This window comes from Hippichthys cyanospilos, chromosome 4 (genome assembly GCF_059441005.1).
Source record: "Hippichthys cyanospilos isolate Australia breed blue-spotted pipefish chromosome 4, RoL_Hcya_1.0, whole genome shotgun sequence".
Classification (NCBI taxonomy): domain Eukaryota; kingdom Metazoa; phylum Chordata; class Actinopteri; order Syngnathiformes; family Syngnathidae; genus Hippichthys; species Hippichthys cyanospilos.
The window spans coordinates 18504161-18790081 of NC_142372.1; the positions used below are offsets into that span (position 1 = coordinate 18504161).

General features: G+C 39.3%; 25 protein-coding genes and 7 pseudogenes across 43 annotated transcripts in view; 23 read left to right on the forward strand and 9 right to left on the reverse strand.

Moving 5' to 3' along the window:
• Nucleotides 1-7197, forward strand: part of baz2ba (bromodomain adjacent to zinc finger domain, 2Ba) — a 94883-nt gene extending 87686 nt beyond the window's left edge. For 4 of the 7 annotated variants that reach the window (XM_088413000.1, XM_088412998.1, XM_088412999.1 and 1 more), the window contains 7 exons: nt 535-695; nt 1305-1630; nt 2979-3114; nt 3249-3395; nt 4305-4603; nt 4876-5019; nt 5796-7197. In XM_088413000.1, coding sequence (XP_088269126.1) covers nt 535-695; nt 1305-1630; nt 2979-3114; nt 3249-3395; nt 4305-4603; nt 4876-5019; nt 5796-5952 — 1370 coding nt within the window. In that variant the 3' untranslated portion in view covers nt 5953-7197. The remainder of the gene's footprint in view (nt 1-534; nt 696-1304; nt 1631-2978; nt 3115-3248; nt 3396-4304; nt 4604-4875; nt 5020-5795) is intronic. The other 3 variants (XM_088413003.1, XM_088413004.1, XM_088413005.1) reach the window with 1 other exon arrangement.
• A 2100-nt stretch (nt 7198-9297) lies between these two features.
• On the forward strand, nt 9298-20596 carry wdsub1 (WD repeat, sterile alpha motif and U-box domain containing 1). 2 transcript variants are annotated; one of them, XM_088413028.1, is made up of 13 exons: nt 9298-9400; nt 10355-10766; nt 11613-11800; nt 11929-12015; nt 12097-12190; nt 12446-12479; nt 13036-13076; nt 13524-13630; nt 13724-13741; nt 13907-13933; nt 15119-15298; nt 18494-18628; nt 19426-20596. In XM_088413028.1, exons 2-13 carry the CDS (start codon nt 10369-10371, stop codon nt 19575-19577), a joined length of 1461 nt encoding a protein of 486 aa, XP_088269154.1. In that variant the 5' UTR covers nt 9298-9400; nt 10355-10368; the 3' UTR covers nt 19578-20596. The 2 variants fall into 2 exon arrangements, with proteins under 2 accessions (XP_088269154.1, XP_088269153.1); XM_088413027.1 differs by having other exon boundaries at nt 9307-9400; nt 10350-10766.
• LOC148424883 (protein TANC1-like) lies at nt 20182-79483 on the reverse strand. Its single transcript, XM_088413006.1, has 27 exons — nt 79476-79483; nt 67200-67292; nt 64914-65044; nt 61368-61659; nt 59347-59628; nt 52135-52251; nt 50577-50867; nt 48657-48784; nt 47972-48203; nt 45312-45478; nt 42317-42625; nt 39812-40012; nt 38670-38773; nt 38254-38362; nt 37546-37668; nt 36367-36603; nt 34951-35151; nt 33858-33939; nt 31688-31821; nt 29766-29889; nt 28177-28352; nt 27214-27346; nt 27077-27112; nt 26914-27005; nt 26111-26257; nt 25695-25795; nt 20182-25121 (listed from the first exon to the last, which is right to left on the reverse strand). The coding sequence occupies exons 3-27, from the start codon at nt 64992-64994 to the stop codon at nt 23774-23776; spliced, it is 5247 nt and encodes a 1748-aa protein (XP_088269132.1). The 5' UTR covers nt 64995-65044; nt 67200-67292; nt 79476-79483; the 3' UTR covers nt 20182-23773.
• Nucleotides 79484-83733: 4250 nt separating this feature from the next.
• LOC148424884 (uncharacterized) lies at nt 83734-86826 on the forward strand. Its single transcript, XM_088413030.1, has 2 exons — nt 83734-84076; nt 84749-86826. The coding sequence occupies exons 1-2, from the start codon at nt 83884-83886 to the stop codon at nt 85987-85989; spliced, it is 1434 nt and encodes a 477-aa protein (XP_088269156.1). The 5' UTR covers nt 83734-83883; the 3' UTR covers nt 85990-86826.
• Nucleotides 86827-90327: 3501 nt separating this feature from the next.
• On the forward strand, nt 90328-91801 carry LOC148424885 (uncharacterized). Its single transcript, XM_088413055.1, has 2 exons — nt 90328-90643; nt 90953-91801. Exons 1-2 carry the CDS (start codon nt 90451-90453, stop codon nt 91708-91710), a joined length of 951 nt encoding a protein of 316 aa, XP_088269181.1. The 5' UTR covers nt 90328-90450; the 3' UTR covers nt 91711-91801.
• A 440-nt stretch (nt 91802-92241) lies between these two features.
• On the forward strand, nt 92242-98156 carry LOC148424886 (uncharacterized). Of its 3 annotated transcripts, XM_088413047.1 has the most exons (4): nt 92242-92589; nt 92813-92917; nt 93566-93753; nt 97252-97525. In XM_088413047.1, exons 1-4 carry the CDS (start codon nt 92406-92408, stop codon nt 97375-97377), a joined length of 603 nt encoding a protein of 200 aa, XP_088269173.1. In that variant the 5' UTR covers nt 92242-92405; the 3' UTR covers nt 97378-97525. The 3 variants fall into 3 exon arrangements, with proteins under 3 accessions (XP_088269173.1, XP_088269171.1, XP_088269172.1); XM_088413045.1 differs by lacking the exon at nt 97252-97525 and having other exon boundaries at nt 93566-95401; XM_088413046.1 differs by lacking the exons at nt 92242-92589; nt 92813-92917; nt 93566-93753 and adding an exon at nt 95937-96194 and having other exon boundaries at nt 97252-98156.
• Nucleotides 98157-100140: 1984 nt separating this feature from the next.
• Nucleotides 100141-110965, forward strand: LOC148424887 (adhesion G protein-coupled receptor G3-like). Its single transcript, XM_088413061.1, has 14 exons — nt 100141-100328; nt 103820-103909; nt 105231-105317; nt 105395-105443; nt 106017-106104; nt 106345-106476; nt 106901-107056; nt 107138-107192; nt 107269-107360; nt 107889-108007; nt 108478-108758; nt 109380-109482; nt 109954-110270; nt 110598-110965. The coding sequence occupies exons 1-14, from the start codon at nt 100277-100279 to the stop codon at nt 110711-110713; spliced, it is 1737 nt and encodes a 578-aa protein (XP_088269187.1). The 5' UTR covers nt 100141-100276; the 3' UTR covers nt 110714-110965.
• Nucleotides 110966-112014: 1049 nt separating this feature from the next.
• LOC148424888 (uncharacterized) lies at nt 112015-115213 on the reverse strand (annotated as a pseudogene). The gene is made up of 2 exons (XR_015865355.1): nt 114863-115213; nt 112015-114021 (listed from the first exon to the last, which is right to left on the reverse strand). The product of XR_015865355.1 is annotated as an uncharacterized LOC148424888 (transcript).
• Nucleotides 115214-115726: 513 nt separating this feature from the next.
• dnd1 (DND microRNA-mediated repression inhibitor 1) lies at nt 115727-122768 on the forward strand. Of its 2 annotated transcripts, XM_088413036.1 has the most exons (7): nt 115727-115825; nt 116942-117041; nt 118768-118873; nt 119307-119632; nt 120708-120840; nt 122024-122157; nt 122222-122442. In XM_088413036.1, the coding sequence occupies exons 2-7, from the start codon at nt 117024-117026 to the stop codon at nt 122294-122296; spliced, it is 792 nt and encodes a 263-aa protein (XP_088269162.1). In that variant the 5' UTR covers nt 115727-115825; nt 116942-117023; the 3' UTR covers nt 122297-122442. The 2 variants fall into 2 exon arrangements, with proteins under 2 accessions (XP_088269162.1, XP_088269161.1); XM_088413035.1 differs by having other exon boundaries at nt 122024-122768.
• A 647-nt stretch (nt 122769-123415) lies between these two features.
• Nucleotides 123416-125182, forward strand: LOC148424890 (uncharacterized; annotated as a pseudogene). The gene is made up of 2 exons (XR_015865360.1): nt 123416-123840; nt 124394-125182. The product of XR_015865360.1 is annotated as an uncharacterized LOC148424890 (transcript).
• Nucleotides 125183-127192: 2010 nt separating this feature from the next.
• LOC148424891 (uncharacterized) lies at nt 127193-132497 on the reverse strand. Its single transcript, XM_088413058.1, has 3 exons — nt 132304-132497; nt 131708-131977; nt 127193-128113 (listed from the first exon to the last, which is right to left on the reverse strand). Exons 1-3 carry the CDS (start codon nt 132416-132418, stop codon nt 127833-127835), a joined length of 666 nt encoding a protein of 221 aa, XP_088269184.1. The 5' UTR covers nt 132419-132497; the 3' UTR covers nt 127193-127832.
• A 3720-nt stretch (nt 132498-136217) lies between these two features.
• Nucleotides 136218-138329, reverse strand: LOC148424892 (uncharacterized). Its single transcript, XM_088413042.1, has 2 exons — nt 137858-138329; nt 136218-137282 (listed from the first exon to the last, which is right to left on the reverse strand). Exons 1-2 carry the CDS (start codon nt 137979-137981, stop codon nt 136321-136323), a joined length of 1086 nt encoding a protein of 361 aa, XP_088269168.1. The 5' UTR covers nt 137982-138329; the 3' UTR covers nt 136218-136320.
• Nucleotides 138330-139633: 1304 nt separating this feature from the next.
• LOC148424893 (uncharacterized) lies at nt 139634-142343 on the forward strand (annotated as a pseudogene). Its single transcript, XR_015865359.1, has 2 exons — nt 139634-140122; nt 140278-142343. The product of XR_015865359.1 is annotated as an uncharacterized LOC148424893 (transcript).
• A 789-nt stretch (nt 142344-143132) lies between these two features.
• LOC148424894 (uncharacterized) lies at nt 143133-146223 on the reverse strand. Its single transcript, XM_088413044.1, has 2 exons — nt 145788-146223; nt 143133-144167 (listed from the first exon to the last, which is right to left on the reverse strand). Exons 1-2 carry the CDS (start codon nt 145972-145974, stop codon nt 143290-143292), a joined length of 1065 nt encoding a protein of 354 aa, XP_088269170.1. The 5' UTR covers nt 145975-146223; the 3' UTR covers nt 143133-143289.
• Nucleotides 146224-148339: 2116 nt separating this feature from the next.
• LOC148424895 (uncharacterized) lies at nt 148340-149188 on the forward strand (annotated as a pseudogene).
• A 1503-nt stretch (nt 149189-150691) lies between these two features.
• LOC148424896 (uncharacterized) lies at nt 150692-153426 on the forward strand. The gene is made up of 2 exons (XM_088413029.1): nt 150692-151043; nt 151701-153426. Exons 1-2 carry the CDS (start codon nt 150905-150907, stop codon nt 153017-153019), a joined length of 1458 nt encoding a protein of 485 aa, XP_088269155.1. The 5' UTR covers nt 150692-150904; the 3' UTR covers nt 153020-153426.
• Nucleotides 153427-153883: 457 nt separating this feature from the next.
• LOC148424897 (uncharacterized) lies at nt 153884-156274 on the forward strand. The gene is made up of 2 exons (XM_088413041.1): nt 153884-154220; nt 155353-156274. The coding sequence occupies exons 1-2, from the start codon at nt 154028-154030 to the stop codon at nt 156255-156257; spliced, it is 1098 nt and encodes a 365-aa protein (XP_088269167.1). The 5' UTR covers nt 153884-154027; the 3' UTR covers nt 156258-156274.
• Nucleotides 156275-157783: 1509 nt separating this feature from the next.
• LOC148424898 (uncharacterized) lies at nt 157784-165306 on the forward strand. The gene is made up of 5 exons (XM_088413200.1): nt 157784-158143; nt 158904-159802; nt 159891-159916; nt 162968-163227; nt 163783-165306. Exons 1-5 carry the CDS (start codon nt 158020-158022, stop codon nt 164586-164588), a joined length of 2115 nt encoding a protein of 704 aa, XP_088269326.1. The 5' UTR covers nt 157784-158019; the 3' UTR covers nt 164589-165306.
• A 259-nt stretch (nt 165307-165565) lies between these two features.
• Nucleotides 165566-168874, forward strand: LOC148424899 (uncharacterized). The gene is made up of 2 exons (XM_088413057.1): nt 165566-166284; nt 167240-168874. Exons 1-2 carry the CDS (start codon nt 166089-166091, stop codon nt 167956-167958), a joined length of 915 nt encoding a protein of 304 aa, XP_088269183.1. The 5' UTR covers nt 165566-166088; the 3' UTR covers nt 167959-168874.
• Nucleotides 168875-169046: 172 nt separating this feature from the next.
• On the forward strand, nt 169047-171087 carry LOC148424900 (uncharacterized). Of its 2 annotated transcripts, none has more exons than XM_088413052.1 (3): nt 169047-169180; nt 169318-169511; nt 170050-171087. In XM_088413052.1, the coding sequence occupies exons 2-3, from the start codon at nt 169325-169327 to the stop codon at nt 170862-170864; spliced, it is 1002 nt and encodes a 333-aa protein (XP_088269178.1). In that variant the 5' UTR covers nt 169047-169180; nt 169318-169324; the 3' UTR covers nt 170865-171087. The 2 variants fall into 2 exon arrangements, with proteins under 2 accessions (XP_088269178.1, XP_088269179.1); XM_088413053.1 differs by having other exon boundaries at nt 169058-169511; nt 170050-170262; nt 170539-171087.
• A 2541-nt stretch (nt 171088-173628) lies between these two features.
• Nucleotides 173629-178144, forward strand: LOC148424901 (uncharacterized). Its single transcript, XM_088413051.1, has 2 exons — nt 173629-174176; nt 174784-178144. The coding sequence occupies exons 1-2, from the start codon at nt 174062-174064 to the stop codon at nt 175713-175715; spliced, it is 1047 nt and encodes a 348-aa protein (XP_088269177.1). The 5' UTR covers nt 173629-174061; the 3' UTR covers nt 175716-178144.
• An 83-nt stretch (nt 178145-178227) lies between these two features.
• LOC148424902 (uncharacterized) lies at nt 178228-181641 on the forward strand. 3 transcript variants are annotated; one of them, XM_088413049.1, is made up of 2 exons: nt 178228-178285; nt 180677-181641. In XM_088413049.1, the coding sequence occupies exons 1-2, from the start codon at nt 178231-178233 to the stop codon at nt 181606-181608; spliced, it is 987 nt and encodes a 328-aa protein (XP_088269175.1). In that variant the 5' UTR covers nt 178228-178230; the 3' UTR covers nt 181609-181641. The 3 variants fall into 3 exon arrangements, with proteins under 3 accessions (XP_088269175.1, XP_088269174.1, XP_088269176.1); XM_088413048.1 differs by lacking the exon at nt 178228-178285 and adding an exon at nt 178817-179212; XM_088413050.1 differs by lacking the exon at nt 178228-178285 and adding an exon at nt 178820-178958.
• On the reverse strand, nt 179580-186739 carry LOC148424903 (uncharacterized). Its single transcript, XM_088413033.1, has 2 exons — nt 186345-186739; nt 179580-185575 (listed from the first exon to the last, which is right to left on the reverse strand). Exons 1-2 carry the CDS (start codon nt 186481-186483, stop codon nt 184446-184448), a joined length of 1269 nt encoding a protein of 422 aa, XP_088269159.1. The 5' UTR covers nt 186484-186739; the 3' UTR covers nt 179580-184445.
• Nucleotides 186740-187892: 1153 nt separating this feature from the next.
• LOC148424904 (zinc finger MYM-type protein 1-like) lies at nt 187893-196940 on the reverse strand. Its single transcript, XM_088413015.1, has 4 exons — nt 196536-196940; nt 195096-195341; nt 192539-194709; nt 187893-190324 (listed from the first exon to the last, which is right to left on the reverse strand). Exons 1-4 carry the CDS (start codon nt 196615-196617, stop codon nt 190235-190237), a joined length of 2589 nt encoding a protein of 862 aa, XP_088269141.1. The 5' UTR covers nt 196618-196940; the 3' UTR covers nt 187893-190234.
• Nucleotides 196941-197041: 101 nt separating this feature from the next.
• On the forward strand, nt 197042-199792 carry LOC148424905 (uncharacterized; annotated as a pseudogene). The gene is made up of 2 exons (XR_015865381.1): nt 197042-197087; nt 198403-199792. The product of XR_015865381.1 is annotated as an uncharacterized LOC148424905 (transcript).
• A 304-nt stretch (nt 199793-200096) lies between these two features.
• Nucleotides 200097-204675, forward strand: LOC148424906 (uncharacterized). Its single transcript, XM_088413056.1, has 2 exons — nt 200097-200431; nt 202974-204675. The coding sequence occupies exon 2, from the start codon at nt 202979-202981 to the stop codon at nt 203891-203893; it is 915 nt and encodes a 304-aa protein (XP_088269182.1). The 5' UTR covers nt 200097-200431; nt 202974-202978; the 3' UTR covers nt 203894-204675.
• Nucleotides 204676-204778: 103 nt separating this feature from the next.
• Nucleotides 204779-206107, reverse strand: LOC148424907 (uncharacterized; annotated as a pseudogene).
• On the forward strand, nt 204886-212394 carry LOC148424908 (uncharacterized). Its single transcript, XM_088413054.1, has 4 exons — nt 204886-206816; nt 206908-207171; nt 209921-210319; nt 212147-212394. The coding sequence occupies exons 1-4, from the start codon at nt 206738-206740 to the stop codon at nt 212380-212382; spliced, it is 978 nt and encodes a 325-aa protein (XP_088269180.1). The 5' UTR covers nt 204886-206737; the 3' UTR covers nt 212383-212394.
• Nucleotides 212395-213635: 1241 nt separating this feature from the next.
• Nucleotides 213636-221304, forward strand: LOC148424909 (uncharacterized; annotated as a pseudogene). Its single transcript, XR_015865356.1, has 4 exons — nt 213636-213838; nt 214981-215313; nt 216552-216794; nt 220527-221304. The product of XR_015865356.1 is annotated as an uncharacterized LOC148424909 (transcript).
• Nucleotides 221305-223468: 2164 nt separating this feature from the next.
• LOC148424910 (uncharacterized) lies at nt 223469-226021 on the forward strand. Its single transcript, XM_088413034.1, has 2 exons — nt 223469-223989; nt 224646-226021. The coding sequence occupies exons 1-2, from the start codon at nt 223794-223796 to the stop codon at nt 225707-225709; spliced, it is 1260 nt and encodes a 419-aa protein (XP_088269160.1). The 5' UTR covers nt 223469-223793; the 3' UTR covers nt 225710-226021.
• A 466-nt stretch (nt 226022-226487) lies between these two features.
• Nucleotides 226488-229037, forward strand: LOC148424911 (uncharacterized). Its single transcript, XM_088413032.1, has 2 exons — nt 226488-226892; nt 227386-229037. The coding sequence occupies exons 1-2, from the start codon at nt 226727-226729 to the stop codon at nt 228639-228641; spliced, it is 1422 nt and encodes a 473-aa protein (XP_088269158.1). The 5' UTR covers nt 226488-226726; the 3' UTR covers nt 228642-229037.
• Nucleotides 229038-259231: 30194 nt separating this feature from the next.
• chst1 (carbohydrate (keratan sulfate Gal-6) sulfotransferase 1) lies at nt 259232-262848 on the reverse strand. The gene is made up of 2 exons (XM_088414148.1): nt 262538-262848; nt 259232-260917 (listed from the first exon to the last, which is right to left on the reverse strand). Exon 2 carries the CDS (start codon nt 260869-260871, stop codon nt 259594-259596), a length of 1278 nt encoding a protein of 425 aa, XP_088270274.1. The 5' UTR covers nt 260872-260917; nt 262538-262848; the 3' UTR covers nt 259232-259593.
• Nucleotides 262849-285921: the final 23073 nt, after the last annotated feature.

Genomic DNA, 285921 nt, shown 5'->3' on the forward strand with positions numbered 1-285921 from the left:
GCCAAGAGCGACTACTATTATGATTATAAAGAAAAGCACAGAGGCGCAAGCCCCCTATCTGTTAGAGTGCCTCCATGTGGATAAAAATGCACATGCTAGAACAAACAGCATAATTGAAAAATCGTGATAATAAACTGTTTAATTCTTTGTAATAATTATGACATCACCGTTTTAAAAATTACATTTCATCAGTATTATGATTGAAAAGTTTATTTACATGTTTTGCCTATTCATTTGTTTAAGTAAGGTCGTTTGAAATAGAATTGTTTTGAGTAACACGCATGCTCAATAAATAGCAAAAAATTCCACCAATCACATAATCCAAATCTTAATAAAAATCAATAAATAAAATAATTTCCACCAACCACATAATGAAAACCCCTCAACTTTATTCCAACATCCAATAAAAAAAGTGTCATTCTTACAGTACTTAAATAATATTGGCAACTAAATAGATTCATACAGCTGTAATTTTGTCGTTTTTTTTTTTCTTTTGTAAATCAACGATCGACTTTATATGATATATTCGCCTAGTGGCCATGATCGAGCTGCGGGAGCTGGAGGAGAGCCAAGTCAGTGTGGAGTCGGTACGAGGTTGGTGTGTAGAGGAGCAGGCCATGGAGATGGACATTGCCGTACTCCAGCAGGTGGAAGAACTCGAAAGGAAGGTTACTGCTGCCAGCCTGCAGGTCAAGGTGTGTAGACATGGAAGTTTATTGTTGCTACAGCAGAACAAAACCAGTTCAATTTCATGTTTTAACATAAGATTCACGTTTTAAAGTAAGTATGTCCTCTACATTCACCATCACTGGGCCATTTAGGTATATGACTTTTTTTTTTTCAATTTTAAGACTTTGAAACGGGATGGGAGTGTGCTCTGCCTCTCTAAACTTACACTTTTAGAATGTCACAGTGAATTGACGAACATGAATGGAGATCATAGGTGCCAGTGCAAGCTCTAATTTTACTATATCGCTGGCGCCGGGCACAGTGCCTATATTTCCAAAATTATCACTTTTTAGAAGATTCCAAACATGGCAAGTTCGTTCACCCATTAGCATTGCATTGTGAAAGAGCAAGCCATTTTCAACACTTAAGTTGCATGATAGTATCGCTATAGTATTTTATTATGTTAAAACATGAAAATGCGTTCGTTGTTAAATCATTACAATGGTAACATAGTCATTTGTCAATATGTTTTAATTGCATACCATTCACAGCTAACTGCTTTTATTTTCCCGTTGTTTCAATCTAAATATGAAATTTTCGCTGAATAGACCCAACTTTTTGTATGGTGCCCCTAGGGCTGGACCCATCCAGATCCTCAGTCGGAGAGGGAAGATCTGGTGTATTACGAGCACAAGCCCCCCACCAGATCGGGCGCGGCGTCCTCATCGTCAAACGGGGGAGACAAGGATCATCCCGAGGAGCGGGGGGAGAAGGGCGGGGTGATTCGTCACCCAGACAACCCTCTGGACATAGCAGTGACCCGTCTGGCCAATCTGGAGCGCAACATCGAGAGAAGGTACCTGAGGAGCCCCTTAGGTACCACCATTCAGATCAGGCTGGATAATGTGGGTACGGTCACTGTCCCTGCCCCCGCACCATCCGCTAGTGCTGACAGGGAAGGGTAGGTCATCTCTCCAACCGAAAGCTCCCCCGCTCTCATGTTAAGACCCTCTCTTTTTCTGTGTGTGCTTTCCCGTATGAGTCCAAAGTTGAGGGTGCTGGATGTGGTGCTGTCGGGGACGTCTTTCACTATTGCCTCTTACTGCCGCAGCTGAAATGCCCACATCCACACTACAGATACCTGTTCTTACACTCTACTAAAAATGCTCATAAAAAATACTGAAACGTCATTTGTTTATTTTTTCTGCTGTCACACGCTACACAAACAATGTCGTAACTTCTGATTCCCACTCAAAGCAAACCTTTGACTTGTGTTTACGCTAGCATTCACTTCTGAAACCAAATTCACACGATCGAAAACCTCACATATATATGCAGAACTGAAACACACACGCAATAGTATTTTTTTTCTTTTACTCACGTTAGTCTGCAAAACAGCTCATAAATTCTGAAATAGCCCTCACACACAATGCTCAAATGTCACATGCACAATTTTTCTTACTCGAAATTTTACATATTGAACATAAGTTACGCAGACAGTCTTGGGCACACTAATGAAATCATGTCATATACTCTCAAAAACCTGCGTGCAATACAGCTATATTGATGCAACACTCACATCTACTGAAATGGTCTCCGATGCACACGATATTTTTTTTTCCACTAGTATACATTGAGGCACACTCAGAAAAATGGTTTTGCCCTCATGCAAACTATCCGCCACTTATACACACTACTGAACCATTCTCGCTCTCAACATTTTCACACACACATACTTAAATATGCTCATATAATGTACTGTAACATGCATTTTAGGTATGGGATTGTTTGAATCACGTGAGTGGGTCATTTGTTTGTGAGAGGCAATTCTGAATGATGTCCGTGACTGCTCCTCCACAGTGTTGGATGCTTTCACAGCACACTTGTTTATGGTGGCTTGTCAACTTTTTTTTCTTCATTAATTTTGTGCATTTTTTTCCCGAGGGGGAGTGGTATTTCCTGTGAAGGCATTGTGTGTTTTCTACAGTCATCTGCATGGTGTTGTGCATCAGTAACTTTGGCTTTGGTCTACTACTCTCCCGCATACACTTTACGCAGGTTTTACCCGTTCACTCGTTTCTGCATGAACGTCCCTTTACGTGACACAGTCAGTGTAACCTCTTCCCAGCGCCTCACACTCCCACAATATTAATGCTTGTCCAGCTGGAGCTCTGCTGTCTTGTTGGTGCCTGGTTAAACTGACTGATAGTTTGTCATGTTCTTGTATACAGCCATATTTATTATGCAAAATATGTGAGTATTGCTGTGTGTTGCGTTTCTCATTGTCACCATCGCTTATCTTGCAACAGTGGCGAGGAGGAGGTGGCCCACGGTATGAAGGTGTGGAGGAAGGCCCTGACTGAAGTGCGCAGTGCCGCCCAGCTGGCCATGTGTATCCAGCAGCTGCAGAAGTCCATCGCTTGGGAGCGCTCCATCATGAAAGTGGTGAGCAAATGTACTCCTGAAACTAAACCTAGTATTTCTAAGTACTTTATTTATTACCACTGGTGAGTAGCAGATAAAAAGAAAACTGTACAATGAATTTGTATTCAGTTTTAACCAGTGCTCTTGTTGTTCAGTACTGTCAGATGTGCAAAAAGGGAGACAACGAAGACCTCCTGCTACTATGTGACGGCTGCGACAAAGGCTGCCACACTTACTGTCACAAACCCAAAATCACCAGCATCCCCGAGGGAGACTGGTACTGCCCGGCCTGCATAACTAAGGTATCTCTCCTCTGGATTGCAGCCCTTGCCTTTCTCCTCACTTATAACACAATGCGATGAACTAGTAGAAGGACTCTATTTTCAGTCTCTTCCACTAGTAGTGTCACTTTCGGCCTACTAGGCCAACCTTAAGCTGGATGTTATCAAATTTGACTAGTAGTTAACATGCACGTTTTCTATCCTCGTACTTGTAGCTTGCAGATTTCAACCGTTGCATAATGTTTGCTTTATGCATGGGCCGATAAACGGATTGGCAATTTATTGCGATTTTATACAAATCTGTCAAACTGGAAAGAGTTTTTCTTTATTTAACGGGCAACTGCAGCGTGCAGCTCCCATTGTGTAGCGTATGGGAGTCCTCTGCCGCGGCCGCCAATCATAGGGTACCGTGGATAACGTTATCATATGCTACTTTCACGGAGCGTTTTATGTGATATCGCTCAAGGTAGGACACGAGCAGTCAATTGGGCAGTTTTCGGCTTTCGAAAACGAGCAGGCGACAGAAAGCCGCAAGCTTAGAGAGAATCATAAAATTTAGCATGGTAAATGTTTGTGTTTGCACAAATGCTGTAATGTATATTTTGTAATGTAGTAAAATGTCTATTTAGGAAAAGCTTAGTGCACAAATGTTGTAATATATGTTTTTATAATGTAGAAAAATGTCTATTCAGCAAAAACTTTCTAATAATTTCAATATTGTGATGCCGCAATACCGTGTTATTTAATCATGCGTCAGAATCTCATATCATCCCATGCCTAATTGATTTACTGGTTTCATGACTTTTTCCAACTACTATGCTACAGTTGCCCTAGTCTGCAGAAATGTCATACAATAGTGGAAGTATGTGATGTACTGTACTGCCAGCTTGATGGCTGAATCTCAAAGGTGCTGTGTCTTACTCTCTCCAGGCAAGTGGTCCAACTCCCAAAAGCAAAAAACCTCCATGCAAACCAGTAGCATCCAACGTGGGAGCAGGCAAGAAAGGCAGCGAGACCAAGAAGAACGGGAAGAACGCGGGTAACGGGGATGTGTCTGAGGACGACCCGGCCAGTGCCAGCAGCACACCCAAGAAAGGCTCGAAAGACAGTCGGAATAAGAAAAGTGAGGACGGCTTAACTGCCCTGCCGGGACCAAATCAGGAGAGTCCCGCGTGTGTCAAAAGAGCAAAGACTGCTCGAGACAACAACAGGGATTTGGGATTATGCAGGTACTGACTTTTATTATTGCTATAGCCCTCATTCCTCACTTGTTTAATTAACCTTCAGGCCTTGTTTGTTTTTCTCTAAAATTGATCCAAGACTGAAACTTTTGTTTATTCTGCAACACCGAGATTTTTAACTAACAGCATTTCTTGTCAATACTTCGTTTTGAGCAAGTGAGGTTTACACAAATGGTTAGCACAGAGCCCAGAGGAAAAACCAGAACTACAATGGCATTGAAAGGTAACGTCTTTGCGATAATTGAATGTGTGTTGACCAGGGTTCTCCTTGCTGAGCTGGAGCGACATCAGGACGCTTGGCCTTTCCTCACGCCTGTCAACCTCAAGTCAGTCCCTGGCTATAAGAAGGTCATCAAAAAGCCCATGGATTTCTCCACCATACGTGAAAAGCTCGTGAGCAGCCAGTAAGTTCACCCCATCTTGTTTCTTTGTTTTTCCTCCATGTGGACCCATATACAACAATGAACAATTCCATGATTGTAGTCCATTTTTTTCTGTTCTTTTCTCTTTCAGATTTTACAATCAAATTTTCAAACTGTATATTTATTAAATTCAGGCCATTTGGGCTTTCACGGTTCTTCTAAAAATTGCTTGCTTTCCCATAATTCACTTTCCCAAAATGTAAACAATGACGTGAACTAAATTATAACTGTTCGGCTTTTTAAAGACAGTCTTGGGGACATCTTGAACTGGATGCCTGCCAATCGCAGGGAACACAAAGAAAAACATTTATTTACAACACACACCTAAGGACAATTTATAGTGTCCAAAATTCCTTCTGCACATGTGGTGGATAACCGGACAACTCGAAAAAATAAACCATCGGATGACAGTGTTTCCACACATACAACTTAACTATTACCTACATGCATTTCAAAGTAAGGAATGGAAGTCAATCTTTCACATACCACCACCCGTATTTACATAGACATAGCACATAATATTCTGTTGGCCTTGAAAAGTAAGTGAAAATGCTAAATATACTCAACTGATTCAGGACACGTTTGGGATTATTGCCAAATGTTTACAAAAATTAGTTTTATACCTTCCACATTTCTTGAGCCAAATTTCACAGTATGTATTTTAAAAGTAATTCCGCAGCATTTTATTTTACAATTTCTCTATTTTTTTCCTGTGTTTTGCCCCTGCCTCATACTGTCCAATTCTTGTCTGATTGTAGGTATCAAAACCTGGAGACATTCATTATTGACGTCAATTTGGTGTTTGACAACTGCGAAAAGTTCAACGAGGACAATTCGGACATTGGTCGAGCCGGTCATAACATGAGGAAGTTCTTTGAGAAGCGCTGGACTGAGCTTCTAAAACAAACTAACTAAATTCATAGTTTATATATATTAAAAAACAACAACAACAACATTCTCCTCATCCTCATTAAATCCATTCTACTTTTCATATTGGGGCACCAGGTTTTAATTTCATTTTTTGGGGGTAGAATGTGACTTTGTCAGCAGGGGAGATCGATGCCACCTTGAAATCCGAGTTGTTACACGAACTGCGCTGGATTTACTACAACAGGGATCCTAAACCCCAAAGACTCCCAGAGAAATGGGGTACCGTAGTGCAATACCACTCCCTGTGTCAGAACACTGCACTGAATGAATCCTCACTGATGTGTCTGCGCTATAATACTTTCCACTACTTGTAAATATTTTTTTTTTGTTATTTAATCGTATTATAGTGAATGTATTTAATTTTGTATTAATTATTTATGAATCAAGGTCCACTTCATTTTCTATGAAAAGGAAGACTCGGCGTAACTGCTTTGAATCGAAAAAGGAATGTGTCTGTGTTCTATTTTTTTTTTCTCTCACCCAAATATCAAACAAAGCCAAGAAAAAAAAAAAAAGCTGTTTACACTGTTCAGTGCTTCGGGCATCATTGCTCAAACTGCATTTATTCACAGGAAAAGCAGAGGGACAGTTAGACTATGGTGATTCATGTGTATATACTGTTTATTAATGTCAATACTTTGTCTTGTTTGAAACGATGTGTACAAATGGTTTAAGAATATTAAGATATTGTTTATGCCTTAGAATGATTGTAGCATTCTATTTTAGTGAACGTGATGAAAACATGATAAATATTGTTTGTACAGTATATACATATCCTCTGCAAACACTGTGGTATCCTTAATCTTGGTAGTGCCTACCCTTCCAACAGGGGCATGTAGGGGATGTTAATGTTTTTTGTTTGTTTTATGACCTTTTTTTTTTTTCTTACATATGATTTCAATCCAACAAGGCCTCCAAAGTTGGACAGTGACACAGACATCATTCCTCACCGTTGATAAGAAAAAAGGAACAAGCATTGAGCGATGCTTCCGTGACGCATTTCCTCACCATCTGCCAGAGGACCTAAAGGCCATTTGTAACCACTGTGTTGAACCTTGCTGTGTGTTGTGGCCTGCTGGAGGCAGCTAGATTTTTTTGTACCAAGTCAAAAGTACTTGAAGTTACTTTATTTAAGATAATGTGGAATAAAAGTATCATTCTTTTGTAGGAGCTTTATTTTTCACTAGTGTGTGGCACGGACCTATTAAAAGGATGTTTTTCAACGTAAAACCCTCGAACTGGTTTTCTTTCAGGTTTTCCTGAGATGAGAATGAAGACTAAAATACATGGATATATAAATCTATATCTATATATATATATCCACTTTGCAAAAATTATTGGAGAATATTCATTGCAGAGCATTCCAACTTCAAAAAATGTGAACTATTTTGGGGAAAAAGCCCATACAAACCACACAGAATGGCGGTAAGGTAAATGTGCTATTTGTGAAATTAGTTAAATCCCTTCCATAGATTTGGTTACAGGCACTGGTTTTTTTTTGGTTTTTTTGTCCCATTGTTGGTGCCAGAGATTTGAAAATGCTCAATAGTAATCCATGTTTGGGGTCGCAACTTTTTCAAGGACTCCATTGCAAATGTTTTGAGGAAACCATTAAGCCAAGTGCCCCTTTTATTCAACTTTCAATTGACAAGTATGTTTTTGTTAGTATTCAGGAATAAAATACTGTAAATTGCACACTTCATCACAAAATTGGTCAATTTTCTCATAAAATACACTTCATCACAAAATTGGTCTCATCAAATTGGTCAATTTTTCCCAAACGGGTTGCAGCCAAATGTTTAGCTTGAGTCATGAATACATTCACGATATAAAATGAAATTACCACATATATTAACCCAAAATATTTCACTGCCCCCCTGCAGTCTGGCAATGGACCCCACTTTGTGAACCCACTGAGCTATAGTAACACACATAGCACGTATCAATCTATTTTGTACTAGATTGTTCATGTAAACTCCTGCCGGCATCTGATGGAATGTTAGACGACGAATGAAAAATACTTGCCCGACCTCTACTAAAAGGTTACAGTGACATTTTTGCTAGTTATTAAATGTTCCCACAGTTCAAAGGAACAGAAATAAAAAAAACCAAAAGAATGACATTTAAATTCTGTTTGAACTAAAGATTCAATATTGTCATTATGAGGCATGGGACGAGTCAGATTTTTAAGGGATTTAAAACCTAAGCATTTTTTTTTTTTTTCAAGAATTTGTCTCAGGACAAGAAATTTACTCCGAATCTGGCATGTTTTCGTATTTCCTTTGTGGATCATTTAAAACGATGTGTGGGCCTTAAAATGGCCTCCAATTCTGGAATGCCTAATACTGTAGTCACAGGAGAACATTATAAACACAAATTACGGTTACTGATACGAATCATTAATCACACATGCATCTTTTTGACAGTGATCTTTCTCCATATGACCAAAAAAAGGACCAAAAAGGACAACAAAAAATATAGGCCATAAATATATGGGTCATTTCAAAATGGGGAGGACATTTTACATCCCACACATCACATTTTAAATGACCTACATACACAATACTAAAACATGCAGTGAAGAATGAATGTACTTGTCCTGAGTCCAAATTTATAAAAATAGACAGAACGCTAAGAATTCTTGAAAATAATATTCAATGCACTAAATACGTCTGGATTACCCCGTAAACTGTTTTCTCTTGTCCCACACGCTGTAATGTCCTAACTTGAATCTCAATTGATACGGTTTAAATTTAATTCAAATTTCATTGTTTCTATATTTGTTTCATTGAGGTCGCTTGCAACCGTGGGAAATTTTGTTTTAGTGAAAACATTTCAAATTATTAATGTTAACAGAACGTGTCCCACAACATGAATGCAACCTTGTTACCATAACCTTTTTGGCATGCTAGCAGTAGAAAACAGTGAATCACATGATACACTGGACTTGACATCAGTTTTCCAAAAAAGCTAGAATAGAGCAGCTGTACTGTATGTCCTCTCCCTATTTCCCGTTTTAATCAAATAGTTAGCCTCACTTGAACGTCTCACTCTGCGTCACGCAATCGCGTTATGCACAAATCCCTCGTACTCAGAATAAGAATGATTTTGAAAATTGTTTTGTTTACACGGTACGTACATGTGTCCTTATAGTCAGCAGTAATAGCTAGCTAAACGGATTATTTCTCTTCCGTAGAAAGAGTTAACATTAGTGCAGATTTGCAACCCTGTTGCAATGATTATTTTTTATGGTATGTTGCTGCTGTTGTAAATAAAGTACAGGAGTTTTATCAGCACTTTGACGAAGCACATGTTCATTTGTCACGTGGACGGGCGCGTCAGAGAAAACCGAACCGCAGGCGAATTACGTCACTGCACTCTTCCCAGGAAATAAACACAGCTTACTCTCCGCCAAACGCGCCAAGGAAAAACGGTAAAGTCTGATATTTTTCCCCTTTGGAACAGTCTTTCTATTAATTTTCTGTTTTTTAAGTATTAGTGAAACCTCGTCATAACGTGATGGGAATTGACTTGAGTAATACCCACTTGAAGTCTTGTCGAATTCGCTTCCGTGTAATTTTAGCTTCCGGTTGCCCAGTCAAAAATGCAGTCTTTTTGTATGCACCTTTGTCCACTCGCCCCGTTTACTGTAACACTAGTACGCGTTATTAAAGGCAATTACAAATACCGTATACTCTTATAAGTAGACTTATATAGCAACTATTTTAAATGGAAAGTCAATTTAACATTTTTCCATATCTTGAAATGGACTTATATGTCCATGTACTTACACCGTTTGTCCTCACCATGACAATTCAACCAACGCTCGAGTTGAATGACATTCTGTGAGCTGGTTATGTGCTAGCAGAAACTGATGTCTCTTATATATATATATATATATATATATATATATATATATATATATATATATATATATATATATATATATATATATATATATATATATATATATATATATATATATATATATATATATATATTTATTTGTGGACATTTTTGTGCTACTATTAGTGTCCTGGGGGCGTGTTGCTTGTTTAGTACTGTGTTGTTACAATTGCAGCAGTAATATATCAGGTTTAATTCCGCAACATCCACAAAAGCTGACGAGAGAAAATACCAAGGTATAAACAAAATTGATCTGGGTAAAAGATATCTAATTTGAAGAATCTAAATTGAAAAGCATTGTTTCAGAAAAAAAACAAACAAATAATCCATCTTTAGCATACAATTGGCAACTAGTGAAGCGTTTTTTCTTACTGGTAAAATTCAGTTTTCTTGTGCACCAAAGTTGTTATCCTTAGTGAGCTCATTATGCTTAAAAAGAATCCCCTCAATGTGTCTGTGCTCATTCTTTGTTGCAGTGTAGGACCATCTTTCCAAATGGTGTCGTTGATTTGCACTTTACAAGACCACCGAGATGACGTCAACTGGTGCGCGTTCTCGGCACAACTGTTCGCCACATGTTCCGGAGACAAGACCGTGCGGGTGTACAACACCCGAGACTTCTCTGAGCTGGCCTTCTCGCCGCTAGAAGGACATGGGTACAGCGTCCACTGTTGCTGCTTCAGCCCCTGCGGACAGTTCCTTGCCTCATGTTCCACGGATGCCACCACGCTGGTGTGGTCCATGGTCACCGGGGAGATCGAGGCCGCCCTGGAACATCCTGGTCGCAGCCCCGTTAGGATCTGTGTGTTCTCTCCAGACGCTGCCTATCTGGTCTCTGGCGCATCTGATGGGTCTTTGGCTCTGTGGGATTTCCCATCCAAGCAGCTCCACAGGTTTGTCAGTAATGTGGAATCACATTTGTCGCAGACTAGGCATGGGAAGATATCAGAATCTGACGGTATGATAACCTTGAGCAAAAATATCACGGTATCGCAGTATCATGGTTTTAAAATTACAGCTCTAAAATATATAAACAAAATGTATAATACGGCATTTGTTACAATAACAAACATTTACCATGCACAATAATATAATGATAAATATAACTCCACAATATTTTGAACAATTATTGATTTGAAATGAACTACTACTGCGTGATAGTAGTTTGTTTCAAATCAATCATTCATGTGTATTCATTAACGTCATAGAGGGTTCACTTTCTTAACTCACACTTTATAGACTTAGAGGACAATTTATAGCTCTATAGACTGCTCGCATCCTACCTCGCACGATATCCTTAAAAGTAGCAATAAGCCTGTGAGCCACGTTAGCTGAGGAAGTTAGCTGCACTAGTTAACTTACAGTGGTACTGAAGACGACAAACCAGCAAGTGGACGTGATTGACTGCAGCCAAAAAGTGTGAGTCACATCGAGAGGAGGCTCCCGCTGCAGGCTGCGGAACAGTTTTAAATAACCGTGACTTACTTTCTTTGCATTGCTTTCTAAAGTACCATTCAAAGTGTTTCGCACATTAATGGGTCAAGAAATTAAAGCTATAACATCTTGCAAATGAACAGCTATGGATTGAAAGATTCTATGCCGTGTTATAAAACATCATCCACATCATAAAGCTGACTGATTGTACAAGATGTGCAGTTGCTATCTAACTTTTTCCAAACTCTTGTCTGGTACTGTATATCATGGGTTTTAATCTCTCAATGTGTCTACTGTTTGTGAAGGACCGGCTGTGTGAGCGACACAACAATGGTGGCGTGCTCATTCAGTCCGTGCAGCCAGATGTTTGTCACCGGCTCCACCTACGGGGACCTCCGCGTGTGGGACTTAGATATGAACCAGCTCCACGCCGAGAAGAATGCTCACGACCTCGGAGTCACTTGCTGTGCCTTTGCTCCCAACATTTTCAGCGGTCAGATAATTTGTATTTTATTTATTTTTTTAATATATCTTTGTTGTCATCGGCAGGTTGCAACACAGATGTGAGAGCAAAAGTCTAAGCTACACAATCAATGAAGATCCAATCTTATTGTATTACAGACAGTCAAGTTGTGCAGTTCAACTTGGCATCGTGTGGACAGGACAGTCACGTAAAAATCTGGGCCATGAGCAAGTTGAGCTCTGGAGGTAAACCGCAGCAAAAGAATTCACAAAACACAAGGTCCTATCTGTGTTACTTGCTTAGCAGGAAGTTTCTCTCTTTTGTAGGATTTAAGATGCAACTTCTGCACACATTGACTGGCCAGTCGGCTCCGGTTCTCACATGTGCGTACTCCTCAGATGGACAACTGCTTGTCTCAGGGTAAGATCGAAATAGGTATTGTCACACCTTTGAACCATCTAATAAAATATCGACTGTCTGGCTTTGCTTTTGAGAAGTTTCTATGACAATGGAAATTGTTATCGCCAGGCTCGTTTAATGATTTACTACAGACTACGTCACAAGATGAAAAGAATGACGCTGTAGAATACGACCACTGGGGGGAGACATAGATCAGTTTATTTCAGAATCGTATTTGAAAGTCACTCAGTATTCTTTTTTTTTTTAATCCCACAGCTCTGTCGACAAAACAGTGACAGTCTATGACGCAGTGAGTTCAATGTTTAACTGAATTATTTTGATGAATAGAATTTTTAATAATGGTACTGTACATAGGCAAAAAAACAACAACAACAACATTTGCTTCTCATAAACACCAAAAACCTCTCACAGCAAACCTCCAACAAGCAAAAAGAAACCTGTCTTACACACCAAAAGAACCCTGTTAACCATGCTAAAAAAACTACATCCCACCCCCCAAAAAAAATTTACAAAAAAAAAAATCTTACAATACCAAACCCTCCTCTCTCACATCAGTTCTCTAATCGGCCAAAGCCCTATGAGGCAAATTCACATTCCACAGACTCAAAAATAAACCTTTCTTCTCTTTCAGTCTGATTGATTCAGCTATAGAATAATCCCTCCCTTTTCCTGTTACCATCTTGCCACTAATGAAGTTCAATTGACCCCCAGATCAAATGACAAATAGTTGAGAGGATTGTTTTGTACTGCATGAAGGAAAGTGTTATTTTTCTCATATTTGTCGTCTCATACATTTAAGTACCACTAATATGTATTAACACGTTGTTTTTTTTTGTCCCTTGTAGAATAATGCTGTGTTGCTTTACACATTGAATCAACATGAGCGGTGGGTCCTCCAAGAAGCAAAGCTTGTAGAATGATGATGTGATAATGTAAAAATTTTATCAGTTGTATTTTTATCTTGTTTTGGTCCAGCCATGAGTGAACTGTATTTAGTGTCTTTCTCTTAAATATCAATTTAGCTGATCAGCTCACATCTGTACAAAAATTACTGAAGATAATATAATGTGATATTTATGAGCCGTAAACATAATGTACATATAATTGCTGTTTACCCCTGCACAATTTTCATGAATTCACAGCAAATTGAAAATGTCATTACACATATGATAATACACTTCGGGCACTTCAGTCGGTGCAGATTCCATCCTAATATGTTTATCTTTGCAATCTATATGTGAAGACAGCCAAAAAGCCAACCAGTATATCTAATTTGACTGTTGCTCGGGAGCAAACGAAGCATTGGTTCAATGATGACCATCCTCTGCCACAGGTATGTGACTGCATGTTCCTTCTCACCAACTTCACCACTAATTGCCACAGGATCCATGGATAAGACGGTGAACATCTGGAAAGTCCAAGATGGATGCAGTGGCCATGGTTCGTAAAAAACAAACCTCTGAATCATGAATAATACTTTGTCATTAAATATTATTTCTCTGCCTTTTTCTTACCTGCTTTGTTGCATCACAGCTGGAAAGTCATTGCTTGGTAAGCTTTATAATATTGAAAGAAATTTGTCCTCTTAATTTTTCATTCCATTTTGACACTCTTAGCATGCTGCGGGGATGTTACGTAGTGGGTTTTTTTTTTTCAGCACACTTTGTCGTAAGCGCTGTTACTAACGACGTGCCTTTTATACTGCTCTTTTTCCAGAGGAGTCTGCTGTGACAGAATGTCAAGGTAAGTTCTTTCTTTTTATCCTGAATTAAAATAGCTGATAAAATCTCTATGGTTAATCGAATGGGTAATAGAATCCATATTCCAAATGTTCAGATTTTAAACGATCGTTACTCCAAATTTCCACAATTCCATATTATGAATTTATTGAATTGAAGCTTGCATTTTCTTTTATGCATTAGTAAATGAATGGCAAAATAGGAAGATAAGAGAAAGGAGGGAAGCTGAAAATCAAGGGACTGGCCAGCTGATAATAAAAATAGAATAATAAGAAATCCCCATTCATAGTGTTTGTTTTAAAAAGTTTTTTGTTTTGATACTAAACATAATATAGTATTTCCAAAGCAGTGTTGCTTTTCTTCCAGTCTCTATATGCCCGTGACCAATGTTGTGCGTTCTGTTAACATGTGCTGCTGCTGCACCGTTAGTGTAAAACAGTTGTTTGAAGTATTATTCATACTAAGACGTCACTGCTCATTTCTGTTTGCCGGTCAAGAGTGTTTTGCAGAGTTTTGTTTTATACATCAGTTACAGTAATCCTTAACTAAGAATGACAAATGAACAGCTCAAGCAAGCATGTTTTGGCTTATATTTGTAAAACTTTTTTTTTTTTTTTCCTGTTCATCTGAGTGATATTCGATTGATTTCTGGACAGAGTGTGACAACAGGAATTAGGAATATCGTGATAAGTTCAAGTGTGTTTGTTTAAATATGTTTAAGGCATGTCAAAAGGGTAAAACTATTTTCAAAATGCACGTATGGTCAGTCTTTCAATCTTGCATTTTCACCTGTTGTGGGTGGGAGTGAAATGTCACTCCAATGATGATCGTTGGTTCACTAATTAAAGACTATCTGTAAAGGCTCTTTTCTGTTGAAACATGACTGTACAAAGCAAGGTCCTTAAAGGCACCTGCTCCATAAGTCTCTCCAATACATTTGTCTGGAACCCATCAGTGTAGTGCATGTCAGCTTTTGGTCTGTCTGCACATTTGCACTTTCCACCTTTTATACTTTCATTCTTTGTCAATGAGAATGTCAATGAAAGCTCTCAGGATGAATCCATAAAGCGTCCTTGCTACTTAAGCGGCATCTCTTGAAATCAATAACCGGCGGGGCTCCAACATAACATTTATCCTTTTTAAATAAAAGCGGGGGGAACACAGCTGTCACTCTGCTTTGTCTTCTCAGCGTCCACATCAGTGGGTCGGTCCAAGCTGCACGTCAGTGATTGGTCAGAGGAGGATGTGTCTGTGTGGCTGTCGGAGGAAGGGCTGGAGGGATTGGTGGACACATTCAGGACCAACAACATTGACGGCATTGAGCTGCTTGCTCTCACCAAAGAGACTCTGCTGTCAGAACTGCACATAGGTGGGAATCACGCACTGCCAAACGTCTGGGATTTTCAGTTGATACTGCCTTACACAATGAACGTCGCATCTTTTGTCATCCGCGCTCCATAGCCTGAGCTGACGGCCAGTGCCTCTTGAATGTGAAACACTTTGAGTAATATCAGGGTTTCTGTCAGGGTGCAGTGGCTGTCACTGGCCGTCTTCATGCTAACAATCGGAGAGGGCGGGGCACCATACCTGACGCATATATGCTCACCAACTTCTCAGCTGCATTACAGTGACAGCCAAATGTCCACATCATATTATTGATTAATGAAAAAAAAAGAATCAGTGCCGGAAAAATCTTTTCTTCACTCGTGAGGAGCGATCCACGTCGATGGCCTTTGGATTCGAATTCCCCGTCACAAACAATCTAGTCATAATAATGGTCTGTGAGTTTTTTTTTTTTTTTTTTAATGTATGCGTCAATAGAAGATGCGTCACACGCACATTATGTTGCTTGGCAACCTGGTCAACTCTCCTATTACACCTTCTAAGCATTCAGTTGTGCGCATGGTATTTGATTTAATTGCTTTGATTGGATTTATTTAAAAAGCGAATGCAAAAACATTTTCACCTTCAAAATAGCAACGCACACATCACTGTCGAAGATCGGTCTACTACGCAAGTTCATTTCACGTTCAAAGTGTGGCATGCTTTCCAAATGGATCCCTGTAGGATTCGTCTGGCCAAAAATCCGGGACATATTGCCGTCCTTAGACTTGACTGACTCACGCTTCTTTGATGGTTATGTATGAGTTTCCAGGTTATTCATGGTTGGTGTGTCAGAAGTCTAGACATAAGAATCGTTGCGCCTTTAAAAATCCACAAGGAAGTCACATAAGAAATTTCTTAGAAGAATATGCTGCTACATGCCTAAAGTTAAAAGAAAAAAATAGGTAACATGTTGCAAACTTTATTGCAACATTATTATTAACATAACGTTATTTTAACAGACATCCTTAATGGGATTTCATCACAATGAAGAGATGGAGCAGCACACAAAATGTTCCCTTTTACTTGGTACTATTATCTCCAAATATCAGTTATCAGTCTCCTTGACTCCTAATTATCGTTAATGAAAAAGCATACAAATTGGTCTCTAATTTAAAGTCGTCTTGATAATGCCTCTCACACTTGAGTGCCATTAGACTAAGACAGCACCTAACAAATGATCAACAAAGTCTCATCAGCAGGTTCAAATGGGGCATTACACTGAATTTGGTTTGTGTCTGGGTTACAACATGTCTGGGACTCTGTGGAATTACACAGCAAGTCAAAAACAAGGTAAAAGGAAGGTTAATGTGGGTTTTACTCAGTGGCACGATGAGGAGGCTGAAAAAGCACTGAAGCTTTGTGACTTCAGCACTTTGAACTAATCTGGAGCACTTTGCCTCGATTTAACTCAATCCCAAAAACTGCTTTTTCCCCAGGTGCACTCCTCATTAGTCCGTCTCGGTCTGAAGCTGTGTTTTTCCACAAATGACACTTACCAGCTTTTCGAATCATTATTGGCAACGATTGTTTGTTGTGCTTCCTTGCCATTGTTGTCGTCCCAAAGTCCCTGGCAGGAGCTCGTTGTTTTTGCCCAACCTGCGAGCTGCTTCGGCCATTGACCCCTGTTTTTACAAGATAAACAGCATGTGGAAAATTCGGAATAAATGAATTGTCTTTAAGCCAGTCCGATACATGAAAGGTTTCTTTGATCAAAAATGGGAGTCAAATCAATGTTTTCTTATATGGGTAGGCTTTGTGCATGGATTCTTTGCCTTAATATACAGTACGTCTCAAAATCCATGTGCAAGTACAAACTCTTGCTTCTCAATAGTAGAACAACAAGGCTGCACCACTATACAACAGTGTCACACTCCTGCCTTACATTTATATTCCTGCACATGCAAATATCCTTTCAAAATAATTATTGAATGAATTAAACGTTTCAGGAAAATATTAGATTATAAAAAAAAATATGTTCAGAAGATTATTCAATTTCCTTCTTTAAAAACTCAGATTCTACCCCATACTAGAATGGTTGCACCCAACCTGTCACATGCCACCTTACCTGTCAAGTTAATGATTTATTTTTTGTGAACTGATCTCTACTATATTCCCAAAATTGGGCATTCTAAGTTGAAAATTTTTCTCTGGACAAATATGTATTTATAATTGTTTATTATGAGAACAGGTCCGACACTTTATGTTGTTTATTTTCTGTGGTTAAATATTATTAATAATTAATTTAATTACTTATTTTTACTTATTTACTTATTATATATCTACTGAATTCCCAAAAGAGAACGCTTTGTTTTATATTTTTCTGTGGACAAATATTTATTCATAATTATTTCTTTTTGAGAGCAGGGCCAGCACTTGATGGTGATTATTTTTTGTGGACAAATATTTATTCATTATTTAGTTATTTCAATTTGATAACAGATCTCTTCTATGATCCAAAAGAAGACACTTTATGTTGATTATTATTTTGTGTACCTATACAAATGAAGTTTGAAAGGTTCTAAAGTTTAATAAATGGCATGTTTAAGCCCCCCCCCCCCCCCCCAAAAAAAAAAAAAAAAAAAAAAAAACATGGCTGAAAACATTTCACAGGGAGTACTTGGTTGAAAAAAAGTTGAGAACCACGGCACTAGAAGATAATAGTTGAACATTTGCCTAGTTGTAAAAGTACCACAAATGTGTCAGCTAATGCTTTTTTTTTTTTTACTGCCTTTTAAAATGTGGTATATTCAAGTTGTTCTACTTGGACAAAGTGCTTACCAGTACATGGAGGCACGCTGTTTGAATATTTAGTTGATATTCTTGATTTTAAGATTAATTTCCATGTACGTGTGCACTTTTTGTAGAATACCGTATGTCTTAGAAATAATAGTAATCATGTTTTTTTGTCCCTGTTGGCAGAGCACTTTTATCAAGTGCAAATACAAACACGCTTGCTTGGTATTAAACTGTGACTTGGACAGACAGTCATCAGTCGTGCTGCCTTCCACGTCGACACTCCCCCACTCGCCCATGCTCATGTGGGCCGCACTAGACTGACGAGTGCTGAAGCAAATGTTCCAAATGTTGATTCTGACATCAATGTTCTTGTGTGCTGTCACGCCACGTTCCACTTCACATTGCCAGTTAATGAGAGAACACAATGACTGTGTGCGTGCAGAATCGGTGGGGCAGCGCAGCAAAGTCCTGAGGAAGGTGGAGGAGCTGAAGAATGCGTTGGTGTGTTCAGGTGTTCCTGATGAGTTCCTGTGTCCAATCACCAGGGAGTTGATGAGAGAACCAGTCCTCGCTGCTGGTGAGCCACAGCTCTAGTAAATTTAGGAAGTTTCCATGGGAATTTAAGATGGGCGAAAAATGCAACTACAACTGGTGCCTTAAGATTTTTATTTGACCTGATCCCATATCTAGCTCTTTTTTTTATGCATACAGTATATTGTTTTTCTTGGCAACAATTAACACTGAGCACAGTGAAGCTGGGAACAATGGTCAGTCAAGACCATTCAAAATCAGCTGGCAGGTCCTGTTAGTTTTTTTTTTTCTAAAAAGTTAAGGGGGTGACAATTTGTGGATTTTTGCTGCTTTGTAGTCAAGACGTCTAACATGGAAAAATATCATAATTTTGCAAATCTACAACATCTGACACACACCAAAGACACAGAAACATTGTCAATTGTAGACTCATCAAAAACACTTCAGTGATTCTCAGCAGGTGGTGTGGTATATGAGAAATGGAAATTATCCAGAGGTGGGAGCTTCGTCAACACTGACGGACTGTCTGTCTGTCAATCTATCAGCAACTTCGCCCATTTTGCCGACGGGCGGGGCCTCGACGAATGTCTGACGAAAAATGTAAATTGCCCCCCTCTGAAATGATCCACTTCCAACCGAGAACATCACAGTGTGCAAAACGTACTGAAAGATTAAACAGTAGGACATGTACACAAAAGTTTCAACAATGTCATTTAAGTTTTACCTTTAAGGTTGCATCCTGAAATTTCTCTTGAAAGCCAAACATTTTATTTGTAGTGTTTGTGCCTCGAGTCAATCAAAATATGGAAACACTAATCCAATGTACTTTGCACGCGCTGATAGACGGCTTCTCGTACGAGAGGGAGGCTATCACGATGTGGATCAACACTAAGAACCGCTCCAGCCCCATGACCAACCTCCCTTTACTGACGACTCTGCTCACTCCAAATCACACGCTGAAAATGGCCATCGCTCGATGGAGGACGAGCCACTAAGCAGCCTCCGCCGCCACATCATTTCAGGTACCCAACATTCTTCTTAATTTCATTTGTGTCAAGCCGCATCGTTATTGCTCGTTTGGGTGCAATCATAATCGTGCAGTTCATTTATCTGCAGAACTAAATGAACATTAACAGTACAACACATTTTACACTCTTACTCATCACGTTCTAGCATCGTATTTCAAGATGTGCGTAGCTGTGATAATACGTGCCCGCATTCTTCAATAGAGATGTGTTGAGTAGCCAAAAATTGTACGAATGACTAAATGATTACTTAATAATTAACAATTGCGTCAGAGGTATTTCACATCAAAGGGAAAACTTTGAAAAATAAGACACGCAGAGAGCTGAAATTTCACCCAGGTGGTGACATGTCAAAGTTCAACGTTGCACGACCACTTAGTTATCACACTACCAGGAATGTGCCATCAATTGGCTAAAATACTGCCGGAATGTTGTGGAAGAAAATGACTCAAAAATGATAGATTTCGGTTACACTATTTAGCTACATTAAATGTGTTATTTTTGAGAGAAAGCTCGAAATGTATTGCTTACTTCTACACCATTGCAAATTAAAACCACAATATTGAACAGCATGTTTCACAACTGTATTTTATTCATGTAGCCATTATTTGTTTCCCTTACACATTGCATAAGGACAATAATTAATGCAGCATTCATAGCTTGACATTATTTTTCATGTCCATACATTTGACTTTTTTTCTCGAAATGCAAATACATCCAGGAAACATATACAGTACTGTGAAAGAAGCATAAATAATGAACTACAGTCATTGTTATTATTTTATTGTACCACGTTATTTGTGGCCACACTCTGTATTCATAGCGTGAAAAGTGTATGTGATAACTATGGAGATTATTGTCATAAGTGTATTGTATGTATTTTTATGCTTGACTGCTTGTGTTCAATTAAACCAATTAACACTTGGTATGTTGTCTGCTATGTAAAAATAAATGCCATATACAATAAATATTGAAGCAACCAACGTTGACGAGGAGATTCTAACTGTCGTATCTGTTTATGAAAAAAAAAATATTTACAGTAAGTCATTTCTGAAGGCATATCATGTTGACAGAACCACTTACAAGGAAATATATTATCTGCAAATATAGTTTATGTATATAAATATAAATGTTTTTAAAAGACACAATCAAAATGGTCTTATCCTGTAACTAGCGTGAGGTTTATCATTATGATTTGTGCACAAAGCTTTGATCAGAATTGACATGGGACGAAAGTTCATCGTGACGTCACACATTCTTCCGGGTGGCCAAAGATGAACCTTTTGAAGAACCCAAGTTACAGCGGAACCTTTTAATTCATTTCGGGACTACAGTCATTAATCATCTTTCCCACTAAAATTGATAAAATAAAATACCATTAATCCGTTCCAGCCAACCCCCAAAACAGTTGTTGCAAACTGTATTTTAATGCAGAAAATTGTAATTGCTCTTATTTTCTGTTGGCGTCAAAGTGCCTCCTTTGCGTCCAACGCGTCGCTACAATGCTAGTTTGCTATTGGTCGGCGTCTCGACTCCCTAAGATACTGGTCTACTAATGGTCAGCGTTATGGGGTCACGAAGATGCTGGTCTGCTGCTATTGGCCAGCGTGCGGGGTCACAAAATGGCTGCCTAAAGATTTTTAAAGACTGCCTAAAGAATTTTTGAGTTTTTACCTGGGGTTTTACGTGGATTAGCTGATTAATGTAGGTTTGGATTGCCCGCCATACAGCGAATTCGCGTTACGATCCCAACCGTGGAACGGATCAATTTCGTAAACCGGGGGCCCACTGTACTTTCTAACTTTCTCTGTAATTGTTGATTCTCAAGTGAGATCAATTGCATTAAGCTTGGCGAGGAGAACTGCACATGACTGAGGACATTTTCAAACATAAAAGCAAGAATAATTGTTGTTGTAGGGAGAAGGAAGAAAACACTTGGTGGCTGGTAAAGGATTTATTCGCCACATTAACAGGGGCAACAATTATGGTGCTTTTCTGTCCATGTCAACACGGCTAGCAAGCAAAAATGGCAATTGTAAATAATAAGCACCTCAGGTGAATATAATGTATTTGATTTAAAGTTGTATATTCTTATAGAAGTGTTATATATTACTGCACTCTTATACTGTAGTATAGGGATTTGAAGTAATATTGCGTCAGTGCTGGTGCCGCTTAAGTCACTAGGTCTCGGTTCACACTGCAGGGCGTAATGCTCAATTCCAATTTATTTGTGAAATCTGATGTTTTCGTGGGGCCCTTCACATTTCCAAATAAATCTGACCTGTGCATGAATGCCAAACGGCCCACGGTACCGCTTAACGGTTCGTGTTTACGGAAGTACCGGTGGGTGGTCGATTGGCTGTCATACAGTCGCCCCAATATTTCAATCTGTTACATTTAAGGAGGAAATTAGGGGAAAAAGTGCGGTACTTGGCCATGGTATTTTGTGCCGTGACAGCAACGTGCTCCTCACACGTTTGGAGGGAGCAGTTTGCTCCGAGAGGAGAGACACACACACACGCACAGGCAATACACTTTTGTTCTCCTCACCACAGAATATTTTCATAATTTCTCGCCTGGTCTGCTATTGTTGTTTTGGGTTTTCCAAGCTGCTTCTGCCATTTTGAGCGCAGCATCGTGACGTTTGCCGCTTGTTTGTTACGTGCAACTCGGATGAATGCGACCGGGCCTTTCAGACTGAAGTCGCAGGTCAAAAGATCGATTATGTGTAAGACTTAGTACCACATACCCAACTGGCCTGGGTCACATTTGAAAAAATTGGCTTTGTGTCGTTCACACTGCTATCAATAGATCAAATACAGGTCGGAATTGGGTCACTTCAGGCTGCAGTGTGGACCTAGTCTAGTAGTTTACCATGGCACCCCTGAAAGAAGCAGGAATGTTTTACTTGTGGTGTGGTGCAGAAAGTCTTACTTGAACTAAAGTGTTTGGATGGGGCACCAAGTACTGTAAATACATTTCAACAAGTTGATTCAGAAATAAAAATGGTGGAAAGTCAGGTGTTGTTGGTAGAGAAATTGGCTAATAACATTAAATGGAATGGATTAAGCTTGGTCAAAGTGAACGTAGCCCGAACCAGTGTTTTTAAAATATGGGTCCCCATAATGATCCGTGGTGTAAATATATTTATAAAAAGATCCTAGCCCATTTAGAGAGGATTATTTTACTCAAATTTAGCTGTGACCATTATCTACCTAAACTACAGTGGGTAAATCTATTTGCTTGACAACTGTAATTCATTGGATTCTACTAAGGGATTGTGCTCGGAATTATTATTATTAATAAGGGATTATTTGCATTGTTTTAAGTTTTATTGTATGTTTCTCTTAGTTAAAATTTAACATTACCTGCATTTCCCAAGTAATGAGCCAGGTACAGGTTGAATATTAGTGGGCATACATTGCAACATTCATTTCTTCTGGTTTTATATTGCATTGTGTAATCAAAGGCCAAAATGCTATTTGAAATGCTGTTTCTGCAGTAAATATCAAATTGCACTCATTACCTCGCATTCACATTCTACTATAATTTGGAAATGAACCTAGCCTTCTACTGTGTAAATCTCTTGATTCTAGTGACACTGTCTGACTTCATCTGTTGTACATATAGACCATGTCGCTGTTATCTTAAATTAAGGAGGCTATGATTACTTGAGCTTGATTTCTCTACTGCTCAATTTAATGGCATGGACACATTTCTTTGACAAAAAATTGGGTAGGCCGCTCCAACTTGACCAACATTTTTTACATACCAAAAACCTCAAAACCATGAGGTTATATCTGCCCCGCGACCATAAATACAACTGGGCTTCATCATCAATTCAGTTGAACTCACTCTTAGCCAGTAGAGTTCTGCCTCCCCGGAGTTAACTTGGCGCCTATTGTCTACAAAAACTTGAACTTGGTCTATATGGATTACCATTCAGATAATATACTAGTTATTTAAAAACCCTACGTAAGGTCTGTGTGTTTATCTTCAACACACTGGTGCGCTAGCTGTAAACATGTAAGCAGAAGCAGACCACGGGTTGGTTCTAGATTGCAAATGCGACGCTGCAGCAGAAGTCAACACACAGGCTTACGGTATACCCTCGCCGGCTAGTGTGGGACTTTTTTTGTGTTCTCTTTTGGGCTTTCAGATACTATTCAGACATTTGACTCAATAAAGGAGCGTTTGGGCTTCATGGGCGCCATATGCAGCGTCGGGTTGTCTCTGGTCAGACTCGTCTGCCTGTGCCTCCCATCAGGAAACCGTAGATGGGACGACATGGCGGCTCTTGCCTCTCGCTGGTGGAGCCGCTCTCCGAAGTCCCGACTCTGCTGGCTGCCGGCGTGACTTCCAGAGAGCGGCTCCTGGAAGGAAGAGCGCTTGTACTCATTGTTCAAACCCTGGAACTCCATGACTGACATGTTGAAACTTTCCACGCCCCCTCCTCCTTGCCCCTGTCGGCCAAAACCCGAGGACTGCTGGCTCTGGACTCGCACCGCTTTGTCCATGACCCCCATGAAGGGCCGCGGCTTAATCTCACCTTTGGACTTGAAGCTGCCGCTGCTTTTGAGGGGACACGGGAGGTCTAGCCCCTGCTGTTTGCCGTTGTCTGACTGGTTCCCACTGGAGGCTTGACTGGAGCTAGAACCCCTAGAACCCGCTGTTCCTGCCCCACCGGCCTCCCTCCTGACTTCCACAACAGAGCCCAGAGCAAGTGCCAGGCCATCCAGAGCCACAGAGTGGGCCGAGAGTCTGTCGGTACCCCTGGAGAAGCTGGACGAGCGGGGCTGGTACATTTGAAGAGGGCCCGGTGGGGAGCAGCTGCTCGGCGACATGGGATGGTAGTGTTCGGTGGGGCTTAGCCCGGAATGTTCTGCGTCTAGGGCCAGCGCAGGCGCAGGTCTCAGGGAGGTGGAGATGTGTCTCCCTGGCAGTGGACTGGAGGGTCCGCACAGAGATAGAGGCCTGCCACCCACTCTGGCACCTGATTGCAGGGAGTGGCAGTGGTGATGAGTCCTGCCGCTCTGGTTTTGACTTTGCTTGTGGACAGCAAGAAGCGGGTCAGGCAGGTCCATGAAGAGCGGATTCTGAATATATTCCTCTTGAGGAAAAGACTCTGTATGATCGCTTAACCCAAAGGCCACACCTCCAGGAAGAGTCCTGTTCGGACCGTATGGATTCAAAGGCCAAAATTCGGAGGCTTTTTCACATTGAAGGCTCAGCTCCTCTTCTTCCTCTTTATCTTCTTGCTGGAGATCAGACTGCTCTTCTGGGATTGGCCTCTCCAGACTTCCCTGGGAACACATGTCTCCCTCGTCCTCCGTGGCGTGATAGTGGTGGCTGCGGGGGTCCCTGTTGTAACTGTGTGACGTGTTACTGCTGCTGGATATCCTCTGATGATGCGCGCACTCCTCCTCCACACGTACCAGCAGGCGACGGATCTCCCGGTTGGATGGGCAGAGTCGTGCTGCTTCATGGAGGTCTGCCAGTGCCTCAGCAAATTGCCTGGGGAAGAGATTTGAATGAGTGCATCCACTCAAAAGTGCCGATATTTTAGCTGGTTGAACAGTGCACAGGCATTCACTGTAAACAGGGTTTGTTGAAGATGGTTGAGAACGGAAAAGGGAGACAGGCAGTGGGATGTTTGGCTATGTTTACAGGATATCTTCTGCCATGCTGACCTGATGAAATCGTCTTGAATGGTGGAACCAAGCCAGGTGGCATCATATCAAAGTTTCTTTTCCATTCCCGAGGGGGAATTTTACTCACAAGATGTAACTATGTAATCCTGGGTTGGACTGTCTAGATGTGCCTTTTCCTCTCCCCGTCCAGAATTCTGTCTTTGTACTTATTGGACTTTGGATATAAAAACTCAGCTCAAATTGCAATCAAGAGCGAGTGTCTTCTTAATTGTATTTAAATGTACTTTATACATCTTAAGTGTTTATTAATTATTTCTTGTATTTGTTATGTTGTTATTTTCCAAATTCCAACACTATAAATTGCACTCTCTCTCTCATGGGTTTACGCATTACAAAACATATTTCCAATATATGATTTATAGTGGTGTGTATATACCTGCTACTCCTCTTGGCCCGCGCTCTGGCATAATAGGCCTCGTAGGACCTGGGCTTCAATTCCAGAGCTTTTGTTGCAAAGTCTTCAGCGATGCCAAAGTCCTGAGTTTACACAGGAAAAAAAAAAACACTTTCGCTGAGTGAAAAGGGAGGATCAAGCACAAGTTGTGAATTTTTCAATTTAGGTTCTTGTTCAAGCACAGCAAATTCTGCAAAAAAGTATGAAACATGAAACAGTTGGTGGGTGCGCTCAAAACTTATTTAAACTCACTTGTAAAAGGTTGTAATGCATCCTGAAAATTCACCAAAAGCCGAAATTTCCAAGTTGTTTGTGAGAGGCATTTGGCTCACCTTGACAGTCCCTCTACAATCCTTTCCGATATCTAATAAATCTTAGCGTGCACGACGAAGCCTTACATTGGTTTTCCTTCGGCAGCGGGATAGGTTGAGATAGAGAGACACCCTCAGGTCTTTGAGCCCTTTGAGCTCCTCCCCTTGGCCCTCCCGAGGCAGTTTTCTCAGAGCGTACTGGTAACGCTGGCCGGCCTCCTTCATACGTCCTTTCTGCTTACCACATAAGAAGCGAGAGAAAGCAGTGAACAGAAAACTGAATGATCCGTTTCTACCCATAAGAAAATTCTCCATGAACGTATGAAGTTGACCATTTCATAATATTTGGAACAAAGGGGTGGCAGAATAGCTTACCTTTAAAGAAAAAAAAATCAAAGAAAAAAAAAATGTTTGAGGTGGTGCTGAGTTTTTTCAAATTTCAAAATTAATTTAGCTGAACGTGTGGATAGTAGGTGGGTATTTTCTCCCAAATAAGTATGCAATGTTTAGTTTGGCTGTCCTTGAATAATTTAGCAAATAAAATGATTAGCCTGCTAGCTACACTAGTCCCACAACAGCAAAGTGTAGTCGATTAGCTACTCTGTCCGCAATGTGAATTTCCATGACAGTTATTTTTTTAATCAATTTATGATTACCGCTATCTTCATCATTCACAAGTTTTTACCTTGGTTAAATGACAGCGAATGAAATGTCCCATTAATTGAACCTGAACATAATATTTTTCTTCTCATACTGCAAATTTTTATTTGACGCAAAGAATTTTACATCATTCTCCGTGTGTCTGAAAATCAATGCCGATTTAGCTTCAAGACCAAACTGAAGACCTCGCGCCCTCTGTGACGATAACCGTTGAATTCATCTTAAAGTACCTTGTAAAGCAGGTTTCCTTCCTCCATGAGCTTCTGCAGCAGTATGAGGAGGATGTCTGGTTTGGTGGAAGCCATGGCCCATGTGGCATGACCTGATAGAAAGGTCACAAGTAATTCTCACGGATATCAATTTTTTCTCTGTGACCTGTACCGATTTACCTACCGGATCGATCGTGCGGTGCCGTCCTGTAGCCGTGTGCTTGACGAAAAATGGAGAAAAGAGAGACAGTCAAGCGGATTTAAAATGGTAAACTGTGATGCTTGATGATGTAGGATTTAATGCAGGGCTGGCATATTTACCAGTCTTGGAGCCTTTCTTGAGTAGCGAGGCCACCAGAGCCGGATTCTGGCAGCCGGCGGCCTGCTCTGCAGCCCTGCTTCCGTTGCTGTCCGTCCTTTCTAGCACCGCGCCGCCATCCAGCAGAAAGTGTACCTAAACATGACGAGAAACATACCCAAGCATGTTATACCTCGATCACTTCATCCAAACGTTCTTTTATCCTCATCAGCATCAATAGCATTACAATCAACCTCTAATATTATAGACATAATGTTGTGGGGCACACCATATTTATCTGCACTTGCATGAAAATGAAAATATCAACATGAAAGAAATTACCTTTTTTGTTGATTTTTGAAGAACTTGGCATCCGAACAAACTTTTTTATAAATTTGGCTGAATATTGTTGATTTTCTTTCTTATGTGAAGCTAAACCTAACAAGTTTTGCAAAACCGTCAAATGTTCTGCCTGTAATTCATCGCTGTTGTAGGTATTAAGGCACCAAAAAAAAATCAATTGTATTTTAGTCAGAGTCCATTTTTCTAATTAATCATTGGATGAATCAATAATCACAATTTTATTCCTCTAAACATCTGAATCAGCCTGAACATTGGTATCTATCGGACCATACTGACACATTGGCCTATCAATCTTTTTTTTTTTTTTTTTTTTTACACGTCGGTGAGATGAAGTACCTTTCCTTTTTCTAGCCGGAGCCTTTCACCCTTTTGGTTTAGTCACAAACACACCTCATTGATTTTTTTTTAAATTTGTTTCATTTCCGCATTTCACTTTTGCCCAAGTGTTTATCATTTTCAGTTTAGTAGTCTCAATACACCAAGGCCATTGTCGCCCGCAGAGTCCTTAAAAACGTTTCCATTGTCCGTCACACCGCAACAACGCCAACTACAACAATTATCTCCGTGTCGGTTTCAAAACTGTTAATTCTGTGGTATTAAAGGTAAATAAGATTAACACCCACAGTATCGGCATCTCCGTTAAGGGCAGCAAAGTCGAGAGGAGTGCGTCCCTGTCGGTCCGCTTGGTTCAGGTCTGCACCGGCATCCACCAGAGGCTGCAGCACACTTCTGTGCCCCCTCATGCAGGCCCAGCATGTTGCAGTGAGACCGTCGTGATCCACAGCTGACACAGTGGCTCCTAATTACAGAAGACAGAGAAACAATGCTTGAAAAGAAAATAGAAGGGTCACGAAAAGGCGTGAGTGGATTCCCATTACAATTGTCAGGCATGCGCAGAAGCGTAGGCATCATTGTTGCGTAACGTTGCGTGCTTCACGTGCGCGTTTGCGTACCCTACCCGCTTTATGACATCGACTCCAAAATGTGCCGTGGCTTGAAGCACACTTAAATGTGGTGCAAAATTTATAACTCATGTTAACTCGGCAAGCGGACAAAATCGGTGCGTTTGATGGACATTTACAGTCCTTTATCTGACGAGTATGAAAAAGCACATGAATGTAGCGCAACTTGTGGCGAACAAACAAACTAACAGAGAAGCAATAGACACGACCACTTGCTGGGTGGCGAGACAAAATTCAGGAACAACGCAGGCTCTGTGTAACCCGCGGAATCCACGTAATGCACCTCGGATCTCAAGTACTGCGTGTCCGCCCTGCCGCGCTGTGCCAAGCCACCGCAACGAGGCCGCACACCCCTGACCACTGCATGGCTCCCTGGTTCGTTGCGCGCCGGAATGCACTTTGACTCTCCAGGGGCTCCGTTGCGCGAAAATGTTGGTTCTCATTGTCTTGATGACAATGACACAGAGAAGGAAAACCACTTTTGGGTTCATCCAATCAATCAGCAAAGTAAAAGACAATCGCGTCCATGTGGAGTGCTTTTTCTTTGTAAATATGGATGTAGATCACGTTCTTTTTCCTGTTTGGTATTTTTTGAACTCTGGACTTTACCATGGCGCACGGCGGCAGAACAGATCTTGCAAGTACTGCGAAAGTTGGTGGACCGTGGTTCAATGACGCAGCACGGCTACGCAGACGTGGAACCAGTCATTTGTTAACATGCAGCAGGACGTTGAATTCACAGGTATAGTTTTCTCCCCAGCCTTTCATAAAGCTAAGCATGCACGTCCCATGTCTTCATATTCTGAGGATATTTGTTTACTGAAGCGGCTTGAACTGGCTGTCGAGGGATGCACGTCATTCTTGTGAGGGTGTGAATGAGATTGTTTATGTTGTCACTCTACAGTGAAGTAGAATTTATCTCTGACTTCCGTGCACTAATTAAACCGGGTTCCGAACAAACCGTGCAAACCATACTTGATGGACTTATGAAACTTTTTAAAGGACACGGGTTTGAATAACGTGACATTGCTGTGTGCATATAGACAGCGCGCTTAATGTGTGAGCGACACTGACAATGACATTGACATTGAGTACCAAACAATACGTCCTAGGACTCATGTGAGTAACTCACGAAAATATTATGTGCACCCCTGACTGTTGTCATGGAACATGGATGAAGCACCTTTTGTAAATGTTCTGTTTAGCTCCTTTGAGAAGCTCAATGATCACTCCCAGACCAAGACACTTACCCTTGGACAGCAGCATCTCCACAGTGCTGCCGTGGCCTTCCGAGGCAGCCAACATAAGCGCCGTACGGCCCTGCTTGTCACATGCGCTCACATCCGCGTCGTGTTTCAGCAGCAACTCTGCCACCTGAAAGATTAGTGTGAGCTTTGCTTCAATAAAATGCCAGAGAACCGGACAAGCTCAAAGGTGATTTATAATTCGATGATGAAGGATCAACGACCATGAAGCAAAAGTGTTTTATGCCGCGATTGTCGAAACAATACTGTTCTTAGCTTATCTCTGCGTTTGAAAGTCACATTCCATTAACTTCACGAAATATTGACTGTGCTATCTATGGGGTGTCAAACTCATTTTCAATACAGCCCACATCGTAGCAACAGTTTCCCTCAGGGAGCTGTTATGACTGTGAAAACAAACTAGAGGGCCGGGGACCATACTGCGCCAAGAATATCCAGAATCCATGAGTAATTGATCCGCCCTCAAAAGAAAATTGCCTGTCATCCATATGCAAAAACAGTCTTGCGTCAGCATAGTTCCTTGGCAACAAGATGGCTGGCATGTCTGGTCTAATGTAAACTCCTCGAATCAAGCCGAATCACTGTGTTTGTCCAATGTAGCGCTTCAACTCAGAGAAGAAGATGCAGGAGACGGGCGTAGATGGAGGCAATCGATTCGCTGTGGTGACCCCAGAAGCGAATGGTCGAAAGGAGAAGAAGAAGCTCTTAACTCACGTAAATGGCTGCAAAGTAGTTTGATCAAATGCGAATCTTCAAGTCACTTCAACATAGTTCTTTGGCAGCAAAACGGAGGCAATGCAATACTTCTGTCTAAATGAAGCTTCTCAAAAGAAAAACAGAAAAACAAACTAGACTAGAGCCATATCCACAGGGGCTTGGAAAAAACCTAGCACATGCCACATAGATGTCACCACAAATTTCGAGACATATTTGTAGGAGACTGGGAGTTGGGGGCACGATGCAAATAGGCTGAGTGGCAGCTATTCCAAGGGCCCCGCAGCAGGTCACGTCACGGGGGCAGAATGTAGGGCCCAACAGAGGTTTTGAAGCAAGGTTGTGTGTTCTGTGGATGTGTGGGCATTGGAGTGTCCTTCAGCTGATGCGCCAAGCATGTCAGCCATTCGTTTTCTGCACGTGACTCTCATTAGGGCTACAATTTGCTAAATTAGCAATCAATTTTGGGAGGCAAGATGCCATCCTCTTCACGGTGACAACCGTTTTGCATGACAACTCTGAAAAGGCATCCAATTTGTGATTGAGCTCACTCGTCTCGTGAGTCTGAGTGTTGCTCACTCATTCCACACGATCAAAACGGCCCAATGTGCTTCGATCCAGCTGCGCCAGCCCGGAGGATTTTGCGGTACATCAGGAACCCAGCAACTCCAATAATCTGGATCCCTGTTATGACTACTTTAGTTCACTTCAACATAGTTCTTTACTAAAGAGTCACAGGAATGTCTTTACTCAACTATTAAACATACTTATTATCCATATTATTTACATACTATTCACTCGACTACAAACAAGCACAGCTGTCATTAGTCAGAATTTGGGATGTATTAGTATGTGGGCATAACCTGGTATGTCCAAATTGGGTCAATTTCCTATTTTTTCACATTTCTATACTATTGGTGAGTCCCCACTTGACCCTTTTTTTTTAAAAATACATTCTTAACCACTCTAAAGTGTCAAAAATCACTTGCTTTCTTTGCCGATGGTATGTTTATGGCCATTTGTTTTGTGGGGTGTACTGAATTGTTGGTTTCAGAATCAGAAGGATTCTGCCTGAATCCAGCAATATGTGAGACTCTTAGTTACGTAAAAAAAATGCCTAAATGAATTGATAATTTATATAAATTGTCCATCAGAAAATTGAGTATGCAATTGCATTCGTTGCATTTTGTCACCTGAGTGTGTCCGTGTTTGGCGGCACTTAGAAGAGGGACCATCCCTCTGCGGTTTGGCACCTCCAGCCCTGCCCCTCGCTCCAAAAGGAGCGTGCACACCTCCATCCTCCCCCTGCCTGCTGCTGCACTCAGCACTGAAAAGACAGAGTGCGATGAGATAAGCGGGGAGAAGTATTTGTCATAGAAGGCAAAGGTAGAGGCTGTTTATCATAATTAACCTTGCAAAAAAAAATTAATCAGCATATGTAAGGTGTTCCATAGAATGCGCTCTTCCACTAGACATGCCAGAGAAACAGCATCTTCATCACCTTTTAAATGCAAATGAATTTACTGGACATTTACATTTTATTGTATGAATGCTGAAGCGCATTAAAGTTACTCTGCACCCACAATTTATTTTGATTATCAGTTTGTTGACATACAGTACTACTTCTTCCACTTTGCAACTGATTCAAAGGATTCAATGTTTTTGATATGTATTCCCAAAACAGACACGAGAAATTAAAGAGCTGATCTATCGAATAATTACTTATATTGGATGGTTGATTAATCATTTAGGTGTCTTTTTCATTTGCTCACAATTTCATCTTCTCAACAATATTCTCTGATTTCTGTTGTCATCCTTGGAGTGAGTAGCTGCTGTCTACAGGCAGTAGGCGGGGGACACCCTGAACTGGTTGCCGGCCAGTCGCAGGGCACACACAGACGAACAACCCAATCACACCCAAGGGCAATTTTGGAGTGGTCCAAACGAGCTGGAATCGAACTCGAGACTGTGAAGTGTGAAGCGCCCCTCAAGGGAACCTAATCAGTTTAAATGTGTATTTTCTGCACTGTCAATTTGATGTAACGTATTGTGTTTTAACAAAAAGGATGGAACTGAAAACACAATTTTTTTGAATCCAATTCATTGATTAACCCTTTCGGCCGATAGTCCAAACAGGCAAAACGGCCGAAAGCGTCTGTAACAGCCATTGCTTGAATTCTAATGTATCCCTAAATTTCTCTAAAATTCTTAAAATTGTTGCATGTATAGGACTTAAAATAAAAGCCGTTTTTGCCCGTCTAGACTATCGTGCCCAGTAAAGGGTTAACTGAAAAATAATTGACATCAATTATTGAAATAATTGTTGGATGCGGCACGGTTAAAGTGAACATGACATTAGAAAAAAACAATTTCTCTCGTTCCCATCCAGGACATCTAGGAAACCATTTCCCCACAATTCTCCTGGGAAAATATTTTACAAACTTACCTACTTGTACTTTTCTTGACCAAATCAGCCAATAATTGAATGAATATTCTTTCCAGCAATCATGGGAAATGTGTGTGTTCTGTACTGGAGCACTCAGATATTGTGATTAGAAAACAGAATCACAAACATACTAACAATACCAAACAGTTGACACCGCCCACAGTTTGCGAGCAATGGGCTATATGGCCTGATCACCTTTTGACTTTTTCATATGGTGTCAGGGGCAGTAACTAAAAGGCAATCAGCAGACCTAACAGGACAATAAAATGTCACCAAAGTATGAAGGAGTCAGATCGCTGAACTGAGTGCTCTGTAAGTGACTGTTCAAATTGGCTGAAACGGAATGCGTGTGTGTCTATCATGGCCCCGCAAAGATTAATGGTCATGCAAATGTGAACATTTGAGAGGCCACTTCATGCAAACAAGCTTTCTGTCTCATCGCTGCGGCACTGCAAAGTACAACTTAATAGAATTACACTCTAATAGAGCTGCAAGCGCAGATAGCGCGGAACTCCTCTGCAATGCTTTCAGGAAATCAACCTAAACTGTGCTTGCATTTGCAATAATTGGGAAATTGTGTTGCCATTGAATAAGACAGACTGCAAAAGTGGCAGGACAGCATGTTCTCATGTGATACGCTCCATTTGCATGCCCAAAAAAATGACTAATCAATCAACAGTTGATAACAGTAGAAGCAGTTTGACGCGAGTGTGGTTCTGATCTTTTTTTTTTAACAGCATTCTCCCTCGGAATGATTTTTGTCAATAATTTAAGTCAAATAGCTTTGATAGTCATGCATATCCAAGGCGGGAAGATTACTGACAGCCGAGTCTATGTCAGCTGGGTCAAATGGAAGAAAGTAGCACACGGAAGGAAGGGAGAATGCTAAATGGATGTGAGTGATGGAAGAAACGCACCAGTTTCTCCCCAGAGGGAATCGTGAGCGTCCATCTGCACTGCCAGCTGTTCATCTTCCAAGTCCAGCAGGCACTTTACCACCTGCAGGAAAAACACAATTTAGACTCCTCGTTTTGTTGTACATAGCGGGGAAAAAGAAACACTGCGCTACACACCACCGAATACCAACCACTTCTGCTGCTGCATTGTCCAGAAATGAGCTTTTATTTATGGCAAAAGCGTTATATCATCTGTAGGAGCGGCCACATTTTTGGAAACTCTCCCTAATTCAGTTTTTATTCATTATTTGAAAATGACCTGAATTGGAGACAAATATTTAAGTCATTATTATTTTGAAAAAAATAGCGATTGTTGGACTTACTTGGTAAACAAAAAGAATGTTAGTCAAAACAGAATTCTTCAAAGTCGGAACCATTCACCCAGATAACAGCTTTGCACATATTGGAGGGCCTGTTTTTAGTCAGATTTATGATGCGTGTTATGCTTTATGACCTGCTATGATTTTTCAGTTCACAGCAGTGTGTTTTCAATACCTAATATCTTGACTTTACTGACATCATAATGTGTGTTGTTTCCAAACTTTTGACTGGTACTGTATCAATGCCAGTGGTGAATTGTGACAGGCAGAACAATGAAATACTCTTCCACAAGCTGGCAGCAGGTACAGTTAAGCTGTGAATTCACATGATTCTATTCATACACCGGGATAATAGCTTTGTGGTCAATTAACAGTCCCAACAATTCTCACTGTGAATATGTGGGGTTATTATAATGTCATAGCTTGTGACTGCCAACAGAATAGGGGATAATAATTGTTTTGCCTCAATGAAGCTCCACAAATGATTTCAGCAAGGTTCCTCGGCACCAAAAATTGTACCAAAGCAACACGTTATTAGTTTAGTCAAAGCAAAAATACTAAATAGCACAAAAATAGCGAATAGGCGAATCGTACAGAAAACATAGGAGGCTCAGCCCCCCCCCCCCCCCCCCCCCCCCCCAAAAAAAAAAGAAAATCTGTAAACAGGTGAATTTGCTAATGCCAACCTTCGATTTCACTGTACAGAAAAGACGGCTTTGCCATGTGTGTTGTACCTGCGCGTGTCCTACGCTGGCTGCGGCTGTGACCGCCTGCTGCACGGCCTGCTTTTTCCCAGCGGTCGTCTGATGCTGTTGTGGATCGGCGTTGTTTTCGGGTCCCCAATCCTGTGCCAGCAAGATGCCGATGATCTCCGTGTGGCCCTTCAGAGCGCCGTGTAGCAGCGCGCACTGGCCATTCTTATCAGCCTGGCCCACCTGGCAAATGGAAGAGCACACAGAGGGATTTGCGCCGGCCCTGGCCCGTCGCTTCCAACGCGCCGACCTAGATGAGGCCTGCTCTTGTCATCTGTCTCCAAGAATAGACGCCGCAATAGGGCAGGACGGCCAGCCGATTGCCTGGGGCCATCGGAGCATTTAGTCCATATCCTCGATATCCAGCTTAAGGTCCATGAACAGGCACACTCTTCACTCTCACCGGTAAAATATTTGAACACACGAGTAGGATGACATGTCCGTAGTCACCTTTTGGCCACTAATGTGTGAAGTGTCTGCACATGAAGAAGGCAAACACATGTTACTATCAAAGTAAAACTCGTTGCTCGTGATCTAGTACTTATAATGAAGCAGAACATTTTCACCACTAGTAAAACTAGCTGGAGGTAATTGTCAACTAGTGCAGTGTGTTGCCTCATTATTGAAGATGTTACTGCTGAGACAATTTTGTACAGTAGCAGGAAAATCACTGTGTTCTGGTAGAATTACCGTAGTTGCCTGTAATATTTTTTCTGCCACTGGTGCGACTTTTGGCCAACTAGTATGCAATTAAATCTTACTGGTAAACTACTGTGCAGTACGAGTAACACCTAGGCCCATTTAGTAGGCATGTATCTAGTAGCTTTCTGCACTAAAATGCTAGTTTCACTAGTTAATAACTTTTAGTCGTTAAAGAGATCCAGTCAAAGTTAATACTGCAAGTAATAAAAACTGGCTGTCCTTCTGGTGAGGACAACGACTGTCGAAGTGCATAGACGCTGTTTTGCATTTGAATGTCAGTAAAACGCCTGCGTATTATTATTCGTATTATTTTGTCTCCATCACCCGCGGACCTCGTGAGGATGAACGGTCAAGATGATGGATGGAAGGATGGGTGGATGTTTCGTGGCCGGACAGCATTGAATGATGTCATGAAGGGAGGTGAGGCAGCCACACGGTAAGACCTCTGCAAAGAAGGCACGTTACTTCCTGGTTAGAAATATTGGTACCATAAAACTCATATTGAGTAAGAAATTAAATCGCCAGCCAGTGAGCCAAACGTAATTATGCATGTATTTAACTGTGGAAAGTGGAAAAGCACCATTAACTAGGGCCCTTTAAACCGGATATCAAGGCTATGGAACGAATGTTCAAAGGGTTTTCCATACTGTATAAAGACACGCGGGCACAATTGCCAAATGCAAAACCCCTACAGACCTTGGCCCCTTTCTTGCAAAGCAGGCTGACCACGCCCGCGTGTCCCGCTGCTGCCGCCAGACACAGAGGCGTCACGCCGCTGTCTGTGCTCATATCTACGGCCGCGCCCATTTCTAGCAACAGGCCAACCATCTCCACGTGACCCAGATGAGAATGGACGGCCAGGATGGGGGCGCGTCCCACCACCTCGGTATACCAGTTCACATTAGCGCCACCCAGCATCAGCAGACGGCTGACCTACATTGGGTGGAAGGAACAACATTTACAGTGCATCCACAATAACATGAATTATTTTTCATTCTCTGAACACTTTCCCAATGCTCGAGTGCACGATAGAACTCCCTTTGTGAAGGTCATCGTGTTGCCATATTATTGAACGCCCTCCAAAGAGGTTATAGATTCTCATTTCTCAGGCGTGTGTTATTGAGTATTGGCTCACACGCAGTGTTTTCGCTAACTGAGATTAATGGGATGCCATATGACACATGTATCAAACCCGAGGCATTGGGCCCAGAAACGATCAACCATATCGTTTTGTTGTGGTTCACTAAAGTAAATGTACTGTAAGTCTTAAGTATTATTGCAAGACTGATTTCACCCTACGGACAGGACTTTGTAAGCACGGATGGCTGTATAAATACAGTTGACTTGATTTGAAAGAGCCTTAACTGGGAACAGTTGATTTTAGGACTTTTCATATCGACGAAAATTGGACATTGATCGGCACTCAAACAAAGAGTTTACTCTGGCTCAAAATTAAATGTACAAAATGAGAACGTTTTGCAAAATTGTAAACGTTAGACACGAAAATAAGAATCAGTTTTATTCAAAATATTTATCCATCACCGCTTATCCTCACAAGGGTTGCAGGTGCACTGGAGCCTATCCCAGCTGACTTTGGGCCGTAGGGAGGACATGCAAGCTTCTCGCAGGAAGGCCCAAGCCGGAGGCAGACCCACAAACTCAGCATGTGGGGCAGACTTGCTAACCAGTCTTCCACAGCGCCCTTATTCATTATATAAACATTATTTTTAAAAAAAATAGCCAATTCATCGGTTATTTGAATTTTACTCTGCCAAATACCGAAATTGGCATCTGTCTTTAAAAAAAAATCCATAACAGTTTGGCCCTAATACAGACTATTAAAATTCCCTAATAGGAGTCCATTTCAAATGTTACCTTGATGTTGGGTGTGTACAGATTCCTTAGGGATGCAAGTGCAGCAGATAGGCTATCTGTGCTGCAATTCACCCACATGGCCTGCAGGACAGTGGAGGACACCCCAGTTTTCTTACTCAGACCCTGAATTAAAAAACGAAACAAAAAAAAGGGGGGGGGGGGGTGTCAATATTGAGTGAATGGCATTGAGGTACAAAAGCTTTGGCTTTCTTAATTACCTAAAAGTGTGTGTCTTTTTGTTTTGCCCATGTACTGTACAATATGCATTATTTATGTATGTACTGTATGTATGTGTAAAACTACCAAACATTAGTGCTACAGACAAAGAAGAAAGCATTTCATTTTGGTTATAGTATGTGTTTGTTGACGCATCTATGATAGTGATGTATGGTGACAGGCACAACAATTCAGTGCGCTCTCAGTAGATGGAAGAAGGTGCGTTAAACTCACATAGCCAACATTGGCCATTCATACAAAGGAATCGTGTTGCATTTAATAAAACAGACACAGATTTCAATATTAATGCAAAACTGATTTAAATCGATAGGAGTTGATCACCATTCCAGTATGTCCACTTTTATTTGGTGGGGTGCTATGAGAATGTTCTCCTTTAAATTGGGTGCCTCGTCTCAATAGAGGATGGGAAACACTGCCCTTCATCGAGGTCTAAAGGGGTTCAAGTGGGATTGAGTTCACGGGCTCGTTCACCTTGAATATATGAGCCTTGAGGATGTGGTGTCCTAGTTCCATGGTCTGCTGACGGTTCAACTTGCCCTCCTGTCTGGAGAACATGAATGCCAGGAGAGCATGGCCGTACCTGTAGAGATGCAAGCAGTTTCGCCAGATGAACATTTCATTTCTTGTTCATTTTTGTTCGTGTCAGGATGTTCTTAACAAGGCTGCTTTATTACAGTTGATCATTTTACCCAAAGATATGACCAAGATTTTAAACTGATTGCTTTTATGAATATTGAACAGACAACAGGGAAGTCCGAATCTACGGTTTCTTGTCCAGAACACAAGTGAAGCTATTTTTATTATGGCCTTTCCACCACATAGATTTTCTGGAATGTACCCCCCCCCTCACTCATCATGGTTCGCTGTATTTTGATGTTCAAGCTGACCTTGGCTCACAGAGGAAATCGGTGCTTTCTCCGTCTGCCCTCCAAACGAGCCACTCTCGGAAGGAGGGATGGCACAGCATGCGTGTACCGTCTCTGCGCCTCACCTGCAACAACAACTTTTGAACTTTAATGAGTCGTCTTCCCAAAAGGTGGCCCTGCCCTTGTTTGTAGATGTAAGTAGCCGGTGCTTGGTGCTTACCTGCTGGATATCCTGAACAAAAGGACTGAATAGAAATGAATGTGTTGTAAACAAATGAGGCATCTTTGCCAATGCTCCAATTGGCCCCATCCAATATTGCGCCACAATATGATATGAAATTTGTTTAACTTCATATTTGATGTATAGACCATTTTTGTCGCCTTACTTTAGCTTTCTATGTGCAGTTAGATTACTAGTCTTAGCTTTTTTGCTGTTTTGGTTTAAAATCATCCATCCATCCACTCATTTTCTAAAGCCGCTTATCCTCATAAGGGGCACTGGCTTGCTGGAGCGTAAATTTTAAAATAATTTGATTAATGATTTTATTCATCACGCTATACATTATCTTAACAGTATGATCGGTTCCCACTGTTTGCGGGGTAGAAAGCCCGAGTCAGCCTGCAAATAGCCGAAGTTCACGTATTGAAATAACATTGGAGGCAAACATTTCAAACAAAAAATGATCTTCATAAAATGCAGTTAAATGTGTGTTGAATATATATGCTTTTCACGGGAAATTAGAAAAAATATTCAGAAACTTTAAAAAAATGCAGGAAAAACAATCTGTAAATGTGGAAGGTAAACAGCGAGTTTGGTGCTCAACTTTATAGTTTTCTTGTTACACATATATTGTTGTACGTAATAATTACAACCACACTGTAAAAATGCGTAGTAACATTTACATGATAAATCAAGTTGCAGTTTTTTAAAATAAAAATAATGAACCAGATGACACGTTGACAGAATTGGTTGATTTTGGTCCATTTTAGCAGCTCAATATGCCATCCCACTTAAAACATGACCACTTGGAAGGTTGTGTACATTGTCCCCAAATAGTGCAACACAGCTACAGCAGATTTATGGTAAGTTTACGAAAGACCAGTCAAGAGAGAAGAAACTGCCTTAAAATGTAATTTGGTTCAGGACCAGCTCTGAGTCTCACCATGAATCCATCCAGGCTGTCTAATCTGTGCTGAAAGTCCTTCCACTCCAGCTCCCCCCTCACGTTGCCTGCGTTGAGCGCCCGGAACATTTGCTCGTCTGTCAGCGGGTGCAGCGACGCCAGGGCCACGTTTAGCACCGGAAGCACTCGCTCAAAGACTTCTTTGTCGGGGAAGCTCATGCGGCACATCAGCAGGTACACCTAACACAGGTGCACATTTTAAAATGACCACTGGTGACAAATAGGTAAAATCCTTGCGATAAAATGGGAGCGTCTGCATTTTCGATTTCAATTTTTGAGGTTGTAGTGCTTTGGATTTGGGTCATTTTATTTTGATGTTTTGAGTATGTGATAGACATTTCTGTAGATGTTCTGAATGAGTGGTACTATTTCAACCTGGAGAAATTTGGAAAGGGAAGGTCAAAATGTAAAATTGTATGCATTCATTTGCTAATGTTGACATTAAAAATGTACAATCATGAAATATATGTGGGAATTTAGGGAATGTGAAAAAAAGTTCCTATTAAGTCTAACTTGGTTAAATAAGGAAGTATGGTTTTGCATTTTGGTGGGATTTTAATTTTGCAAACTGTGGAATTTGGGGAACGTGAAAGTAGTTCTCAGGTCATTTTGAAGTTGGTTTTGCTAGAGAAATTTGGAATGAGTAGAGTACAAAAAAATGGTGAAACAATAATGTTTAGAAACATGTTTTGAGGAGGATGCAGAATATGTACAGCAGCATTTACAGAATAATGTTGATCAAATCACACATACACACACATTGCAGTTAGCAGGGCAACCATGTAAAGCTTTGATGCAGGCAAAAAGTGGTTTCAAGGCTTACTCATCTGCTCATTTCTCCTTCATACTCTTGATTATGCAACATCAAAAAGCGTCAGTCATTGGCTGGGAGCGATTTACGTGCCCTTTCTGAATTTCATCCTTGATCATACATTTGTCAACGTTGTGTTTGTGTGGAATATTTTGGAACAATGGCAGCCCCCCGTGTCGCTCTGCGGTTGGTTTTCTCAACATTGGGCCTTGTTTATCTATAAACGTGTTCTTTAATTCTCCTAATGCATTTTTGAGATAACATTGTGGAATCCTCCAGTGTTTTCTTCTCAGGGATTTGCTCTCTGCCGCACACTCAACAGCATGCTCAACAACACACTTGATGGTGGCAAGGTTGAACGAAACCACAAAGTTTTGCTTTCATGTTGAATCAAATCAAAAGCTCTGAGCAATAGAGAAATGTCTCGTAACATAGTATGATTTTTTTTTCTATAGCTTGAGCCTTCTGACTTGGGGGGTGGGGGGTGGGGGGGGGCAGGGCACACACACACACACACTCCGAATAACTTGTCAAATGCCCTCAGGCTCTTCCAGAAAACTAAAACACACAAAAACTCAGATACAATCAAAAATTTGCACTTGAATCACTTGAATCTCAGAAAAAGTTGCCCAAAAAAATTGCATGAAAACATTCACTCCTACAAACATCAAAACCACAACAAATCCCTATTTCACCCCCCTCAAAGAAAAAAAGACAACAAGAATTCAAATGGATCAAAAACATCTTACACATGCCAAAGAACTCTCACGTTAAAAAAAACTCAAACAAAAAACTCAGACTTACCCAAAAAAACTCATACACCAAAAGCTCACACGGTCACCAAAAATATCTCACATATAAAATAAAGCTCCCTTCACCATTAAACGTCTCATTCAAGAAAAACTAATCACATTCAACAACAATAAACTAATTTCAGAAACATCCCACCTCACATCAAAAAGTCACTCAAAAAAACTCACAAGCAACAGTAAAAAATGTCTTACATACTCCAAAGAGGTCAGCTTACACAAAAAAACGCTCACACAAGAACTCATACACCAAAGACTTCACCAAAGAAAACCTCTCGCACACAACAAAAAACTCTAATCCGAAATATCCAATTTCAAGTCACTCACAAAACACTTCACAAAAACTCAGAATCAACATTTGACCTCTCATTAACGCCCCAAAAATTCTCACTCATATCCACAAATTTCTCACTTATCAAAAAACATCTCACACAAATCTCTTACGTTAAAAATCTCTCTTCACACCAGTCACACCCACAAAATAACACACTCTCACCCTCAAATAAAACCTATTACCCACAATCAAAAACCTCACTCACCATAAAACCTTACATACACCACAAAAACTCACACGCATAAAAAAAATTACTCTCACCAAAAAAACTTCCCTGACATAAAATCTCATGAAAAGCCACTCATATCAAACCCTTATACTCACGCGCAAAAAAATCTCACTCACACCATAACTAACCTTTCATTACCACCAAAAAACTATCAGGAAAAAACCCCTGAAAACTCTTGACCCTTAACCTCATATTTACCAAAAGAACTCAGCCAGAGAAAAGAAAGCTCTGAAGTAAGCCAAGCAAAATTTGGATACCCCCATTTTAACAACAGACACGTTGAGAATGTTCACCGGCTGACCTCTGATAGCGACACGGGCACAACCAGGTAGTTTCCCCCTTTCAGGGCCAGATGCCCTTTGTGGAACAGATCCAGGGTCAGCTGGAGGTAGAGGATGGAGCCGTTGCTGCGCGTGGTCAGGTGACTGCTGAACTTGCTGAGAAGCAGCGGGTCGGGCGCCGAGCCCGTTGGCGTGGTGACGTTGGCGGCGATCTTAGCGCTGCCGCTCACCCGGTGATGGATGTAATCGCTCAGGTCGGCTCCCAGGTCGCTGCTGTCGGGAAGGATGTCCAGTGAGATGCCAGAGAAGGGGAGCAGGGTGGTTATTTCCTGCAAGAGACAAAAAAAACCCCCAACATTTTATCGCATGTTATCACATTATATTCTGTGCCAAATTTCTTTATTGTTACTATTTCGCCCACTTTATTCCAATTGGAAATGTCACTATTTGTCAGCGGATTCGAGATATTTCAAAGTCAAAAGATTTAAAAGACTCAATTTTGACACATCCCAAACATTCCTGCTTCCATCAGAATTTCCTTTCCTTACACATACACACAGGCACACATTTGCACAAAAATATTCAAGTGAATGAGCCATTCGACGACAAAAAAGTCCTTTTTCTTCTTTTTTCTTTCTTTTCTTTTTGCCATCTTTTTATGTTCAAAATGTACGCTGTTCAGCTTATTAAAAACGGATTTTGACTTCCCAATAAGTCTGACATACACAAAATTCCTCTTTTCCCAAGAAATATCCTAAACTAAGTGCTGCTCTTACAGATTTACATTTTATCTCAACTTACAGGTTAAATGCGCTCCCTCACCACTCTCATAAGTAAAAACACATCTCCAATTACCTCTCATTTATTTCTTCATTGTGCTCCATGTAGTGTGTACAGCTTGCCCTCAAGGGAGCAGTGTAATATTGCAATTATACCTAATGCATGAAGAAGAGTTTCACACCTTCCTCAGTAAACTGCAGCAATATTTGTTTACCACAGAGGATATAATGCCTATGAGCCTTGCTATATTGACTGTTTACATGTGTTGCTGCACTGCTTGTGCCTAGTGTGTTTACATTTCGCTAGTCGCCTCCTTGTTTGATGTCTCGTTTTGCAGTAAACCTTTTACTCCAGTAAACAACAAATTGTGGCAATTATCATTTTGAAGAATTTTTAACTTGGTGCACAACTGCTTCTTTGCTACGAAGCGAGATAAGCGTTTAAATTTCATTACCAACCAAGTCTCACGTTCAACCATTTCAATAAATGTCACCGCATTTCAGTTCACTGTCGGCCCTGCATTCAAATGCAATCTCGTTGTTATTATCTACTCATTGAGGCACCTGTCTCTTGGAGATTAAGCGTGTAAAGAATTCTAGGCCGGCTCCTTTGTGCATCAGCTAAAAGCGCTTAAATCAGGACCCATTGCTCAGATGTCTCTGAGTCACGCAGAGCCATGGGATACAGTACAGTAAATAGTGTGACAATGACTCAAGCTGCAGCGCGGCTCACAGGCTTCTTCTATCATACGCGCAATCTCACCTTCTCTCTTGCCATCCTTAACTGCTCGACACCGACCAGATCCAGCTATGACTCATTACAAGCTTTAATTGCATGCCGGGGCTCAGTAATAACAATGACCATAAGCAATTAACACTTGCGGGATGGCCGGCAAGGCCTTCTGTCTGCCAAAGAAGTACTGACCTACATTTGCAGCATAAATTCTAATACTAGTTCCATTAAATTGTAATTGTGTCTTCCAAATACTATATTCTCATTTGATGCTGCTTTGCTTAGCTGCTCTGCTTGCGTCTTGAGCAGTGCTTCTCAATTATATTTCGCCAAGCCCCCCCTTTCACCCCCTCGATGAAAATTTTTATTTTATTGCATCCATCCTTTGAAGTCTTGCGTCATCGCGGTCATATTAGCAGCGCCCGGGAGTCGAATTAAAGTCAAATGTGTACATAATTAAACATGATGAGAATGACAAAACAATGAGAGTTTACACTCGCACTTGACATACCATTTTATTATAAAAGAAATCAAGGTAAGAGACTTCCAATGGTCCGGTGAAGGTCTTGCAAATGACCTTTTTTATTTTTATTTTTTTACAAATATGGCTTGGTCCTTATTACCAAATAAATACATCTTGAACATTAACTTCACCATATTATAGCCACTTTTCAATTGCTTTTCTGTGTCGATGCTTTCTACAAATTAACACGTGACCGTGGTGGTATTGAGGTGGATTGAATTGGGTAACTCCTCACTGAAGGCCCAGACACCAAAAGCACCATCCACACTGTTCAAAACCCTCAAGGAAAATGTGTGTACGTGGATAGATACTGATAATGCTCCAACAGGGTCTGAGAATTTCAGAAAAGGTGGCATTTTCATAGATGTGTCTTTTATCTTTGTCCTTCAGTATCTAATGCCTACTCACTAGTAATGCATCATGGCCGACGTGCCCTCCAAATGCTTTTGGAGCATTCCAGCTCAGTAATTCAATTATATAACCGACTGGCTCCTTGACAAGCTGCAGACTCACAACTGACTCCGTGTAACATTGACATCCATTCACGCTGTAATCCATACAGCATTTGGAGTTTTTGGCTTTGGCTTTTGACAGATGCAGTCACTGTTTGTAGGGATTAGTGAGCGGATTGAGCAAAGGCGCCATGTGCCAAACGCCGCGACGTCTGCAGTATGCCATGGCGGTACAAGTGTATCTCAACCATCTAACCAAGAGGAGTGCAGGGAGACGATGGTGTGAAGAATGCAATGGAAATGCTTTTGTCCGTTTGGTTTCAAGTGGCAGAATTTGGGTGGAGCGAGGATGCACCTTAGACCAGTTGTCAGCCAATAACTGGGCACATATAGACAAACGTATGAATATGTCCTTGAGTTTCCTTTGATTTTCCGATAAACTAAACTTTTTACTGAGCGGTTGATAGCCTCGGCGGGCTGATTTGCATCATATGGTGTTTCATATGGTGTCTCTGTGAATGGACTCACCAAGAGACCCGTCCTCACTGTGACCACCAGCTTGAGCCAGACAGGAAACTTGGAGACGATCTTGGTGATGAAGGTGGCAATGGTGTCTCCGTAGTCTGGTTTATGAAATTCGGCCTCATTGAGACTGTCAACCAAGATGATGTAGTCCTCTTCCGGCAGCCTTCGCTCTGAACACAGATAGAAAGGAAAATAAAGTGTCTGTGATGAAGTGCTGATTTGATGTCATTCCTCGCTGCACGGTACACCCATGTGTATATGATCAAACGGATCCTATAACCTCCGCCCCACTCTTCCACTGATTCCAAATGAATCTAACGTCAATTGGCTGCATCTGATTCGAAGCACCCTTTGCTCACGGTGACCTCGTTTTCGGTTAGAACCTATTAAACGGCATTGGAGAGGGGGAAGCCCCCGCCGTCAAGGGAGGTGTCAGGTCGGCCAAGTGTCTTACTCGAGCATGCATGGGCTGAGATCCCTGTCGGAGAAACTGAAGTCCCAGTCGGGTGTGGACCAGGGGTTGTTATCTTGGTTTGGTAGGTTTGGTGGCTTCAGTGGTCTTTTTTTACTATAGCGGTGAATTTCGTCTTTGTACTTTGCGGGTGTTGTTGTATTCCGTACACCCGCTGTCTTTGTAACAGGGTCACTGCCTCAGTAATTGAGGGTAGACCGGAGAGCACGACTGGCCACCTGATACCCCTGCATTGCGCTGAACCCGTGGCTCACGGTCAGGGAGAAAAGGCCCAGATCTGTAAACGTCTGCATTTTGTTCAAATTTAGAAGAACAAATTTAGATCTTCATTGCAATTGAAAGTGAGTGCTTCCTTGATTATCCTTTTTTAATGGAGGTTAAATGCACATGCGATATTTTAATCTGGTGACGGGGTAGGCGCTCGTCCCGGACATTCCAACAAACCATACGTAGCATGTTAGCGATACGGGCCGTACACACCAAACAAGTACATGTTAAGTAAATTATTGCTGATTTGAAACAAAGTGTAATTGTATAAGTAATTGTAATTGTAAAAGTGTAAAAGTATTATGAACAACAGCTCTAGCAGAATGAATCAAATTATACGATTTATGACCTACATTTGTATACCATATGCTCCATTTTTCTAAATTGTCCTCCAATTCTGGATTGACCCATATACTGTTGTCACAGCATGTACTGAATCAGCTCTGCGCATCTTAGTTTTCCCGCAAATCTATGTAGTGAAATTGGTGCTATTGATTACATCCTGCTGAAAAGTGCTGATTTGATCGCTTGTTTATTCTCAAAAAGGAAATCCATCTTGTTTTGTATCATCCGAGCTGTCAATGCAACCATGCAAGCGTGTGAGGTCCTACGGGATTTCAAGAGGCACAAGTGCTCTCCATTTTTTCTTAACCTGCTTAATAGAGGTGGAGGAGACACAACACTCCTTCATTGAGACTCAGTAGGGCTTGGCCTGAATAAACACATCAATCTAGCTTGACTGGCCTTATCGTAAGAAAGTGAGTTGGCTAATACGGCCTATGCATTCTACTGCCTTTGTCTCGGCATATTGGGTGACCTTGAAATCCAGTGGGATGATGATGAATGAGCATTGTTTTCTCACTTTCCTGAAACCAAAATTAGTGACTTCATTGTTTAGCGTACCAGATTTCTTGTCGGTGCACAGCAAGAGATCTCTTTTCTTTCACAGCGGTGAGCCAGCAACAGCAAGGCAGATGGACTACTGGGCGGCTGTGATAAACAGAACCATCACATGGGCCGATTTGTGGAGAACTCCCTAGGCAAGACTGAGTTTCCGGACTAGGGCCACACACGACACCTTATCGAGCCCCCGGAACCTTCTCACCTGGTTTGGCACAGAAGAACTTTGCCATCTCTCAAGTTACCCAAGTCCAACCCTAAGCACATCCTCTGCGGATGCTAGACGACACCTTCACAGAGAAGGTACAGGTGGCGGCATGACAAGGTCCTGCGCAAGCTAGCAGAGATCTTGGAAGCCTGCAGACAGCAGGTAAACCAGACAGCAAGCCCACCCACATCCCTAAAGTGGATCCAGTTTATCAGGCCAGGGACGACAGCACGACACAGCACTGGGACAGAGCGGTCGCTCCTGTCACTAGGAAGAGAGTGGCAGCTGACAGCCGACCTCAGCCCCCAACTGTGAAATTACCCTTAGAGAGAATGGTAACATTCTTACGCCCCGACTTCGTGCTTGGGTCAGCGCCTGCCAAAGTTGTCATCATGGTAGAGCTGACAGTCCCATGGAAAATGCCAAGCACCTGTGACCACCAAGACCACCTGTGTTTACATCTGTTGGCTGTTTTTTGCCAGTAGAGTATACAGGAGAATGCACTGCTTGCTCTGACAGTAAAGCACGCCACCAAATGTTGGAAGACTTCAAAATAAATGTTACCATACCATCAACGGGCTACCTTTCTGGGGTTTGCATTTCCGCCCCGTTTCTATGTGGGTTCTCTCCGGGTGCTCCCCGTCAGCCAGAAAACATGCATAGACGCTCCAAATTACCCTTAGGTGTTTGTGAGTGTGAATGTTTCTTTGTCTTTGTGCCCTGCAATTGGCTGGCAAACAGTTTAGTGTACCCCCCCCTATTTCCTATAGACAGCCGGGATCGGCTCTCTCTCGCTTTCGTATATTGTTAGCTTACCCTTGCGCAAGCTGGTCATAGGCTCAAGAACACCCTTTCGGAAGGCAGCTATCGGGTCTTGGACACAGGAACGTAGACTGAGCATATTCTGAAGATGGGGTTCATGGATCAGCAGTTCCCTGTATGGAGTGAGTTGTGGTGATCTTGCCAGCAGGGCGGCGACACTGTGAACAAATTCGGGCACCAGGCAAGTGTATGTGTTGTCGGCCTGGCAGAAATGGTAAGCGACCACCTGTCAAAACAAGAAGTGAAGTTACTCTCTATGGGTAAAAAATATAAATAAAAAATAGGTAAACGCTTCTGTGACTGATCAATTGTTCTTCCTCAGGTGCGATGGTTTCTAAAAAAATGAAGCAGCAACCGCAAACTCGCATTTAAAGTGCCGTGCCAAAATAGTTATATTTAATTATTCAACCCCCATGCCTGCTATGAAGCACATGATGTCCGTCCATACATAATGTAAAACCTTTCTGATAAGGAAAAAATGACCCAAGGCAATCAATAGTTAACTAGCCTCCTCTTTTATTCCATCAGCACATACAACTAACTTCATGGAACATTATTTGCTCTGTGGATGAAGTGCAATCCGTACTGTGGTGATGTAAGATTAGGGAAAGAGACTGGGCTGTGAGATATTCTTTCACAAATGTGAGAATACAAGCACTCATGTGGCGTTGAAAGGTACCTTGTTCGCGAGGCATCTGGCAAGCTCTTTCCTCTGCGCTGTGCTGTCGTCCGCTCCTGTAACAGCACTCTGGTTGCTTTGGGAATCGGCGGCTTGTTTGGAGGCGGATTTTCGCTGCTTTTCCCCACCTGAATAAAGCACAAAGTGCCCTTTATTCTCGTTAGAAGCTGTCTCAAGGGTAAACGCAGGTTTGTTTGGAGGAAACGATCAACAACTAAACCGCTATACGGATGCTCTTTTAGCAATAATCCATGACCTTGATATATGTTCTTTGTCATATGTCAAAAAAGTGCAGTTTAGAGTTTAACCTACGCACTTTTTGTCTTGACTTTAGACTACAAGACAATATTGATAACGTGTGTCCTACTAGTAATGTTTGTGTCTACTAGTGCGACCTTTGGCTTTCTAGTACGCAAACATTAATGCCAACACTGTGGAGCGACTGTATGTTGCCGTTGAGGCAAAACAATGCAGCAGTTGACAATTATGTGCTGCTAAAAATTTCCAGTCGGATTTAAATGACGAACCGGTGATGGACCGAGCGACCGAAAGACAGTCCACCAATACTGATGAGCTGCCCGCCTGCTGTAAATGCACCTTAAGCAGGACATCATGCATCTTGAATAATTGCTTAAATGACTTTACTTACCGCTGCAGTTAATTAGTGCATATTTTAGCTAGTGTGGAAAATGTGCCGTCCAACCAAATTACACTCAGAGCGATAGTTGCAGCAAGGCCACCAACGCTCCTCAACTGAAGCCATGTTAAATAAATCAAAATGGCAATGTACGTATAGTGCAGGTGTCCATGAATAATGCAGTGATGCTGAAAAAAGAACAGGACTGTAGTTGTTACGCATTTGCACCATCATCCAATTAGTACTGTATAGCTTTTTGTGCCATGAGGACACAAGATTGTTTTTTAAAAGGAAATGGCCACCGCTGATATGAATCTACAGTATCTTTATCCATCTATCTATCTATCTGTCTATTGATCTAAAAGAAGTTCTATATGAAATAATGTAGTCATACTTAATACTTGTTTACACAGATGTTCATTTTTATGGTTGCACTTTATCATAGAAATATAATGTTTTCATTTTTGATTACCTTACTTACAGAAAAGTTCTACCGTCCCACAGTTCTAGATCATTGCAAAAATGACACCTCTGAAACTGTCTATTGGAATTTTGCTTTACAGCTGCAGCTGCAAATGGTTTCTCCTTAAACACTTGTATCAGAGGGCAATAAGGGGGATGCATTTCTGACCTACATGCTATAAATACCATATATATATATTATATATAGAGAGAGAGAGAGAGAGCGAGAGAGAGAGAGAATGAAACAGTCGCAAAAGTTTGTATGCTTGTGGGGATTCGTACTTTGCTGTTCACTTGGAGACAAGATAAAAGCGCAAAAGAAACAAAAACCTATTTTTTTTTTATCTCTATGTAGTAGTAGTTGTAATTGTAGTGGTAATATATAGTAGTATCACCAGTCACTTTTTGGGTTGAAACCTATTTGTTATTAATTGAAAAACGTTAATACTGTACTAAAAAACCTCTATCATTTTTTTTCTGAAAGTATGCCAGCAGGATGCTAACATATTGTGCAAAAATGGAAATTTTCATAGATGTTTCGGTAATTATAAACATCCAAACAACTGCTACTTTACCACACACAGAGCAGCATGATTCAAACTCTGCCCTGTGGCAACAACAAATGTTCCTGAATAATGTCTTTCTTCTTGATGTTAATTATGCTGCACTTTTTCCAGTAGACCCCCAAACTGCCTGGCGTGTTGTGGCAACATGTGGTATTATACTGAAACAACACAAATCTTACAGACTTGCCTGCATACTGAAAAAGAAAACAAACTTAAAAATGTGTACAACGTGAAATAGAATTATGAGAACCTTACATTTGGGAGAGGAGCTCGGGCTGTGAGGAATGCTGGGCCCTCCGTGTTGCGTGCGCACGCCGTGACAGCTGAGCGCCACCAAGCGCCACATGATAGCAGTCTTGCCCGAGCCCGCGTTTCCCACGATGACAGCCCCTCTTCCCTCGCAGTTGCTAGTTTTCCTCAATACCTCATCCAGACGCGTAAAGAGCCAATCCCGACCCACAAAAGATTTTTCCGGGATGATGCCGGGAACTTCAAACAACAGCGGTTTCAGCATGATGTCAGCTTGTTTGAAATGGGCCAATCTCCCTGGGGAAAGTGTGAGATGAGAGGAAGGGACAAAAATACTCATATGCTGAAGTAAAGCACATGCATAGCTAGCCTACTTGGGTTAAAAACAAAGACTGGTCAAAATACAGTAAAAAGTACGGAGATATAATATTTATTGTCAGTTTTATGCAAAACGCATTTGGATTAGTTACCTAGTGCCTCTCAATTATCTTTTGCACCCCCCCCCCCCCCACACACACACACACACACACATTTGCACACACTCATATTTGCAGCCAGAAGTTTTTCACAACGGGACTTTTCACAATAGCAACAGTTGCAAGTATCATTTTTTAATAATAACAAAAGAAAAAAGCAATATAAATCAACTTTCCACAACTTTGTTTTTTACTTTTTACAGCATTTATACAAGTTACAGGATAGTCTAAAATAGAAAAAAAGAGAAAACTATTTGCGCCCCCACTCGCCACTCAGACTTTAAATATGATTATTATATTGTTGAAGTATACCTAAAACTGTAGAATTTTCAACATTAAAAAAAGAAAAATGGCAACATGAATCAACTTTCAATAACTGTTCATTACTTTTATAGACGTTATACAGGTTACAGGTTAGTCTAAAACTGAAAAAAGTGCATAGAAGTGATTGAACTACAATTTATTTTTTTATTGCAATAACACTTCATATGACAAAGCCCTTTCCCTGGGGTCATCCGCGCAACCCCTGACATCGACTCGCGCCCGCCCCCAGGGGAGCCCGCCCCACTATCTGAGAAGGACTGAGCTACCTTAGTGTTGAAACAGCGTTTAATACTATCAAACTGACTGACATGAACCAGTGCTAAATTGGACTAATTGAAAAATACACATAAGTTTTTTTTTTCAAATTAGGCGTAACATTTCTGATGACCGAAGGCATACAAAAATAATCCTTGTGTTCTGAATTTGGTCACGTGATGTTCGCAAGCTGAGCCATGATTGGTCGTTACGTGAGCCCTGAGCAACTGTGAAGTCATTTTTAGTTGACAGATGAGAAAAATAAAAACGGGTGTATTTTCATGCTCTGTAATTCATATTCCGCAAAAAGCGATTTTAATAAGAATACAATTCAGACTAGTGAGCTGATAGAGAACATATTATTATAAAGACCATTTTTGACCTGAGTTCCCTTTAAGAAAAGAGTATTTGCGCTTTGTGACTTGCCACGGCTGGAGCTGACCCAGCACAAAGCCATATTACCGCTGCACTTAACGTATATCCCAAGGGTAACAAATACAGTAAAATACCTTTGGAGTCCTCGTTTGTGCGCCCAGGTGTGTGTAGCTTGCGGACAGAGCCCCTATGCCCACCAACTTGTTTGTTGTCCAGATAACTGAGATCCTCCAGTCGAGTGGAGCACGTTGCTGCCAAGAGAGTCATAATGAGGGAGGGCAAGGAGATACACAAACTGTACAGAATAAAAGCATTGCACGTGTGAAAGTTATAGCTTGACTTCATTATTGTTTCCATGGAAACATGAGAAATCATCTGTTTTGTTGCTCCATGATGAATCCTCTGTGACCTTGCCAAGTCAGGAGGGAAAAAGAGGCAAGAAACTGTTCTGTCATCTTGATTTGACAGTTTGGTCCAATTTTTCCTTACTGTCATTCAAGACATATACTATCTTCCAGAAATGAAGACAAACATTTTAATATTTCTTTTGAAGGCAGATTTCAACCCTGGCAAAGCTTTAGGCACAGTAAAGAAATGTGAAAAATATATATTTTTTAGATTCAGAGGAAGTTCTTGCCTCTAGAGCCATATCAAACCTCCACTGGCCAATATGAGGACGAGTGAAGGTGAGAACATTAAATTTAACACACCTGGTCTCCCTTCACGCCTGAGACCTTGAATTGAGTCACATGACAGCAGGGTGGGTAAAATGGCCACTTGGGCCAATCTGGACATTTTCACTTGTGTATTCACTTTTGTTGGCGGTGATTTAAACAGGGCAATATGTTGAGATATTATGCGCACAGTAAATTTACAATATTACACAGCGGGTGAATAATGAAATAAAAGAAAGTGAATAAAGAACATGTAGTGCAGAAGTCAAGCGGGGGAGTTGTTTACTCCCACGCCCGCCTTTGCCATCCACCCACTCATTGAACAGAGTTTACAGGTCAGCCGTGCTTTATCTCAACAGTATTTAAGACATTCTTTGCAGAATTCAGATAGATTATACCGTCAGCAATTTGCTACTTTAATGGAGCTACAGTATCGATCAAGCTGTTGGCTATCTATCTATCTATCTATCTATCTATCTATCTATCTATCTATCTATCTATCTATCTATCTATCTATCTATCTATCTATCTATCTATCTATCTATCTATCTATCTATCTATCTATCTATCTATCTATCTATCTATCTATCTATCTATCTATCCATCCATCCATCCATCCATCCATCCATCCATCCATCCATCCATCCATCGAATGCCATGGATTAAATATATTTTATTGGCAATTTTCTCAAAATTGTTCTCGGCAAAGATTGCATTATTGCAATATTTTGAATAAATCATCCACAGTTCATTTACATCGGAATGAAAAAAACAGCTTCGGTCATAGCACACGTGGATAGATCATACGACAAGACCAATCAAACAGGCAGAGCATGAAACAAGCGCAGCCGCTGGACAGATGATGACCTGGCCTGACTATAATCATGGGCATTCCACTTTTGATGCAGCCTCTGTTAATCTCTGAGGAGCCAAGGAAGCTGTACTGTAGCACATCTCTGAGCTCTTATAGGCTTAACGCATTTAGCAATTTTGGGTTCAAGCTGAAGAATGCCAGACAGCAGTGCCAGTGAATTCACTATATCCCGTAGCCTTTGTCATAATAGATCATCAAATCGGTCAAAAGAAAGGATGGATACATTGCAGCGTTATTCTTTATGGCAGACTCCTAAGCAAATGTTATTTTGGGGCTCTTTCAGGACAAAGGCAAGTCCAAATTTGAAGTTGGTCACCATCATTGTTGTACCACGTTGTGATAATACATGCAGGACGGTAGGTCCACAGTACTGGTCGTAGTTTACACGGAGCAGCGAGAACATAGATGAGTAATGCTTTGTTTATGTGTCCTGCTATGTGAACTGTCACAGATGTTTAAAGTTTTGTATTTACTGTTACATTCTCTATGAATTTTCATTTGTCCATCCATTACAGTCGGTATTATAGGTTCGCTAGCAATTCTCTCTTTGATGAAATGATTAAGGTGATTAAATATACAATGTTTTCCTCTCATTCCCATTTTGCATCACTTTTAAAGTAGATTTTAACTGAAAGTACTAAACAGCTTGAAGCAGGCACATTTTTGTCTAATTGTCAGAACTGGGTGAGCAGGTCTCATTTTCCTTTAGTATTAAATCATAGTCTCCTCAACAGGTGAAAATAATACTTAAACAAATGGTGTAGTTTGAGTAAATCAAATCAATCATTCTTTTTCTGTCATTCTGGACAGTTACAATTTTAAACGAAGCTATAAACCCGATAAACATTTATTTAAAGAATGTCTTATTTATTAAAAAAATGTTTTTTTCACAGCTTGTGTCCAATACACCTGTTCATAACTTGCTTAAATGCAACAATTAAATCGTAACTATTGCAAACCACGCATCCAATAATATTACAGTACGCTACATTGCAGAATTTCCCCTCTTGACTGATCCGGACTTTAATGCAGAGATTCATTTGCGTTTGCTGTATTATTTTTTGTTTACGTCTTTGTGGTGGCTTGCTTCATGCACCTGTTTGTGTGAGAGAAAAGTACACGCCGAACTTTTGCAAATGCTGATACTTAAATGTACTTTCATAATCATCTATCAACAATGACGTAAAAAGAATGGAAATGTAGAGGATCACGTATCCATGAGGAGAATGGAGGATGGAGAGAACATCTTCAGTATGAGGTGTGAACAGGAGAAACAGTGTGAAGGAGGTGTGGCGTGGGATGAGAAAGATTGCTGGCTAAAGACCGCCTGGCCAAACTGCTGAGTGGACCACAAATGAGAGTAAGGAGAGTGAAAGAGAGAGAGTGAGAAAAAAAATAATGTTTTCAGCTAGTTTGACAACAGCACTGGTCACCCACAACAAAGGCTACCTTTTCATCCCCTGCTAATGACAGTGTGAATAATTGCCCGCCACCTCTTGTTGATTCTTGTCCGCGTTAAAAGGTCAACTCAGCCCCCCTGCACCCATCAAATCTCATAACACAAGCTCGAATTGCGAGCAGCCAATGTGGTACCCCGTCGTTGTTCAATTGCAATGTGATGCCGCTCCTTCGCTAGGTAGAAAATCCGCTACTCTCAAAAGTCAACACAAGTGACCTCAACACAATGACAATCTTTTCAGGAGAACCGACAGTGGAGATATTACCCAATCCCATCACTAATATGTTGCATTTACTGTATACGTCACCTATTAAAGCTTTTTATGGGATGGCACATTCAATTCAATATGAAAGTTGTCTCTCAAAATTTGGCCATTTGTCCTTGATGTCCAAATTAACTTAATATAGTTTTCCTCCACTTATGCCAAAAATTCCATATTCGAGAGGAAAAAAAAAAAAAAATATATATATATATATATATATATATATATATATATATATATATATATATATATATATATATATATATATATATATATATATATATATATATATATATATATATATATATATATATATATATACACATATTAAAGTGTGCACGGGTGTGTGAAATGTCTCCAAGTAGTGGCGTTATTGTTGCAGCACAGATGCAACAACACTAGCAAGGAACAGTTGTTAAACAAGTGCACCCTTGTGGTTCTCCTAGTGCGCTGAATTTTTGGGTTGCATTCACCGAGACCCTAACTATCCATCCATCCATCCAGTTGGCCGGGGGGCACCCTGGACTGTTTGCCAGCCATTCGCAGGGTATACAGACAAACAACCATCCATTCTCGCAATCACACACTAATAACATCAAAATTCCCAGTTTTGTTTTGTTTGAGGGTTAGAGGAACAATGTAGATTCACAATAGAAGGAAACATTTATTATTAGTGGGCGGCTCAGTGGAACAGTGGTTGAAACGTCCGCCTCACAGTTCAGGGACCCAGGGACGCAAATCCACCTTGCTCCGGCCTTCCTATGTGGAGTTTGCATGTGCTCCCGGAGTCTGCGTGGCTTCTCTCTGGGCACTCTGGCTGCCTCCCACACTCCAAAATCCTGCATGGTAAATGTATTTGTCTAAATTGTCTGTAGGTTTGATTGGGTGTGTGAATGTTTGTTTGTCTCTGTGTGCCCTGCAATTGGCTGGCAGTTCAGGGTGTCCTCCGCCTACCGCAAGAAGTCAGCTGGGATAAGCACCAGCAAGCCTGCGACCTTTGTGAGGATAAGCAGCTCTAGAAAATGGATGGATGGATGGATTATTTATTACTTCACATTATTACTCTTATCAACAGTGCTTCACTCTCCAGAGACACACTTGGTTGGAAATAATAATGTTCAATGACGATTCCAGACGAATCAGAGCCTCAATAGTTGTAGGTTATGTGTCCTGCTGCAGGCTAATGTTAACCTCCATCAACTCCTAATGGGGTTACAAAAATACAGGTTTAGCAATTAGGGCCCCCTTACTAAATTCTAAAATGATAATAATGTCTCGCTCACTGCCCCTTTATTTATTAATAGCACATAATTTTATTTGTATTGCATGCAGTGTGATGTAGCTCTGAACTATTCCTAATGATGTATACACATATGGTACACACCAAAGCAACGAACAACTTGAGAAAACAAACCAACATCTTTTTCAGCAATGTAAGCATTAATGCAATATTAATGTATTTATTTAAAAAAAAAAAAAAAACATTCTGTTTAAGATCATACTGGTAGACCAAGTTTATCACTTGTAGTGCAAAAAGGTTTAAAAATGTACTCTCTGGCACTGGCCAAGGTACCCCCCGAGGATCACATGAATAGTCCCCAGGCCTGTTCTGCAAATAGCTTACGAGTGATAGAACGTGGGGCGTCGTGGCTCGGTGGTAGAGTGTTTGTCTCCCAGCTGAGAGGCTGTGCGTTCGTTCCCCCGACCATCAAGACCATGTCCAAGTGTCCTTGAGCAAGACACTGAACCCCCCAATTGCTCCTGATGCTGCATCATCAGTAGGTAAATGACTAGTTAGTGTAAAGCGCTTTGAGTACGCAAGGTAGAAAAGCGCTATATTAGTGAAAGTCCACTTACCATTTACATGGTGATTTACAATGAATTCTACAAACAATTATACGTGTGACATTTACATTACATTTTACACTTGATTTACATACTGTATTTACTACAGATATTCCTTAATTACTGTGAGAAATCAGTAACGTGATCAGTGTCTTCACATAAACTGGTAGCCTATAGTATGTATTACTCAGTACCAAAGAACTAGCTCTCATTTTCAAAAATGTTAATGATCCTTGCTCTATACTTTATGGAAATTTAGATGGATGTCAAGGCTAGCGAGTAAATGCTCAAACCGCTTTCTACACGTCCATTCTTTTACTTCCTGGTTTATTATGGAAAACTGATTGAGTGAAATAAGGTCATTTGAAAAGAATTTTATTCGTAACCTAAGACTTTAGTATAGGGGTCACCAACGTGATGCCCGCTGGCACCAGGTAGCCCCCAAAGATCACATGAGTAGGGCGCAAGCCTGTTCTGCAACTAGCTTGCAAGAGATAGAACATTGGTGATTTTCTATGATTTTAAAAACAATTACTGTATACACATCTGACATTTACATTATATATTACACTTAATTTACACATTTACTACAGCTGTTCCTTAAATATTGTGAAAAATCATTAACATGATGGGTGTCTTCACATAAACTGGTAGCTCTTCGTATTATTCATTACCAAAGAAGTAGCTCTCGGTATCTAGAAGGTTGGTGACCCCTGCAGTTTAGCACAACATGTCATCTTTAACATACTCAATTTGCATTTCCCAGTGGGCTTCTGCTGTTACACATGCTGTATAATATGCATGCATGTTTTTACACTGTAACCTCATTCCTGTATTGCAACTTGACATGATTGTTCCCGAATTTTCCACATGGGAACAACTAAAGCTTTGTTTTAAATTTAGAGCAATACACTATGTTCTTAACTTTCATGCGGAGCAAATATTAGCAGGCCCAACCAGGACTGTGCAACCCACTTTGTCTTTATCCTCAATTTCATCTCGGCTGTCCAAATGAAAGCGCCAGCTGACAGAAGAAACTGGCAGGCTTTACTGTGAATCCACTCCTTAGGGAATCTCTTTTATGCCTGCACTGCAAAGCACAAATGAACAGACATCTAAGGGAATGAGAAGAAGAAGAAGAGGAAGAAGAGCCTTGTGCACCAGCACAGATCGTGACAGGAGAGGTAGGAGAAACATTTTATGACAGCCTCACAGGGCATTTCAACCACTGCTCACTGGTACTTGTAGTCTGGCCGACATACGGCGCGAGGAGTTCTCATTCCCTGAATCTTCAAATGAGAAGTTGAATCATGCTACCTTGACTATCTATTAATACTTCCACAAAATGTATGGTAACTCACTCCTCGATTGCCGTGGCGACCCCACTTTCAAGTTTCATATGTTTTTTTTTCTAACCTTCATTAAGCCGAGGCATAAACTGTATATCACATTATGAAGTAAAGATTATCAGCCATTACATGGATGATCGAAAAGAAAAACGGGTTTTCTGCAAGAACAGAAGCAAATGTGGTGCCAGTTCACACTCACTAGATACCCATCAGAACCGACATTTTATATAATTTAACACGGGCCAAATTTGAGTGCAAGTCTCAGTGTAATCATATTTGACCCCGAAAGGAAAAAAACAACAACATATTCTTAAATGTCTTCATTTAAATGCGTATTGTATCCCTTTCAGAAACATTATCAAGTTTCAAGGTGAAAGAATAACTTCATAGCTTTCAAATTGGTGTAAATTTGACTTGACGGCATGTGTATGGGTTAAAAGCTCATCCTCTTGGCCTGTATGAAGACAATCATCCATCCATCCATTTTCAATAGGCACATCTCTTCACAAATGTCGCAGACTTGCTGGTGCATAACCCAGCTGACTTTGAGCAGTAGATGGGGGACAATCCTGAACTGGTTGCCAACCAATTGCAGGGTACAGGGGGGATGAACAACCATTCACAGAGCAAATCACACCTAAGTGTTACACAATTTAGTGTGTCCAATACGCCTGCCATGCATGTTTTTGGACTGTGGGAGGAAGTTGGAGCGCCCAGAGAAAACCCGCGCGGCTAGGGGAGAACAAGCAAACTCTACACAGTCTGCCGGGTGGAACTGGGGTTCCTTAACAGTGAGGCGGACGTGGTAACCACTGCTAACCACCGATCCGCCAGGAAGCCAATCCTCACATGTTATATGAACAGAACAATGTATGAGCTGTACCTGCCACGGAATTTGGGCGAGGCATGACCAGCGAGGAAGCGCTGTGTATGTGGTGCTGCGGGAGGGGTCTCTTGGGGGGCGGGGGGGTCCTGGGTTCCTTGATTTCAGCTCTCACTGAAGACTCCTCAAGTTTGATGTTGGGATTATTCCGTGGGGGCCCAAGATGGTTGTCCTCGCTTGTGTGGCCCATGACGACAACGTTGCCCCCAGGGGTTTCGTCCAAAGTCAGATCTGAACTTGAGACACTTCGCTCCTCATTCTCAGAAGAACTTGTGATGGTTGCTGAAAACCACAAGTTTAAGATCGGTCAGGTATGCCTGCTTTACAAAGAAAAATCTGATGTAGTGGCACCTTTCTTTACAAACTTTATTTGTTGCCTGACTAAGTAATATTGCCATTGATCCGTTCGAGACACTTATTTAGCATATTTTAACTTATATTTTAATATTTTAATAAATAAAAAAAATAAATAAATATTTTAATATTTTATTTGAGGAATGCACTATGTTTTGTAAAAATAAGTTAATTATTTATTTATAAGAGAGTGTAAACGGAAGTGTTTAAAAAAGCCTTATAAGGGCACGGTGAGTCACCGGGAAACTCTGCTGTTGGTTTGCATTTGAACGTGTGGACACAAGTGTTTTGGCTTACAGTAGCACAATACCAATGAGTGACTGAATGTGCATCTACTACTTTCTTTAAACTTCATTCTGGCTTTCCACGTAACACAAACACAGTGATGCAGACGTGCTAACCACTGTGCTATTGAGCCACCCACTCTGTTGCCCATTTGTATATTTTATGCTCATTATCTATTTTCCTCAGGTGTCCCAGTATAGCGCTAAAGCCCCGGCTGAAAGGAAAGTAGCGACTGATCTTGGGGATACAACATAGACGTGATCAAGCTCTACTGGGAGGACGTAAGTGTAGTTTGGTTGTCAGTGGAAGTTTAGTCAGGAACTTTGCCAAATGTGTTTTTTACACATGGGCTTCCAACGCATTTTGTTTCAAAAACAAATTAGGCATAAGCCATTTTTTGAACTGTTTTGGAATCCAAGTTTGTTTCACAATTAATTTAACAATTACATTAAATTCATTTAACAAAAACTGATTTCAGGTCACATTTCTATTCATGGCAGGGCTCAGACCTATTGTATGTATGAAACCGTTTTAAATCCTATCTGCATAAGCTTACACAGACTGAACCACCATCATACTAAGTGAAATAAACCAAGTTATTCTCTTAAAATACACAATTGAAGGCTTTTATCATTCTTGATGCAGCCTTTGCCCTTTAGTATTTAACTATAAATACAGAATCTATTTAGAGAATAAAAAAGTGTCCTATTTTAGGCGCATCAGACCCATAAGCAAGAAAGACAGCAGTGTCCCAGTTTTGACAGCAGGGAATTGAAGCCTTGAGGCTGAAGTGGAACAGGCGGCACACAGAAACTGCGGGATGGCAGTACACATTTCACAAGGACTTGCAGCTAGGTGACGGTTCATCCAACTTCCTGTCTGCATCACCTAAAAGGCCTGCTGCAAGTCAGCTGGGCTGATACTCAAGCAACTGCTACTTTAACACACTTGGCGTAAGCAACAAATGAAAACATAGACTAACATTTCATTCAAAAAAAGCGCACTCTATCTTCTCAGTGGTCACAGTGACCATCAGTCTTGGGAGTAATTACAAAAGTAATGTAATTACTGTAAAGCAAAATGTAATATGTTGCACAAAAAAAAAATTAGTGATCTTGTACTCCTTACAAATGAGAGTAAAGTAATGCATTATAATGCATTTTTAGCCTGAAAGTAATGCAACAGTAGTCTAATTACATTTTAAATTCAGTAATATTGTACTGTAAGAAATGACTTTGAAATGACAGTAACAAGTCATAAATAATGCATTACAGTTTTGAAGTAACTTGCCCAACACTGGTGACCATGACTGTTGTTTTGCTTGAAAATCTGTGATGTCCACAATACAGCTTGTCCAAACATAAAAGCTGATCAAATCTCACCGATAATTCCACTGTCTTTGCTCTCCAGTGTTGAGGAGGGGCTTTGAGAAGGTGGGCCGAGGCTGCTCCCGGCAGCGAGCCCAGCAGAACATTGAGCGGGACTGCGACCGGGACTGGAGAGTGTCCCGCTGGGGCTGAAGCTGGAGCCTCCGTGTGGTGAAGATGAAGGCAGAGGCAAAGGGTGGCACACATTACTGCTGCTTAAGGTGGAGGAGGGGCTCCCAGAACAAGGAGACGCAGTGCTGCAGGTCAATGTGGAGCTCGGGCTCACTCCCTGAGCGGGAGTATCACCCTGAAACAAAACAAAAAACAAAAACAAAAAAAACACGCTAAATATGAATAAGTCAGATGAGGGATATTACTTTTAGTGGTCTGTTTTTTTTTCTCTGGCAGTGTTTGCCTTTAGCCTCATTGCAAAAGCTCCATGAATGATTATTTGATATCACTGTACTCCTAGTACTCAATAGTAAGACAGTTCAGTGGTGCAGAACGTTAAGAATTCACGAGCAAATGTCTGTTGAACAAGTCTTTTCTTTCACTGATTGTGAGGGTGAAAATAGCAATAGTAAGACAATGTTGTTTTACTGCTCTATCCTATTAAAAACATTTATTTGATATCCTTGATATTCAGCTTAAGGTCAACGTAGTAGTAGTAGTGTACCCTGGTTGATAACTGTGAGTCGGTAGGAGTCGTAGTGACATACACTAACATTTTCACTAACTGTCATTTTCCCCAGTTCTATGGACAGCTGGTTAGAATCTCAAATGAATCCTGCACTGTTGACATTCACTGTTTACAGAAAAAACCATTCGACACACAATGCTGTTCAAAATGGAAAATAACCACAGAGATGGATATTCTTCACAAATGATACTTTTTGAGACATAAAAACCAATGAACATACAACTTGAATATGTGAATGACATTGATCATAGAGTCCTTTTTAATGTGCGCAAGGGTAAAAATAAAAAAGGTGGAAGAAAAGATAAATAGTTAGGTATCACTGTCCCTCTGTTTTATTAGTTCAATTAAAATGGATTTCCCAATTTTACTCATCTCAGGCATACTACCAGAAAAAAAAAAAAACTTTCCTGAGATCAGCAATTTTCTCTGTACACTCAAAAATTGTCATTCACTGAGCATTTTTTGTTGTATGTTTGTAAATCAGTTATTATTTCGCCATTGAAAAATCATTTCTCAGTCTTTTTTGGGTTGTCACAAAAGCATAAAATATCAGCATCAAAGTTTACTTCTTCTACTCTGCTTGGTATCTTTCATTTCACAAATAGTATTCTTCTTTTGCGGTGTTTTGGTCAACTCAAGGTGTGTTTTACTGCTGATTGCCATCTATCCATCCATTATCATAACCGTTTATCCTTGCAAATGTCCCAGGTGTGCTGGAGCTGGAACTGGTTACCAGCCAATTACAGGGCACACTAAAACAAACAAACGTTTATCCTCATTTATTCTTACAATTATTCTCAATAAGATGCATGGTTTTCAAATGCGGGAGGAAACCGGAGTACCTGAAGAAAACCCATGCAGGCACAATGAGAACATGCGAACGCCATACGGACAGGCCATAGCCGGAAGCAAACCCACGACTTCCAACTCATTCTTACTAAACTGTTGTTATATGGTTATGGAATCTGGTTCAAAAGATCAGTCAAAATGCTCAAACTCCACTGACAATATGTGGGGCTTTGCTTTAAAGAAGAAAAAAAACACTCACACACAAGTAGCAAATAAATAATTATACTATTTGGACCAATTATGTCTAATTGGATCATTACCTGCTGGAAAGTGTTGAAAGAGGTTGCGTTTTATGAAATTGGTTCTATGAATATTTTGAATAGCGTTAAAGCATAACAAATAAATGTAAAAGTGGCTAAAAATGTCCATCGGAGCTTTGATGCCAACATGAGATGGATTGTGGGCTTTAAACAATCAACAAGCAAATAATACATTTCGACACACAGGAAATATCAATATTCTAAAATAAGTGCGTCAACATGAGCTGCAGGAGCTGTTTCGACGAGATGGTCAGTTTCATAACACGCTTTTAGGTATTCCTTGAATCAGTACATACGCTCCTACAAATGCAAAATGTACCTTGAAATATTCGCACAAATCCTGCCGGGATCGTTTTATTGGTACATCATGCCCTAAGAAAAAAAAAAGGGCTTTCTCATAATAATTTTATCTTGGTGATTTGATCAAACACATCGCGGGTCTTCTATCACTGATGCAACGTTTATGCAACGCAGGGAGTGAAGAGAAATGAAGCAGCTCGCCGATGTTCCTATTATACCGGCGCCTAATCCATCTCAGCCAGCCCAGGACAAGCCACATTCCTCATGTGATCCCTGCTATCTCGGTGAAAGTGACTGGATCTAGAGCTCAGGTGCTGAAATGAGGCTGGCTAAATGGGCCAAGGCACAGAGATGGCGCCACAAGCATGTCCAATATCTCACAGAGTACACGCAGTAGTGGGACACTTGCAACAGTCATACTAGTCACCTGCTATGGAAAGTCCTTTGAGGATTTATTCTACATCCTTGATATTCATCTTAAGGTACAAATATTTTCTTTGTACTTGCAAGTAAAACAATTCCACACACAGTAGAACCCGTACTGTTTTTACTAGTGACTAGTGACCTTTACTAGCGACAACCAATTGCAGGGCACATGATGTTAACAAGTAGAATGTTATAAGGTTGTCCTTAAGGACAACATGTAAGAGTGCTTGGACCTTAAAGGAGAAATCAAGGATATCAAATGAATGTAAAGACAGAATATTTGATCTCCAGTTAGAGGCCCTTGTACTTGTATGCTCATTGTCCTCACCTGTGAGATAATTCAGTAACAAATAAGACACACTAATAGAAATGCCGTTTCCTACTAGTAAATGATTCGACGACTGCAAATTGCTTTCTGTAATCTCTCCTCCAGGACATCCTTGCAAAAGAGATGTAAATCTCAAGTGGATCTCTTCCTGGATAAATAAAGGTTTAAAAATAATGTTTGCAAAATATCCAGATAACTTTTGTTCTTGTAGCATAACAACTTTATGTTACTTACATGTAAAGCTGTGCACTAGTTAACTTCTGCAAGTTACTAGTAGTATTCGCGAAAAGATAAATGGTGATAGTCTATGAGACGTACCTTCCTTTGGGTTAGGTCTAGTGCGGGAGAGTAGTTTACTAGTACTAGAACTTGATTGGGACTCTTCATTCCACTGCGCAATTCATTGTCTTAGTAGTGAGGACAAAGAGCACATCGGTACATGGAGCTTGAGATGGATATTGAATAAGTGCTTAAATGACATTTATAAAGACTGCAACAATTCATATTGCAGATTACAAATCACTTCTAATTGGATGATTTAATTTCACTGATGATAATTAGTATGTGTTTGCTACTCAGCACATATTGAATTTATGCTTAATGAAAGAAATCAGCGAGAGATGTAAATATGAAGAAAATTAGCCATTGTTTATTCTTAAAGGCCTACAGAGGGAGGGTAAATGAAGTTGCTGTCTTACCTTCTTTTCCCTCCTGTCCTCCATAGGACAGCTAGCAATGCCTGGCGTTGCTTCTCCCAATAAGAAGCATAGTCTGGTCATCAGTTCCTGGGAAGAAATTGAGGAGCCCAACTGGGGCTCCACGTGAAGGTCTGGAACAAACACAGGCATACGTCCACACACATTCAGTGTGGCCAATAATGGTGTGGTGGGAAAGGGTAGGCCGCTTTATGGTCCCTTAGTGACATAGCGCCGTTTCAGCATTCATTCTATATATTTGATATCTATGTACTAGAATAGTCTTTGTCTCATAAGACATTTTAATGCGCTTGTGGAATGGCTTAGAGCAAACAGTGGGACTTATTAAGAATGTTTCTTCCACCACATTGGCCTTTTTCGGCCTACTAGTAAAACAAATTGAACATTACTAGTCAACTACCATACTGTAAAAGACACTGGTAACACTACATCCCCTAACTAGTATACAGCAAGTCTTGACCTCCTGGACACTACTACTAGTATGCCTGCTATGTTTGCCTCAAGCATATGTATGACAAGCCATTTCAGGATTTTTTACATGTTCCTGATAGAAAGTTTAAAATGTCAAGTTGTATCATTTTATGTCACGGTTAGCACTAGTAGGAGGAACGGCGTAAATATGGCGGCCACGGCCACCCCTTGTCACTTTTTCCACAATTAGGGTGGGAATTCTGAGACATTTGAGATGTTGTCTCACCCTGGCAATCCCACAAGAGAATTTTTGACTACGCCTTTGAGTACGAAACATCCAGTAGTCAACTCGTGCAAAGTTGTCCCAGTAGTACAGTATGCCAAGTTTGGCCTAGAAGTGAGGATAAGAGGGCACTAGTAGATGCACCTTAAGATGGATAGCAAGGATACTGAAACATTTGGAAAAGTCTTGGAGCATTTTTTTTCCCAATATCTCTGATATGTACTCATAGGTAAACACTAGCAGTGGGGAAAATATTGATGTTAAACCACAATGTTTTCTACGAAACAGCCCAGGAAGGACATGGGGTGTACTTGTACAGTATCTTCAAATGTGAGTTGGACATTAAAAATGCTCGAATTGCTCGCCCTGTTTGCGAGGCTTGACAGTGAAGATAAAGTACATGGATATCAATGATAGGTGATACTTCTGAAAGGGCTTTCTATAGGTAGCATCACAAGGTTGTGTGAGGTAGAGTTTGCCAGGTGCTCTTGGTAAAAAAATACAGCTTGTGAATTTTAATGAGCTTGGTGCGTAGAGGGATGCACAGCCTTGTCTTTTGCTTCCGGAGAGATTGAGATGATGCAGGACATACGGTGCATTCATTTATCATTAGTTAAGGCTCCCTGATGCTTTGACCTCCAACCCCACGGCACCAACGCGGCTCATCTCCTCACGGAATAAAAGCACGCTTCAAAATTGTTTGTGCCTTTAAGCAGCCGAGCAATTCACTTTTCGTGTTCTTGCACCTCATGTTCGGGGCTGAGTAACATGCATATTGAGTAGGCTCATAAACAGGATGACAGAACATCTCAGATAACAAGAACAGCTCACGCCGCCTCGCACACATCTTTGCATCCACACACATTTGTTTTGCACTCGTTTTTTTTTTCTCTTCGTTTGAAAATACTGCTTTAAATCGCCCTCGCATTCAACCCGAACGCTAGCCTTGAGAGAATGAAGGTCAATTTTAATAGACAGGCCTGGGCATTTAGTTTCACAGGGCTCCCCAATTAGAGCCTTTTTTTTCTACGCACTTCTCACTTCACAGCTTGGGAGAGAATAAGGGAAAGGGTTGGAGGGAGGTGGGGATGACAAGAAAACTTTGCATTTAGTCAGCAGAGCACGAAGACTCATTCTGGAGTAATACGAGGACACCGTGAATGTCCAGTGCTATTCATCAAACCATCGAGCTGTTGCCATTGGAAACGGGAAGCTGAAAGGTGCCTGGCAACCGGGATTGAAAATGCCTTCTAAATTAATCTTCATATATTACGGCTCCCTGTTCACAGACAGATGAAAACTTGTTTTCATGATTGATATTTTTTTATGTCGTTGAAGTTTGTGTCATATAAGTGACCTTGCATCCTGTGAAAATTAGACTATTATTTTACTGGCATTCACCTGAAATGTATAACTTCATTCAGATCTTTACAGATGTTATTAAAATACACACACACGCACACGGTTCACATCCCTCATCTTGATCCCATTCATTCTCCTCAGCGGTATAGCTTCGCTCATCATCAAACAGATAACAGCCACAATGCCAAACACACCCATTCCCGTACGCTCACCTCCGTGGGCTGTTTCGCCACAGCCCAAGGCGAAGACGAGAGGTCCTCTCGAGTGCCGCGAGCCGTCCACATAGTCCAGCTTTCTCACCCGTCCTTCGGCCACAGCACAGCACAGGGGAGAAGGAGATGGGAGATGGGAGGGGTGGAAGAGAAGTGATGGCAAGAGGGGAGGGAGGGGTTTTCAGAGTGCAGCCAGGGAGGAATACGAAAGAGAGAGAGAGATTAAGCCTCTCCAGATAAGATCTGCAGAGAATTTAAATCATGTCCCACGAGTATAAATGATTATATACACATAATGTGCTATGTAAACATTTTCCTGCTCACTGTAACAAGGGCATTTGTCTGTGTTATATTTAGTGTGTATGTGTGTGTGTGTGTGTGTGTGTGTGTGTATATATATGAGGAACAGTGCACAACTATTGATGTGTGGGTGTGTCTCAATTTATGCAATTTCTGAGGCTCCTCTGGAGCGCAGTTGCTTAAGGACTGACTTTACATGATTCATAATAAAATCACTGAGATTCAATTAATTTTCACACCAAGGGTTGGTCACTGTTTGAGTCGTGGTCAAAGTATTTAGTCAGACATCATTCACTGGCCAGGCTATTGTGCACAGTTAAACCACTGATTTTTACATGAGTGCCAAAAGAAAGCAATTTATAGGGCATTTCAAGAGATTTTCCATGTTGCCTTTGATCTATCTATCTATCTATCTATCTATCTATCTATCTATCTATCTATCTATCTATCTATCTATCTATCTATCTATCTATCTATCTATCTATCTATCTATCCATTCATCCATCATCCATTCACCCATCCATCTATCCATCCATCCATTCATGTGTTTACCTACTGTCCTGCCTACCTACCATTTGCTGTGAAACGTGCATTGTTGCATGTTGCTTGTACACTTTCTTCTACTGTAGTTATCCATCGTCACTTGTAGTATTAGTAGCACATAAATGAGTTGCCTTACTAAGTAAAAATGTAGATGTCCTATAATGAACATCCTGTAAGATGGCATACAGCATAAAAATGCTTCTCAATTGTTTTTGCAACCCCCCAAGGAAGGACTTAAGTAAAGTTGGCAAGATATTGGCAGATTCGGACTTTCGCGATCAATACCTCTCAGATAAAACGTCGTCGAAACACCAAAGTCGCCTTTATGCCTCCTTCGTAACACAGACTACCAGCTACAATGTCAAAAAAAGACATTTGTAAAATATTTAAACCGTTTCTTTCGGTGAAAAGACGCAATTGAGCTCTATGAGCAGCAGAGGCTGGGCGAGCGCGCAAGGGACAGTCTGCAAATTACTAGATGAGGAGGGGGAAAAAAACAATAACGCCACAATTTGTGATTATGAATTCAACGAACAAATCAAAGACATTAACATAATCATATTGGGACAGTGCTTTTGAATAAAAAAAAGCGTTTGTTTAATTTTGGATAATTTGTGTACTTAAAAATCATTAATAAACTGTATATTCATCTATAGCTCCAATATTGTTTAATATAAGGAGTCCAAAATCACTGGGCATTCATGACATTTTCATGATCGCACTACAACACTCGTTTTTTAAATGAATTATTTTGATAAATTTTGGGGCTTTATTTTAAATGCTTGTTAATCATTTATACCCTCAAAAAGAATCAGTGGCTCCCCTTTTTGAGTTGGGGTAAACCCTCCTAAATCACTACAACCATCAATGAAGTACTCCCAATTATGCAACAACTGCTGGTTTTCTAATAAATTCCTTTGCCTAATTTTAAGGATTTTTTAAATGCATATTGACCATAATTTACCAATATATTGATCAATAGCTCTGCTGTTGGTTGAGTTAGGGACTCCAAAATCACCACAGACAACAGTGACACCCCACGCCTTATGCTACATTCTTTGGTTTTCAAATAAATCCCTCTGCAAAATTTTTTTTTATGATTACTGATCAATATTTACCAATATGTTGATCAATAGCTCTGAGTTTGGTTGGGTTAAAGACTCCAAAGTCACCCCACACATCAGTGACACCCCTCCCCTTATTCTACATCCTCTGGTTTTCAAAAAAATCCCTCTGCCTAATTTTAAGGATGTTTTTTATGATTATTGATCAATAATTACCCATATATTGATCAATAGCTCTGCTGTTGGTTGGGTTAGGGACTCCAAAATCACCACACACATCAGTGGCATCCTTACCCTTAGGCTACATCCTCTGGTTTTCAAATAAAGCCCTCTGCCTAATTTTAAGGAATTTTTTATAGTTATTGATCAATAATTACCCATATATTGATCAATAGCTCTGCTGTTGATTGGGTTAGGGACTCCAAACTCACCAAACACATTAGTGACATTCCTACCCTTATGCTACAACCTCTGGTTTTCAAATAAATCCCTCTGCCTAATTTTAAGGATTTTTTAATGATTATTGATCAATAATGACCCATATATTGATCAATAGCTCTGCTGTTGGTTGGGTTAAGGACTCCAAAATCACCACACACATCAGTGGCATCCTTACCCTTAGGCTACATCCTCTGGTTTTCAAATAAAGCCCTCTGCCTAATTTTAAGGAATTTTTTTATAGTTATTGATCAATAATTACCCATATATTGATCAATAGCTCTGCTGTTGATTGGGTTAGGGACTCCAAACTCACCAAACACATTAGTGACATCCCTACCCTTATGCTACAACCTCTGGTTTTCAAATAAATCCCTCTGCCTAATTTTAAGGATTTTTTTATGATTATTGATCAATATTTACCCATATATTGATCAATAGCTCTGCTGTTGATTGGGTTAGGGACTCCAAACTCACCAAACACATTAGGTTCATCCCTACCCTGATGCTACATCCTCTGGTTTTCAAATAAATCCCTCTGCCTAATTTTAAGGATTGTTTTATGATTATTGATCAATATTTACCCATATATTGATCAATAGCTCTGCTGTTGATTGGGTTAGGGACTCCAAACTCACCAAACACATTTGGGACATCCCTACCCTTATGCTACATCCTCTGGTTTTCAAATAAATCCCTCTGCCTAATTTTAAGGATTTTTTTTGTTTATTGATCAATATTTATCAATACATTGATCAATAGCTCTGCTGTTGGTTGGGTTAGAGACTCCAAAATCACGGCACACAACAGTGGCTTACCTCCCCTTAGGCTACATTCTCTGGATTTCAAATAATACCCTCTGCCTAATTTTAAGGATTTTTTTTATGACTATTGATCAATATTTACACATATATTGATCAATAGCTCTGAGTTTGGTTGGGTTAGGGATTCCAAAATCACCACACACATCGATGACATCCCTCTCCTTATGCTACATCCTCTGGTTTTCAAATATATCCCTCTGCCTAATTTTAAGGATTTTTTTATGATTATTGATCAATAATTACCCATATATTGATCAATAGCTCTGCTGTTGGTTGGGTTAGGGACTACAAAATCACCACACACATCAGTGGCATCCCTCCCATGAGGCTACATTTCCTGGTTTTGAAATAAGTCCCTCTGCCTAATTTTAAGGAATATTTGATCATTATTGATCAATATTTACCCATATATTGATCAATAGCTCTGCTGTTGGTTGGGTTAGGGACTCCAAAGTCACCCCACACATCAGTGACATCCATCCCCTTATGCTACATCCTCTGGTTTACAAATAAATCCCTCTGCCTAATTTTAAGGATTTTTTTATGATTATTGATCAATAATTACCCATATATTGATCAATAGCTCTGCTGTTGATTGGGTTAGGGATTCCAAAATCACCAAACACATTAGTGGCATCCTTACCCTTAGGCTACAATTTCTGGTTTTCAAAAAAAATCCCTCTGCCTAATTTTAAGGAATTTTTTATTGTTATTGATCAATATTTACCCATATATTGATCAATAGCTCTGCTGTTGGTTGGGTTAGGGACTCCAAAGTCACCCCACACATCAGCGACATCCCTCCCCTTATGCTACATCCTCTGGTTTACAAAAAAATCCCTCTGCCTAATTTTAAGGATTTTTTTATGATTCTTGATCAATAATTACCCATATATTGATCAATAGCTCTGCTGTTGGTTGGGTTAGAGATTCCAAAAACACCACACAACTCGGTGACAACCTTCCCCTTATGCTACATTCTCTGGTTTTCAAATAAATCTCTTTTCCAAGTTTTAAGGATTTTTTTTATGGTTATTGATCAATATTTATTCATATATTGATCAATAGCTCTGTTGTTGATTGGGTTAGGGACTCCAAACTCACCTAACACATTAGTGACATCACTCCTCTTATACTACATCCTCTGGTTTTCAAATAAATCCCTTTGCCTAATTTTAAGGAATATTTTATCATTATTGATCAATATTTACCCATATATTGATCAATAGCTCTGCTGTTGGTTGGGTTAGGGACTCCAAAATCACAAAACACATTAGTGACATCCCTACCCTTATGCTACAACCTCTGGTTTTCAAATAAATCCCTCTGCCTAATTTTAAGGATTTTAAGGATGGGTAAATATTGATCAATAATCATAAATAAAACTCTTAAAATTAGGCAGAGGGATTTATTTGAAAACCAAAGAATGTAGCATAAGGGGAGGGGTGTCACTGATGTGTGTGATGATTTTGGGGTCCCTTACCCCACCAAACTCAGAGCTATTGATCAATATATTAGTAAATATTGATCAATAATAGTAAATAATTCCTTAAAATTAGACAAAGAGATTAATCTTAAAACCGGGGAATGTAGCATAAAGGGGTGGGATACCACCGATGTGTTTGGTGATTTTGGAGTCCCTAACCCAACCAACAGCAAAGCTATTGATCAGTATATGAGTAAATATTGCTCAATATTAATAAAAAAAAAAAATCCTTAAAAATAGGCAGAGGGATTTATTTGAAAACCAAAGAATGTAGCATGAAGGGAGGAATGTCATTGATGTTTTTGGGGAATTTGGAGTCTCTAACTCAACTAACAGCAAAGTTATTGATCAATATATTGATACATATTGATCAATAATCATAAAAAAATCCTTAAAATTAGGCAGAGGGATTTATTTGAAAACCAGAGGTTGTAGCATAAGGGTAGGGATGTCCCTAATGTGTTTGGTTATTTTGGAGTCCTTAACCCACTCAACAGCAGAGCTATTGATCAATATATGGGTAAATATTGATCCATAATCATAAAAAAATCCTTAAAATTAGGCAGAGGGACTAATTTCAAAACCAGGAAATGTAGCCTAATGGGAGTGATGCCACTGATGTGTGTGGTAATTTTGTAGTCCCTAACCCAACCAACAGCCGAGCTATTGATCAATATATGTGTAAATATTGATTAATAATAATAAAATATTCTTTAAAAATAGGCAGAGGGAATTATTTGAAAACCAGAGAATGTAGCATAAGGGTAGGGATGCCACTGATGTGTGTGTTGATTTTGGAGTCTCTAACCTGACCAACAGCAGAGCTATTGATCAATATATGGGTAAATATTAATCAATAATATAAAAAAAATCCTTAAAATCTGGCAAAGAGATTTATTTGAAAACCAGAGAATGTAGCCTAATGGGAGAGATGCCACTGATGTGTGTGGTGATTTTGGAGTCCCTAACCAAACCAAACTCAGAGCTATTGATCAATATATTGGTAAATATTGATCAGTAATCATAAAAAAATCCTTAAAATTTGGCAGAGGTTTTTTTTTTTAAACCAGCGAATGTAGCATAGGGGGAGGGATGTCACTAATGTGTTTGGTGAGTTTGGAGTCCCTAACCCAATCAACAGCAGAGCTATTGATCAATATATGGGTAAATATTGATCATTAATCATAAAAAATATCTTAAAATTAGGCAGAGGGATATATATGAAAACCAGAGGATGTAGCATAAGGAGAGGGATGTCATCGATGTGTGTGGTGATTTTGGGGTCCTTAACTCAACCAAACTCAGAGCTACTGATCAATATATTTGTAAATATTGATCAATAATAGTAAAAAAAAATCTTAAAATTAGGCAAAGAGATTAATCTGAAAACCAGGGAATGTAGCATAAGGGATGGGATACCACCGATGTGTTTGGTGATTTTGGAGTCCCTAACCCAACCAACAGCAGAGCTATTGATCAATATATGGGTAATTATTGATCAATAATCATAAAAAAAATCCTTAAAATTAGGCAGAGGGATATATTTGAAAACCAGAGAATGTAGCATAAGGAGAGGGATGTCATTGATGTGTGGGGTGACTTTGGAGTCCCTAACCCAACCAACAGCAGAGCTATTGATCAATATATGGGTAAATATTGACCAATAATGATAAAATATTCCTTAAAATTAGGCAGAGGGTCTATTTTCAAAACCAGGAAATGTAGCCTAATGGGAGGGATGCCACTGATGTGTGTGGTGATTTTGTAGTCCCTAGCCCAACCAACAGCAGAGCTATTGATCAATATATGGTTAATTATTGATCAATAATCATAAAAAAATCCTTAAAATTAGGCAGAGGGATTTATTTGAAAACAAGAGGATGTAGCATAAGGGGAGGGATGTCACTGATGTGTGGGGTGATTTTGGAGTCTTTAACGCAACCAAACTCAGAGCTATTGATCAATATATTGGTAAATATTGATCAGTAATCATAAAAAAATCCTTAAAATTTGGCAGAGGGATTTATTAGAAAACCAGCGAATGTAGCATAGGGGGAGGGGTGTCACTGATGTGTGTGGTGATTTTGGAGTCCCTAACCCAATTAACAGCCGAGCTATTGATCAATATATGGGTAAATATTGATCAATAATGACAAAATATTCCTTAAAATTAGGCAAAGGGAATTATTTGAAAACCAGAGAATGTAGCCTAAGGGTAAGGATGCCACTGATGTGTGTGGTGATTTTGGAGTCCCTAACCCAACCAACAGCAGAGCTATTGATCAATATATGGTTAAATATTGATCAATAATCATAAATAAAATCCTTAAAATTAGGCAGAGGGATTTATTTGAAAACCAGAGGATGTAGCATAAGGGGAGGGATGTCACTGATGTTTGGGGTGATTTTGGAGTCTTTAACGCAACCAAACTCAGAGCTATTGATCAATATATTGGTAAATATTGATCAGTAATCATAAAAAAATCCTTAAAATTTGGCAGAGGGATTTATTAGAAAACCAGCGAATGTAGCATAGGGGGAGGGGTGTCACTGATGTGTGTGGTGATTTTGGAGTCCCTAACCCAATTAACAGCCGAGCTATTGATCAATATATGGGTAAATATTGATCAATAATGACAAAATATTCCTTAAAATTAGGCAAAGGGAATTATTTGAAAACCAGAGAATGTAGCCTAAGGGTAAGGATGCCACTGATGTGTGTGGTGATTTTGGAGTCCCTAACCCAACCAACAGCAGAGCTATTGATCAATATATGGTTAAATATTGATCAATAATCATAAATAAAATCCTTAAAATTTGGCAGAGGGATTTATTAGAAAACCAGCGAATGTAGCATAGGGGGAGGGGTGTCACTGATGTGTGCGGTCATTTTGGAGTCCCTAACACAACCAACAGCAGAGCTATTGATCAATATATTGATACATATTGATCAATAAATTAAAAAAAATTCTTAAAAATAGGAAGAGGGCTTTATTTCAAAATCAGTAAATGTAGCCTAAGGGGAGGGATGCCACTGATGTGTGTGGTGATTTTGGAGTCCCTAACACAACCAACAGCAGAGCTATTGATCAATATATGGTTAAATATTGATCAATAATCATAAATAAAATCCTTAAAATTAGGCAGAGGGATTTATTTGAAAACCAGAGGATGTAGCATAAGGGGAGGGATGTCACTGATGTTTGGGGTGACTTTGGAGTCTTTAACCCTACCAAACTCAGAGCTATTGATCAATATATGTGTATATATTGATCAGTAATCATAAAAAAATCCTTAAAATTAGGCAGAGGGACTTATTTGAAAACCAGGCAATGTAGCGTAAGAAGAAAGATGTCACTGATGTGTGTGGTGATTTTGGAATCCCTAACCCAACCAACAGCAGAGCTATTGATCAATATATGGTTAAATATTGATCAATAATGATAAAATATTCCTTAAAATCAAGCAAAGGGATTTATTTGAAATCCAGAGGATGTAGCATAAGGGAAGGGATGTCACTGATGTGTTTGGTGATTTTGGAGTCCCTAAATCTATCAACAGCCGAGTTATTGATCAATTTATGGGTAAATATTGATCAATAATGATAAAATATTCCTTAAAATTAGGCAAAGAGATTTATTTAAAAACCAGAGAATGTAGCCTAAGGGTAGGGATGCCACTGATGTGTGTGGTCATTTTGGAGTCCCTAACCCAACCAACAGCAGAGCTATTGATCAATATATTGATACATATTGATCAATAAATTTAAAAAAATTCTTAAAAATAGGAAGAGGGCTTTATTTCAAAATCAGTAAATGTAGCCTAAGGGGAGGGATGCCACTGATGTGTGTGGTGATTTTGGAGTCCCTAACACAACCAACAGCAGAACTATTGATCAATATATGGTTAAATATTGATCAATAATCATAAATAAAATCCTTAAAATTAGGCAGAGGGATTTATTTGAAAACCAGAGGATGTAGCATAAGGGGAGGGATGTCACTGATCTTTGGGGTGACTTTGGAGTCTTTAACCCTACCAAACTCAGAGCTATTGATCAATATATGTGTATATATTGATCAGTAATCATAAAAAAATCCTTAAAATTAGGCAGAGGGACTTATTTGAAAACCAGGCAATGTAGCGTAAGAAGAAAGATGTCACTGATGTGTGTGGTGATTTTGGAATCCCTAACCCAACCAACAGCAGAGCTATTGATCAATATATGGTTAAATATTGATCAATAATGATAAAATATTCCTTAAAATCAAGCAAAGGGATTTATTTGAAATCCAGAGGATGTAGCATAAGGGAAGGGATGTCACTGATGTGTTTGGTGATTTTGGAGTCCCTAAATCAATCAACAGCCGAGTTATTGATCAATTTATGGGTAAATATTGATCAATAATGATAAAATATTCCTTAATATTAGGCAAAGAGATTTATTTAAAAACCAGAGAATGTAGCCTAAGGGTAGGGATGCCACTGATGTGTGTGGTCATTTTGGAGTCCCTAACCCAACCAACAGCAGAGCTATTGATCAATATATTGATACATATTGATCAATAAATTTAAAAAAATTCTTAAAAATAGGAAGAGGGCTTTATTTCAAAATCAGTAAATGTAGCCTAAGGGGAGGGATGCCACTGATGTGTGTGGTGATTTTGGAGTCCCTAACACAACCAACAGCAGAACTATTGATCAATATATGGTTAAATATTGATCAATAATCATAAATAAAATCCTTAAAATTGGGCAGAGGGATTTATTTGAAAACCAGAGGATGTAGCATAAGGGGAGGGATGTCACTGATTTGTGTGGTAATTTTGGAGTCTCTAACTCAACCAACAGCAGAGCTATTGATCAATATATTGGCAAATTATGGTCAATATGCATTTAAAAAAATTCTTAAAATTAGGCAAAGGAATTTATTAGAAAACCAGCAGTTGTTGGATAATTGGGAGTACTTCATTGATGGTGTAGTGATTTAGGAGTGTTTACCCCAACTCAAAAGGGGAGCCACTGATTCATTTGAGGGTATAAATGATTAACAAGCATTTAAAATAAATCCCCCAAATTTATCAAAATAATTTATTTAAAAAACGAGTGTTGTAGTGTGATCATGAAAATGTCATGAATGTGCCCAGTGATTTTGGACTCCTTATATTAAACAATATTGGAGCTATAGATGGATATTCAGTTTATTAATGATTTTTAAGTACAAACATTGTCCAAAATTAAACAAACGCTTTTTTTTATCCAAAAGCACTGTCTCAATATGATTATGTTAATGTCTTTGATGTGTTCGTTGAATTCATAATCACAAAATGTGGCGTTATTGTTTTTTCCCCCTCCTCATCTAGTATTTTGCAGACGGTCCCTTGCGCGCTCACCCAGCCTCTGCTGCTCATAGAGATCAATTGCGTCTTTTCACCGAAAGAAACGGTTTAAATATTTTACAAATGTCTTTTTTTGACATTGTAGCTGGTAGTCCGTGTTATGAAGGAGGTATAAAGGCGACTTTGGTGTTTCGACGACGTTTTGTCTGAGAGGTATTGATCGCGAAAGTCCGAATCTGCCAATATCTTGCCAACTTTACTTAAGTCAAGGAAGGCGAAAACATTTCGCCCCCGCCACCACATGCTGTGGTGACTACAAATGAGATCATTATGAAAATTGTATGAGTATACCTAAGATAATATCGTTTTTAGTATTGACGAAAGAAAAGAAATCCATTTAAATCAACTTTCAGCAAATGTTAACTTTTTTACAGGGCGTAGCTATACAGGTTATAGTTGATCTGAATCTGGGCAAAAAATGACTTGAAGTGCATCAAAGTTTCCGAAATGGAAAAAACAAACAAAAACCTCAATCATTACTCAAACGTTATTGACCAAATGAACCGTTTAATGCTGAAAAAAATGTATCAATATGAAATGATCTGAAACATTGACGCCATTTTAAATATTTTAAGCTGAAGAAAATTATGTCAAACTTGAGCGGATATTTTTTTTCCCAAATCACATAAACCGCTAATGTGATTTAACTAAACTTGTTGAGAGCGATTGAAAACGTTTAAGAACTCCAGTACTGTACAGACTTTGACAATAGCGACACTCAACAGCTCGTGAACGCTATTCTATTAGTATGCTGAACTGTCTTTCCAGTGAGGTTAAAAAAAAAAAACGTACCAATATTTGGACTGAAGGATGGATTTCAAACATATTGAACAAATGCTCAAACGGCTTTCCATAGAAAGAAGGCAGCTCTGTGATAAACAAGCAAGGCTTCTTTTCACTCAATGACTCCTTTGCGATTGGGCACTGCCACCTAGTGTGTGCTTTAAAATCATAATGTTGCGCTGTGATCGTACATCTAAAAAAAAACAACAACAAAATACACTGCAAATACTCTCCTGAGTTCAACATGAATACACAGTTAAGTAGACGTCCGTTTGAAAGGCAAACTTTGAGTTTCAATTCATTTCTTGGTCAAAACGAACAAGAATGTTGATGATTTTGCTCACCTTTAGCTTCATGCTTACGTTCATGTTAAATTGAGTTTTGCTTGAGTTGAACAGATATTACAATGACACAAACTTTGTACACTTGGTAAATGTGAGAGTGGATGGTTGTTTGTGTCCTGCGATGAGCTGGCGTTCAATTCAGGTGTTCAAAATGACCTAAAGTGCAGAGATGCAGTACTTTTATGCATTCTTACCAGCCACCAAATTAAAAAGAAATCTCAAGTTCTTTCAGTCCTAATTTCTCTTTCATTTATGCTGCTCATTGCAGCATTAACAGTAGCCATTGTTAGTCACTGTGTGTAGCTAGCCAAAATCACTTGCAATCTTTTTTAGTCTTCATTTCATTTGTATATGTATTCATTTTCTCACCTTCAGTTGATAAGATATTTTAATTCATTCTAAAATATTTGATTGTATTTCATTTTTAAACCATATCGTATTCATTTAATTGAGTGATTCTTTTGAATACCACTAGAGGGAGCCATGGTATGATACCACAATGAGATCTACTGCGCATACTACAGTATGTATGTCTTTAAAATAAATGTATACATCTAAACTTATAAATGTATAAATCTAAAGTCGCGCAAAGCAACCAGCTAAAAAAAATACACAAGACCAAACACTACACGTAATGACCATACTGTGTTTGCCAGTGGGTGATTTTGTGACCATTCATTTTTTTGGACATTGTTCAGTATAAAGCCGGATGCTTTAGAAGATGACTTCAAAAGACTCTGCTCTCCAAATAACAACCACCACCACGTTAAATGAAAATCCGTCTTTTAAGTCATACTAGATTGAACCTTTTCCTGACTAAATCATATGATATTCCAAAGCAGAGCCAGCTAATTGGGGTTCCTTGCCTGAAGCCATCATGTTCAATCATTTACAGTGACAATCTGTCACGTGTTTGGGCCCCTCGGGGCCTCCGTCTGTATGCATGCATGTGTGTTTTCTGTCACATGTATGGCACAGCTGAATGCACAGACGTTTGCTAATCAAGGTGAAGCCTTTAAAGCAAGGTTTCCGCTTTTGGTGCAGCTCTAATTGTTGTCATCATTTCAATGTGCTTGTATCATCAAGTCCACCCACCTGGGAACTTAGAGCACGAATGAGAGGGAACTATGTTGCCTTGGCGAGGGAGAAGAGGAGAGGACGGTAATGAAATGGACAGTCCCTTGGTCAGTGGCTTGGGCCTTCCACGACTTCCTGGGTAGCCGCTGCCAAGGTGATGGTGGTGTGGGGTATGAGCCCCGCAACCCAGCTGCAGAGAGTTGGGGGGAGGCACATCCCCACCTATAGAAAAGAGGAAAGAAATCCATGCATTGAGGTCTTTCCCTCTTTCTTACTTCCCCATACAACAAAAAATCCCCCTGATGCATGATACATTTTTTTATCTTCTGCATTCCCAATTAGGAGCGAAACAAGGCTGCTGCAAACGTCTAGCTTGGTTTATTCTTGACGAGCCGTCATGCGTCTTGCAGCACTTTTTGCAGCGGCTTTACCCCGCAGTCAGACAATATTCTCCCATATTACAGGTGGCAGTAAATGGACTCTGCAGCATGCAAACACTACTGTATAACAGAGGTAGAGAATCAAACGGAGCTAGGTTCAAACAATCAGAATTCTTCAGAGCGTTTTTAAACAGACTCCTCATCTCTCCCAAAGGTGGTGCTTGCCAGGAGTCGTTTGTACGGTATTTTGATCACGGTATTCCTTTTCAGACGAATCATGAAGGTGTTTGTACCGACGAACTTCCAAAAGCAATCGTTCGTCCGCCAGGTTGTCCGTTCGTAAAGAAATTCCGCAAGATATGCGTTGCAGAAAATCTAGCCCACGTGGACTCCGTGCGGATTGGTTGCCGACATAACGTGATTTGACGCGCGGAATTCTTGGAAGCGCCAAGCTTAAACCAAGTTTAACACTTGAAGATAGGATAAAAGTACCGTAATAAAGATGAGAGATGGATGAAGCAAAGTGAAAGATATTATGCAAGAAATTGATATACAGTAAGTATGAAAATAAATGCTTATTGTAGATATAGCAATTTCTTTCTTTGTCTTTTCTTATTTCAATGTTGGATAGTTTTGCTCTTAACTTCTGTCAGATTGGAGATTGCACAACACGTTTTTAATATTTACGTCCAAGACATAGATTTCCTATAGTGAAAAGTCTCCTGTTGTGAAAAAATTCTGACTGCAAACATGATTTTGTTGTAGAGAAGTTCTACTTGTATAGAAAAATAAAGTGTGATATGGTTTTCAGTGGGCTATAATATATAAATTGCATCTCTATTCATTTTAGGAGAGAAAGAATAATTGAGGTACGAGTGTTTTGAGATGTGTGTACAATCACGTAACAAACTCAGCTGTTAAGGCACCTTTTTAACAAGAAGTTTCGCAAGCAGCGCAATTGTGTTATTTTTCAATTTTTTCAAATTTTTCAACCACAAAATGAAATGTGACACAAACACAATTTAAGAGTATTGACAAGAATAGTTTTTTTTTTTTTTTATTTTTGCCATTGATCAGGACGGTGCAAATGTACTGTAAACACGCAGTATCGTTTTAATGAGACCGACACAGTTCCTCTGCAACTCAGGGCGGCACGGTATGAAATATTAATGAGGGCAATGGTTTCTCTGAGACTGAGCTCTACTTATGTTTGTCTATCATCACAGCACCCTCTGAAATCCTATGTGTACTGCAGCATCTGCAGCATTATGAAATACATGCAGTACATTTGCTTTGTTTCATCAGCAACCTTGTTACATTTTCGCAATTTTTTGTTCAAATTTGTATCAAAACAATGTGTAAGTGTGTTTAAAAGTAAATGCAATACAAGTAGCTAATCAAATGTCTTTGAATCAAAGCTCGCTCTCCATATATTGTACTAGGTCAGGGTGTTTCTTTTTTTTTTTTTTTTGACACACTTGAAATGAGGCTAACTACACTGGCTCTACTTGAATCACCCCAGAGAACTTGACTAGCGCAATTTCCGATAATACAACCGTGAGCGTGTTCAGTATTATGATAATTTCCCCTTTCTCCTCATTTGTCAGGTAAGCACATTTTCCTTCGATGATAATTACCCAAAACTAGCATACGATGCAAGATGTGTGTTTGTATATTTGTGCTTACCTGGGTATTTCTGCCTCCTTGTTTCAGCTGGTTTTCCTGCTTTGACTTTTTTTTGTCCAAACACTGCCTTAAACATTCTGCTCAGTCAGTGGAAGGTTGACGAATTCTCAAATTTGTTTCTTTGATGACACCAAATCAGATTTCCTAGGATATTGTTGCAGTCATAAAAATCATATGATGTTTGTTTCATTCTCAGAAACATTCAGTTACCAGTGAAACGCTTCCTCAATGACGTCTTTGTATAAATCCGTACTTCACTGACAGACTCTGTGCACCCCTTCGCTCGACTCACACTGAAGGATCAGCTAGCTTATGCGTATCCGTTTTACAGTATGTCCCAATTTTGATGTATTAATATTTGATCATTTGCCCTCTTAAAGAAACAATGTGACTTTTGCCACCTATCTGTTTATTTACCAATCCATGCCAGCATTATCGTTAAAATAGATATAAAGAGAAACAAAATAGACGCATAACTCGAAGATGCAAATTCAATAGAAAATGCCTGTGCATACTGAAGAGCTGAAGCTGCACAGAAATGCTGCAGAATTATTTGTGTTGGGAAATGTGGTAGAGGCTCATCTGCCTCACACTTCCCAAAGTCCAGCTTAGAGTGGAGTTTGCATGTTCTCCCCATGCCTGCATGGGTTCTCTTCAGGTACTACAGCTTCCTCCCACATACCAAAAACATGCATGGCAGGTGTATTGGAATACATATTCTAAACTATCCTTAGGTGTAATTGGGTGTGTGAATGGTTGCTCGTCCCTGCGTGCCCTGCAATCACCTGGTGACCAGTTCAAGATATCCCTCAGCTACTGCCTGTAGACAGCAGGAATAGGCACCAGCAATCCAGGGAACCTAATGAGGATAAGCGGTTATAGAAAATTGATGGATGTAAAATGTGAGTCTTGAAATGTGAGATGAGAGGGTAAAAATCATTGCATCCTATTGTCACATGAACACAATTGACCCTATGTGTATTAGTTAGCATCTTTTATTACAACATTGAATTAACAAGAAGAAGTCTTGGAAAATAGTGACAAACAATTCTAACTATGGTGCCTAATTATTCAACATACAAGAAAGAATTTCTATTATCTGTTCAAAGGGAAGGAAATGAGCAAATAATGTACAGATGTTCTGTGAAATTGAAAGAAATACATACTTGGCAAGCTTTAATTTTCTTGCTCACATCGTGACCAATCTCAATATATCTGAAAATTTACCTGAGTCAATATTGATGCAGCGATGGACTGTTTGTCCGTCTTGACTCTGGAAAAATTCAAGACTGAATCTGATTTAATGCTAAAATGAAAATTGACTGTATTTAATTGGGGACAATGGAAAGAGGGATTCGGAGTCTTCAAGGCCTTTTTAATCCCTACATCCCCCTGGGAAATATGGCAGTGCATAAGTTACTGTATCTCTGCAAATAATTTGATTGAGTTGTTTTAAGATTGTTTTACATACAACCAGACAAAAAATATATATGTTTGGATGCCGTTGTTATTGATGAAGCACACATATTTCTCCTTCTGAGCACCAAGGTACACTCCAAGATGGATATCAAGGATTCCGAGAAAATGCTCAAGCAGGCGGCTTCAATGTTCTTAATATTCAGGTTATGGCTAATGTGCAATTATGTAGTTTCACTTCAATGGCAAGACAACTACTTATAAAGCAAAACTGTGCTGCACATGTCCACAACTGAATACTACTGGTTCGAGCAGAAATATTATAAAATTCTACTGATTAATGTGTAGCATTTCATTAGCAGTACTAGCAGTATGCAAAAGTTAACTGTTGCAAAGTTGTCCTTTACGGGTAACATTTGCTTCAAGTACTAAGGGTAGGCTACTCGTGCACTGAGCTTAAGGTGAATACTTACTGGGGGAAAAAAAAATGCTCAAATGACTTTCTAGATATGCAGTGGGACACTGCATAGATGGGACACTGACATAAGGGTTATTGAATAGAATAGAATAGAATAGAATCCATTTATTTATAAATACTTTATTTTTTATGGGAACAGTGCTTTTTCCGCAATCATTTACCGCCAATGCAATGGCGGAGGTTTGATTTCAGGCTGTGCCTTTACAAGCTCCTAAATCAGGCAGGCGTCTCTGTACAACTACATACTTACAACATCCTCTTGGTTACAACATCCTCCTCACCCATAACGTTTGTTGGATTTATATTAAAAAGAATAATAATAATAACTTTCTGACAAGAAACGTCATTTGCCCATAACCAATCACGCCTGGTTAAACGCTGACAAATTGACCAATTAGGGATTGCGACCAAGGCGACGCGGAAGTGAATCACACGTAGCCTGAAGTGTTGTGATTGTCGCGTTAAAATGTCTAAAATTGAAATGCTGAGGGCGTTACTCAATCGACGATTAAGCGCGGCCGTTGAAGAAATGTTTGTGGCTTTTGAAGAAACGATAGCAGAGTACGAAAATGAACTTGGTCGGACGAAAGAGGAGAACGAGCGACAACGTCAGTTACTGGATGCGTTTACGAGGCCTCGAGATGGATCACATGCACCAGGTTCTTCATTTGTTTCATATTTCTTTTTATCACTAATGCTTTTCCGTTTTGTTCCAGCCTCGTGAATTTTGTGAAATTATTGCGAGGATGAGCATCTTTTTTTTTTTTCTCAAAGGCCTTTTTCAGGCTCTCAGCCAAAATCAGATTTTTGGCACATGCATTTTGAAACTTTAGGGCCCCTTTATGTTTCAACAGAAAACGCACGCGAAACCCTTTTTCTGTTTTTCTTTTTTTTTTTTGCGTGACGAATTGAGGCTACTTTCGGGAGATTGATTCATACCGGATTTTTTTCCAGAATGCGTCCGAACAGCGGCAAGGAAAGATGGGTTTTGATTGTGCGTGTCGTCACTTCACGCAAGCTCTCTTGTACTAATGTCGTTACCCCTGAAAAATATAGCGCCCATGCATCGAGTAAAATCGGTCAGACATTACTTTATTGTTTTACGTGAAGACGCGAAGAAAAGCCTTTTTTTAATGTTCAGTTTTTGTAATCAAGGCTTTGGGAAAATTAAATGCTGTATTCGTTTTTCGTTCAGTGACCACTCATACAGTAGGCTATTTCAAACATCTGTAGAAATACTCGTTAAATGCACCAAACCACAATAACTTCTGTGTGAGCGTAACACGGGTGGTACTGGTAACAGTATTCCAATGTCCTTTTGTGCCCCTCAGATGCCAGGAAAGGTTTTTATGTTGAGCAACAGGATTGGCCCTCCAAGGTGAAGCAGGAGGTGCCAGAACCCCTCCATGTCAACGACAAAGAGGAGGGAGCGACACCTCAAGGGCTGGAGGAGGCTGATCTCACCAGGTTTCCTGTGATTCGTGTCATTGTGAAGAGTGAAGATGATGATGAATATGGCCAGAGTGAGCAGAACAGGGGGGAAGAAACTCCTAGCTGTAGTCAAGGCATGACAACCAAAGGTGTTGGAGACCACCATGGAGGATCACAATCAAACAGCCACTTAGCTCCACTCTCAGACAGTGGTGACATAGGGCCACGCTCTCCTGATAGTGATAATGATGATGACTCCAAGGGGGATACGACATATCACACTGACAACAAACGATGGAAATGCTCTCAATGCACCAAAGTATTTAGCTATAAGTCAAATTTGAAAACACACATGAGAATACACAAAGGAGAGAACCCGTTCAAGTGCTCAGATTGTGGGAAAACCTTCTTTCAAAGGGGACAATTGATCACACACATAAAAACACACATTGGACCTTTTTATTGCTCGTCCTGCAATAAAACCTTTAGTCATCGCTCAGCATTGATTCAACATAAGAGTTCCCATGCTGGAGAGAAACCATTTTCCTGCTCACTCTGTGATAAACGGTTCTCTAAGAAGGCATATTTAGTAGCACACACCAGAACACACAGTGGCGAAAAACCTTTTTCCTGCTCAACTTGTGACAAACGATTTCACGATCGTTCTACATTGCGTCATCACGTGCAGACACACTCTAGCGAGAAACCGTTTACCTGCTCTGTGTGCGGCCAAGGGTTCTCATTGAAGGGAAGCTTGGTGAGACATACAAGAACACACACTGGGGAGAAACCTTTTGCCTGCACAATATGTGGTCTAAAATTGACACAAAATAGCCATTTGAAAAGTCACATGAGAACACACACAGGAGAAAAACCGTTTTCCTGTAACGTGTGCGGTCTCAAATTAACACAAAAGATCCATTTGGTAAATCACATGAGACGGCACACTGGAGAGAAACCGCATTCCTGCTTGATCTGCAACAAAAGTTTTATTGTGCGGGCAGAATTGGTTCAGCATATGAGAAAACACACTGGTGAGAAAGTGTACAGTTGCAAAGTGTGTGGTGAAAGATTTTCCTATAGATATCAAGTGAAGAAACATTTATGTGCTGCTGACAACAGCTTCAGTGAAAGTGTGTAAATGTCATTTCTATGACTTTGCTTGTGTGCACCAATCTTCTAAATATGATTCAAACTTTTGGCTGCTATGCAGTTGACTTTGTCTTACATTTTCCATTTTTATACATTACATGGAAAAATTGTGTGTAGCACAGCTTAATTTTTATTTATCAAACAGTTCCCTCTTGATATTAATTGTAACACCCTATTTGTTACCCTCCTGAAAATGTCTTTGTTACCAGTTTTCAATAAAGAAAAAAGGCACTTTATCACATGTAACACTCTAATCATATAGAATGCACAGTAATACTTTGTCAAATATAATAATTTAATTACATAGAGTGGACAGAAATAAAACTATTGTACTGCATATGCGAGACCTCTAGTATTTGGGGGAAGTTAAGGACCTGTCTGGCCCACAAAAAATATATTTAAAAATGCAGTAAATATTGGTACACAATCTGTGACCAGGCGATGGCAGGTGTCGTGTCCACTGTAAAGTGTAAAATAAGTCTCTCCCACACACAATTGTATATTATGTGCTTGTGTGTGACTTTAAGCCTCGTGAGTGACATCAGAAGCTAGGAGTCATTTACAGGCTAGCTTGGTGATCTTGTTCATGCCCATTGTGAGCGTTTTTATTTTGTGTTGTGCTTGCCCTGAAGACTTATATAGGCTGAAATGCATAGGCATTTTAATCAACTGCCCATAATGAAATGAAGGCCTATTATTCAGAATCACTTTGAGCTCTTCATTGAAAACAGAGACATCGAGAAAACTGAAAATATCCTTGTAAGAAAGCTCTGATTGTTTTCATTTTGTGTTTGTAATGATTGTTAAATAAATGGACGAAAGTGCATCAGTTAATGTTGCTTTTCTTCTCTTTTACTTGAGCTGTGTCCTATGAATAAACCTAGATGTAAGTCCTGGAATGCTTTTGTTCTGTATTTGAGTTCCATAAGGTGTAAATGCATAGAAAGGAACGAAAATCAAGGTGTTCTCAATGCAACAGCAGCATAATATGTATTCTGCCTAATATGTATTGTTGGATCTTTCACATTTATTCTTAGTTTTGATTGCGGGCCCAATTGAATAATAGTGTATTGTTTACATACCTTTGTGAAAGATTCCTGCGCGTTCGGGTATGAGCCGGGATAAACACACATGCACATCGCGTCAACAACACTTAGAAGATTTATTATTACCAAATTGCCTAATGCAGTTTACAAGCCAATTGTCCAAAACAGAGATCTCTGGATCATTCCCGTGTCATGGTGAGAATGATGCCGGTTCCTCATCCGCCCTCCTCTTTTATATTTGTCGGTCCATGTCATCATGTTGGGTTGTTTCCTGTCCTCTGCTGCCCTCTTTCAGTTGGAGGATTCCAATTCAGACGTTTCAGCAACTGTGTAGACGCTTTTGAAAATACTCAAGTACTCATTTGAAACGTTCTTCTTTTTACACCATTATATAGCCCCGACTTTTATTGTTACATTCATCTGATCGTCTAACTCCTACATCGTAAGGTACAATATTTCAGTATTTTATTGTTTGCGCCCGTATGTGTGTGTGCTCCCAACGTCCCAGACCTGTAGACGCCAATCAAATCTGTGTGTTCGAGGTTGAGCATCGAACAATGCGTTCTGGAGGACTTTACCCCCACTCCTTTCTTTTATGGCGCCCGTCTCTTTTGTTATTGCCGCCAGTAAGTCCCTGGCCGTCTAGTATTATAATTTGTGCCCTGTTGATACTTTGTGTCTTTGTTTTACTGACTGTATCACAAAGACAAATGATTGCATTAGGTGTTGACCTCCCGGGCTGGCTCTACAGAAAGTTGCTGCCCTGAATTTTACTTGCCAATCAACCCATGTGAAACTACATTCCTTAGGTATATTCTTCTGATGTTCAATGCCCGCCTAGTCACTACCAGAAAACTTGGAGGTTCATGGGGAGCTTTACGGGACTTCAAAAATCTATAGTCCGAAAATGGGTGACTCTCCAGAAAGACAATCAGAAGGTGCAAACGCCCTGGAACAGCCAGAATCGCGCTACAGCGGGCAGGACACTACAAACACAAAAACGAGAGAAACAAACGAACAAACACTTGCAAAAAAAAAAAAGTTTAAGGCAAGGTGTAAAAAAAAAAAAAAAACTGCCACGAAAAAGGAAAAAATCCAGCCACAAAAATTTAAAGGAAGCAAATTTAATTTTCAATTGAAACAAAGAAACCCCAAAACACACCGAGATTAAAACGACTGCAAACATAAACAATTTTAACACATCAAAAGAAAAACGCTGAGAGAGAAAGGGGGTGGGTTTGGGGTTGGTCTGCCCCTTCAATTATTTGTTTATGAATCTCCTCAGTTCTCATATATAGTAATATTTTATTTCACCGTTGTGACAGTGCCCCTTTACTTTTGCGCACACCGTCTACCACTAGATGTCAGGAATGCCTAAGGTATGAAGTAGGAAGACAGCTTTTGCATCCCTGTGTTATTTTGAATGATAATTTCTCTTGACAATGCTTCAACACTTCCTTTGTAAATTTAAAAATGATCCATTCACATCAACAAAACCATATAGAACAACCAGACATTCTAAATAAGTAAAATATAAATATATATAAATATTTTAACATTTAAATAATAATATAATTTAGACTATTTAGACATCCTTCATTTAAATATATTTGAATGACAAGAATACTTTTCTTTCTTGTCAACTTGCAGCAGCATATTATGTCGTTGCAGCTGTTTTCATCTTGATGCGGTTTTTTCATTTGTTTGGAATTCGCGTCTATGTCTCTGTGATTGCATGGTTTTTGCAACGTTTTTTTATGTTTTTAAATGTGTTTTTAAGACTGTGTTTTGGGCTTTCCTTCTTACTTGTTTTGTTTATGTTTGCTTCCATTTCATCTTTGTAATTTCATAAATGTGCTTGCATTTTTGTTTGTTTATTTATTTGATTTGTTTTCTCATACGGTTGTAGCTTTCTGCGGGTTGCAGTGTTTTGCCCGTCAGCCAATCAGATCTAAAGCGAATGAAAATCCCACAAGACGTGTCAAATGTCTAAAATAAAAATTGATGAAACAGCCACAAACCTTGTCTCTTCACGCGTACTTTCAAAAACAAACATTTACGTAGATGTACCGTACGTACCGCAAATGTGCTGCTTGTCTGGCCCACATTGAGGATAAACTGTATAGTGAAATTCAGTAGGCTACAATTTTTGTGCATCCCAAGGATGCACAGTGGACTCCAAATAAAACGGGTGGCTTTAGGAATAGCCTTTAGTTTCTTTACACTTCCGAACCCGTAGATACTGTTGGCATTTATTTCTAAATCAACATGAACTCAAGTTAGTAATCTGACTCCAATTTGTGACCTTACCCAACTGCCACTCATCCAACAATTTGCACGCTCGTTCTGCAATAGAAAGGTATCAGGAATCCGGCATTTTCACACACGAGTGGATTTATTCCTAACACACAGATCTAATACAAGCACCTGGGTCTCGGGTCCCTCTCAATACAGCCCTGTGCGCCTCTGTTGCCACCAGCAGACGTACTCTCATCCGAGTTGCCCAGCAATGAGTTATACTACACAATATGCAAACGGAACAGCAACAAAGGCATCCTGGCATTATTTATTGGCTGTGTGTATACTGCAGTTAACTTTAGCTTGCTCTCATTGGTCTTTCTTCCCCTGCAGAATCGCTTGCTTACTCCTCCTGGTTGTAGTTTTCCTCAGAGTTGTTTCCCACCAGATGCCTCTGGGTCATCACGTCCCCGCGACTAGCACCGTTTGCTCTGAAACATTCCATTCTTACACTCCCTTGCACCCCATATCCTGTTTTTTGTTCACTTTACAGTCTCACACTCTCATACACAGAATGTAGCAACATCAAATGAACTACTTTAAGCTCAAACTCTTATGTTCCTTTAATACACAGACATGCTTAACAATTTGGCAATGGTTACACAGTGCCTTTTGTCGGTCAGTCAGAACATCACTTTACGTGAAACCAGTCCTTGGTGCATAGATGAAATATACTGTAACTCTTCTTATAATGTGGAACCAAATGAAAATGGTAAATGCGTTATAGAATCGAATCCGTTCATGATGCTTTTAAAACTAAATATCAAAGAAAAATTCAAAAGTTAAAATAAATGGGCTGACTTCTGTTCAAATTTTGAGGGCAAATGGGTGAATTAAAGAATTTTTAAAAGTTACGATGCAATTCACTTCTGAATAAGCGCCAATCTACTAACCTCGCTTAAACCACGAAGAAGAAGTAAAGGCCAACGAAGAAGAAAAGGGTAGGCGGGAAAACTCACCATTTAAACCTCGATTGTTGTGTGACTACGCACATGTCCAAATCTCGTCGCCTCGGTGCACTTTAAAGCTTCCCAATCTAAGCCCTTCGCTAGCAAGCTGCGAACCAAGTTAGCAACAAGAGCCTGGAGTGTGATTATTACGAGAACATGTGTATAGTAGAAATGCTGAGAGCGCTGTTGAATCAGCGCCTGAGTGTGGCCGTTGACGAAATAATGGCGGTGTTTGAAAAAACGATAGCAGAATACGAGGAAGACCTTTGTCGGACGAAAGAGGAGAACGAGCGACAACGCCAGCAACTGGACGCTGTTTTCAAGCCTCAAGCTCCGTTACATTTCGCAGGTTTGTCCCCTACTGTCTCATATTTTGTCGCCTTTATTGTTTTAAGTTCTAGTCTCCAATGATTTATTTAAACTATTTATTTATTTTAGAATTGTGTTGTCATATTAATTGTCCAATTATATGAAAGTGCTTTCAGATCATGGTTTGGGATATACTATTATCGGCAATTTACTGCAAAGAAAAGGGTTCCCTTGATTTGCACATAAAGTGAAACCGGATCATTTCAACGTTGTCACTGCAATGAAATATAGATCATTTTTATGTGTTGACCTTTCCGTACTTTTCCTGTTGTGTCCATCGCATGTCCAGGTAATTTTAAGAAGGAGCCAGAGCACTCTTCCATTAAAGAGGAAGAAGAGGGATACAGAATCACTCAGGAGACAGAACAGCTTCACGAGGCAAAGTTCCCGGTGATTTTCTTCCCTATGAAAATTGGAGATTATAAAGATGATGACAGAAGCGAGGACAACAAATGGGCAGAACCTCCGAGCAGCAGCTCAAATCAACACATGGTAACAGAAGCTGATGGAGGATTACAAGCAGACAGACACTTAGCACCCCTTTCAGATAATGGCAACACAACATCTGACAGAGGTGATGAACATGCTAAGGGTGAAAAGACATGCCCCACTCACGAGGCACGTTTGACTTGTTTTCAATGTGGGAAAACTTTTGTCCAAAAAAGCAATCTGAAACAACACATGATGACCCATGAGGCAGAGAAAACCTTCGTCTGCTCATTTTGTGGCAAAGGATTCTTTCGAAAGGTACACATGATTACCCACACAAGGATACATACTGGAGAAAAGCCGTACACCTGCTCCCACTGCGACAAAAGCTTTTATGATTGTTCAGGTTTGGTTCAACACATGAGAACGCACACTGGAGAAAAGCCATACTCCTGCTTAATGTGTGGTAAAAGATTCTGTGTTAAATCACAATTGACAAGACACATAAGGACACATACTGGTGAAAAAGTCTTCAATTGCAGTGTCTGTGGCCAAAGGTTTTCTTACAAGTATCAACTTGACAAACACGCGTGTGTTGGTGTGAGCAGCAGAACATGAAGCTGCAGAACTCAAAATGCATTGTCCAAGATTACCACAACAAGGACTTGCGGCAGCCGTATCTGGAATTGTCTTTCTATTGCTTTCTCGTTTTCACATTACCAATGTTGTTTATGGTTGTACTTGCTCTCACCCTCTCTTCTCTGGGGACCCGCCACATACACACACCCCTCTGTGTTCAGAGACAAATGTGAGTTACACGCCTCAAATAAAATAGTCTGCAGCCAGCGCGAGCGATTTGGGGAATAAATTGGACCTTGAGGGGTTCATCCACAGACGTGAAGTCGTGAACGTTTGAGTGAAGCTTTACAGTTGTACAAGCGAGAGTTGTATTGAAAATACGTTGTGCTCGCAGATTTTAGATTCGCCAGTCCGAAGATGAACAAAATATAACTATTCTCAGTAACTATTACATATACGAATGGTTAAACTACGTATACGATCTTACCTCCACACTGAAGGTGGCAGTAATGTGCTAGTTTATTGAAGCGTGTCGCCAACAGGAAGTGAAATCAAAAAGGACTTAAACGGTCATGCCGTATATATGCGCGTTCTTTGATATGTGCGAATTTCTGTCCTAAGAGATTAATTTTTCCAATAATTACAATATTGAATTGTTAGTTGTCTCATCTCGGAGGCTTCTCTAGTGGGGCTTGGGGTTTTAGACACAGAAGTGTTGTGGTTATCGTGTTAAAATGTGTAAAGTAGAAACGCTGAGAGCGTTGTTGAATGCGGCCGTCGAAGAAGTCTTTGTAGTGTTTGAGAGAACGATAGCAGAATACGAGAAGGAACTTAGTCGGACCAAAAAGGAAAACGAAAGGCAACGTCAATTACTGGATTCTGTTTTAAAGGTGCCTCCAGATGAATCACACGGAGCAGGTTTGTTCTCTTCATCCTCAAGTTTACACAAAACTCACTCGCGTCAGTAACGTGCATCTAGGAAGAATAATCCCAGTGTACAATTAAATTTTGGTGCAGAACAAACCAGATACTAGTCCAACATTGTATTTGTGTTTGATTGTATTTATCACCGTTGTCATATATGATCCTGTATTTATGGTCAAAAACAATTGTTTATTTTTACTCTTTAATTCTATCTCAGGCTTCCCACTCAGGTCTGACATTACACCCTCTGAAAATTTGGGAATTTCCTGTAAGACATCTTGTCCTCAGAAAGTTGCATCTTGCAGATCCTCTGCAGGCCTAGGTAAGGTATAATAAGTAAACTCCTTTATTGTTTTTGTTTAGATTCCAATTGTGCCCTGGTGGCAAAAGTTCAGTGCGTTTTAATCTGTAGCTACCAAAATAAAAACCCAGGATTGCTCATTTTATGTGCACAAAACCCCCCTACTCTTTACATAGTTTGAGTTAAGTCACACAAAGTAGTGTCAATAAAATAGTATGTTATAAAGTTTTATTGTGGGAATTTGCAAGGTTTAAGGTCTAAGCTCTCAACCAATCCATTTAGGTACTGGCCAAATTTCATTAGGCAGTTCCGACTGCTGAGAAATCATAGCAAGCAGCTGTTCTTTCTTCTGCTGTGTTCTCCCCCAAATAATTTCCAACTATCCTTGGCAATATAATTACAACTTTAGCAAGACCGAGCAAACTCCTAACACACATTATCACTGCTTGCACCTAAAGTAAAATGTTTGATGAATGAAAAATATTTGTGATTGAGGCAGTCTACAATATGTAAGAAAGTTCTTCTCCCCATGACTTGGTGCAAAGATGAAAATGAAGGTCTTGAGTTCCGAATGCAAAAAAAAGTAATGTACAGTCAAGTCAGAAAACGAGACTTGACTGAGTAAAGTTTGACTTTACCTATCTATGCACGTCTTCTTGTGTGCTGCAGATGTCAGTGAAGAAGATCTTCATCCTAAGCATCAGGAGAGGTGCTCCAGGGAGGAGCAACAGGAGCGTATATTCCACAAAATCCAAAAGGAAGAGGACCTAGAGCTCCCTCGCTTCGAAACAGTAAAGGATGAGGCTGAGCTCTCCAAGTCACCATTCCCTTGTGTTACTGTGAAGATTGAAAATGAGGTAGACCGTTGTGAAGGATCACAATCAGAAAGCCTTTTGGCTCCACTGGTAGAGAGTGACGACATAGCGTCGCACTCCTCTGACACTAATGGGGACAAATACTCGAAAGATGCTAGGACATGCCGTCATTGTTACAAAACATTTCGGACGAAGGCTACCTTGACAGTGCACATCAGAACACACACTGGCGAGAAACCTTTTGCTTGCCCAATTTGTGGTAAAAGATTTTCTGTAAAGGGAACTCTGAAAACGCATGAAAGAACACACACTGGCGAAAAACCTTTTCTCTGCTCAGTGTGTGGTCTTGAATTTAATCAAAAGTCTAATCTAACAAGTCACATGAAAAGGCATACAGGAGAAAAACCTTTTGCTTGCTCTGTTTGTGGTAAACGCTTCTCAATTAAGGCACGTTTAATTAACCACACAAGAATACACACTGGCGAGAAACCTTATGCTTGCTCTGTGTGTTGTAAAAAATTTGCTCAGAAGGCACAATTAAACAGACATTCAAAAACACATAGAACTTTGTTGGCTGCTCAGTCTGCACTTTTAGATTCAATACATGCTCATGATTGATTAAACATAAGAAGTGTGTAAAACTATCAGTTTGATAAAAAGTTCTCGGACAAACAATAGTGTTACATCTCTAATATTGAAGCATCCTTGTCCTTGATAACGTGATAACAGTGTCATTATGTGTATATGAGGCTAATGTAATATTGTCACACTTCATTTTTCATCTACTAATAGTTGTAGTGTGTGCTGCGTATGTCATCAAAGTCCCTGTCGCACAACAATTCACACGCTAATTATATGTGGAAGCACTTATTCTCCCCATGCCCCCTCCAAACACACACACACACACACACACACACACACACACTCACACTCCCTACGTTACTCCCTTAAGACAGGTGAGGCTTGAGTACACAGGCTACAACTTCTTAAAGTGACACTGTAAGATTTAGACAGTTTTTCATTTAAAATTAATAAATTATTATAAATTTCAAAAACTTGCAAATGTGGTCGTAACGACCAACAATGTTTTAAATTTAATCGTAGGTCTAGTTATCATTAAATTATATTACACGGGGGGTGGCATGCCCCCGGAGGTCGCCATGTCTGTTATAGCTATGGACAGCCTGAGGACAAGTGTTTATTGCTGCAGTTACAGTAATGCCCCTAAATTGCACATACTGTACTACCGCACGTGGGACCTCTATGGGCATTACGGTAATTGTAGCAATAAACACTCCCTCCCCCTGCTGTCGGTAGCTAAATCTTACTCAATGTCACTTTAAGGTTCACAAATTGTCTAATTCCCTTTCAGTCCATCTGTTAAACTAATATAATTGTTGGATTAAGCATAGGTTGAATGATAGTGCCTGCCTCGTAAGGCACAAGTTGACGATCATCTTGGACACTAAAGTTACTGTAGCAACAGATCTAGGTAATACTCATCACACACATCAGTACCCAACATGACCTGGCATGATATGTGTATCTGTAAATTGATCCATTTGATCTACTTCTTTTGTCACTGTCAAATGTGGTCCCCTGTCACGTGTGGTCTGCTTGTTTTTTTCATTTGTGAACACATAAGTTCTGTACAATGGGGAGGGTGAATAAATCAAATTTCCAACTCTTATTAAGATGTTTTTTTGTACTTTTTTTTTTTTCTAAACTTCACTAGTGTCATTTCCCTCTTGAGCAGCACACATGGGGCTCCATGCTGCAACAGAAGGGAATATTCCACATTGAATAGGAAGAGGAGGAAGGATCTGTTTTCAGTGTATAGAGGTGTTTAGTGTGTATTCTCTCTATATATATATGTATATATGTGTGTGTATATATATATATATATATATATAATATATATATATATCTCATGCTAGACATGATTCAGAAACTCGCTTCGGTGCACTTTGAAGCGTCTCGATTCACTAAATTTTGGCTTGTCATAACTCGTCTTTTTTTTGTTTTCTTTATTGCAGCAATTTCAATGCAATGTACAAAATGTTTAAAATAACAACTCTGTACAATAGACAAACATTAGAATAACAGCTCATAATATAATACAGAGACAATAACTCTAATATGAATAACTCGTTTAGTCCTGACTGCCAGGAGACTGAACGCGTGACGTAACAAATACGCGACAGTCCTATGTTAACAAAGCGACGCGTTTGCTAGCAACAAATTGCTAAGGAGCTTCTACTGTGAAGTGCTACTAGAATCTGGTAGTAAAATGTGTAAAGTAGATATGCTGAGAGCATTCCTGAATCAGCGACTAAGCGCGGCCGTTGACGAAATAGTCGTAGTGTTTGAAAGAACTATAGCAGAGTACGAGGAGGAACTTTGTCGGACTAAAGAGGAAAACGAAAGACAACGTCAACTGTTGGATGCTATTTTCACACCTCAAGTTGCGGTACAGAGAGCAGGTTTGTTGACTCCTTCCTCCTATTTGGTTTTACATAGTTTAATAAGAATACAATCAACGGAATAGTAGCTCTATCCGCCATTTCAGAAGTGGCAGTGCGGGGACAAACTGTTCAGGTTCGGGCCGTGAATTTGGTACCTGTCTGGGTTTGGGACTTTGGCCCACTTAATCCACTTATTGATACCACGTCGAAGAAAAACATATACAAAAAGCAATAAAACAGGGCGCAACTGGAGTCGTGAGCGATCCGCATTTAAATCACGACATGTATTCGTCCTTGAAATTGTATTCAGTTATTACTGTCTATTGTCATTTTGTTGTGTTGTTCTTAGCTGCACTATCTCCAGTATTTGTATGCGCATGGTAGATTTGTCGAAGCTGGATTGCTTTCAGTATTTGTATGTGGATGGTAGATTTTGTCTAGTCTACACTGCAGAAACAACTTTAATTTCCACTTTAACAGCAAGAAGACTACTACTACTGTATAGACAATCAGGTCTCATATTCCTCCTCACACTAACTCACGATTAGTTTCACTCTCATTGGTTGGTTTAAAATAAACCAAATTTGTCTGACAAATTATGCCTCTAGTGATTTGTACACAAAATTTCAAATAATTACCAATGTTTATGGTGAGTCTGCTGTAACCATTACATGGTTTGCTTTTATGTTTTATTGTGTTAGTCACCAAATGTTGATTGATGAAGTAATGTGAAATGCTGACAGATGAAAAATGCATGCTGTTATGTTGTTTATTTGTATCATATTGACAGTTTCTATAATTGCTATATGAACCTTGCAGTAGTAAAAGGTACTGTAAATCAGTTAAGTCCCCACTGAAGGCCACGGCACCAAATGTTTATTATAGCAGCAAAGTTAAACAAGTCTGCTGGAGAAAGCGCTCCTTTGCGACTGCAGTGTCGTGAAGAGCATTTGAATCTCGTCCATGACAGAAAGATTGGCGTCTCCAATGCCAAAGTAGATGGCATTTGCTTACACGGACATGTAGAAATCTTGAATTCTGTTTTAAAAGAAATTTGTCTTCTTGTGTCTTGCAGAAGTCAGAGAAGAAACAATTCATTCTGTGCAGCAGGATTGGAGCTCGCCGGTGGAGCATCAGGAGCCAGAGCCCCCCTGCATCAAGAAAGAAGAGCAGGAGGACGATATCATCAATTTGCCATTGACAGTTGTCCCTGTGAAGAGTGAATGTGATGGTGGCAAAAGTCCGGTTGAGCAGAATAGTTGGGCTGAGCCTCCAAGTGGCAGCTCAAGTCACCATGTGACTAGACAAGATGAAGGAGACCACTATGGAGGATCACGAGAAGATAACCTCTTGGCTCCACACTCAGACAATGACTACATCATGCCACACTCGCCCGACACTGATGAAGAACACTCAAAAGGTGATATGACGTATCGCACTGGCAAGAAACACTGGAAATGTTCCCAATGTGACAAAACCTTTGGCGTCAAAATAAATCTGAAAAGACACATGATCATTCACACAGGAGAGAAACCCTTTGCCTGCTCAGTGTGTGGTAAAAGATTCACACAGAAGGCACATTTGACATCACACTTCAGAACACACACAGGAGAGAAACCCTTTGCCTGCTCATTTTGTGGTAAAAGATTCTCTAGAAGTGAATGTTTGATAACACACACAAGAACACACACCGGTGAGAAACCATTTCGTTGCAATGTATGTGATCAAAGATTCTCGTACAAGTATAAGATTAAAAAACACAAATGTCCTGGTGAGAGGAGCAACTTTAAATGAGATGTAGTAAAGTTTGACCTTTTGACATGCCAACAAATTTTGTATCGGTGTCGTGAGCATGAAAAAGTTTTTTGACCATCAAAAATGCTACCTAACACCTCTCCAACTCTCATATTTTGTATTATTGTTTTGCATTTATTTGTCACCACAATTAATCTGAAATAAAGCAATCAAGGTGTGACTGAATTGGCTTATTGTTTTATGCATTAAAATGTCCATTCTTTTCCCATTTTCAATATGAATAAAACTTCCTATATTATACTTTATGTGGTCAACAAAAAAGGATCTTGAACACAAATGCAGCTTTTGTATTAATTATGCATATTCTTTCTACTAATAACACTATTAGTCCATCATTTGATGTTTAGTGGCATGATTTAAGTATATGGTGTATTTTCTTGAGTTTCACGTCATAGTACACTTATCTAAAAAATATTATAGGTTCAAAACTTCAGTGTGATGAGTTATTTCTGCAACAAATACCACTTTGCATTGAGGCCAAACACATTTCTACTTTGATAAGCATATTCTTCCATAGTTTGCCTGTATCCTACAGGGCAAACAGGATGATCTAATCTACACATCCATACACGGGTCTGAATACTGTATGTATAAAGTAGATGGTACTCTCACCATAATGAACAACAGGGGTCTTATTTTGCGAATCTCGAGGGCACCAATCTTGCTTGTGTTCAAATTAACCTTCCTCTGATTCGCGTGATTCAAATGATCAGGCTCGTTCTCGGGCTTCTACGAAACTTGCAGATGAGGTGATCATTTTCACTAGGCTGTTTTGACTAACATTGCAAGGAGGCTTGATGACTTTGAGACTCTTGCTGAAAGAATAGTATGCAATTAACTATACTGCTTCATCTTCTGTATGTATGCACTTAAATAAATGAATAAATAAATAAATAAATAAATAAATAAATAAATAAATAAATAAATAAATATTAAGGTATCTGGTTAAGATACTGCATTTGCTTTACGTGTCATTGCGCTGCGGTAGACAACCAGAAAAAAAACACTTTTAAACTCGCCCATGTGGTTTGTCCAAGTGCCTTTCCGTCGTTAAGCTCCGTACAAGCGATTGGATACGAGCAAGATGGTGTATATGACTGCAGAAACCGATTTAGAACGATCACGTTACCGCGTCCTTTTCTGAATTCTTCGGTCTTTACATCTTTATCACGAGGCAAAACCGACTCCTATAAAATGGTTACCCTTTAGCTTGTCACGTCCTCTTGATCTACTTGGAAACTACTCAAAGTGGTTTACCTTGTTAGCCGCGAACTAACAAAAGGTGCGCTTGATAGCAACGCGTGCAAAAAGGCTAACATTTTGACAGTGGAAACCCGAGCGCGTTTTGAGATCGTCGATGAACTCTGACTGGTAAAGAATTACGCGAAGAATGATCGCTGACTGTGAGGACGAGGAGAAGTGTTTGCCACCCAAAGAGGAACTCGAGCGACGGCATTTTGGTGTGTCGCACACAGCAGGTTTGATTTTCACAAACTCATTTACAAAATTTACAACGGGCAAAATTTACAACGGGTGTCGAAGGGATCAATACATTTCACGTTTCAGTCTGAACATGTGCCTAGTCGACAACAACGGGGACAACATTAGTCAGGCTGTAGCAATGTCATATTACGCTTTTCTGAAAATGTCATATGTCAATTGTGTTTGTGTGTTTATGAGAAGTGAATGTTTAATATATATATATATATATATATATATATATATATATGTATATATATATATATATATATATATATATATATATATATATATATATATATATATATATATATATATATATATAATAATAAAAATCTCTCAAAAAAATCATCCGGGGAAATTTACAAAAAAAATCTTTACAATGATATGTCCCCCATTAGTGTCAAAGAATATGCAGGAAAATTGAGCCAATTTTATCCATCTCAGTGGTTGGCCGTTTCGCCACCAATCAAAGCGAATCAGTTAACCTAATCAGTTTCAGAAATGAGGCTGCAAATGAACAAAATGCAGAAAACCTCAAGCACCAAAAATATGTTCCAGATGACCTCAATGACCTCACATCTATTGTTAATATATTAGTTTTCTCATTCTGATTTTGCTTATCTCCTTTGCAGATATCAGGGAAGATACTAGTTCTCCTGAGCAACAAGCATGGAGATCCAGGGTGGAGCAGCAGGAGCCAGAGCCCCCTCGCATTAAAGTGGAAAAGGATGAACACAGCATCAATGAGCAGGCTAAGCAGATTGAGGGTCTGGACTTCTCTGTGATTCGTGTCGTTTTGAAGAATGAAGATGATGAAGATGGGCCTCACTCCTCACACCTTCATGGCAGCGACTGTGAGAAGCGATCCCAAGCAGACAGCCTTTTGTCTCCACCATCAGAGAGTGAGGACACACCTTCTCACTCTCCTGACACTGATGATGACGAACGCTCGAAATGTGATCAAATATGTCGCGCTGACAACAAACACTTGGCGTGTTCTGTTTGCGGGAGAAGCCTTTATGACAAGAAGACTTTGAAAGTCCACATGAGGACGCACACGGGAGAGAAACCTTTCGTCTGCACAATTTGTGGTAAAACGTTTGCGCAGAGGGGGAATTTGATCAAACACACTAGAACGCACACTGGAGAGAAACCCTTCACTTGTCCCTTCTGCAGCACCAGTTTCAGTGACAGTTCAACTTTAGTGAAGCACATGAGGCGACACACGGGGGAAAAACCTTTCAGCTGTTCGTTGTGCGGCGAAAAATTCTCCCGGAAGTCCAATTTGACGACCCACATGAGAACACACACCGGAGAGAAACCTTTCGCATGCTCGGTGTGCGGCGCGACATTCAGTGACCGTTCAACGCTGAACAAACACGTGAGAACGCACACCGGAGAGAAACCTTTCAGTTGCTCTGTGTGTGGCCAGAGGTTCTCTCAAAAGGGACACATGACCACGCATGCGAGACGACACACTGGAGAGAAACCTTTTGCATGCTCTGTGTGCCACACCAGTTTCAGTGACCGCTCAACTTTTGTCCGGCACGTGAGAAGACACACTGGACAGACACGTTTGCCTGGCAGTGAGGAGAATATGCACTGAAATGGCACCGTCGGTAGCATGCACGTGTAACATGCATATGTATGCATATGTAATTAAAGACTCGCTCATTGAGATGTCACACAAAGTGAGGGATATGCTGCTTCTGGGTTAAGATCAACATGACCCCAAAATGCTCTACACAGTGGTACTTTGATTTTGGATGACCATAATTTACATGTGCCACACACAGGAGCCAACTTTTTTCGAGGCGGTTTGCTGTGGTATGCACTGTAATTACACTTCTTTAAACCATTTTATGTCTTTACATTTTTTTAATAAATGTTCTCCTGTGGAAAATGATTTCATCCTTACCTTACACTTTATTTATTGATATATCAGTCCAAATGTAACTGTCGCAGCTGGGCCTTCCTACTTTTATTTTTTTAATTGGGTTTTAATTTCAATCGTGTGCAATAGAGCAGAGGTCTCCAAACTCATTCCTAGAGGGCCGATGTCAGGCATGTTTTCCAGGTTTCTTATATAGCTTACAGGTATACAGTCATGCCTTTAAAGTTTCTGAAAAACAAATGTTAATACTGCCTTTATGCTTTAGTAGCTGAAAATAATTTTTATCCTCTTGTGGACCAAGAAATGTCAAAATATTTAGCTCACACACAAAGAATTTCTAATGTAAAAAAAAAAACTCCCTAAGCCCTCAGACCAACAAAACCATCACACCCAAAAACCTGTCACATTCACTCCAAACGTGCGAAAGATGACGCACAAAAACCCACTTGCCAACTCCACCCAAAAAAACATTTACCAACACCACCAAACCTCACAAAATACTGACATACACTCAAGTCAAACACTAAACTTCCCACCAAAAATTGGCACAAAAATGTACTGCACATTAACACATAAACTGAAAATGTAAATACTCAAAAAGCCTATTTTCATACACACATACACACACACACTAAAAGGATCCATCATTCCCCAAAAGACTCCGATAGAAAAATTGAATAAAATTACTCAATCAAAATCATTCACACACTCCCAAAAACTTGAAAATAAAGCTCATTCTAAGCACTTCCTTAGTGTGCAACTCAGTTTATAGGTACATTATTTGTTTAGCATTTCATCTCAAAGTGTTTTGTGTCAATGTGTACAGTATTTATGACGGGGTCGTTTAGTGGACTTTTTTTTCTGCTGTATGTTTTGTATGGAGGAATTTTGTAGCCACATGATGTGGTGGCCCTGAATTGCAAAATAAATGACCAAACTCTAAAACACGTTTACATTTCATGAAACAAATGTACATTTCATAAAACATATGAACAAAAGCAGAAAGACATTTATGCTTCAGAAAACATTTTAACAAAAGAAGAAACAAGTTTGACCAATTAGTTTTTACCAAAGACGAAAAAATTATACATTTCCGAAAACAAACTTACTAAAAACCGAAACAAATATATCGTTTAGAAAACAAAAATCAAAACAAATTTACATTTCAGGAATCACATTAACAAAAGCCGAAACAAATTGCAAAGACAAACCGGAAAAGTTATGGACCGTATTTCTGTTTGACAGGAAAATACCGGAAGTCTTGCGGAACAGAGCGTGTATCGTTTGTATTGTACGCACCTCTCTGTGTGATTGTGTTGTGGTGAACTGCAAAGAAGTTGCCCTTTTGGGGATCAATAAAATAATAACAAATCTGAAAAAGTCACACCGCCGTAAAGCCCTTTCACTCAAGCTTTTCAACACTCCAAAATAAAATCACAAACACCAAAATACTTCTCCCTTACAACCAGTGGTTTAGTGAGCGGGGTACGCCGTCCACCCACTTCTCCCGACGCCACGTTCAATTTTTATTTCGGTTCGAGTTATGCTTAGTAACATTAGCCTGTGATTATTTTGGCTAGTAAAACATTAAATTTAACGTTAGTTTAACTGGCGTTGTAGCCTATGATTGATGTTCTGTATGTATATATAGAACATCCCAGAATCGCGTACACCCACTTAAAAAATCCCCACTATACCACTGCTTACAACAACTAACTCACAAAAATATTCACCGCTCACACACTAAAAGCAACCACCAACAAAATGGAAAAACAAATTCTTGCGATACTTTTCTTGCTTTAAGTTCTAAAATTGAGATAAATGTTTGTAAATCATTCTGAATATGTATCTGGATCATATATCTGCATGCATCACAAATGTTACCTAGTTTCAGTTGACACTTGTTGCACACAAAGAGGATGTGCTCCGGGTTTCGCTTGCTGAGCAACTTGCCCAGAGTTCAGTGGGGTTTTTTTCTTTCTGGTGAGTAACACCTCGTGTTAAGAAACTTCCTCTTTTTACCTTCCACTTGCACAACTAAGTCTGAATGATTAATGGATGTTTCTTTAATCTTTTTTATTCTTGATAAAGTGAGCACAGGGTCAAATAAAGATGGCTGTTTTTAGACTTTTTAGAGAAGTTTTTTTTTTCTTAGGACCCTCATGAACGGGCAACAAAACATAAATGCCCCGCGTAACCCCAAATTTCATGAGGTTTTTAAATCTGACGAAAAAATAAAATCCCAAACCACAGCTCGCTGACCTGAGTGTGGAAACCACTGAGATGAAGCTCAGTTGGCAGGTATAATGTTGTTATCAGCTTGTTCGTGTGACATTTCCTGCAGAGCAGATATTAAAATAAATTAAAAAAAAATACCTTGTGCGTGCATCTCTTCCTGCCCGCCTACCCACGCCACCAGTTTCATTTTTAGCCATGTTGCACTGCTGACACACATCACACCAGAACATGTCGGCATTAAATTGGGCTCTCGTGATGCAAGTGCTTGTCCTCTCCTGGATTGTCTTCTCTCATGCTGCTGAAGGTGAGCTTATACGAATCCTTCCGGGTGCTCTTTTTGTTTGTTTGTTTGTTTTCTAACCTAGGGGAGGGCAGTCCTGAGTATATTAGTTTTGAAACCTGAGTACATCAGTTTTGGTTTGGAAAATGGACCGATCGGTCATTAAATTAGGTTTAATTGAACATTTCAAATCTGAAATGAGTACAATTTTAAGTTTCATAAATTGTGGACATGAGTCAATGTACAATACCAGTCAACATTTTGGAAACACATTCAAATTTAATGTATTTGATTCTTTCCACATTGTAAGGTAAGAGTGAAGTCATCATAACAATGCAGAAACACCTACGGAATTATTTTAAAAGAGTTCTAAATGTTGTATGATGCTTTATAGCCTGTAATAACATTTAGTTCAGCTGTTCATTCTCAAGAGAGTTAATTGCTTGAATTTGTCAACCTTTTAATGCGTTTGAGATTACTTGAATTGGAAGGTGGAAGTGGAATATAAAAAAGCGAACAATAAAAGTCATGATGTGACCCTTAGCGCGACATTGAACACAAGTCCGAAATGTAAATCAAATATGAGTTATGAGAAGAAGATGAAACCTGAAGATGAAAAGATTAGCACGAGCGCCGGGTCACTCCCACATTAGCAGCACGTCATCTGTGAGTGTACGCGGCCAGCAAGCGTCCTCGAAAAGTTTCATAGTTTCATCAGTTATGGTTTGCGCGGTTCTTTTGGGACCCATTTCAATGATACGCAGCTGAGACAGTCAGTTCAAGGCGCTTCGATCAACAAACAAATATCCTTAGAATCGGAAGACAAGGGACGCGCATGCTTAGCTCTATGAAAGGCAAGAAGAAAACCATTACATGGAGCTTGTGTTGTTCCTGCAGTGTCTTGCCACCTAGCAAGAGGATGATTAGCTATTGCTTCTCGATTAGCTAATCTGTTTGCCATAAGTTGCGCTACATTCAAGTGTATTGTCAAGTACATTCATACTTGGCAAATAAATGACGACTGAAGATTCTCGACCCTGTATCAAACGCTCTGGTTTTGTCTGCTAGCTGAGAACATGAGCGGTAAATTTTGCTCCACAGTTAAGTGTGCTTCAAGCCATGGCACATCTTGGAGCCACTTTTCTGGAAAAAATAAATTGTTCAGCTCAAACTTGGTTATCATGAGTGAAAGCTAGGTAGAGTACGCAAAGTCACGAAGCGAAGCACGCATTGTTACGCATCAGTGATTTCTGTCGTGCCTGCGTACCTGCCTACCACTTATGTGCATACCTGTATGTGTGATACAAGCATTGGCTGTAAACATTTGTTTTGCATCGCTGTTAAGATTGCTCGGAGTCCAACGAACTCCCGACCAACTCCGGGCTGTCCCCCATCTGTGCAAAACAGAATCTCGCTCCCACGGAGACCAAGTGTGAGTTAACCCTCCCCAAATCTCTATATTTCTTCTCAACGTCTCTGACCTTCGCCACCTTTGTTCCCATCTGACAGACTGTGAGGACATCCTCTCCTACTGCCATAATTTTAGTTCCTGGACCAGGTAATCCCCTTGGAATACATTCACGGCTATAATATGTTCCTTACTGCAAAGTATTCCCAGCGGACGGAATTATGAATGAACAAATGGATAAATGGCACATTCGATTCTTGAATCCAAGGATCTTTAAACGAAAACGTTAAAGGTGTATTAAAGGAATGATTATATTTTTGTAAACTATTTAAAAAATGTTGATAAAGAAGAGAAACATTAACAGAGAACAGACTGAGCAGACTGAAGATAAAATAGCTGACTTGAAAAAGAAATCATAAAATATGATCTCAGTGTGTACACCAAGGCGAAACAAAAGTGAACCAAACAAATGACTCACTCGTTGATGTCGGGTTGTAGGCGTAAGAAACACAGAAGTGATACAGAATATTGTTTGATTGGCATTTTAACATTTTCGCCTGTCGTACATGTGTGGGGAAAAAAAGTTGTGTTTTTTTGTCATAAGAATTACAGTACGTAGAATAATTTCAATTCATTTTGGACTACACACTGACAAAATAGGCGTTGGCCTGAATGGTTATATACATTTGTGAACCCATGTCATAAGAACGATTGTGTTTCAAGTTGTTACAAGCAAGAGATTGCAACGTGCAGACCGAGAGTGCGAGGCAGGCCCAGCTTCATATGGAGGAAGGTTGACCCTTCCGAAGGGGTAAGATCATTTCCCACGCCCATTTACTTTGTTTTGACTGTCCTTGCCAGAGAACAGGAACATAAAACCTTTTCCCGTTGGCTTTCATGACTATTTACAACGTATACTTTCACGATCACCTCATGAACTGTTTTGTCTTGCCAATGACAGTAGACCTAAATCAAGAATCATACAGTTACAGTTTCAATTCTGGCACCACCGTTACATTACATTAAGTATTCGTTCTCAAATGACCATCAGAGAGAGGAGCGCCCAACTTTGGAACACGGTGTGCGCATCCCGTCATCAGCCCTCCAGAAAAGCAGTGCGTCTGAGCCTGGGGTGAAGACGGTGTTGGTGGTGGTCACCGTGCTGGACAGCACATATTTCAAGGTCAGTAGAAAGTTATTGATATGCTGTAGTTTAGATGAGAGGGAGGTGAAATATTAGCTTAGTTTTGTAATGTGTAGACTTGCTAGCATCCAAGCAGGGACCTCTGGTTTTGGAAAAGCCCTTTTGTGATCTTTCTTGAAGAGTCAGAATTATTCAAATTGATGTACAGTGAAAGCCCATTTACCGCGAAGAATGCCGTCCTGAACAAATGATAAAAATCTAAGATAGAGAAGTCATTTGAAAAAGTTGAGTTTTTCCCACATACATTCAATCGAACAAATAACGCAGCTGCAGTCCTCTAAAATATCAAACCTTGTTTTTGATTGTCTTCCACACATATAAGCAACGCAAAACAAAGAAAGAAATGTTATTTGGCATTTTATTCATTGGCCTACTTTTGAAGTATCTGCTCTGTATTGCACAGCCATCAAGTAGAAAGCACAGAAGAAGACTCCCTCTTGGCCCACCTGACCCTACAGGCACAGTGTTGGGGGGAACTGTCCTGGTAGTGCAAGCAGGTTCACATCCTCTCACAAACCTCCAAGAACCTATCACCTTGACCTTTGCTTACAACAAGACGGTAAAACGAATCATGGGTATCTTTCATCGAGCCAACGGATCCCGATCTGCTGTCTCCTAATTGTTTTATTGACTGTTTCAGGTTGCCAACGGGGCTTGTGTGTTTTGGGAGGAGATAAACGAGGAAAACAGAACTGGTGGGTGACCTAGTCTGATTCATGTCTGAGTATTCTTAGTCATCATGCTAATGCATTTGCATGTTTTTTTTTTTAGGTCAATGGAGTACGTTTGGCTGTGACACCAGTAACAATGGGAGTGAATTTGTTTGTCGTTGCAACCACTTGAGCTTCTTTGCTGTGCTTGTGGTAAACAAACAAACAAAAAAACACGCACACCCACACAACCACACATGCAAACACGTAGGAATGTCCACAAATTTGTGCAGTCAACCACAGCACAACAAAATAATGAGTCCTGAAAGCCCACATATGTGCTTTTGTAAATATCAGATTCCTTGTTTTATTGAAAGTCTTCGACGAACCCGCATGTTTTTCTTTTTTTTCTTTTTTTTTTTTTTTTAATTGACAGTGTAAAATTTAGCTGTAACAAGTAGCAAACAACTTAACACTTAAAAAACAAAGCAATAATGGGCAAAAAATACGTTCTATCACATCAACTTTGATTTTTTTTTTTTTTTAAGCAAATCTAGGTCTAGTAATCTAATATTAAAAAGGTCGTACCCGCCTAACAAGATTGCAAAGTGCGGTCTCTCCGTTAAATTCACCGTGAGATAAATTCACATACATCTTTTTTCATCTTCAGTGATCGTAGCGTATTTGTCATTGTAAAATTTGTAGAAAATCTAATGTGGTTGTTAACTTTTCCTTGAATAGAACCCAGACATCTCTTTGAGTAAAGAAGACGCCTTCAACCTGAGTTTGATCACATACGTTGGATCGGCACTCTCGGTCATCTTTGCCATCATCAGCTTGATCATCTACTCGTGTCTAAAGTCAGTCCTTCAACTCTTACTTTCCTTTTCCTCACACCGCATTGATTAAGAACTCACAATTGGAGCTTGATTCTCAAAAGTATTGGAGAGCTTTATCAAATGCTTTGGGTTACGGTCAGTGGGCGAAGTCTTGAATAAATATTTACTGTACTGTGATGACTTTATTTTTAATCAAATGTGGTCAGTTAGAGACTATTCCTTGTGTCGTTGGAAAAAAAATACTAAACATAATGCTATTATTATTATTATTAATAATAATAATAATAATAATAATAATAATAATAATAATAATAATAATAATAATAATGCAGGAATGTCAAAGTGAATGTTTCATTGGCCCAAAGCTGGAGTAATTTTTTGTAATTTTAATTTTAATTTTTAATTTAACTTTTGTAATTTTTTGTTTCACTGGCACATTGGTCCCATAATGTAGGTTGTATATTTTGAACTCATGATGTCTATCTAATCAGCAAGCGGCTGTTGGAAAGAGCCATCGGCCTTCACATGCACCTGACGGTAGCGCTGCTGTTCCTGCACCTCTGCTTCTTGCTCTGCTGTTTGTGGGCCTGGAAGCTCGCCGAGGAGGCGGCCGACTGGTTCTGCGGTGCCTTGGGCCTCCTTTTGCACTGGTCTCTGCTGGCCACCATTTGCTGGTCGGCCCTGGAGGGCTTCCACCTCTATCTCTTGCTGGTGCGCGTCTTCAACATCTACATCAGGAGATACTTGCTCAAACTGAGTGTGGTTGGCTGGGGTAAGGGATGCACAAGACAAAAAAATGGCAGACATACAGTACGATGCATAGTACAGTACAATGCATAGTGCAGGGATGGCCATGGTTTTTTTTTTAATGCTGTTTTTTGACTAAATAATTGTTGTGGGAAATTGTTATAAGGAGGCATGCGATTTGCACTTTTTAGTTTCTAAACTTCAGTACAGCCGAAAAGTAACAGATATACTTGTCAAATTGAATATGTTGCTGAATAAAAAGGGCACTTATGTTTTGGCTTTTGCAATGGGTGTCAAAATGTGCCTACTAAAAGGAGTCCCTGACTTCAAAACGTTTGAAAACCACTGCTCTCAGACACATGATTCAAAAGATCAGGATCTTTATCAAGCTTCTGTTGAGCTTGCTGATGAGCCAGTCATTTCCGTTGGAAACTTCAAAAACATAGCAGCCCTCAAGGGCTGAGTTTGGATACCCCTGTTGTAAAGTATTGGAAGTGCTGCACTAAACACATGAGTTCCAAAGTCAGGAATGTTAGAAAACAGTGGAAATAAAGTATTTGCTATAAAACTGTTTGTAGCTTTCCATAATGACATGTTTGATGCAATTTTGAGGTTCATTTATCATAACCCTTTTCTTTCTCTTCAGGTCTGCCTACTGTGGTTGTTCTCATTTGTGGAGCGTGTGGAGTTTATGGCAAGTACACGCTGGAAATTCGGGACTCTGACAACAACACTTCAACGATGCAGCTGTAAGTAAGCCGGCATCGATATCACTGATGTCTGCAATCTTGAAAAAATTGTTAATTATTTCATAAATAATATATCATTTAAAAACATTCTAAACTATTATGTATGGGGTCTATCTATCTATCTATCTATCTATCTATCTATCTATCTATCTATCTATCTGTCTGTCTGTCTGTCTGTCTGTCTGTCTGTCTGTCTGTCTGTCTATCTATCTATCTATCTATCATTTTTTATTGAAATTGGGTTACTGAAAATGGTTAATACTATATTAGACAAAGTGAATGTAGCACAAATTCACATTTTAAATTTGTTTGGGATTTTGGGGCATTTTTACTCTTTTTAAGAAATCAATTTTTCCCATTTTATTGGCAGAATTTTTTTCATAAATGAAGTAATATATTCTGTATTCTACTACTTTTTTGTTTTCTTTTGTAACGCCAGTTGTTCAGTGTAATTATTCTCCCAACCAACAGGTGCTGGATGAGGAGCAATTTCATTTCTAGGCAAGCGGTCACCTACGCCACCACTTTGGTCTTCCCATGTCTGGTGGTGGTCTTCAACTCCTGCATGTTAGGCCTGGTAGTCTTCAAGCTGTGGAGGCTGCGAGGAGGCGGCGGCGCAAAAGGCGAGGGACCAAAGGGTGTCAGGGAGAAGGCCAGCAGGGTGTGGAAGGACTGCGTGACCGTGCTGGGTCTCAGTTGCGTGCTGGGCTTACCTTTTGGCTTGTCTAGCGCCACCTATGCCTCTGTGCTGGGCATCTACATCTTCACCGTGCTCAACTCACTGCAAGGTCAGTTTATTAAAAAAAAACACAGCGTGAAGAAATTGTTTTTATTTATGCAGGGACTTGAGTAAATTAGCCTGCATGTGATAACACGTCGCCATCATATCTTTTCATCACCCCAAAGCCAGGAGTAATTTGATTATTATGTTCGTCCTATTGGCCCACCGGTCCTCATGTGTTTGCACTTCTTACAAAGATATGACAATCTTTTTTTTTTTTGGTGCACATTCTTGTTGTTGACTGCCGAGCCCGAGTCCAGTTTGAGGGGTTTGTTGTTTCATGCATACATTGCATACATTATTGACCATTGTATTATCTTAACCTCTTCCCAAGGGTTCTTTGTGTTCCTGTGGTCTTTGGCATTGACTTACAAGTCTCAGTCTGATGCCGCTTCGCCCTCAAAAGACACTTCCTCTCAGAGAATCATGACCACCAGCTTCAACAGCTGACATGCCACATATTCATGTGTGTGTGTGCGCTTGTATGTGCCCTCGGTCTTATCTACATGGTTGGGACCAAATTGAGTGTGCGTGTGTGCACATATGTGCGTGTGCTTTTGTGTCTTCCATTTGAGTCTTAGAAGTCCACTTCATTGTACAATTGTATTTACAGTTACAATAAACATCGTTGAGTTTACAGTTACTTTTTAGCAGTGCTGTTTGTCTCAGCGTGAGCCTGGCCCATCCAGAGCACAAAAGTGATTGAACGTTGTTTTTGTCCAAGTGTCTTCGTCTTACATTGTACAAGTTTCCATGCAGATCTTCTTCCGTGTATGTTTTGGATAACCAAACATACATTCATCCATTCTCTGTAGCCGCTTATCCTCACTAGGGATAGGCTTGCTGGTGCCTATCCCAGCTGTCTTCGGGCCATAGGCGGGGAACGCCCTGAACTGGTTGCCAGCCGATCGCAAGACACAAGCAACAAACACAGGGACAAACAACCATTCACACACCTAAGGACAATTTGGAGCGTCCAATACAGCTGCCGTGCATGTTTTTCGAGTGGGGGAAGAAAGCAGAAATGGGCAGAAAGCACCCACATGGGCACTGGGAGAACATGCAAACTCTGCACAGGAAGGCCGGAGCGAGCTGGATTTGAACCCTGGTCTCTTAACTGAGAGGCTGATGTGCTAACCGCTCTTGCACCGTGCCGGCCCAAACCAAACTTTCGTTTAACTAGTAGTAGTTTAGTGACTAAACTACCTTCTCAAATTAGGATTGATATTGAAGCCTTACTATTTCACTGGAACATAAAATCATAATTTAAAATTTCTTTCTGGATAAATCCGTTCAGTTGGAATTTGGAGCTTCTCCAGCTAACTTAGCTAAGCTTACTGCTTGTGAACAAAGAGTTGCTTTTGTTGTGTGTGTGTGTGTGTGTGTGTGTGTGTGTGTGTGCCGTAGTGTGGAGACTTTCTTTTTTTCTCCCCAGTGTTCAAACATGGATACTACTACTTTTTTTTTTTCATTCTTTAAATTGACTGTAAATTTTGGCCATGAGCTGATCCAATAATCACAGGATAAGGTTAGTGTTTGATTGTTGCAAAGTAGCTTAAATTGGCTATATTTATACTACATCATATACAAGAAGGGAGGGGCATTTTGGGGTTACCATAAAACCTCTACTGCATATCTTCCATATACTGTAAAAAGAGAAAACTCAAACTACAACTGCTACTCGTGAAGTGTTTGAAGAGGAGGATGTCTCAAGTCACTGTCAGACAATAACTTACAAACTCATACTTCAATTGGTGTGCACTTAAAGGCACCATTTATTCAACTTTGGTCGCATGTCTAACAACTGTTTTTTGGGGGTAAAACACTGCTAATAAATGACTGACTCCGTGCAATGACAACAATAAAGTAGACTCTGAAATATACAGAAATACACAAGAGAAAAGTTGCATTGCAAAGTATATGCAATACACGTTTTGGCAGAACCAACAGTAAAAATCTTGTATGCACAGTAATTTGCACAGTGTTATGGTGCTTACTGAGGAAAAGAAGAAAGATACAAAATCATTGGACACGCTATCATAACATTTGACATATAAATCTCCATATGAGTCACCGATGGCCAACACAGCCTCTGTTTCTTCTCCGGCTTCACTGGCCGCTGCTCTTCTCACCAACAAACTTGTGTTTATGAAGTTGATATGTTTCATCAAATCTTAAATCACACACTGCAACTGAATGATTTCTCACCACTGTGTGTTTTTCTGTGTGTTATTAAACTAGCCTTCTTAGAAAATCTTTTACCACAAACTAAACAGGTAAAAGGTTTTTCTTCTGTGTGTGTTCTTGTGTGTATGTTCAACTTTTCCTTGCGTGTGAACATTCTACTGCAGACTAAGCAGGCATAAGGTTTTTCTCCTGTATGTGTTCTTGTGTGTATGTTCAATTTTTCCTTACGTGTAAATGTTTTACCACAAGCTAAGCAGGCAAAAGGTTTCTCCCTAGAATGTGTGCTTGTGTGCAATGTTAAACTTGCCTTTTCGGAGAATCTGTCACCGCAAACTGAGCATACCAAAGAATTTTCTAAAGTGTGTGTTCTTTTGTGTATGTTCATTTTTTCTTTGCGCGTAAATCCTTTCCCGCAAAATGAGCATGCAAACGTTTTCTCTCCGGTATGTGTTCCCATGTGTTGAACCAATGTTGAACGCACACTGAAACTTAAGCTACAAATTGAACAGGCAAAAGGTTTTTCACCAGTGTGCGTTCTGGTGTGTGTTTTTAAATGTGTCTTTCTAGAGAATCTTTTACCACAAACTGAGCAGACAAAAGGTTTCTCACCAGTATGCGTTCTTGTGTGTGCTGATAAATTTGTCTTGGAACAGAATCTTTTATCACAGGCAGAGCAACCAAAAGGCTTCTCTACAGCATGTATTCTTGTGTGTGTTGTTAAATTAGTCTTTGTATAAAATGATTTTCCACAAACTAAGCAAGCAAACGTTTTTTCTCCTGCATGTGATTTTGTGTGAATTGTTAAATTTGTCTTTTGAGTGAATCTAAGACCACATACTGAGCAGGCAAAAGGTTTTTCCCCAGTGTGAGTTCTTCTGTGTGTTGTTAAATTTGTTTTTTTAGAGAAGCTTTTACCGCAAACCGAGCAGACGAAAGGTTTCTCTCCAGTGTGTGTTCTTTTGTGTGTTCTCAAATCTCCCTTTCTAGAGAAGTTTTTACTGCAAAAGGAGCAAGAAAAAGGTTTCTCTCCAGTGTGTGTTCTTATGTGTGCTGTTAACTGTCCCTTTTGGGTGAATCTTTTAGCACAAACTGTGCAAGCAAAAGGTTTTTCACCCGTGTGTGTTCTTGTGTGTGTTTTCAACGAAGACTTGTTGAAAAATGTTTTGTCACACTCAGAACACTTAACACTTTTGTTTTCTGTACCATATGACATATCACCTAGAGAGTGTTGTTCATCATCATCATCATCAACATCATCAGTGTCAGAAGAGCGTGATGTTACATTGTCATTACCAGAGACTGGGGCTAAAAGGCTGTCTTGTTGCAACCCTTCGCAGTGGTCAGCATTACCTCTTTCCTCACTCTTCATAATGTCACCAGTCAATATAAACTTGGTGACATCATCCTCCTGCTCTTCTTCTTTAATGTTTGGAGACTCTGGCTGCTCTTCTATTTTAATGAATAAGGGCTCTCGATCAAATTCCTCTTTCATGGGGTTGGGCCGCTGCACTTGCTGCTCCATTTCGAAGCGCCACTCTGTTGCTCAGGCCGATGATCTTGTTCAGCGACCTCTGCAGGACACAAGACAAATACTGTACATACACATTGTTAAGTAAGTTCCAGCAGTCAAGTCTAATGTTGTGTAATGTTTTCATTAGTGTATTTTGCAATGTTTAAGGTAGGATCCTCTTTATTGAGCCCCAGAAGTGGCATTAAAGTCAAGTTATGTCGTATTATTATAATCCTCTATATTATTATAGTCTACAACCATGGAATCAGATCTGTAGAGACAATTGAATGTTTACATTTTTGCCTATTTTGAAGAATCTAAATTGTAAAATGTATTTTGTTTTGAATAAAAAAAATGTGTTTAACAAATAATTCTATCAACATTTCTCCGTAATGGTGATGACTTAGTAATAATCTACAGTTTAGAAAATGTTTTTATAATGAGAGAAAAAAATATCAGGGTATGTTTCCAAACTTTTGACTAGTGCTGCGCATATTCTTTTATAAATAATAACGATTTTATGACAAACGATGTAAAATTTGATAGGGAAGTCTCATGGTACAAGAGCGTGCCAGACAAAAGCTTGGTCGACAGTATGCATGTCAAGTCAAAGATGATCAATCGTTCTGCAAACCAGCTTGCAATTGGTTGAAGGCAAAAATGATGCAAGTGTCTTTCTAATGTGGCATTTTATAACGGCAATTTTTTTTGACAAATTCAGAGCTTGCCTACACTATTTAGGTGAGTGGGAAATCAATTTAATTAATTTTTTAAGACAATGCCCCATTCGATCCATAACGCACAGAATATTGGATGTTAACGTTCAATCCGATGTAATCAGAAATGAATTATAAAGTTAAAGTTAAACACCGGGTTATTTTGAGAGTAAGGAATGTTCAAACCTGGCTCTTATGACACAAGTCGAGGCTGCTTGAACAGCTCGTTCTTCCAAAAGTGCTTGCTTCCTCGTACTCTTCCTTCACACTTTTTTTTTCCCCACAAGGAAACACTTCTGCACTTACACTTGATTACAGTTTAGCGATGCCTTGCAACAAATTCATGTTTGGTCGCTAAGCTAAACTTAAACGATCTCGATCGAGAAACTACAACTTGTACCGTAGACGAGTTTACATTTCACTAATAGACGCGCTGTGTTGAGGGGCTACAGTACATTCAGTATCAATTCGGAAAGTAAAAAATGAAAGCGTCAAATCCGTTTTTAAGTGGAAATAAAAACGTTTGCGATCATTGGTTTCGAGCGGAAGTACTTCTACGGCAAATTTGCTTGGACAAACCTCGTTCGTCTCTCTCTCTCTCTCTCTCTCTCTCTCTCTCTCTCTCTCTCTCTCTCTCTCTCGCTCTCTCTCTCTCTCTCGCTCTCTCTCTCTCGCTCTCTCTCTCTCGCTCACTCTCTCGCTCTCTCTTAATCACACACACGCACAAACTAATACTGTTCTAACCATTAACATAAACTTTATTAACACACATGTAATACAAAAATTGCATGTAATAGGCATAGGAGTACAGTAGATGGACATAGATACAATTCACTTTTGGCGCTTTTCCATTAGGCCTCTTTCACAACAACAGGCCTCGATTAGCCCCAGTACCACTTTTGTATTGATCTTTTTACAATGGAACTAATTTTCAGAACCATCTTGGATTTGGTTCTAAAACTTAGGCTATCTGGGGCAGAGTGAGTGTCACTGTCGTACTGATAGCAGTGATGCAGCAAGGAAATGCTGTGTGGAGCCTTGCTCTCAACCGACACAACAGAGTGTTTTGGAATCCATAGAGTGAGGACGATGAAGTGCTGAATAGGAAAAGTAGTGATTGAGACCAAGCTCTCCAAGGAACCATGAGAGGTAGCGGTGAGCTTTGCTTTTTTCAAGTGAAATGACTATTGTTACTATTACTACAGTTTTATCTGTGGTACTTATAAAATGATAAATATGGTGTGTTGATGTAAAACACAAAACGCATGTATCTTATAAGTCAGGGTAGGCAACATAGAGGACCCAATAACAGCAAAGAAAGACAGAGTGAAAACAAAATGCAGAAAAATAATTGAATCAACAATAGTTCAACAAAACTAAGCCAAGCAGAAGGAAATAGAATAGACAGTTAACAAAGACTGGCACAGCAAATGAGCAATGAAGCAAGAAGAACAGAAAGAAACATCAAAACTTAAATACAAGCAACAGATGAGACAATTAGAGACACCTGCACAGGACACAATTTGCTGATAGAGATGATTAGTCAACACAAGGAAACGGGAACTGGCTTGACTATCACAGGGGGGCACAATAACATTTTATCAGAGCGACATTGACAAAAGGCACACATAGAAAACATAACAAAACGAAAATATTATCATCAATCAATCAATCAATCAAATTTTATTTATATAGCCCTAAATCACCGAAGTCTCAAAGGGCTTCACAGAATGAAACCAAACCCACGAAACTCAAATGACAGCACGATATGTGCTTGAGTTCTTGATATCCTGGAAAGCAATTCAATAATCTGTCCAAAAACTCATTCAAAAAGTTGAATGGATGAAAAAATAGCAAAGCTGCTATCAAACAAGTTTCTATTTTTTGATTAAACTAGTTTTTTTGTCTGTTTGTTTGTTTGTTTTTAACAGTTAAAGCTGCTTAACATTGCAAACTCAACAAATAGCTGTTTTCAGTTCTTTACAACTAATTAAATGTCTTGAAACACTCCTGCAAAACAATCATTTGCAACAGTGCATTTGAACAAAAACGATGTCACAAACAAAATAAATAAATAAATAAATATTTTGGGGATGTGTTCGATAAACATTTATATTGCTCCCTTACAGTTGATGACTTGAAGATTATGCCGAGTTGCATCCGCACACTTATTAAAAAACAAACAAAAAAACAAAAACTGAAAACAGCAACTTAATTTCGAATGCTTCGAAACGGGGTGACGTTAACTTGAATCCTCCATTACAGTTTGGGAAATTGGCCTGACAACAACACCTTGGCCTGGCAGTCTTTGGTATCGGGTGGAGACCAAACATAACAACGGGAAAGGATGGACAGCCAAATCCAGGTAGCAAGAAACAAAACGGCAAATTTACTCAATTTCTAATGCTTGCATTTTGGAGTGTTTCCATGCTGAGTATTCTCATGTAGCTACTTGGGGGACTGTAAACCAAGCTAGTTTGGCGTAAGTAGCCACAAATTGACAAAGCGTGCGTCCTTAATTGTTTACTCGGGCCCACTTAGGAAAACGCAATGCTTAACTATTTTTGCAGTGTCCTGCGGAGACGCTGTATGCTTTGATAGAGTTTGATCATTTTTTTGTGTGTGTGTCTTCAGCTCTTTCCAGCCCAAAGAACACACATTTCAATCGCATATTACGCCATTGTTGAATTTAATAATTTATTTCACACTTCTTCATACGCGACGCGATTAAATAGAGAAAACGAATTCTGTAACATCATGGTAATATATTGTAACGTAAACACACCAGGGCCTCAACTTAATCCGTATAATACGTTTTAATGATCAAAAGAGAGAAGAATCCAATTTTGATGTATTTCTGTATTTAGATTTTTTTTAAATGGTGAACACGAACTGATCAATTGGTGAATATGGATATAACCGTTGTTTGTCTTCGTATACAAAGTAAAACCTGCTCCAGTCGTGTAGCACTGTCATTATTTGCTTGTCTTTCTTTTTTTAGCAATATGAAAACACTGACAACTTTTAAAATTGTGTTCACAATAAGTGTAATAAATTATTTCCCAATTTAACAAAAGAAATTGCCTGCCAATATAAATAAATAAGGGGTCCCAGTGGGCGTCTGTCCAGATATTAACTAATAGCAAAATATCGTGGTATTGTGCTATTACAATTAAAATGGTCTTTTAAAAATAATTTGGGCAATATTTTTTTCTACACAATTCATTTTATTTTAAAACAAAATTTAGAATATTTGGCACATTAAGAAACACATGTTAAGTTTAAATAACATACATACATACATACATACATACATACACACACACACACACACACACACACACACACACACACACACACACATACATCAATGTTATGCGATATGTTTCTAGTGGGTTTAAATTAAAGTCAAATATAATGACAAGGCTATATCCTCCACAGGGTGCAGTTTATGTTTATTCTTTGATTATTTATAGTTCGGATGTGTACGGATGAGCGTTCATACTACATACGCTTCACATGCATACTACAGTATATCTGATTTATATCCACATACATAACAGGCCTGTATTTGGATATGAAAAAAAAAAAAGAATTTTTCTGAATTCCATGCAAAGTCACACAAATCCCCAGAACCTCCCCTCGGGCACCTCTCCAGTTTGCCTCATTTTTATTCAATTCGGCCTTATAATGTCAAAGGAAACAATCTGAAGCCTCAGCCCCTTACTCAAAATAGTTTCTGAGTTCCAGCCCTTCAAATGTTGGGTGCCATGCTCACTTTTGGGTTCCAGGAAATGCACACTAAATTTGCAACCATATTTGGAGGACCTTTTAAGTAGGTAAGAATATCTGGTTGGTAAAATCAACAATCGTAATTTTGGAAAGTAGGTCAACTTTTGTGTTTGATTTCTCTATTTATTTTTCTTTTAAATAAAACAAATCCACCTGTTTGAATCCAGAACAAGGATACCATCAATGCAGCAGCCAAAAGGAAAACATTTATGAACTTTCAACATAAAAAAAAGAAAAAAAGTTTATTAGTTCTTTTTTTATTGTCACTGTGGAGTTTTTCCTTCTTGATGTCTTCTTAGGTGCTGAGTCCTGGGCGTATGCAGGCACTGGAAACCTGGCTTAAAATGACAAATACAAAGATCTCTCAAGTTAATGGCCAGCGGAAGTATGGTGGACCACCCGAGGGTGAGAATAGACGCTATGCGAAAACCATATCTGTTTCTGGGTACGACAACAGGTTAACTTGTAGTCGCTAGGCTAACACATAGGGATAACAATGACGGAATCAAACTCTTTAGGAATATACTTACTGTCTGCAGAAATTAAATAATGGGCAATTCAATTACATTTGACCTTTCTTAATTCTCCAGTTATCAAATTTTCGCAAAAGCAATCCAAGCGTCGATATCCAATTTATTGAGTTATTGCTCAACTCAAATTTCTTTGTATGTATATATGTGTATGTGCTATATAATTGTTTTAGCTTTGGCGTTTTAGAAATCACAAGTCAAACTGACTAATGGCTGTTGGATTTCCTGTCTTATCACATGCCAACCACTTAAAACTTTGACTAAAGTGAATTATCGCCTACGTTTCCTTCCCTCTATTGCTATGAAAGTGTGGGACGGGCCAACCCCTGGATTCAACTGCGAAGTTTTCATCAGCCATATTCCACGAGACGTCTTCGAAGACCAGTTGATTCCCCTCTTCAGCTCTGTGGGGCCACTGTGGGAATTTCGACTGATGATTAACTTCAGCGGGCAAACCCGTGGATTCGCTTATGCCAAATATGGCTCCGCCGATGTGGCTAAAAATGCTATACGTCAGCTAAATGGTCATATGCTTCAGCCAGGTTTTCCAATAATTGTTCGCCAAAGCACAGAGAAGAGGCACATCTGCATAACAAATTTACCAACCACCACCAAGCAGGATGAGCTACTTCAGGTACTGCAGGACTCTTACTCCCGTTGCATAACAATACACACTGTACTTGGCTAGAGTGTTGGCACCAGTAATAAAGTGGAAAATGCCTTTCATGTAGACCGGGGTCCCCAACCTTTTGATCACCATGGACCGGTCAAAGCTTGAGAATTTCTATAGTGGAGTGAGGGTGGATGGGGTGGGGGTGTGTGAATGGGGAATATAAAGTGCACACAAATATGAACTCACCATTAAATTAATGGGAGCCCTCAGCTTGTTTCTCTCTTCACATAGAGGGGATGGCGAGAGTCTGGAACATACTTTTAAGGCTGCCATGATTCGCAAGCTCATCTTGCATAGCCATGCTTGTTTCGATTGGTTTAGTAAAAAATAGGTCGAGGATTAATTCCTTGACAGTTTGTGAGTTCTTTTGGCTAGGAAGTAGCGCTTGAAGTCCTTACAGCGAGAAATCATTATTTCAAGTAGGACTCGGGGTATTGCCTGGTAAAAGCTTTTTGTTTCTTCAAAGTTTTTGTAGGCTCGTCTCCTGTCCCTTCCCAAAGATGTCTGTTTCCCACTTATTTCACCACTTTGTGGGTGAAAATTTGGCGCCAAGTAACTCAAATGAATCCAAAAGAATTTGGCCAGTATTCAAAATAAAATATGTTTTAGACCCAGATAATACATGAAACGGAAGGAGTTCATTTTTTCGGGTGCGGCCCACGTGGCCCGGTACCAGTTGATGATGTACGGACCCGCTGGTTGAGGACCCCTGATGTACACCACATACATTTCATTCTGAGCCATTGCCCAAATACCAGAAACAACTTGTCACGAGCCCATATCTATAAACTGCCAAACAAATTCAGAACTATATTTTTATTAGTTTTAGCACAATTTAAGGAATTATTGTCAACATATATTGAGAAATAAATTTCTGAATTCACTGTAGTTGGTTTTTAATTTTACTTTTATGGATTATATCAATGTTGGTAAATTTAAAATGTTTACGCGCCATAACATTAACAGTACATTATTGCTCAGTATTCATGTGGCAGAAGTATACTTTTGATCAAACCTACTAATATTTAACCATCAGGAAATCCGTGGAATGATAGACGGGGTTGAGAGCCTTTCTCTGAAGTCTTGGCCTGAAATGCAGGGTTTGTCAGCTGTAGTTTCCCTCTCATCTCACTATGCAGCTTCGATGGCAAAGAAGGCACTGGTGGAAGGTGAGAGTACCCTGACTTCTTCGCTCTTTTTTTTTTTTTTTTCCCTAAACCTCATCACTTTACAGCAGCGCCTACCTGATGTACTGCAGCAACACTCCCACCGTCAGTCCTAACTTGCAGTCTTGTCGTGTTTTGCAAACTCGCGTGACTCACGAACGTAACACAGCGGCAAATGTGAATGCAACTGTTCACTCCGTTGCTTACGAATGAAGTTTGACCATCACGGATCTCGTGATTTTGTAAGCATTAAAAGTGCCCTTTTCCTATCTCGGGTCCCAATCATGTTGATGCTGTGATACATATTCCGCCGTTTTCCTCCTAAATCTATCATTAATGACAGGAACAACTCTTTGCCTCCTCACACCATTAGTCCCTAGTCTAATGCACTTTTCTCTCTCACACACATGTGAATTAAATGCACTAACCAGGAACAAATAGTCCAGAACAGAAAGCAAATGGTCCGTAATCAACACAAAACTTAAGCATGTCTACAAAATACAAACTACATTAATTTAATCAAATCAAATTGTGTTGAATCGATTTGTGGACTTTGGAGAAACTGTGGTATGCAGGAGACAGGCTAAGATGGAGGCAATTGATTCGCTGTGGCTACCCCTGAAAGGAAAAGCCAAGAGGAGAATAAGTTGAAGAAGAAGAAGGGCTCTTAGCTCAGCAGATTTGGGTCAATCGTGGTCCAGATAAATGTAAATGCCTTTAAATCCAGGTTAATATTTTTAATGTACTTTTTTAGAAATGTACTTTTATTTCTTTATGTTAAATTTCTTAATGTCTTCTGACAATGTGTTTAAATGATTTCAGTGTATGTTCTAGTAATTTGGGGAAGCTGCTTTTGTCTCCGCTGTATTGCTTCTGAACTTCCTTCACTGTTGCATGAGTAATTGCCTTTAGGTGCTGTGTCTTTGCTTGTGTGAAGCTATATGAAAGCAACCTTTTTTATTGACAATATTGAACCAATTTGTAATTGGGAGCCCTACCAAGAATTTAGATCTATTTAAAAAAAAAATAGCATTTCAGTGCCGCAAATTGAATATATCAAGCCTGGTAGTCATGGGCGGAATCATCATCACTTTCCTTTATTGCAGCCCTGATAATGAATCACCTATATTATCCTTTATTGATGGTTTGTGAAACATAACCTACAAATGCATGTTTTTCTCACTAGCATTTCAGAAGTGCTTGGGCATACACATCTCAGTCCAGTGGCTGTCCTCAATGGGTCGACGTTCGGATAAGTTTCACCTTCCACTGAAATCCAAACACCCCCTGGCTTCACCCCCAAAGCCCTCAAAAAGCATGGTGAACTTCCCAAAGATTTTAACCCAACCTTCTCCTGGTCCACAACACTCTTCATTCGTTTCAGAGAATATCCGCAAAGCTGTGGGAGGACCCATTGCCCCAAAATCAGCCTCCCATCAGCATCCCTTGTCTGCAGTGACGTGCCTTCAAAAGAGATGTGCCATAGTTGGAATTGGTCCGCCACAATTTGAGTTCTTCCCCAGCCTTGTTAGGCCTGATGGGTTCCTGCACCTTACCTACAAGGTGAAGATCCTCGGCTTGGGCGTTTTGCCAGGCCAGGTTGTGGTCTTCCCAGGATCCACTGCCACAACTACACTGGAGAGAGCTCGAGAGGCTGCAGCTCAGCACGTACTGCAGTCTATGATTGAAATGAAGTTCTTCCACCACTGAATCTGTTAAAATCTTACACTCTTCTTGTTGTGCTTGTTTGTTCATGCAGTTCGAGTTTCTTAAGAAAAGATATTTAACGTTGAGTGTGATTTGTTGCCTACCCTATGCATGTTTTTATTGTGAGTTTTGGTGGAGTGTTTTGACTTGGTTTGAGCGTGTTTTATTATTGCATGTGTTTTATTGCTTGACTGGTTTCTTCATAAAACTGAAGACAAACTGCACTTGTGTTGTCTTTGTCAAAACGGTTATCATATTCAAATAATGGTTTTCCTTTATGAATACGATACACGCTGAAGCCTTGACACTGTCCATCGTGTCACCCTCATCGCTCTCTCTCTCTCTCTCTCTCTCTCTCTCTCTCTCTCTCTCTCTCTCTCTCTCTCTCTCTCTCTCTCTCTCTCCCTCTCTCTCCATAACTGGATAAAACCATAATTACACTATCTTTGCATCGGAATTAATCACTGCGTCTTGCAGCTCTTTTGAGTTTCTCAAGTCTGCTTATTCCATCTTAGCTATCCTGGCTTGCTAGCTACTAACAGTAATACTCGTTTGTAATCAATAAATTGCTAAGCAGAGCTCAAGTGTAAGTTTGTTGCGATTATGAAACCCTTTGGTAATTTTGGCCTACGTACTGTAAATAAACTTCACTTGACCGAAAATTAAAAGTGCACGTAATTTTCACCAAGGAACGAGTAATAACAAATTGAATCGCGAGTCAATTTGCTCATAGATTATTGTGGTATTACTATAACCAAAGCTAAAAGCTATGTTGGGTGAAAAATCAACAACATTAGTGTTTGCGTGTGTCGCGTTCATGACCACTGCAAGAAGTTTGTCCAAGTGACGTTGTCGTACAACTTCCGTTGATTTACTTCCGTAATAATTACGTTTGTGGCTAGGCTAGCGCTTCACTAAATATTTTTTCCAGGATTATTACAAAACGTTTTGTAAGCTCGACACTGAACATTATATAACCCCATTTCCTGAACAAAACATTTCGCAATAAATCGTCGTGTTTGGGTAAACTCATTTTTTTCACGTTGTTGTAGCTTCTTGACGTAGCCTAGCCCGTCTTAGCTTACCACCTTAACAAAGGAGTTTGAGAACGAAACATCACTCAGCACAAATCAAGTGCGGGGGTAAAGTGTTGAGATTATCGTCGGAAAATGTGCGCAAAAACTGTAAAAGAAGAGTACGAAGAGGAACTTTGTCGAACAAAAGAAGAAACTGAGCCGCAACATCAACCACGGGACGCCGTTTTCACCAAGCCTCAAGTTGTTGTAAACATAACAGGTTTATTTACTTTTTATGCTTATTTCGCAACGGAATCCGTTTTTTCTAGAGTACTTATGTAAAACCCAGGTCCCACGTAGTGATACATTTTGGTTAGTTAATTCAATCAGACCTGTGCTATTAATTAGTCATATTAACCATATCACCCATGTTCTTAAAACTAAGAGTGACATTTAGGGTAGCGATCAATGCAAAGAGGTGCTGCACTGGTATCATGTCCACTTCTAGGCTTACTTCAGCTTGAACATGTCAGTTAGTGGGTAGTTATACTCCGGCTGTACACAGAGCATATATCATACAACATAAATCTTGTTTAGCAATCAGGATTTGGTGCCAGTTGACAATTTTACTGTATGTTTCAGGCATCCACTTAATGCTCGCCTTTTGAAAGATATTCTAGGTGTGCAGGTTCTCTGCATATCTTCGCAAAAAATAATTGACAGACATTTACATGACAAACATATAGTTCTAACACTAGCAAATCTGTTCTTAATAAACATTGAGTACAACTTGAATTCTTCAAACGATGTGTTTGTCTTCTCATGTCTTTTAGATGTCAGTGAAGAATGTCTTCATCCTGATCAGCAGTCGCCCGTGCCCTCTAAATGCAAAGCAGGAGAGGAGCATAATATTAAAGAGGAAGATTTGGAGACTTGTATCACTAGGCTGCCATTGACTGGTGTCTTTCTGAAGAGAGAAGATGAGGAAGATGAAGGCCGTAGTGGGAAGAGCAGGGCCGCTGAAGCTCCGGGCGGCAGCTCAAGTCAACACATGACAACAGAAGGTGATGGAGACATCTGTGGAGCATCACAATCAGAGAGGCTCTTACCACCACTATCAGATAGTGATGACATATCGTCACACTCTGCTGACACTGATGATGATGCCCACTCAAAAGTTGGTACGATATGTGTCACTGATAGCAAACACCGGGAGTGTTCTCAGTGTGAGAAAACATTTTTCAACAGGTCATCATTGAAAAGGCACATGAGAACACACACTGGGGAGAAACCTTTCTCCTGTTCAGTGTGTGGTCTTATAGTCAATCAAAAGTGTAGTTTAACAACTCACATGAGGACGCATACTGGGGAGAAACCTTTTGTTTGCTCGTTTTGTGGCCAAAGATTCTCGGAAAAGGGAAATTTGATAAAACACACAAGAACACATACTGGAGAGAAACCTTTTACCTGTTCAATTTGTGGTAAAAGGTTTACTGAAAAGGCCAGTTTAATAAGCCACACAAGAACACACACTGGGGAGAAACCTTTTTCCTGTTCATTTTGTGGTCAAAGATTCTCTGAAAAGGGAAATTTAAGAACACATACTAGAACACACACTGGTGAGACACCATTTGCTTGTCCAGTTTGCGGTCAAAGATTCGCTTGGAAGGGACTTTTGAACGCACACATAAGAACTCACACCGGGGAGAAGCCTTACGCCTGTTCAGTGTGTGGTCAAAAATTCTCTGCAAAAGGAAACCTAAGAATACATACAAGAACACACACAGGTGAGAAACCGTTTGCCTGCACAGTGTGTGACCAAAAGTTCTCTGTAAAAGCAACATTAAGAACGCACATAAGGACACATACTGGTGAGAAACCTTTTACCTGTTCAGTGTGTGGTAAGAGCTTCTCTGTAAAAGGGAGTTTAATAAGTCACACAAGAACGCACACTGGGGAAAAACCCTTTGCCTGTTCAACTTGTGGTAAAATATTCACTCAGAAGGTCCATTTAACAAGACACACAAGGATACACTCAGCACAGAAACCTGCTGCTGGTTCAGTCAGCAACCTAAGCTCAGGAGGTAAAGATCTTCATCGAGAGAAGCAGGTGTTTACCCCCAATATTAAAGAGGAGGTGCACCCAGAGCTCTCCCACATTAAAGAAGAGCAAGAGGAGGAGGACATCACCAGGTTTCCATTGACTGTTGTCACCGTGAAGAATGAAGATGATGACAACAAAGTGAGGAGAGAAGAAGAGATGAGCATCCAAGCAGCAGCTGCTAAAGTCGGCACGTGATATCTGAGGCTAATGGAGACCACTTTCGGACAGTCATGAAATGGTGTCACATTCATGTAACTTTATTGATGATGGACAATCAAAAGGTGATAAGACATGTCCCACTGAAAACAAATCCGTGAAATTCTTTGAAAGTACTAAAAAACATGCACACAAATTGCCATCGGCAGGCCCTCTGTTCTATTCCACCTAGTGGTTTTAATATAAAAGTAAATTATTTTATGTAATGGATTTGTTCTGAATTTTATGGTTTTAACTTGTATTTAAATGTTTGATGTTGGGCTTTTGTTCTTCACAAGGTGGTAGTTTGATTTACAAGTTAAATTCAAGCTCCTTGGTACTCCAAAATATCAATTTTCCCACATTGAAATAAAATATGCTATCAATCCATTCGAGACTCCTAAAAGCAACAAAAATATGTAACTGACATGTTTTACATTAAGACAAAAGCAAGTTATTGTAAAATATTGAGATCTAATCAAGTATGACAAACAAGAATGTAAACATGTAAAACAGGTTTTGTACATTTTAATTAAGCCAAAAGTTTCACATAAGCACTGTTCGAATTTGTTAACATGTGCCTTTAAAGGGCATAACCAAGTGAGTAACATCAGGAGCTCGAGTTAACCAGGTTGGCTGTTTTCTACGTGGTTAGCTATAAGTAGGAAGCCCTGCTTCATTAGGTAATTGTCACGGTCACGATTGTTGTTTTTAATTGCCTCGCAAGTGTCAATGGTCCAGATACAAATGCCAAATAAAGTGTAGCTTCTGTGTTCGAACAAGTTGTTGTATCACATTGCTTTGCTTCTATCATGGTTTTTGAATTTCTCAAAACTGCTTGCTTGCATGGCGCAGGAGGGACACGCTAGCTCCGCACGGAAAAGCCAGAGCAAACCCACAACCTCTGTTCCGTGCGGGGGACATGCTAACCACTCTTCATCATGCCGCCCAATGTCAACAGTTTCAAATTAATTCATATACAGTAAGTCTTCGCATACAAAATGGTCGTTTAGTTGTCGACAATGATTTCACCAATTGTATGAAGTTATTAGGGAAATTAACTCTGATTTATAAAGCTCAATTCTGATATGAAAAATGTAACAGAGTGTAAAAAATGGAAATACTGTACATACCTACATGTGCTCATCATGAATGTACTGTTCTATGACTAGGCCATTTTTATCTGTGTTACTTGTTCATGACGTGGTTCTGTGTTTGCACACAGATGCATTACTCCTGTCCTCAAAAAAAAAAAAAAAACGCTCAACCTCACAAATATAAATAATTCATCCTTTGCTGCAGCTTGCCCTTGAACAAAAATGAAAAGCTAAACTTCACAGTCATCAATTTAATCAACCAAATTACATAAGTACATGACCTTAAAGTGACAATGTGTAATGTTTAGACCATTATTCATTTTGAAAACCCACTATAAATTCCAATAAGGTGTAAATAGTGTTCTATCCAGTCAACACATTTTTTTATATATATTTGTAGGTCTAGTAATCGCTATTTATATTACATGGGGAGTGCCACCCAGATGGGGCAATCGTGTTCCTTTTAGCTACGGAATTCACAGTACGTTTTGGATGTCAGTTTGTGGTTTGTGTGCAGCTGAGCCAGTTTCTAGTTTGTATGTCAATCGTGGAAAAAAACGGGGAAAAAAAGGAAATGGATGGTTTGTGTGTCGATCGTGAATAAAAGAAGGAGAGTGGGGGACATCAATCGTGAATAAAAGAAGGAGAGTGGGGGGCATTTGTTCCACGCAGTTATTCAACACATTTAAGAAAATGCCAGCAAAGAATATAGTATATATATACTATTGAAGTGTAGCTGTCCCATGACATCTAAGACACGGTTTGGGGTCATAATCTTCTTGATCAGAGGGTTTCCTGTTTTTTTTTAGACCAAGAGACTTGCAGCGCTCGAAACTTGGTAACTCCTCGCAAAAAAATGAATACCAATGAATGCCATCAGTTCATGGACAGACACAAACCAGTCCTCCTGTGTGCCCTGGCCATGCTGAATAGTCCCCTGTTGAATGGAGCAGAGCAAGTCCAGAATGATAACAGAGGAAACTCTGTAAACGGGGTCGTCAGCCTTCGTAGGACCGAAACAGCTGGCTGCCCGTCCGTGGAGTAACCTTCAATGGGCCTGTGAACTAATGTGCCGTCTTTGGCTTTCTGCTCTGCCCAAGCATGCGCCTCCAGTCGGCCTCTCTTTAGTGGTGGCAGCACAGTGTCCTCCTCTTCACCTAGTGTGATCAGAAATTTAAGATATGAACAATGCAGTATGAAAATGATACGCACGATAAAAACCTCAACAGCGGTTAGATCGTTTTCGAAATACTGTATATCATTTGAATTATAATTTCAAAACATCACAAGTATGCCTTGTCTGATTTAGGTGTTGCTTTTTCCTAGTGTAAGGAGGCTGTAGCTGCTGATGCTGCTCTGAACCAAGATGTTCATCATTAAAGTCTGCAAAACACAAGAAAAACAACATGTGGTTCGATAAAGTCCCGTCTCACGTTGTTACTTAAATGTTGTGCATTACTATTCAGCAGTGTGCAGACTGTCAGTACCGACGGACTGTCCGCCGGTCAATCAGCGACGGAAGTGGGCGAGGCTTACAATCTTTGGCATGAAAAAAATCACGGAGCGACGATGACGGAAGGGGGGAGAGTGCACCAACGATTGACGCACCAGCAAAAAAAAACGTAAGATGTCCGCCTCTTTTCCAATTAATAAACAGTTTAGGCAATGTTTCCCAGCAAAACATTTTGGAGGTTTCAGAATTACATTTACATCGCCCTCCAAAAGTATTGGAACAGCAAGGTCAATTGCTTTATCTTTGTTGCATATCTAAGGCAGGCTGCAGGTTTTGCTGGATGAGGAAACCTTTTTTTTAAATGAACATTTTTAATATTATAATTAAGTAGGAAAAAAACTTTTTGCATGTATTTGACAGCACAATCCCCCAAAAGCACATTAATGTCTTCATTTTCAGTTTGTCATGCTCTTGCTCTCTGCCACTCAGAAGTTGCCCGGAACACATAAAAGTCATCAGATACATGGATAGTTTTGAAAAATATAAGTAATTAGCAACCAAAATTCCTCTGTGTGAGAAAGCTTGAGGCTTTTCGAAAACAGTGTCCAATTGTTGACATTGTGGCTCCTTCTCTGTTTCAGAAAGTTCCTCCTTGCACTCTTCTTCGCTTTTTGCACATATTTTCAAGCAATGATCACACCAGTTTAGACTTTTTTTCTATTTAGCATTTGTGATGAACAGCTGTTATCAAGCTAATCTAAGCTAGCTTGAAAAGCTTCAATGTCCATCGAGACAAATTCGTCTGGAGAGGAACATTTGGTGCATTGTTTTACTCCAGAAAAATGGTTCCTTTTACATTTATTCCAGGCAATGACATTTTTACAATAAACACAGAGAAAACCATTCATACATATACATACTGTAGCTCAATTTAATATCTTCGGAACAAGGGGCTGTTTCACGCATAAAAAGAGGCAGGGAAAGTTTCTAATCATGTTTGTAAAGGAGAGGGAAGTAGAAAGTCATTTTAAATCCCACTTTCCCTTCTCATCAGAAACATACAATAAACGTCTTTGGTGTTTTTTGCAAAATCCAGCTCCGCAAAATATATTAAACATTGCTCAAAAAATGCTTTGTTAAGATAGTTCACAAATTAGCCACTGAGATACCCACAGTAAATCTTGTACTGTACATGTAACATTGGATGCAACTGATGCAAACAAACACGTAGTGATTTGCTGGAAAACGTGAGAAGAAAACTGATTGAATAAGGGTAAGGGTAAGGAACAAGGGTAAAGTCAGTACACAAAAAAGGTGACATTAACGGAGGGTCAAAATGAAGCAGATTGTATTTATGAAAAGTTTTATGGTCACATTTCTAAGACGTTTAAATAAAAGCCTCTGATGTAAGACATAAACCCGTGTGCAGTGTTTGTCACGTAAAAACAGGGTTGCTGTTATTAAAATCAAAGTTGGAAAAGTTCTGTGGGGTGTGCGCAGTGGAGTAGCAAACCTAAAAAATCGTCTGGACTTTAATTAACAAAGACTGCTGTGTTATGTTATTGTTATTGTAATGTATTGCTATTTTATTGTATTGTATTGTATTGTATTTGATTGTCTTATTTAAGGCAATGAAGTAGAAAATCACAGGTGGTCTTCACCAGTGGTCACATGGCAAAAGAAGGCACTTTAAGTTAAAACAGTTTGTCTAATTTGTTTTAGTTCTGTGTTTATTTCAAGCAATTACTAATATTATATTCAAAATGTGACGCAGGTTTCATTGGACTTTTATATGGAAAATAATACTCGTACGGCCATCACAAATTTGTGTTTCCTTGACCACTGCTCTTTTGTCACATCTTCCACAACTAAATGCGTTGTGTCCAGTGTGTGTTCTTTTATGCCTTGTTAAATGTGCGTTCCGAGTGAATCTGTTACTGCAAATTGAGCAGGGAGAGGGAAAGGTTTTTCCCTTGTGTGTGTTTTCCTGCGTGCTTTTAAATGTCCCTTCTGTCTGAATTGCGCACAACAAAATGAGCAGGAAAAGGCTTTCCTGTCAGTGTGTGTACCATTAAATGTGCCTTATCGTTGAATTTTTTTCCAGTATGTTTTCTTGTGTGTTTTGTTAATTGTTCCTCTTTAATAAATCTTTGATCACAAACTAAGCAGACAAATGGATATTCCTTAGTATGTGTCATTGTGTGCATTGCTAAACTTCTCCTTACTGGGAATCGTTTACCACAAACTGAGCAGGCAAAAGGTTTTTCTCCAGAGTGTATTCTTGTATGCTTCCTTAAATTACCCCTTGCAGAGAATGTTTTACCACAAATTGAGCAAACAAAGGGTTTTTCCCCAGAATGTGTTCTTGTATGTCTTGTCAAATCTTCTTTTGTAAAAAATCTTTTACCACAAACTGAGCAGGCAAAAGCTTTTTCTCCTGAGTGTGCCCTTGTGTGTCTTGTTAATCCATCCTTTCTAGAGAACGATTTACCGCAAAGGGGACAGGTAAAACGATTCTCCCCAGAGTGTGTTCTCGTGTGCCTTGTTAAATCTTCTTTTCTAGTAAAGGATTTACTACAAACTGAGCAAGAAAAAGTATTTTCTCCAGTGTGAGTTCTTTTGTGTGCTAATAAATGTCTCTTCTGAGAAAAACTTTTTTCACATCCTGAACAAGCAAAGGGATTTTCTCCGGTGTGTATTCTTGTGTGTACTATTAAAAGTCTCTTTTGAGTGAATCCTTTTTCACAAACTGAGCAGGGGAAAGGTTTTTCTCCAGTGTGTGTTCTTTTGTGTGCCCTTAAATGTCCCTTTTGTCGGAAACTTGTACCGCAAACTGAGCAGACAAAGGGTTTCTCCCCAGTATGCGTTCTTGTGTGTATTTTTAATTCTCCTTTTATAGAAAACCCTTTGCCACACACTGAACAGCTAAAAGGCTTTTCTTCAGTGTGTGTTCTTGTGTGAGTTGTTAAGTGTCCTTTATCAATGAATCTTTTACCACATGTTAAACAGACAAAAGGTTTTTCACCAGTGTGTGTTCTTGTGTGAAGTGTTAAACTTGCCTTTACAGAAAACGCTTTGCCACAATCTGAGCAGACAAAAGGTTTTTCCCCAGTGTGTGTTCTTGTGTGAATTTTTAAATGTCCCTTATGGGTGAACCTTTTACCACAAGCTGAGCAGACAAAAGGTTTTTCTCCAGTATGTACTCTTGTGTGTATTATCAACGATGAATTGCTGACAAAAGTTTTGTCACACTGTGAACATTTCACTCGTTTGTCGTCTGCGTGACATGTCATATCACCTTTCAAAGGATTGTTGCCATCACACCCGGTGTTGAAAGTTTGTGACGTCATGTCACCTTGTAAAAGTGGAGCTAAAAGGCCATCTGATTGGGATCCTCTCCTGTGGTCTCCATCACCTTCTTCACTCTTGACAGTGACGCCAGTCAATGTAAATTTTGTGATTTCATCTTCCTCCTCTTCTTTTTTCAAGTAAGGAGACTCTGGTTCCTCCTCTTTAATTTGAGGGCACTCTGGCTCTTGCTGCTGACCAAGATCTTCCTCTTGAAGACCTGCAGAGGACAAGAAAACCAACAAACAGATTGCTAATTTCAAGCAATGCTCAGTCAACTCTAATGTTGTGACGTTGAAAAAAAAGCCTCTTGAATTAAAGGTGACATATGTTCAATGAAGAAGATGAATCTAAATGTGTTGATTTAAATGGTGGATTACTGAAACAGGGGAGAGGTGTGACAAGGTGTGACAAGCCGTTGGACTCTCAACAGTCAAAACAAATTGCCCCTTTTTTTCCTGCCGGTGTACTAGACAGGAGAACATCAATAGGTTCGCACATGGCCCTTTCAAACCAAATATCTCAGAAGAGGGGATGTCAACAAACCTGCGCTGTGAAAGAAATCTTGAGATTCCAACTCGCAATTGTGACGTTGAGGCTTGACGTCCTCTTTTGTTCCACAGAGTTTCTCTTTGTATTCTGCTCCGTTTGTAGTGCACATTGTTTTCACGCTTAAGTCACAGCACCATGCAAGTACTTGATGTTGTCTGAGCAATGCGTTGCAAAAGCGTTCAGTAAGAGCAGGCTCTTTTTGTGGCAGCGGCATGCAGTGTGGCGACTGTGTGGCAGCTGCCACCGAGAGCCACGGGTAGCCACACTTGATGCCACCAGTAGCCACTCTTTCCGAGGCATTTCCATGTTCGTCTGTGGCTGCTGCCACCGGTAGCCACACTTGATGCCACCAGTAGCCACTCTTTCCGAGGCATTTCCATGTTCGTCTGTGGCTGCTGCAACCGGTAGCCACACTTGTTGCCACTCTTTCTGAGGCATTTCCTTGTTCCCTCTGTGGCTTGGCTTCACCTCCACGTTATTCTTTTTCGTGTTAGACTTGCAATGTGTTGTTGTTGGTTTGTATAGTTGCTTTTATTTCACCCATTATTGTGTGGATTCCTCTTTCGTCGTCGCTGCCGTTGCATTTTCCTCGGTCTTTTTTTTTTATAAATATGTTTCTCTTATTTTCATTTCATGTATGTTTTTTAGATGTACTGGTATTGTATCTTATTTAGTGTGGACTGTGTTTTCATTTATTCACATTTGTATTATGTTCTATCACGCAATGACCAGAAGAGGCGTCTCCAGAGTTACTACGAGCGATGCAAACGAGTAGTCACGGTCGATGCAAATGAGTAGTCACGGTCGATGCAAATGAGTAGTCACGGTCGATGCAAATGAGTAGTCACGATCGATGCAAATGAGAAGCCACGAGCTATCCAATGAGCTGCAAGCAATGGCCGACATTTCACCGGCTATCCAATGCGCGGCAGGTAATGGCGGACTGGGCGTCGCTATATTGTAATACGGGGACTCCTCGTCGCCCAGCTGTCCAGTGAGCTGCAAGCAATGGCGGACGGGGCGTCTCCCGACGTGTCTTGAGCATGCAAATGAGTAGGCTGTTACCAGTATGTTGCTCAGTTTTTAAGTTTTTGGTTGTGTCCCCCTAGCGTTGTTGTTTTTTTTGTTAATTTTTGCATTGTATTGCATTCTTTTATATTAATAATAATAATAAAAAAGAGGAGTCGCGATGGATGCAAACGAGTAGTCACGATCGATGCAAATGAGTAGTCACGGTCGATGCAAATGAGTAGTCACGATCGATGCAAATGAGAAGCCACGAGCTATCCAATGAGCTGCAAGCAATGGCCGACATTTCACCGGCTATCCAATGCGCGGCAGGTAATGGCGGACTGGGCGTCGCTATATTGTAATACGGGGACTCCTCGTCGCCCAGCTGTCCAGTGAGCTGCAAGCAATGGCGGACGGGGCGTCTCCCGACGTGTCTTGAGCATGCAAATGAGTAGGCTGTTACCAGTATGTTGCTCAGTTTTTAAGTTTGAGCAAAAACTGAGCAACATACTGGTAACAGCCTACTCATTTGCATGCTCAAGACACGTCGGGAGACGCCCCGTCCGCCATTGCTTGCAGCTCACTGGACAGCTGGGCGACGAGGAGTCCCCGTATTACAATATAGCGACGCCCAGTCCGCCATTACCTGCCGCGCATTGGATAGCCGGTGAAATGTCGGCCATTGCTTGCAGCTCATTGGATAGCTCGTGGCTTCTCATTTGCATCGATCGTGACTACTCATTTGCATCGACCGTGACTACTCATTTGCATCGACCGTGACTACTCATTTGCATCGCTCGTAGTAACTCTGGAGACGCCTCTTCCGGTCATTGCGTGATAGAACATAATACAAATGTGAATAAATGAAAACACAGTCCACACTAAATAAGATACAATACCAGTACATCTAAAAAACATACATGAAATGAAAATAAGAGAAACATTTATAAAAAAAAAAGACCGAGGAAAATGCAACGGCAGCGACGACGAAAGAGGAATCCACACAATAATGGGTGAAATAAAAGCAACTATACAAACCAACAACAACACATTGCAAGTCTAACACGAAAAAGAATAACGTGGAGGTGAAGCCAAGCCACAGAGGGAACAAGGAAATGCCTCAGAAAGAGTGGCAACAAGTGTGGCTACCGGTTGCAGCAGCCACAGACGAACATGGAAATGCCTCGGAAAGAGTGGCTACTGGTGGCATCAAGTGTGGCTACCGGTGGCAGCAGCCACAGACGAACATGGAAATGCCTCGGAAAGAGTGGCTACTGGTGGCATCAAGTGTGGCTACCGGTGGCAGCAGCCACAGACGAACATGGAAATGCCTCGGAAAGAGTGGCTACTGGTGGCATCAAGTGTGGCTACCCGTGGCTCTCGGTGGCAGCTGCCACACAGTCGCCACACTGCATGCCGCTGCCACAAAAAGAGCCTGCTCTTTCTCAAAGCGTTTCTGTTAGCTGCAAGCAAGCTAAGCTAATTTAGCTAGGCAAGCTTCAACGGATAGCCGGATACAAATATTTAAGTCACGATGTTCTATACTTGTCATGTCGACGTTGGCATTGTGTGCGGAGACTTGTGTAGCTTCATTCAAAAATATTCAGTGAAGCATGCCACGGTTTGCAACGCCTACACAATTGGAAGAGGTCGGCTATGCTATTGGTAACAAGTAGTGATTGGTTCTGCAACACCGACGCATGCGCCGAGCTCACAGAACTACCCCTGCGACGGTGCGTGCGCCACTTTCAATCACGTGACCAATGCCTGAACTGCGCCACTTAAGTGCGTCTGTCAACGCGATGCAACAGCTGAAACCATTCAAACCTCACGATTCCTGTGAATGTCTTTGCGGATTATGGGGCCGCTCCAGGAGAAACGAAAGTTTTCTCCCATGTAGCAAATGTTTGAGCAAATTTCGGAGAATGAAGCATTTTTTTCAATCTCCTTGTTTCACCTCTCAGTTTTTGTCCATTCTAATTCAAATTACTTTCAAGGTAACTCAGATTTTACAATGTATTCACTTTGTTTCTACAGGTGAAATGTCGTATTTGTTACGGGCGCACAAACGAGGCCCAGACCGGACCATCACCCATCACAGCTCTGTGCAACTACACCTGACATGTTAATCGCCGTTTTTTATCCCTAAATATATGGAAATTGTCCTGAACTGAATTTTCGTTGTTGTTTTTAAGGTGACCTGCGGCAGTACTTGGATGATGAAGTGGGGGACTTGGAAGAAGTGTAACTGAAGATGCAATACCTGAGGTGCAACGATACTTAGTAGAGAAAAATATTGAACGGGCTCAAAAGCCCAAAAACAAGAAAGCTGCAGCCCAGGTTGCCCCACCTCAGAAATGTGCAGCCCTATTAAATCTTTCTTCATTAGTGATAGACCGATTATTGGCCTGGCCAATTATCAGGAATGATGTTCGGCATGCCGACACATATCAGTATAATTCTTTTGATTGTTGTTGTTTTTTTAACTCCATTTGATGATAAGCAATCAACCAAAAACTCGGATATTGGTGAGAAATTCTCAAGTGGCATCTCACAATGGTGACCACACTGGCAGGTAGTTGCGTTGAGGATGTACAAATGATAATAAAAAGATAATGAGGGATAAATTAAATGTTACCATTTCAATTATATTGTAATTTTGTAAAAGGTTTATTGACGGGAGAATTTTTTAGGGAAGGGAGCTATTTACTAATTGACGTTGTCATGAAACTCCATGAAGACATGTTGCTGAGCCTGAGCCACCTGAATTTTTTTGTTAGATTTTGAAACACACCTCTATTTTCAAAGAAAGAGAAAAACTTTTAAAATGTTGCATGTCTATAAAAACATTAATAAACATGTGCGTATAGGCATTTAAACAAGTTGCTGCCATTTGTATTATTCAATATTATTTGTTTTTATTGCAAGTGCATATTGGTGACAAATAGTTATCAGCCCTGAAAAACAAACTGAACCATCATTATGATTCATCATTTGTCTTCAAATAGAATCGAGAAACTGAGTCTGCGGTTGTTTTTCTCCACTGTGTGTTCTTACATGTGCAGCCAAGTTTGGCTTTTGAGAGAATCTTTTACCGCAAACTAAGCAAGGAAATGGTTTTTCTCCAGTGTGTGTTTTAGTATGCCTGATTAAACCATCTTTTGTGGAGAAGGTTGTACCACAAACTAAGCATCCAAAAGGTTTCTCCCCAGTATGAGTTCGTGCATGTGTTACCAAATTTGGCTTTTGAGAGAATCTTTTACCACAAATTGTGCAGGCAAACGGTTTCTCCCCAGTGTGCGTTCTTGTGTGTGTTCTTAAATTTCCCTTTATAGAGAAGCTCTTGCCACACACGGAACAGGCAAAAGGTTTTTCCACAGTGTGTGTTCTTGTATGTGTTCTTAAGTTTCCCTTTCCAGAAAATCTTTTACCACAAAATGAACAAACAAAAGGTTTTTCTCCAGTGTGTTTTCTTGCATGCGTTCCCAAATGTCCTCTCTGAGTGAATGTTTTACCACATACTGAGCAGGCAAAAGGCTTCTCCCCTGTATGTATTCTCATGTGTACTTTCAATGCATACTTGACGTCAAATGTTTTCTCACATTGAGAACATTTCCAGCGTTTGTTGTCAATGTGACATGTTCTGTCACCTTTTGTGTCCCCTTCGGCGTCAGTGTCAGAGGTGTGTGATGTTTGGTCATCACTGTTTGAGAGTGGAGATAAGAGGCTCTCTGCTTGTAATCCCCCACAGTCTTTACCATCATCATCTTCTTCCCTCTTGACAAAGACCTTAGTCAATGAACAATTGGTAATATTAGCCTCTTGTTCTTCTTCTTTAATTTGGAGAAGTTCTGACTGTTTCTCGCCTGTAACATAGGACGGTGCTCTCTCCACTTCTTTGTCTTTAAAATAATGAGACTCTGGCTCCTGCTGCTCTAGGCAAAGGTATTCTTCACTGACATCTGTTAAACACAAGAAGATAAACAAAGATTGTTTAGTACATGGAAAACTGATCCCAATTAAGTTACATTATGCATGTATGATTGTTTGAACATGACCCACTCAATACAATTAATTATCATTCAAATAAATTCCAATCAGCGGGCAGGCTGTGGTAGGTAATGTGGCCAAAACACCGTGTAAACATATAACCAACAAAAGGTGATAATAAATCGATATCAGGCTTTGAAAAGAACATTCCATTTAAATGTATTGTTTATTTAAAGTAACACCACAAAAATAAGATATGCGTACTCACGTAGGCAAGATTCTCAGACGTGTTTCATCTAAAAAAATCAAACTCTTTTGGAACGTACTTCTCGTGGAAATAAATGAGTACAAAGGAGCAAACTTGGCCAGAAGAGAAAAAAAAAATAAGTGACTCGAAAAATGTACCACTTAGCAATGATTGGTGGGAACTTGATGATTTGGCACTATTAACGCCGACACTGTGTACATCCAAATAACGACTTTACTTGACAATCTTACATTTGGCCATACTGTGTAAGAAATGACTAAACCAACATAAGTAACCCACCTGGTCTCTGGAAGACTACTCGGGGTTTCTTGAAACAATCGTCCAGTAATTGACGTGATAGACGGTTTTCCTTTGTCCGTGAAAGATCCATCTCATGTTCCTCTTTTGCGATGTTGGCACACATTTTCCCACGACAACTACAACACTTTATAGCTACACGTGAGCTATTGGCGGTGAGCTGTCAACGAGTCTATTTGTTTGCAGCTATCGTGCTATGCTAATCTAAGCTAGCTGCAGGCGCTTCAATGTGCACCGAGACCTGTTTATCTGGACATGAGAACCTCATTCGATACTTTTGTCTGATAAAGAAGTGGTACTCTGTGTGGAGGCTTCAGTACTTTCAGCTGTGGTTCGGGAGGCGTCGTCGTTAGGGAAGCGAGGTTGGTTAGCTAATTCGTTCACAGATGTGGCGCTACAGCGGAAATTCTACAGCAAACCCATTTGGACAAACTACTTACTCACAGGTCCGCTTAATGTTGACTCTTAACAATCCACAACACAGGCCCTGGAGGACCAAGAGTGAAACTCCTGAAAAGCATGGTTGCTTGTTTCGTGAATTTGGAACGTTAGACTGTGTATATTTATATTTAGAGTCTACACACCAAACACTGCCCAGACATGGAGCAGGACTGCCAATTTACTCCACTCACTCTTATATAATTGTAAAATAATGTATTTTAATGGTAACTCTGTTTATGGACCCTTTTCAGTATTTATTCATTTATACATTTCAACCCGAATTATCTTTATAGGTCAAATATGTAAAACCAGGCAATTTGTCTTTAGTGGTATTAGCTACACTGATATTTCAGTAACAAGCAGCATGTCACATGGGCAGAAATCCAGAAACCGAAATGGGTGTTCAGATAGAATTGTGTTAGTCTAATATCAGTGTGAGTGTTTCGAGGGGAGACGCCAATTTCCAAAGAGTATGGAATAGTACAGTACTGGATTAGTGTGGTGTAGTTTGTCCATTGTCCAGGTGGCATTGCCGTAAAAGGTTGTTACACATCGGTTGCCACAAGCAGAACGCCGTTGTTGTTGTTGTTGTTGTTGTTTAATTCTGTATTATTGAAACAACACAATATAATGCAATGCAAGAGAAAAACATCACATCAGGGGGACACAATCAAAATCAGTGCGACATAATATTAAACAACCAGATTAACAAGAGCTCAAGAATTGCAGGTTATAAAGGCTTTTAAATTATTTGAAAATTTTATGGTTTTAATGTATTGTTTGACTTCACTAAGACAGAGAGGTTTGTGGACATGCCATTTAGTTAAGAGTGTAATGAGATTTATTATGTAAAATGTTTATTGTCATTGGTTGAGTAGTTGATGAAGCCAAACAATACGTGTTCAAAGCAAAGGGAAAAGTCGGGGTTAACGTAGAAATGAAAACACGTACATCCTTCCCGTTATATGCTTCTCTTTCTCTAAATTTTGATCTAAAAACATCTGTAAAGCTATTAAGAAAATGTTATTTAACTTTATATGGAGAAACAGAAAACACTACATAAAAAAAACAGTATCAAGATGGCCTTAACTTCTTTTTCCACTTTAAATAACACTTTCAAAATAAATGGGCTTGAACCGTAGATAATGAAGATAAAGTATGTGGATCATTTTATTGGAATAACTCAGAAGGTAAAGAATATCACACAATTAAACTGAAGGGTCCTTTTTGGCAAAGGACTAGCGCCCAGCATTGCCATTTTCCAGCTGTTCCGGTCCGCAAGGAATTGTGGGTAATAACACCCATTGGTGCGGACTCGAATTGAAGGGTGGGACAAAAGCGGAAAACAGGAGCGGCGACAGAGCGTTTACGAGAATTTGGACGACTATTAGTTCCACGCATGCGCAACCGAAAATAATGTAGTCCGGCACTCGATGCGCGATTGAGGGACATGAGTGTGTGGGTATTGTGATTAGGCCTTAAATTCGCCTGGGTGCACTTCTGCACTGATTTTAGCTTGCTAGCTGTGTGCTGTACAGCGAAACATTGAGGTAAAGTTGACATCGACGTTGACTGTAGAGGACTGTGATTGTCGTGGCAAAATGTGCAAGGTCGAAATGCTGAGAGGCTTAAGAGCCTTGCTGAATCAACGACTAACTGCCGCCGTAGAGGAACTATTTGTAGTGTTTGAAAGAACGATTTTCGAATACGAGGAGAAACTTCTCCAGACCAAAGAGGAAAATGAGCGACAACGTCAACTACTGGACGTTGCTTTGAAGAAAACTCCGGATAAAGCACACACACCAGGTTTGTACTCACTACTGGTGTATATTTACAAAGTCTGCAGTTTTTGTGTCCTCTTGCAAGATGTCATTCAAATTTGCAGGTTTCACAATAACAACTTGACTGAGAATATACTGTATGTTTGTGTGTGTGTGTGTGTGTGTGTATGTGTCAAACAGACGTCAGTGAAGAAGATCTCTTCCTGGTAGAGGAGAAGGAAGAAACAGAGCACCGCTACATTAAGAAGGAAAATGATGATGACTGTATCGGTCACGAGGGAGAGCACTTTCATGGGCTGGAGGAGGCTGATATCACTGTGTTACCATTGATTGTAAAGAGTGAAGACGAGGAGGGCAACGTTCAAAATAAGAACAACAGACAGGTGGAGTCAGCAGAAGGTGCCGGAGGCCAATGTGGTGGAAAACAAGCAGACAGCCTTTTAGCTCCCGTATCAGATAGTGATGACATAACTTCCCACTCTCCTGACACTGATGATGATGATGACGACCAAGAAGGTGATAATACCTATCAACTTGACTTCAATAACTGGGTGTGCTCTCAATGTGGCAAAACTTTTAGCAACAAGAAAAATCTCAGAGGACACATGAGGACCCACTCACAAGACAAACCATTTAAATGCTCATTCTGCAATAAACAATTCAAACTAAAAAAACATTTAACCAGTCACATGAAGAACCACACAGGAGAAAAGCCCTTTTCCTGCTCATTGTGTAACATAAAGTTTTGCGTGCCATCAGCATTGACAATTCACATGAGAACACATACCGGGGAGAAGCCTTTTTCATGCTCGGTCTGCGGTGAAAAATTCTCTCAAAAAGGAAATTTGAAAAGACACACTAGAACACACACCGGGGAAAAACTGTTTAATTGCTCAGTTTGTGGGAAAAGATTCTCTCAGAAAGGATATTTGAAGATACACATCAGAACACACACTGGAGAAAAACCCTTTTCGTGTTCAGTCTGTAACACAAGTTTTAATGTTAGTTCAGCATTGGTGAAGCATTTGAGGACACACGCTAGTCAGAATGATTCCATTATCAAAACAGCCATTCATAAATGACTCACGGGGCAACGTTTTTGGAATGTGGGAGGAAGCCGGAGAGAACCCATGTTGGCACGGGGAGAACATTCAAACATCACACCAGCAGTCTGGAGCGAGCTGGAATTGAATTAAGATTTCATGACTGTTCCGTTTGAACGAGTTAAAACATGGATGGATTGACCATATACTTCTTTAAACATTACATTTTTAAACTGCCATTTGATTTATTTAATTTCTGTATGTAAAAGCAATAGGTAGAGTATTTCAAGGCCCTGAACACATGTAAAACTCCAGAGCAGTGGTTCTCAAACTGAGGTCTACCAGGAGTCCGCAAAATTAGATAGATTATTAAATCTTGTCATTCAGAGGAAAAAAAAAATCATGCCTACATACGGGGACAAATCTGTCAACAAATAAACTGGAGATCCTCGCCTCAAATGACATTTCTTTGTATAAATGCACTTGGCAATTATTAAAAGCCGAAAATGCGATCTGATCATCCTCGTAATCGAAAGAAGTAAACATTTACAGAAGACTGACTTTGGTACGACTGTGTTCTTTACATTGTTGTTGTCATCGGATTGAGGCAATGGCAAATGTAATTCATCGTCCGAATGGTTTATCAAATGTGTTTTGAGGTTAAGCCACCGTTTTTGCCCAATTCCATCTGGAGAGATCAAACTTACTCCTCAACATCTATGTCCGTATTTTCTACTGAAATTTACTTTCCAATGATCTTTGAACTCTTTCGGTGAGTTTGGGGTCAATTTCTTTTTCCTAAGGTAATGGTTATATGGTCCTTTGAAAGAAGTGCCGAAACCATTTTCTTCGAGGGTTTTCACCCAAGCAACATTCAAATTGCTGTAATTTTTGAGGTACCTCCAATTGTACAGGGAATTACATGTAGAATTACAGTACATGAATGAGTCTGTTTTCATTTTTGGCACATGGACCCCTTAGTTAGACCCAGTCATAAATCTGAAATGCCTTGAATAAATTTTTTTTGTAGTTTAAATTTTTTTTTGCGAGTATAGTCCTTTGATATTTTAGAGAATAAAAATGTCGTTCAAAACACAAGTGAATAAAGTTGTATTTTTCAATACACAAAATGTGATGTTTTTCCTTGTCAAACTGACTTCAATGTCATACAACGTATCTCAGGCCCGAGTTGTTCAACCAGTACCCTGCGTGTTTTTGTTTGTTTAAATTTTTTGCTCCATCAGCAAGTTTTACAAAAGCCCGACTACAATCCTATCTACTCAAAGATGCATTGGAACAGGTAAACATCTCAAACTTGCATTTTAGTATGGAGAGAAATTTATGGAGAGAAATTTATGGAAAGAAATTTGTCTTTATTCACAAACAAACAAAAGGGGGATTTAAAATGTCAAATTCCCAAGCAGATCTTTGCACAATATTTGACATCTTTATTGAACAATGTTGTGGCAGTAGATGGATAGATTATATTGTAGAGAATTATTGTCACGTGGATAGATGTACATGTGAGTGCATGGGAATACTGTACATTAAACATGAAATGTGTCAAGAAAAGTAAGCTACAGTATCTCCAGGACTTGAATATTGGTTTAGCACATCAAAACATCACAGCAGTCCACAAATAAAACATAATTACAGTCCTCCTCTTGTTTATATTCATTCATCAGTGTCCTTGGATTGCTGTCCTTGATATCCAGTTTATGGTCCATGTGCTACTATGGTCTTTGTTCTGACTAGTAAGACAATTCAATGCACTAGGATCACGTTTTGTAATACTGTACCTTGACATCTCCACACACTATTAGGACAACACCATGTTACTAATGAGGCAAATCTGTGCACTAGATGAGAAATGTATCATTTTAGTGACATCAAATTCTTTTAGTGCATCAAGCACGCCCCTCATAGTTGCCGATAGTGGAGAGATGTCAATAAAAGCCGAGTTTTGCTTCACAAATGCCCTACTATGCCAAAAGTCTCCTACTCATAGTTTAGTGCGCTGATTGTTCTAACTAGTAAAGACAAAAAAACAAACTTGTACATGGACCTTAAACGGAAAACAACAATATTGCAGACCTGCACTGCTTGTCCATCACAACTTTTATGTTGTTCTAGACGAAAGGGTTGCTCATCACACACACTTGAGCTCCACAGTCTCGCCAGAGTGTTTCTTCATGTGCTTACTCAAACCGGACTGATAGCAGAAACTTGTGTTGCAGATGGAGCAGGAGAAGGTTTTTTCACCGATGTGTGTTCGGATGTGTCTGATCAAACTCCGCTTCAACGAGAATCTTTCGCCGCAGAATGAGCAGATGCATGGTTTTTCTCCCGTGTGCCGCCTCATGTGTCTTATCAGGTTCCTCTTGTTGCCAAAAGTTTTGTCACATTGAGGACATTGCGGTTTCTCCCCAAAATGTGTTTCCATGTGCTGAAATAATGCCGACTGAAAAGTAAAACTTGAGTTGCAGACAGAGCAGGAAAACGGTTTTTCGCCTGTGTGTTTCCTTGTGTGCGTTATTAAATAATCCTTCCGAGAGAATCTTTTGCCACAGTCTGAGCAAAGGAAAGGTTTCTCACCTGTGTGACATCTCATGTGTCTTTTCAGATTTCTCTTGTTTCCAAAAGTTTTGTCACACTGACTACATTTCACGTGTTTGTCATCAGTGTGTCCTGTCACATCAACTTTCAAGTTTTCATCGTCAGTGTCAGACATCGTGTCGCCACTATCTGATAGTGGAGCTAAGCGGCTATCGGCTTGTGATCCCCCATCAACTTTTGTTGACGTGTGATGACTCGAGCTGCTGCTTGCATCCTCTGCACCTCTGTTTTCACGCAGACCTCTGTCTTCATCGTCTTCACTTTTCACGATGACACGATACACTGACAAATCCAATCCTGGAAGATGCTCTCCATCCTCTTCCACTTTAATGTAGGGGGGCTTTGGCTGCTCCTGCTCCACCCCGGAGCTCTGCTCCTGCTGCTCAAGATTGACATCTTCTTCATTGATGCCTGCAGTACACAAGAAGACAAACACACATGGTTTGGTCATTAGACTTGGCTCAGTCAGGTCACTAAATGTTTTTGTGGAAGCCTTGTTCATCCCTTAGGCTACCACTTACAATGCCGATTATTGGCTTTTGTTTTTTGATGGGATTTTACAGTACACATGCTAGATTCATATTTGGGGTTGCTGGTACTGAGTTGTGGCATAATATGCCAGAAAGTATTGAGGTCTACAGGGTAAGGTGCAGTATAATTTAAAGGGAAAAGAAGAGGCAGACAAAATATTTAACACTGAATATAATGGTATGCTTCGTGTTAAAGTAGCAGTTCTAATTCTAATATACAGTGTGTGTATATATATATATATATATATATATATATATATATATATATATATATATATATATATATACAGTGTGTGTATATATATATATATATATATATATATATATATATATATATATATATATATATATATATATATATATATATATACAGTGTGTGTATATATATATATATATATATATATATATATATATATATATATATATATATATATATATATATATATATATATATATATATATATATATATTTATTATTTTTTTCTTTTTGGGGCTGTTATTACTTGATGTAGATCATCTATGGTAGTGGTTCCAAAATGACTTCAGGAGTTACGTGAGCTTTTATCAGAATATCTGTATCAGCTAATTGAAAGCTTTTTAATGCAGTAACACAAACAGTTGATTTTTCTTTTAAAGGGCCGAGATCATGGAGTTTTTCCACTTCACACAATTAAATGTATGCATGTAAATTACATTTGTCACATTTGCATTGTTTTCATTCCTTATTAAATTTTATTTTTATGGTACTGATATTTCTAACCAGGAAGTAAACCGCCCTGTTTGCAGAGGCCACAACTCATCCCGTCTTGCCACCTTCATGTGGCCGTTCAATGCCGACTGGCCCTGAAACATCCATCCATCACTCATTTTGACTACTAATCATACCTAGGCTTGCGGATCATGGAGAAAATTTCAACAGCGTGAATAATGGGGCCAAATACAGGCATTTTACTGTCATTAAAATGCAAAACAGCGTCAATACACTACTCTCACCAAAATATGTTTATCGTATCAAATTAATCCCTGTGGGAACCGACTATTCATAACAATAGTATCACCGGCGGCTGACATGTTTAAAACTGACGTTGATTGTATTCCAAACAGGCATTTTCACCACTTTGGGATTTTCTACAGTAAAACTTTCTAACTAATAAATGAAACGTTACTGTTAGCTTGACCGACTAGGTGAAAAATGTTGAATGCCTTTGTATTGTTAGGTTTTATACAGGTGCGTATTGTCTTTAGCAAGTGAGTCATTTCTCCAGCACATGAGTCAGAAATAAAACGAATGATGTTACACAATCTGTTTTATAGAGATGATAAATAAAACACACCGAGGGATACCACTGCAAACGAGGTTCCATCAAAAATGCTTTAAACTGATCTATATGGTATTTTGGCAAATATTTTACATTATTTTCACATTTTATTCTTAAAATGTGTATACGGCTTGTTAAACATATTAGGTGTTTATTACACACATGTGAGGACAGGAGCAAACCTGGTACGTGTCGAGGCTTCTTAAAAACAGCATCGAGAAGTTGACGCTGTCGCTCGTTCTCCTCTTTCGTCCGACAAAGTTCCTCCTCGTACTCCGCTATTGTTCTTTCAAAAACAACAAATACTTCCTCGACGGCCGCACATAGCCGCTGATTCAGCAATGCTCTCAGCATTTCGACCTTGCACATTTTCACACAATAATCGCAACACTTTACACTCACTAGAACGTTGCTTAGCGATTTGTTGCTAGCTAGGCGACAAGAAAGCTGAGCTAGCTAGGGAAGCTATAACGTGCACCGAGACAAGTTTATCCAAACATTAAAAAATAATTGTATTTTCAATGTCATGCAAACGAAATATTAACCGCACAGGAACAAAAGCCGCAGCGATAAACACAATAACTTGGACATATCCAGACCGTCTTGACAATGTTTTCTTTTTATGGATTACTTCCGGTACAGTAAAAACTGCGATTGCCTCATATTGACGCATTACTGCCGTCCTCAGGTGTAAACGTGTCATTACATGAATTGCCAGAGAACAATGCGGACGAATTTTTAACCAAAGATGATAATTAAATGTTACACGTTACATTCAAACAATGAGAGAGCGGGAAACAACATTTCCTGAGAGGAGGATGGATAAAATAGCTTGAAATGGCAGATCAACACTACAGAAGGCAGTGATGCACTTGATTAGACTGTACTGGCTGTGTCGTTTCTTCCGAAAATGGAAAATTGTCAATCACAGGACAGAGAAGTGTAATAAAATCAGCTTGTCACCTCTATCATTTGTTGATGTAATCCCGTTTATATTTTTGTCATGTAAAAAATGTGTTTTTTTTTTTAGTGAAGCATGTGGGATCCATCGTAATCTGATTATAGCTCCAATGTGCGGAGGAAGCTGGAATAGCCAAGTTTCCATTCACAGTTGTTCATATGATGATGATGATGAGGATGATGATGAAAACCAATTCAGAGGACCCCAAGCAGTCAGTAGCAGCATTACTTCACACTCCTGTCACTGATGATGATCAACACGCTGAAGGGAGGGGGTATGTCCTCAGTGTGACAGCACCTTTATCATCAAACAGAATCTCAGAAGACACATGATAATTCATATGGGAAAAGATTCTTTCGGAAGGGTATGATAACACACGCAAGAAAACTCTGGAGAAAACCCATATTCCTGCTCGATGTGCGGCAAGCGTTTTGGAGATTGTTCCACATTCTCGAAACACAGGTGAACAAACACCAGGAAGAAACCCTTTTCATGTTCCATCAGCAGTACAACGTTCTCTCATAAAGTGGCAATGCTAACACAGAAAAACCACAGCTGCTTCGTGTGTTTCTAATGTTTTGGTTATCCAGCAGGATTGGCCAGTCACATGAGAACGCACACAGGGGAGAAACCATTTTCTTGCTCAGTCTGCAACAGAAAATTTTCAGTTCACGAGACTCTGGTTCAATTTGAGAACGCACAATGAAGAGAAACCATTAATTTGCACAATTTGCGGTCAGAATTTCTTTTAAAGTGGCGTACTGCAAAGACATGTAAGATCACACACTGGGAGAAACCATTTAGTTGCAGTGTGTTTGATAAAATGTTTAATAAGTATAGGGTTAAGAAGCACAAGTGTGCCAGAAAGTAAACGAACAACACATGACAGAAAGGAGAACGTGACATTGTTTTTAAGATGTGTATTCTGGGAAAGTGTATGTGAGATAACAAAACTGTTTTCAAAAACCATTGAAAAATGACCCATTAAGCCCGGTGTTCAAAAGAATTTAGTTTTAAAGTTTCTCACAATTGTTGCTGGGTTTTTTTTGTTTTTTGTTTTTAAATCGAAATCAAACTGTGATTTAAGTGATGTTCTTTATTCCTGCTTGAAATGTTTAACTGTTAAAATGGGAACTATTTTTATGATGCATGAACTGTCAGACATTTTGCGCAGAGTACATCAATTTTTAGGTTTTCCAAAGTTATTGGGCTTTTCCCAGTTGAACTTGCTTTTGAACTTTTGACCATGATAACTGTCAATGGCAGTAAGTGAGTCAACTTATTAATTGCCAGCCCTGTAACATAAGATCCTTTTTAAATAAAGGGTTACATTGACTCAAACTTGAATTCATTCATTAGTGATGCTGGTCAGTGTACGTTAAACGATATTAGTGAAATTAGGCTATTTATTTAACTGATCAATATTCTATTTATTCTATTCAGTCTATATATATATATATATATATATATATATATATATATATATATATATATATATATATAACATAATAAAGCATTTCCTCCTCCAAAGCATTAACTGTGAACTTATTAAAAGCCCCTATATGAATGTGTTTTTTTTCATTGTAAAGTAATTCATGTGATGAAACTTAAGTTCGTATGAAGTTCTTTTCTCAAATAACTTTCTACCCCCATTACTTTTCAAGATCATGCTATTATAACTTGACTTACCAAAGCTTGACATTTTCAAACCACATGCACTTCGTGTATGTTCCAGATGTTAATAATGAAGAGCAGCCAGAGTGGACATCCAAAATGGAGGAGGAGTCTCCAAACATTAAAGATGAAGAAAACGAACTCTATATTGGTCAGGAGAGAGAGCAGTTTCTAGAATTGGAGATGACTGATCTCCCTCAGCTGCCCTTTAACTGCATCATTGTCAAGAATGAAGATGAAAGTGATGGAGACCACTGTGGAGGGTTAGAAGCAGACAGCCTCTTAGCTCCACTTTCACTCTTCTGACATGGATGATGATGAACACGCTAAAGATGATATGACATTTCACAAGAACTTGTCATGTATTCACCGTGACAAAAAATTTAGCAATAATGCAAATCTAAGAAGACACATAATGATTCACACGTGAGAAAAACCTTTCATATGTTCAGGTTGTGGGAAAAGATTCTCTCAGAAGACATCAATTATAACACACACAAGAACGCACACCGGAGAGAAACCGTTTTCCTGTTCGATGTGCGACAAATGCTTCGGTGATTATTCCACTTTGACAAAACACCTGAGAACACACACGGGTGAGAAACGCTTTTCATGCTCAGTTTGCAGTAAAATATTCTCTCAGAAGGCCAATATGAGAACCCACACTAGAACACACACACTGGAGAAAAAACATTTTTCTGCTCATTCTGCCATACAAGTTTTAATGTTCGCTCAACATTGGTCCAACACATGAGAACCCATACTGGTGAGAAACCCTTTAGCTGCTCAGTGTGCACCAAATGTTTTGGTCATCCTGCAGCGCTGACAAGGCACATAAGAACACACGCAAGGGAGAAAGTGTTCCATTGCGGAGTGTGCGGTCAAAAATTCTCTTACAAGTATCAGGTGAACAAAAATAAGTGTGATGGTGAAGAACAGCAGCAATGAAGGAAACTACAGAACTTGAAATGAAGAAATGTTGACTTTCACTAGTAACAAACACTATTGATAACCAATTGCAAATATGTTGTACTGCTGAATTTACGATCTGCAGTACTCATAACTTGTTACTTTGTAGGACGTATGGATGATATTTATGTTTGAAATTTCATGAACAGTCCATGATTGTTGTCAAATGACTAATTTGAATTAAACATGATAAAGAAGTGGCCAGTCTTTCATAATTTATTGAACTTAAAGATTTCAAGTGAGGCTTGGTAGACAATGAAAACACACGCTCCCAATATTATAAATAAACTTGAATTGCCCTCATACGTACATTATTTAAAAAAACATAATGTTGTGTAAAGGTAACAGAAGTACCCACAGTGTTCTTCGGAGTACTAAAAATACTCTGTGTGCTCATCAACTCCCTTAATTAAGTCAAAGTAAACAAGTACATACATTTGCATTTCATCAAAAAATTTTACCAAACATTTGTAAGGTATGTTTTAGTTTTCTCTTATATGCAAATGTATGCAATTTTGTCATCATGATCTATAAATGCAATTTTGCTTTTTTTTTTAAATGTTGGTTAAGCACAGTTTGGCAGCAAGGTGGAAGGTTACATCTTCCTCACATGAGTTCCCTTCCAGCTCTGCCCTTCCTGTGTAGAATTTGCATGTTCTGCCTGTGCCTGCGTGGGTTTTCTCCGTGTCCTTGGGTTTCTTCCCACAATCAAAAAACATGCAGGGTAAACATATTGGACACTCTAAATTATCCTTGGGTATTTTTGTTGGTGTGAATGGTTGTTTCTCTTTGTGCGCACCTTTTCAGTGTGTACCCTGACTACTGCCCTAAGACATCCGGGATATGATCCGACACGCCCACAACTCTTGTGATGATAAGTAGCTAAGATGATGGATGGATGGATGGATGGATGGATGGATGGATGGATGGATGGATGGATGGATGGATGGATGGATGGTTGGATTGGATGGATTGGATGGGATGAGCAGTGTTGATGTTCAAACTGAGCATGTTATAATTGAAAAAAACAAACAAACAATTTTTGTATAAAATCTCAACCGGAAAACCTACTGAGTACAGTTACAAAGCATTACCTCCCATCAGTTGTGCCAGTTATTAGCTATAGACTAGAGCAGGGGTGGGCAATTCCAGGCCTCGGGGGCCGGTGTCCTGCATGTTTTCCTGTTTTCTCTCTCAAACACACCTGATTCAAATGATTAGGATTATTCTCAAGCTCCAGCAGAGCTTGTTGATGAGCTAATGGTTTAAATCAGGTGTGTTAGGAGAGAAAACTGGAAAACATGCTGGACACTGGCCCTCGAGGGCTGGAGTTGCCCACCCCTAGACTAGAGTATAACTACACCTCACCCGAGGTGACAGTTCTGACGCTGATCATGACACCTCCTCACCTAAGGTGGCAGTAAACTGTAACAACTGCGTCTTGTATTTGGTCTGACGGAAGTAAATGCAAAGTTAGCAAGACGGTGTTTAGCCCCAGTTTCATTGAGTGGTTCTTCTGGACGCCTGCTATTCAGCATACATCGCTCAATACAAAAGTTTTTTTTTTTGGTCTCAAAAGATTGCTGGAGTCAATTTATTCTGTCCCAAATTGACTTGTCTCGGTGCACTTCTAGATTAGATCATTAGCTGCTAACGAACGCTAACGCTTGTTAACGTGAATCAAACATCAAATCTATGTTAAGTGTGAACATGTGTGCTAATGGTGCGAAAGACGAATACGAGGAAGACCTTACTCGAGCAAAAAAAGAGTACGAAGGACAACGTCAACCAGAGGACTATGTATTTAAGAATCATCAAGTTGTATTACACGGAGGTTAGTTCATTCCCTTGTTAAGGAACTACTGTAGTTTTTATTGTTTTGAAATATTGTACATTTTCTAAATTCGCGGTATTAATTAAATCCTCATTTGGAAAACTAGGCATCAGTGCATTTTGTGAATGGCACAATGCTTCCCAATAACTTCTCTTCGTGATCTGTGTTGATATTACATTATTAACATCAGCGAGTAAAGCCATAAGTGTCCGACTCCAGTCCGCATGTTTTCGATGCTTCATTCTCAAACGCAACCAATTCAAATGTTTAGGATTACCGGTACGTTTTAATATCCTGCAGAGCTTTCCGATGAGCTAATAATTTGAATTAGATGTTTTTCCCGGCACACCCGAAACTTTGAAAAGAATGACCCCTGAGAATTCATTGAATGTCAATTGCACAACATCTACAACTTGAAATAGTGATTACTTGCTGTGTTCTAAGATCCAGTCAAACCGGTACTAACCATTTAACACGTAAAACATCGTTCTCACTTCTGTCTGCATACTTGTAAGTACAGTTTAAATGAATACCAAACATATGGCAATAGTACATTTACTGTATATGAATGCTTACTGTAAGTTGTTTACCTTCTGTTTTTAGGGTACAGTCACAATAATATCATGTGACCATGTGTGTTTTTCTTCTTGTGGCCAGGAGATGACAACAAAGAATATGTTCATTCTGAGCAGCAGCAATGGACTTTCAAGGTGAACCTGCATGGGCCAGAGTGTCCAATTGTTAAAGAGGAACAGCTCGAGAACACTGACTTTAAAAATGAGGAGGTGTCAGAGACTCTTCATTTTGAAAAGGATGCGGCGCAAGAATACCTCAAAGTTGAAAAGGAAGAAGGAGAGGATATTACCATCTTCCCATGGTCTCGTGTCATAGTGAAGGTTGAAGATGAAGAAGACCAAAGTCAATGGTTGATGCCCAATGAAAATAAGGTGAACAGAAGCGAGGAGCTTCTAAGTAGCTGCTCAAGTCAATACATGACTACAGAGGGTGATGGAGAAGACTGGGGACCATCACAAGCCGACAGCCTCTTAGCGCCACTATCGGAGAGTGATGACACAACTTCACACAGTTCTGACGCTGATGATGACAAGCACGCTAAAAGGAAACCTTTTGCTTGTTCTGTCTGCAGCACACGTTTTAGTGTTCATTCACGTTTTGTTCAACATATGCGAAAGCACACTGGGGAAAAGCCCTTTTCTTGCTCAGTTTGTGGTCAAATATTCTCTCAAAGAGGCGCGTTGACAAGACACACAAGAACACACTCTGGAGAGAAGCCTTTTTCTTGTTCAGTCTGTGGTAAAGGATTTACTCAGAAAGAACATTTAGTAACCCACACCCGAACACACACAGGAGAGAAACCTTTTTCTTGCTTAGAGTGTGGTAAAAGATTCTCTATCAAGGGAAATTTGATAACACACACAAGAATACACACGGGTGAGAAGTCTTTTGTCTGCTCATTCTGCGACTTAAGTTTTGTGGATCGTTCGTCCTTGGTTCAACACATAAGAACACACACTGGGGAGAAACCCTTTTCCTGTTCAGTCTGTGGCAAAAAATTTACTCAGAAAGGACAGTTGAGCACCCATTCAAGAACACATACGGGAGAAAAACCTTTTGCCTGCTCAGTCTGTAACTTAGGTTTTAGAGATCGTTCCACATTGGTTCTACACATGAGAACACACACTGGGGAAAAACCATTTTCCTGCTCAATTTGTAACAAAAGTTTTGCCCAGAGGGCACATTTAAAAACACACACAAGGACACACACTGGAGAGAAACCTTTTGCGTGCTCTGTCTGCAGCACATGTTTTGCTGATCGTTCATCATTAGTTCAACACATGAGAATACACACTGGTGAGAAAGTGTTCTGTTGCAGTGTGTGCGATGAAAGGTTCTCTTATAAGTATCAGATGAACAAACACAAGTGTGCTGGTAAGAAGAGCAGCTGCAGTACATGAAGCTGCAGATTATGAAGAAACTTACTAACAAGGAGAGAAGGTCTGAGGCTAACCTGGGAAAACATTTCTATGTGATCCTAAATGATACAAAAATCTTCAAAGTAATGCCATGTAACAGCATTTGTTGAGCAGTACATGATTTGATTTGGACAATTACATAACTATTTGCTTTATCGGGAAAAAAAAATTCTCCACGCAATGGATTTGTAGCATTGTCACTTGCTGCAAGTGACCAATTGATTTGTATTTGTATTTAGATTTGGTGAAAGACCATGTAGCCCATCACCCATCTTCTGTAATTGTTGGCAGATTCTGTCACCATCACGGGTCTCCTGTAAATGCTCTTCTGTTGATAAGAAGGCAGTCCGCTGCTTTTCCGTGTGCGGAATAAAATGGAAGAGAGACCACTCCACGTCTTTATTCCACTCAGACATACAAAAAAAAGCGTTCTAACGTTTGGAAGATGTAGTGACTTACAGTCACATTAACGTATAGATATTAAAGTAATTTGAGCAGGACTGTATATTAGCAACAAATATGATACGAAAACATACGTCTCCTGGGTTTAGTGTGCAGTGTTTACATAGCAACAATGGCGAAATAGTGTCTGACAACGCCTTATTCTGACGGGAGGAGGCTGATGTGTATTCCCGTTGGAACAGTGCTTCACAATAAGTCATTGTGACTACATGTCTAACATTTAGACGGATAGAAATCGTAGAGGAATTGGCCAAATAATGATCGCAAAGGGTGTTCTGGTTTTAGATGGCAAAGAAATCCCGGTTAAACATGGCTGTTCAGGCTGCATGTCATAAGTCCGTAGCGGTGCGGAAGTGACGCACAGCAACCGCGACCGCTGTTGCTGTAACGCAATTTAGCTCTTGGGGCTCGACTCAGCGTCCGGTCTTTGTTGTTCAATCCGCATTCATTTAACTGCAAAAAAAAAAAAAACCTCTCAAAAAGGACGTGACAAAGTGAAGTCCGAATTGTTGGGATAATAGTTCGAAAATGTGTCAAATAGAAATGCTGAGAGCGCTGCTGAATCAACGACTAAGTGCGGCTGTCGAAGAAGCAGTCGGAGTTTTTGCGAGGACGGTAGCGCAGTACGAGGAGGAACTTTGTCGAGCAAGAGAGGAGAATAAGCGACAACGTCAACAATTAGAAGCTGTTGTCCGGAAGCAAAATGTGTTATGCGTAACAGGTTTGTTTATTTACTTTATATTTTAACACTATTTCTTGGACGTTGCAACACTCAATTCTTCCAATGGTGATCTTCTTTTGACACATTTGATAGCTAAAGTCACCATCGATTGCTCAGTAAATGGGACACTAACATTAGGCTTGTTGCTTCGGACTGGTTCAGATAGTAATGACCAAAAAAAGGCACCCTTTTCGAGCTGCGTGAGTTTAACAAGAAAATGTTGCGTTTGGAGACAAAGAGACAAAGAACCTTTCACTCACCCAATCACACCTGATGACCTTTTAGTGTGTCCAATACACCTTCCTTCCTTGTACTCAGCTTTGGCCTATACATGAAGAATTATGCTAATTGACAATTTTTGGGTAGGAACAGGTAGATTTATACTTGTTCTGACTTTTTTCAATCATATACGTTAAGTCAGGTCTGTCCATGCTGTACAGTTTCTTACCCATGTTTGTGTTGGTTATTTCTATTTTTTTTATGAATTAGGAATTTTATGTAATAAGTTTCCAAGTACTTAGAAAAACAAATATTATAATTTCTACATTTAATATTATACAGTAGGGTGCAAACGGTAGTGGTACTTTCTCTAGAATGTAGAACATAGTTAAGCCAGCCAAGTCGTGTGCTGTATACTGGTATAGCACAATTCTTACAATGCGCAAATTTTTTGTGCTTTTAAAAAAGAAATTCAACAATATTTGCAAACAAGCCCATATGAAATATTGAATATGCACCAATCGGAGCAGCGATCCCAAATACGCTGTATATTCTATTCTATTCTATTCTATTCTATTCTATTCTATTCTATTCTATTCTATTCTATTCTATTCTATTAGGAGATGCTAGATAAAATAATTAGAAAATTTGAGCTCCTTCCTTTCTTTTAATCATTTTTCACTTATAATGTAGTGGTCCATTCAACTGACTTTCTTTCAGGCTGTGTGGATTTAATTTCAGCCAAGTAACAGTGTAAATGTCATTTTCACCGTGCCCTGAGATTGACCTGTTGTGAACCAATGCTTGAATCATTTCTGATCAATACAGTTTTCAAATGTCATAAAACCACAAAGAAGAATTAAGCAAATTTGAATAAATTTTCCAAAACATGTGTGTTTATCTTGTTCTGCAGACATCAGTGAAGAAAATCTTCATTTTAAGCAGCAGGGCTGGAGCTCCAGGGCAGTAGAGCAGGAGCTAGCGCTTCCTAGTATTAAAAAGGAAGCGACAGGGGATGATGTCATCAAGTTGTCATTGGCATGCGTTTCTTGGAGGAGTGAAGACAAAACCAAAAGTGAGAGTGGAAAGAACGAAGGGCCGAAGCCTCCAAGCAACAACTCAAGTCACCACATGAAAACAGAAGTTGATGGAAATCATTGTGGAGGATCCCAGGAGCACAACAGTTTGCTTCCGCTCTCAGATTGTGGCAACACATCTGACATTGGTGATGGACACGCAAATGATGGCACCACATGTCACATTGGCAAACAAGTGTTGACATGTCTTCAGTGGGACAAAACATTGGGTTGCAAATCTGCTTTGAGAAGACGGGAACATGACACTACTTTTCCTAACCAGACTGATTTGAAAGGACACACGAGAAGTCATGCTGTAGAGAAGCCATTTTCCTGTTCTGTGTGTTCTAAAGCATTTGAGTACAGAGGGACTTTGTCAGCACACATGAGAACACACACCGGTGAGAAACCGTTCGCATGCTCAGTATGTGGTCAGCGATTCTCAGTGAGATCAAATATGGTAAAACACATGTTAATACACACCGGGGAGAAACCTTTCGCCTGTTCAGTGTGCGCACTCAGAGTAAATCAAAAGAGTAGTTTAATAACTCACATGAGAACACACACAGGTGAGAAACCATTTTCCTGCTCAAACTGCAGGAAATGTTTTTCGGATCGCTCCTCACAGATTCGACACATGAGAACGCACACGGGTGAGAAATTGTTCAGTTGCAGTGTGTGTGATCAAAAATTTTCTCGAAAGGATAAGCTGAACCAGCACAAGTGTGCTGGAAAGAAATAAAACTAAAGAGAGCTTGACTTTTGTCAACATCATTTCACAAAATGTGTGATCCTGTTAGTGTGTGTACTGTATGTGTGTGTGTCTTACTGCAGCTGTTACCTATGAATTTGCTTCAAACATTTGCTTGCAGTACAATAAAGGTTATTTTCTTGTCCTAATCAAAACACAAAAACCTTTAATACTCCTGATGTTTCACAGGAAACAAAAAAAAATGTCGAGATACAGTTTTACATGTTCTGTGTGTGGACAACGCTTCTCGTTCAGGTCAAACTTGAAAACACATTAGAACACATTGGCAAAAAAAACCCTTCAGCCTGCTTCATATGCCAAGCATAAAACATGAAGTTTTGACAGGTTTTGACTTTTATTTTTGTCTATGCAGCAAACAGCAGTTCAGAGTACTCACACATTTTGGAGTCCTTGGAGGGTGTGCAGGAGAGTGCGCCTTTCAGGGACTCCCTCATTCTGCTGGGGGAGTTCAATGCTCTCATGGGCAATGATAGTGAGACCTGGAGGTGCGTGATTGAGAAAAATCCACACAGCTTTGAGGAAATGTTGGTCCACCATCCAGCGTCTCAGAAAGGGAAAGCAGTTCATCATTAACATTCCAACTACAGAGGGCTTACACTCCTCAACCTTTCCGGTGATGTCTAGTCAGAGCTGCTGGACAGGTGGGTCCGTCAGGAATTCACACCTCGGATTAAGGAGAAGCAGTGTGGATTTCGGAATGGGGGGGTTTTCAGTGAAGGTTGGGCTCCGCCAAGGCTGCCCTTTGTCACCGATTTTGTTCATTACTTTAATGGATATCATTTCAAAGCAGCTGGTGATTGATGAAGAGCCTTGCATCATCGGTGTAGAAATGGTTGAGAGTTGGGGTTGTTTCAGAGGGTTAGGGTACTTATCTGAAACACGTCCACGTTTCAAAATCATTGTGTTAGCTTCATTCAAGTTCACTGAAAAAGTAAAAAGTCTGATGCTGTACTTTATCTTTTTTTTAAGAATATTTCATTAAATGTCGGGCATTTCCTAATGTATTTTTCGCATAACATAAATGAAACTATTGTGATTTATATTCATTTTGCTCTACCCTTACTACTGGTCTCACTCATACAAGCATCATGTGGATCTAGGAGTGTGTGAAATATAACCCACAGCGTATTGTATTTATAAGAATCGAAATAGAACCTATTTAAGAGAATCTAAAGAAAAGTATGTTAAATGGGAAATAATAATTATTTAGGTCCGCATTTGGACACGAAATGATGAAGACATGTTATTGTAAAAAAAAAAAATCAAAATCGATATTGCAATAATAGTCTTGTTCGATCGGATGTAAAAGAAAATCCATATCGCAACGCAAGGCGCTTCTGCGTCAGCCGTCATTTTTTTGCGGTGTTTTTGACGGCCACAAGAGAGAGTCAGTTCAATCGTGACATTTCAGTTACGTTTTTTTTTTTTTTTTTTTTACCTTAAATTCCTATTATGGTTCTGTTTGATTTGTCCATGTGGAGTTGCCGTCGTATCACTTTAGCTCCACTACCTTGTAGGTTTTGGGTAACCAATTACGCTTCGCGAAATAAAAAAAATGCGAGTACAGAATGTAGTGAAACCACGACACAGTACTGGCGTAATGAGGCATCCATTCAATATTTGTGTCCGGAAATACGAGTCTCGCATTACGATTAAGCTTGGTCGTCAGTTAGCATAACTTGCTAGCCGCACATAAGCGACGAGTTTGTGAGCGACACATGGTCGTCTGAAAATGTGTGCAAAAAGTGTGAAAGGGGAGTGCGAGGAGGGGTTTTCTGAAACGGAAGAGCGTGTGCCACAATGCCAACTACTGGACGCTGTTTTCAACAAGTCTCAGGATGACTCACGCATAGCAGGTAGGTTTGTTGACACTTGTATTGCATTATGTGTAAATGGCCTAGAGACGTTGACGACCTTCAGTCAACGTTATTTACATGCTCTGTTAATGGAACTCCCGATACAGACGCACGTACCCCATAATCATCTCTGATGATAATCAGAATCACTCATACGTTTACACTGCTGTTCGAAACGCTGTGTTTGTTACGAAAACTTTGATTTATTCTTAAGTCCCTAGAATGCTCTCGTTTTGCTGTAAAGTACTGGTTCCTATTTCTACATAAATATGTTTATACTTGAGTTGACCGATCAGATTGTAGTTTCTGAATGGCGCCATGTCAATTTCATTCTAAACAGCCTTTATTTCTTAGCTTGAAATTAACATGTGTGATTCTCAAACTTTGTACTTATACCGTACATTTTGCCGCTGTCACACAAGGTAGGCTACGTCTCATAAAGTTGTTCATATCTTGTTTGTAAATTGTGACGTGTCATGTCATAGTTGGGTTGTATACAAACACAAGACACAAAAAATGCTATGAGCCAGAGCACAAAGTAAACATGTTGCCAAATTGACGTTGTTGGTGTAGCACGGCAGGAACTTGAAGGAATAGAACTTGCAGAGCGAAGTTTTAGCCAACACAGCTGTCTGTATGTCCGAAAGTTCATACTGAACCTCTTTATAAATAATAAGAAAAACATCAAAATTACAACATTGAGATTTACGAATAACGACTTCTTTTTTCCAAACCATGTTTGTCTTCTTGTGGCCTGCAGTTATCAGTGAAGAGCTTCCTCCTGAACAACAAGAACCAAAGTGCACTCACATTAAAGAGGAAAAAGAGGAGTCACATCCTAAGCGACAAGAACCAAAGTGCCCTCTCATTAAAGAAGAAGAGGAGGAGTCTGATATCACTAAGATGCCATTCACGTGTGTCATTGTGAAGATTGAAGATGATGATCATGAAGGTGATGAAGACCCCTGTGGAGGCTCGCAAGCAGACAGCCTCTTAGCACCGTTAACAGACAGTGAGAACAAAATGTCTGACTCTGATGATGATGAACACCTGAAAGGTGATCTGACATGTCCCAATAATGACAAAAACTGGAAATGTTCCCTGTGCGACAAATATTTCTCTGCCAAAAAAAATCTGAAAAGACACATGATGCTTCATACAGGCGAGAAGCCTTTCAGCTGTTCGGATTGTGGGAAACGATTTGCCAGTAAGGCACATTTGGACAGACATTCAAGAACACATACTGGAGAGAAACCTTTTTCCTGCTCAGTGTGTGGTCTTCGAGTAAGTCAAAAGATTAATTTGACAAATCACATGAAAACACACACCGAAGAGAAACCTTTTTCCTGCCCTTTTTGTGGTAAAGCGTTTGCTCGCAAGGCACACTTGAACAGGCACACAATAATACACACTGGAGAGAAACTCTTTGTCTGTTCAGTCTGCACCTTAGGTTTCAGTGAACGATCAATTTTGGCCAATCACATGAGAGAACACACTGGGGAAAAGCCCTTTTCATGCTCAGTTTGTAGTAAACGTTTCTCTCAGAGACGCGCTTTGACAAGACATATAAGAATGCACACTGGTGAGAAACCATTCAATTGCAGTGTGTGTCATAAAAGATTCCCTCAAAAGTATCAAGTGAAGAAACACAAGTGTGTTGTGACAAATGTAGCAGTCAGAAGATGAAGAACTTGAATTAAATTGCAAACGTTTAATTTGGTGTGGTAAAATGGATATGTGAACCCAGAAAGAGTTCATTGGTCTTGAGTCAGGGTTAGCTGCACTAAACAGCATCATAAACCATGATCTACAATTTTTAAGTAACATGAAACTTTACAAATTTAGCTCCAGCAGTCTATATTTGATCAATAATTTATCAATTTCTTAGCATGTTTATTTTCCTTAGAAATGTAAATTTTGGATTGATACAGAAACAATATCTTTAAGCTCTTTATATTCATTTCCTAGCAACCAAAAAGTTCAAATTAGAATCAAAGTGTATAGAAATAAGAGATTAGTAGACGATGCGCAGCGTCGCTATGGACTCTTTAATCCGACAAGCTAGCTAGCGCAGCCGTTTGAAGTTGCTGCTGAATGATTCAGAGTCCCTCATCTTGAACGTCATTTTACGAGCGAGTTACATAAATTGACAAAGCTACCAACGACAGTCAAAAACCAGTAGTCCAATAATGTGACCCTTTAGCATGACAAAAAGAAATGCGATAGGCGAAGAGTGGTACAAACACCGTTCTAACACAACTGTATAATGCATACTGTAAAACATGCCGTTCCTCAGGTCATGGCAGACAGCTCATCATATAACATTGGCGAATAATCCCAATGCAATTCATCATCTTTTCCGGACTGTCTTTAATGAGTTTAGTTCTACTTTTTACTGCTTTCATTTAAGTGCATTCAAGCAAGTTGTATTACAATACTGTTCGAAGTGTTTGTTTACAATGACGCCTGTGACTTTCCCACTGCAGAGATATTTTAAAAAAAAACAAAGAAAGGTACTTTTGAAGTGTTTGTTTAAGTTTTGAAATGCCCTTTGAGTAATCATACTCAAATAATGTATTGTAATAATGAAATAAATTATATATATATATATATATATATATATATATATATATATATATATATATATATATATATATATATATATATATATATATATAAAATATGTAATGTTTTGATCCCTCTTCAGTGTCATCACTTGTGACGTTTACCTACTATTAATGATGCATTACATAGCCCCTGAGGAACTCTTCTGCACTCCCCGGTAGCTTGAGTTCCCCTTTCCATTCACACCAAAAAAAAAAAAAAAAAAACGTTCCGGGTGTGGTGGGTTCCCCTAAGAGTCTACGGAACGTCCACTATGAGCGACCAACTTCTGTGACTCAGAGCTTTAAAAAATACGTTTAAAATACACAGACAAAACACCAACAGGAGAAGATTTACGTTCTGCCAATCTACAGTTGGTTCTCAGTCTGTGTATTTTTTGTCTTAAACAACACCCCAGGAGACTCAGAAGAGCCAACTGAAGATGGGTGTCGGAAAACATGTCCGTTTGTGACTTTGCCCCCTTTCTATTTGTCGTTGTTGAAGCAAACTGACGTTGGATGTCCAAGTCCCCCCAAATATTCTCAAGTTTAGACACAGAGCTGAGTCACCGATGGAAGGGCCCGCCTTCAGCGAGCGCTTCGGTGCTTCTCGGCACGCTCACACTGGCCGATTTTTGTCAGTGCAGATGGTCCTTTTCACCATGTAAATTTAGCTGACTTCCCATCACAAAGCCGTCACTGGAAGTACGAAAGTGCTTGCTTTGCCAGCAACTCATAGCTTTTTTGATAGATTGCACAGCTCTAATAACATACAGTATAAAAACACAAGTACTGTATCTCCTTTTGTCTTTTGCCAATTATTGTATGACAAAACCAATAAGTTCAGACTTACTGTAGTAAAGCTTAATCAAAATTTCAAAAAAAAAAAACTAGTTCATTGGTTTCATGTGGAGACATTATTATGGAGTATTAGCTGACTTGATCACAGATACTACTTACATTGGGTAACTAAATCATTTAGGTATAACCTAAATCAGTATATATTTATAATAATTGCTTTATTTAGTCAGGCTCCTTGCCTGCATTTACTATAAACCTATCAGACAGGTGCAGGTCAAATGCACAATAGTGTCTTACGTCATGAGCTCCATTTGGATTTGGGCAGAGGCCATAATTTGTACATGTGAAATGTTCATCAATCCAGGAGTATGTACTTTACAGGCTGAATTAAAGTACACTTTTATTTTGACAAATGACGCTAAAAAAGCATTCATGATTAAATGTATTTATGTTGTTTGAGTGTGTATGTTTATTGGTATGGTGGCACGGTGACACAGTGGTTAACACATCCGCCTTACAGTTCAGGGACCAAATCCACCTCGCTCCAGCCTTCTTGTGTGGAGTTTGCATGTTCTCCCGGAGCCCACGTGGGTTCCCTTCTGGCCCTCTGGTTTCCTCCCACACTCCAAAAACATGCATGGCAGGTGTATCGGACATACTAAATTGTCCTTAAGTGTGATTGGGTGCGTTCATCTCTGTGTGCCCTGCAATTGCTAGGCAACCAGATCAGTGTGTCCCCTGCCTACTGCCCCAAAACAGCAGGGATAGGCACCAGCAAGCCTGCAACTCTTTGAGGATAAGCTGCAATAGAAAATGGATGGATGGTGTGTTATTTATTTCACATTGTGTACAATTTTGTTGGTTTGACTCGAAATCTTTAAAATAACGCCAAAGGCTTGAGAGAAATGATTGTGGCACGTGATTTGGCAAGCTGCGCTTCAGATTTGAGATTTGAGGAAAAGCCTCAGTTAAACCAACGTGCCTAAAGTATGTAACGGCCGGGTTGGAAAGTGCGACATTCCCATCAAAGTAAAGTAGCTAGCTCATTTCTCAACCAATTTTGACAAGGTCTATTTTTTTTTATCAGTTACATATTTCCCTCTCCACTATTTTCTCGCCGTAAATGCGCTGAACGTTTTGCATTCAAACGAGGACGTATGCGCCCAACAACAAAGAGGCGTGTCTTACTTGCCTTTGTTTAGACGCATGAGTGTTTCTTAGCTGCAGATCTACTTCCGCTGTAGGGCCACGTTACTACACGTTAGCAATGCGTGATTGTGCGAAGTTCGGTTCGTTGTTATATTCTGCGTTTAATATTTTTTTCATCCTGTATGGCAGATTTTAAATTTTAATCGGTCTTTCTCGGTTATCTACATCTGAAGCATTTTAAAGCTTTTTTTTTTAAAGCTTCTTAACATAGCTTGCTAATCGCGAAGTTAGCAAGTCGCTGCTGCAGTGTGGGTGTTAAGCGTGATAATCGTCTGAAAATGTGTAAAGTAGACGTGCTGAGGGCATTGTTGAGTCAACGACTGAATGCGGCCGTCGATGAAGTTGTTATCGTGTTTGAAAGAACGATAGCAGAGTACGAGGAGGAACTTCGTCGAACTAAAGAGGAGAACGAACGACAGCGTCAACTTCTGAACGCCGTTTTCATGCCTCAAGTTGTATTACATGAAGCAGGTTTGTTCTTATGTGTTATTTAAAAGTGTTTATTATTTGTGCCATAATGTGGGTGACTGCTGAAATTACACAGAACTTGCACAGAACGTTATAAAACCGTGCAGGGCAAGACTTTCAAAATATACTGTATTTCTATTAACGTATAACATTGAATTTATGACTAGTTTGCTTGCGCGTTTGACTCTCGTGTTACAGGTCACTGCCGGAGTTTGATTGAATGCAGAACATACATACTGTGCACTACTGTCCTATCTTTTCTAAAGGAAAAAAATGGTATTTGGGGGCTGAAACTAATGAATGTCGTTTCCCTTCATTTCATATACAGATCCTTAAAACCCAGGCATATATTATTTTTAGAATCTCAATGACTACATAATTTAGCTAATGAATACAAAATGTTCCATCTCATGTAATACAGGCATTTATAAACATTTTTAATATGTGTTGATTAAATGTAGTCTTTACATTATCATCATTAAGATTATGATGATGTTATTTATCATGAACTAATTTGTCAGAGGACTATTTCATACAATGCTTTGACATCATTTACAGTTACAAACACAACAGAGAATATTAGCGGGATCACATCTGCAGACGTCAGTGAAGACCATCGTCCTCCCGAGCTGCTGGAGTCGAGCTCCGGGGTGAAGCCTAAGGAACCAGAGCTGGCCCACATAAAAGTGGAAGAAGAGAACTCAGAGCCACTCCATGTCAAAAAGGAGGGGGAGAACCTTTTAGAGCTGGAGTTCCCTATGAATAGTGTCCATGTGAAGTGCAAAAATGATGAGGGGTTGCACATAAATCTTAGTCAAAATGAAGAAAGCAAAGTGGAGTCTCCAACCGGCACCCCATTTCAACACCTTTCAACAGAAGACGTCAATGACTGCACATCGTCGCACTACCCTGAGAAATCCACATCTTCGCTCTTTGAAGGCTTATATCAAAATGAGATCTTGGTGGCAGAAAACTCCCAAGGCCATGCATTTCCCTGCTCAGTCTGTGGTAGACGATTCTCGCACAAGAAGAATCTGACACCGCACATGAGGACGCACACAGGGGAGAAACCTTTCATCTGCTCAATCTGTGGTCAAAGATTCTCTCTGAAGGCCACGTTGACCACACACTTGAGGAGACACACTGGGGAGAAACCTTTTGCATGCTCGGTCTGTGGCCGAAGGTTTTCTGCACAAGGGAATTGGATTACACACATGAGAACACACACTGGTGAAAAACCCTTTTGCTGCTCAGTCTGCAACAAATGTTTTAGTGCTCGTTCAGCAATGTCTAGTCACATGAAGAGACACACTGCAAAGCTCAGCTTAGCTCAAGGGAAAAAAATTCCAAGTGTAGCTTCATAATGCAATGGCGATTTTAATGCCCTGTGACATGCAAAAAAAAAAATCTAACTTTTAACCATGCGATAAGGCAAATCCCTGATCAAAACCACCTCTAAAGTGGTGTTTTCCTCCATTCACCCTTTTGAGTATTCCTGCTCATTGCTGCCACTTTTTAGGTACCAGCTCCACTCAATTCAAGAAAATGACTAGGTCCTCAATTTTATGTGTAAGAGTAAGTGCCCCCTGTACCGCCCATGCAGATTAGACACACACAGAGACGTTTGCTGAGCAATCACAATTGCCAAACAATTTGATTTATACACGAGACTTAGGCAGAAGAACTTTCACACCTGGCTTTCAGAGTAAACAACAACTTTTCATATGTTAGTTATAGTGTTTTGCTTTAGAAAATGTGCAAGTGATGAAAATGTGTGTTTTGCCATGGGAAATTCTAAAGTTTGAGCTCAGAAATGACTTATACCATGCTACATGTAACTTACTTTACCCTTTGCTGTCTTAGTTTTTAATATTACAATATAAAATGCCTGTGATTGGTTAGCGACAATTTCAGGGTTGCCCGGACGTGGCCCAGAGTTAGCTGGGTTCGGCTCCAGCACACCTGGAGCTCGATTGATGATGTTCAGTGAACGATTCAAGTTAAATGACAGATTACGAGTGATATTTCAACGTTTTTTTAAATGCGCCTTTATTGCTGTAATATTACACATTTTACTTTGGAAGTACTAATCTGTGTGGAGTCTGCATGTTTTCGTGTCTGTGGCATTTCAGGCTGTACCTATAGTAGCCTTCCTTCCATGTCCAAAAAAAATGACTTCAAGAATTCACATTATCTTTGTTCATCTATCGATGGCAACGACATACGGTAGCGGAAGGCAGAGGGCAGAACAATTATTGTTGATACTTTACTCTTATTTGTACGAAAGCACAATTTGTGTAGTGACCTGGTGCCATTCATTCAACATTTCACTAATGTTTGGGTTCTTTGTACTCCTTGGATTTGGGGAACGACAGAGGAATCAAAAGTTCCCATTTTTGTGTGAGGCGGTTGGTGACCATCGATATTGTTTTAAGAATGGTCAAGTACAACTCAGTTAGATGGTTGTTCCAAAATTGTACTAATTTTAATAGGAGTATACTCTTTAAAAGAATGCTTTTTGGTCTTGGAGATGGGGACAACTGCGATGACCCACGGTGTGCATTTGTAATTAATGATTTTGCGGACCCAGTTTTAAGGTCCGATGTGATGACGTCATTGAATACCTTATAGGCGGAGCAAAACAAGGCTAAACTAACAGACATTACAGAGGTTAGGTGTGCATAATCTCTCTGATAGTTGCGATTGCGCGGCACGCGCTCTACCGACACGTTTCTGAAACGCCATTCTAACTTGAAATCTGTCCTCCCCATCTTGAGCTAACTTAGCTTGCTAGCTGCCAACAAAAGACGCGGAAGAAAGGAAGATACTTCGTACAGAAGCCTTACAGTCTATATGTTTTGAAAATGTGTAAAGTCGATGTGCTGAAAGCGTTGCTGAGCAAGCGACTAAGTGCGGCCGTGGAAGAAATATTTGTAATGTTTCAAAGAACGATAGCAGAGTACGAGGAGGAACTTTGTCGGACCAAAGAAGAGAACGAGCGACAACGTCAACTACTGGACGCTGTTTTCAAGAAGACTCAAGATGAATTACACACAGAAGGTCAGTGGTGCCGTTATTTTGAACACTAGCTTTTTTTTTTTTTTTTTTTTCGTACTTGAAGCCTTGCCCCGGACCTATGGATGTAGCTCGGCAGTGTTGCGCATGCGCCTTTATTTGGCCAATCGCCATACTTGAAAGATAGCGACGGCGCTGCAATGAGGCTTTTCGTCATTTAAAGGGAGCCGTTCATTCGGATGTCTTTAGTCGTGTAAAATGCTGGCTCTTTTAGCGTGGTTTTTTTTGGCATAAGTTTAATACATGTTTTACTCATGAAATAAATACTGGATTTCGTGATACATTGCAATAGATGTTGCAGGTCATACGTAAGTGTGTGGTGTGACATTAAATATCGTTTTCTTCTAAAATATTTTATGTTTTAATGACATGAGGACTTTTTTGCTTTTGTGTAAAAGCAGGTGGAGGGTGGGATTAGCAGGAGTCACCTGAACGATGCAAACCACACAGAGCACACTTGAAGTGTGTGGGGTTCTGCCATAACATTTCACAAGTGGCAAGCCCTGGGCATTGGTTTTCCAAAATATGAATTTCTGTTACATGATGTGGTGTGGTAGTGTATATAAAATTGTAAATATGGTTAAGTTCTGTTGTAAAACCCAATTATCTGTTTTGTATATACTGCAATTTTTTCTCACTTTGCTGCACTCGATCAGTGATGTGTCTGTGATATGATAAAACCAGGAAATGGAAAATGAGTGTGTGCTGTGGTTTCTTGCCTCATCTGTCAAGAAATCCATAGCTCTTCAAACCAATCTGAAGAAAGTGATCTCATGGCCCAACTCTACTAGGTTTTGTCTGGTTAGTTAGTGGAAGTCACAGAGAGCGTTCTGTATATACACATCAACAACAATGTTTTAAAAAAATTTATGTTCAATGTAATTTTTTGTTATTTGTCAGAGGTATTTTTTTTTCTCATGCATTTTGGCACCTTTTGCAGATGCGCTAGCTGCGGAGGATGTCAACTGGTTTATAGAGCCAAGGCCCCCACAGATTAAAGAGGAAGCGGAGGAGGCTGATGTCACTAAATTGTCAGTGATTACAATCACTGTGAAGAGTGAAGGTGATGACGACAAAATGCAAAATGAAATGAACAGAGAGGATGAGCAGCTGAGCAGCAGCTCAAGTCAACACACGCCAATGAAAGGTGATGGAGGCCACAAAGCAGACTTAACTTCACTGTCCGACAGTGACGACACAACAGTATACTCTCCTTACACTGATGATGAACACTCTAAAGGTGACATGACATGCTACACTGACAACAAACATGTGAAATGCTCCCAATGTGACAAACTATTCTATGACAAGTCAAATTTGAACCGACACATGAGGGTCCACACAGGAGAGAAACCCTTTACTTGCACAATTTGTGGAAAAAGTTTTAACCTGAAGCACTCTCTTGTTCGACACACCAGGATTCACACAGGAGAGAAACCATTTAGCTGTGCAGTGTGTGGTAAAAGATTTTCAATCAAAGGAACTTTGAATATACATGTACGAACTCACACTGGGGAAAAACCATATCACTGCTCAGTCTGCAATGCAAGTTTTACTTGTCATTCAGGACTGAGTCAACACATGAGAAGACACACTGGCAGAAATGTTTTTCTCACGTCACCGCCACCAACTCCCAGGAAGAAAGAGGCGGGGCCATGAAGCCTTTCTCCTTACCCATGTTTGACCAGTATAAATGTTCCGTCCTCCAGTGGGCTTGGGAAATCAACTGCATAGACCTAGATTGATGTCATTATTCTTTTCCATATTGAAGATTGCATCATACTGTAGTTTGATGTGATTATGTGCACAGTATGCTGTTCATATGTTTTCTATTATTTAAAGGGACACTGCGTAAGATTTAGACCGTTTTTCATGACAAACAGCAGGAGGTGCTGCATTTACCATTGTCCGTAGCTATTACGGACATGGCAGCCTCTGGAGGAGTGGCACCCCCCATGTCATATTATTTGCATCTTGCGCAGCGTCTGGTTTGTATGTCAATCGCACATAAAATTAGATGAAGGATGAGAAGAAGAAGATAAAAAAAAGAGGAGGAAAAGCGGGGGTTTCGCTACACACAGAATTGCAAGAAAGAAACGCGACTGACGATCAGTAAAGGATGACTCCACACATTACTCTACGCAATTACTCTACACATTTGAAGTCACCCACCAAACACAGAAGAAAGTGCCAGCAAAGACATAGAGATACAGCAATAATTCACCTTGGAGAGAATGCTCCTGGAAAGAACAACAGTGGCACTTTCCTTGTGTCCACTTGCCCACTGTGCATTGTTATATGTTGTTAAACCCTGCCTGTTCTGTATTCTACTTGACTGGTCAGACTACATTTGTTTTTGTGTTCAGGAAATGTGTGGAAAGTGTTGGATTTTTAAATAGTAGGTGTGATTGGGTGCATTAATGGTTGTTCGTCCATGTGTGCCCAGTAATTGGCTGTCAACCAGCTCAGGGTGTTCCCCGCAAACTGCCCGAAGACGGCTGGGATAGGCACTAGCAAGCCAGTAACCCCATTAAGGGTAAGCGGCTATAGAAAATGGATGGATGGAATTTGGTTATTTTAACAAATCGTTCCCGTCATGATTACAATGTAATTGCCTAGAGGAACAACCTGAAATGTTATCCTATTCACATCAGGGATTTTTTAAATCCTTAATTAAAACCTGTTTGACACGTTAAAAAAAAAAAAAACAGTTCCATGTCGCGCAGCTATGACGTAGCCATCGCAGCGATTATACGTCCCCAGTCACGTGAGATGCTTGTAGGCCAAGGCTGCTGCGACCAACAGATGATTGTGTAGCTTGCTGTTCTCTGCCGTTATATTTCATCCACCCATCTGTGCATTTTACCGTAATTATAACAGGGTAAGCACTAGATATTCGTATTCGGGGGGACTCGTTTCCTTAGTATCTCTGGCTGCTAGCTGTTAACAGAGTGAGACGTTTCTGTTGTCAACTCATCACTAAACATCAAGTCTGAGTGTAAATTGTTGTGGTTGTAGTGTGAAAATGTGTAAAGTAGACGTGCTGAGAGCGCTGCTGAATAAGCGACTAAGTGCGGCTGTGGAAGAAGTATTGGTCGTATTTCAAAGAACGATAGCGGAGTACGAGGAGGAACTGTCTCGAACAAAAGAAGAGAACGAGCGACAACGCCAACTTCTTGACGCTGTTTTAAAGCCTCAAGATCAACTCACAGGTTTGGCAACCTATGTTGTTCCATTTGGACCCCAGCAAAAAAAAAATATCTGGAGCCTACCCCCTATTCAAAACACTTTATTCTAAAATGACCACATCACACCACGTGATTATACAGCAAACACAATTTAAAAACAATTTCTGAATTAAATAACAAAATATTGAATGAAGATTAGTTAAATTCTAGATAAAAAAAAATAAAGCATGCAAGCATGTCTTTTACAGAGGACCACTTATGAATTGGGATGCATAATCAATTAGGTCATTATATGACAAATACTGTGTAATGTTACTGTATAATAGAGACTCTTAATATTACCAAGCCGCTTAAGCGATCTTGTGCCAGTGATGAGTGGGGGCTTCATTTTTTTTTTAAGTGCTCTGCTCAGCAGAGTCAGCTTAATCAGGAGTGGCATCGTAATGTAGAGGTCCATGTAGCGATTTGGATATAGTAAAAATAATAACAATTACAATTCTGATAACAATACTGCCATGTAATGCAATTGCTATTACACAGGGTTTCTTCTTGTGTCTAACAGAGGTCAGTGAAAAAGAGCCAGAGCGCCCTCACATTAGCGAGGGAGCGAAAGATCCCATTCACATCAAAGAGGAGGAAGAGGAGGCTGATGTCACTGACATTCCAGTGATTTGTGTTCCTGTGAAGATTGGTGACAACAATGATGAAGAAAAAGAGGGGGATGGAGACAACTGCAGTAGTTCCCAAACAGATAGCAACTTCACGCCATTGTTTGGTAGTGACAACACATCACACTCTCCTTACACTGACTATGAACACTCGGAAGTGGACATGGCATGTCACACTGACAACACAGGCTGGAAATGTTCTCAATGTGATAAAACGTTTGTCTTTAAGTCCCTTTTGAAAAAACATATGATTATCCACAGCGGCGAGAAACCTTTCAGCTGTATGTATTGCAGTAAGGGATTCTCGCGAAAGGGACATTTAATAAGACACACAAGAACACACACCGGTGAGAAACCATATACCTGCTCTGTTTGCGGCACAGGCTTTACTGTTCGATCAGCGTTGGATAACCACATACGGACACACACTGGGGAGAAACCTTACTCTTGCCTGGTTTGTGGTGAAAATTTCTCTCAGAAAGGAAATTTAATGAGACATACAAGAACACACAACCAGGATGACCTTTTTAGCTGCCCAATCTGTTTAAAAACATTCTCCCAAAAAGGGTATTTGAAGATACACTCAAGAACACACACAGGAGAGAAACCGTTCCCATGCCTAGTCTGTGGCACGCGCTTTAGTGTTCGCTCAGTGCTGGTCAAGCACATGACAAGAAGGCACAAGCATGACAAAGTTAAGTGTCACTGACATTCTATATGAAGGTTTGACATGAGCATTTTCAAAAAGTATGTTTGTCTAGTTGCTTTTCACTTTCTCGTTCTCTGCCAATCCAGTATAAATTTACCTTTGAAGTCTATAGCCGCCAATGACAGTGGAAGAGTTAAGTTAATTTCTGAAACTTTTTTTTAGGTAAGCCTAGTTGCTGCTAAGTACCTGCAAACCCTGCATTAAATCTTATAAGTAATGTTTATGTGTGCGTGTTTATTTTCATCTTCACAATATTATTCATCCCTAACCAATGAAAGACTTAAAAGCACCTGTGTATGATCAGGCCAGACAGAAAAAGAACTTAATGACATTGCACGCAAAGGTGTTGTTCACTTTCATAAAGCCTCGTAAAGTCATAGTCAGTGTGTGGAGGATTCCTTTTGCTGGGATTTAAATAAGATTTTCTGTCAGTTATCAATAAAAGTGGCTGAGGTCTTTGCCTGGCTTTTTTTGGTATCGCAAGCAGGGTGTGGTTTACAATGCACAAAAAGGAATAGAGAACAACTCAAACAAGAAATAATTCACCACTTAGATAACTTTAACTCAGCCCCTGGCATAGGGATGTAATTCCCTTTTCTTTTTTTTAGGAGTCCAGACATTCAATTCTAGATATTTAAGTATTAAATCGATACTTAAGTACATTGAGGACAATAATGTCCTGATAGTTAAATAAAATACTGAAGTATCTGGGATTGAATGTCCGGTCTCTCAAAAAAAATCTGAAAATACGTCCATGGCATTGAATGAGTTTTAGATATGTCAATATGTTAAAGCAAAGTGTGGTTTAAAAAAAGGATTCATCCCTCGGGCAATTTTGGGTCTTCCCCAAAAAGGTCAGAGACTCTCAACTCCATCGTGAATTGGTTGAAAAAATATGGTTCAAAATACATGGTTTATACAGTATGTATTTCAATGATACCTTTTACATTTTTCCATTATTTTCTTGTCAGAAGTGATATGTTTTCTAAATTTTTGAGCTCACAAACGTTCTTTGAAAGGTATTTGTTGAACAAATGAACTCTTACATTTTTGTCTTTCATTGCGCGTTTTCTTTTAATCAGTGGCATATACAGTACAAGTGCATTGCATAAACTGAAATACAGTACATTGAAAAACTTGATTTATTTCAGAGCAATCAAACTATTACTGCACAGCGGTTCCCTTACAACTCATCAAAGTTTCAAATTTGTATTTTTCCAGTTGTGCTACAAGTTACACTGCTGCTTGAGCGAAGGAAAAGAGGAGTCTTCCTAGCTGTTTATTGAATGGAATAAACAAATAGCAAATGAAAACGCTCACAGGGACAATGCCCACATTGAACTTACTGCATGGTAAAAAGCCAACCAGGCTGATTCCTGAAGTCAGTTGCTTGGCCGCAACCTGAAAGGCATCAATGCAAGAATTTAAAAAGTGTTTCTTTTGTCTTAATTTCACTATAAAATCATTCAAATGGTCTTTTACGTTAATATAATACATTTATATATTTCATTTTTATTTCTCAATTTTTTCATTGAAAGCTGGAAAGGATTTTTTACATTTCAGTGCATCTGAATGGAGAAAATTGACGTTGTCCTACTAAAAGCATTTGTTTTGTCATTCAGAAAAATGCATGGCTAATAAGCGGACTGGTATGCCAATAAAACAATTAACCATCTGCGGGATAATCTAATATTATCCTTTCCAACTATACTTTGGACAATTAAATGCTATGATCTGATCATGAGTCATCAAATCAACGGGACCTACTCTCACAAAAGGGTCTGTTGAGAGGTCAAACTTACTGAAATTTTAAAGTGTTCAAATTTCAGATGATGTCCTTATCTGCTATATGAATTTAATTTCCAGTGGTCTTTCAATAATTCCTCAAAGTTTGAGGTCAGTATTCTTTTGCTAAAGTTCTGGTTGCTTTGGAAAATATTTACATACTCATACTTTAAATTTGTTTTTCTCAAAAGCTAGGATTTTAGCCCAGCAACATTAATATTGTTGTATTTTTGTTTGTTTGTTTTCAAGAATGAATTGCACATAGTGTGCAGATTGTTTTAAAGTTTTATTTTCAGACACGTGAACACAAAAAAATGTGATTAAAACTGTTAATGTTTTTAAATAAATATGTTAATACATAAAGTATGGGTTTTATTTACGTTTAAATGATATATAGTCACACACAAAAGTCTGAAAATAAGGATATGGATATCCTAAGGATATAATAACTATGAAACTTTGTGACATTCTAAATGTGGGGGAACTGTGGACACGAGGTGTTTACTAGGTGTTGTACTAGATGTTATGAGGGAGACAGTAAATTTTCAAAGTTTTAATAGTACAGTATTCGTATCAAGAAATGTGCCATACAGTCCACGATAAGACAAAGAACAAAACAAAAGACAAAGCAAATTACACGTTTGTGGGGTTACTTTTTTCCCGTTGCTTATCCTTTACGGTGACGTCAAATAAAAAGAAACATAATTGGGTCATTTAACTTGGAAAATAACCCTTTTTTTCTCGTAACTTCGATGGTCTCTCTCATTTGTTTTTTTCTCACTTTTTTATGTGGTTTTATAGTTTGTCACCGCAAATGATTCAATGAAAAAAAAACAAAAAGACTAAAGGGGGCATTTGTAATATCAAGTTTATATAGGTCTTTTAAATGATTACATTGATTTGACGCTGATTCCTTTTGAAACTTTGTTTTACACAATGCCTTAATTTAAAAGGAAGTATTATTTGGATTACGAATCCATTTATATGGATGAATTGGCACGAACAGGGCGCGTTTATTGATGCGCACCACACTTTTTATAAGGTATAACTCACTAGTTTTTTCCTAGTGTACATGCCGTAGTGTGTTGTGCTGTGAACGTGACCGACGAAGGTGCGCATGCGCTCTGAAAATCTTGTAGCCGCCGCCTAGCATGGCTTGCAAACGCTTTTGACCTTTCGTAAAAATTAGTACTGAACGTGTTAAAGTCTAGACACCGTGTGAATATCTCTGCTTAAATGGACTAGAATACAGTAACATAGATCCGGATTAATTTATATGAGTGCACGTTGTGCTACTCTTATGTCCATTTCAAAGTGTGGCCCACGCGTTGACGCTTGCTAGCCGCTAACAAAGAAACGCTTGTGAAACAACGCATCGCCAAAAAGAAGTTTAGCACAAAGTGTTTTTGAAAATGTGTGCAAAAAAGACAGCAGAGTTCGAGAACGAACTTTGTGGTACAAAGGAGGACAACGAGCGACAACGTCATTTTTTCAAGTTGGAACCTCGTACTGTCTTCCACGGAGGAGGTTTGTTTACGTCTCTTTCTCAATTGTGTCATTCTCTCTCTATATAGATAGATAGATAGATAGAAACTGATTATCTTAAAATTACAAAATATACTTCAAGGTTGAACTTTTTTTGCATTTAAAAAATCCAACGTTTTACCGTAGTTAATTTAAGAGTTCAGTTTTTTTCCTTTTAAAAACAACGGTTTCACCATAATTATTCCAAGGTCTAACCGTACCAAAAATATTTCTGCATTTAAAAAATATATTTTATAATCTTTTTATTTTTTGATGTCATCTTCAGTTTATCTTCAAGTTTAGAGAAAGTCAGATTAAGTTCACCTGTAAAGGTTTTAATGCATTTTGGGTTTGTAATGAAATTTCACCCAAACGGCGATCTAACAAAAGGTTTTCTTGTGAAAATCTTCTCTTTCTGGAGTGCAGACGTGTTTAGTAGCACCACCTCCTCACATTTGAATTGCACACATGACTGAAGGAGTCATCTGCAGCTTTTGTGTCCTCTAGCAAGATATTATTCAAAGTTGGAGATTCCACAATAATAATTTTACTGAGCAAACACTGTGTGTGTGTGTGTGTGTGCGTGTGTTTGTGTGTGTGCGTGCTGCAGACATCTGTGAAGACGAGCTCTTCCTGAAGGAGGAGGAAAAGCCAAAGTTCCGCCGCATTAAAGAGGAAGAGGAGGATCGGGTTATCAGTCACGAGGAAGAGCAGCTTCACAGGCTGCGGGAGGCTGGTATTACTGTGTTCCCGGTGATTGTAAAGCGTGAAGATGAGGAAGACAATGTTCAGAATGAGAACAATAAACAGGTGGAGCCAGCAGAAGGTGCCAGAGGCAAGTGTGGTGGATCACAAACAGGCAGGCATTTAGCTCCAGTATCAGATAGCGATGACATAACGTCACACTCTTCTGACACTGATGATGATAACCAAGAAGAATGTTCTAAAGGTGATACGACCTATCATCCTGACACCACAAACTGGAAGTGCTCTGAATGTGGGAAAACCTTTGGCAACAAGCAAAATCTGAAAAAACACACGAGGATCCACTCGCAAGACAAACCATTCACATGCGCATTCTGCAATAAACAATTCAAACTAAAGATTCTTTTAACGTGTCACATGAGGAACCACACAGGAGAAAAGCCCTTTTCCTGCTCAGTGTGTAACATAAGCTTTTGTGTGCAGTCAGCATTGACACTTCACATGAGAACACATACTGGCGAGAAGCCCTTTTCATGCTCGGTCTGTGGCGAAAAATTCTCTCAAAAGGGAAATTTGAAAAGACACACGAAAAGACACACTGGGGAAAAACAGTTCAATTGCTCATTTTGTGATAAAAGTTTCTCTCAAAAAGAATATTTGAAGATACACACCAGAAGACACACTGGAGAAAAACCCTTTTCTTGTTCAGTCTGTAACACAGGTTTTATCGTTAGTTCGGCATTGGCGAGGCACATGAGGACACACACTAGTCAGAATGATTCCATTATTGGATCAACTACAGAAAATGACTCACAGAGCAATCATGATACCATTTGAACAAGTTCATAAAATATGGTGCATGTACAGATTCTTGTTAATGCTTCATTTTCAATTGATTAATTACGTTATGCAAAAGTAAAAGGTACTTCGGCACTTAGTAGGCCCTGAACCAATGTGGAAACCCAGAACACTCGTTCTTAAAATGGATCCTCACTGGAGTCTGCAAAATTAAATAGTCATGTTATTGAGAAAAATGCATGCTTACATTTGGGGACTGGTGCGCCTAAAAAACAAATGTCCATATGTCTTAAAAACTTATTTCCTCCCCAAATTTGTTTTTGAACAATAAAAGCTATGCATTTGAGATATACTGGAATTCCCAAAATATAAGACGCACCTGTGTGTAGGACGCATCCTTAATTCTAGGGTGAAATTCTGGTATTTTCTATGGTTCCGCGTATAGAATACACCAACAGTTTAACAATGTAAAAACTACAGCAAAACAGAATAAATCTCATCTTTGTAAATTCTTCCTATTTATTGTATGTTATATCTCAGTTGTGGGTTAAGTGTTTTTCAGATTTCTCACATAGTGAAAAGTCAGTGAATGTTGAATGGGCTCGAAGCAGTTTTTTCTTTTCTTTGCGATGCCGCTCGAGTTCTTTTTGGAATAAATACCCAAAGTCGTGCACCATCCGTGATCCACCAAGTTTATGATTGTGTGTGTGTGTGTGTGTGTGTGTGTGGGTGGGTGTGTGTGTGTGTGTATATGCCAGGGGTCTGCAACATGCGGCTCCGGGGCCACATGTGGCTCTTTCATCTTTATGTTGTGGCTCACCGTGGTTGGGGAGAATCAATAATGCTTGGTTCAGAGTAACTACGTGGACGTCGTAAGAAGCAATGCATCTGAAATGCAGTGAAAAGAAGTTTGTGATTTTTTTTTTTTTTTGCCGTTTATAGGACATGTTTGGGGACATGAAACGTGATGCAAGACAGCCAATCAGTTTCAGAACAGTAAAAACAGGAAACGAAAATATAGTGCAGCCTTCCAGATTCAAAACACATTTTCAAAGTAAGATATAACCGATCATAAACTAAAGCGCTTCAAGAATTCTTAACACAAAATACATGTCATCTTATTGGCCCTGCATGTGAACAAGGAAGGACTTAAATGTTGTGTCAGGCTGCTAGTTCTTTTCTTGAAACCAAGAAGATAACCTTGGTAACCACGAACACCGCTAAAGCTATATGACAAACGGAGAACGTAAACAGGAAATACAAAGCGGCCTTCCAGATTAAAAGTAGATATTTAAAAATATTGTAACACAGGTAAGTAAACAATACTTACTGGAGCGCTTGAAGAATTCTTAACACAGAACAATTCTTATCTTAATTCCCCTGTTTGTGAACGTGGATGGATTCAGACTTTGGTTCAGTCTGCTTGCTTCTTTTAATGAAAATAATGTACAACCTTGGCTAACAAAAGCTGCTGCAAGCAACTCCTCTGGACCCAACTGATTCACTGGCTGCTAACAGCCGACTGACTTCTGCCCTCTATCTGGTCCCGTTACAATAATTATTTTAAGAAAAAACACGGTCAAAAATGCACATCTGTGCGTCGAAACTTGGCTTATGTGGTTGACAGATCAGTTTTCCTTGAGTGACGCCGACTTAAAGAAAAAAAAAATCTAATGTTTAAGTTAGGATGCATCAATAATTCGGGCCTTCATTTTTGTGAAAAAAAGTGTCTTTTATTTTGGGAAATACCAATATTATTGAGGATAAAAAAAATCATTTAACTTGTCACAGGCCATCCCCCAAATGACAATCTACTCATTCTGTAACATGACATGGTGTGGAGTCAATTCTTAAACAAGTTACTTTTTGTCAATCAAAATTTTGTGTGCTAATATTTGATCACTCTTACTTTCACACAAAACGACAAACCTTTAAAGGCTTCCCATTCTTTGTATTTTTGATGAATACTGTATATGTAAATTGTAATCATTTTGCAACATGAAATCTGTCATTTTGATTTCTTTCAGATTATTTACTTTTGAATGAGTTCTATAAACTTGCTTGCTGACAGTATGACAGATTTTGAATTCTTTATCTTATTTGAAATAATCATTTTAGCTGAACTCCAATTTCTGATTGGTTTTGTTTCATTCAGTAGTTTGGCGATTCTATATTTTATTCCTTGTCGCTACTGACCATCTGTATTCTGTTGAAATACTTGCTTGTATTGAAGACCATGGTTTCAATATCATTTTTGGATGTGAAAGTTGGAACATATCTAACTGAATTGCGGATAGATTTTGAACTGTTGTTACCACTAGCAACAATTGTTTTGCCTGAATTATTGTTAATAATTCAATCAATGTCTTTTATTACTTGTTAAATATTTATTTCATTCTATAGTTTTAGCAAGTCATTCTGAATCTTTACAAATGATTGCTATCTCAAAATAAATCTTGTAAACCTCAGTTTAACTCTGTCTTTGTCATTGTTAATATTGTATCCACCTGTTCCTAAGTGAAAGAAAGGCTCAACCCATTACATCAGCATTGCCATGTTCATATACCCCGACCTGCCTGTGTGGAGGTTTCATGTTCACCCATGCCTGTGTAAGTTTTCTCTGGGTACTCCGTTTTTTTCTCGGAATCCCCAAAACATGCTAGGTTGGTAGGTATATTGGACACAAATTGCACTTTGTTTTGTTTATGATCATTCCTCTCTGTATGCCCTGCAATTGACTGGCAACCACATCAAGGCGCATCTCGCCTACTGCTCAAAAACTGATGGTTAAGCACCAGCAACCATGTGAACCTTGTGAGGACAAATGATTTCGAAACGAGATAGATTGATTTTTTTTTTTTTTTTTTTTTATGTATGTTTGATATAGGGAGGCTCGGTGAAAGAGTGGTTAGCACAGCCGCCTCACAGTTCAGAGTCCCGAGTTCAATACTAGCTCACTCCAGCCTTTCTGTGTGGAATTTGATTGTTCTCCTGTTAGGTTTCTCTTTCGGCACTCCAGCTTCCTCCCACATCCTAAAAACATGCGCAGCACAGGTGCGCCACACTTTGCTCTGGGCATATCCCACGCCTTTTGACCCAAGGTAATTGCCGTAGTGTGGCGCGAACGTGACCGAGATGCGCATGCGCGGCGGAAACATTGTAGCTGCTGCAGAGTTCGGATTGCATACACGATGGACTTTTCGTGAGAATCAGTACGGAACGAAAGCAAGACGCAGTACTTGCATATGCAGTGTAAATTAGATCTCTCTCCGGATTGTGGATGTAAGTGTAGCCTACATTGTGCCACTCTTGTGTTGCCCGCACTGGTTTTCTTAACTTGCGAGCTGCTAAAAGACATTCGTGTTTTAGCAACGTATCGCAAAAGAGATTTAGTTCAAAGTGTTGTGATCTTGACGTGAAAATGTATGCAAGAAAGACAGCACACTTCGAGGAGGATCTTTATTGTAAAAAGGAGGACAACGAGCGTCAACGTCATTTTTTCAAGTTGGAACCTCGCGTTGTCTTCCATGGAGCAGGTTTGTTCACTTATCATTCACAATTGGGTCGTTTGGTGTTATTTCATCAAAAGCCTCCCACTTGACCAACTTAGAATATCGTGCAAGACTTATGTTAACGGGGGGGGGGTTCATTTACCGTGAATACTTTTCTTACGAAAAATCATTGTGTTTGGCATCACTGTCAACATTTTAAACAGCAATATTTGAAAAACCGTCTCAATTGTAGCTTTCAAATTTCATTTTTCCCCATAATTTACGTATTTATGTTGCTAATAACTTCCAGACATGGAATGTCAGAGATGTAATTTAAGTACCCCCCCCCCCCCCCCCCCCCACACACACACACACACACACACACACACACACACACACACACACTCACTCTTCTAATTCTGCCTCTAATATCGTCTCAAACCTTGTGCGGTATTTTGCCCAATCCTTTGATCTTTACATCAAAGGCGTATCACATCAAGGGAAAAGCATGCAGATCAAAGACTTCTATCACTTCTGCCTCTCCCTGCGGTATTTTGTGCAATCCTTTGATATTTACATCAAAGACTTTTCACATCAAAGGGAAAGCATTGAAAGAACACACAAGGGGACTGAAACTGCATCCAGATGGTGAGAATATTTCAGAGTTCATCATGGCTCGGCTACTTAGTTATCACGCTACCATGGAATTTTGACATTGCAAATGTGCGGGAACCGTGTGCAATACAAAAGGTTTAAGAGAGAGGCAGTTCATTTTAAATGTTTTTAAAATCCAACTATAGCGCAATACTGTACTACTTGCTGTCATGTATAAAGATGCAATTGGTGTTAATGTAAAAATGCTTTTTACCCAATATTTACTAATGCACGTTCTTTGTACAAAAATTCAAGATTTTATACATAAGTATTTGTTTCCATAATTTTGCGACCTTCGTAGAAGACATTTAGAGTGCTTTATATTTTATTGTTTTGATAATACTTTGTTGTATATTCAAAATATATAAAATATTAATATTGTACACATGTGGGTCTCATAAATCTAATTGGTAGTCACATACAGCATTTTTGTATTGTAGCCACCTGTCTGACATTTTCAACACAACAAACTGCATGAAGTTTGCTTTAAGATTAGAGTATGAACACGCGATATGGATTGAGATGATTTGCCTGAATATGAATATGTCTTTCACGATGCATTTATCCTCCTGCTGCGTTCATACTATCTATTAGGGGCGTGCCAAAAAAATCAACTCTCATCAGAATCAGGATTCTCATTTACTACGATTTAGATTGATATAGTATGTCCCTAAATCGATATATTTAAACTTAAATCGATAAGCTTCCCATGACGTGGATTGTCATTTAACGTTGAAGTAAGACTATTTCCCCACACACGCTTTTGTTTTCCTTTGCAAGATATTATTCAAAGTTGGAGGTTCCACAATAGTAATTTGACTGAGGAAACACTGTTTTTTTTCTTGTGACCTGCAGACATCTGTGAAGACGAGCTCTTCCTGAAGGAGGAGGAAAAGCCAAAGTTCCGCCGCATTAAAGAGGAAGAGGAGGATCGGGTTATCAGTCACGAGGAAGAGCAGCTTCACAGGCTGCAGGAGGCTGGTATCACTGTGTTCCCAGTGATTGTTAAACGTGAAGATGAGGAAGACAATGTTCAGAATGAGAACAACACACAGGTGGAGCCAGCAGAAGTTGCCAGAGGCCAGTATGGCGGATCACAAGCAGGCAGCCATTTAGCTCCAGTATCAGATAGTGATGACATAACGTCACACTCTTCTGACACTGATGACGATAAACAAAAAGGATGTTCTAAAGGTGATGGGACCTATCATCCTAACGTCGCAAACTGGAAGTGTTCTGAATGTGGGAAAAACTTTGGCAACAAGCAAAATCTGAAGAAACACATCAGGATCCACTCGCAAGACAAACCATTCACATGCGCATTCTGCAATAAACAATTCAAACTAAAGATTCTTTTAACGTGTCATATGAGGAACCACACAGGAGAAAAGCCTTTTTCCTGCTCAGTGTGTAACATAAGCTTTTGTGTGCAGTCAGCGTTGACACTTCACATGAGAACACATACTGGCGAGAAGCCCTTTTCATGCTCGGTCTGTGGTGAAAAATTCTCTCAAAAGGGAAATTTGAAAAGACACACGAAAAGACACACTGGGGAAAAACAGTTTAATTGCTCATTTTGTGATAAAAGTTTTTCTCAAAAAGAATATTTGAAGATACACACCAGAAGACACACTGGAGAAAAACCTTTCTCTTGTTCAGTCTGTAACACAGGTTTTATCGTTAGTTCGGCATTGGCGAGGCACATGAAGACACACGCTAGTCAGAGTGATTCCATAACCGGATCAACCACAGAAAATGATTCACAGCGCTACCTTAGCACCTATTGATCATGTTAATAAAAAATGATGGTTTGTACTGATTCTTTGATTGTTATACTTCATTTTTACAACATTAATGCTACCGTACTTATACGAGCTTTCTGATTCATTTAATTACGTTATGTAAAAGTAAAAGGTACAGCATCTCAAGGCACTTAATAGGTCCTGAACCGATGTAAAACTCCAGACCAGTCGTTCTTAAAATGGGGCCTCCCTGGAGTCTGCAAAAAAGAAAGAGAAGGAGAATAATGCATGCCTACATATGGTGACGTGTACACCAAAAAAAAAAAATCATATGCCTTATAAACTTATTTCTTCCCCAACTTTGTTCTGAACAAATAAGGCTCAGATATGATCGTCCTCAAATAAATGTGATCCGCTCTTACAAAAGGCCTATGGTTTTGTGAAAATGACAAGTTAAAATCACATAAGACAAAATTGTTATTTTTTTCTTTCTTTTTGCAGAAGCCAAATGGTTAGAATTCTAGATCGAGGTGTATAAAAATAAGGGAGTAATAGATGACCGTACATTGTTGCTCAAGTGATTTTATCCGATTAGCTCACATGCATTGCAGTGATAAACTCGTCAACAAATAAATTGAAGAACTTTACATCGAACAAAAATTCTTTATATTGACATATATTGACATAGCAACTGATAAATGACATATGTTGACATAGCAACTGATAAAAGTTTGTGGTTGCACTTCGAATGATGACAGCCTCAAAGCTCTCTAACAAAAGCTTAGTAAAGAATGTTAAAATAAACATAGAACAACGATTTTTGGTACACATGATCTTTAAGATGATATGTGCATTTGCACTTCCTCAAATTGGTTTGGTGTGTTTGCACAATGAGTAGTACATTGCCGCGACCGTCATTAAAAACACCTTTTCATCAAATTTCACTTTTTTTTTTATCTTGATTATTTAAAAGGGTTACCAATGGCATATGATTTGGATGTTTTCGTGTCCAGTAAAATTTTGTGCTGAAATTGGTAAATGAAAGAGACAAAAACAGGTGTTTTTCTGACGTTATAAATACGTTAGTCCTGTCTCGATGGTCCCCCTAAGAATCCAGTATTCATAACAAAAGTTCCGCCCGCGGGTGACTGACAGGATTTTTGGCTGGGTGCTCCCTACGAATGTTTCGCCACTTTCGCATTTTCTACAGTAACACGTAACTATAATAAATGAAACATTGCTCCTCGATTCCGGAACTAAAACGAAACTAAGAGACGTGGATAAGGTCGGCGTGTATTTACTTTGGCACAGCTACCACATTTTAGCACTATGGTGTTGGCTTAGGGGTGGACGAACCCAGAAGAATGCATGCAATGCATAGAAATGCATCAATGTAGGTAAGTAACTTTTTTTTTTTTGGGGGGGGGGGGGGGGGTAGTCTAGGGAATTAAAACAAAAGAAATAAAAAATCTCTACTCGGTGTTTAACGTTTACTGAGGGTATTTTGGGGAACGTAATCCCCACACTAAATGAGGGAACACTGTACATTATTCCCAATGTCAGCCTAGAAGAGTGGCTTATCAAGAGAAACATATAATAAAATAGAGTAAAATATTTATTTGTAATTTAGTCAGTTGATTTCACAATAAGAGTCCTGAGTTTTAACTCTAACTTTTGAGGCCTGCACAAAAAGTATTCCTGAAATGACTCGTATTTTTTTTTTAATTTTTTACTTAAGACCAGAAGCAGCATTCAAGTGCCTGGAAAAAAAAAAAAAGTGGCTACACAAAATTATAAAGTTGCAAAATGTCCATCTCTTTATAGATACTTATGTTTAATGGCTTTTAAATAGGTATAGTTTCAAAACTAGTCTTTGTGGTTTCTTATTTATGACTTAATTTGCTTCTCAAATGAATGCATAACTGACAAAGCTGGTTAAATACTGATGAAACTTATTTTCATCAGTATTTAACCAGCCTTTGATGAGCTCAAGAGTCAAGCCAAGAAATGTATGAACATCAACAATGAGCAATAATAAAAATAGTCATAACACATAAACAATGATACAGAAACAAGGAAAGGAAAACAATAAAAGGAAAACATATATGTAATACATTGTAATACATGCACTTGACATGAAAGAACACATCACATACCACATTTCAAACCTTGCCTCGGCTATTGTTTTTTTTCCTGCTTTTGTGTTTAAAAAAAAAAAACAAAACTTGAATCCAAATGTAATGGGATTTCCCTCCAATAAATCACTTTTAAAAACAAGTGGAAAACAAATCATCAAATGATCCAGCGTTGTTCCCTGTATGGTAACAGGATTTAGTTTACCAATACTTTGGAACCGTGAAAAAATGAGGCATACATGTTTACTATGTTTACATGTCATGTTACAAATTCAAATCACATAAAATCTATATTAAAAAGTTTTTGTTTAGCTTTGTTAAATATATTTCCTTTTTTTTTTTTTTTTTTGCTAAATCAGGTGTGATTGTATGAGTCCAGCTAAATAAGTGCCCAGTAAACATATGGCTCCTATTATTGTGTCCAGTGCAAGTCTAGCACAAAGCGCTGTCAAACTATGCGCATGAGTGGAGTTTTCTTTTTTTGGTATTAGGGTATACTTCTTTCTTTTGGTATTTTGCCTAGACAGAATAGAGTATTGTGTGCGGTTGACCAATGGAAAGCAGGCTGACTTTTGGCCAATTGAAGCAGCTGCCCTCATTCCAATCAAAATCGGAGTGGCAAAATCAGGCATTGCAGATTGCAGGGGTTTTCCATGAGATTAATAGGTTCACAAATGGTGCATAACTGTAATACTACCAAAATATTTACTTGTGTGTCTCATCCTGGCCAATTAAGGAGATTCTGATTTATCGCCTGTGTGCTTTTTTTGTGTGCTTTGTTAAATCTGAGTTCCGACTGAACCTTCTACCACAAATTGAACAGAGAAAAGGTTTTTCTCCAGTGTGTGACATTACGTGCACTTTCAAATGGCTCTTTTCTCTGAATTGTGTGCCGCAGAGTGAACAGGGAAAGGGTCTCTCACCAGTGTGTGTTCTTATATGTCTTTTTAAACCTTCGCTCATATAAAATGTTTTATCACAAACTGAGCAGGAAAAAGGTCTCTCCCCAGTGTGTGTTCTTGTGTGTATTTTTAAACTTTGTTTGTCATAAAATGTTTTACCACAAATTGAGCAGGGAAATGGTTTTTCTCCAGTGTGTGTTCTTGTGTGGATAGTTAAATGTCCCTTCTTGGAGAAACCTTTATTACAAACTGAGCAGCCAAAAGGTTTCACACCAGTGTGTGTTCTTGAATGGCTATTTAAATGTACCTTCCTGGAAAAACTTCGATTACAAACTGAGCAGAGAAAAGGTTTCTCACCAGTGTGTGTTCTTGTGTGTATTTTTAAACTTTGTTTTTCATAAAATGTTTTGCCACAAACTGAGCAGGTAAATGGTTTTTCCCCAGTGTGTACTTTTGCGTGAATTTTAAAGCGCGCCTTGAGACTGAATGTTTTTCCGCAAACTGAGCAGGCAAAAGGTTTCTCACCAGTATGTGTTCTTGTGTGGTTATTTAAATGTCCCACCCTAGTGAAACTTTTATTACAAACGGAGCAGACAAAGGATTTCTCACAAGTATGTGTTTTTGTGGGTCTTTTTGAGAGAAATTTGTTGACAAAGGTCTTGTCATAATGACAGGAGTTCACTTGTCTTGTGTCAGTTTGACATGTCTTATCGTCGTCGTTATCATCATCTTCATCATAGTCAGAAGAGTGTGATGTAATCTCAGCACCATCTGAATGCGGAGCTAACTCTGACTGTGATCTTCCACAGCAGTCTCCATCACCTTCTTCACGCTTCACAAACACAACATTCAATAATGGATACTTGATGAGTTCATTCTCCTGCTGTTCTTCTTTTATATGTGGGCTGTCTGTCTTCTCCTCTTTGATTTGTGGTGATTCTTGCTCCTCAAGGCAGAAATATTTTTCATTGAAGTCTGCATGACACAAAAGGACAAACATGAGTTGTGAAAGCCAAACTCATGTGGTGACCTAAATGTTGCATTTTATTGACTCTAAAAGGCCAAATGTAGTGTACTAGAAGAGTAAACGCTAAAGCAGACTGGAATAATGGTAACATGTCTTAGTCGACCAATAATGCAGTCGCGTCCACCCCGCTCCCCCCAGTCTGCAAGCCCTCATCAATCCATCCAGTTTCATTGACTTGTGTGTATGTTTACATTCTCAAAAGCAATCATTTTCTCTGTGAATTGTGCATTAGCACAGCATGAAAGTTCCTTGAAAACTCACTAACTCTTTGATTTAACATCACAGAGAATCGTAAGAAAATGTAATACAAACTCATTGTATTTTATTGGTGTTATTGACGTGTGCTGCAGACCTCTTGGCCAGGTCGCCCCGTGAAAGAGGTCTTGATCGGTTTAAAAAAAAAAAAACTGACAAACTCCAATCAGTTGTGCCCTTTTGTAGTACTAATAGAATAAAAATTAGGTCAATTGAAATAAATTGCATTGAAAAAATAAAAACGACTCTGCAATAATGTATAAAATCGAATTGTGACCCTCTCTCCACTTCTACAACGCTAATTACTACACCCTGGGACCACGTGCTCGGGAATGGATATGGTGCACCTAGTGCACACATTGTCGGATGTCAAAACTTCTTATTGAATGTATCTCAAAGGGATAACATTCAGTATAACACGCTAAACCTCGTGAGTGGTAAACAGGTGAGAAATGCACAAACCTGCTCGTAAGACAACTCGAGGTTCCAACTTGGAAATGTGACGTTGTGACTTGACGTCCTCTTTTGTGTCAGGAAGTTTCTCCTTATAGTCTGCTGTTTGTCTCGCACACATTTTTAACTTCTTAGCGATGTGTAGCATATAAATGTGTCTCTCTATGAGTGGCTAGCAAGCTAAGCTAAGTTAGCCAGAAAAGCCATAGTGTATTCAGACGAGTTTATCCATATCCACGAAGATCCAATTTGATTGACTTTATTTCAGTAAAATAGCAGTGACCGTAGAGTGTCGTTTCTTTTAACCACTCGGCCTTATCCATACCCACGAATTTTCGATTTAATTAGTTTTATTTCAATAAATTAGTCATGGCCATATCGTGTCGCGTCCTGCATCCGCTAAGTCGTCCATATGCCATGCCAAAAAGTTGAAAATGCGCACGCGCAAAATGTCAGCCAGCTGCGATATCAAGCTATGGTTACTCTTGCCCCTTTTCTAATAGACTGTGGAAGGATCTCTGTGCACTTGTTTTTGCACATGATAGCCCTGACTTTTCCCTCTGTTTTGAGAATGTATTGTTTGGCTTCATCAATCACTCGACCATTAATAATAATAATCAATGTTACGTTATAAATTTCATTATACTCTTTGCTAAATGGCATATCCACAAATGCAATTATGCCTCTCAAAAACCGAAACGCTCTGTCCTAATCAATGAAGTCAAACAATATATTAAAACTTTGAAACTATCTAACAATTTAAAAGCAATTAAAATCTGTGATGTGTGTACTCTTTTTAACATATTTGTGTAATAGTGTATTGCAGTTTCTCTTTGAGCTTTTGGTTGTTTTCCCCTGGCGTTATTGTTTTTGTTGTTACTGTTTCTGTATTATACTCAATTATATACTGTTATGTTGATTAATAATATAAAAAAAAGCTATGGTTACACCATATCAAAAATCTTTGCCGGGTTAAGTGTAATTGGACATCCATGGAACAAGAGGGTGCAGTTGCGCTGTCATTGTCAAAGTATATGCAGGAGTCATAAACTTTTTAAAAAAACTGTCAACAACATTAATGATTGTTATTTAGACAAAAAACAAAATCAGGACAATGTTATTACCTTTTATTTCAGGTTAAAATGTTTAAGATATAGGTGCGCCTGTCTTAATGTTTCAGATTGACGTTTATTATTTCTTGATTTAATGTGTTGTGTCAAACAGTGCGGTTGATTAAAAATACCTCTAAAGGAAGGATTAACATGTTTGTATTTTCACCACTTTGACACACTAAGTCATTGTCTTCTGCTTCAGATGAACTTGTAACCTTATAAAGCCTTTAAAAAGTAAAGCTGACATTTGCCGAAAGTGGATTCATATTGCTTTGCTCTTGAAGCTTAAAGGATACAATTTAAGCTATACTTACTGTATATGATTATAAAAGAATGATCTTATTTACAGTCACCACAGGAAAGCTGGGAGGGGTGCTTTCTCTTTGGGGGGTGGTTTTCTAGCAATGCTGTTTAGATGAACAATTGAAAATGACACTTGCAACAATTTCAAGAAAGGCAACTTTATTTGCTATCGTACGTTGTATACACAAGGTGCTTCACACAGAGGCATAAAACTTAAACATATTTACAAACAAAACCAGCTAAAGTAATTCAAAAAGCAAATAAAATACCATACCAAAATCACTAAAAGAACATACTGTATTGCAATTCAAAACCATTTAGAGAACAAAAATAGCCTTGTCAACATAAGATTCGAAAGCAATTAAAAGTAAAATTACTAAAAGACTGTATAGTGTATACTGATTTATGCATAGAAGACCGTAATCATTGGCATGGGGAGGGGGGGCAACTTTCATCCCAAATTCAAAGCCATTCACACTGACCACAGGGTCACCACTTTGGTTTGCAGCTTTGTCCATTTGCAGGATGAAAAACAGCTAGAAATGCTATGCCACGTTGGCTTTGAATACTGCGCTTCAGCTTCACTTAATGGTCTGCTTGGAGCAGGCAAGACCAGCAATGTTTTATTTTGACAATTTTGTTTCTGGCCTTGTTTTCACATCGGTCAATATATTCTTTGTTTAATAACAAAATGTTTTATTTCAAGATGGTGCGCCAAATTGGTAGCCCTTCGCATTATTAAGCAGTCACCAAAAGTAGCTCTCACTTCCAAAAAGGTTGATGGAGGGGCCAAATTTGCAACAAAAGAAACAAACAACGCTGATTGTGATTAAAGCAGCCTGACATCTGCGAGTGTAAAAAGTCCACTGATTATGACAAATGCATCCAGGGCCAAAGTGTGAATTTCTGACCAAGCAAGAATATTAACATCACTTGCATATTAGTCACTTTGGGCTTTGCTTGGCCAAGGAAAACTGCGTCGTTTGGGAGTCTTGAAACTAACTCGCGGGCATAAACATTGGTCCACCGAGAAAATGCACAGTTCTCGAGACGCCTCACTCCCGGCCTGATTGCAAACGGAAAAGGATCAACTCGAGCTTCCTCACATCTGTGATCTCCATCTACAGGACAGTCTTTTTCTCCACATGTCTTTGAGCAGTTAGATTTAAATAGAAAAGTCTGAACGGTGGAACACTTTGCTTGCAAACAGATTGCTGAAACAGCTCAAAACAGCACAAGATCATCAATCACTACCAAGAATGCACTGCGGCGTACATAGCAATGGCGACATTTTCTGAAAATTTCAATAATATTACTTTAGAGAATGATGTCATATATTTACTTTACTAATAAAAACAAAGTAAACTTGCCCTATTGCTGTAACGCTGCTTTAAGGGTTCCTTTTAACCTGATCCATAGCAGATAATCTACACCACACACTGGCACTGAACAAACTTTCTCCAGTGTGCGTTCAGGTGTTTTGTTAAACTTGACTACACAGAAAGACTTTGGCCACAAATCCAGCGAGCAAAACGATTTTCTTTAACGTGCATTCTTAAGTGTGCTCTCAAATTTCTCGTTTTTCTGAACCCTTTCCCACAGAATGAACATTCAAACGGTTTCTCTGCAGCGTTTCTTCTTGTGTGCTCACCAGAGTGTGTTAGTCTATGCCGTCTTCTTTTTATAAAGTCTTTTAGCAGTCTGAGCAGACAAAGGGTTTTTCTCCAGTGCGCCTTCTTGTGTGTCCTTTTAAATGTGTTTCTTAAGTGAATCTTTTATCACAAGCTAAGCAGGCAAAAGGTTTTAATCCAGTGTGTCATATGCTGATCACTTAAATCTGCTTCAAAAAATCTTTCCCCACAAATTGAACAGGCAAGGCAAGGTTTTGATTTAGTGTGTCTTCTTTTACCAGCTAAATCGTCCATATGCCAAATTGAGATTGGGCATTTTTTATCTTCAGTGTGTCCTCTTCTGTGTTTCACTAAAAGTGTCTGAAAAATAAGGGCAGGTAAATGGTCTTTCTCCGGTGTGTGTTTGTGTGGGGTTTGTTAAACGTTTCTTTGTGGACAGTCTTTTACCACAAACTAAGCAGGCAAAAGGTTTCTCTCCAAAATGTGTTCTTGTTTTATTAATTCCTTGTTAAATTAATCTTTGTTAAAAAATGTTTTGTTAAAAACTGAACCGGCAAGTGGTTCATCCCCAGCGCGTTTTTGTCTGTCTATTCAAGTTTGACTCATAGACAAAGGTTTTTTCACACGGAGAACATTTATACCCGTTATTGGCAGTATGATTTGTCTCATCACCACTTTGTTACAATCAGCGGTGTCAGTGTCAGATGAGTGTGATGTGTCATAAACATCAGAAAGTGAAGCTAAGAGGCTGTCTGACTGGAATCCTACGCAGTGGTCTCCATCATCTTCATACTCCTCATGTTGAGACTTGTCAATGAAAACCTGGTGATTTCATCCTCTTGTTGTTCATCTTTTATGTTAGGTGGGGCTGAATCCTCCTCCTTTTTAATTTGGGAGAAGTGCGACCGGTGGTGCTGAGGACCAGAACAGTGTTCATTGATGGCTGCAGGGCAAGAAAACAAGTCAAGCTTTGCGCAGTTACATGTTATGTTGAGACTGATGTGTATTATTATTTCTAAATGTGATGACAAAAATTAAGTTCATTTAAGATTAGGGATGCACAATAACCTTCAAACGGAAATTACTGGCCATTGGTTAAAAAAAATTGTCACTTGTATTGTTGGATTTCAGTCAATTAGGCCAATATTGAAGCCAACTCAAATACGCTAATGGTGGGCTTGTTATTGACACTTTAATAGTCAAAGTCGATGATCAGTGACAGAGGAGGTATTATGCTACCCGTGCAATTTCAGAAGTGAACCGTGCCATTTGTCAGATGTCTCACGAGATTGAGTCCACAAAAACGAGACAAGGCTTTGGCCAAATTAGTACAAAATAATGCCTAATATACATTCACAAGTTGTATTTGTATTGAGCAGACTGTGAGAAAAATAACCATTTGGCATGCAAATGTAAACATAAGAGTCACTTTAGTTAAAGGCCTATTTTTCAGGTACAGCTGAGCTAGTTTCACAAAATGCAGCTCATGTTAGCTGCAGTGGCTGGGGTAAAAAAAAAAAAAAACAACAACTACAAAACCAAAATATTTCTCCACTGTTTTTTTTTTTTTTAAATGAGCGCATACTGTAGTTCTCTTGTATTGCTTTCGCTATTGACTATTTAGAGGGAGGGAAGAACTATTAACACAGAAGACCAACTAACACATTTCCATTTTATAACGACCTGTTAAAAAATAAAGCTTTGTTTACATACAACATTATTTTATATATTTGCTCTCAACGTCTCCTTGGAGAGATTCTTCGGCTATAAAGTCTTCCCTCGTTTTTTCCATTGTTTGCATGGTACGCTCATTAAAAATAGGAAGACCTTTAAATATTTGGATGTTTTTAGATGAAGCAGACTTTTCTGATGTGTGATTTTGGAAAACATTAGATCACATTTGATCATTTTTTTCATGCCTGTATTTTGAAGTGGTAGCAGGCCATCTCACCACGTATGGCAGCATGTTTTCCAGTCTCGCAGCATATTCTCGTGTGTATTTTATTGTACTTGTGGGCCAAAAAGCAAAAAAATAAATCTCATGTTGTGCAGGGACGAGAAATCTCATGGAGTTAGATTTTAATCGTACAAGATCTCATCCCATTCCTACTTAGAACCATATGAAAACATACTCAGTAATTGACCTGAGTGAAACTGTTGTTGCAATCGGTTCGTTGTTGAAAGGTGCCCACTATTTGGCAAGCGCTACCCGTGACACTGACCCGGGGAATCCAAATAATGCCTTGCGTCTCAGCTCCGGTTCGGCAGCGCAACGCTGCTGCACACCCTAGCCCACTGCATGCATCTCCACTCTGCCGCGCCACCGAGTCCCTGGAAGGTCATACTGTGCTTGCGTGGGGACTACCAATAGCGAGATTCATTTTTTTTTCCCTCTAAATTTCCAGAGGGAATGTTTGTGTGGATAACACTTAATTGCATTCTTCATTTAAATGTGTGAGTGCATACAGCATTCATTTGAACTTTTAAATGAATTGATAGACCCGTGACTCAAACAGTAATAAATATTTGGACACATTACAGTGCCAATTAACAGGAAGAAAGCGTTTGCATTCGGATGACTGTGGGTCAAAGAAGAAGAAGCGGGCTTCATCAAATCAATAAGCAAAGGAGCACGGAGTCTTGAACGCGTTGAGTGCTTTTTTTTTGCAAATCCAGATGTACATCATGTTCTTTTTCCTGTTGGTGCTTTCTGAACTGTAGAATTGACAACGGCGCACGGCCGCGTACCAGATTTTTCAAGTCCTGCTTAAATATAATATACCTAATATTATATTATATTTATATAATATTATAGGCTGAAACTGCAGAAGTGCTCGCCGAAAGTGTTTATAGTTTACAGTCTGCTACATAATTATCAGGGACAGTCCGTGCATTTCAACCTTGGGCCTTCAGTGAAGTCATTTGTATTCCTATTTTAATTGATAAGGCTCATTTTAACATCAATGTCACCACTGCAAGAGAATCCACACACATACAGTACATCACCCTTAACATAGGGTGATCAAGCAACACTTCATTTCCAGAACATTTAAAATGTTATTTTTAGTACACTGCATTTGATATTGTCTTACCATTGACTTAGGAATAAACATGACAAAAAACTATTAAAAATAAAATAAAAAATGTTTGCACTCACCAACATGGATCCACACAGGACCTCGTTATTTGAAAAAATAAAATCAGTTCTTCTTTCTTTCCTTAAGAAGACCTCAACGGCTCTGTTGAACAATTGATCGGTGCGTTTAAGGTCCATCAGCAAGTCTTTTTCTATGGACATGGAGGCTAATGCTGAAAGTCGCATCTGTCCGGTCGTGTTTCTGGCATAGGTTTTAAGACGCTCATATGCAGAGAATGAGTGTTCGACAGAGGCTGTGAACACAGGGATGGTTACAGCCAAACAGACCAAAGTGTAGAGTTCCCTCATACTCTCACTCAGATCTTTATTCCGAAGAAAGTCAAGGAGCTCCACGGGACTTTTCCCTTTAAAATCAGCCATGGAATACATGACTGCCAATTCTGTTTTAAGTCTGGTAAAATCAAACAGTGTTCCATGGCTCTGCATTAAGCTTGAGAAAATTGCTTTCAGAATTTTTTCTTTGTACGAGTTAAACTCCTGTGGGTCAAGGAGGGAGAGGAACATCAACATTTTATGGTCCTGAAATTGCTTCCGCATATGGGAAAGAATGTTGTCCAGAGTGCTGTGATGGAGTTTTTGGTAGTGAGAGCGTATATCTTCTTGCGCTGCCGCTTGGCCTCTGCGGGCAGCCGGAACACCCAAGGCGCGCACTGTTTCTTCATAAATGTCACTGAATTTTTCTTTAGCTTCCTTAACTGTGCGACAAAAGTCATTCACCCTTGCCAGGCAGAGTCGTACATTCAACGCGTTTTTCTGTAGTATTGCAAAAAGCACATCGGCGTGTCCAAAAATCCCATCGAATGTGTTGAGCAAAAAACAAAACTCAAAATCCTCCAGCTGTGCACTAAATCCATCTGCAAAAAGCACAGTGTCCTCGTCATGCTCGTTATGGTGTTCTAATATATGGTCAAAGAACTCCTTGAGCGCAATTTTCTTTTCGTAGACTGCATTCACCACTTTTGATGTATTTTGCCATTGTGTTGGCGCAAGATGAGGCAGACGCCGCTTGCAAATTTCATCCAAGAGCTGCGTGTGCTTTGGGGATCTAGAGAAGAATGCAGCGAGGCCATTCAGATTGGCAAAAAAAACCTTGCACTTTTTATGTTTTGAGGCCGCTTGAGTTAAAACTAAATAGAGGGGATGTGCATAACAGTGAATGAACAGAGCCATGGGTGCCTTCTCCTTCACTTTACTCTGCACTTCGTTTAGTCCAGATGCCATCACAGCTGTGCCATTATAACACTGCGCTACAACTTTGTCCAGAGGACATTCGTATTCCTCAAGAAAATGAAAAATAAGATTGGCAATGTCATCAGCTCGCCTGGTACTGGTTACATCCACAAATTTGACAAAACGCTCCTTGACACCCGCCGGCGTCACGTAACGTAGCATCAGTGCGAGCTGGGCACTGTTCCCCGCATTCGTGGTTTCATCGACCACCACAGCGACAAACGGGGCACTTTTGATCTCCATTTTTATCTCGTTTCCCATCACTTCGGCAATGGCATAAATTAAGTCATTTTGGATTTTTCCTTGTGTTTCAGTGAAGGCCCTGTTAGTTGACAGGTGGTAATGCAAGTCTGGGTCATGTTCAGCAAGGAAAGAAACAAAGTCCTCATAGATAGCTATCTTTTTGGACTGGGAGCCCTCAAATGAATACTTTTCAAATGAAAAGTCTTGTCTACCTAAAAATATGACAGAATCCATCAGTCTTTTCAATATCTCCCTATTTTTCTTTACTTTTTCATCGTGGAGCGCCATTTCCTTGCGTACTTGATCGCTGAGCTGCAAATTCACTCGGATGTCGCCAAAGGTCTTCGAAACTACGACGGCTTTTAAGTGCACCACAGTCACTTGGTGTCTCGTTGATGCTTTCGTTAAACAATTCAAGTTGGCGAATCCAGTACGGCTCCAAGTACCAGCGTCATCATATGCAAAAAGCAGGCATTCCCAGCAATATAATTTGCAGCGTTTCACGGAAGCTGTTAGCCATGGGTAACGCTCGTAGTTGCTTGTCTGAAAGTGACGGACATAACCTTTTCCAACCTGGCACAGCTTAGCTAGCGCAGGGGTTGGCCGACCTCTTCTCACAATATCCAGTTTTTCTTGGAAGGTCCGTCTTGAAAATGGCGTGGCAAGCAAATCTGCAACTAGATCCACCTCTTCTCCTCCTGCCACACAACGCCAAAGAACCGTTAAACTTTCATTGAATAGCAATGGCGAAGAGCAGTGAACAGGACAATCAAATGCATTATAATGGACAACTGTTGCTTAGGCCACCCTGGAAATGACGCCATTGCCATGGATTGACAGGGATTGCCGAAGAAATTTATTTTTCTGATGTGCCTTTCCATGGGCCTACTTAAGAACTTGGGTGGGGTGCATTAAAAAATAACAAGAATGCTTAAAATTGTTTCAGTTGTATTGCTGAAATTCCTGGTCGGCTATGTCTACTTTATCTAGCCACTTTAACTTGTCAAATGTTTGCTCACACCCAAAACATAGAACATATTTGTGCCAGTGTGACATGTCATATCAGCTAGTGAGTATTCCTCACCATTCTCCTCAGCGGTGTCAGTATTAGAAGAATTTGACGGTGCAGGAAAAAGGAGATCTGATGGAGATTCTCCACTGTGGTCACCATCACTTGCACTATTCAAGACACCTGTCAGTGGAAGCTTGGTAATTTCATCCTCCTGCTGTTCATCTTTTATGTGAGACGGGTCAGGCTCCTCCTCCTCCTCTTTAATTTGGGGAAACTTGAGCTCCTGCTGCTGAGGACCAAGATCTTCTTCCTTGAGGTCTGCAGGACACAAGAAAGCAAAAATCAATCTTTGCTTTGTCCCACCGCATGTTGTGACTGACATTGTGTATTGTTGTTTCTAGATATCATGGCGATAATTCGTTAAAGCAATTGAAGTGCCCCACTTCGGAGGAATTGATGAGGTTAACAGAGCAATATTGTAAAGTTTGGTAAATATCTGGTGTTCATATTTTTGTTCCCAGTCTTGCATTTGCAACAACATGTTAGATTTAACTCCTGGTTAAGTGTAATGTACTGAGCAATGTTGCGAAAAACTGGCCCGCGTGGACTCCGCGCGGAGGTTGCGGACGCATCAAGCTTAACACTTGAAGACAGGATACAAGTAATAAACACGAAAGGTGGATGAATCAAAATGAAAGATATTATGCAAGAAATTGATGTAACTATTATAATGAATGTTTATTCTAGATATAATAGATACAGTACAATTTTGTTGTAGAGGAGTTCTACTGTACTTCAAATGCTTTATGAAGAGGGGTACTGATTTGGATTCCCTAACTGACTTTTTTTTTCACTTCAGTTAGGGATTTCTCACAAGCTCTGCAGTGCTTTTTATTCAACTTGCTGAAACGCTTTACAACAGGAGTTGCCTCCCAAGCAAAGCCCCTCTCCTTTTCACGTGTGCTCATGGGAAACTCAAGATAGATGGTTGCTGTTTTTTTTTTCCATCTTTATAACATACATTTTAGGCTGTATTAGTTTTGGTTATAATCGTCCTTTGGCTGAAGACTAAAATGACTTTTCCCACTTATTTCCTAAGACCTTTTATAGCAACCAATTACACATGAAGAAGACACAACAAACTTTCTTCTGCTTCGCTAATTAAAAAAAGTGAAAATTTGCGCTCAATGATTCTACCAATATGGACCCAGGCAGTAAATTCTGGGTAATCCGAAACAATGTGAACCCTCTATACTTGACTGCTGTTTACAAAAGATCGGATAGATTTAGAAAGCGCGAAGTAAAATAGTATAAAAAGGTCTACAGTATAATGCTCTGCAATATGTGGTTCCCTCCTCTAGGAGCATCGTTCAAATATAACAACTCTGCACTTTTTTCTTCCATTGTAGGGAAATTTGTGAGTCTGACTTGACCTACAGAAACAAATATTTCCTCCAAAAATGTATCCATCGTGTTGGTTTCGTTTGGCCATTGATATCAAAACGTACAAACCTGTTCTGTGCAATACAACTCGGAGCTCCGAGTTATTAAATCGAGGCTGAGGCTTCTCATCTGTTCCACAAAGTTCCTCCATATAATCTGCTGCGTTTCTTCAACACGTTTTCACGCCACAGACCACTTTGCCCTCACTTGATCTCTTCCTCGCGATGTGTTTCTGACACACGTGTGTCTCTTTGTTAGCAGTTAGCAAGCTAAGTTAGCAAGAGGAGCTTTAATGTGCACCGTGACCTGAAGGATTTGTTTGTACACGAAGATTTAATTTCCAGTGTTGTAGAACCCCAGTTGGGGCAAACTAACGCCACATATAAAAAAAAAAAAAAAAAACATGTGTACGTTCAGTACGCATTCAGGACGAATGATTCAGCTGAATCTCGTTTCAAAATATGATATGCTACAGTGTCGTAATACCCAGGTAGGTAATCTGTAGTGCACATGCGTATGACATCGGATTCTTAAAGCACGCGATACGGCAACTACACTAGGACAAAACCGCATTAATGGCTGTGCTGAGCAATGCTCGTATCGATATAAATGCATTTAAAGGTACCTTTTAATGTTTTATTTGCCTTTATCTTTCTTTCTTTCTTCCATCCATCCATCCATCCATCCATCCATCCATCCATCCATCTATCTATCTATCTATCTATCTATCTATCTATCTATCTATCTATCTATCTATCTATCTATCTATCTATCTATCTATCTATCTATCTATCTATATGACGTTATGAGTATTTTACATGTTTTTAAGAACCTTTTAATAATTCGCTATACAGTACATACTGTACTGTACATACGCAGTATTTCACCGCAGTTTGAGCAGCACAAAAATAATCAAGTAGTTGCCGTAGAAATGATCAAATATGGATGTCGCGTTGAGCATTCGCATTGTCAATTTCGGAGAAAGCGTAGGCTCTTTTTGTGGCAACGGCATAGAGTGTGGCAACAGTCTGGCAAATGCCACACTGCGCCACGTGATGCCACAAGTTGTCGCCGCAGATCGTGGCTTGGACATACGCGTCACTAAATAACTTTTCTCGAGTTGTGAGTGAACTGACCATTTCCACCACTCTTTTAGTGCACTTAAACAGAATAAATTCAATCTTCGTGTCCAGGACGTCTGGACCAGAAGTTCATCGTACAAAGATGTGTAAAGCGAAAATGCTGAGGTTATTACTGAATCATCAACAAATAGCGCCTGTTGACGAGGAGTATTTGAAAAAACGATAGCAGTGTACGAGGAGGAACTTTCTTGGACAAAAGAGGAGAATGAGCAACAACGGAAATACTTGGAATCTGTTTTCAAGAAGCCTCAAGTTGTGCCACACCAATACGGTTTGTTCACTTTTTTCTTCTAATGGTCCGACCGTGTGTCTTCTCTGGGTACTTTCTCCCACATTCCAAAAACATGAATGGCAGGCAAGTCTAAATTGTGTGTATATGTTAGTGCGTGGTGTTTTCATGTTTTTTAATCAGTGTCTTTGTACTTGCACCCTGGCATTTACTGTCGATCAATTCATAGTGTACATATTGTACAGCATTCATTGTGTGCATTGCTTGTAAAAATTAAGATTTGCTTTATTTTGAAAGGTAAAGTCCTTAAAAAAATTTCATTAGAGATACAGAACAGTATTACGGTAAGTAATATTATCATATAATAATATACATAATATAATAATTATTATAATGTGGAGTTTTTGTAATAAAATAACACAAGTGTTACTTTAGTTAGTCGGACCCTGGTTTACTAACTTAAAATGATTTTGATTTTAAAATTATTGGTAGATGTTCACATTAAATGTCAGGATATAATTTTTTACTTTGTTAATCAATGTGTATCTGTCCTTGTGTCCTGTAGGTGTCAGAGATGACGCTGTTCCGACTGTGGAGCAGAGGTGTTTTTTCAGTGTGGAGCAGCCTGAACTGGATCCCCACTTATAAAAGACGAAAAGGAGGAAGTGTGGAGGACTCAACAAGGAAAGGAGCACCAAAGGCCAGAGCTACCTGTCATTGTGAAGAGTGAGGATGTTGAAGACAAGCATCCCTCTTCACAGCTTTATCTCAGTCAAAATGAGAACAGAACATCCCAAGCAGACAGCCTTTTTGCCTCACTGTCACATAGTGATGACACATCAATCCCCCCTGATGCTGAAGAACACTCGAAAGGTGATGTTAGTTCTCATTGTGGAAAAAACATTCAGTGATAGCATTATGAAATGTCATGCAAAGGAAAAGTCCTGAATTTGCTTGGTGTGTGGTATGGGATTTTATCGGAATGACCATTTGATCTCGCACACCAGAACACATACTGGTGAAAAACCATTCATCTGCTCAGTTTGTGGGGGAGGTTTCTCCCAAAAGCGCAGTTTGAAAAGACACATAATAATGCACACTAGAGAAAAACCATTCAGCTGCTCAATATGCAATAAAAGATTTCGTGATAGTTCAGCGAAGACGAAGCATTTGAGAAAACGCTCCGAAGAAAAACCCTTTACCTGCTCAGTTTGCAACACAAACTTTACTTCTCGCAGAGGACTGGTGACCCACTTGAAATTGCACACTGGCGAAAAACCTTATCTCTGCTCAATTTGTGGTAAAAGGTTCCTCGTAAAGACACAGTTGACACAACATGAAAACAAACACTGGTGAGAAAATGTTTACCTGTGATGGACGTGATGAAAGATTTTCATACAACTATCAGCTTGTTAAACACAAGTGTGGTGGTAAAAAGAGTTGCGGCAGTATCAAAAAATCTGAAAATTAGATTAAATTAATTTAAAATTTCAAATACATTTGAAAGAAAAAATATCTTTTTGTGTACACTGTATACGGCACATATGGAGAGGGACTTGAGTCAAAATTATTTACTGAAATACATTCGTGTTTTTCATGTGCTTTAAGATGCACAAATGTTTGCGATGTTTACGTTTTTTAGATTCACAAATACATCCAAGATTTTAATGTGTTTATTTGATGTTTAATGTTGTGTATGCATTTATTATCACTTATTATTTGTAAATATCATGTAACATGTACACTTGTGGATAATGTTTATTTGTGTGATAAACATCTCTCTGTTGCAAGATATATACACACTCAAATTCTCAGGCACATTTCTAATTGCCCTTTTTGAATTACTAGCTCCATTAAACATGAACGCGTTTCTTTTTTAATTTTAGAAATCGAAAGACAGAAAGTGAGCCTTCATATTACCATAGACTTCACTCTTATAGTTGTCTATGAAATGACCTTTTATTATGTGTGTAGAAATAAAATACGACCAATTTGTTTGACTCAAACTAGTTTTCATGTCTTTTCTTCACACGAAATGCACTCTTATTCTATTTACTGTGTCCATTTTATTATCAAAGGAGATAAATTAACAGTAGAAAAAGAATGTCCTCTTGTCGGGATAAAGGGAACTCCAGGGAAATTTGGGTTGTACATGAGAACGTTTGCCGCACTTCTGCTTTTCATCAGCTAGATGGCAGAGTCACTTTACGCGACGTGCACGAGTTTCCTAAAAGACCAACGAAAAATTATAATGCGGAAGTTTCCGTGTATACGTTCAGTCAGTGGGTAAAATCGTGTTAACTACGCAAATTTACTACACAGTTCTGTCATATCATTATTAATTAAGAACATTGTGTTGGAGTAATTTTATTTTCACTTCATGGAGCTGTCAAATTAATTTCGCGTGTTAGCTACTATCAAAGGACGAGTGTGTTCGCAACACATCGCTATAACAGTTTGATTGTGAAGTATTTTGCCTATTTTACAAAGAAACGTGTGAAAGAACGACGGAATACGACGAGGAACTTTCTTGGACAAAACAGGAAAACGAGCGACAAAGTCAACTACTTGACGCTGTTTTCCTCATAGCGCAGGTTTGTGTATTTGTCACTTGTCTGTTACCTTACACGATAAGTAGTTTGACACTTGTCAGTCAAGTTCTAGGGTATTTTTGTTTTTCTTTCCCGAATTTTCAAATTATATTTTGCATTGGACACTGTTTACTTTTAGTTTGTAAAAAAGCAGCGCAATAATAACACATATGATGTCCCTAACATATGATGACCCTAACATATGTATACTTGCTCATTGTGGTTGAATGGCACAATGCTGGCCCTGTCTCATCACGGCATCTTTGTGCATTCAAATGGCCGTCGATATCCATAACGTGGACCTGCGCAGACCAATCCACCGCGACCATGTGCCAGTCGGGGAACTATCCGTGTTTTGCACAACTTTTCAACACATAGAATAGTTTGAAAAATTAAACCACAACACTAATTCGAATTAAGTTGTGTGATGTTGGAAATAAAATCAAGGGTACAAATTGATTTACAAGCTATCTTCAATTGTATTCAACTGAATGGACTTCAAAGGCAAGATAATGAATTAACATGTTAAACTTTATTGTTTTGTGCAAATGTTTGCAAATTTGAAAATAGATGCCTGTAACATGTTTCAAAACAGCTGGGTCACCAGCAACAAAAGACAAAGAAGGTTGATGAATGCTCAAAGAACACGTCTTTGGAACATTCCACCAGCAAACAGGTTAATTGGAAACAGGTATGTGTCATGATAAGGATATAGGGGTGCATCCCCTAAAGGCTCAATGTTTCACAAGGAAAGATGGGGCGATGATCCCTGCTTTGTGAACAACTGTGTAAAAAATTGTCTAACGGTTTAGGAACGATGTTTCACAGTGTGTAATTACGAGGACTTTAGGGACTCCATCATGTAAAGTCCGTAATACTGTATCATCAAAATATATCGAGAATTTTTGTAAGCAACAAGGCCGAAAATCAACATGCCCGTGACCTTCGATCCGTCAGGCGGCATGGCAATTCAAAACGACATCACTGTGTAAAGAAAATTACTGTGTGGGCTCAGGAACACTTTTGTCCGTTAACACAGTTTGTCACTGCGCTACAGTACAAAGCGGAAACAATACATCAGCAACATCAAGAAACACTGGTGCTTGCTTTGAAATCATTTGAAATGAAGAGATGCAAAGTGGAAAAGTGGTCTGACGTGTCCACACTTCAACTTGTTTCTGGAAATCATGGAGGTTGTGTATGTCGGGCAAAAGGGGAAAAAGCTCCACCTTGTTACCAGCATGATTTCGTAGTGAAAGTGCGAGTGCTAGTCTGCATTCCAGACCTGTCTCCCATTGAAAATGTGTGGTGTCTTATGAGGTTAAAATCTGAAAATGGATACCCAGGTCTATTGAACAACGGAAATTGTATATCATTCAGTAATGGGAAAGGTTAATGTTAGGTTCAAGCAACCTAGAACATTTAGTAAACAACATACAGGAGGAAGACAACAAGGTTTTCTTTCTTGCAAGGAGAGCAGACAGGAACCCAACCTTCTCAGATCTCCTTCCGGTCTGGTTACAGATCCTTTCAGCTCCCTATTTATTCATTTGGATTGGCCCTATGTACAAAAGCCATTGCTGCCTTAAAGGGTTTTGCAACAATGCAAAACAATCAGTTTGTGATGGTGGGGAGTGTAGGTGTGATTCCATGCTGTGATCTTCTTTGTCAGGAACACACAGACCAACCCCCATGCTTTGTAGGGCGTGCAGGTGAGAGTCTATGTTGTTCTGCCCTTGGAGACGTGTCGTCTCCTCACACACGCCTCACCAACAGCCTCAACAGAAAATATCCATGTCTACTAATACACAGTACATGTTGCAAAAACACATATGGGATAACCTATGTACAATTATTCTAATGTTCCATCCACAAAACTTCAATTGGATATTCTCACTTCTCACGCTAATTGAGTGTTGTCAAAAGGAAAGTTAATGTAACGCAGTAGTGAACATGCCTCTGTCTCAAATTCATTGGAATGTGTTGCTGGAATCAAATTCAAACCAAGGGAGTATTCGCAAAAAAACAACAAAAAATAAAACAATTAAGTTGATCACTTTAAACGTTTAATATGGTGTCTTAGTGTGCTATCCTATTGAAATTATGTTGTAGATTTTGCAAATCTTTTTTGTTCTATTTTTAATTAACATGTCCAACTTCATTGGCATTGGAGATGTATGAAAAGAGAAAGAAAAATTAACTAAATAATGAAAATAATAGCCAACAATTTGTAAATTTACAAACCAGTAACTGAATAAATATTGGGACATAAGTCCATGAATACTTGCTGTCATCAGTTGACTAAATTATTTAAGGATCCTGCTGCACAGGGTAAAAGATCAAATTATGTCCACTTGTCAAAGCTTGTAGTGCCTTTTAGATACATACTAAAATTTCATGCTAGAGCTGAAAAAAAACAAACTTTGTGAATAGTGTATCCTTTTGTGCTAACAATCATTTTCTGCCCACAAGCATTTCACTTTGGGGTTTTAATCTGAATTGATTAAGCAAAATTTGACTTTACCGACTACATTTTGTCCTGCAGATGTTATGGAAGATCATAATCCTGAGCAGCTGGAAAAGTGGAACTCAAGGGTGGATGAGGAGGAGCCGGCACTCCTCCATGTTAAAGAGGAAGAGGAGGAGGCCGATGTCAGCAGGATTCCAGTGATTCGTGTCATTGTGAAGAGTGAGGATAACGAAGACGTGCCCCAGTCATCGCAGCTTCATCACACTCAATGTGAGAAGAGAGGATCTCAACCGGACAGCCTTGTAGCTCCGTTATTAGATTATGACGAGACACTTTCAAACTTGCCTGATGCTAACAACGCACACTTGAAAGGTGACGTGGCATGTCGCGCAGACAGCAAACACTTGACGTGTTCGCAGTGTGGTAAGACTTTCCTCAACAAGTCAACATGGGAAAGACACATGCGGTGTCACACGGGAGAGAAACCTTTCATGTGCTCACTTTGCGGTAAAGGTTTCACACAAAAAGGAAGCTTGACGACACACACGAGAACACACACTGGAGAAAAACCGCATTCCTGCTCCATCTGCAGCACCAATTTTAATGATAGTTCAGCACTTGCACGCCACATGAGAACGCACACTGGTGAGAAACCATTTTCCTGCTTGTTCTGTGGAAAAAGCTTCTCTATTAAGGGAAACTTTGTCGCACACACAAGAACGCACACCGGAGAGAAGCCATATCCCTGCTCAGTCTGCAATACAGGTTTTCGGGTTCGTTCGGGTCTGGTTCAACACATGAGAACACACACAGGGGAAAAACCGTTTGCCTGCTCAGTTTGTGGTCAAAGATTCTCACAAAAGGCAACTTTGAGAGAACACATGAGATCACACAGTGGGGAAAAACCTTTTTCATGTTCATTCTGCAACATAAGTTTTAGTTATCATACGTCATTCATTCACCACATGAAAAAACACTCAAGTGAGAATGTTTAGCAAAAGTGTGTGTGATTGAACTGTTTTGGGAGTGTCATCCATGTGCATGACAGTATTAAAGGCAGCAGTTATAAGTTTTTGCTTTGCTGTGTTGTAATCATGTTTTTATACTCCTCAATTATGTTTTTGTCCCCAAACTAATAAAACGTTCTTCGGTGACTGATTATTTCAACATGCTGACGTTTTTGCTTTTCAGTCATAGGCTAGAACAGGGGTGTCAAACCCATTTTTAAGGGGCCACATTGTGATTATTGTTTCTGTCCGAGGGCCATTGTCACTATGAAGTCAAAACACATTATTTACTTTGAAGCAAATTTTAATCAATCAGCAGTCAAAATGTCATTTTCGGTCATCTCAAACCGAATTTATTCCAATTTTTTTCCAATTAGATTTTTCCTAAATGGGTCTCGACAACCAGCACCGTTAACATTAGGAATTAGGTCTGTGACTGCATGCTCATGCAAACATGTGGGAAACAATGCTCTCTGGTGGTAAGAGGGCAAAGCGCTTGATTCGACTCGTAAACAAAGTCAAGCACGGTGCCACAGTACTTGACTTTTTAAATGTTAATAACGCCGAGGATCAGTTTAATTAATCGTGGCAGCCATCATGCCATTAAATTAGATTAATTGTGGAGCCCTAATTTTAATGTAGGGTTGTCGACGAGCAGGAATGTATTTACGAATTTGTTGGCAATTTCAATGTTTTAGAGATTCAACCTAACGTGACAAACCAAGCCAGGGAACATCTCACTTTTTCCTTCTCACTTCAGAGACATTGTTTAGAGATAATTCAATCATACAGTTTTCACCCAAGTTTGAGGCGTCTGAGAATTCATTAATAGTCGACACAACACCCCCCCCCCCGCCCCCCACACACATTAAATCACTTCGAAATTTTATTAAGTGAGAATTTCAGAGTAAACAATATTTTTACACACTGACCTATATTGGCAGCCAGTCTGGAAATTGCCAAAGGGCACCTGAATAACTCTCAGACCATGAAAAACAAAATTTTCTGCTTGCTTGGTGACAAGTTATGCAAAAAAGATGTGACACCCCTAGTAGTGAATCTTAAATATGCTAGAGAACACTGTACACGCGTTCTTATCACCTTTGAGTTAAAGCATCACAAAATACACTTCAAAAATGTGCTTACTGTTCAGAATGATATCTGTGCTACTCTTTAATCCCACAAACTGCAGAACTAAATACACTCATCAATGTGTTTTCTCATGTGATTCCTCAATGTTGATTTGGCACAGAAACTTTTCTTGCAGACAGAGCAGCAAAAGGCCTTCTCACCGGTGTGCGTCCTCACATGATTCATAAGTGCTGACCGAAGCCAAAAACTTGTGTTGCACACCGAACAAAAATGTGGTTTCTCTCCTGAGTGCATTGCTGGCATGTCTCATCAAGGATATTTGATGAGCAAATTTCTTTTCACACACTGAGCAACTGAAGGGTTTCTCCCCAGTCTGAGTCCTCGTGTGTTGACCCAAACCGAAAGGAACGCTGAAACGTTTGCTGAAGATTGAGCAGGAAAAAGGTTTCTCTCCGGTATGCGTCCTCGTGTGCGTTGTCATGTGTTCTTTCTCAGTGAATGTTTGACCACATTCTGAGCACATGAATGGTCTCTCTCCAGTGTCCCATCGCATGTGTGTGTGTGTGTGTGTGTTTTTTAAATCAGCCTGGTTATCGAAGGTTTTGTCACACTGAGAGCATTTTGAACATGTGCTGTCAGTGCAACACCTCACATCGCATTCACCATCGGCGTCTCGCGTGTGTAACGTTGTGTTGTCACTGAAAAATCGATGAGCAAAGTGATTTTCTGCTTGCGAACCTCCATAGTTATCTGCATCACTTCGCATTGTCATATGTGGATTTGAGTCGCTGCTCGGAGTTTGCAATTTTCTACTCTCTTCATTTTGATGATCTTCGGTTTTTTACGACGACACAAAGCACAGGGGACTCTGGCCCTTGAAATTGCTCTCCCACATCTTCCTCTTTCACGAGAGAGTGTGCTGGACCCTGCTGTTCCACCCAGGAGTTCAACTCCTGTTCCTCGAGATCGTTTCCACTGACATCTGCAGTACACACGAAGAAAAACACATGGATTTTAAAAGTTAATTTTTGCTCAACTAAGTCTCATAACACCTAGTTGCAGTTTGGCATTTTCGAAACTCACAGATTTTACGATGGAAATAGCCGGCATTTGCTCACCTAACCAACTTTTCCGCTTTTTTTCCTTATTTTGTTCTTATGCCAAAGTAGTAAACGTATTGTTTTTTGTCAAAGATACAATATGAATACAATGTGTTGGGAGGGCTTCATCAGACAAAATAATCATTTGCCTCACCATACTCCTACATCTATAGACAATTATAAAACTTTTTAGCTGCTCAAATTAGGTGATGTGGACATTGGAATATAACAATAGTCTAGTACATATAGGAAGGTGTAAAAATCTCGCCTTCAGAAATAAATTACAGATGGCTGTAGACTAATAACGGACCAATTAAACACAGAAGAAGAAGAAGAAGAAGAAGAAGAAGAAGAAGAAGAAGAAGAAGAAGAAGAAGAAGAAGAAGAAGAAGAAGAAGAAGAAGAAGAAGAAGAAGAAGGAAAAAATAACAGAAGAAGAAATAAGAAAAACGAAAACGAAGCCGAGGCACGTGGGTTTTTTACAACTCCTGCGTTGCATATTCACCACATAATTCCTTGTTTTTTTTTTGTCCAACTCTGTCCAACTTTGCACATTAACATTTACTGCGTTCAAGCCAAGTAATGATCATCTGTGAGCGTCGTGTCTCGTAATTGTATCTAAACGTCTGCAAGAGGAACAATGTACAAAAAGGTACTATGTGATGCAAAAGACGACAAAGAGCGGCAACTATTGGGCGCCGTTTGCACGATGGAGCCAGGTAAGGAGTTGTTATACGCATAACAACGTATACGCTGCTATAGTAGTAGTATCTAAAGGGCTATTTTCCATTTTTATTTTTCTACTTCCAGACATCAGTGAGGAACCAGCGGTCAATTACATTCAAGTGTGGGTTGTGGATGAGAATCTTCCACCCCCACATATTAAAAAACAGGAGGAACTGGAGCTCCCTTGCATTAAAGACCAGGAGCCAGTGCATCATCATCAAGAGCAGCTCCGTCTCCTTGAAATCAAAGTGGTAAAGAAGGAAGACCCTCCTTACATCAAAGAAGAAGCGGAGGATAATATCCACCTATTGCCATTGACTGTTGTCAATTTGAAGACTGAAGATAAAGGTAAACGTTAAAGTATTTAAAAAGTACAAATTTCACATGAAGGTAATTTCGTATATTCCTGACAATAAATGCTGAAAATGTTTACAATGTAGAAAAGACATTGTGCAAGAGCCAATTTAGTAAACAATTAGTAGTAGTAATCAGCAACCTTTTTATCTGCTCAGTTTGTGGACGAAGATTCCCTCTTAGTAGAAAGTTGACAAAAAAAAAAAACTATACGGCACAATTGTGATGAACAGTTTGCCTGCCCAGTTTACATTCAAATGAGTCATAACCCCCTTTCACGCCACAGGAACTCTTCCACTGTATCCTGGTAGCATTAATTCCTCTTTCCGTTCACATCAATATACATTCAGGGCCTGGAAGGTTTCCTCTATGTGTTTACCAGGAACCTCCTACACGCTGGGTCTTTTTCTAGCTACCTGGCTGGTGGTCGGGTTGTGTTAACTAACGCCGAATGGTTGGTTGAACTTGGGAGTGTATTGTTTTGGGCACTCGCCCTCAGTTGTAGTGTGTGACCCGGGCTTTTTTTTTTTCCGCTTGACTACCTTTTTAATGACAGACTGAAGCGAGTAATTGCGCAAAGTGGATGGCCGACGAAGTCCAGGCTCTTTTGAGCGTTTATGGAGACAAAGATGTGCAGCGGCAATTCTCGTGCATAGAGAAACAATAAGGTAGGGCTGCACAATTAATCGAGTTTTAATGGCGATCACGATATTGGCTGCCACGATTAATTAAGATGAGCCGCGGCGAATCAAGCACCAACACTAAAGTCCAATGTTTCCCACATTTGCATGACAAAAGCCTCATATTTTCTCGAGCCATTAGTCGAGTATATTATTTAGTAGGGGTGGGAATCTGTGGCTGTCTCTCGATGTAATTTCGATTTTGGGGCCTCTGATTCAATTCAGAATCTTTTTTCGATTCTCAATGATTTTCAGTTCAAAACAATTTGATTCAAATATTAATTATTGATTAATAATTATATTATTAATTATTGATTTCTGCTTCAATCTATGTTAGTGCAAAGAATCATCATACAATGTAGGTCATTTCTGCAAGACAGAATAACCTAGTGTATTTTTGTTTTGATTTGTAAGGAGCATGCTCCTTTCCACAAAAATCGCATGTTGACAACTGCTATTTTTTAAAGCTAATTGTAAACTGTATAGCTTTTATAGTTAAATAAATTTGAAACAAAAAGCAGGACAAGATACATTGTCCTTTCATCTTACGAAATATTTATTTATTCATATATTAATATTAGATTTTTAAACTGTTACCCAACTCAAAATTATTATTTACTATTAATACTATTAATATTTATCAGGACATTTTTGATAAATAAGATATAAAAAAGAACTTTTTCTAGTGAGCAGCTAAATTGATAATACGGGTAAAATTGAGTTCAGTAGACAGTACTTTTATTCATTTGCATGTATGTGAGTAATATGTGTTTGTGAAGTAATTTGGAGTTTGCATTCATTGTTTTGTGTTGATTACTATTTGCTTTATGTTCAGTATGAATTTTTTTTCTTGGTTCGCTCATTTATTTCAGTAGTTCTTTCTTTAGCAAAGTGAAACTGTGCTGTCCTCACTGACGACACGAGAATAAGCGTTGTCCGAGCTAGACGGCAAGCTAAACTCTGAAGTGATCCCGCGAGACGTCCTCATACTGCTCGGTAGCTTTTAATGCACATCTTGGCATCAACATTAGCAGAGTGAAACTAAAAATAAAGAAGGGAACTCAAATCAGCTAATTTTTCGATAGCACACGTTCACAACACATTCACACACGGTGTAAAAGAGAAACTTCAATTATCTGACAATTCGACAAAAATGACCTTAAACGTCACGCGGCCCCTGTAGTTCAATACGCGTCTCCATCGGCACAAATTCGATCACATTCTTTTCTCCAACTGTGTAACTACTACGCTCGAAAGCTCTCCAAGCGTCCTGTTTGCACATGTGGACTCAAGTAGCATAACGCTCCACGCTTCAGTAGCCCCACCCATTAAATCGATACAGCTTCATTCCACTTGAACATTTGTAATATTTTTCCAACGGTAAATGTGTTACGGCCATACCACTCGACGTCTCTTCATTTGCGCGTCTGTCGTGCGGAGTTACGTTTAGTTGGCAAAGACTTTTTCGGGGGGGAAAAGTGAAAATCAAATGTACTAACAATATTCGTGCTTGTGTGCTTGTGCTTGTGTTTTTATGTATGTCATTTAAAAAAATATTGATTTAATTGTTTTTATCTACAATAAATCTTACATTTCTCTGATCTTGTTCACATGGTATGTTTTTTAATACAAATATTTTCCATGGGTGTGCGTTGTTGGGTTGGGTGGATTGTTTCAAAATGACACAATATTCACAATTTCAAAATCTCTCAATGACAATTACGAAGCCATGTTTTCATTTATTAATCCTTAAGATTTTAACCTGTTGTCGCCAGAAATGACACACTTTATCAAATCGGAACCAAAACTACTGAACCATTTGCGCTCGCAACGTAATTCCAACAAATTCTAAAGGCAGGAAGCAGAGCTTTGCATCAGGACCACATTATGGTAGCTTGCAGGTTTTAGTGTGTAAGAGGGAGGAAGGCGCTGGGTCGTAGAGGCCGGAAACTGGAAATGACAATTGTTCATTCAAAATTACTCAGGAACGGTTTGCGCTGCGATAATTGTAGCATCTAAAGGGTTATTTTTTTTAATAATTATTATTTTTTTTTTATTTGCAGACATCAGTGAGGACTTTGTCTGTAAGCGGCAGGAGCCAGAGGTCAATCACACTGAAGTGAGAGTTGTGGACAATCACCCACCCCCACACATTAAAAAAGAGGAGGAACTGGAGCTCCCTTGCATTAAAGACCAGAAGCTAGTGCATCATCACATCAAAAGGGAAGAACAGCTCCATCCCCTTGGCATCAAAGTGGAAAAGGATGAGCCTCCCTCCATCAGAGAAGAAGTGGAGGATTGTATCTTCATATCGCCATTGACTGGTGTCAGTTTGAAGACTATAGATGAAGGTAAAAGTCAGAAACGCAGAAGAGTCAATTCTCAAAGCAGCAGCGGCGGCACCAACTCAGGTCGATGCGTGACCACAGATACCCATGAAGACCACTGTGGAAAGAATGAAGGTAATTCCGTATGTTCCTGACAATAAATGTTGGAAATGTTAACAATACGGAAAAGACCGTGTGTAAAAACCAATTGAGAAAACAATTAACGACAGCGGTGAAATTTTTTTTTATCTGGTCAATTTGCAAAGATTCTCTTTTGAAGTTGACTAAAATAGCCCACATTTGTGACAAACACTTTGCCTGCTTACTTTGTATTCAAATGAGTCATTTATCCACAAATACAAGAACCGAGCCTGATGAGAATCCTTTTTCCTGCTTGGTTACTTTCTAATCACTGCTTTATTGACTCCAAATCATTTACGAATACTAATTACTCAATTTTAAATACCGTACATCACTAGGATGTCATCTTGACATTGCACAATTTTTCTGTATAATTTTCACTAATTACTTGTTGCGTTCAGGTAACGCTGTACTTCCAAACCATCATCTTTAACAAGATGAGACAATGCAACCAGGGTCTCTGATGCTATGGTCCATTCATGACTTCTCATATGTATCATGAATGGTTTTCACACACATGACAATTGTGAAGGTCGCTGCAAGTCATAATCATGATTTAGCAAGCTTGACATCACTATATTTACGTTTTCACTACCACCCTGGCTTTACATTTTGTTTTATTATACACTTTTCGCACAAAGGTTAGATAACCAGTTTAAGTGGTTTAAAGCCATTTTTTTTATCAGGAGTAAGCAGAGTCCCCGTTGATGTTACAGCCCACATTCTCAACACTGATGTTTTTAGTACAATCAGTGAAGAGTTTACCAGTGCTGGCCTACTCTTGCAACAGAGATTGTCTAAAATCTTGAGTATCATGAACACCTCCTGGGAGTTTTGAAAATACACTCCAGAAAAGATCCCTTCCATCTGCTATGCCTTAAAGACATACCGTGGGTTATTTTGGGTCGCCGTTTGCAGCACACGCACTACGGCGTCAGAGAGAGACCATACATCGCAAGCATGCGCCAAACGAGCGAGAGAGTGAGTAAATACAAATAATAGTACAGAACCGACAAAATTTGGGCAAATATGGCAAATGCTGGTTTAGTTACCCCGGGCTTCCGCAGACATAACGAAAATGAAAACACAACTCTTACCGGTCAAGTAGAATGCGGGACAGTGATCCAGGCACACAAGGCAATAACGCAAAGCATGCAGCGACTGTAGAGGGAAGCCACAGTTTGTATTGTTGCATTTGTGATGTTTTCGCTTTTCATTGCTAAAAAAAAACTGCCCCGCATCTGAGTGGTGCTCCCCACGTAAAATATATAGCGATTACTCGACCTAACAATATACATGAAAAAAAAATGTTGGTTGGATAGATCACATGTATTTACATCAATTTATAGTGGGTATTCAAAATGAATAATATTCTAAATACTACACATTGTCTTTTCTTGAGAGGTACACTGTTGCGATCATTTGTGTTTACCATTGCTGGGTGGACAATGGTGCACAAGAAAGGAAGTGTTTCTTCAGATAGCCTGAAATTCTCCATCCATTGCCCCGGTCTGAATCTGGGAACTAATACATCCCGCCATTTGGTTGACTTAAAAAAAGCTCAGACTGAAAGGCTTTTTTGGCGTTTTAATAAGCAAGGATCTGGTAAAAGAGAATGCATTTTTTTTGGATCTTGCAACAGTTAATGTTTTGTGGCCATGGGGTATACAAGGTAAGCAATTAGCTTAGCTTGCCTGCATTTTCTTTGTTACATGCTGATTGAGACTGGAACATGCAACATAACTTTACTGCAGAGTTAATAATGAATTAAATAATTTCACATTCTGCTTTGTAGTAACAAATCCGGTGTTTGTATTTCAGATAAAAGGAGGACAGTGCACGAGATGGAGAAGGAAATCGACCGCACTATGCTTCTTTATTTGAGGCAGCGTCTAAATCCTCCAGCCCACCCGTGCCAGGATGAAGACGAGCTCTTCTTGAGAAGCCTGGTTCCTGCCTTGAAAAGAATCCCGCCTTATGAGAAAGGATTGGTCAAGTTGAAAATTCGCAAAATATTACTGGCTGCAAAAAGTGGCGCATTAAATTTAGATATTTAATAATTAGTGTGGGTGGCTCAGTTAAGCGATTTATCTATGCGTTTAAGATCTATCAATTCTTTTTCCATCGACATGGTCTTGTTCCTGACATAGATTTTAATGCTTCAATGACAAGAATGGGGACACCTGATGAACGCTCAAACGTTTTTGAAAGTGCTGTAGCGCTAAGTGCCTAGCCATTATTTGGTGTCTCGTAGCTACTTTCATGAAACAGTTACATTTGACAAACCCAATATGGATTGATCAGATGAGAACAACGAGCATTCCCAGCAATATAATTAGCAGCGTTTCTCAAGCGGTTTGCCACAGATTACGTTCATAGTTGCTTATATGAAAATGATGGATAAAAAACTTTTCCCCTGTTGGGACAGACTAGCTAGCATGGGGATCGGCTGACCTCTGCTTACAATATCCAGCTTTCCTTGAAAGGTTTGTCATAAAAAAGTTGCGCGCCAAGTGTTTTCGCAACCACATCCACGGACTCCTGAGAGCTGGTCCAAATCACAGGACACATACATGTTGATTTCTGCATATGACTAGCTCGCGTGTCAGAACACACCAGGGAGAATACGTTTTACCCTTGTATTCTAGTCATGACATACATTCAGGGGTGTTGTTGAATCTGTAACGTTTTAAATCTATACAATATCTTCTGTTCTCTCTTTCAAAGGCCTTTCATTCTTGAAGTACATAATATGTCGGAGAGGGCAATCGCGAGCGTGCAAAACTGATTCATTTGCTGAAGCTTCTGTAACAGGGACCTCTTCTGGCTCTGCAGAAGAATCCTTCCCTTTGACTAATGCTCGCTTTTGATGCACAAACGAATGATGAAGTGGAATCATTAACAAATGAGTAATTAATTAAAAAAAATACATTTTTTATTGTGGTTATATGGCTGTTAAACTCGTGATAACGTGACTGCATAGTTGGAGGTTAGAAAATATGCAGGAAATGACGCAATTGTAGCTAATGAAACTACAGTACTGTACCGCGACCTCAAACTGACGCGACGTAGCTCCACCATACTCTATTACTAAACAAATCTTGATTACAACCGCATGCATCGAAGTCTCAAGACTACTCTACTATACTTAAATACGGCAACTAACTCGTTTTATTGGCGCATGCTGAAGTTTCTGGAGGTACCTCTTCGCTTAGCTTAGTTTAGCTTGTTAGTTGCTAACAAAGCGACGCGGGCGTGATCAACATCCCTAAGCAGACCTCAAGCGCAAGTGGAAAGTATCGTGGTGTCCTTTTAAAATGTGTAAAATAGAAATGTTGAGGGCGTTGCTCACTCGGCGACTAAGTGCGGCACTCGATGAAGTAATTGTAATGTTTGAAGGGACAATAGGAGAGTACGAGGAGGAACTTTCTCGAACAAAACAAGAAAACGAGCGCCAACGACAACTACTGGACGCAGTTTTGAAGAAGTCCCGCGAGGAATTACTCCGACCAGGTTTGTTCCTTCTCGTCACATCTTTCTCACACATTTGTTTCTTGTTTAAACAGTTAGGGCGTCAACTTAGCGTCCAGTACAAGAGTGGACGTGGACAAACTGGAGAAGGAGTCAAATTCTATAAAACAACTAAATGCAACAATTTGTACTTGTTGGTGTGTGTTATTGGTTAAAAATAATTGGTTGTGGGTCGTGACCAGCATTTTTTTGTTTTGTTTTGCCATATTCTTCTTATTGTTAACGTGGGTTTGGTGTGGGCTCCAGTTTACTTGCAACCCTAATCCGAAAAGCCTCAATTTAAGGAAAAACTAAACCTGCACGAACCATGAGTTCTCCCTTCCCACAGTGATGTGTCAATGTTGCTCTTTACGTGAATGTACGCAGAATATACAAAAACAACACAGGAAGTCCTACTGGCACATCTTTATCCTTGCAGGTGCATTCCGTCCAGCTGTCTTATCACATAGCTGCCTCATGACAATCAGTCAATCAGAAACAAGCCTTATTACAGTAGTTGATGACTGCATGTACAAATTAATGGTTGTACCATTGTATGAAAACACAGTGATCTCTGTTCATTGGAAGTGTTTTTGAGAAGCTTTAAAATGCCTCCACCACTTGCTTTTAATACATTGAAACTAATTACACATTTAAACTTAGTTTTAAGCTTCGTTTGAACAATTTTAAATGTATTTGTACCCATAAAAACGTAATTGTTTCAAATTATTTGGGTTTTAATTCCAAAGTTGTGAATTGAAATTGAAGTTGTTATTTATGAGAATTGGAGAATACTCAGTGTCGTGAGTATTCCCCATGTTATATATCTCAAATATTATCCTGACCTAAAGCATCTATAAATACTTGATTTGTGAAATGCAGCCCAATTAACTTACTGGATGACTCTATTTAGTGATTTCTACTTGGCCATTTCCAGGTCACACAAGCTAAAATCACAGGAGAATTAAACTGTAAAGTTCAAGAAGAGACAACAAAAGTAAGTAACAAAGAGATTCTGTAACGATCAACTGGTATCAGAGTCAGGGAAAGCGCATGCTCAATTCCTTCTCCAAAAACATATTTAAAGAATAAAGCACATGTGACAATGGAAGAAATACTACCTGTGTTTGTCTTGTGTCCTACAGACATCTGTAACAGTAAAGAAGTTCATTCTGAGCAGCAGGAACTTGCTCACAAAGAGGAAGAGGAGCCAGAGCACCCCCAAGTGAAAGAGAAAGATGAGGATAGTAGCACTAAATTGCCATTGACTTTCATTCCTGTAAATAGTGAAGAGGATGACAACACGAGGCCCAGCGAGAAGAACGGAGGGCCTGAGCTTCCATGCTGCAGCTCAAAAGAACACATCCCAACAGAAGATGATGGAGACCACTGTCGAAGATCACAAGAAGACAACTTTGCGGCACTGTCAGAGAGTGACAACAAAATGTCGTTCAATCCTGATGATGAACCCTCTAAAGGTGATTTGACATATCACGCTGACAACAAGCGGGTGATGGGCCGTGGTGGGTCATTGTGAAATCTTTGTGTGTCAGGCACAATTTGAAATGCCACTACACATGGGAAAAACCCCTTTACTGCTGTTTGCAACTTTTAAGTTTAACTTAACTAACTGGTTGAACATGTGAGACGACACAGTGGGATGAAACCTTTGTCTGCTCAGTTTGTGGTTAGAGATATACACACACACAGGAAATTTAAGCAAGAACACACAATGGAGATAAATTTTCCCTATCACTGGTTATTTTTAGAAGGTAATGGCCATGATTAACGAGGATTCACTGTATAACCTTAAGCTACATAGGAATAAGCCTACATTAAACAAAGGCTGCTACAATTTGCAGCAATGCTTACTATTAATCTTTCTGTGTGCAGATTCATCATTTAATTATACTGCTCCATTGGCACTATTCAACTACAGTGTTCCCTCATTTTTCACAGTTAATGGAAATTGAAAATTCCCTATGAAAAGGGATTTTTTTTTAAATGTGATAAGTATTTATACATATTTGACACAAAAATGACTGCAGTACACAAATTTGCATACATTTTTATTTATTAAACCTTATACTGTTATCTCTTCCCGTAGCCATCAGACAGTGAACTAAAGTGGAGCTTCTAGCTGACCAAGCATGATAACAAGCGGAGTTTACACTTGAGATTCCAATTTATGACAAAAGCACTCTTAAGTCACAGCTTTCCAACACACTCTTTCTTCCTCACGTTTTCTGTCTGCTGTGGTTGGTACACGTGTGTCATTCAGTCGGAGAATACTCCCAACTACTGTACTGGCCTCAATTAACTGGCCAGGCAATCCGTCAATCAACTCACGGGCACTCCTACAAGACACTTGATTGACTCCCGGCACGACCATCTACCAATGAGGTTAACAGTGGATTACAACTCCTGCCCTCATTGGTTAAACATCACGTTTACCACTCTCCATCTGCTTTTAGAATTTCATGTGACCATTGTGAAAAAGCAATGTGAAATGTATATGGTGACAGTGATACTCAAAACTAAAGTAAAGCTAAACTACATGCAATTACATCACCAACTAGGGTACGAGTTCCCACACTTTCCCTTGGCATGAACAGGCACAACAAAAACAAATTATCCATGGACCTCTGATGGCAATTTAACATGGGATGTGTCCATTAAATGCTTTCATGCTGTTTGTCTTCATGTGTCCCGGCAGATGTAAGGAAACAAGATTTTTATCCTGAGCAGTGGCAGTGGGGCTCCAAAGTGGCACAGGAGGAACAGAAGCCTCTTCACACACAAGAAGAAGGGGATCTCCAGCTACAACTCAAAGACATGGTAGAGGAAGCAGTACTACCATATATTAAGAAAGAACAAGATCCACTTGCCCTCCACGTAAAAGAGGAAAAGGAGGAAGCTATCAGCAACTTTCCAACAACAGTCCTTGTGAAGTGTAAAGGTAATGAAGACAAAAGCGATAACCACGTTGGTGGGTCACAAGCAGACAGGCTATCCGATAGTGCTAACATAATGCCACACACTGATCTAGAGCATGATAAAGGTGATGCCATGCAATGGGAATGCTCACATTGTGGGAAAATATATCGCTCAAAGTGGGGTATGAAAGTACACATGAGAATACATACAGGAGAGAAACTTATTCCCTGCTCATTCTGTGGCAAATTATTCACTAAGATATCACATTTAACAGCACACACACGAACACACACTGGAGAGAAACCTTATGCTTGTTTATTGTGCAGTAAAAGATTCTGTATGAAAGAACATTTAAGAATGCATACAAGAATGCACACTGGAGAGAAACCTTTTCAATGCTCAGTTTGTGGTAAACCATTTTCGCGCAAGGGACATCTTAACATACACATAAGAAGTCACACTGGAGAGAAACCTTTTGTGTGCTCAGTCTGCAACATATGTTTCAGTGAACGTTCCCGTTTGATTAAACACATGAGAACACATACTGGTGAGAAACCATACCAATGTGGTGTGTGTGCTAAAAGCTTTACTCAGAGGAAACAGGTTAAAAAACACAAGTGTGCTGGGTGAAAAGCAAAGTTGTAAATGCAGCGGCAAAACTCAAAACTATTGCGATGGACTTGCTTTCAGTTTCTGCAATTCTCCTGCGGCTTACATACACTCACACATACACACACTCCCACTGGAACGCTTGATCGAAACCCCAGACAAATTTACAGATGATGCGGTCATTTCTCTTTTGGGAATGTTTTGATTAGATTGAAACTTTTAAGGTGTAAGTTAAAAAAAAAAGTGAGTCCTATAGCATTTGTATTTTATTTAAAGTAGCCCCATTTTTTTTCTAAACAAATTGCACAGAATTCTCTTTTTTCCCCCTCGTTTTTATAACCCCTGTGGCCTGATTGTTAAAGATTTTGCCTGCTATTGCATCACTTCATTTACTTTGTCAACTTGCAGAATATTTTGTAGGTGCAGCTGTGTTCATCTCGGATGTTTTTTTTTTCTTTTTGTTTTGAATTTGCAGCCATGTCTTTTTGATTGCATCTTTTTTTTTTTACGTTTTTGTTTCAGTGTGTTTTTTGCTTGCTGTTATTTAAATCATGGTGTATTTTGGAGGTTATTTTAGACATTTACTTTGTAAGTATGCTTTCTTTGCATTTTTGTGAGTGTTTTAATGTGGTGGTAATTTTTTGTTTGTTTGTTTGTTTGCATGCCTCATTGGACCGCTAGGTAGTTAGCATGTCTGATTCACAGTTGAGGGACCAGAGTTCAAATCCTCCTTGTTCCGGCCTTCCGGTGTGGAGTTTGCATGTTCTCTCCGGGCACTCATGCTTCCTCGCACATGCCAAAAACATGCATGGAAGGTGTATTTTATATACTAAATTGTCCTTAAGAGTGACTGGGTGCGTGAATGGTTGTTCGCTTCTGTGTGCTCTGCAATTGACTGGCAACCAGTTCGGGGTGTCCCCCACCTACTGCCCAAAGTCAGCTGGGATAGGCACCAGCAAGCTTGTGACTCTTGTGAGGATGAGCAGCTCTAGAAAATAGATGGATGGATGTTTGCCTCATTCATATCTAACGTTTTTCCAGTTGCAGAGCATTTGCCCAATTCAGCCACGCGAAAAAGATTATCTGAAGACTGCAGCCAGTTTGGCGGTATTCTTAATGAGTTACTATGGAGCTTCACACAAGTCACCAGATCCAGTCCGAATTTGCATAATATACTTGGTAACTGCTCATAGGAGGCAATCAATATTATTTGTACCCACTGCTGGCAATCCACACTAGAGATTTGTGTTAGTTTATGAACCAACACTTCACCTTTTTTTGTTTTTCTTAATAAAGTTATTAGGCATTTTTGGGACCTACAGTATGTCTCTTTTTCATGGCATACGAGCCTTTTTGGACTAGTCAAACGTCCTTGGATGAAACTCCCACCGTTTTCACAGCATTCTACGTTGCTATTGTAGTTGTATTTGCTCATGCTTTCGTCACCTGGCGCATGCTTCCATAGTATGGTCTCTCTGCGACACTGTTGTTTGCGTGCTGCATTCACGTAATACCAGTAATGGGCAATATGAACTCTCCACAATGTCTCTAAATATGCATCAATTTTAGCTGCGTATGAAAGAATTAGGCATGATGGTCAACTCATGGATGTGTGTATTTGCTGGACCGTTTTGAGATTTTCGCTTGTCACCATTTGTACGCCACTTTTGTTTGTTATGGCTTTTTTTTAAACAACTTATAGTATTGTGTGTTAGCTCGAATAAAAACTGAAACGAATAAAAGTCCTGAAACATATCCCAGCCTCTGTCAGATTATTCCGACACCTGCAGCAAAATACAGCAAAACACCATATTGCATTTGTAAATAATTTTGATACAACCATGATCCCATGGATATGGAGTCTTTTTACATATTTGTGGATCTGTAATTTGCATTTGTTAACACACTTATTGGAATGCAAACAGCCACGGCTCGTTCAAATGCACAGACTTTGGTATGAAGAAACATTTTATTATTACAGATTTGAGGTTCAGGCCCAAACACTCATTTTTTAAATGACAAATTCTGCTTCATCCTCCCAACCGATAAGAGACAGTAATGCGCCATTTCCTTTTTGGTGACCGGCCAAAAACAAAAAACAAAATACAAATTAAATGAACGCGTCGACAATAATGTGTTCAGGAACTAGGCAGCAACGCTACGTTAATAACTGAACTTGTACCCAAAGCGCAAAAACCTTGACTCGGGACTTCGTGTACTCATTGGACTAAATACTTTTCTGCTGCTTTGTGTCCGCTTAAAATCCTCACGAAGTGTGTTTGGTTTCGCCAAGTATATCTTAGCTTGCTAACGACAGATCGCTCGCAGAGATCAAGTGAGAGCATAAAGTGTTCTAGTTGTGGTGCAAAAATGTACGCAGGAAGGACAGCAGAATTACAGGAGGAACTTTCTGGAGCACAAAATGACAACGTCCGACAGCTTCCACAACTGGACACCGTTTGCAAAATGCAGCCCATTAGTGTACATAAATAACAGAACAGGTTAGGTTTCTCGTACCTGCTTAAGAATTATATTCAGTCGTTAACGGGCCGCATTTGCATGCTGCCACACGCTTTGAAGATTATTAATACCTCTCAATTAAATGAAATGAAAACCTGGCGGTGGTTAAAACAGGTGGGCATTTTTACTTTTTTAACATTTTATTTTAATCCCTTTATTACTTAGATTCACAGCACGGTGATGCATTGTTTATGTTTTAGGCAGAAACATTGCATTCTACAATTTCAATGTGTACATTCAAATTGAAGTTCAGTCGGCGAGATCAGGGACAGACGTTTCAAAAATAGATGGTTTCAGTGGGGCTAATTTTACCATCTTGCCAACATCATCATTACTTTGTTTAATGTATTGTTTAAAATGAGTTTTTGTATGCTTCATATTGATACACGTTGACCAGAACTATTTATACACTATTAATTGCAATTGTGCAGTCAAAATTAGTGTTGGCTTACCTTGTCATTATTGCTAGATATAGGTGGTATAGGTGTTATGCCTTTTTTTTTTAACTCCTGCTGGTTAGTGTGACCTCATTGGTTGGGGCATAAGAGCCCTTTAAAAAAAAAAAGAAAGCAAATTGAATGAGTTTGCCATCCTTGCTATAGTGTGTTTGTCTTCTATCTTGCAGACATTAGTGAAGATGAGTGGCAGGAGCAACAGCCCCCTTGCATTACAGAGGAAGAAGAAGGTGAAAATCACTTCTACTTCAAAGAGAAAGGGGAACAACAATCTCCTTACGTCAAAAAAGAAGAGGACTTAGAGAACCCTTTCAATAAAGATGAGGGTGAAGAACTCTACATCAAAGAAAAGGAGCAGGAAGAGGAGGATATCTGCAACTTGCCATCAACTGCTGTCATTTTGAAAAGTGAAGATGGGCAAAGTGAGACGAGCAAAAAGGCGAAGCCTATAAACAACAGCAATAGCTGTCGTCAACACATGACAATGGAAGATGATGGAGACCTCTGTGGAGGGGCACAAATGGATAGCTTTTCAGGTCCACTATCAGATACTGATGACATTTTGTCACACGCTCCTCACATTGGTGGTGATGATGGTCATGATGTTGATCATTCTGAAAGTCATATGACATGTCACACCAAAAACAAACACTGGAAATGTTCTCCATGTGGGAAAACCTTTACCTATAAAAAGCCGTTTGAAACAACACATGAGAAAGCACTCTGGAGAAAAACCTTTTGTGTGCTCCGTTTGCTCTCAAACATTTTCTCACCAGGCGAGCTTAAAGAGGCACGCAATCTGGTGAGAAGCCTTTTTCCTGTTCTGTTTGTGGCAAAAGATTCTTTCTTAAGGGAAAGTTGACAGAACACACAAGGACACACACTGGTGAGAAACCCTTTCCCTGCTCAGTTTGTGGCAAAAGATTATCTTTGAAGAACATTTTAAACATTCACACAAGAAACCACATTGGTGAGAAACTGTTTTCTTCTTCAGTTTGTGGTCAACAATTCTCTGTGAAAGGGAACCTAAAAAAACACACAAGAACCCACACTGGTGAGAAACCTTTTCCCTGCCCACATTGTGGTCAAAGATTCTCTCAACAGACAAGCTTAAAGAGTCACACAAGAACCCACACTGGAGAGAAGCCTTTTTTTATGCTCAGTTTGTGGTCGAACTTTTTCTGAGAAGGGAAGCTTTAAAAAAACACACAAGAACCCACACTGGGGAGAAACCTTTTCTCTGCTTAGCTTGTGGCCAAAGATTTTCTCGCAAGGATAATTTAAAAAGTCACTCAAGAACTCACACTGGTGTGAAACCCTTTTCCTGCTCATTTTGTTGTCAAAGTTTCTCTGTGAAGAGACACTTAACAAATCTTAAAAGAACCCACACTGGTGAAAAACGTTTGTCTGTAAAGATTGTGGGAAAAGATTTTCTGAAAAGAGGAACTTAAATATACACACAAGAACACACACTGGGGAGAAACCTTTTTCCTGCTCAAGTTGTGGCCAAAGATTCTCTTGGAAGTATCAGGTTGAAAGTCACAAGTGTGTTGGTGAGATTAGCAGTGACCAATGAAGTCTTCACCTCCCATCATTACATTTTCTCATTACAGTGTTTTACTGTGGAAAATGCCAAAATGACAAAAATGTGTTTGGAACCACACAGAGTTCACTCGCCGGTGCAACTGTTGTTATCCAGTATGACCTCCTCACACCGTTTTGCATTTTATAGGGCCTACATCATGGTATTCGTCCAAAGTTAAATATGTGCAGATAAATTACATCTGGCACATTGGTGATTTCATTTTTTTATCAAACATGAATTTTGTGGTTCTGATATTTCTAAAGTAAAATGCCTTATTTGCAGAGACTGTAACTCTTACCGTATAGCTGCCTCACCCTGTTCATGACATTGTTCAATGCCAGCCACAAAACTACCATTCATCCATCATCTTGACTGCTCGTTCTCATGACGCTCGTGGATGATGGAGACTATTCCAACCATTCTCAGTGAAAAACAGTTTTACTGATATTAAAATGCAAAACACTTAACAATAAAGGCCTAATCAATGAATTCTTAGTTGTCTGCGTGTGCCCTTCAATTGGCTGGCATGGATGGATGGATGGATGGATGGATGGATGGATGGATGGATGGTCTGTAATTTTTCGTTTTGCATTTTTGCTCTGCAGTTAGATTTGATACTTTGAAATACCATACTGCATACAACAGTCACTTTACAGTCACTGCATACAAATTCACTTTGAACATTTGAGTAAATAGACCATTCAGTTTTATCGATAAGTATTACCCTGCATTTTTTTAAAAGAATTTACCTGGTGCATTTGCATGACAACTAGAGCAACTGGTTGTTTTGTGCAACATGTCTGACAAGTCATTTACACAAAAGCTGCCACTAGAAATTCAGAAGAAATTGCAAACACAATATACTGGATGTATACACAATGTACTGGAAACGATGCCTTCCTCTTTTCTTTTTAGATAACTTTTTTTTCTTTGTTTGTTTTAGGTGAATTAAACCGTGCCACACAGCTCAAACGAGTGTATCTTCACCTTATGCTACACTGAATCTAACCAGTGAAATCAAGCCTTAGTTAATTATTAACCACACTTATCTTCTGTTTACATAACTGTTGGCATAACTACCAACACACATTTTCACTTCAATTCTTGATTACCTGGGATGAAAGGTAAATCAAATATGAGTATTAGAAGAGAATTAAACTTGGATATGAAATAATTATCCTCCCAACAATACAAGCAGGCACATTTGAATGACCTGTAAATCCTGCAATGTTGAAGTGTTGGAAAACACATATAGGCCTACTGTACCTCAGCCAGTGTACTGAATACATTTACTACAGTGTTTATTAGGCAGTAACAAAAATAATTCGTTTATTAATCCCATACGAACAAAAGAACCCGTTTATAACATGTACTATTACGTAGAATGAAAAACAGCCGCGGCTGCCAATTGATTGGAGTCGCAACAATTACGAGGGGACAATCGTTGCAGAGAGCCAGCTACCAGCGATTTTTTTTTCTTTTTAGACTACATCGGTGGAAGTGACGCAGGAGAAGCCGGAAGTGACGCATTGCAGCCAACCAGACTACGAAATTAGCAGGAGGTCATAACCATGCTACGTTGCTCCACCAAGTATATTGCTAACTAAATCTTTTTCGATTACTATCTGATGCACCGAAGTCTCAAAACAGTATGTCACCTCTCTACTATACTTAGAAGTTAGCAAAATCATCATTTTAAACTCGTTTGGGTGCCGCATGTTGAAGGTTCTAAAGGTAGTAGGCCTACCTCTTCGCTTAGCTGAGCCTGTTGCTAAATTAGCGTCGCGGAAGTGATCGACATTCCCAAGTATAGCTCAAGCGCTGGTGAAAAGTACGGTGGTATTGTTCCAAAATGTGGAAAGTAGAAATGTTGAGGGCGTTGCTCAATCAGCGACTGAGTGCGGCACTCGATGAAGTAATTGTAGTGTTTGAAGGAGCAATAGCAGAGTACGAGGAGGAACTTTCTCGTACAAAACAAGAGAACGAGCGACAACGTCAACTACTGGACGCAGTTTTGAAGAAGCCTCGTGATGAATTACTCCGAGCAGGTTTGTTTGACGTGGTCACAACTGCAGAATCGGTCAAATTCTATAAAACACGCAACTAAATGCAACAATTGGTACTTACTTGTTGCTATGTATTTTAGACTCCAAAGATTTGGTTGTGGGTCATGACAAGCACATTTTTGTTTTGCCATATTTTTATTTTGCTGCTGCTTCTTATTGTTGAGCCCAAAAGCAAAATGACACATCATGCCGTACCGCACACAAAAGTTTCCAGATGTTTGACATCCATCTGTTGGCGAGCAGTCCTAGACGTACATTGCTGTCTTGCTACAAATCATCTCAAGTGTAGGACAGCGTAAGAATTAACTGTAACCTGAATCATGATAAGGCGTGCGGCTCGAGTCCTGAAAATGTGGTAATTCCACATGTTATATCTCTCAGATTTAATATCAATTTGACGTAAAGCTGCTCTAAATACTTGATTTGTGAAATGTAGCTCAAAAAAACCTTCCATTGAATGTAATGGTGAAGTTCAAAAAGATGTGACAAAAGTAAGAAAAGAGATTCCTGTAATAATCAACTAGCGACAGAGTCAGGGAGAATGGATGTTCAATTTCTTCTTCAAAGACATGTCTTTATAAAGCACATGTGACAACGGAAGAAAGGTAGACTATCTGTGTTTGTCTTGTGTCCTGCAGACATCTGTAACAGTGAAGAATTTCATTCTGAGCACCAGGAGCCGGAACTCGCTCACATTAAAGAGGAAAAGGAGCCGGAGCACTCTCAAGTTAAGGATGAAGATGAGGATAATAGCCCCAATTTGCCATTCACTTTAATCCCTGTAAATAGTGAAGCAGATGAAGACAAAAGGCCCCGTGAGAAGAACGGAGGGCCTGATCCTTCATGCTGCAGCTCAAATGAGTACATCCCAACAGATGATGATCGAGGATCTCAAGCAGACAACATTGCATCACCATCAGATAGTGACGACACAATGTCGCTCACCCATGACACTGACAATGAAGTTTCGAAAGATGATTTGACGTATCAGGCTGACAACAAACGGGTAATGTGCCTTCAAAATGGGAAATCCTTGTCTGCCAGGTACAATTTGAAGCAGCGCATTAGAGTACACTCAGGGGATGAAGCTTTTTCCTGCTCTGTTTGCAATTTAAGTTTAACTTCTAAATCATTATTAGTTGATCACATGAGATTACACAATGGGGAGAAACCGTTTGTCTGCTCAGTTTGTGGTAAGAGATACACACACAGAGGAAGTTTAATTAATCACACAAGAACACACACTGGAGATAAAACTTATACTTGCTCAGTCTGCAACTTGAGTTTTGGGAAGGGCTCAACTTTAAAAACACACTCGAGAACACATACTGGGGAAAAACCTTTTGCCTGCTCAGTCTGTGGTAAGAGATTCTCTCTAAAGGGAAATTTAACATCACATACAAGAACACACACTGGAGAAAAACCTTTTACCTGCTCAGTGTGTAACGTAAGTTTTAGATATAGTACAGGATTGATTCAACACACAAGAACACACACTGGTGAAAAACCATTTTGCTGTTTAGTCTGTGGTCAAGCCTTTTCTCAAAAGCAGAAATTAACAACGCACACAAGAATACATACTGGTGAGAGACCGTTCAGCTGCAGTATGTGTAACAAAAAATTCAATGCCAAGGATTATGTTAAAAGGCACAAGTGTGCTGGCGAGTGGAGTAGCAAGGAAGAGTCTAAGCATATTGTATAAGTGACTGAGTAATGTAACAAACAAATGAAACATATTTCCAAATTAAAGACTATAATATTGAATGTTCAAAAGGCCAAGTTGTTTCTGTTCATGCAGTTCGAGCACCACCTAGTGGTTAGTTTAATATTTATTTATGAGCCAGTCTTTAGATGACAACGTTGACAGGTTAATTGCGCAAATGCAATCTATACATGCATTAGCAAGTAAGTGCCTCCATACGAAGAGCTGATAGCAATTGTTATGTAAATGATTGCGACCTTTACTATTTTCAAATATGCATAAACATGTACCGAATTAGCATGGTCTATCCATATTCAAGAGTTTTATTGTCATATGCATAGTAATACTTCACAATAAAATCCTTATTCTGTTCACAAGACATTTGCATGAAATATCCATGTTCATTTGATTTGTTTTTGGATTGGGCTCTACAGAAACTATGCAGAGTAAACATTTTAAAAAGAAAACATGGCCTTGTTTCAAAAGCACAATATTCTATTTCACCTGACACAAAAGCAGTTATCACACCTACGTTATCCATACCAGCCAATAGTTTACAATAGGCCACCGTAGAAATGAATGAATCTGATAAAATTAAAGAATGTACATTTAAAATAAAATTACAGCGTGTACGTCAAACCAGGCGCGTGACAAGAATGCTCCCTCACAGAATTTTATGCAGTATTGCAATCACTACATTGCCCCCATTTTGTGGATGTCGCTTTTTGATCGTGACGCGTAGTTTGTCCAAGTGGAGTCGCCGTTCAATATCCGCTACAGTTCTACTTCCGTATACGTTTTGTGTCACTAAACCAACTTCACAACAATTATTCTCTAATTCAATCGCAGTATATTAAGACATTAAACGCCCTTTATGTACTGTACTGGATTAAAACTATTTCAGATTAATGTCGATATAAATTCGTCACGGTGTATTTTTAAGACAACGATAGCTGCTTCGCTAGCTGAAAACAAACAAGTTTGTTAGCAACATATCACCGCACAGCTCAAGCGTGAATGCGTCGTGTTAGTGGGTATCGTGACAAGTATCGTGTGAAAATGTGTGCAAAAAGTGTGAAGGACGACTACGATAAGGAATTTTGTCGAACAAAAGACAGCAAGCGGCAACGTCAACTACTGGACGCAGTTTTTCAGGAGCCGCGAGTTGTGTTACAAGGAAGAGGTTTGTTCACGTCTACCTTGAATTGTTGAGATTTTTTTAAAATGACATATTATTTTTGAAAACGGATTATTCAATCGGAAAGATGAACATGCGGGCCTTGCAGGTCGTGTAGTAATTTTTATGTGGAGCAAATCTCATTTTGTTAGAGCCTTCCATCAGAGACAAAGATAACAGAACAGAGCACCGAGAACGTCATTTTAAGAGGACGGTGGCCAAATCTTATTTTATTGACATGTTAGCGCCTTCCACCAGAGACAAAGACAACAGAGCTGCGAACACGTCATTTTATGAACGCGCACGCCAAGTCGGTTACGCACGTCACGAAGTGAGCGGTTCCGCGTCTAAACTACAATTTTAACACGTCGGCTTTTCGTGTCAAATGGAATTAAACTATTTTTGTGTGTCTTTTTTTTTTTAAAATCTCTCAAGCAGTTAAAAGCTGTCCCGCAAAAAAAAACTGCTTGAATTTCATAACTTTAAACGCATTTTGCAGATGTCCACGTAGACCATCATGCTGAGCAGGAGCAAGAGCAAGAGCCCTTACACTCTAAAGAAGAGGAGATCGAACCCAACTGCATTAAAACGGAAGAGGAGGAGGCTGATATCTCCAAGTTGCCTTTTAATTGCGTCATTGTGAAGCTTGAAAGCGATGATGAAAGTGATAGAGACCACTGTGGAGGATCGCAAGCAGACAGTTTATTAGCTCCACTATCAGACAGTGACAACGTGACATCACACCCACCTAACGCAAGTGATGAAGGTGCTAAAGGCGTTGTGACATGTCAAACAGACGGAAAACACTGGGACTGTTCTCAGTGTGGGAAAAGCTTTGATGCAAAGTATACTTTGAAAGTTCACATGCGAACGCACACTGGCGAGAAACCTTATTCTTGCTCGGTCTGCAACTTGAGTTTCAGTGTTCGTTCTTCATTGGTTAATCACATGAGAACACACACTGGGGAGAAACGTTACACCTGCTCGGTCTGCGGGAAAAGATTCACTCAGAAGGGACAGTTGACAACACATTCAAGAATTCACACTGGCGAGAAACCTTATGTCTGCTCAGTCTGCAACTTTACTTTTAGTCTGCGTTCGTCATTGGTTAAACACATGAGAATACATACTGGAGAGAAACCTTATGCTTGCTCAGTGTGCAATTTAAGTTTCAGTATTCGATCGGGATTAGTTCGCCACTCAAGGACGCACACAGGGGAAAAACCTTTTGCCTGTTCACTGTGTGGGAAACGATTCACAATCAAGGGAAGCTTAATAACACATACAAGAACACACACCGGAGAGAAACCTTTTGCATGTTTGATCTGTAACTTAAGTTTCATTGACCATTCAGGACTGCTTCAACACAAGAGAACCCATACGGGTGAGAAACCTTTTAGCTGCTCAGTTTGTGGGAAAACATTCTCTTTAAAGGGAAATTTAACAACTCACACAAGAACACACACGGGTGAGAAACCTTATGCCTGTTCAGTCTGCGACTTAAGTTTCACTGACCGCTCCGGATTGCTTAAACACATGAGAACACACACTGGAGAAAAAGATTTTTCCTGCTCAGTGTGTGGTCAAAGATTCTCTCAAAGAGGCACCATGACCAGACACTCTAAAAGACACACTGGTGAGAAACCTTTCAGTTGTAGTGCCTGTGACAAAAGATTCTACGATAAGTATGAGATTAAGAAACATAAGTGTGCTATGGCAAATAAAATAGAAGTCAATGATGCTGCAGGAGTTTAACGAACTGCGGGGATACTTTGTAAAAAGTTCAAAAAGTTTTGGGGTTTGTACTGTAGTAAGATGGAACGTAAATACATTTGATATACGAAGTAATAAAATGTAAAGTGTAAAGTTCTCAGGAAATCTACAAAGCCTCACATGAATAACATTAACAAATGATAAACATAGCACCTTAAGGTCAATTAACTATATTGCACATGTCACATTATGCAAATGTTTTTAGTTTACTGTCGGTTTGCTAATGCCATTTAAACTGTACACTGTTCTTAATTTCCTGATGATGGTCCCTCGCCACTTAACCTACATAAAAACTGTTTGCTCCCATTAAAATGTGTATTATTGCATTTGCTGGACCCTGATTTCCTCCTGAATCAATAAAAACAATTGTTTTCAAAATGCGTTTTAGATTTTTTTTTTTTGTAAAATCCTACTTCATCGCCAAGACATATGGCAAAAGGAGATTGTTGTCACATGTATTAAGCAGCCAATAGATGTTGGACATTCCTGCAGCTCCATTATTGCTGTCAGCTTCTCGGCAGTGTTTCTGAAAACTTTTCTTCTCATGTTTTCATCAGGTTTTGGAGGGATGTCCACTTGCTGGTAATATTATTCCCACCGGATGATGAATTTTGTTAGTGATCTATGGTGGCACTTTTATTTGTAACTTTTCCAGGGGGCAGTGTCTGAGGGTGCAGTGTCTTTGTCAGAAGAGCACATTTAAACTGCCTCTAGGTAATAGGTTAACGCGAGATGTCATATAGTTGTAATACCTCATTCGACCACGGGATGGTGCTTAACTATGCACATGGTCAAAAAGACTCGGCTGGTGAATTTGGTCATGATCAAAGCAATATTTTGGGATGAAATCCATCCGTTCAGCCATGATCCAAGCCGGTTATCATCACGAGGGTCACAGGTGTGCCTGTCTCACCTCTCTACGGACATAGGCGGGGTTCGACCTGAATCTGTTGCCGGCCACTCGCAGGGTAGACAAACAACCATTCAAGACAATTTAACATATCCAATTTACCAACCCTGCATGTTTTTGTGATTTGAAAAATGATAGGAAAATCATACAAAAGACTGGTTAACACATATCAGCATCTAATGACTTGCTGTTAGGACAACAAAGTGTACATATATACTGTATTGACATGGCGAGTTGTTATTCATCGAATGGGCCCACATGTTAAGTAAACTCTGGTAATCAAGGCTTCTGCTTGCTGATGTGTGTAATAATGATAGTGTCTAATTAGACTTCCCCCTCCCCCCATGTCTCTCAGAACGGACTAAGACCATTACATCTATAAAAATATTAACAGTAAATATGTCTCCCAGAGCGGACTAAGACCATTAAATCGATACAATTATTAACTGTAAATATTTCTGAATCGTTATTTGGATAATCGACCCGCCCTAATCTTCATGACTGAAATAAACGCAGCCTAAAACTCAAGACTGTCCACTAGATGGTGACAAAAGATCATATCAAGATTCCAAAAAAAGGGCTCGTGGCCACGTTTACAGCTGTAATATATGGATCGAAGAACACCCTACCAAAAAACAGACAAAAAAACCCAACAAAAACAAAAACATCAAAACAAAAACCTGAACTACTAAAGCTTCTGAGTAATATATACATCTCAGCATCATGTGGTCAGCCCCTCGGTGTGGCTAATCCAACTTCTACAGACGTTAGTTAACAGTGTATTTGCATAAAAATACAAACACTGTAAACTACTGTAACATTATTCTGTTCAATACAGAAGGGTGAGTTCTTATTGTGCGATAGTTCATCAATTCCAACAAGAGGTATGTGAGCACATTGCAGGCAATATGTAGAAACTCATTAAAGCTCAGAAGATCGATAAAAATAAAACAAAACTCCATACCATGGCTCTGAATATTATTCGTGTTTTATGTCTTATCAGCTGTTTACTGGGGACTGAATCAAACGTGTTCCATTTTATTTTTTGTGGTAAATATTACCAGGACCTTTTTCTACTAAAGACAGGTTCATGGTTTATTTTGAGCCATTGACAAGAATGAAAGACTTACGCTTAGTTATTTGATTAGGTACTGTATTGTAAACATATGTGAATCCATCCATCCATCCATCCATCCATCCATCCATCCATCCATCCATCCATCCATCCATCCATCCATCCATCCATCCATCCATCCATCCATCCATCCATCCATCCATCCATCCATCCGTTTACTAACTGTTAGGTGGAAGTGCTATTCACTGTGCCACCGAGCCGCCCATATGTGATTCAAAAGACTATAACTCAATTGTAATGAGGTAAAATATCAATGTAATTTAACCCTCATCATTCTTATGGATTTATATCAGCTATTATAAATTGAAATGACAGAAAGCACACATTGTTGAGATATTTGCAGAACTGTTTATTCATTAATAAGTGGTCAAAATAATGGACAGATGGATATTCATATGTTTATGTTTATTTGATGTGCACCAACATGCAAAAGAAGCCTCATCAACGTAAAGTCATAATGAACCGCCTACTCGCTAGAAAGGACAACTTCAAAAGAGACACATCAAATAATACATGAACATCAATGCAAATGCAATAAAGCTTTCCCTTGGAGTGGTTATTGCAATCCGATTAGCTTCACATGTCCTCGCGACTCCTTCATTAAAGAATCATATTCAATGGCTGATTAAGGATGCTAAGAAACCGCTGGTCAAGTAGGCTGTCATTGTATGATATGGCTATATATATATATATATATATATATATATATATATATATATATATATATATATATATATATATATATATATATATAGAGCGCAACAAAATGCAACATTTTTTTATGAAGCAATGAAGGAGTCTTGATTATCACTCATAATAGCTCTGTTGCTTCATCACACTAATTCCTTCTTTCCATGAGTACATTTTCTAATTCATGAGCCGTGTAAACCTTTGATGATAAGCTATTAAGTAGACAAATGTTGTTTTCTGCAACTTGTTTTTCTCAACTGAAACATTGCACTTGGAGAGAATCTTTGTCAAGTTTGAGTTTCAATTAACCCCTGGAGTAATAATAATAAAATCACATTATTCACATTTTTTATAATAACAATCACAGAAAAGATATGTTTGCTTACACATAGGGCTGGGTTCAGTGGCCCAAAAAAAAAAAAGAATTGCAATTTTTTTTCCTCAGTCATTCTGGACAATTACAATCTCAATCGATTTTGATCATAGTAAACCCGACAAACATTTATCTCAAGAAGGTCTGAGTAATTAAAAAATAAATTCTGTGCAAAATGTTTCGACAACTACAATGGATATTGATTTTATTGTAAATATAACATTCATAGCTTGTGCAAAAATATAACTGTTTATAACTTGTGCATAATTTGCTGAAATGCTGCAATCCATTCATTATTAACTATGGTAAACAAATCTTTTAAACCATAATCCAGCATTCTGCCAGTTCAACTAACCTTGATTTTCCTATTTAGCTAATTTTCATCCATCCATCCATCCATCCATCCATCCATCCATCCATCCATCCATCCATCCATCCATCCATCCATCCATCGTTCATAGCTGCTTATCCTCACAAGGGTCGCTGGCTTGCTGGTGCCTATCCCAGCTGCCTATGGGTAGTAAAATGTTAATTGTAAAAAAATTACGGAAATAATTCAATATATTGCCTTCACCTTCTACACAATAGTTAATGAATGAAAGAATGAATAAACATGGATGGAAGCTTCCATCAACTGTGTGAGTATACCATGTACATACGTACATATGTGTGACAAATTTTTGAAAGTGTGAAGGAGAGGCAAGACTAGAAAGACCTTCATAAATGCACTCTATTTGAACTCCGGGAAAGCCGCTTTCATGTGAGATCATAAGGTATTATGACTAACATGGTCACTTTCAAAGCAGTAATGGTCATGCCATTACTGCTTTGAAAGTGAGAATAATAAGTATTTTAAATTGTACTCCAGATTTTACAGAGGACCAATACAGAAAAGCTAATGAGCTCTCCTTTTATAGTTTTTGTCAGGACATATTTGGCATAGAGATTACTGTGGAGACTTTAGAGACGTAAAGTGCTAGCAAATATAAAGAATATAAAGACAGAGAATTGCAATAATCCATCTTGTATGGGATAAATTCATGCTGCCTTTTTAAATTTTGAGGCAGTGTGTGTGCGTTTTGCCTTTTAATATATCATGGATGGAAAATTGATTGTTTCAAGTGTATAAAATGAACATCGTATTGAGTATATTAGTAAAAGTTTTTTTACTATGAACACAAATTGTTCACTCGAGTCTTCTGTCATGACTTAAATTTACATGTACCATGTACAATATTGTAAAAAATGATGTGCCCCCTTCCTGATTTCTGTGTTTTTGCATATTTTTTTTTCTCTCTAATTACAAACAACCCATGGATATTTAAGATGCAATATCTAAATGATATCCAATCCAATCTGACAGTAAGTGAAAAAGTTATCTTCCTCCTTATGCTCAATTCTACCATGTACAATGTGTAGGAAAATACCGAAATTGAAAAGAACTCCACTCAGATTCACAGTTAGATCATGGTTTGCGTTAGACTTGCACTCTGCATGAAAATGGGGCCCAGTGAGATTGTTCTGATTATTAAAAAAGAAAAAAAGATGATCAGAGTGGCTGTTGTTAGTTGGGGCTTTTTTTTTTTTTTGTGATAGGTTTCGCTTTGTTTGTGCAGGAAATGGGAAGCACACATTGCAGGAGTCAGAACTTGCAGGCTAAATGCTAATATTAATTGTGTTTTTTTTCTCCCCATCACAAAATGGGCTATTGCGCATACTCTGTTACATTCTTGAAACATGTGTCGGTAAAATGCATAACAAACTCACAACTTACAGTTCAAACAAGTACATTTAAAAAGTAAATGATATCGGTGCGAAAGCATGGGAAAGGAGCTTCAGCGTGTTCCCATGCTAAAACAGAACTTTTGAATAATTTACACATGAAGTGGACTTCATTAGAACGATATCCTCTGTATGGGAAGCATCAGTGCTGACAGGCCAGGAGCGGATCCCTACTAATGATTAGACTTCAAAGACTAGCGATTAAAGATCTATCTCATTGGGACCCTAAGAAGCGCCATATCTTGTGGGAAATTCTTAACAGCATCAACAAGATATGAACATTTCCATTTTCAGCAAATAGCACTACAAAATAAGACTCACATACTTTTATGTTTATAATTACTGTATTGTAATGTACATGCAAATGCTTATATAAACCTAAACAACAGGGTTTAGAAAGAGTGTGGTCTAAGCTCATACTGCATGCCATGTCAATATTTTCTCTTTGGCTGAAGAGTGGATGCCTAATGGATATTGACTATTGTTACTAAGGGTAGTGGCAAAATATTCCAAAACATTATTGGATAATAGCCACAAACCCAATTGTAACCTACTTTTGTGTGGCAGTAATCTCTTGATAATATACTGTATCTTAAAATTTAGTATACAGCAAATGTCATCATAGTTACTTACACTTTAATGTTTTTTACAAACGTGGGTTGTCAATACACACATGCACAAATGCACACTCACACAAACAAACACAACAATACTCTCCCTAGCTCACTCTCTCCATCCATCCATCCATCCATCCATCCATCCATCCATCCATCCATCCATCCATCCATCCATCCATCCATCCATCCATCCATCCATCCATCCATCCATCCATCCAGATACACATCCATACGGGGTTGTCAACTTGAATTGTTTCACGAGAGCAAAGAGACACTGAATATCGGCTGGACACTTCAAAGCTGTGGTACTTTCAAAAAATGCGCAGATCCACATTTGGGAGTGCGAATATTTTATTGGTGTTGTTAATAAGTTTTTGTCAGGTTTATTAATTGAATCAATTGTAACAAAATTAAATGCAAAACATGTGATAATGCCAAAAGATGCAGAAATAACTCATACGGGTTCGTGAAGAATATGCAAACTCCACACACGAAGGCTGGAGCCAGGTGGATTTAAACTTTGACCGTGAAGCGGACTTGCTATTCACTGCGTCAATGAGCCTTCCGTTTATAAAACATGAAATTGAAAATTGAATGATGATTGAAAATTGCACACAATACAGGTTTAATCTTGTGCTCACTATTAGTGCTACAAATGTAGTACATAAATGAACACACGGATTACTATTTATGCCTTTGAGGTGAATATTTTGGGGTCATATGTAGCATATTGTTGACATTGAGCAGGACAGAGATGCATGTACCTCTTTGGTTGCTACACTACCATTTCTATGGTTGACACATGTCTGCTTTGCCGTCACAGTTATCCTTCTGTAGTAGCATAACAGCAACAGAAAAAGAAAAAGCACAAGACACCATTCTGGAGTCCCTCTGATGCTGGTAAGGATTTGAATCGAGGTACAGATAGACACAGGATATACTGTTTGGTCCATCACTGTGTGATTATAAAGGCTCTGTACTCTTTAGCGTTGCTGTACAGATACTGGTCATCTGCCTCATTAGTATTAACATAATTGTTAATAATTATAAACAATTTTATAAATAGGACAAAATGACTTGAACAATTAAATTGCTTTCTGCATCTTCTCCACTCTGCTCCCTTCCCCACTGTCTGCGTGACCCGATCGATGCTGTATCCTTTCAGCTTAGCTTTGCAAGAGTATTCTCCTGCTAATTGTGTTCAGCTGGTCTCCCGGGGGACCGCCGATTTTCCCAGACGCTGCTATGAGCTCCCTTGCGCCCGTTTGTCGTTTACCTCACCACTTGCTTAGGAATGGCAAGCAGTAATTGACATTTTTTCCCCACCCTTTAACTCCCAAACTCCTACAACTAATATATAAAACCGGTAAATACATCCTTCTTTCCACCTGCCATTCACAGATATGTACTGTTGGGTTTATATTTCAGAGATTGGATGAAAAGTCTTTGAGCATCTGGGAGTAGGGCATGCACAAACGTCATGAAGTCACGTTAAACGTGAAAGCACTGTATGCTAACTGCTAAAATAAACTACAAGAGTGATCATTAATAATACAGCACAGACCAAAGCTGAATGTTTGGTAATGGCCCAGATAGCTACCATTCAGAACGCTTTTGTAGTTTTCCACCTTCTTTCACTGAAGCAATCAGCAAGCTATTTCACACAAGCATGGCTACTGGTCACTTCCACCAGTAAGTTGCAGTCCTCATCTGGCCATTGCTTTTAAAAGTAAAAAATTTTGTGTTTAGTAGTGTTCGTTGTCAGGCACGAAGTAAACTGCCGAGGACAACTGACGGCGCTGTTATCGAGCACGAGTGTTAGTTGCAGCTGACAGCAGCTCGGGAAGACGTACTTCCTAACTGTTTTATTTTCTGTTTAATATCTGTCAATAAAAGAAGCTCCTATGGTAACACACGCAAAGGCTTTACAGTATAATGGAGAGTGGACGAATGGGTTCGGTCCTATTTATTTATTTATTTTTTTAATGCTTCACGAAGACATCTTGCTGGCTGGATTAAACCTCCCCACGGGCTGAATGTTTGACTGTGCTAAGATATACAGGTTAAAAAAAAGTCTAAAAAAGTCAAATTTTTGTGGCACACACGAGTAAATATTGTACAACTTTGACTGCGATACTGTATATTTCATTGAATAGCCTTTGCACAGATATGGGTGGATCATGTTCTCATGTTCCCTTTCTGATAATTTCTTACAACAGTGAATGAATAGCATTTAATCGCTCAAGGGACTTGTGGGTTTTGGCACTCTGGTTTTACATGCTCATCAAGTGTATCCGGCCGGTTACTGCTGTCTTCTGTCAACACGCTAGAGACTCTGAATAAACAAGCATTGAAAGGTTGTGTAGAGCAGGAAATACGATCAATACAGAGCAGTGATACGTGCTGCTGGTTCAGCGCCACATTCGAGTCTAGAGGCCATTTTTACTACAATCGATAGATGTACAGCTCTCTTGTGACAGATCATAACTACCAAGAGGGAGATGTGATCCAGCTAAATGACCTCAGACACATTTCGCAGTGATAAAACCGGGGGAAGCATGACACGGCCGAAACCATTACAAAAGAAAATGGTTAATCAAGGCGGCAACAAGTCACCTGCATAAGAATTAGTTTGCACCCAATAACAAGGAGCTGTCACACAAAGGAAAATAAACACTGAGGAACACGGCTGAAATAAACACAAACTTAAGCGAAAACTGCAGCAGTCTACATAAGCCAGTGCATTCATAGATGAGACACAACAGCAAAGTTGTCTAAAGGTTATGCAAAATAACACAGCATCTCATCATCTCTTTGTTTTGATTCTTATTAGAGAAAATGTATTCAGGCTATGGAAACAAGCAAAAGATCATCTGGAAGATGCTGACAAGTACTGTGCCGTATGCCTCATACTTAACAGACTTTATCTGCTGAAAGAGTCAGCTTGTGAAGCATATGCAGGACACAGCCCAGTGAAATTTTATCAGTGTTGATCAGAACTGTAACCATCTTGTCATTGACCAAAGAGACAAAGAATGGGGCCAATGCACAGTATAGACATGGCCTAAAATACTTTTCAAAGATGATGCTATCTTCTGATATGATCTTTCCTTTTCTTGCTTCCGTTGAGTAATTATACCTGAGACAATTTCCCATTTGGGAACTTTTGCTGTGTGCACACCTTTTAAAAGGTTTCCTTACATCCATCCGTTTATTCTCACAAGGGTGGCGGGCTTGATTGAGCCTATTCCATGTGTGTACGGGCAGTAGGCGGGGGACAACCTGGACAAGTTGCCAGCCAATTGCAGGGCACACCGAGACAAACAACCATTCACAAACTCAATCACACCTAAGGACAATTTAGAATGACCCCCGCCATGCATGTTTTTGGAGAGAAGGATGAAGCCAGAGTGCCCAGAGAGAACACACGCGGGCCCGGGGAGAACATGCAAACTCCACATAGGAAGGCCAGAGCCAGCAGGAATTTACCTAATGTGGGTAGATGTTATATAAGTAAAACACAATGAATTGATGCATTATCATAGACGTTTTCTGACCAAGAAATTCACCATTAAAAAAACTACTAAAATAACTTTATTGGTTTTTAGTATTTACTTTGGCGTATAATGTTGTGCTAGCACTTTCCAGTACTAATGTCAGTGTTCTAATCTTAGCTCCTATGGGTGAAGTGAATTGAACCACAAATCAATGCTTGCTGAAAACAACATGATGACCCTTAAGTTGGCATAATTCTGTCAATGATAATTCTTTTGATCTGGCTGAAGTCTAAAATCTCTACTTGTCACCCGTTTCGAATCTGATTGTACTCGGCTACAGTATGCATGAATCACTTGGATTCAAGTACTTTCTTTCATTCAAGCGCTTTCTTTTTTCATGTGTTGATATATTATATGGGAGAATAGATACTGCAATTTGGCTGCACTGTACATCTGTCAAAGTAAAATAATTACCATATTTATATTCAAAGGTGAATCATGGATAACGCAGACTAACTTGGGGTTCATTTCATCAAAGAAAAAAAAAATCTACTATCTTGACCAAATAAATTCTTCAGTGTTGTCTTTAATATTTATATAGTTACATTTTTGTAATTATCACTGTGAAATGAGGTTGGTACACTCATGTTGAAGGGTGGAATTTTATAACCATAAATGCAGTTCTAATTACAGCTAAATTTAATGACTACACATTTCACATCAAAGTATAAAACAATTATCTGATGCACCACAGAAGCAGAGAATAATTATTGTACATTGATGTCTCCTCATTACAGTTGGAGGCAAAAGGTTGACTCATGACAGCTAATATAACCTCTGTTCCTTTGAGGCAGAGTTTCTCAAATAGCAGGGTGGGACCCCCTGGGGGGGCGCGAGGCAATGCTGGGGGGGTGTATGACCCTGTGCGAAGTGTAATTGTGATAAAATAAGGATTAGTATCTTTTCTTAGTATCTATTTTTTTCTGCTTAGACCAGGTTTGTCAAACTTGTTTTAGCTTGAGGGCCTTATGAAGGGCCTAATAAAATCATGGTATATATTTTTATAACTTCAAAACAACAACTTCAAATTTAATAGTACTTTTAATTACCGTCCAAAATTATTATAAATCATAAAACATTAACATCCTTGTGTCAACATTAAAAAGGATACAGTTTTAAGTATACTTTTTTAACATTTTCGAGATAATAATCTTATTTATGCTCGGTGTGACAAGTGGGGGGTGCGCGAAATGTTTTGTTTTTCCTGGGGGGGCTTTGCGACGCGCCGCCTTAAGGTCTACTTGGAGAGCCATTACTTTTTCATTAAAAAAACAACAACAACAACAACAAAAAACCAAAACAGCTCTAGGAGAAATATTCCATTCAAGAATTCTCAACGCAGCCTACAAATATGCAAATGAAAAATTTCTGAAGATTGAATTTGGATCATTCAACAGGCTATCTTGAAATGTCCGTCAGATACACAGTATGTGCCTGAGTTACCAGTGTGCTTTTGCTTTCTGAAGAACACTTGACAATACCCTCATAGCAGGCCTGATTGTCATTGTGTTGTTGATAGAAGATAGGGAGAGATGCAAAGCACTTCTCTTCAAGGTGTGCACAAAACCAAGACGTATTTACTTGTGCAGCGATCCCATTATATACTCACACATAGTGGTAGCTTTGATGTATTTTATGGAGATATGCTCTGTCAGAATGAATAAAAGCAGAATTTGAAAATGATTATCCATGGAAACATATTGAAAAAAAAATCAGGAGTGAAATAAAACATCAGAGTGGTGAGCAAGTCCTCCTCTGCAGTCTATTAACAGAAAAAAAATCCCTCCTGTTAAAAACAAGTCAGAAGCCTTTTTTCTCTTGTGGAGGAAAAAAAAAAAGCCATGCTCGCTCTACCCTCCCCCTCTTCGATGTCCCAGGCTTTCTCCTTTCCCTGCACGCTGTTATTTTTGCAGGTGCATCCGCAGTGATCTATTTTCCTCTTCACATCTTTTAATGATTCATGCTTTGAGGTTTCCCACCCCCTCATTCGAAGAGGCTTAGTGAACAAAAAGAACGAGGAGTGATCAGAAAAATAAAAAAGTGCACAATCATGAGGATCATTGAAACGTGTAGAGTTGAAGAAACAATCAATGCACAAGAGCAAAAGTTAGCCATGTACTGTATAGTATAAACATCTTGTTTACTATGCCTGTTGTCCAAATATGGGGTAACACTTGCCCTAAAGAGCCTACACTAAAATAATAATACAATAATACATAAAAAAAAAAAAGATTCATACTCAAATAACTGTTGATAGTTGTAGGGCTTGCCTAACAACCTGACTGTGTTCACACAATGATATTAAATTCACGTTTTGATCATTTAGCTCTTCTACTCTTTAGGTTCTTCAAAATCAGGAATGTTTTTTGATAATCAGGTCTGTAATGGGGACACAGTCACAAAGTTTTCAAATTACTGAGTTGGCAGTTTGAATTCATAACATGTAAACTATGCAATGTGGGGTTGACATGTTGCCCTGTGCTTGGATGAGTTTTGTAATGTCACGTCCAGTTCATTTAAGACACAAACTTCTTTGCCTACAAGTGCTCGGCGATTGGCTAACGACAAGTCGACATCGTATCCGTTCTTTCACTTTGAATGGACTCAAGGTCACCCATGATTGAATGAGAATGAGTTTTGTAGAAATTCATCCATCCATTTTCTATAGCCGCTTATCCTCACTAGAGTCGCCGGCTTGCTGGTGCCTACCCCAGCCGTCTTTGGGCAGTAGAACCCCGAACTGGTTGGGATCGAATCTTTGACGTGATAACCCCTCTTCCACTATGCCACCCGTAGAAATGGACTTTTTATACTTTTTGATATTATTACGCAACACACGTATGTTTCAATTTGTCTGGTGTCTGACCCAGGAGATAATATTAGAAAATAGGTGAGACAAAAATAAACAGGTATTGTCCTTATTCAAGAGAAAATACCACCCAGGTAGTCTCTAAGGTAACTTTCTTGAACACAAGAGTGATGGTGTCTGATTTAAGGCAAGTGGGTACCACAACCTGTAAAGGTCGATGAATCTCCATCCTCACAATGATTTGTTGGTTGATTGTTACTCTCAGAAGAGCAAATATGCAAACATGTGTCCATAGGAGGTCTTGATTCCCTGACACATTCCTGAAGGTTTCTTGTGGAGGTTATCCCTGAGACGCTGCTGCTACTGTTACTCGTGCATAGCCCTTTTTGGTGTCGCACTGCAAGGACTTGATTTTTGTGCACATGGCTTGAAGACTTGATTGTGTGTTCTGATCAGGGTAGGTGCCTGCTTTTCAGCCATCACTTCTGGTATGGGGACACCATACATATGTTGATGGAAGAATTCCAATGTACCACTTGTAAGTTACAGCTTTGGTTATTCGGTCACTTTAAAGCAGAGACTTCCACCTCACGTTAGACCGTATTGGAAAAGGAATATGCTGCACCGTGGGTAGGAACAACATTATTCGAAATTGTAACTTGACACGCTGAAAAAAGTGATTAAATGTCACTCTCAAAATTATGCGTTGCAGGTTGAGGAAATGAATCTACAGAATTTTGCTGGACAGTGATTTGTGGATTATACATAAGGAGAGAGTGATACAGTACATTCTGCAGATAACCACAACACAGAATCTTGCCCTCCGTCTTTGAAGAAGCTCGTTCACAACAACACCCACAAGGCAAAAGAATAGGTTAACGCTTCCTCCTTTTGCTGGTAGCAAACAAAACTCACTGGGGAACCATGCATGCAGCAGCACACAAAAATCTTCACATACTTGAAAAAGTAAAATACATACTGCCTGCATTTATTTCCATATTCATGTGAGAAAAGCACCAACATCATTTACTGGAGATAAGACGACCTTTTAGAGAGAAGCAGGCACTCCTCACCAGAATGGCAATTACTTGTATACAGTATGTATCATCTGTCTGATTCATTACAAATTAATAAATAATCTATGCAAGTGTTAGTGTATACATAGGCAGACATTTTTTTTATATGACATTCAACTCAATGGCAACATCAGAGACTGAATTTTCTTCTATCCTCAAGCCGACAGCAATGTATATTTGCATTTCTCCCTGTATTTTTCTTTTATTTGTTGCTGTACTCGACATGAGGTATGGCCCAGGTCATGTGAGTTTTATTTTTATTTTTTTAAACACTGCAATAAACACTCAATATCTTAGGTCTGCATAAAAGACTCCCCTATGCCCCCGCTGTTTAACATCAGTGGTGGAAGCTAAGCAAACTACAGAGGGGGGAGAGCTGGCTGTCACATAAGGCTAAGGCTGTAAACCAATAAAGCACTCCAAACATAATTGCAACAACAACAACATTCGGGGGCAGGAACTTGTCGCAAATTGAACAGTATCTTTATTACTGAAGAATTATAAGTGAAGTGTCTTTTAAAAAAAAAAAACACAACATGTCTGTATATGTGCCTTGTTTTTTTTGTCACATATCTGTAGTCTGGTCAGCTTGGTAGCAAAGTGAGTTGTGGCGGCAATGTCCTCCAGGTCCTCATGAGGGACGACGTACCAATTCCTACATGTAATGAGCTACAGTGTATATTCCCTCCCTTCTGGGTTTATCCTAGGTTGAATCCACTCCAACGCATCCAGCTGCAATCTTAATGAGATGCTGGAACCACCTTTAACCGACTCCACTCAATACAAAGGAATAGTGGCTCTACTCCAAGCTCTTTTCAGATGTGTGAACTGCCCCCTCCGAACTTGAAGGTGAAGACAAGCTATTCTATGAAACCAACTCTGTTGTAAATCACCATCTTATTGTAGCGGTGTGGTCTGTGTGCCTGTGATCCTGGGAGATGTGCTTGACAGTGACAAGCATTCCTGGTAGTGTGTTGAAAAGAAAAGGCCTTGCTTCTGAATGTCTAAGAACACTGCATGCATCCTGCAAGTAGTTTGGAATATCACATGTACTGACTAAAAATATGCAACACTTTATTGAAACGAATCCCTACCAGAGTTTACATTTTCAAAAACAGTGGGCCCCCGATTTACAAGATTAATGCATTCAGCGGTTGGGGTCGCAACGTGAATTCGCCGTATGGCGAGCAATCCAAACCAATGTTAATTCGCTAATGCATGTAAAACCCCAAGGTAAAAACACCAAAATTGTATATACATATTAAAAAAGGGTATCAAATTACTATAGTATAGAATTAGTACAGTAAGTGCTACTTACTGCATATATAATATACATGTATAAAATTAAAAAACAACATGTGACAAGCTTGTTATGGCCATATTCCCTAGTGTGGGTAGCCTAGCCTAGACTAGGCTAGCTTAGCCTTCTTGATATTTCTTGATTATCTCCAGCTTCGTTTCCATATAAATCATCTTCTTACTTCTCTCTTTAATGTCACTAGCAATCTTGGGGCCCATGGCTCACGCATTAACGTTTGAATTAAGCAGTAAAATACACAATGAATAGTCATTTTAAGCACTCAGACACGATCCAGTCCGTAGCATGCCGCCATTTTGACAGTGACGCCGACCAATAGCAGACCAGTATCTTAGGGAGTCAGGATGCAGACCAATAGCAGACCAGCATCTGAGTGACACATTGCAGAGCAGGCAGTTTGACAGGACCAGAAAATAAGAGCAATTACCTGAAGACGCCTGAAGATAGAGACAAAACAACACAAATACAACCAACTCCTAGGATTATGACAGTTGTTTTTGTCGTAAAGCGGGAAAAATACCGTAAAGAGGGGACGAAAAAACGTCGCAGCTCACGTCTTAAACTGAAATTTCTTCTGTCACATTTTTGTAACATAATCTTCCATCTTGGACAAGCTATTTTTGGAACAGGCCCATGAGGTACCTACTGTATATAGTTGATGAGCTTAGAATTGGTGAATTTGTGTCAGTGAAAAATTTGCTGTGGGGGGGAAGCTGGCACAGACCTAATTACAAGTCGATGGCCTATTAGCATTTGCCCTACAATTGAATGACAACCACTTATAAAAATGTTTCTTCATCCACTGGCCAGCAATGCAGTGCCCACTGGAATCTATTAGCCCCTAAAGACCACAAGATTAGACTGTGGGCTTCTATGGTAAATCTTATCAGTCATGGTATATTGTGATTTTTTTCACAATGGTGGAGCCATCATCATTTACAAATGTAAACAATGGCAGACACTTACAGAAATAAAGTGTTGGATGTTTACATTTTTCTTATTTTCCTTCTTATTGAGGGACATCCTTCACATAAATTACTATCCACTATTCCAATGAAGTTGTTATGTTATGTTATCGACAAAAACAGAATGCAGTGATTAGAAAATCTTCACATAAAAGGGATTTTTTTTATATCGTTCATTATCATGAATAATAAAGGTTGGTTGAGTGGCATTATTTGATGGACCCCCAGGGAAGTAGGTGCGCATGAGCCCCAGGGAGCCTGCTTTGCTTTTGCTGTGTGAAGTGTAATTGCACATCAGCAGCACCAGATGGTGCAGTTGCGCTCTCATGGTCAAAGTCCATGCAGGAGTTATATACTTTTTAAATTGCTGTATCCAACATTTGTTTCTAAACCATATTAATTATTCATCTAATTGAAAAACAATGATTTAAAAACTTTTAAAACACTGAAACTTTTAAAACAGTTTGAGCGTTCAAACGTGCTCATTTATAAATGCTTGCAAAATGGGAGCTTGAGTTTTACACTCGGGACCTGTCACCCACGGGTTAATTTTCCAGATCAATTTATATTTACTATTATTCATTGATTTAATTATATGTTTGTGCATCAAATGGTTCAGTTGGTCAAGAATGTTCATTGGTTAAATAAAGCTTGACCTTTTGTCTGTTTCGGGCACTTTGAAGCACTAAGTTATTTTTCTTTCTGTTTCAAACTAACCTGTAACCTGTATAAACCCTTTAGAATATAAATGTTCATTAAATTGTTTTTTTCTTTTGTTAATGTTAAGAAATTATATAATTTTCGGTATACAGTTTTTCTGGATAATGATCTTATTTATAGTCACGGCGGGCAAGTGTGTGTGTGCGTGTGTGTGTGTGTGTGTGGCGTTCTCTTTCCGAGTGGGGGCTTTGCAAAAAGTAATTACAAAGTACTGATCTAACTAGTTTCCTGTTGCATTAGCTAGTACCCGTGAAATTGCTCTCAACCTCCAAAGGTTTTTCAAAAAAAACCCAACAACGTGAACACCATACTGTCCAGGGATGTTTGAATATTGAGTATCTTTACTCCCTCTGTCTCTCACTCTCTCATGCACACACAAAGACAAAATATCACACACCCATGCAAACACCCCTTGAGTATCACCCTTAGGGAGTGTTTGCAATGCAGCAATCCAACCCTAATTCAACCGCCTTTTCTTGCTATAATCTAATTTAAAAGGAGAAACAGGAAAGCAACCACGAGGGAATATAGCCTTATAAACACTCAAAACTATGTGACATTTGCACCATGTCCCCTTTGGACAGTTACTAGCCTTAGACAAAGGAATATTTGAGTGTAATGACTTGGAAATTTAGCCTGCATCAAGCAAGCATTATTTCACCCTGTGCAAATGAGGACGCAGCGTTGAATTCCTAGATGGCTGTGATTATGACACAGTAATTAGTGATGGTTATATGGCGTTGAACCTAATTATTGTATGCTCATCAAAGGCTGTCAATCAAGGCCTGCTGTGAAGCTCATTTGGGAAAAGCAAAGGCTCAAGTTTTACAGCGTATAAAACACTTGCATGTGATTAAAATAGCTTACATTCAGATAATGTGAGCATAATCTAAATTGAGGATCAGAGGGTTATGGATGAATTTATGTAAGTGGTTGACCTTAACCATGTTCAATTAAACAAACGCATGCAACTTGCCAACAACGGCTGAACAAATTGCAGTTACTTGACCTGTATCGTAACTCACAATTAGTCAAATTAAGTATACATGTGGTGGAAAGTGATTTTATTGAACCGTATATAAAACAATACTCAGAGATATTTCTCCAAGAGTCTCAGGACTCTTTTTTTGTGCCAACCGCAACAACAAATATCATCCTAATCTGCGCGGAGGCAAATTAGACCTTCTGTTGGTCTTTTAGCAGATTTACTCAATCTGACGTAGTGTGGCAGATTGTAAAAAGGGTGTTTTGTACAGTTGTGGGTGGGCACACAGCTGATTTGATTTTCTGCTTGTTGAAGTGGTTTGTCTAACTCAATCTCTTTAAATGTGACACATGAGAAACACACTGCTTGCTCTGGAAGAAGATTAGACATACAAGATACTCCATTACATGCAGGAGGCAATGCAAGGCAATGCAGCCTTGTTTATCTTGCACGCATCGAATTCAAGGCAACTCATTGCGCTCATTGTTCACAAGCAAAAGCATAGCATCAATTTTGAAAAAAATATAAAAAAAGAACTGATCAGTTCCTTGATCACCAAAATAATTCAGAGGGATTGACTCATGCTGTTCACACACTGTTCAGTGCTCCCTTCCATGCATGCACGCGCACCCACACACACAGGTAGCAACATTAACACAAGCAAACTTTGCCACAGGGGTGAACTATAAGATTAATAAAAAAGTCGTTTTAGGGTTGCGGCCAAAGAATCATTTGCGCTCAATTTCATCTGTTGAGATGGTAAACCTCATTGGATTTGATTGTGTCCAAATCTCCGATCATGTCCTTATCTGATATTGGAATTTATTCACTAGTGGTCATTCAACACTTCCTGAACGTTTTGGGTTGATATCTTGTTCCTAAGGTACCTTGGGTCAATTCCTTGGGTCAGTTCCTAATGTGTTTTTTTTTTTTTCCGGGTATTCGATTGCATTTTGTTTACCATTTATTACAAAAAAATAATCTCTGCACAGGAGAATTATTATCCTAAGGAAAACAATGTGTACAGTGCACACATTCAAACTTGCTACTGTACATCACTGAGATTGCATGGCGTTGTCATATTTTATTAGTTCATACTGTCTATCAGTAAGGACTCCCACATCTCTCTGTCCAAGTCCCTTCCCTTGAAAAGACATACCGTAAGCAGATTCCTGAAAAGCAATGGTGGCCAGGGGAAGAAAGAAATAACTCTGAGGATTAAAACCTAATCCAGGCTTTGGACTGGGGATCTCTTGCCTTGGCTTGCTGTCCATCAAAACATAGGGAGTTCTCAGCTAATGGGTTGGAGTTTACATGGATAGGGCGATAGAGGTGCTCGTTAACAGGCCACTGAAGTATTCGCCGTTTGAAGCGGCTGGCGTTTAGTGGACGTCAGGCGTGAATGGAACAGGACTCCAGCAGCTTTTGTACAGACTAAATAATCAATTCAAGGGGACATTTGATGGAAAAGTCGTTCTTTAATTATTTGTAGGCACCTGCCCATCCATTCAAGTGTGAAATTACACAATCCAGTGAATATTTTCTTCACTCCTTATTTACAAGCCATTCTAAATGTTGTTGTTACAGATTGTGAGGTATTTGTTTTTGTTTTGCTGACGAGTCTGCTTGTTGCTCAAAATGCATGGATCCACTTGCTAATTGGCACGTATCATTTGAAGCTTGAAGATGATTTCAAATTTTCACTACTGAAAACACAAACGGTTTTATTTCATCGTTATGGGGGAATACTTTTTAGAGAGGAAGGACTGTTTGAGAGGAAGATCCGCTCAGACCCTCTGTGCTTTCAAATCTCTTAAAAACACACATTTTCTCATTGCTTTTAATACGCTTTGAACATTGACATCACTAGACTGCTGTTTATATCTGTGTTTCTGCTTGTTCACTTGTTTTATGCTTTTATTTGCAATGTTGTTTTTTGTAAAGGACTTTGGTTGACCATGCTCTTTTACTGTAAATGTGCTTTGGAAATAAAACTTGACTTGATGAAAGTCGAGTGTACAGTATACGTTCTGGCTGAAATTGTTATTATATACTATGTCACTTTATTCAATTTTTGCAACAAAAGTGTGTAGGATTTTTTGATGGCTTTTGGGAATGGGGGCCATCAAAAACCCATGCTGGCATCCGAGCCTTTTTTTTATTTCACAGCTCCACTGCTGCTCAGCACGTGTTGCAAAATCAGCTGTCTGAAAAGAGTAGAACCCTGCAAACAATGTGACAAAGAAGATATTCCAGAAGAGTTTAAATTAAAAATAGGATTCTAATGGCATGTCTTCAGCAATTTGATGCCCCCAGACTAAAATATGCAGCTGTGGATAGTATAATAATACCAATTAGATAGAAAAATGACAGGTCCAAAATTACAAACCAGCAACACAAAGCAGCCAATGAAATTAGAGTTTTATTTCATCCCTCTAGCTAACCTTTTCCTGTGAAGCAGGAGCATCAGAAACTCCCTCAAACACATTTTAGCCCTAGCAGGTTGAACTGTCCCCAGGGTAGCCCTCATTCTTCAAAGAGTTCAACATATTTTACACAGGAGGAAAGCATGATGGGCATATGAGATATTCTGTTTCAAAGAGTGATTGGCACTGTCAGGGGATGCAGTCAAGCATGTGCAATGTTCTGTAAGAACATCTTTACTCCCACAGGGTGTAGCAGCAAGATGTATGCTGCTTGTATGTGGAGTGACCACCAGACATTTATCATTTTAGAATCATACAAATACTACACATCTAGGGAATTGGAAATATTAAATGGAAATACTATTGTAATATTGATGGTCGATACCGTTTAAAAAGAAATCTGAAAACATCATTTTGAGTCAAGCCCATCTTTTGCAGACCTAAAATGTTATTGAGGGTCTTGAATATTTTTACACTGTACACTGAATAAATAGTGTTGCTTAAATTTATTTCGTCAGGTGGTTCTATACAATAAATTAATCTGGATCTAGTTATTTTTTTTAAGTAGATGTGCAGCCTATACCTACTTTAATGATATCTGGATTCAGACTATTTTTGGCACAAATTTTGAACACAATTATAATTTTCTTGCAACAAGAAAAACAACAATTAAAACTGTTACAGAATGTTTGGCAAAATTCTGGAGAATGTTTGACACGAGTGCAACCTTGAACAAACCCTGAAGAACCCCCGACGTGAATGCAAGTTTACGATCTCCAACACTCACAAACGTTTGTCCCTCGGTGGGATAGGTGGTTTACAGTACCAATTTAGGACGAAATTCCTTTATAAAATTTAGTGAAGCATATACATCAAGTTTGTCAACCCATGCCAAAATGCTGGTACTTGCATCAACTGGCCCGAGGCACAAAAATGGTTGGGGAACACTGCTCCAAAATGTCTAAGCATGCACCTGATGAGACACAAGATGGCTTCCTGGGAATCATCTCCCATACCTGCAAACTCAATTACACCATCAGTGTTGTGGTCTGTGGTTCAACATGGCGGTGGTGGATTTAACGATATACCATGTCCCGCAGGTGCCCCTTCTGGATTAAGGTCTGGGGAACCGACGGGCCATTCAATAGCATCAACAGCATTAGGAAGTCCTGAAACGCTCCAGCTACACGCGGTCAAGCTGAACGCGTGTCGGCATCTTGAGACTCTCTCATGCCTGTGTGTGTATTTCTGAAGGGATATAGCTCTCTATTGTGATTTTCTCTGGCAAATGCCGATTGGGCTTCATCGTGCCAGACTGTGAACATCGGCCCCACTTGTGAATGTCGGGCCCAGCTGCCACCCTCTTAGTGTCTGCTTCTGACAGTTTGGGATGAAAAACGTGCACACTGGCAAATTGTGTAACGTTCTGCTATGACAGTGCCTCTCCTGTTCCCCCTCGAATGAAGAAGCATCTGGAGGTCCTTTCGCATAACGTTTACTTCTTCCTACCGGAACTGGTTGATATTTCAGAAGTGTAAGTGGCTTGGACTTCTTGCCAATCACTTACTATATTCAAACAACATTTTTGTAAAATTGTGTTTAATAGGACAAGATGACTACAGAATAAACAATGCATCGGGCAAAGTAACATTTTCAAGAAAATCGGCACACATAAGGCTCACACACAACTGTTATGCCTGCAAAGTTCTACTCAAGATAAGATAACTTGTATTTGTCCAACAATAGGGAAATTTACATGTTGTTTCGCTTGTTTTTCTGTGATCACCCTGTGGACCTATTTTCTTCAATAGTAAATAATCACACACACCTTGACTGTAGCTGGATCTTTATCTCTTTAGATTACCCTTTTCCTTTTTGACCCTCTTCACAAAAAAAAAACAACAATAAAATAAAAGAAAGCCTCCAAAATGATTTAGCTGGGAAAAGATGGCCATGAATTCATTGGCCTGTGAAAGCACTCAGATTGTGGACACTTTGCAGCAGACGGTGACGACAGGGAGAAAGGTTTTCATGCTGAGTGTTGGCAGTGCCACTTAGGTCTCTTGCTCCACCCCTTCATTTCCCCAAAGGTACCTACAAAATGTATGTCTGAGTGCCCCCCGCACATGACGGAAACGACAGATGTCAAGGGGTTTTGCTTTTGAGCTGAAAAGCAAATGTTGCACTGTCCTATATGACTGAGACATGATAATAATTTGCTTCTTTGACAGAGGTTTGTCCTCACCAGCAGCTACGAAAGGGTCCGACGGGTACAACATGTGTTCACCGTAATTATAGATATGGATTTTCAATTATTTTACAGCAAAAAGGCATGACATGAGATTTTCTGCTCAGCTACACACAGATGGAGGGAGGCCCAGGGCTTTGCAGATCCATCCCAAGACAGTAATGCCTTTGTGGCGCTTAAATATTGGATTAATAACATCATCTCCCTAGGAAGTACTTTCCACTGCTGCTTATTAGGGCTACTCAAGTCTTTTTTTCTTTCTACGTACAAGCAAGGAGAAAATAAAGATAGCAATTTTACAGCAGTAGCTACAAAGCAAAGTAGACTTAATAAGGAGAGCCTGCTCCTACCACAGTGGGATTCCAGATTAACTGCTGGCTAAAAATAATAATAATACAAATCTTTTAACAAAGTCACTCCATACATCAATGCCAGAATTTCAATTCTAACGTATTGGTGAAATAGCTCAAAACTGAACGCTGTTAGTTTCATTCAATCCGATTGTGAAGGACCCATTTGGGAAAAAAAGGAAGGAAAAAAAAATCAATTTCGTCACAATTATTTTATTTTCATGTCGGCTCAGAAATATGAGATGTCACTTGAATAAAATAACAGCCAGCAGGGACCAGTTTTGACTGAAAACTCTTGCCTACATTAAATTGTGGTATCTGTCCATTGTACAAGTAATATAAACAATGTTTTGTCCTTGCGCTGCTGTGCTTGCTCAGCACGGTAGGTCATGAATAAATTCTGTTGCGCTTCTATGAACACAACCACGACTTCATAAAGCGTTAAAACAGATCCCTTACAAAGCAGGATGGAGAACAAGACAAAAAAACCCTGCAAATATTATTTGTTCAATTTCAGATTCTGAATTACCTTCAGATTTGGATGTGCATGGAAATTATGATTTAATTTTGTTTTTTGTAGACACCAGTGGACAAGCTTTTTTTCCTGCATGGCCAAGTCTTAAAATGAACCAACATTATCCCACCCCTTTTGATTTAAGGACGTCCTGAAAGGTCTTCTCAAGACAACTTTATTTACAGACTTTAATCATAAAAGAATTGCAAAGGGCATCATAGACCCACAGATAAAAAAAACCACAAACATAAAACAAACAAACAAAAATAACATCACTTAGTTTAACTCTCAGTCTGGAAAGGAAGACCCTCTTGATTTTGGAGTGGCTGTCTGTCTTAATGGTGATCGGACAGCTTTAAAAAGTACAGCTAAATGAATTTCCCTACCAAATGTATGTATGTATCTGTGTTTGTCCAAAAAGAACCCACAACTAAGGACAGTGAACGAAAAAGGACCCTTTTCAGCGGATTTGTTATTTGGGCACAATAGCTCTGTAAATTGAACCGTGACATTTCGGCATGAACAATACTTCACTGAGCAATTTATCAAGCATACCATGAAACGGAATTTGGTGTGTCAAATATTTATTGTTTAGGACAAATCGGAAATGGTTACATTTACTACACAATGAAACTACTTCCTCATAAATTGATAAAGACATCTTTTTAAGCTACAGAAATGTAAGCTAAACATTTTGGATAATTTATCTGGATAAAATGTTAAACTTCACATGAGGTAATCTGGGTTTGTGACTCAAAGAGTGAATCTGACACACAGAGCCGCAAGCAAATGTGTGTATTCCTGAAATTGTGCAAGCGGGATTGTGCTGAGACATATGTGTGTGTGCGTATGTGTGTTACCTTACGGCATACACAGTGCTACGGTTGTGCATAACAGATACTGCCTGCAGGCCTACACGATCATTGCATTTCAAGAACTCAACACCTCTGTTGTGTAGCCCAGTCAGAGTTGAGTCATAGCTCCACACGGACAGCATGGGAGGACATGGCGGAGGCAGGGGGGGGAAAGGTAACTTCTTGGCCCTAAATAATAGAACATGGTAAAAGTAGTGCACTTATTTGTCTTCCTAGCAAAAAGTGGTTGCAAGATAAGCACTTGCGGCCTTTAAGTTTCACGAGTGTTATTTTATTTTGTACAATCAATTCAAATGCACTTTTGTGAGTAGGAATAGGCTTCTGTTTGCTGGATGGATGGCTGGGTAGCACATCTGCCACGCAAATCTGAGATCTGTTTTTTGAACCAACACGCAAACGCCACACAGGAAGCCCGGAGCCCGCTGGAATTGGACTCGGGTCCCTTTGAAGTAACAACCAAGATAGCATTTAGCAGCAAAAATAACACCGCGACCGGACCCCGGTTTCTCTAGCAGTGTTCAAAAAAATTTTTATGTCGGAGGCAAAGGTTAAGGCCTTGCTTACATATGCTCTTACTAGATATGCGTATTGTAAATAAAATTTGCACCATTTATCTTCCTCTTTCTGACAACGTGACATTACAATTCCAAACCTTCTTATAGACTACAGGAACTTCATTTCAATTCAACTTAATTTAAATTTGTGATTATTTAGTTTGATGTGATAAAGCTGTGTGGCACAATCAATATCTACGCTCTGCCATCGTTGACATCCATGCAGCAAGTGGCCCAAGCTTTTCTTTCTTCATAATTTGAGTTGATGCAGAGCAACTGCAAGATTGGATTGGAATTGAAATAATGTAAAACCTGGCAGCTGTTGAGTTATCACTGGGCCAATATTCTCATAACACAAAAGTGCAGAGCCAACTGTACAATGGGAATTCACCCGGAAGTAGTCTCTCAAAAATGTAAAGCTTCTCTGACAATAGACAAATAACGTGTTTTTATGGCTTCCTTAGACCAGATAGGAATCATATGACATTTCCTCTAGAGAAAGAAAGCATCTACTTTTGCTTTTTTGTTGATAACCGTGCTCACGGCAATCTTTACTCACTGCATTAGTGTACCAGTTTCCTCTTGGGTGGGTTGCTTTAGTGGATGATTGGACAAAAATATTACCAGTGGTGGAAAAAACAACAAAAACTCTCACATTCTAAACAGTAGATCTATTGGCAGAGCTGCACTATACTCAATACCTCTCTAACATACAGCTATTAAAAAGCGCAGTAGTGATACCAGCTAGCATAGAGTATGTAAAAAATGAATCATGAATGTTTCATATCTTACATTAGCTATGCAAGAAGCTGCTAGTGTAACTCGAATGGAAGATTATATCTTTCCAGGCAAGAATTATCCTACATCTGACATTTTTTTTGTCTCTTAATAGGAAGATGGTAATATTTGTATCAATACAACACCAGACTCTGCCCTTGGTAGTTTGGCATGTTATTTTATTTGTCAACTATGAGTTGCCATACAGAAATCATTTGATTTAAAAATATGCTACACGGCTAGATGCATTGTTTTCTTTTTACAGTTGTCCGCAACACTAAAAAACCCACATTCTTTTACATTGTGTTGACCTTACCACTCTATCAAAATGCTCTCCCACTGATAAAAAACAAAAACAAAAAAAAATGGTCTTACCTGATTTAGAATCACAAAACGTTTTATTGTTACAACATATTTTAGTAATACGTTTGTGACTTTTCAGAGGGCCACTTTTTGCTCATGGCTGCTCATAGTTGTCTGCCTTTGCGTGTGTCCACTAATCTCATTTGAGCTTTACAAGCCAGCCGAGGGGAGAATTTGAGTAGCAGCTGACAACAATGATGTGAGCACCACTGACTAGAACATGTCATGCACACATACACAAGTACTTCTCACACAAACTCCAGCCTCTCTTTCGCACTTATATACTCATTTCCACATGGGCACTGATCATCGATTGTTCTCTTTAGTGTGATTTCGTGTGTATGCAGTAGGGTGAATATGAGCAAGTGACCTGTGCTTGCCAGTAGCAGCTGTTCTTCTAGTTTGAAAAGACAGAATATACCATTTCTCATATTAAAATCTGCCATTGCACAGAGCACAGTGTAGAATGTAACCGTATCAAATGTTAAATATACATATGCAGTGAAAGCCATCAATCACATGGTGACAACTTTGACTATCAAGTACTCACACATGTAGTGTCAAATTGACACGTTTGAAAGTAATGACAGTACTGTTTTTTATTGCTTGTAATTAATATGTCACATTATTCACAGTGGTAGACTTGTGTCCATCAAACAATAGCCACAATTACTGTATTTTACACAGCAGACTTACACTTTGCCTGCAGAACAAAACAGACAATGTACTAGGGGCTCTAATTCGTAGACAGCGTATGTACATTCGGGCGTAAAAATGAGCACGCCTGGGTTTTTGTGCCGCTGCAAGCATCATTTAGTGTGTTTGGAAATTTGGTGAAACACGCATCCCGCTACACCAAGCGTGTTTTCGTTTATACGCATCGGCACCCCTGGCAATTTATTGGCTGAAAGTCGACTGGAATTCACGCCACCTGGAAGCAGGTCAATTTGCGGCGTAGGTGGTGTACCGTGATTTTGGTGAATTTGATTAAGGTGCAGGCAGATAGCTTCTTCACTCTGACCCACCGCTGGGTTAGATATTTCATCCGATTTGGGGTACTTTTGTTCCGGCAGTTTTAAGAGTACATTCATCTTAGACACTTGAGTAATCCCACCTACAATACAATGGGCCCCCGGTTTTCGAGATGAATCAGTTCCGTGGCTTGAATCGTAACGCAAATTCGCCGTACGACGGGCAATCCAAACCTATGTTAATTAGATTATACTTATATATAATATACATGCCCCCCGACATGGGTATGGGGAGAACGTACAAACTCCACACAGGAGGACGGGAGCCGGGATTGAATCTGTGACTTCTGAACTGTGTGACAATTATATTATATTATATTATATTATATTATATTATATTATATTATATTATATTATATTATATTATATTATATTATATTATATTATATTATTTGTAATTTTATTGTTTTATCACGGGGAATCATAATTTTTTTATCATTTAAATAAACATTGTTAATCAGTGATCATGATGCAAAATATGTTGTCCATGTCAGCCTTAATCGTAACAAGTAAGCACTGATTATACTGTATACAGCAACAATGAAAAAAAGTACATTTTAAGATATTGTATTGGAAGGTCATTTCATGATACTGTATTTCATTGATTCTTTCACGATACGTATGATCCTCCCTAGAGAAATCCTAGTTATTTTTAGAAGAGTATCCATATTACAGAATTGTTTTTGTTTTCAAAGCAAAGCAAAACCGCTCTGGCCAATAAACAAACTATGATTTCCTGGGTCTTTTGCTAATGACCTGATTGTTAAGCCTCTCTCACAACTTTAAAAAGATGCTCGCACCACTGGGTATATATCCCAGCTCACCAATTCCACTACTGCATTTCTCCCATTACCTTGGTAAACATGTGCAGAGCAACGTTATATCATGATTTGCATCTGAATATGCACATCAGATATATTTTCATTTGTCAAATATGTTTTGAATGTGCTGTTCTAGTAATAGTCAATGTAATGATAAAAAGAGATTACTTGCTGAGAAAACAACTGTAATACTTGTCAAAAGACTTAAGTACTGGCTTTTAACCATACATATCTGTGTTAGTGATTAGACATTAAAGCATAAATTCAAATTAATAATTAAAAATAACCTAACACATTATAGAAATTACACATTTTAATTCCAGTTTTTGGTTTCCCAAACAATGCAGCACCTTTGTTCCTTAAAATGTAGAACCTTTTGTCCGTGCTCCCATCTCCAAATTACCAATTACACTAATGGTTCATCTACATTAGGTCTGTTCAATTCTGACCTTTTGATTTTGTACTGTCTTGTAGAGAATCACTAGAAGTACTTTCATTAGAGGGGGTAATCTTTTTAACTCTGAAAAAAAATACATTTAATAATGCATTTTTTTTCAGAGTTAAAAATATTCATTTGTCGATTACTTTATTCAGTCAACTAATTAATTCCATTTTAATTGCATGAATTTAAATGTCATTAATCTGGATCAATTAAACACAAAGCCTGTAGTTAACTATGCTACCTCTTTAATAGAGTCTGAACGAATGTTAATTTTATCAGCCACTTTCAAATTTAGTTGCAGTTTTAATGCAATTTCAGACTGTCTAGAAGGATCCAAACCTGCAAAATCCTCTCTTCTTCATTTGTTAAAAATATCTCTCCCTATATTTCTGTTTGTGGAAACAAATTGCCTTTACGTAAACCCCCCCCCAAAAAAAACAAAAAACACACACACAAAAAAAAGCAAAGTGCTTCTTTAAACCATTGTTGCCTGGCCAGCACAAGTTCCGTATCGCAGTACAAATTCAGTTCGACATACAATTCCCCCAACAAATGGGTATCGCTACATGCTACAAGATAGCAAGTTAGCCAGCATTAGTTGGTGGTCAGTTTAACATTATTGTTAGAACATTGCAGTCAGTGGTGTGATGTGGGCTAGAAAAACAACCACCAAAGCACCAAACTTACCGCCATGTTTTAGTGATGACATGCCTCTTCAGGTTTGTCGTGCTTTTCCCAACTAGCTTGTGCTCACATTTTCTTCTGTGTGACTGACTCAAACTCAACTTTATGGGATCACAAATGTGTCCACATATCCTGTGTTCTTTTTCCTCCCGTACCTGTGCAAAGTGAGACCGATGTTTTACAGTTCCTTTCACCGCTGTGAATCCAGCCGTCTACCTATGTGTTTGCGCATGGCACGCTGTGCTTCCTCACAGCCGCAGATTTGAAAGTGTGTGACTGTCCTCGTAGAGAGGGAGAAAACAGGATTTGAAGAAAATCATAATTTCCGTTTTGTCTTTGTGAACTAAAATGTCCATGGATCCATTGATTTTAGCCCAATCTTTATTTAATGAATCACATTTTCGTGTCGTCTTATTTCTGTCAACAAAAATGCACAGTGATTTCATCTCAGTCATCGTTTATCAATGAATGTGCATAGACGAAAATAATTTCGTTTAATTTTCGTAAACCATATCAACACTAGTCTCGGGTAGCCAGACGCCTTGTTTTAACTGGGACAACCTCAATTTCGAGCCTTGTGTGTCCCATGTCCCAACGGATCTTGCTATCTCCATTGTTTTGCTATCTCCATTGTATTGTCCCCAATTCCTTTTTTCAGTCCTTCGAATAGAATAATAAATAAATCATTTGTTTCAAAGATAATTATCTGGTCGTGGCTCTGCTGGATCTCAGCTGTCATCAGGCAGTAGATGGGGCACACCCTGAACTGGTTGCCAGCCAATTGCAGGCACACATAAACAAACATTCATTGGCACTCACAAACACACAGCAATTTGGAGTGTCCAATATACAAACCATGCATCTTTATGGGAATGTGGGAGGGAACCGAAGTACCGGGAGAAAACTCCCCACAGGAAGGCCAGAGCTGGAATTGAACGCGCGACCTGACAAGAGGGATGTATAAGAAAAGTCCTAAGACCACAGCAATGAGAGAGGTGCACAAGATAGGAGGAGTTACTGAATGGTAGATCATGTGATCTACCTTTCAGTAACTCCCCCTATCTTAGCTATATTATCTATCCAAGCTTGCTCGGAATTCCTTTACAGAGAAAGAAATGAATTACAAAATGAAAATGATGAAAAATATGTCATATTTGTCCCTTCCCAAGAGCACAAGCACTGCTTGGTTGAAGTCGTTCAAGCAATGATCGCATAATCCTAGAATTATGAAACAGCAATGAAACAGTAAACAAGTAAAAACATGTACAAGTATAGCCAGCTATTTTTTTATATATATAAAGTCAGGTAAAAAACAAAAGTGAGCATTGAAGTAAAAGATCAACCCCATGAGAGGTCTGCAGCAAGAAATCGGTGGACGATAGAAAAACAGAAGGAAGAGAGCACTTGCCTCCAGCCGTGACGCTGAGGAGGATCAAAAGGTTTGTGCTCTGCATCTCAAAGGACATTGGGCCACCAATACTGATGAGCATTCATTCACATGGGTTATTTTGTGGGGAAACTAACATTAGAGGTGCCAACCCGTAGGAAAAAAAAATGATGGTCACTGCAATTTGAACATTGCCAGGCTGAATTTCTCATATTAAGAAAAGCATTTAAAGTTTTGAAACATAGATATTTCAGATGTCCGTAGCAACCAGTCCAAAGAATACTGGAAATTTAATTCCAGTATCAGGTAAATACATCATCTAAGGTTTTTCATCAGAGGTTCTCAACAGATGAAATCAGCCTCGGCTTTAAAGATGACATTCATCTTACAATTCATCTTCTGAGGCATCATCAGCCAAGGTTTAGTTGTTTTACGCTTTGCCACCTGTGGTATTTTTTTTTAATGAGGTTATATATACTATACTTACTGAACTATTGTTTGAAATGTGATTTACGAATTTTGTCAATTAAAAGAATATTTCTCATGTAGTGTGGCCTATGTGAGAAGAACATTTATTCGACGATGCTTTTTTACATGCACGTAAAAAAAAATCTAAAATGTTTTGATGACTAAAGAAAAAAAAATGCAAATACATAAGCGACACCAACTCTTTGTACATACTGTACAGGGAGAGACTGTCACATAAGATTTAAAGAAACCATCATCGCAATTTTGAAGTCAAGAACAAAAAAAAAAAGTGTGCACATGTGTGTCCATATGTGTCATCTTTCATAGTTGACACATGAAAATAACATCCTCGAGAAGTGCACGTTTCATTTAGAAATGATCCAATTAATTACTCTGAGGCCCTTTCCACTTGTAAACAGTGTTTTCCTGGCTTGTGAATAAATTGCAATACTGTATAGCTTACTTATTAGTAATGCTAATAGGCTTGTGACTGTATATATATATATATATATATATATATATATATATATATATATATATATATATATATATATATATATATATATATATATATATATATATATATATATATATATATATATATATACACACACAGTATATATACAGTATGTATGTATCACTAGAGGCAATGACTGCATGTAAGTTTCTTAACACATGGATATAAACACTGAAGGTTGACTGCAACATTCACTATTTATTGCACAGTTTTGTCATTCCTTGTAAAAGAAATATTGACCCATTCCATTTACATACACATTTTTGAAGGGCAACATTTTACTTGCATACACAGTGGATGAAGACAATGTTCTGTTAATGGGAACACATAAAAGACACATTTGTAAACTAGCGTGTTTGATTATTCGGTGTTGTAAGTGTGCTGTTCACAAAATTTGGGGATCATCCTTAGTCCCTTCGTGCATTCAAATTCTCATTTAGTGCAAACTTGAATTGACAGAATGAAAGCAACAACCAACCAATGACATGATAAGGCAACAATTATAAATATATAAAAATAGTCACCGGAGAACTATCTTTGTTACAAAAAGGGTACAAAGGTTTTGTCTTGCACCAGTGAGATAGACATGTTTTTTAGTTCCTCCACTGATCTCACAGCCTTGTATCCGAGTTGGTTGAGAACCTTTTGACACACGCTCTGAGTGTATTCTACCATGTCATAGGAGAGTTTCAAGCGCCAACTCTCGGCATTAGCCGCGGAGTCACGTATTGTACCAAATTTGTGTTTCGCTGATGGCTCATTGCTGCCGCGGGTGTTTGCATGTATCCAGTCTTCCACGTTTTTATCCATCGGCAGTCCCAGATAGTCATAGATCTCTTTCGTCTTGTGGAGTGGATTTTTAGCCAAATCTTCATAGCGAACCAGCATATATTTCCCCTTCAACCAATATGGATGGCTGAGACCAGTTGAAACGGAGCTTCGGTAGTCTTCACAGACAACAGTGAGCTGACTCAAGTCAAGATTGTAGGGCTTTCGCCCAGTGGCCCGCCAAATTCGCCACAGGCGGTACGTATCCCTGAACGTCTCAATCCGGGATGATAGGATACCACGGGGGTCTCTCACAAGTTGGATCACTTTGATATTCATTCTGGGGTCCTCCAACAAGGCGCGCAAATCCCCGATCTCGGGCACACGGACAATCTTGATGGCCACATGTCGTTTCTCCCGACAGGCTTCGGTCGCCAAAGTCATGTTCAGAAGTGCACATTTCTTAACACAGTCCCCCTCTTCCACGTTAACATCGGCGGGGCCGAAAGCATCACATACGGGTTGCTGGCACAACGCTCGGCTCGCACCGCGGCGGAAAAGTTTGTCTGTGGTGTGGTTTGTGGGAGTTGGTTTGATGTAGCTCTCCAGGAAATATAGGTCACAGCCATACAGGCTTCTCAAGAGGTCTCGGCTAGCTCCCAGCATCACGCGGCGGTCTGCTGTGTTGTGGCTGTGGGATAGACGGGGGATCAGTGTGGTCTGGACATGGTAAAGGGGTTCAAACAGGTAAAAAACCTCTTGGTGCTGGTTGAGAAGTTGGCCGACAAAGGAGGAGCCGCTACGGGTAGTGGCTAGGACCAGGATGTGGGTTTTGCGGGATGCATTCGGGTAAAAGAAAGGGTAATCTTCACAGCCTCCTGCCCCCCGTTCAAAGGGGGGTTCGGTCTCCTGATCCCCCAGACCGCAGTTCTGTGGGCTGGGCAACGTGCACAGCTGGAAAGGCTTGGAGATGAGTGTACGGATGGCCGTGTACTGGATGGCGATGGAGGCCAAGGCCAGCACGATCACTGCCTTCCAGGAACATTGCATGGCGGAACCACTTCATTTAGACTCAGGGATCCATGCCAGGTTCTCCCTGTGGACAAACAATTTACAGGGGGGTAAGAAATTACACTTGGCCTTCTTTTAAAATAATTTAAATGGTTCAGAGTTTGCTTTGAACATAAATGTGCAATTTATGTTTCATTTTGAATGAAAGTATGGATAAATGAAGTTGTAGCACCACTTTTATGTTTCAAAGTGACGGATTAAAGGCCTTATATTCACATGACATACTTTATGTCAGATAAGGAACAGGTTTTGGACATAGAAGCAGGATGGACACAGCGATGCGGAAGTAGAAAGTCTCGACACAAAATCCTGAAACTTGACCTGAACTCGGAAACTAAACTTAGACACTCAACCTCAAACTGGACTTGTAATTGGGGAAACTTGATAGCATCAGAAAAAAAACAAAACATGGTAAAAATCTTGACAAGACAGCTTGAGTGGTTGACTTCATTTGGTGAAACCATGAACAAATCAGGCCAAAGCAGTCATAACAGTAAATACTGGAAATGACAACAGTGATGAATACGTAAAACTGACAAAATGTGACACTTACAAATACAAGACCAGAGCAACTGCGTAGCAACTGATGTCAACAGTATCAGCCATCGAGTTCGATTTTTGTGTATAAAGACTTTATACTTTTCCACTTTTGACTCCTGACGGCTTCTGGGTCTATTTCAAACCCGCGTATCAAGTAGAGTTGAAGGACAACTAAGAATTGAGTACAACAACAAAATGTAAAAGCAGTACTTGAAAAGGGATCATTTTCTCTTCCTGAGAACATAAATGCCTTTGAAATAATAATACTCAACTCAAAACAGCATATCTGACTGCTTGTATTTGATAAAAATAGCTTGGCAGCCTTTGGAAAAACCTTAGCTAGCAGTACTGGTACTTGATATGTCGCCTCGCTTTCTGTCAATCCAAACATTCATGCATCAAGTACCATAATAGTCTGACTGAAGAGGGAAAAAAAACCCTACTGTAATTTCACCCATAAAATGAAACAAACCAGAGTAAAGCTGCTCAAACAATGTCACGTCAAGGGGAGAGGTTGCTGCAAGTGGGGGAAAAAAAAAAAAAATCATTTCCAAAACAGTGAATCACGAGCGTGTGCCTTCATGCAGGAAGCTTTGATGATGTACAATAAATAAAACCTCTCATCATCCCCACATCTGACAGCATTACATTTGTCAGGTCCAACTGAGAATTCATTTGGCATCACTTCAAATTCTTTCAGAACAAGTTAAACATACACTGCCTTGAAATAATGAAATGAGTTTGCCTTTTCCTTGAATTAATGGGAGATAATAGATAGCCTGTGAGCTTACATTGCAGATGCCATACCCAGAGCGCAATCTACATGGGAGCTGATTTAAAACTCAAGCTGTGATTTCCACGACATAAAGCTATCATATAGCCATTCTGTAGTGTATGTAGACCGCAGTGAACAGGTTGAGCTTGCTGATGAGCTGATGTGAGATGGAGTCATGCTCGGTAATGCTGCGATAAGGCAGCGCTGCACAAACGAATGCATCCCACCCAACCAGCAAGAGTGCAAAACATTGCGTTGAAATGTGCATGCACGCAATCAATTCCCTCACCCAAAACACGAACATTGGCTGAATTGATCTATTTGTCTCACCTTGTTGGTGGCAGGAGTGTTCTCATGATGCTGCGTGCCCGCATGGATCCCTTTAGTGCTCATAAATATTTCCATACGCGCGCTGCCTTCTCGAGTGGAGCGCGGTTCCCCCTCTCTGCTCTGATATAACGTATCGTTCAAAGCATGCTTCGTCAGAACAGTTTGGTCTGGATCACGTAGAGAGAAAAGTGCAGTAAAAGTGGGGCGGCTGGGGTGTCGTGATCGCGCAGTCCGGCAGTGAGGCAGACCTGAGAGGCAGTGATAGTCTTTTTTTAATAATGCGTGTGTGTGAGGTACACAAGGACTGATTGTCTGGACCACCCAGACCCCTCCTCTTTCCACCTGCCTCTCTCCCTCTCTCCTCCAACCCCCCTGCCCCCCCCCCCCCCTCCCCCACGCACACACACGGATTCGTGCACACATCATCATCATCATCATGCTCTGTCCTATCCTGCCATATCACAGTAACCCCCTCCCATGTCTCGTTCTATCCATCTACCCAATGACATTTAGTCCACGTCACCATATCAGCTTTTAGAAATGTAGCTGTAAATATTTCATTGCTATTGTAAGCATCCCTCCATCCATTTTAACCTGACTTAGGGCAAGGGAAGGCAATTTCCCAGGCTGGTGACCAGTCAATCACAGGTTGCATAGCTAACCCCCAGAACCATGCACATCACTGAGTGTGAACTCATAAAAAATACATAAAAGTTACAGAAATGAACCAGTGTGCCAGCAGTGACCTTATTTAAATATTTTTTTCATTTAAGATGAATTATTCATTGTGGGTAGTACTGACAAATTCAGGGTGTGGTCTGTCTTTTGCCTAAAGTCAGCCAATGGGCTCACCACAATCAACAGTTTGGAAAATGCATGAGTGTGGTGTACTGACACTTGCATTTTTGTTGTGCCTTATTGTCCATTTGCAAGATTTGCCCTTAGGTCATAGTGAGTTTGATATTTGTTTTTTTTTTTTTATGACAAAGTAGAAATAAATCACATTTACTTTTGACTTTGGAGTAACTTGTTACATTGTGATCCTTCAAAGCCCTAACCTTCATTTTGAGTAATTTTAAGCGGATGGCCAATCATTAAATGAAGCATGTCAGGACCATTGAATAAATAAATAAATAATAAAGGTGGCTAGGATAGGCCCCAGCAAGCCAGTGACCCTAATGAGGATAAGCGGCTTTAGAAAATGGATGGATGGATAATAAACAGCAATGAGCCACTGAAATTGTTTGGATTCAAAATTTGCAGGGATTGCATTCAAAACGAAATGGCTTGTGTGTCAGTTGTAACCGTTAGGCATAAATGTTCACAAAATGTCAATAGAGACAGACAGTGGTTTTATTAACAATACTGTAAATAAAAAGGGATGGGAATTATAATCAATTTGTAGATTAATTAACTCAATGCTTTAACCCTATCAAAATTAAGGAAGGCACGTGTGCCCTTCCTTAATTTACTCCTTAAATTTAACAGATTGAATCTATTCTGGCTCCGCTATCCGCTTCTTCAATTTACTCCTTAAATTTAACAGATTGAAAATATTCTGGCTCCGCTATCAGCCATTTCAATGGGGCCAGGTACTTCCGTAAACACGGTAAGCGCACTCGCTTGATGTGTATGATGTATGTGATGTCACAATGTCTTCAGGGTGCATGCAGGACATTTTTCAGCTGTTCAGCATTCAAACACATGTCACATTTATTCGAAAATGGTATTTCACAAACAAATTGGAATTAAGCAAAAAGCGCTGCAGGGTGAACCTAGCCTAAAAGGCTGTCGATTGGACCTCATTGTTGTTTGAATATGTTAAACAAGGTGCACTGCTTGCCTGCAGGCAGCAGACGTACTGTTGATTCAGTGTAAGATTTTGTTTGTGAAAAAAATAGCCTTAAGCCAACTTTGGGAAATTCCAATCACAAATTCCTTTGTCTGTTCAATGAAAGCCAATTTTGATTTTTTTTCTTCTTTGATTTCATTAAGGTTAATATTTAAAGACACACACAAACATTCATTGATCATTTTCTCCATAGTTTTCTAATCAGTTTTTTAAGCATGATTTTATCATGCAATTAATTATTTATAATTATTTAAAATTTGTTTGTATGGTACATCTAAAACAGTTTAAGGCTTATTAAAACCTCTTATTGTCCACATAGCCGCCAGGAATATTAATATGTAAAATTAGTGTTTCTTAAAGTCATAAAACAAAACAAATAAAAAAAAAGTGTGTGCAATAAATTCTGTAATAAACCTTCTAATTGGTGATCAAATTACCAGAGAGCCAATGTAAAGGGATCCTTTTTGCTCCACACAATGGAAAATGAGGTTTGCTGAATTTACTCAATTTTATTTTGTTAGGTAGTTATACAAAATAAAATTAGGGAAGACAGAGAATAGAGAGAAATAGAATTCTGAATATAACTGTTAAACGCTGTTTTTGCACACAATAGCGATGCATTTTTTGTGGGTAATCATATCATATACAGTACAACCTTGTGCATTACTCTTTGATGTCATGTAAAAATTATGAATAGATTAGTAACTACACTATGTTAAAGGCGCTTAACCAATATGTTCATTTCATGAACCATAATATAGACAAACTATTATTTACTTTCTAAACCTTGTCATCTCAACCTTGTTAATTTTTGTGTTTAGAGGACCTTAACAACAAATGGCTCACTTGTAATTGATCAATGGTAATTTCCATAAGCTTTCTCAGATGTAAAGTGGCCAAGCTCAATTTCTAAAGGCTTTTACATACTGTTCTTATGTAGAGAACGTTTTATAGTCCTATTAAATCACATTCATTTGATTTAATCTTTGCTGAATAGTACCTCACGTTGCCACGGGAGCCTTGTGGCGGAACCCCCCCCCCCCCCCCGCATGTGTTTAGAATGGTGCCTGAAGGAGGCCAACAAAGCAGCAGCTAAAGCTCTAATTCTAAGGCAGTCCCCAGAGCATTGATGTCAATGAACTCAGCTTGTGGGAGCCATGTCAGGGGATGTGCTTGCACAAGGAAGCTGAGCATCTGCTGCAGCATGATAGCCTTTCTCTGCAACATAATGTAGAGCCATTTGTTTCAAGAGAGGGATTATTGGATTCATAGCTTGCTTTTTGTGTCTGCCTTTTTGTGAGTTTTTTTTATATTCTAAAAATGACATGGTTTAGTAGATGACTTATAGTTGACACAGATCTTTTAGAAAGGAATGTCATAAGAAATGGGATTCAGATAAATGTAGTTTTCACGACACTGTCTTTTGTGCACTGTATATAAATAGATGGACAGAGAGTATTCTGCTTTCACGCAGTGGCATGTAGCCATCTTGAGTGTGACACAATACAGAGGGGTGAATGAGAGCACACGGGATTACGTTTATGCCAGTCTATTACACTGATATTTGGGAGGCCCCCCTCATAAAAATACTGTATAGCTACTAAAATCTGTTTAGGGAAGTGTCAGGTTTTGGCATATTTGGATTGAGGTGGTGGGAGCTAAGGAGGATTTGGACCCAAAATACAGGGAGGCAGACAGGCAGGGTGTGCTCTAAATAACAATTTAATTTAAATATGACAGAAAATAAGAAGGTTGAAAACTATATACAAAACAACAAAAGAACAGAAACAAAAACAATAAGTTTTATTCCAAAAACAGTTGACCATAGCTTTATCTCAACCACTGGAAATAACTTTCCTTATGGCCAAACAGCATTTTTTTTTTTTAAAAAGAATGCTGACGTAACTCCTTTGAACCAAGATTTGTTTTTTAAAATATCTTTCTGCTCATTTAATAAGTGGCTTTGTTTGACTGGCTCATAAATAAGCTGACTCTCACATCAATGTCTCACCAGCCATGATCCTCACCACATGTTGATGGATTAAACCAGCATGTTTTGATGCCTATCTGGCTTTTTAGGCCAACAGAAGTCACAACAAGCCATGACATATGTGCCACCTATTCTATGATAATACAATTTAAGACGAGTTGATCACTGCAGTCACAGTTTGCACTCGTGGATTTGCATATTAAGACTTTTTTTTCTCCTTTTGGTTTCGCTCTTTCAGAATTCGGATTTCCTTTTCCCAGTTTTCACCGAGGTTTTTTCCCGCCACCTTCATTCTTGTGTGCGGCCCATGGGCCGCCAGTTTGGTTTAGAATGTGGGCTGTGTTTGGAAATTAATGGAATGTGACGTCTGAGGGAGGATTTGACTGCCAGTAGCGAGAGCAATGAGGAAGCAAAAGGAACTAGAGGGCTAATATTAGCTGTTAACTAAGAGGCCATTGAAGGGCTTGCAGCCATTAGTGCAACTTGTTTTCAAAGTTTGAAAATTTTATTGATAAAAAAATAATATGATTAACCTGAATTCACCTTTGAATGGCAGTTAAGAATGTTAAAATGTGATTTTAAAAGTGACTATACAGCTACTGTTATTGTGTGAAACTTGATTCTTAAACGGATTCATTCAATAGTTTTCAGTGTTTTTGTTACGCTTAATTTTTGTCGCTTTATCTTGCTGTGTGAAAAGGTAAAACAATTAGAAAGTACAGTTCTAAAACAAAACAAAAAGTACCTACATTAGCAATAATTACGGCATTGTTGAATTAATAGTACTCTAACAGTGACATTCAGCTATGTAAAATGCAGTTGTAAGTTACATATTGAATTTCATTGGATTTTGCAGGTGTGCCAAAAAGGGTATCTGGTGAGTCCATATCTAATGTATTCAATTAACATGGTGTGGTCAATTAAAATAGTATTTGTTTTTAATTGGATTTGACAATCCCACAGACATCAAATGAAATAAACCAGGTGATGCAATCTCCGGACGAGTAATTACTTTATTCCAAAAGCAAAAAGATTGAATAAATGCTAGTGCCCATGAGTAATTATGTGATTGTCATGTTATTCTTCCCCCAAGCTGATCTGTTGAGGAAAATGGGTTCCAGGCGGCTATTTGGTATTCACCACAAACAAGAAGCACCCAATCTGCCTGCCCTTCACTGAATATGTAAGTGACCTGAAAAAGCCCCCCTCTCTCAGCTCTCGAGCAGCAATGGTACTGCTTGAAATTCCAACTAGAGGTTGGTCCCTCAGGATGAGCTTTATGCAGTGTAAATCCACAGAGCTTCGTCTGTCATTCGGCTGTACTGGCTGCTTTGTCAGAGGGCTCTTTAATCAAAGAGACACCATGCAATATATCGCAGTCTTCCATATGTATGGGCTTACACGTTTGATGTATGACTTTACAGCAGAGGCCAAGATAACATAACATAACCTTTGGTACATACACATGCAGATACAAAAAGTCAGCCAAATAAACACATCAGAGCATAATTTTTTTTTTAGGTATTTCATTGTTGCGAATGCCTGGTTAGCCAGCGCGATAACCTTTGGTAAAAATTACTCGCTTAGATGCACATACGGAAACATTGACCGATATATACACACAATATATATCCCTCAATGGCACCGGGACAAAGGGGCACCGCATCCACATCCCAATTCTAATTTTAGAGGTTTGAATCGGGGCGCAAAACATAGACAACAAATATTTCAAGTTAGAACACGTTTACACAGGTGGTAACTAAACAGTAAAACTAATCTCACTCAGGATATTAACAAAATGAAAGCATAACCCGTGTTTTTGTTGTTACTTTTAAAGTTATTTTTGCATTTTAGGGAATCTGGAAGGACGTGTTTCCAGAGCATGATTTGCTGTAGTTTCAACCAATTTTGCTGCGTGCAATTTAGAAATGAATGGGGCACCGCGCATGTGTCACGTAGCTCTAGCCCATCTTGCCGCTTCTCTTGGTCGCCAGTCAGCCCTCACATTCATGGGGCCAGTGTCAGGTGGAAGGGGGGTGCATACAGGGAGAAGCCGCAAGGAAGTAACTTTTTTTAGGAATCGTAATCGAGAATCAAAACTATATTTAAAAATCGTAATCGAGAATTGTTTGAAACCGGAATTGAATGGAAGATCCGGAGTCTGAACCAGAATTGCCCAACCCTAATGATGGTGGAACAATACTTCAGTCCCAGGAATACCTGTAACCTTGATTACCTAAGGCTTTAAAAGGGCAGCCCAAACATATTGGACTTTTTGTGTGGCCACACTAGTGAAAAACACTGTCTCATTCTCACAGATATGTGATTATAATGACCTTACCTGAATTTCCTTCAATTAAATTCCACTTCTTGTTTTTTAGAATTCATTTCAACATCCTGTGAGGTGGAGTCCACTAAATTGAGTTTTTTCAACTATCACGCTTGACTCTTTGTTACGATGGCTCTATGTTGTGTTACTTTGGACAGGCATAATATAGTAGTTTAAACAGTGTGGTTTTTGATTTGTCTATGCAGCTATTTCCCGTGAGATGTAAAGGTTACGTTATTCTTCCTTTTAGTGGCGAAGAATATGATGACAAGTGACACTAGTATTTTGCATGCTAAGCAAAGCAAATGCATGCTTGTGTCAAGGCTAAAGTGAAGGATTTTGAGAATAGCCAGAGCACCTAATGTCAATGGTTTTTAATCTTTTACTCAATCGTGAGTTTCATGCTATTCGTCAAATGGTTTCACTGACTGTGGTACCTGGGCTTAGAGTTGGATGTATACAATATACAGTACTCAAAATTGTCAGTGGGTGTGAGTGGTTGTCTATAAGTTCTCTGCAATTGGCTGAGAACCAGAAGTGGGTGTACGCCAACTGTTGCTCGGATTTTTTCCAGCTCACCAGCAACTAGAGTGAAGAAAATGGATTTAATCTTTTATCATGTTTTTTGTTATCATTTGTGTTTTTGTTGAGTTTGTTTTGAGAGTATTTCGTTTCATGTCATGTCCCCCTCCAGCCGCGTTTCTTGTCCAGGTGTGAATTGATGTTTTTCGTTAGTTGGCATACAATTAGTTCCTTGGTTTCATTCAGGCTTTTTGGCATTCATTTCCTCTGTTGATAGTGACTAACAACAATGTGACTTGATTAATGTGACCGGCAGTTAGTCGTATTAATTGAGGCAAGTTGTTTTCCCTTTTGTTGTGAGTACATTTCCTGTTTTTCTTTGTTACTTTGTACCTTGCTTCCCCCCCTTGCTGACACATTCCATTCAAGGCTGGAACATCTACTCGAGTAATTCGATTACTTTGGTTAAATAAATGGTTGAGCTTTTTTTTCTTCAGCAGAAACAATTATAATTGCAGAAACTGTTGATGATGTGCATATTAGTCAAACACGTCAGAAATGTGGTTGTCCATATTATACACAATAATAAATGGAAATGAATGCCTTGACTTTGAAGCTGTTTCCAGCGTACCAACTTGGCTCCCCTTTCTTGTTTTTACTTGTTTGTTGGTTTATGTCTTTTTATGTTTGTTTTTTTTCATTGTACAGCACTTTGGTTGACTAAGATCTTTTTAAATGTGCTTTATAAATAAAACTTGAGTTGACTTCTACTATAAGAGTTGCTCCTGACTCCCGATACAAACAACTGTACGTTTTTCTGAAGTCACATTCAACCTCCAAATTAGGACACTGACAAATTAGTTAATTATGCCAACATTGACATGAACATTTATAGGTTATATAGTTGGGGTTCTAATGGAGTAATGTAAAGCTCAAATCCTTAGAGCAGCATCATTAATGGAACACGTTACAACGAGTTTGCCCAAAACTTCTTAACTCACTAGAAGAGTGTAACAAAATGGTCCTAAAAAATGATGGATTTTGAGCGGGAGCTCGACTCTGTATCTGCGGCACGAATAAAGATTTAGCACATTCATTTGGTTTACTTTAGTGAATTCCATTTAGCCAGATTCAATATTAGAGTCACGGCCACCTGACACATCTTGCATATGCCCAAGCTACATGTAAACAACTACATGAGTTTTAATATGAAGCAGTGACAAAACAGATTCAATTAGTACAAATCGTGACTGTTAAAAGCTGTTTCCTACTCACACCTTTTGTTTTAAACATTACATTTCTACTGTGGAATAGAGATAGACCAAAAGTAATTTTATTACAGCAAAAACATACCTTGTTGTTTGGAACTACAGTAACAAGCTGGCAATAAAGATGCAGTGGAAAAGCATTTACAGGATTGTTTCTGCCCATTGTTGAGTCTCTGTATTAAGCCCTGGGAACATCTGGCAGGCTGGCATAATCTGTAGAACATCTGGCCACCCCCATCAAAGAGTAACTTGCTTAATAAAGTACAGGCGGAGCCCAGGTATAAAATTTACTGCAATGATAGGTGACCTGCTACCAGCCAACTCTAAAATTTCTGAACAAGCTGTTCTAGGCAACAAAGCCTTTACACAAACCGCACATCTTGCATTCCCTCCCTCGCCATTTTTTGTTGTTGAAAACCATCATGCAATATTCAAATATAGCTGTTTCTAACTGTCCCAGTCCCATACTATTAGGTATTGCCCAAATTAGGGTGAACACAATTTAGCCTTCAGTAGCTCTATTTCACCATGCACAAGGAGCATTGCTGTTCCAATTTTCACAGAGCAAAACATTCCAAAATCCACTGACAACCATAATAATGCTAATGCTGCCCAAACTCTGCATCCACCATGGGATTAACATAAGCTTCAGATGGTACTGGGGCATCTTTATCCTTACTCAGTGCCCTTAATCATTTACTATTCCAAAATTTCAGTACAGCTGGTGCCTGGATATCGAGTGAATGTCAGCTGAAGCAAGCAGGGCAACCGATTCACAAAAATTAGACATGACATTCTTTCATTAACATGTTTTTCAATTTTTTTTTTCATTTTAGATGAAGATAAAACACTTATATGACTCCATTTTAATTTACTTTCTTGCAAATCACTGCCGAAACATTCTTGCCCTAAACTGTAATTAAAAAACACTTATCAGGAACTCACCAAAATGTCAAATCACTCTTCCACAGATATGTCATTTAAAACAAACATATATATAATTTTTGCTATAATTTCATATGGATTTTGATATATGATACAAGCAAGTACATTTTAAAGTAGAATGATGTGATTTGTTTAGGCGCAGCTCAGTTCAAGAGCGTGTGATACAATGTGTTGAAAGTAGAGAATAATTCTGCAATAGGATATTGAATTGTCAGTACTGTAAATGTGGCATTTGCTTCAAAGAGATTTATAAGCAGTGAGTAGAGTTTGTGGATTGGAAAGCAAATTACATTTAATGTAATGTACACTGGATAAAATGTTATAGAAATAACACTGGATGAAGTGTTATAGAAATAACACTTGTCATATAGAAATAATATATGAAAATGAAAACAAATACAGTATTTCTCATAAATGAATAAATAGAGGCGTAATAACACATAGGTTTATACTATTTCTTACTTTTACAAACATATCTGTATGGGTAAACATAATAATGCATCACTTTTATATAGCGCTTTTCTAGACACTCAATGATGCCTTACATTATTCATCCACTCACACATTCATAGACCAGTGATGGTAAACCACATTATGCAGTCACAGTTGTTCTCCGGTAGACTGAAGGAAACGTGGCTCCATATTGTGCCTACAGCCCCTCCGACCAACCATTGGAGGTAAAGTGTCTTGTCCAAGGACACAACAACACATGACTCAGACAGAGCGGGATTCGGATCCAAAAGCTAAACTTTACAGGCTTTGCTTCAATTATCCAAATTAAGTAGATATGCTTTGACCAAATTAATCCACCGGTAATCACATGCCACAATGTCTAGTGTGTGATCCCTCAGCAATAGACTGCAATAAGCATTCATGTCCACTAGGATACATACACAACAAACAGCATGTATAGGACTAGACAGCAATTAGCAAACACATTCACCAGGGAGCATCATTGTACTTCAAATAGTTTTCAACCTCTAGTCATTTCATCCAACCATCCATTTTAGCCACTTGAAAATTGACGGCTATATAAAACAAAATTCACATTTGACCACATTTCACCTGTCACATACCCTTAAAATAAAAAAAAAAAAAAAAAAAAAAAATAGGTTTTGCTGAGCTTATGTTACCTTTTTTTTGTTGTCTTTTGGGGAGAAATTTAAAAACCTCCATCTTGTAATTCCTGGCTAAGAGCCAATCAAAGTGTCAACTTTGCAATGTGCCTTTTGGTTACTTGCATGGAAAGTGCAAGCGATTTATTCATTCAAATCATATTTAATAAGCAAAATAACACAAAAAAAATCTCTTAATACGTAATTTTAAACATTGCTTTTTACTTCGTCTGTACAATGAATGTGCTGAGCAAGATTGTGTGCAATATGCAGTTCAGGTCATGAAATCAAGACTCTGAGATGCAGCTCAAACAATGACGTCCCAGACATATAATGGACACCTTCAATAAGGAGGAAGTGTTGCTCAGTGCAAAACAGTGAAGGTCTTTTAATGGTACCTGCTGCATACTAATGCTCATATTTTCAGCCAGCTATTTCTGGGTGCATGTACAGTATACGTGCTTGCTCCCTATCTAGACTGTTGCAGTGGCAGTGCTTCATCACATATAACATAGATATTACCTACATGAAATTCTAAGTAAGGAATGCTAATCAATCTTTCATATGATACCACCCATATTTACATAGACAATGAGCACACAATATTCTCTCGGCCTTGAAAAATGAGTGAAAATGCTAAATATACTGGCCCTATGGAGGTTTCCTTTTTTGATAACGCTTGGCACTGAAGGAGTAAATGCTCCAAAGTGTTTTGAGAATGCCACTTTGAATGGCCATTGTGAAGATTCTATGACACCAACATCTGCTAATTCTGTATAAAATGAAACAAAATGATTTATAATTTACTTTAAGATAAACATGTTAAACTCTTAGCACCGAGCACATGCTCAGTGGGTCACATGATGATCTGGATCATTTTCAAGCTTCTGCAGAGCTTATTAATTGAGCTAATTATTTGAATCAGTCATGATGGAGGAGTGAAACATCAAAACCATACAGGGTATTGGCCTTCAATGACCAGCTGTTCAACCCTGCTGTAATGTATGGATTCCGACTGAACCATGATTTTGGTGTTGTACCCCTAATACTGTTTATGTGTGTGTAAAAAAAGTCCAAGGAGAAGAAATTTGAACCCTGATCGCTATTTCTGCACTGTGTTAGAGTAATAACCAAAGCTAAAAATGGGTATACTGTATTTCTCCTCAGATAAAACTTTCACATCATGAGCACCTATTTTAAAAGTCTGTTTCCTAAGGCGATCCTCTTTTTGAGTACCAATGTTGAGTTCTCTTTATCACATTTAAATAGTAATTACACTTCAAATCCCTAATTTCTTTCTTTTGCTTATTAGTCTCCCATGAGTGAAAATTAGATCTAGGTAAAAGTGGTAACAGATACAAAATATAACCCAGATAGCCTTCTCCCTGTCCAGAGACACAAGCTTACAGGCCTAATGGGAGTCTGCCCGGGTGAAAATCGACCCAATGTCATGACGTTTGTTTTTCTGACTTCCTCTTCCACTTCAATAGCTTTGTTCATATTGATCTGGCTTTAGTCAACTCTCTCATTCTTCACACAGACAAATCACACGCCTTTCTGAATAATAAAGCATTGAATGTGATACCATTTCTCCCCTCTTTTTTTGTATATATTTCAAATAACAAGCAATGAAAGGCTGATGGAGCAGCTCTGATACAATGATCTTGTGATCCAATTGTACTGAGGAAAGGCAAAGCCTCATTTTTAACAAATTCCAATTCCAATCAATGTTTTTCTTGGAAGTAACTTTTTCCTGGGAATGCATCTTAATGAATTGAGTTAATTTATCAAAACAAAACACAAACTAAGAAACCCCGAAGAACATTTGTGATTGGACCAATGTTTAATTCATCTTACTACCTAGAGGTGCCAGTTTTTTGGCTCAGAGATTCCCAAACAGCGTGCCCTATCACATTATGTTCTCTGCAAGAAATTACCCAATGAGCATTGTTTAATTTAAAACGTTTTGTATTTTCTGAAAAATAATGTTTTATTCTTTCATCTAGTAATTTGCCAACCACATTTAGAACAAACGGAACAATCAAATGCTCTTCCATATACATAATAAACTTATGGGTCCCCTTTTTGTTACTCATTTTGCTTGACTCATTCAATTCCAAAGACATATTTAAAAAAAATTCCTGACATTCAATTCCAGGTACTTAGTTAGTTTTAGTTGTTTTTTTTTTTTTTCCAAAATTATCCTATATTATTCTATATTGGCTGGTACTAAATGAATGAAGCATAAAGACAGTCATTACTTTTGGAAATTAAATTACACAAGTCATTGATTACTTTCGTTCCTAAAGTAATTGATTTCATGACCTTAGTAATCTAAAGCAATTTTAATATTACAATACCTAAAGTAATGGAGTAACTTATACTTACTTGCATAAAGTAACTGATTAATAATCAATTACTTTATACTTAATTAGCTAAAGTAATTGTCTCTTTTAGTACTTAATTACCTCAAGTAATTGATCATGTTGATACGTAATTCGTTGAGCACCAGCCATTTCCAGGGCCTCCGTAAGACAAACAACTGAAAAAAATATGAGTACCTGTGGTTAAATAAAGAACATAAAAACGTGTCTTTGGGATTACACGAGTTAATGGTGTGCTGTGAATTTTTTTCCACCTTCAAATTTTTGCCTTGGCTCAAAAAAGGCTGGGAAATACTTTTCTAACTGGCATTTCAAAAGCATATGTAGCAATTGATCCTGTGACAGATGTCCTAAAGTCGAGATTGGAGATTTGTTTATTTTACAGACTGAAAGGGAATGGACACCCTTCCAGTTGAATCATTTTGGCCTAGCAGGATACCCATAATGTCTTGTCATTTTTGTTTTATATACTGCCAAGAGATTCAGTGTAATTATGTAGATAAGGCGAATTAATGTGCTCTGCCCTTATGGCCTGTATATTACAATGACCTGAAAAACTGACCTCCGAAATGTGGTCTGTAACTCATGGGCTTGCTCTTTTTTGTCCTGGGCAATGGCTCAATTCTTCGTAAATAAGGAGCAGAGATGGCCCAACCACTCAATTTGTAATTTGATTATTTTATGGGAGCTAACACTTTTGATGATAAGCTTGTGATTGAAGGTTTTTTTTTTTTTTGGTGTAATCACTGAGCTACTACACTTTGAGTTATAGCGAATCACCCTGTCCATCTTGTTTTACAAGCTTGAAGCAACCGCAGTAATGTAATTTTGTGTTTGTTTTACATTGATAAAATATACATGTTGAGCAGGTTTCTTTGTTAATATTCTGGTAAAGTATGGTAAATTTCAACTTTAGAAGGATTATCCAAGCTATTGTTTAGGTTGACCCACATTTTTGCTTGTTGCCATGGTAATCAACACGCAAATCTGTCTTTCAATACCCTCGCTTGGCATCACTAAGGCTCTTGGAAACGCTGTGGGCTGGGCTTTTGTTCACTTTTTACTGTAAATGTAACTTTGCAACAAAATGGCCCTGGCTTTTCTATATATGAATAAGAGATGCAAGTATGGCTATTTTATACATTATTTATGATGAATAGATGTTGTCAAGTACTCAGAAAAAGTCTAAATAAATTGTACTGCATTGTACTTGACCTGAGTGGAGACAGCTCTTGTAAGATGTGTTCTCAGTTCAAGGATGAAGCTAAAGAACCATCAATGAATGTCCATATAGCACCCCGCATGAGGCCAAGTGGGACAGATAATGAATGGATGGATTTTGTTTCGCAGTTGGGTAAGCATTCCAGGGATTCAAATACATATGAAATACCGTATTTCTCAGAGTACAAGTCACGTTTTTTTCCCCCTCATTTTGAACTCCTTTAATAGCGGGGTCGACTTATAACCACATAATTCAAAACCAGACCAATTTTCCCCATATATTAATTACAAATAATCCTTCAAATGTGAAATAAGTCATATCATGTCACGTACAAGGTTTAAATGATTATATATACCTCAATTCGATATAGATGAAAGATGTGACCTTTATGACCTTTAATGAAAATCAAATTGACAGGTGGACCATAAAAGATGTGACCTTTATGACCTTTAGCTCATCCATCATTTTTAACTGACAGTTTGGAGGAAAGAGAAGGGTGACCTTTGTGACATTTAACCCATCCATCATTTTTAATTGGGAGGTCAGGCAGGAAGTGGGTTTGGCTTGACCTCAAACCCATCAATCAAATCTGCCTTTGATGTGACATTTACTGGTTTCTCAGACCAGTTGACAATGCTTAACAACCCATGGCATCCCTCAAGGCTCTATTCTTGGGCTTATATTTTTTACATTATAAAATATATATGAATAACATTTGCAGTGTCTTGTAAAATCTTAAGAAAGTATTATTTGCTGTTGATACAACTTTATACTGCCCTGAAGAGCATCTCGTGCTTCATCTGACTACTGTGGAAAAGAAACAAATACAGTAATCTCTCGCTACTTCGGGTGTTGGTAGAATGCAGAGTGACCTGGCTTGCAGAAATGGGCAGGGGAAGGGGGTGGAGTAGCGTGCTCAACAGCGTTAGTTGAGAGGTTGGAACCTCACTGAAAGCACTTGTGTTGAAAAATAAAAATAAAGTTTGCACCCCAAAAGAGATACTACGAGATTACTGGGCACGGAGGAGGGAGTGTGGCGATACTGCACTTTTCGCAGGGGGTTTTCAGTCCACAAAAAAAAAAAAAAATTGTTTGACACAAACAAATGATCTTTTAACTTAAACAATACAAAGTTTATATTTTCTGTTGATTATTTTTTTGTGGACAAATATTTATTAATAATTAAGTCATTTCATTTTGATAAGAGATCTCTTCTATGATCCAAAAGAAGACACTTCATGTTGCTTATTATTTTGTGGACCAAAACAAATTTTGAAAGATTCTGCAATAGAATATATCAGACACTAATGGTATATTTTAATTCTTTCTTTCTTTCTTTTTTTTTAACCCCAAAATGCTTTGCACTGATTAAGGGGTACTTGGCACAAAACCTATTTCACGGGGGGTACATCACTGAAAAAAGGTTGAGAACCACTGTTAAAATAGATACAAAACTGACTTGGAAACCACATATAGAAAATAGGAAAAGTATCTAATACCTTAGGAATTCTTTATCATTCCAAAAGACGATGTTACAAAAATACATGACTTGAGTTTCTAAATACATTTTGGAAATTTTCAGAGGTGTGTTTTTCTGTTTTGTTTTCGTGTCTCACTATATGATGTAATACCAAAGGGAGTACAAATAATAGGACTTGATAAGTCATTGCTCTTCTTCCTACACCTTTGTAACTTGTAAACTATTGAACTTAGATTATCTTTTCTTCTTTTATCCTGTCCTTTTGTAATGTGTTAGTGTATTTAATCCAATCAAATCAAACTCAAGATTTGAAATTTGTGTAAGTGAGTGTTAAAGGTTTTTCTTTGCAGAGTCAAAAAGGCTTTGGTTTTGTTATATTAATTCTGTACTGGCTGTGCATGTTTTGTAGACAAAGGATTCTCAATAGCCAGAAACGTTTTACTATGGGGTGGCCAGGGTGTTACAACACCTAAGTGAGTCCTTGGCAGTTATGGTAAAATAATTGTATTTTTATTATATAAAAGTAAATATGCAGTAAATATGCATAACTTCTTAATGCCAAAAGGATACAGTATATGAGTACTGCATGCACGTAAAAATGGCTGAAAAATGGTATACAAAAAAAAAAAAAATCCCCTAGGTGTGGTGTTTGCAAGTAGAGTGGCCACAGAGTGACAGGGTAATGCTTCTGGTAAAGAAAAAGAAATAGAAAAAAAGCCCAAAAAAGCCCATTGCCTGCCTTTGTATCTCTGCTGCCCAGTAGTAATGTGCATGTATAGATGAGGCAAACATGCACTTGTCATCCGTTCAGCCCGCAAAACATCACAGGAACAGACAAAAGCACCAAACCCAAAGTCACATTCCTGATGCGACAACAGAATTGATTTAATTCACAGTTGACTGGAATGTTTGTCGTCTACCTGTGGGATGGAGTGAATAAGAGCCCCATAGAGGAAGTGCGCTGCATACAAAGCGATTTGTATCAGCTGCCGTCGAGGTTGAGAGAATTAATTCAGGTGTCTGATAGCTGCCACCAGTTTTGTGTTCCACTCGTTTGCATAAATATGTGACACCCCACAAAACCTCTTTTATTTAGAAGTTGGAACTGGGGTGAAAAGGAACTTGAAAAGGGTGTGTGTGAGTGGGGTGAAGAGGTGGGAGGGATTTATAAAGCGACATAAACCCAAGATGCGAAGTCTTTCTGCTCAACCCGAGCCTGGAGCAAGCTCCCGTTTCACCCACCAACCTCCCTCTTTAAAGCCACCCCCCCTCCATTCCCATCTCATTTTCTGTCCTTAACCATGTGTTCCTGTGGGAAATCCTTTCAGCTCGGCAAAGATGTGCTGGGGAGCCACTCGAAGTGTATCATTTACATGTGTAGAGCCACCCTATAGCGCCCGGAAGGCCTTAATGTCTGCACTTGGTTCAGGGTCAAGGTTTTCTGTGTGGCTGCATCATCTTTTATGGGATTTGCATTGAATGCAGTCAGGGGTTTTCCTACTTACTTATACCGTAAATAGTAACTTCTTCTGCTGCAAGCGATGCCAGTTTCTACGAACTAAAATGATCTTGTCGCAAGAATGTATTTTTATTATTATTATTATTATTATTATTATTATTATTATTATTATTATTAGTAGTAGTAGTAGTAGTAGTAGGGTTATATTCATCATTATTATTAATAATTTAATTATATATATTATTACCGATTTATTATTATTATTTATTATTATTATTTTTTTTTAAGGTTTTATGTATGGGGTTAAATGGATTAAACAATATATCCCTGTTCTTCAGTCACATTTGGATATATATAATTTTTAAATTTGTGCTATTGGTCAGTCCATGTGAGGGCATGTTATTTTTACTGATTCATTCTCTAATTTATTTACATTTTTAAAAATGATCAACCAATCTTAACCATCGAAAATCACTCAGACTTTCAGAATGCAGTGATTTTTGTGAATTTACGATTTTTTGGGGTCTCCTGAAAAGTAATGATTCTGGACATCTACGTTTATGGAGCGCCTCAGTATTTTTACCAGAGTCAACAGATTAGGACATCTGACTCGGTTGGTTCTCAGATCGTGGGTTCAAATCCAGGCTAAGGCTGTCTTGAGTAACATCTTAAATATTTACTCCTATTGGTCATTAATAAATTAATTAACAAATGGTATTTAATAAATATTCAGTTGTGATAAGATTAGACACAAATTAAGGTTTTTCAGAAGCTTTCTTTGCAATATCCTTGGCAAATACTGCCACTCTTCGAAGAGTATTTCTGTCCAAAATGGACACTTTTGCAATAGCTGATTAGCTGAAAAGCTGCTTAGTTTTGCAGCAAACCGGCACCTTATCAATGACAGCAAGCGTCCTTTTAAAATAAAAAAAATAAAAAACTTTTTCAACTAGGTTGTAAAGTCTCTTCTGTCCAGTTACTGTTCAATGCTACATGCTATCATGGCTCTCATGCTCTGCACAAAGACTAATTGCCCCCTGGGCTCAGTTAAAAAGACGATAATAGGCTTTGTAATTTTCTTTCCTGTTGTGCCGCGCACACTGGAAAGCTTGGGAGAAGGACTCGTGCAGTTTTGTGGTGCCGCTTCATGTTATACAAGCATTTTGAGCATTTATTCCACCTCCTTGTTATCAGACATCAGTTTTCTTAACTAGTGCGGCCTTTATCAGCACTCGTTGGATATACAGTACTGTATAGCCAAACCAGTTATTAGCTTTGTTGTACTAGTTGCACAAAATCTCCTACTACTTGCTCGTTTTCAGCAAGTAGAGACACTTTTGTCTAACTAGTGTTGACAGATATCTAACTAGTGACATCTAGAAACACACTTGTCGTGCTAGACTGCCACTTCTTGATGCCCTTGTGGCATACTGGACCTGACAAGCTATGGTCAGTCAAAAGTGTTAACAAGTTATGTAGTCAAACATGAAATTTTCTTACATGTTAAACTGTCAAACTGTTAAAATGTCACTGGTCAAACCAGTGAGATACAAAATATCACGCCGGTTCAATATTTAGGGAATCATTAGTTAACAAGTAACCCCTTCGATCCTCACTCGATAAACATTAAAACTTCAAGAGGTTTTCACTTGTTACTTTGTCAGAATTTTGTCTGCCAGTCGTTAACTGATGGGTGTTCCAGCTCTCATTAGTTAGCTAGTGCTGCAAATTATAGATCACTAGATAAATGTTAGAATAAGTCACATTTGACTTGTTAACATGTGGCTGTAAATGAGTGACTAGAAAGAGTTTCTGTGCAACTCATGTGACAAATTGAACAACCATTGTGGCTGAATCTCCAATTAGTGCAGACAAAAACTGAACTAGAGAAAGACAATGTCTGATATCAAGGATACTTATATAATTCTTGATCAAAAGCTTTTCCATAATATTGAGAATTCTGGTGTGATGGAATCAGACAATGCAAGTAAAATGGGGGTAATCGTGTGTCAACCCATTCATTCGCTCATTCGTTTCTTCTTTCATTCATTCATTGTTACCAGTGTTAATAATTACTTTTGCCTTTGTACTGATTAGAAGATCATCCAATAAATCAACAATCACAAGGTGATTTGGTGGCAAATGAGGACAACCATTGATACGAGGAATAAATAACAAAAGGTAAACTTGGAATATGTCATTCAAAGTGACCTCAAAATCTAATTTCCCATGCAGAAACAATCATCTAGTGACAGTGAGTGAGGAATAGAGGTTGATATAATACAAGGTTGATGAGGAGATAGTGATCAGGCTGACAAAGTGAGATGAATGAACCACAATCTGGAGGAAGCTAGAAAATGTGAGAGAAGCGCCACACCCGCAATATAAAATATACCCACAAAACAGATGGTCAGGGGACACAAAGACATTGGCTTTCACTGGGAGGGTTCCACAACCACTTTCCACCAGGAAACACGGTTCAAGATAGAATCTAATCTTTCTATTTCCATTCTTATATATTTTAAAGAGTAGAAAAAGAATCCTTCAGAATCACACTATTTTCAACAAGCTAAAACCAACTGCAATAGTGCTATTGTAATTGGACTGAGCTACCACAATGAAGAAAATGATCACTCTGTGCCCAATGAAAGTAGAAAGATACACCAGAAAGACAATAGAGTGGATAAAAATAATTGTTTCTTTTCAGAGGGTACGCCACAAAGTGTCATACCTTTGCAAAGTGTCTTTTCTTTCTTGAATTTTTTAGCGATTAATAAGAAGTGGGCATTCCGTCAGTCCTGACCGGTCTGTCAATTCATCACTCACAGACAACTGTTTTGTTGACGAATGAGTGAAACGTGCCATGTGTCTTGAATGTGTTTGTGATCTAGGAGGTAAATACGCTGCTAGCCAATCTGATGACGCACCTGTGATTTTATTGGTGGCTAACTTGACTGGAGTTTCTCATACTCTAACCCTGCTCCGACTTGCATTTAAACACTTTTTACAATAATGCCATGGGGCATTGATTTCTGCATTTGCATATATGTTTACCGACGGCCGCAATGTGTGTTGCCTCTTCACTGATATTTATCATGGACATACATATTTCAGTGCCAGCAGACTTTATGTATCGCATCTTGATGCTGGCTTGGATTTTGAAGGCCATGTTAACAAACTACAGTCATTGTAAGAAGACCAAGAACTCGATTTTAAATTGTTTATTTTTGCCTGTATCAAGTTGGCTTTCGTTTATGTTAAAATGATATCTGTTTAGTGGTGCAAGGTAACAGCGCATGATTGATCTATGGACTGGCAGGGCACATGCCTTTTTTGTAAATACAGTATGGTGCACATGTACTCAATCATAAGCACAGTATTGCAACTCATTTGCTTTTGTTGGAGTTCTTTCAGCGTAAAGCTACATGCACCTTCAGTGTCAGAAGACTAGTGCACATGTTTTACTGGCGACGCATAATTTTTGTATATGTTATGGGAGTTAATTTCACCTTTAAAGTGTGTCATACAGTATTTTACATATTTAAGCCAATAATGTTCACATGTTGCAGGAAAACTCCATGAGCCAGGAATTAGAGCGGAGGTCAGACCTCAATAAATAATTGTGTGCATGTGATGCTCAGTGAAGGCCTACATCTGAAAAGCTCCACCCACCACTGGTGCACAACACAATTTAGGTGGGTCCAATATTTTGCTTCATAAGAGAAACGCTATGATCCCGTGCAATGCTGACAAGGTTTGCATGTCCGACACTGAGATAATATCTTATTAGTTAAAACGACTTGATAGCACAAAGATTTACAATTGAAGGGTTTGGTTAAATTCTGAGTTAAAATTTCAGCTCTTTAAGGAAGGTCATCATGGACTTTAATATGTCTTTCGGTGTGGATGGTTATCTCTGCGATTGGCTGGCAACCATTCCAGGGTATCCAGGGCAGTTTCTTTGCAGGGGGATCCCCAGGTGTTCCCAGGTCAGCGTCTCTCCAGCGTGTCCCGGGTCGTCCTTGGTGCCTCCTCCCAGTGGGATATGCCTGCAACACCTCTCCAGGGAGGTGTCTGGGAGGCATCTTAAAGAAATGCCTAAACCACCTCAACAGGCTCCTCTCATCACGGAGGAGCAGAGGCTCGACACTGATCACCTCTCGGATGACCAAGCTTCTTTCTTACCCTATCTCAAAGAATGAGACAAGACTGGAATCCTGTCTAAGCTGTTGGCGCCTGCTGAAGCTTATTGCTTATCAATGACCCTCATGGCTCGACTTCCAGGAGCAAGTATGGCTGCTGCCAAGGAATCTCCAACAGAAAGTTCTGTAGGCTCTTATACTCTTGCTCTAATAAAGAGAGTGTAAACAAAATACAATTGGATGCCATTTTCCGTACTTAACTGTATGTATTTTTCCTTCCGAGATCTGAGGGTAGACTTGAAGTCACATCCTTGCTATAAATGCATGAAGCTGTTTTTTTTTTTGTTTTGTTTGTTTTTTTACGTCTGTAGGTTGTGAAAGGCAGCAAGGTCAATTAACCTTAAAACAAAATGTTGAAAAATAATATAGTCATTGGTATCTAGTTTCTATTCCACACCTCTGAATTGAGGTACAGTAAGTATGCTCTTTTGTCTTCCTATGAGAGTGGATTACAAAGTGTTAGGATTTTCCTGATTGATGCTCTTTCTTTTGCGTTATCTTTATCACAACTTCTATATTTGGCAAATGTGAAAACTGCACGGTCAGATAATGACTGTGGGTCATTGCAGGTTTCAGGCCAACTACTGGATACTGCAGAAATGCTGGGAAAAGCATCTACAAAATACCTGCTGGGCAAACCTGTTAATTTCAATTTTGACTTGAAATCATGCACCTCTAAATTATGGTTCGGGCAGACTAGCAAAAGGACGCAAATATTTTTTTCTGTCTTTACCTATGTATAGTTCAATAGGGAACTCGAGGCTCTTACTGTGAATGGCCCACATGTATACTTTGCGCCTGAAATTGAAATGACTTGGGAATGCAAAAACATTTAATTCAATGATAGATTAGAAATGAAAATGTGTGTCCTATGCTTGACACTACCTCTCGAGAGTATTGGAAAGGTAAATGTTTATTGAAGTGTATGTATGCACCGATATGAAACTGGTCCATTTGCGCAACTTTTAGATTTTACTCTAATTGTAATGTCGACATGTTCCCCATTTTGGCTTTTTACAGTTTCCCACAATTACCTGGGTGATGATTGGGGGCTGAGCCTCCCACTCCACTTACGTCTGCCAATATAATCACCAGGGTGCTGAAGTGCAGCAGCATCCGAAGGTCAACACTGGATTGTTAGCCAACATTACTTGCACTCATATCACCTGCTGTTGGTTGTGGATTTATGGAGGCAGAGTACAGTGAAAATGTTCATAGAACTAGGAATGGGATATTGAGTATGATTTTATGCAACTTTAATTTGAAAAAGCTTTAATTTAAATAAGGGAGGTTTTGTTGACACCTATCTAGCCTTTGAAAATGTTCTTTCACACAGCACAAAAGATGCATGCGTGCACAAAACAACAACAAAAAAAACAATAGCAAATGCATATAAATTGGGTCACAGTGATTTTTGTCTATCATAGTACTCATAAGTGTTTTTCAGCCTGCTTATATTTGGCTCTGACAGGTAGTGCTGAGCATCAGTGGCATCTCCAGTTATATTTTCGATCTTCTGTGCCTCCTTGACACTACTGCCAAAACAATACGGCAGTTTACTTCCTAAAAAGCAACCATAGATTATGTTAGATTATGTCAGAATAACTGATCCTAAAAGTCCAATCAATACAGTGCTTCTCAAATAGTGGGGCACGAGTTGATGCCAGGAAAAAAAAGCTTTGTTCTTGTCATGTGGAATGTAATTGCAATAAAGTCATAATTTTCATCAATTTCTTTTAGTTTCAGACACTTTGGTGCACTTGCTTCTTTTTTTTCCGTTTTAGACTAAGCTATAACGTGATAAAAATAATTAACAGTTGTTGAAAGTTAATTTATATTGCGTTTTTCTGTTGTTAATGTTAAAAAGATTACATGTGTGGGTATACTATATCAATATCAATAATAATCTTACTTATATTCAGTGCATTGACTGGGGGGGGCATGAAATGTTTTCTCTTTTCTGGGGGAGACTGGAAAAATATAGTTGAGAAACTCTCAACAATAGATGACCAATAGGTGGAAAAATAATATCACTTTAAAAAGAGGGTCCAGGTGTGTAGCTAGGGACATGATACTCATTGAGTGCATGATGATTGGTCTCCTATTTTTAGTACAAACTCTGGTGCCGACTTTGCCACTTCCTTCCGAATGTTTTGCCCCAGTATTTTCATCAAGGGGACAACTTTTGAGGCAAGAATTTCTTTGGCTGCTGACTGGTCACATATAGCATCGTAGAAGGGAGGAGGGAAAGGCACCCTCCAACCATGCAATCCAAACACAGCCAAAATACTGCTGTAATAATATTGGGGTAAAAATGGGAAATAGCATACTTCAATGTGACTGCCACTTTTTATGTAACCAACTAGCTCTTTTGTTTTGACCTGGATAGAAGACAGGTCAGGCTCCTTTCTTACTATCAGGTTGAGTGTGTGAGGAAAGCAAACATGGTGCAGAAGCTTCGGCAAGCATATTAGGGACACCATTAGTGACCGCACGTCACTTTTTTCATGATCCGTCATTCTTTCACTGAAGAGGCTTTTACATGCGCTATGGTTTCATCTGTTTGTGGTTGAGAGAATGCCTGAACAGCACTGAAAAGAGTCTAGTATCCTCCCC

Coding starts and splice junctions, on each gene's coding strand:
- LOC148424902 (XM_088413048.1), top strand. CDS start 179,098: ATGTATGCAAGAAAGACAGCACACTTCGAGGAGGATCTTTATTGTAAA. Junction 179,213..180,676: donor CGTTGTCTTCCATGGAGCAG/GTTTGTTCACTT, acceptor TGTGACCTGCAG/ACATCTGTGAAGACGAGCTC.
- LOC148424886 (XM_088413045.1), top strand. CDS start 92,406: ATGTGTAAAGTAGAAACGCTGAGAGCGTTGTTGAATGCGGCCGTCGAA. Junction 92,590..92,812: donor AGATGAATCACACGGAGCAG/GTTTGTTCTCTT, acceptor ATTCTATCTCAG/GCTTCCCACTCAGGTCTGAC. Junction 92,918..93,565: donor CAGATCCTCTGCAGGCCTAG/GTAAGGTATAAT, acceptor TGTGTGCTGCAG/ATGTCAGTGAAGAAGATCTT.
- LOC148424901 (XM_088413051.1), top strand. CDS start 174,062: ATGTGTGCAAAAAAGACAGCAGAGTTCGAGAACGAACTTTGTGGTACA. Junction 174,177..174,783: donor TACTGTCTTCCACGGAGGAG/GTTTGTTTACGT, acceptor TGCGTGCTGCAG/ACATCTGTGAAGACGAGCTC.
- LOC148424903 (XM_088413033.1), bottom strand. CDS start 186,483: ATGCTACACATCGCTAAGAAGTTAAAAATGTGTGCGAGACAAACAGCA. Junction 185,576..186,344: donor TCGAGTTGTCTTACGAGCAG/GTTTGTGCATTT, acceptor TGTGTCATGCAG/ACTTCAATGAAAAATATTTC.
- LOC148424908 (XM_088413054.1), top strand. CDS start 206,738: ATGTACAAAAAGGTACTATGTGATGCAAAAGACGACAAAGAGCGGCAA. Junction 206,817..206,907: donor CGTTTGCACGATGGAGCCAG/GTAAGGAGTTGT, acceptor TTCTACTTCCAG/ACATCAGTGAGGAACCAGCG. Junction 207,172..209,920: donor TTTGAAGACTGAAGATAAAG/GTAAACGTTAAA, acceptor TTTTATTTGCAG/ACATCAGTGAGGACTTTGTC.
- wdsub1 (XM_088413028.1), top strand. CDS start 10,369: ATGGTGTCGTTGATTTGCACTTTACAAGACCACCGAGATGACGTCAAC. Junction 12,191..12,445: donor GGACAACTGCTTGTCTCAGG/GTAAGATCGAAA, acceptor TTAATCCCACAG/CTCTGTCGACAAAACAGTGA. Junction 12,480..13,035: donor CAGTGACAGTCTATGACGCA/GTGAGTTCAATG, acceptor TGTCCCTTGTAG/AATAATGCTGTGTTGCTTTA.
- LOC148424884 (XM_088413030.1), top strand. CDS start 83,884: ATGTCTAAAATTGAAATGCTGAGGGCGTTACTCAATCGACGATTAAGC. Junction 84,077..84,748: donor AGATGGATCACATGCACCAG/GTTCTTCATTTG, acceptor TGTGCCCCTCAG/ATGCCAGGAAAGGTTTTTAT.
- LOC148424885 (XM_088413055.1), top strand. CDS start 90,451: ATGTGTATAGTAGAAATGCTGAGAGCGCTGTTGAATCAGCGCCTGAGT. Junction 90,644..90,952: donor AGCTCCGTTACATTTCGCAG/GTTTGTCCCCTA, acceptor TCGCATGTCCAG/GTAATTTTAAGAAGGAGCCA.
- LOC148424887 (XM_088413061.1), top strand. CDS start 100,277: ATGAAGATGATGAAGATGGGCCTCACTCCTCACACCTTCATGGCAGCG. Junction 105,318..105,394: donor CGCTCCCACGGAGACCAAGT/GTGAGTTAACCC, acceptor CCCATCTGACAG/ACTGTGAGGACATCCTCTCC. Junction 107,193..107,268: donor AAACGAGGAAAACAGAACTG/GTGGGTGACCTA, acceptor TTTTTTTTTTAG/GTCAATGGAGTACGTTTGGC.
- LOC148424894 (XM_088413044.1), bottom strand. CDS start 145,974: ATGTGCAAGGTCGAAATGCTGAGAGCATTGCTGAATCAGCGGCTATGT. Junction 144,168..145,787: donor GAAGCCTCGACACGTACCAG/GTTTGCTCCTGT, acceptor TGTGTACTGCAG/GCATCAATGAAGAAGATGTC.
- LOC148424892 (XM_088413042.1), bottom strand. CDS start 137,981: ATGTGTGCCAACATCGCAAAAGAGGAACATGAGATGGATCTTTCACGG. Junction 137,283..137,857: donor AGTAGTCTTCCAGAGACCAG/GTGGGTTACTTA, acceptor TGTGTTTAACAG/ATGTCAGTGAAGAATACCTT.
- LOC148424897 (XM_088413041.1), top strand. CDS start 154,028: ATGTGTCAAATAGAAATGCTGAGAGCGCTGCTGAATCAACGACTAAGT. Junction 154,221..155,352: donor AAATGTGTTATGCGTAACAG/GTTTGTTTATTT, acceptor CTTGTTCTGCAG/ACATCAGTGAAGAAAATCTT.
- LOC148424896 (XM_088413029.1), top strand. CDS start 150,905: ATGTTAAGTGTGAACATGTGTGCTAATGGTGCGAAAGACGAATACGAG. Junction 151,044..151,700: donor TCAAGTTGTATTACACGGAG/GTTAGTTCATTC, acceptor TCTTGTGGCCAG/GAGATGACAACAAAGAATAT.
- dnd1 (XM_088413035.1), top strand. Junction 119,633..120,707: donor AGCAGGATGAGCTACTTCAG/GTACTGCAGGAC, acceptor TTTAACCATCAG/GAAATCCGTGGAATGATAGA. Junction 120,841..122,023: donor AAAGAAGGCACTGGTGGAAG/GTGAGAGTACCC, acceptor TTTTCTCACTAG/CATTTCAGAAGTGCTTGGGC.
- LOC148424883 (XM_088413006.1), bottom strand. CDS start 64,994: ATGACCAGACTATGCTTCTTATTGGGAGAAGCAACGCCAGGCATTGCT. Junction 38,363..38,669: donor GATTTCCTCTGTGAGCCAAG/GTCAGCTTGAAC, acceptor GCATCTCTACAG/GTACGGCCATGCTCTCCTGG. Junction 31,822..33,857: donor TTCCCTCTGGGGAGAAACTG/GTGCGTTTCTTC, acceptor CTGTCTTTTCAG/TGCTGAGTGCAGCAGCAGGC.
- LOC148424891 (XM_088413058.1), bottom strand. CDS start 132,418: ATGTGCACTACAAACGGAGCAGAATACAAAGAGAAACTCTGTGGAACA. Junction 131,978..132,303: donor AGATTTCTTTCACAGCGCAG/GTTTGTTGACAT, acceptor TGTCCTCTGCAG/GTCTTCAAGAGGAAGATCTT. Junction 128,114..131,707: donor TGGCAACAATCCTTTGAAAG/GTGATATGACAT, acceptor TGATCACACTAG/GTGAAGAGGAGGACACTGTG.
- LOC148424900 (XM_088413052.1), top strand. CDS start 169,325: ATGTGTAAAGTAGACGTGCTGAGAGCGCTGCTGAATAAGCGACTAAGT. Junction 169,512..170,049: donor GCCTCAAGATCAACTCACAG/GTTTGGCAACCT, acceptor TGTGTCTAACAG/AGGTCAGTGAAAAAGAGCCA.
- LOC148424904 (XM_088413015.1), bottom strand. CDS start 196,617: ATGGAGGAACTTTGTGGAACAGATGAGAAGCCTCAGCCTCGATTTAAT. Junction 194,710..195,095: donor TGACACCGCTGAGGAGAATG/GTGAGGAATACT, acceptor GTTGTGTGGCAG/GAGGAGAAGAGGTGGATCTA. Junction 190,325..192,538: donor TCCTGTGTGGATCCATGTTG/GTGAGTGCAAAC, acceptor CTTGCCCTGCAG/CCATCAATGAACACTGTTCT.
- chst1 (XM_088414148.1), bottom strand. CDS start 260,871: ATGCAATGTTCCTGGAAGGCAGTGATCGTGCTGGCCTTGGCCTCCATC.
- LOC148424911 (XM_088413032.1), top strand. CDS start 226,727: ATGCGTCGTGTTAGTGGGTATCGTGACAAGTATCGTGTGAAAATGTGT. Junction 226,893..227,385: donor AGTTGTGTTACAAGGAAGAG/GTTTGTTCACGT, acceptor CGCATTTTGCAG/ATGTCCACGTAGACCATCAT.
- LOC148424899 (XM_088413057.1), top strand. CDS start 166,089: ATGTGTAAAGTCGATGTGCTGAAAGCGTTGCTGAGCAAGCGACTAAGT. Junction 166,285..167,239: donor AGATGAATTACACACAGAAG/GTCAGTGGTGCC, acceptor CACCTTTTGCAG/ATGCGCTAGCTGCGGAGGAT.
- LOC148424910 (XM_088413034.1), top strand. CDS start 223,794: ATGTGGAAAGTAGAAATGTTGAGGGCGTTGCTCAATCAGCGACTGAGT. Junction 223,990..224,645: donor TGATGAATTACTCCGAGCAG/GTTTGTTTGACG, acceptor TGTGTCCTGCAG/ACATCTGTAACAGTGAAGAA.
- LOC148424906 (XM_088413056.1), top strand. CDS start 202,979: ATGGAAGATCATAATCCTGAGCAGCTGGAAAAGTGGAACTCAAGGGTG.
- LOC148424898 (XM_088413200.1), top strand. CDS start 158,020: ATGTGTGCAAAAAGTGTGAAAGGGGAGTGCGAGGAGGGGTTTTCTGAA. Junction 159,803..159,890: donor TGAAGAAACACAAGTGTGTT/GTGACAAATGTA, acceptor ATGTGAACCCAG/AAAGAGTTCATTGGTCTTGA. Junction 159,917..162,967: donor TTCATTGGTCTTGAGTCAGG/GTTAGCTGCACT, acceptor TTCTTAACATAG/CTTGCTAATCGCGAAGTTAG.